This window comes from Aythya marila, assembly GCF_965140915.1.
Source record: "Aythya marila genome assembly, chromosome: 11".
In the NCBI taxonomy this organism is placed as follows: domain Eukaryota; kingdom Metazoa; phylum Chordata; class Aves; order Anseriformes; family Anatidae; genus Aythya; species Aythya marila.
Window position 1 is genome coordinate 21299652 of NC_139052.1, and position 263435 is coordinate 21563086.

The following is a 263435-nucleotide window of genomic DNA, read 5'->3' on the forward strand; positions in this document are numbered from 1 at the left end:
TGGAGGTCAGGAATACGGCATGCAGAAAGGCATTACAGAAGTCAGTAGAGGAGCAGGTCCTCAAAGACTGCCGAGCACACTTGGGATTCAAACCGCGTGCCTAACCTAGACTAGTGGGAGGGCACCCGAGGCAAAGGGGCGCTGTATACCTCTGCCCCTAGGCATTGCTTCCTCACTGCTCGGAGAACTCAGGGACCTCCTATGTGATGCTGCGTGGCCTTTGTTACAGGAACATACTTCTGGAGAGTGAGGGCCAAAGCATAAAGCTATGGACACAGTCCTCTTGGGAACAAATGATGTTCTAGGGAGCGCAGAGTCTGGGAGAGACAATGAAGCATGAAGAGCACTGGCAGTGACCGGCAGATCTCACAGCAAGGCACTGCAACACCGTCCTTGGCCGTGTCCCCGCAGTGGCAGGTGTGGCTCCCGGTAAATGCTGCAGCAGCCACAGCATCCCTGTTCGGATCAGCCTCCCCTTGCCAAGCTGCGTGACTGGAGCGGAGAGGGGAACGGCACAGGAAGGATGCATTTGCTTGTAAATCAGAACGTACCCTGGAGCTTGTCTTCAGACAAGGCTTGATATTTGCTGAGTTTACGTACACCAATTGTCTGCTGCTGATAATATTAGTATATACAAGTGTGATTTAACGGAAGAATAGTAGTAAAATAGCAAACTCCTACGGCAAATTCATTAAGATAATAAAAAAATCCTAATTCAGCTCTATTTGTGGATAATTTTTTTGTAAGTTACAGAGAAGAAGAATGAATTAATTGAATTAATTTTCTATTAACATGAGTAGGATGTCATAAAAATAGGGAGAAATTTGATAGTATAAAATCATAGTTTTTCTGGAAGGTGCTGACATTTTCCAAGAAAGAATGATTAGAACACAGTGGTGACTGCAGGGAAGTATACACTGCAGCGTGTGAGATGCTGAACATGAAGAAATCATTTAAAGTAACCTAGTAGGCTACAAAACTGCTCTGTCGATCTCTGTGCTGCTACTACCTTGAATAATGTATTCTTCGGGCCCCACATCTCATAATCAAGACCTCACCCCTAATGACCTGAAAGTGCATCCTCTCTCCTGAGCTATTGATCAGTACTGTGGTGAGCAGAAAACATATTTAGAGATATTTCAGAAGTAAAGTCACTCTCAGCTGAGGGCCTGCAGTGCTAGAAATAAGCACGCACTGGAAAAATGCTTACAGTGGTGCTAAGGGCAAGTGAGAAATCAAATGCCTTTGGAAGCTCTGGCTACAAGACTAGACAGGTCAAGGGGGAAAAGACATTTTATCATTTCTTTGTATGGATCTGGGGCATATATAGTGATGAACAGATAGGCAGTGAGTTCCTAAAAGGCTTATTGTCTTTCAAGAATATGCATACTGACTTACAAGTACCTGAAATTCCCCAGGCAGTTGCCTGGCACAGCCCTCTGTGTCGCATGCAAAGAGCTTTTCCAAAGCTTCCAGGCATCATTTTTTTCCAGAGCATTTGCAGGCAGGTCACAGACATTCTCCTCGGTTGGTTTCACCGAGCAGGGTGGTTTTGCTGATGAAATGCATATTACCTTTGATTTTTGTTTTACTTTCCTTCAGATATTCTACTTTGTAAAGGGTATTCTGGTTATTATTTACTTCCCTTCATTTTCTGTTGTAAAGTTTGAGCCCCACATAATGGTATTTTTAGAGCTATAGTATTCCAGGGTATATTATTGACAGGACATTTTGACACTTACTTAAACCAACAAATTAGAAAAAGTCTGAATTGTTCTACTAGTCAATTATTTTGTTCCCTTCAGAATCTGAAACAGGTTTCTAAAAGAAAGATGAGTTTTGATGTATTTAAATGGCTTAAATGGAGCTTCTGGCCCATGAGGAAGATGTGGAAGGGTCCCAGGTGAGGCTGCGCAGGGCAGTTAAGGACAATTTAAAGCACCGGGGACATGACAGATATCTGGTTTGCAAGGGAGATCAGGTGGATTTTGATGAAAAATAGTTTTAGTGAAGTGTGCAGCAGAATGGGCTTTGGCATCCTGAGCTTGGGAAGAGGTGGGTCCTCAGCTAGCATGAGTGGGGGGCTGCAGAGTGGGGGTGGTGGTGGGGATGCAGAAGACCCCCGGGAGAGCCTCTGCTCGCAGCCCCCAGCTGACTTCGGTGGCCATTTCTGCCAGTACTGGGACAGACGAGGGCTGGCTATGGCCAAAGGTGGGAGCTGTGCTTGTTTATCGAGTTATTCGGCTGTCAGTAAGGTGGGCCCTAAAGAAACATGGCTGGGCTGAGTGCCCCTCTGGGACTTTGTTTTGTGTTTCTTGCCTGGGGTGTTGCTCTGGCTCATTCCAGATTTTCTTCCTCTTTTTAAATGGTGGAAATGCAGCTGTGGAGTTGAAAATTTTGTATATAATCAGGTGTAAAATTGTGAATACTGCATATGAGAGCATACTGATTTTATAAGCTCCTCAGCATTATGGAAAGCTAGTGATTTTAAAAGTAAATACTTAAATATTCCGAAATCCTGTTTTCCAGCTTCAGCAGAATGAAGCTTTTTTTTTTTTTTTTTTTTTTTTCACATATCAGGACTTTGTATTTTTTGCAAGCATTCTGCATAGGGAACTTAAATTAGCCTAGGCTTCTAGCTTATACTTGAAAAACTGATTAACATACTCCATCTGTTGGTAAGCTGCGCAACTGTCAAAATGAGCAGCACAGCCTACTAGCATTTCCACGTAGATTTGTAAGGCTACAGTTAGAGTACAAGTTATTAATACCAAAATAGCACTGTAGCAGGGAATATTTTTTTTCAATATAATTGTTTCAGCTGGTGGATGAAATAAATGCTTAAAGTATAGTTGTCTTGCAAAGTGGCTTCAAAAATACCGTCTGCTTATCTTAGAGCTTTGTCTATTAATAGTTTTGTTTGCTCATTTGCAAGAATAGCAGTTAATAAAAATAATTACTTTCAATATCAGCACTTGTTATGAGGACTTCTGAGGGGTCATTCTGGAGCATGCTTTGTAATCTTTTCAAGGCTGGGTTGTCCTACCATGCACTTGTAGGCTGGATTTCTGTTGGCTTGAGGAGAAGTATCACTGAAATGGGATTCTTTGAAACCTGTTGTTTACTGCTTCTGGGTTGAGCAGCGACTGGTGTTCAAATTACCACCGGCTGGTTGCTTTGGGTTTGCAAGCAACATCTCTTACAGCTTGTTCAAGCTTCGTTAAGGTGGGGCACAGGTCAACCATGTGTTGTAAGTAAACTCAGCAGCAGTCTATCCAAAACCAACACTGTAAATATAGACTGAAATGAGCACATCTAGCACTGTGCACTCATACAGTGCTCAGCAAAAAGACATTTCTTCTTGAAGCAAAAAGACAAAGCACAAAGACCAAGAAATAGTGGCATAGTGATTTACCGCAGGCATACTTCTGTTGAAAACAGTTTGCTCGTACTTTTTACCTTTTGATGCTGTGTTAGAATAGTTGTGTGCTACCCTGACAACTCTTCCTTCATGTGAGATTTTATCAAAGCTCATTACAAGAACAAGGCAGATTAAACAATGTGCTGAGCTTTATTAACAACATCTGTCTTGGGAGAGATTTTGTGTCTTTTAAGGGTGAGATGCTCTGTCATCACAAGTGGCTCCCGTTCTTCCACGGCTTCCAGAAGGAGCCTTTCCTCGTATTCATCCAGAGGCAGCTTGGACAAGCGGGCTGAGGCTGTTAGAGAGAATGTACAAAGAGGCAAGTGAAGAAAGCTGCCGATACTCAGATCTTCAAAGCTGTGCACGTGGGCGTACCTGCACACGTATGTGCACCTTACAATGTACTTCTTAAGAAAGCAATGCATATTAGCTAGTCATATTCTATGCTGCTGCTTTTCCCCCTTATTTCTAGCTATTTTTTGCTATATTTACACAACTGCCTAAGTATTACTCTCATGCATCAAAAGCATCTTTCATCCTTAGAGTAGCTGACAAGAGGGGGAAGTACTGAGTGTGAGGTCAGACAGGCCACCCATCCGTTCAGGCTTCTCTTTTTAGCACATCCTTGGGCAGATCTACTCAGCAAGGTACCATTTTATAGGGATGGAGAGCAATAGTAAGATTAAAGCTATGCAGATCCAATAAGAAATATAATATATATTTATAGTAGAAAGAGAACTGAAGCAGGGAAAAAGAAAGAGTAAATGGCTGTGATACCTAGGTTAGGGTAAGGAGTGTTTTGGAAGGAGGCCAGAAGGCACAGACACACTTTTCTCATTCTGATTCATAAACATCTCAGCATCAGGTTTCCCATCTTTGAAGGAAAATGTGACTTTGGATGAAGAAGACAATTAAGGCATGTTGATTACAAAGGAAAATGTTTGCTTTTGTTTGTTAAGCTTAAAGACCGCACTTGGAACAGCTTGAAAAGAATTGGTACTCCTTGTGTGTTTGTGTGTTCTTTTGTTGTGTTGTTTAACTGAAATACTATTACGTTTATTTATGGGCACCTGAAATTTGGAAATATTTCTAAGTTATTTGGAGTGTGTATCAGAAACAATCTATTAGAACTTACTGTGTAATGAAAACAGCTGAATAACGTCTGGGATTGACTCAGGGCAGCACTTCTGAATTAAAACTGATCAGAAGAGTACACCTGTGTCTGGGGAGAAGTGCTGGGACGGGGGTCCTGTCCCGCCAGGCCCAGGAACCCACCTCTTTGGGAGGTTCAGTGCAGACTTCGGCATTTTGTGTGGGCTGGGGCTGGGGGGGGGCAGGCTTTCTCTAAATAATATTTGCAAATGGATAAGTGTTTTTTTTTTCTTTTTAATAGAAGCAGTCACAGCTATGTATGCAGCAATAAGGTGCCCATGGAATCCCTTTAATGACAAATTAAAACAAATTTGCTTTTGGGGAGAACAAATCCCCAAACCTATATATCCCTATAGAAGATCAGCTGTGGCCTCTGACCACGTGCAGAGAGCTTTAGGGGATCTCCTGCTTCCAGAGGGAAAAGGTCGGGTGCACCACAGAGAAGCTGTGGCTCAGCAAAGTGAGGACAAGCGTTTTCATGTGGTGGTGGTGGCGAGTTTTGTTTGCCTCAGTGTGGTTGTGGCTTCTCAAAGCATTCATATTCAATTACTGTTTTAGTTTGTTGCTGGAGAACACACACACAGAAGGAAAATAATAATTTAAACTCTGCTAAATATAAATGAGATTCCATGGGACATAAAAAGACTTCTGTGGCTTGAGGGGGTTTTGCTAGGCCAGATTTCAAAGGCCCTTTTGCAGCCAATAAAATTACTGGAGCATCTTTAAGGGGTGGGGGAAAAAAGACAGCATAAGTGCAATCATTACCTCCAGGAGAGTTTGTGATTGTGCTTGAAATCACATGCACGTACGTGCCCGTGTAGCTATACACACTCTGTTTTATGACCTGATATATGATATGTCTTTCTGCTGGACAAAGGATTACGTATTAGAATTAATTTCTCATGGATTATTTAACACCAAATAATGTGAACGTGAATAAAGCGGGAGCTGAGAATGCAGAGATTATTGTGATCTCAGCGAGCCTCTTCCCTGCCCTGTATTTGGTGGGCTGGGGGAGAACCAGAGAGGTAAAGGGCCAGAATTCGGGGCTTGAGGCCAGGGCAGCGTACTAGGTAAGGCAATGCAATCTGGAATTTTTTTGCTACTTCCCTGTCCAGGAAAGCAGGGCTCATCATGCATAACAGCTGCTTGGGAAGATGAATACCAACACTCCAGGCATTCCCCCTTCCTCCCCAGCTTTTATTGCCGAGTGTGATGCCACATGGTATGGGATGTCCCTTCGGTCACTCGGGTCAGCTCCCCTGGTGTGTCCCCAACCCCGCTGGGCAGCCATACAGCTGCCACAAGCGGTGTTCAGCGGGTACGGCACACGTCCCAGGCTGAGATAAAATCAGCAATTAAGGCCAAATGCTTATTAAGTATTAAGAGTTTCAATGGGAGCTTGCTGGGCCGTGAGGAACAGTCCTGGAGCCTGGCTAATTCTTTCCCTCTTCCCAACTGCACACAAGCGGCTGCTGCTGTTTAGCATGCGTGCTCTGGAGGCCGATTGGAAACGACAATCCCAGGGAAGAGCTCTAAAATCTGGAGTAATTTGTTGCCAGCAGGTGATCAGGATTTGTGTGTCTGAGTGCAGGAGTACTACTATCTCAGTAGACCAATTCCTTGCGCTGTTTGTGCACCTCATTTTAGCTTGCAGTCGATTCCTAGGATAGGGTGGTGTTTTTTTGTTTTCCTCCCATTATAGACTAAGCAAGCCACAAATTGAGCATCATAGATTGTTGCTCCATGTGTCAAACCATGACCTGAATTTGAAACATGCTGTTTGCCTCTCTTTGTCCTAAAGCAAAGAGGAAAATGATTTCTTACAACATATGGATTGGAAAGCACTCCTTATCACAGCTGAGAATTTTGTGTATGTATTTCTTCCTTCACAGTAGAAAATTCAGGATTTTAAAGATAAACTACTAATTAGGATTTTGGCAGATTTTCTTTATTGCTCTAAGAGGAATTGGCATTTCAGTATAGGAAAAGCAACAGTTTATTGATCTGAGGACTAGAAGAGCTGTCCATATGCATTAGCATGTTTTCAATTATATGAAATGTGTGCGTCTCTAATTTAATTTGTGTGCCAATAAAGCAGCAGCCATCGCAACAGTTGATTCTTACTGCCTCTCCTGCACAGAGCTGTAGGCAGCCCTACTCCTGTTGTACTTGTCACATAATGCAGGGGTCATCTTCCCTATGACTGCTGGTCTGGGAAGCTTCCAGTGAATAGTGATTGATGCAGATAGCCTGTGTAGGGAAGGGAAAGGAGAAAAGAGGACACCACTGGCAGCAACCTTCTGGCTCGTTATGGGGGCATCCTGCAGATGCTGTTGTAAGGACGTGCATAGCATCAGGTTTTTGGTAGAAGAATTTGGTAGACACGGGGAAATATCTTGAATGCCAAAGTTGCTTTCCCTGTCTGGGAGAGTGTGTGAGGTTTCCCTGTGCCCTTCTGCCTCTGCAGACCCCCAGGAGTGGCACAGCACTCGCTGAGCAGGAGAGGCAGGGGGGCTCACCAGGGCTCAGCCTCTTGTCCCCCGAAGGGGAGCAGGGGCTGCCCTGGGTGCAGAGTGGGACCCGCGTTGGCTTGGGGGGACAATGATGGAGCTTTTCACAGCAGTCGCTTTACCTTCCTGTCTTCTAACTCTGTTTTCCAAGGAACTGCAGTTGGGGTCACAAATACTCCTTGGGAACAGAGATCAGGATGAAAAATGGCTTCAGGGCTGCTTCAGGAAGGGCCTATTTTAATGGCAGGGCTGTGACCCAGGCTGGAGGTTGAGTTGTAAAGTGATGCAAATGAGAGAAGAGAAGACAGGTCATGTAAATAACATCATCCAGTGTTTATTGTGAGCAAGCAGAATGTGAGCAGGGGAGAAATCTGTCTTTGTCAGGGGCTCCTGCTGATCCATTTCTCCATGGATCAGCCGCAAGTAAAGTTAATCTGCTTATGCAGCAGCTGAGAAACTAAGATGCCCTCAATGCCCTCTTCTCATCTCTGCAAATAGCTCGAGTCTCAGAATGCCAGGGGAGCACAACTTCCATCAACTTCTGGAGCGGGACCGTCCCTCGTGCCCTTGGTGGGGCAGCTGGGAGGGTGACATTGGCAGTGTCAGGGCTGACAGAGCCGTGCCAGCAGGGCTCTGGGGCCTGTCCCACTGGGACATGATTTGGGCTAAATACAGGTATTTAGTTAGCAGGGAGTTGGCCAAGATGACCTCCAGAGGTTCCTCCAACCCAAACCATTCTGTGACTCTGCCTTATTTACCCTGCACCAGATGCTGACCTGTGAGGCAGGTACAGCTGCCTTCTGTCTGTAATCTGGTGCTGCCTTCAGGTCCACACGAGGTTGACAATGGCTGTCCAATTCCCAGAGAGATAACCAAGGCCTGTATTCTTGCAAGGGCTTGCAAGGTCGTCGCTATGTGAACGATTCCCATTAAGCTCCCGGGGACTCTGCTACCTGTTCTTGCAGAGCTCTGCAGCATCAGGCTCTGTGTTGGGCCAGTTCCAGTTTCAGCCTGACGCGTCTGCGCTAAACAGCTGATGGTCAAGACACTGCATGCTGCATCACAGCAAAGCAGGGAAACCTCGGAAGGGTCCCTACGACAGAGAGAATACTGCTTCTGTGGCAGAGCCTTTGCTGTTGGGAAATGTGGGTGTCAGTCTGCACACGTGTGCACATCCTGGGCTTCCCTGCTGCAGCCAATTTGCTGTGGTCTCGGTCCCACGCCCCCCTTTTTTGCAGCTTTGCTGGCTGCAGGGGGCCCTGAGCTGGTGCCTTCTGAAAATGCTTCTTCCTGGCTGCTTTGTCCCTCCAGCCTCACTTTAACAGCACATCAGCCAGCAGGACCTCCCTGACATTGACTGCTGTCTCCTAAGAAGGAGATTTGTTTTCCTAAGCCCCCCTCACAACCCTAGAGATTTTCTCCTTGGTTAGCACCATGTACATCAATCACCAGTTCTCATCACCTGAACTCCTTCAGCAGATTCTCAGTCTCAAAAAGTTAATTAGATTAAAGTGTTTAAAAACCATTTTCACAGGGAGACATGAGCAGAAAGCAAGATGCTTCTCTTCATTTGGGAAAGCAAGAGCCATGTATTATATCAGTTAATTGGTTCAACTAAAACTTGGATAACTCACTTCAGAGTGACTGGGATTTAATAATAAATCTCTTCAGTTTAATAGCATCAGAGTGCTCAGGATGCACAACGATGTGCACGGGGCTGCCCTGAGCAGCAGTGACTGGTGCTGAAGGTGTCCAGCAGAAGAGCACCAAGGGCACGATCCTGCTCTGGGTAAAGGGAGGAGCGAGCAGCCAGAGAGGAGTAACTATTCCTGGGGACCTCTGCCAGAAAGATGGTCTTAGGACAGCTTCTTCAGCCTGTTCCTTGAGACTGTTTCTGTTACAGTGATCTACACGTGTAGCCCAGTTTCTCCAGGAGGTGAAGCTTTATGGCCTCACCATGTGTCCGTCAGCAAGGCCCCTCTGGGCGCATTTGTGCCCCTTGCCCAGGTCGGGAGCACGGAGCTCTGCAGCATCTTGTGCTCCTCAGTGCTGAGAACATCAATAGCTGCTGCCAGGAGGACACAGAGAGGTTCTCCCTTTGAGGGTTAAATTGCAGAGAGCCCTCGGGCACCAACTGCAGTGGCTCTAATCTCACTGTGCTTGCTGAAAATGAGCTTCCAGCGCCCCAGCAGCCGGTGCTGCAGGGAGCCTGCGCATCGGGTGGATGAAGCTGTGCTGGCTGTTTTGCTTTCCTCACCCTGCAACGTTTTTATTCCGAGCATGCCGTGGTGTTGATATGCAACGTCTTTGTGCCGAGTTTGATCTTGGGGCCCCTCTTTAATTTGGGCCAGATGTTCAAATTGTTGGTAGAAGTTCTGAGGTGGCACCCACTAACCCATCTGTGTGCTTTGGATTTATGTGTGATTTCAAAGTAAAGGTCAATTGCTCCACAGTGCTTGGTAGGACTGTGTATTCAGATGTAAAAAAAAAAAAAAAAAAAGATAAAAATAATTTCTAGCATTACACAAGAAATGTCTTTTTCACCAGTCTTCTATGGAGAGGAAATGTGTCCCTCCCTCCCCAAGTCCTCTTCTGTTGCATTAACCTACGATCCAGCATCTGTAAGATTGCAAAATACTTTGAAATACAGTATCTTTTTTATAAGTCTACTTGCTTTTGATGTACTTTGATATTTTTCAAAAGTTAACACTATTGAAGTCTACTTTAAAAAGCATTTACCACGAAGGCAGTGGGGGAGTAGGACAAAAGGAATAGGTGAGATGCCCACACCTGTGGTATCGAGTATATGAGGTATATTGGGAAATATCATGATTTCTCACGGGGCACTTTTGTGTACTTTTTGTTATAGTCACAATGTAGTTGTGTTCATCTGAAAACCTAATCACCGCTGTCAGCTTCCACCTGTGGAGTAGCTGTAGCATTGTAATTCCTGGGCACAGACATTGGCAAGGCTACCTGTGCTGTGGCCTGCAGAGGTCAGTTTTGCCCTCTTGCCCGCTTTGTCCTGGTTCTGGCCAGGCTGAGGAAGGTGCTCTGAGGGCTCTGTGATACTGAGGGTCCATAGCAGCAGAACCTTACACTGACTGAGCAGCCAGCAAGACAAAGACACATTCAGGTTTCTCACACTCAAACAACTTTATGTCCTTCTCGCCTCATATATAACTTATGGCAATGTTCTGAAAGAAGTCTTGTATCTAGCCACTCGTGAATCCATGGGAAATGTGTCCACTCGGTTCCTTTCAGCATCTCATTGAACAGAGAATCAGCAGGGTTAAGTTCTGTGTCTGGTGAAGGACATGCTAGAAACTGCTGGTTCAAAAAGATTAGCCATAGTCATTAAAGCATAATTGCTATTAATAGTTGTCTTCCTAATCAGACTTATCTCTATTGCTTCTTACCTCTGAGGATTTTTTTTCTTTGTATTTTTTCTGGAAATGTAATTGTTATGGATGAAACTGAAGCAAAGCCATGCTCATAAAGATGCTGGTAAATATTTATAATTAAATGTGCCCAGCCCACGTGGTGATTTGGGTCCCTCAGCAGAGCCCTCTGTGGACAGATCTGCTTTCAGCTTCTGGTGACAGTGCCATCAGGAAGGAGCACTGGAAGCACAGAACTGCCCCAAAGCTGTAGTTCTTTGCCCTGTCTGAGCACGGCTGCGTGCTCCTGCCTGCGGGCACCGTCCCTTCCCACTGCCCTGCATCGTCCCAGCACCGGCTTCCTGGGCTGCCATTAATAAACATGTAACAAGAAGTATCCTACTTTTTAATTCCTTCACAACCTTCCTTTTAATTAGTGCACGTGCTCGTGCAATTTTTACCTTGGTAGTTGTGTCATTTACCAAAATGTTAGCAGGGAGCTGGCTGCTCAGAGGCGCTTTGTGCCCTTCAGGGTTTGGGCAGGGGCTCCCCATGGCAGGGCAGTGCAGGTGCCAGCTACTTCTGCAAGCAGTACGCTGAGGAAGGCTGCCTGCATCCCACCAATTCCAGCACTTAATGCAGCGTTTGTGGGGGCTTGCTTTAAGCTCACAGTGCGGTACAACCTGACTGCATTTCTCTCTGAACGCCTGTGCTAGCTGAGCTGGCACTGCCACCCATGTTCTGCTCCTTCCTGACTTAATATCGCTTTGTGCAAAGGGAACAGTTCTTTCTTCAAGTCTTGTTTTTATTCTCTCCTTCACAGTCCATCGTGCTCCCTGCTCTTCCTCATTTTCAGCTGTCCCCCAGTTCCTACTCCCTTCCTTTTCCTTTTTTCCCCAACATTCATATTGCCCTCTAGTGCGGCTGTGCTCTGACAGGAGAAATCCCCGAACGCTCTGCCAGCCCTTTGAAGAACGGTTGTGTTCTTCCATGTCAGCTTAATGACTGCGGCCCGCTGGGGACACGGCAGCCTGCGGGGAGGGGGACAGGAGGTGGCTTCGGGTGCACTGGGGGCTGTGCTGTGGGACCACCATCCCCGGGGGGCTGCCTGCCGTCCTGTGCCCTACTGCAATGTGCTCAGTGGGGCTGGGCCCTGTGGGCCTGTCCTGCAGGTGCTGAGCCCTCTGGCTGCAGCCAGAAGCACTTTGCTGCTGTGTCACGGCACCTTTATGAGGTCTGGCAGTACTGCATGGTGCAGGGGTTCGGTGTGCGTGGCAGGGAGCCCGTGCAGCAGGCTCTATGCTGACCTGCAGCCCTGCTTTGTCCCAGCCTCCTGGGCTTTGTGTGCTTTCCCATCTGTGGTACCACAATAAACAACCCTGGGTGGTGCTGAGATAAAGCCAGGGCTTAAACTGGGCCTCAGTTTTCCTCTGATGGCATAGACATGGAAACAAAGTCACGGCGTTTGGCGGTTTCCGAACACAAAGGAGGGCGTTTAGCAGTCAGCACCTCCTCAGACGGCTGCTTGAAAATCCTGAGGAGTACAAAACCCCTGCTGGGTTTCAGCAAATCCAGCACACAATCACCACCAGGGCCTGGGTTACACCATTCCCGTACCAAGGGAGGCTCAGGTTGGGTCATCAGGACCCTCGTCTCCCCGAGCCCCCCCTGGAGCTGCACACAGCTGCAGCAGAAGCACCTTGCTGTCAGCCTCCCCAGTGGGAAGCCAGCTGGGTTTTCCAGTCTCCAGTGAAAAAGGAGAACAAAAATACTTCCCAATTTGCAGCTCTTTTTACATTTTTTTTTCATGGCCTTTTAATGCTGGAAAAAGGTGTTAGAAAAATTAGAGTGTGAATTAAATCAGCTCTGGTAAATGCTTTTTTTTTTTTTTTTTTTTTTTCCTGAGGAAAAAATGACCAGAGAAGACATCACCCACTGACTGTTCCTGTTAGATTTTTGTACTGCTCCAAGCACAAGTTCTTCTTGAATGCTCTCTAAGGCTACATCTGGAGCTATGGGGTGTACGTCGGGGTGTCCCATGCATCCTCCTCTGGTCACAGACCCTTGGGTAGGATGAGACTCATTGGCACAAGCCACCTTCATTGAGGGCAAGTTAGTCCATGAGAAGACACTGAGGGTGCTCTATTGCTTTGTGGCATGTCACACCTCGTAGTCCTCTTAAAAGTGAGGGAAAGTGATCACAATCCCTTACAAACAGTTCTCCCATGGAAAAAAAAAAAAAAAACAAAAAAAAACACAATAGAAAGAGGGCATCTCAGGCTTTCCACTGGTCATGCGCGCTTCCAGCCATCAAAGCATATGGTGAGTGATGAGAAATGACACGTCGGAGCTCGGTTACGTCTCATGTCATAGGAGGCAGTCTTTAAGGGTTTTTTAATCATAAAACTGAATTAACAAAAGCTTTTCTCATTGTGGAAGTTAAACCAGCCTGCAGAGCCTTGGGAAATGATTTCCAGTGATGATCCCTCGAGCCTTTTCCTAGGCTATCAGATGGATTTCCACCTCATCAGATCTTATCACAGCAAGCACAGTGTGAGTTAATGACCTGCAGCAAGGCCCATTTCTGCACGGGGCAGAAGAGAATCCTGCTTAGATTTTTGGTGAACTCACAGGATGTGTTGGGTCTGCTCCAGAGCATGCAGGGAGCTCCTCACCAGGTTAGGGCACAGGGCTGTACAGAGAAGCTGACAGAGGCAGGAGCTGGGTTTGTGGGCGGCTGGCTGTCGGCATTTGGATGCGCTTGGGTCGATGTCATTTGGATGGAGAGCTGCTGCCTCTGTTGTACAACACAAACACCTTCACGCTTAGCAGGTCCTTTGGCTGGCCGTTCACCGTGACTGTCTTCTCTAACGTTTCACGTTTTGAGTCTAAAATAATGGCGGAGAATGCAAAGCAGTTCAGCTCTGAAGATGAAAAACAGCAGAAGTAGGCAAAAATCTAACCTTGGGCTTTGTGATGGGTTGCTCAGCTTAAGATGGTCTTGAAAAGGCACAAGAAGTGTGAGGCCCAGCTGGCACCCGGTGCCAACACCCTCCTGGCCCCTCACAAGCCGGGGAGGACGGGTGCCCCCATTCCTGCCCCCAGGCTGAGCAGAGGTCTGGGGGCCCTGAGGCGCTGCCCCCCACGTCCCGCTGCCTTTTGGAGTGACAGATGTAACCTACTTGTTGGGGGCCTGGAGGGCATTGGGAAAAGGTCAGTGGTTAGAATACAGATGACATACTTTAAAAATGGATTAAAATAGCACAATTCATCAGATTTTAACTACGAGGAAGCAGAATGCTTGGTGTTAAGGTGGGGTTGCTTTTATAACCCCCTTTGAGTTTCGTGGCCCATTTTTGTGGAGCTATTTGGAATGCAGGTAGTTTGGCGTGCTTTTTTTTTTTTTCTTTTTTTTCTTTTTTTTCCTCCTTTTTCCTCCTTGTTACAAAATATTCCCACTGTAGTTCCCGGGAACTGAAGTCAGGACTTCTGAGCCCTCTCCAGTGACCAACACGCCGTGCACTGCCTGCACAGCACCAGCCCCTGCCTGTGCTGCCGACCCGAGCAGCCCCCCTGTGCCATGCCACCAGCAAGAAGAAAATCCTCGTGCTTCTGCAGGGTCTGGCAGCATCTGGCACCACATCTGCGTGTGGCCCCACAGCTCCCTGGGGGCCAGCTCACGGGGAGGATGCCAGCAGTGCTGCCCCTGGGTGCTTCTGTGGGGCTGTGACAGACCCTGGCGGTTTGTCCACAGCTGGAGCTGAGTGCTGGGGCTGACAGCAAAGGCAAGCAAATGGCTAATTTTACACATTAAAGTGTAACAGTAGGGTCAGGATGGATATTGTGTATTGTGTCAGTACTTTGCTCCACTATTTTAAAATCGTGATACTTCCCCAGTAGTTCCTGTGCTACGTGTTAGCTGCCTTCAGTGCATTCTCTGGCTGTAGTGCCTACCCCCTGCATGCAGAGGTGAAACCTGAGGGGCTGCCCAAAGGCCTCGTCTTTGGGGTTAGAAAATGTAAGTGGAAAACTGCCTGACCTGATAAGTCAAGAGCAGGTTGTACGGAGATTTTTGTAACTCTGAAATTTCCACTAGAATATTCTGGAGTTACAAAAATCTCCATACAACAGCTGCTGTCTCACAAACGCTTATTCCCTTTTGACAAGGTTTCTGTCACTTCTACCCTGTGCAGAGACAATGCGACGTCTTCAAGTCTTTTTGAGCAGCTACTGGGGCGGAAACAGATGGGTTGAGACAGATACCTGGAGAGAGAAGTTAGCTCCCAAGGAGGAGGATTGGCCTGATGGGGACTCGAGGCTGGTACGAAAGGAGAGATGGAGAAGACCTCCAGTAAGGCAAACTTGTTTTCTGCATTGTGTGCTCCAAAGTGCTGCTGAACCAGTTGGTGTTGCTTTGTTCCGTACCTAATTCCCAGGCAGGAAACTACCCCATTACTTGGTCTGGATCCTCACTTCCTTGGTCCCATTCAGCTGAATCCACTGCAGCAAACCGAGGGATGTCTCAGCTGGAAGGAGCACTCTCATTTTGCCCATGTTTTGTTATGCAGCAGCATATTAGGGCTGTGAGGTCGCCTGGCTCTTCTGAGGGCTGGCACTGCCCTTGGAGCCCTGTGCCGTGGGGGCGCAGGGGGTGCCCGTGCCCATCCCCGGTGCTTATTTTAGGATCAGCTTCCCAAAGCATCGGTAAACCCACTGCTGTCGCTTGGCAGTCACCACGCGGCACAGTCTGAGGAAAGCAGGCTGGGGAGGAGGGTGGCAGCGAGGCACAGCTGATGTAGAAAATCGGCTCTGCGGCATTTCGGAGCGTGCCTGCATGGAGCTGCCTGCCTCTGCTTTGGGCTCAGGAACATACAGCTGCTGCAGACGGCCCTGCTATCGCTCGAGGGGTGCTGACCGGGGTGCAGGGTGGGTGTCTGCAGCCCTGCTGGCCCCCACTGCCTGCTCCTGGTTGCTGGTGCTTGGGCAGCCCATCCTGCAGACCCCCTGTCCTGCACAGCGCTTCTGCCTTCCCCAGGGGCAATCTCATCACAGGGCGTCTGTGGGGGGAAATAGAAAATGCACAGGTGGAAGAAAAAGCACAGAAGAGAGTTGGAAATATTCCTAAATGCTTTGAGAGAAGAAGTACCTAAAAATGTTTGTGTTTTCACACGTAACGTGAGAGAAAGCAGCTGTGTGGGACGCCCCGTTGCTCACGGCCCCGGCAGGGCAGGAGGAGCTGGGATCACTCTAGTCCCTCAGTTTTTCTTTGCCCTTTGTGGGGAGCTCTTCTCTGCTCACTGGGGAATCTGATGCAGCTTTTTTTGGTGTCTGGATTTTCATTGTGGGAGCCCGTGGGTCCTTCACACAACCCTTCCTGCCGGCAGCAGCACAGCCTGCTCCCGAATCGCTCCCTGATCACAGAACTGGCACTTTTTGGTATTCCTAACTGGTGACGTTAATAATTCCTTATTTTCATGTGTGCTGTCAGAAACATTTGGTAATTTCTTTTTGTTCCTCTTCCTTTCTTTTAGTTGCTTTCTGTGTGTCTGCAACCCCTCTTCTGTTCCCTTAACCTCCTTTCCTTGGCTATGGATTAGAGTGAGCAGAAACCACTTGCCAGCTTCTCCCTCATCGACTTCTCTTCTTCGCTGTGCAAAACCCATTATTGGTTTTTAAATGGTGAGGCTGTAAGTGCTGTGCTGCCAGGATTGCAGCTCCTCTTCGGATCTGTTAAGGAGCAGCCGTGTCCGGGGCATCGCCGTGCCGTTTGCTGCAGGAGTGAGCGTCCAGCATCAGCATCTGCATTGAGTCACCATCCACTTCCACGGCTTTTTGATCTGACAGGAAGATAAACATCTCTCTGAGCTAAAAATCTTCCCATCTGAAACTCTAGGACACTTAATTACCGTGTGGCAAATATATTTTATATAGCCATTACAAATAATTTAGCCACCACAATATGGCAGTTTAATTTCTGCTATTTATCTCAATCATTTTGCATGAGAGAGAGAAGTGCCTCGGCGTGATCTCAAGGGGACGCTTCATCTCCTTCTCTGTGGCTACAGGTGAAGCCTGCACAGTACTTTTCTGTGTCAAAATGAGTTTTGCAGGCAGCCGGCCTGAATTAAAGCACCCAAACTGGATAAACAGAAACTCTGCTTGCATTTTGTGTATGAACCTAATGCAAATTACTATTAAAGTATCTTACCTTCAAGCACAGAAGATGGGGAAAGGAAATAAACCCACCCACCCATATCCGTGCAGTCCTGCTGAGCACATACTTTGCTGCTTCTTTCCTTTTTTAGTTTAGAAATGTCAGCACTTTCCGTTCCCATGGGAACCTTGTCTTTTCCCTTGCCATTCGCGGCACTGGAGATGCTGGGACCAGGGGCTGGGGCTGCTCTGTGCTGCCCGGTGCTGGCTGTTGCCTCAGCTGTCACCACCTGCCCCCATGTCCCTGGCTCTGCCACCCTGAGCACAGCGAGAGCACGGCTCAGCACAGGGGATATCCGTGGGAAGGGGCTCAGGAGCTGGTCACAAACCAGTAAGGGACTGGTTTGGACATCACCAGCTCTCCTCAGAGTTCCTGATGACCTTGTGGGAGAGTCCAGGATCTTCCCAGGATGGAGGGAAATGTGGTGGATGTATAAGCACTATGGTGAAATGTTTTTCTGATGATGGAATACAGTCTCTTGGATTAAAAACCTGATTTTGCTGCTGTTACAAACATGCTCCCCCTGTTCCCTTTGCTTCTCTCGAGAGACCCTGCTGGTGGTGACTGGGCAGCTTGCTCCCATTTCAGAGGCGCTGCTCTCGGGGAGGGTGCCACCAGCTTCCCCTGCCCCCGTGCCTTTGCTCTCTGGTGAACTCTTGCTGCCTGCTTGGCAGGTGCCAAAACGCAATTGCAGCTTGTCATCTCCAGGAAGGGGTTCACCTGGTGAGATGCTGCAGCGGGAGGTGCAGGGGCTCAGGGGCTCACTGACACTTCAGGGCAGGAGAAGGCTCCCCATGTGTGCTCCGTCCCCGCTGGCCTCACCTGGCCAGGCAGTGTCAGGGCTGGAGCTGAGCAGCATGGGCACGAAACCTCCCCCTGCATCGCCCCATGGTCGTGGTGCCGGCTGCAGACTGCTGTGCCTGTAATTTGTTCCCAGTGCCACCTCAGAGCATCGTGGACATTGCAGTGACATTTCCCCCTCCTTCCAATATGCCCCCGTGGTGCCAGCAGCCACAGCGGAGCCGGCAGTGCGACGACCAAGCTGTCACAGCCAGGCTGTCCCCGCTGCTGCAAGGGGCTGAGCAGGCACAGGATGCGCACTGCCCTGCGAAGGGGTTTGGCTGCACTCTGGGAAGCCAGATTTTCAAAGCAGGGAGGTTAAATGCTACCTGCTTTCAAGGCCTTCACCTCGTTTTTAACTCCTCATTCTTTCATGTTCCCTTCCTGCTTTTTGCAAATCTCTGCAAGTGCCCAAAGCAGCCTCAGGGCAGGGCTGGGGACCAGCAGGGCAGCCCCATCCTGAGCTGCTGTGGCCCCACCTGGGGAAGCTGGTGTCCCAGCAGGACGGTCTGCTGGAAATGGGGCTGGGGACACTGAGAGGCAGCGAGGCTCTGCTGGGGCCGCACATCCCAAGGGAATGACACGGCCGGGCACACCGCGAGCCTCAGCTCCTGCACGGCTCTGGTTTGGCTCCCATCCATTGGCACTTTCCCTGCCTTCCTGTGTTAGAGGACAGAACCTCTAGCCCTCAAGTGTTTTCTTTACCATAATGATATCTATGCACCCTAATAAAGTCAGCTCTCAGTATTCTTCACGAGCTAAGCAGATGGAGCTCTTTGGGTATTTTTGCCAGCCTTTCAGCGATTTCACTCGTTCTCGCCTGCGCTGGCTGCACGTTTCTGTTCAGAATTCAAATGCCAGAACTGAATGCAGATTTCCAGCATCGGCCTAAACCCCTGGTAATTGAATTTTCCATGGGCAGAGCCCCCTCCTGCTCTTTGTGTGCCTGAGGGACTGTGTGCTCGGTGTGCCCCGTGCTCGGAGCAGCCCCGCTGTGCCAGGCCTGAGCGCTCAGAGCTCCGTGTGCCTCAGCTGCTCCTCCCTGTGTGGCTGTCCTGCCAGGCTGTTACTCATCCGCGTGTTTTATCAGCAGTGATCTCGCGTTTGCTAACACTTTGATGATGGGAAAACACGGCTCCTGGTCCCCCAGAGCTCCCCTGTGTGCCCGGCAGAGCGGCCGCACGCTGCCAGCACCCCGCATGGCTCGCTTGCATCTGCACTTCGTGTGCCAGGGCAAGCGTGTGGCACATCCCACATCACCACACATCCACATTGCTCACGACGTTGCAGTCTTATCGAGGAACATGATCACATCTATGTGACAGAATCACTTGTCTGTAAAACTGTGTTGGCCACAATTACATTTGTATCCCTTGATTATGTCTTGTTTTGTTTCCATTAGTTTTCCTCTATAGAAATCTGCCAGCCTGCTTGAATATCAGGATGGCAGCAGCACTTTTCTCTCTGCTGGATTTTCCACAGTATTCAAAGGTGTATTCAAAATCAACAGCATTGGGTCAACAGACTCTTTTCAGATTCAGGTGTTCCCGATTGCTGCTGTTTAACATCTTCCATGGCCCCAGATTTGTTCTTTGTTTTCCTGGGCTGGTCGCTGCCCTCCGCCCCTCATACCTTGGATGACTTTTAATTGACCAGCTAATGCCTGCTCCCCCATTTCCCATTTGCCAGGTATTGGTTTTTCATTTCTGACTACAGACTCAGAACAAGAAGGCATTTTTACTCAAAAATACTTCACTATTGATTGCAGAGTGGCAGTTATTGACTGCCTGCTGAGCTCCTCACGGAGAAGCGTTAGCTTTCAGTCATATTTTTCTATCTGTGTTTTCTTCTCAATCTCTTTGTTCATAATTCTATTGATTAGAAGCATCAAGTATATATAAAAATATTCCTGAAGTTAATGACTTTAATAAACTTATTTAATAGGTGTATTTAATACCATATTAAATACAACCGTGTAAATGTAATGCGCTTTCATTGCTGTAGAGGTTTGGCTTTGTGCAGAATGACATTCTGATTGCAGGGAGACATCGGCTGTGTCTGGACACAGGGCACACCTGTCTGCCCATCCATGTACATGTCCTGGGTTGGACCATCCCCTTCTGCTCACACTGAATGCAATCAGGCCATGATTGCTGATCCCTAGGCAACCACGCGCAGCCTGCTCTCTGATCATTTCTTCTTTATTCCTCCTAATAAAGGCCAAAAAAGAGCTGCAGCCTCTGGGGTGTACCTCAGGTGTCCCCATGCTGCTACTGTTGTTCCCTGAGCTGCCAGCCCGTGGTGCAAGGCGAAGGCTGGAGCCAGGATGCGGCCCCGGCTGGGCTGGGACAGGGCAGCGAGGGGGCAGCCGATGGGGAGAGCAGAGCAAGGTGGATTGTAAATCTGGAAGAGATGGGAGATGTTGGGGGGGAGTGCAGCATCAGCAGTGAAGGGGCTCGAGGCGTATAGGAAATTAAAGCAGGGGGGTTTACCACGTTCATCTGGGTGAGCACAGCCACTGTCCCTTGAAGCCGGTGCCTCTGCAGCCTGCAGGAGCAGCCAGGCTGGGGCCACGCTTGCAGAGCCACAGGTGTTAAATGGTTTGGAAACTGGTTAATATAGATGCCAAATGCTTTCCTAAATATGCTTCCACTCGGGTATTTTTTCTTATGGGAATGACTTACTTTTCCTATGCACAATACCTACTCTTTAATTTCTTTTCTGCGGCTAAGCACAATCTCTGAATCCCAGACAGCAGTCAGAAATCTGGAGGGACAAAGGGATTTCATATTGACTCTAAATAAAAGGATAACATTACACAAAGAATAAAAAAAGAAATCTACAAAAGCAGAAGCAAAAACCCAAGGGTTTCCTAAAGTGGAAGGGAAAGTTTAATTTGCTACCCAGCACTGCTGCTGCGGCAGCAGAGAATGGTCCTGCTGCGGCTCCGAGAGCTGCGCAGTTCTCGCCCTCCCCCAGCCCCTCTGGTGGCTAAAATCCCCTGAAAGGCATCCTTTTCCTTGTAATTCATTAACCTCTAAAAAGGATCTGTTTTCTGGAGAAAAGGCTATTTACCGAATAACAAGTGTGCATCATCACTGCATTGATTTTCCAGAGCCTTATCAATAGGAACAGCATTAAGCGGCTCTGGCAGACTCGAGGTTGGGGAATAACACACTGGATTCACCTTGTTAGGCTCAAACAGCTCCAGCTCTGTGGATGGTGCATTTGCAAGAGGAGAAAACAAAGAAAACCGAAATAGAGGAAGAGCTGGGCTGTGGCACCACCCCTGGCCTCAGCTTCAGCAGCTGCCTTGCCCAGCCTGACTTTATTCTCTCGGCTCGCTGTGCAGCCTGGGGTGGTCAAATGTGGTCGTGCCACCAAAATGTGGGGATGTTTGAAGATAATTCCTAGGGGCAGCAGTGCCTGAAAAAGTGTGTTTGCTGCCTCTCAGGGTGGGCCCCTAAATAGCCTTCATAACCCTCCTGATCTCTTTCCACCCAAAATATGCAGTAAATGCACAGCCCTTGGAAATGTGAGGGATTATCCGCTCCCTATCGACAACCTAATGACATGGCTGTAAACACACAAATTATCTTTGCAGTGCTCTTGCAGCGGAAATGGCCAAAAAATCTGTATATTAAATGATGATGATGAGCAGTAAATATTCAACCCAGGCTGCTGAATTTCTAGATGCAGAAGCACCCCAGGAATCCATTTACTTCAAACAAAAGGCTTCTACTAGAAGCGCTTTGAAGGAAATAATTTTAAACATATTTAAGAGAAAAATAAAAGCAAGCTAAAAAAAGCAATGCCCATTGCCTGAAACACTCTCATCATGCAAACGCATCTTCCTTACACCGTGCCCTCGTGCTGGTCATTTTATTAAGGCCTCTGACTTGCTTCCTTCATGCTCCTCACACAGTAAATGTTGGTTTGAAGTGCATTGGACCTGTGCAGAATGCCTTCCGACATGTGGGGGGTGCAGGATGTGGGGTGCAGGGTGCAGGATATGGGATTTGGGGTGCAGGATGCAGGATGTGGGGTGCAGGACATGGGAGCTGCCGCAGCACCCTCAGCCCCAGCGCTGCAGGAACCAAGCAGAGCCCAGAGCAGCCGTGCCCCAAGTCCTTGAGACTGAATCTAAATTAAATCCAGCGCTTGTCAAACCCTATGAAGTTACTGCGAGTGGATGGAGCAGCATTCGGCTAGTTGCTGTTAATAGGGTCAGGCTGCAGCTGAACAGACGTGCTCTGCCGTTGGGCAGCTTTACCTCCCTGCTGACCTCAAGAGAGATTTTGGGAGGGCTCCCGCAGGCTCATACCCTACCGTCCGCTCACGGGGCTGGGGAGCAAGCTTGGGTTAATGCTGCAGGATGTGTCATCTTTTCTCCTGTAGAAAAGCACTGGCTTGACCGCACTGTGCAGCAGCTCTCTGAGCCTGCAAAAACCTGGTGGAGCGTGGTCCTGGGGGGACAGCAGGACAGGAGCCTCGCACATACCAGGATCCCGAAGGATGGGGCTTTGGCAGAGCTTAATAGAGTTGTGGTGCCCAGATCCTGCTGGATTCAGTCTCAGGGTCCCTCAAGTTTCCCTGAAAATCCCTTCCTGAGGTATTTACTTATGCTTAAATTCTTGCACTTGTGTTGGTGGCAGCATTAGCAAATCCAAGACCTCGTGCCTGAAAATCAGGACCCAGGGGTGTGAATCATGGGATGGAGAGCAAAAATCCCCAGGGCTGCGTTTCCCTGCTGTCTTATTTCTGACCCCCTGCTGAGCACACTCTGCCGCGTATGCCTCACATTTTCAAGCGTTCTTTCTCAATCAAGAGAGAGAAATATATATAGAGAGAGACAGACACTGTGATTACTTCTTAGTCATGGAGAGCAAGAAGCAGGACTTTCAGAAAAAATACCACCGAATACGAGAATCATAAAAGCAGTCACAAGCACTGGCCATGACGCATGGTGGTGGGGCACAGGAAACTTTCACTGGGCGTGTTGGTGGGGAAGCAGCTCCTCGCCGTGCCCAGTGCCAGCACCCACGGACACGCACACCTTTAGTGCATTTCTGTGAACCCCCATTTCACAGCCCCAGTTGTGCACAGCTGTGCACGGCTCTTCTGCAGAGCTCTGGTCTTAGAGCCACTGCTCTGCCAGGAGAATGATGCAAGGGGAAGTTAAACGTGTGCTGCATGCTTCCAAGGGAGGGCCTGGGCTCCATCGTGCCCTGCCCTTCAGCCCGATCTCCCTCGCCTCTGCAGTGTGCCCAGCGCCGAGCTGAGTCCTGCCTGCACGTGCAGTGCTCCCAGGGAGCAGAGAGGCCTCCTACGTGCTGCTGACAGCGCTGACAGAAGCAGCCAGGAAATAGAATTATAGGAATATTTTAAATGGATTGCTGGGCTGGATTTGGAACTACTCCCCAGTTGTATTCTCTAGATATAAAACAGAGTGTACCTTGCTAACAAAAAAACAACAAGAGCATTTTTTGGTGTTACCTCCCTAAGTACCCAAGGGGACCGAGAGTTGTATTTGCACTTTTAAGGATTTGTGATGTAAATGTCTGCCAAAGCAGTGACTCAGAAAGAGGATAAAATCCTGCATGCCCCATCCAGCCAGTCACAAGCACAGTGCCTCCAATCTGGAGTCTCAGCTGCGAGCACATGGAGCAAAGCTTTTTGTGACAGACTTATCATTAGCTCTGCAAGCAGAAAAAAAAGTCAGAGCAATTGTTTGCTGTGAATTGCCGGCTTGAGCAGTCACATTTCCGTGCTGTCTCTCTCCTTCGCAAGTGAAGTGAAGTGAAGAAATCCGTGCATAGAGAGCCTAAAAATGATCTCTAGGACCAAAAAAAAGGTGGTGGAGAGCTCGGTGATGCTCTTCACTGTTGTTGCAATGGGTGACTGCAGGGAGGATCTGCCCTGTGCCCACCCAGTGTGGGGCTGCAGGGAGGGTGCCTGAGGTTGGCACTGCCCCCCCGGCCCTTCCCAGCTCCTTCCCCACCCCGTGAGCTGCTCCAGCATCCCTGCAGTGCCAGGAGGCATGGAGGGGTCTCTGGGGCCGACTGCTGTGACCTGCCTAACAGCACAGCTCCGTAATTACTCCCTGAAATACCCGCCTCAAGCCAAAAACTTTGTGCTAGGACTGAAGGAGACCTCAGCCTAATGAGCCTGTCCCCGTATGTCAGCAGTAATTAATCTGCATCGCCCTGCATGTTCCCACCTCCTCCTAACAGGACGAAATGCTATCCTCTGCTTATAATTGCAAATTATGGTTAAAATTTTACATGCCTGCAATTTGGGAAGCTCGGTGCTACAGCCCATTCCCCCCCGGGTACTTGCGGGGCGGTTGCTGGGACGGTTCCAGCCCCGTTTTCACTTCTGGTCCTCTTGCAGCTGACATCTGTCCTCACTGCCCTCCTCTCCTCCCTCATCCCCCGTTCTTCCCTTTCTCCCACTTCAGCCTGCTCTTCTCCTCACCTTCCCTTGCCCTCTGTCTTTTCTCCCTGGCTCAGCAGGAAGCTCACCCTGCAGGAGCCTGGTGGGAGATGCAGGTCCCTGGCAGCACACGGAGCCCCGCTGAGCGCAGCAGCCCTTCCCCATCAGATGCTGCTGCTAGAAGTGGTCTTGGAACATGCAGACCTAACAAAGGGACCCCACATCTGCTTGCAGGGTCACACCAGCACATGACAGGCAGCGATTCAGTGCAATCGGTCACCTACCTGGGGATGATGTATTCCCCGGCCAGCACTTGGGAGAAGGACCAGGCTGCCATTGCTGCCCCGTGCATCAAACATAATTCGTTCCAAGCTTAAATCACCTTGCCTGTAAGTCACTGGTAGAGCATTTTCTCAGTTCTAGCTCAGGCAGACACCGTATCTCTGCACAAGGACGCATTTTGAGGAGGTTGGGAACAGAGAGCACCCTTTGCCAGCTGCCGGCCCCCAGCCCCAGCGCAGGGCTGAGCCCGTCCCCGTGGGCTGCGCATGGTCTGGGGGACGTCGGCTGTGCCTGAAGGAGTGCAGCTTGCTGGAAGAGGCAGCGAGGTTGCTGGCCCCAGTGTTTCCTACGGCTGTTGGTGTTCAGCTGAGGACGGAGATGTGCAGACACACGCTGAGGGGCTCCCACGATCTGCACAGACCAACCGGCAGCACAACGCTCCCCGGCTGCACCCCAGTAAAGTGTCCTGGCTGTAGCCAATGTGCAGTCCTAAAGCACTGGCCTGGAGCCAGTGATGGGCCCCTTGTTGGTTACTGCAGTGTTTGTAACTGCTCGTTGTTCTAGAAAAATACTGTAAAATAGTACAAGGAATATTCCAGTATTTATTCCAGATTCAGACCAGGTCAATGTAAGGGGACTCAGTCATGAGAGTGGGCTGGTGGCAATGAATGCAGGGCAGGGAGCCTCTTCCTGGAAGAGGTTAAGTCTTACCTTCCAAAAACTGTTCATCAACAAGAAGTAATTAAGGGCTAGCAGAGATTCTGGTCTTTGGTTTCTGTCCCTTCTCAGTCTACAGACACTGAGAGCAAGTGTGAGTCGATGCCTGCTTCACGCTGCAGATAGCCTGGGAGAACAGGCCAGGGACTGTGAATTCAGCTGATTTGGAAGTATAATGACAGTGATGACGGTACTGTTGGCTATTTGAGTGATGAGCAAACCCTGTGAGCTGGGCCAGGTTTTGACATCTCATCTGGGTGGCACTGGGTTCATGCTGGAGCTAAGACAACAAGGACCATTGCTTTTCTGTAATTTCAGATGGGGGTGCCTGCTGAAAAGCAAAGCAAAGCTGACAGCCTCATTTCTCAGCTCCAGATGAAGAAAATGCAGAGTATCTAAACAGAACAGGTTGCAGTTAAACAAGAAATGCCAGTGAAAGCAGAGGACTGTATTTTGGTCATCCAAAGCCCAAGAAGCAGCTCTTACTGCTGAACGTTGGCATACTTTAAAATGAGCAGTTGTCGGTGGATGCTGTGCCAAGCCGGTTGTTTATCACGGGTGATAAATACGATGTGTGACATTTTCTACTGAAATACCTGAGACAGGCAAAGAGTAAGGCATAGCTTTGAATTTAAGGCAGTTTTGGGGTCTTTGGCTTCGGTAACATTCAATAGTGGGACAGCCGGGCACTTCTGCCCCTGCAGGGAGTTCTGCTCCTGCCCTCCGAGCAGCGAAGGCAGCCACGCTGTGTCCTCCCCCGGGCTTTAAGGCTGAGCTCTCTGAAATCTAACTGACCAGAAAACAAATGCATCTCAGATTTTACTTCAAACATCCATTTGGAAATCTGCCTTTTGGATTTTTGAGCTCAAAAGTGCAAGTCATGGGGAATCCAAGTATGGAGAACTGGTAGGATTTGCTGTGTTAATTATTAAAAAGGGGAAAAAATGACATTACTCATCCAAACTGCATTCTTGTCGATCAAAGCTGGGAACAGAGAGCATTGTTATAAAGGCATCTCCTGGTCTCTGATACGCTCTGTGGAAACCTTTTAGGTAGGTTGAGAGAGAAGAGCAAGGCTCCCCTCAGATGTCTGTCTGTCTGTCGCCAGCGCTGCTCCCTGCTCAGGGATGAGTCCGAGGCAGTAGGGGGGGACGAACACGGCCAACAGGCTCCTGCTCACCTCAGCGACAAGCTCTAAAAAAATACAGTGTCTCTGTCGAAAACTGGAATCTCAGCAAAACTGTTAATTTGCTTGAGGAACAAAGTTAATAGCCGAGCTGTGGCATGGGTGAGAGGCTCCCTGACAAAGCCGTGGCTGCTGTGGCATGAATGCTGCTCTTCATTAAGCCGCTCAGCTGGCTCAGAGGCTTCTGTTCTTTATGAAAGCAGCACCTGCTAATGCTGAGGATCCCATTCTTCATTAACAGTTCAGCTGGTTCAGAGGGGGAGCTCTGAGGCAGATGAACAATTTATGCAGAGTGGGATACATGACAAAGTAGCAGCTACTTTAGTGAATACAAGCATCTTTGTAAAAGTGCCCAGATGGTTCAGGAGAAGTCCCATTCTCTGTGAAAAGCGCCGTTGTTGTTCTGGGCTCTGCATCACGCCTCCCAACAACGCCGGGCGCAGCTCACCTTCCCGGGGGGCTGCAAAGCTCGGGGTCCCGACAGACAGCCCGTGGAGGCCAAGCCGCTGGGTTCGCCTTGAGTTCTTCCAGCAGAATAAATTCCTCTCCACCATGCTGCCCACTGCTGCAGTACGACTGCCTGTAATGTCTCATTCCCACTCTGCCATTCACATTAGTTGGACATTTGCAGTAATTGCATCTAGGATCCTAAGGTAACCCAGCCTGGTCCCCTCCGTGGTCCCTCCGAGAGCACACAGGGCTGTGTCCAGCCTGGTGGGCAGAGCTGGTGAGGTTGGATGGGCTGGAAGCAGCGAGGCTGGCCTGGAAAGACTTCCCCTGCCACCTGAGTGGGGACAGCTCCCAGTCTGCATGGCCCCGGAGCGCAGGGTCCTGCCCTACATGCTGCAGCAGTGCTGGGTCAGTGGCACTGCTCCTGCGGGGAGGCCAGCAACATGGGTTTGTGAGCCATCTCTCTGGCTGGGAAGGCAGAAGTGGAGCTATTGGGGGACAAGGCAGGACAGCTGCATGTTTGGAGCTTAAGGCTGGGGTGAATGAAGAAGGGCCAGGAGCTGCGCTGCAGCCTGCAAACACAGCTGGAGGGGAAGAAGCTCTGGGCACAGCTGAGCTGAGTCAGGGAGGTGCAGCTGGATGGGATCTGTGCTGCTGTGGGCTGAACCAGCAGCTTAGTACAGCCCCATGTCATGGCCTGTTTGAGGTGGGCATTTGTCAGCTCGTGTAGAGCCAGGTGGTGGTGGGAGTGCTGCTGAACCCTCTGCTGGGAGCCGTGCTCTGTGCAGGGGTGGCCGTGGTGCGAGAGTGATGCCCAGCCGGGGCCAGCGAGGGCCGCATGGGGGGAGATGCTGGGGGGCTCCAGCCCCACTCGCTGCCACCACGAATTTCACTTCTCCAGAGCAGCACCAGCTGCACCCGAGTGAGCGCTGATCACTTTTAGAGTCCATTTTTTCCAACAGCCACAGATACAAAAGTTTCCTTCCAGAGGGAATCAACACCGGGAGAACACCGTGTGCCCCGGGGACTGTCAGTCCGGTCTCTCTGCTGGGGGCGGCAGCTGCCCCCCCCCGTGCAATGCCCCCTCCTCGCCCAAACCGCCCCCCGGCAGCAGAGCAGTGCCCTGCAGGACCGTGCTCATTCACGCACCGACCCCAGGGACGCAGCCTCCTCTCCCCACAGGACGGGGGGGCCGCCCCCCATTTACCTCCACCCCCCCCGACCGGCCCAGGGCGAGGTGCCCCGGGCTGCGGGGATCGGGACGGCGGCCGCTGTGCACAAGCGGCGGGGCCGGTGGGAGAGTGGGGGGCTTTTTTATTTTTTGCGGGGGGGAGCGGGCGGTGAGCCGGGGCTACCCACCCCCGCAGGGCACACGGCAGAGCCCCAGCGCCCCGCCGGGCGCCTCGCCGCCCCCGCTACGGGGCCAGGCGCTGCCTCCGTCCCGGTGTCCCCGGGGCGCCCCCCCCCGCCCCGTGCCGCTGCGCCCCCGCGGAGCCCCCACCCGCGCGGGGCTGCCCGGGGGAGGCGGTGGATCCGCGCCGCCCCTGCCGCATTGGTTTGCGGCGGAGCCCGTCACAGCCGCGGCGCCGAGATTGGCCCCCGCAGCCGGCGCCCCCCCGGGCCGGCCTCCACCCCGCCCGCCGTGCGCCGAGCGCCGCGGCCCGGGCACGGGCACCGCGCTCCGCTCCGCACCGCCCCGCACCGCCCCGCACCGCTCCGCCTGCAGCGGAGGCAGGGCCGGCCGGGCCGGGCCGAGCCGAGCCGAACCGGGCGGGGGGACGCGCCCGCAGCACCGCTCAGCACCGAGCAGCTCCGCACAGCACCGAGCAGCACCGCACAGCACCGCACAGCACCGCACAGCACCGAGCAGCACCGCACAGCACCGCACAGCACCGAGCAGCTCCGCGCCGGCTGCGGGGATGTGAGCGGAGGCTCCGCCGGCAGCGCCGCCGCTCCGCGCCCGCTGCGCGCCCGGGAAGATGCTGAGCAGGTGGATGAGTGGCAGCAGCAGGAACCTGGACCGCGAGTACAACTGCACCGTGCGGCTGCTGGACGACAGCGAGTACACCTGCACCATCCAGGTCAGCGCGGCCGCCGGGCGGCGCGTCCCGGCCGGGCTCGGGGGCAACGGGGGGCAGCGGGGCCGGGGCAGCCCCGAGCGCGGTGCCCCCGCCGCCGCCGCACGGAGCCGGCAGACAAAAGGCGCCCGGTCCTGCCCCGCCGCCGCGAACAAAGGCGGAGCGGCGGCGGCCCCGGAGCCGCGCGGATCCCCCCCCAGCCTCTCCCCCCTTCCCCAGCTCCCGCGGCTCTCGGAGCGGCCGGAGCATCCCATCCCATCCCATCCCATCCCATCCCATCCCATCCCATCTGACCCCTTCCCCTCGGGGCAGGGGGAGCCGAGCCCGAGCCCCGCGGACCCGGGGCAGCCCCGCGCGGCCACTCGGGGGCCGGGGGAGCTTCGGGGGGGCTCGGCTGTGCCCCGCGGAGCGAGGCGCTGCTCGCCCCCCGCTGCCGGCGGCGTGTTGCGGGGAGCACTTGGCTACGAAGGGAAGCCCGGGGGCGGCTGCCGTGCCGTGCCATGCCGTGCCGTGCCTGCCCGCCCCGCCGTGCCCCGTTCCGCCTCCCGAGCGGAGCCCCGGGCCGGGCCGGGCTGCGGCAGGGGGCGGCCGGCTGCAGGGACCCGGCGCGGGGCGGGAGCGGCAGCCCCGGGTGCGGCGCCCTCGCTTTGCGCTTCTGCCGTTCGGGCAGGGGCGGCGAGGAGCCTGCCGGGGGCGGCTGGCACGGCGGAGCCCTGTGCGCCGGAGCGCTCGCGGCTGTTCCCTGCTGGCATCGGCTGGCTCCGCTCCAGTCCGTAGGCAATGGAAAATTCGGGGCAGAGTTTTTGAGTAAAGGTGACTCAAGGTGTAAATAGCGGCAACTCCCACCCGCCGCTTCGGGTCGTGGATCTCCCGAGTTCCCCGCTGTCCTGCAACTCCGAGGAGGAGGGAGCATCTCTTAGTTTGCGGGCAGAAGCGTGCTTGAAACGGCAAAGGATGGTGAGGGAGGAGTGCTGCAGGCTATGGGAGGCACGGTCGGGTTTGCTTTAATCGTCTAAAATGGGTAAATATGGTGTTTTGTGCAAAGAGCAGCCGAAGAACGCTGAAGCCGCTCGTTCCTCACTCACCTCCCCCTCCTAGATTGTGAAGTGTGACCCCGTAAACAGCTGGGGTGGCAGCCGGCTTGTTTTGCACAAGCCAACTCGTTTGTCTCTCAAGAGGTTGGTTTTGATGCAAATGAAATGGGAAAATGTAGTTTGGGAGAGAAAATGTAGGCAATGCAGTTTAGAAAAATCTGGATTTTCTGTCCTTAATTTCATTTAACAAGGTGTCTTTATTTTGCGTGCCTTTATTTATTTTATTAAGAGGAAATAGTACTTGGTCACGTATTTCGGTGGGTTATTTCATGTTTAGCATAGTAAATAGCGAGTCCTCGTATTTAGTATGGATGACCTAAGGTATACAGAATAAGCTGTGTTACCCTCACAATCAAGGTTACCATAGTTAAATATTTGTTTTCTATGGCTTTCATGCTGCCTTATAAGCAAAGTATTTATAGTCCATGCAAAATTAAAGCACACATAGTGGAATGTCTAATGTGAGAAAAACCGTCAACGGAGAGGCAGGGAACAGTGAATGAGTTTTGAAGGTCATTCCCTCACGAGCGCAGATATTTCATGTCTTGCTGAGATCCGTGGTGTTTCCTCATCCAGGCTGTTTCTACGCCTGTTGTTTCTAATTTATACATTCCTATTTTTACTTAAACATGGAGAAATCGTCCAAAGCATAAGTCATTGTTTTTGACTGCAGTGCTGTTGATCACAGTGCACATCTGGGGAGGGAAGCTGCTCGGTGGAAGTTTGTGTCGTGCGTTTGTGCGGCTGTGCCCCTGTGTTTGTGTCGCTGGTGCCAGCAGCGCGAGGATGTGCGTGCGCGCTGTGCCCTCCGGAGCCGCGGCCAGCCTGACGTGTTGTCTGGCTTCCACATCGCTGTGAAAGAAAAAACACTCAGAGGCCGATCTGACTGTAAGAGGTCTTATTTATGTTTCAGATAATAGCGCTGGTTAAACCTGTCAACAGAATTAACCTCTGGCTGTGCTTGACAAAAGGCGTGTGAATAGGGTTTCTGTGCTGCTGGATCATAACTTTGAATATTCTCTTTCTAAATAAAGCCTTTTTTATTTGATTATCCAAAGTTTACTTTGGTAATATTCCCTTGTTAAACAAGCAGTTCATCATCTGAGCTTGGACGAGTCCTTCATCTCTTTTGTCCTAATTTTCACTCCCAAACACCCAACTGAGCAGGTGGAGGAGCCTCGAAAGCGCTTCCCACATCCATCCCGCTCGGGGTCGGCTTGGCAGCTGTGCTGTTGGTACACGGCTGTCTGAGGCAGAGGGTGTTTGCAGTGGGTCTGGACCTCCATAAATATAATTATATACGTGCATTTTTTTCTGTATATTCTAGTAGTTTGTCCCTTTGGGGAGCAGGAGGATGTGGCCTGGGCTGTGCTGTTCCACTCGTGGGACCTGGGGCTCCCAGCAGCTGTCTGAAAGAAGACGAAGACATTGTCCTGTCTGGACTCAGAGAATCTTGTAATTTGGTAATATTACACGCCCCTGAGGTGCTTTAGAAGCAGTGGAGCTGATGATCTGCGACGTGGGGCTCGCCAGAGGTGGGAATGCCGTGGTGGCCATCAGTGCTGCCCCTCGGCCTGGAGCTGTTGCTGCTCACGGTGGGCTCCTGGGGTGTCCCCGCTCCCTGTCCTGGGGCTGGCGGAGGTGGGCAGCCCTTGCTGGTGGCTGTTGGCTCAGCACAGCAGCATGCTCTGGTCCAGCATGGGAGTTACCGTGCGCTCGCCCTGCTGCGTCCCACGGCTCCGGGCGCAAACAACGCGCGCCTCGCCAGAGCGGGCTGACAACAATCGGAATAAAGCGTGCATTGAAGACAGCAAGAAATGCTCTTGTGCTGCGGCTTCTGTGTGACTGAGCTGCTTGTCTGAGGAAATGTTTTAAATTCTTCGCTGTGGTGTCAGTCGTGGCATAAAGGTCTTGAAGTAATTAACGATTTGCCATTGCTTGATGCATCAAGTATTTTCGTGAAAAGACCCTGGCATTTTGTTTCAAAACTTACTCGTACTATGAGAACGTGGGGAAGTGAGAAAATAGATAAAAAGTGAGGTTTCCTGGATTCAAAACGCAACAAATTTCTTATGTAAGACTGGAAATAAATGAAAAAGAGCACTTGGTCATGTGCTTGGACAAAACCCATGTTTTCCACATGAAGCACAAAGTTCATTAGAAGACATGACAGGGTCGTTAATAACAGGCAGTCAACACGAGAGAAGCCTCAACTTTTTGCAGCGCTAGCTACTGTGAAGGTTATTTGTTCATTATCTTTTTATCTTCCCATAGTTTCCAATTGCCTTTGCTGGGAAATAGGTTAGCAGGGCACTGCGTGCGCAGCGGGACCTCTTGTCAGAAGCCCGAAGCAGGTGATGCGTTCGGTGTCTGAGGTTTCCTCCTGCTGCTGAGAGCTGTGGAAGCCACGAGGCTTCATGGTGAGATGCTTGTGTCAGCTTCTGGTGCCTTTCTTCTCGTGCATGGAGATATTTGCCCCTCTTCATCCCGAGGCCTGGCTGTGGTACCAGAGCTGGTGCTGTGCGTGGAGCCAGGGGAGGCAGTGGTGCTCCCTGAGCACTGCACGGTCTCAGGGCTGGGGAAAGGCCTCAGAGCACCACAAGGGCAGTGGTGATGGGCGAGGAGAAATCCTGGCCCACAAGAAGTCTCTGGTGAAGTCTCCTGGGCCGCAGAGGATGCAGGATTGCACCCCTCCTAGCCCATGGGTGCCGGCGGGGGTGGCAGCCACAGCGCCAGGTTGCTTTTGCCAGTTTGCTGTTGACTCCATCAGAAGTCATGTTTTTATTTATAACATTGGAAATGTTTTTGTGACAAACCTACCAATCTCGCTCAGATAAATCTCTGCAGAACGGCACGCTGTCTGTGCAGCATCCTTCGTTCCCTGCTCAAACATTTAAATACATATGGCTCGTGGGCTCCGAAAAAAGGAGAGCCGCCTGAAATGCACAAGTTTGGAGGCAAAGTAACAGTCAAAACTGAGGGTTTCTTGGGTTTCATCTCCTTTTTCTTTTAAAATTCATTCCAATTTTAAATACAAAGGATACAAAAGGCAACTGATGAAAACATCCACTAAACGTCCGCTGGAAAACTAGTGACATATTTGCTCCCATTTTAATGGGAGGCAGAAACAGAAGTTGTTATGGAGACCTGTTGAAAATATTTCTAGTGCTGCTATTTCTTCACCAGCTGAAATGTCTGTTTTCTGTTAACTTTTCATACTTGTTCTACAACGTTACCTGCTGTGAAACTGCCAGCTATCCCCTTTGCAGGAGCCACTTTTCCAAAAAGAATTGCTTTGGTTATCACTTTTCCCATATAAGATCCTGAAGACAAATATATCTATATGTACACACAAGGTGATACCACTGTAGAAAAATATGTACCTACAGCATCATGAAAGAAGAAATTTTCTGCTTCTGTCATGTAAAAATTAGGTAATACGCAGTAGGAGGCTGCTTTTGAGTTGTCTGGGGAATACTGAAAGTGCCTTGAACAGCCCACTTATTTTTAATTTTTGACTCACTCTTCAGGAGCTCAAAGCGATCGCGCGGACGGGGCTGACGTCTGTGGCTGTGCTCAGGCAGAGCCGCCTCCTCTCACGGAGACCCCCACGTGCCTCCATCGCCCTGTGCCAGACCAGGGGTATTGAGAGAAGAAGCTCTGAAACCATCGCTTTGTAGTTTTGAAACAGCAGAGGAAGCGTGGCACTGCTGTCACTGCCTACGAATGACAGCTCCTTACTGAGGAAGGCTGGGGAACGAGCGGGGATTTGCCACTTGAGAAGAAGTGCCGTGTTTTCTTTGCTACCAATTCTGTCAAGAACGGAAAATACCTTGTTAATGCAAAGGTCAAAAGTTGGTGCTGTTATAGAAATAACTGAACTGTGCTGTCATCAGCCATTTGGTCATGGTCAAAAAAAACCAACATGATTGTTGAGTTACAAAAAGCTTTGGAGTTGTTTCTGCGAATAAGAGGGTTTCAGGTCAAATTCTTTTCTTTGAAAATTTTCCAGAGCAAATTATCACAGCGGTATGAAAGCAATTTCATATTGATGATCTGGAGTTGCCTGCAAGGCTGCTGAATCCACAGCAAGTATCTGCAGAGACCGAGGCTCTTGCATGGCAAACAAGGCAAGGGGACGTCGTTCCTGGCTGGCAGCGTGTGGGTGTGCGTGGACCTGCGATTGTCCTGCTGAGGCTGGGGGCTGGTGTGAAAGGAAGGGGCCAAACCCCCTCTTGTGGTGGGATTCCCTTTTATTGGTTTGGTTGTTTTTCTTCATAGCTTCTTAGGAAGGTCAGAACTCAGGAAAAGCACCCAAATTTGTTTTCACCTCAGACACCTCTTGAGGATTTCCCCCTTGTGCTCTCAGCGGCGTTACAGCTGATGTGGCTCTTTGTGACTTTTTTGTGACTACCAAAATCTGCATGGTGCCTTCATCGTCCCAGAAGACCTCTGCTTGTGTCTCTTCATGGCGGCAGAGCTCTGCCTATTGCCTGCATGAGCACAAAGGGGAAAGGCAAAAGCTGGCTTCATTCAGGACAGAAGGGAATTAGTACTTTGAATATTCACTGGAGCTTTCACCTCGGTATGGCAATGTCATAACCAGCCCTAGCTCTTGCACAAACCGCTCCCAGCTTGTGCAGTCTGGCTTTATTATATTCCTTATGGGAATGGATGAGCAGTTACAGAGCAAATTGCTGTTAGAAATGGGACTGAAGCAAAGGTTTCTTTGCTCAGAGCCCCAGGACAAAGCAGGACAGGTGAAAGAAGTAGGGTTTGTTTTAAATGAGAAAACTCCATACGTGTGAGTAAGGGCATCAAAATTAGGGTTATGTGGTCTGCTTTTGTGCAGAAACTTGGGGTTCTTCTTGGTGGGGGATGCAGGCCAGGTTTTCCTCTGGAGGTAACCTTCTGCCAGCCCGCTTTGGGGGAAACTCCACGGCTGCAGGGGCAGCATGCTGGGGACTTTCCCAGAGGTGTGCCCAGGTGAGGAAGAGGAAGAGGAGCGCGAAGGCAGTGGCCGTGGTGCTGCGAGGTGGGGATGCACGAGCTCCTTGGCATCTTGCTGCACAGGTGGGGCAAGGAGCCTGGGCTCCACCATCCCCACCAAGCCACCTGGTGTGAAACGCTGCCACTTCTAGAAAACAGAAATGCTGCAGGTATGAGACAGCTTTATCTGCTTTTAAAAGCTTGTGCTTCCAACAATTAAAATTGAAGTGAAGTCTCACGAAACATTATCCGAGAGGTGGTTCTTTTCTCATCAGTCCTTGGCATGAGGTGGTGTCGTTCTGTGAAACCAGTGCCGAGGAGCCGTGCCCAGACGGGCAGGCACGTGCCTACCTGAGTGCCTTAAATGAAAATGCGCTTTTAAGCTTCACAATCAAATCCTGTGTGTCTCCACCTGCTGCCATCATGAGCAGCCTCCTATTAAAACAGGTCTGACTCTTATTTTTTATTTTTTGGGATGTTGGCACAAGGAGTTCTCACAGTTGAAGGCAGATATTGAATATTCATTACGGTGCTTCCATTGCTGGACAAGAGCAAATGCCTTCTGCATTCGGCAGCAGCAGCGGCTGGGAAGCAGAACAAAGTGGTGCCAGTTTGTGGGTGCTCAGAGGTTGTCTGATCTTCCTGTCCTGTGGCCCTGAGGCACGGTTTTGCAATGATTAGATTTCCAGATCTTTGTTGGGTGAGATGCACCAGGCCGTGGCTTTTTCTCAGGCGACCTGTGGGATTTGGGGCCGGCTGGGCACTTTTCCTGCGCACGGTGCAGAGGTTTTCATGTTAGTTGTATAATTATGGGCAAGGCCAAACTGAGAATCTGCAAAAAATACCTGGCCTTTAGTGTCTGATTCTTCTCTGAAAAGGGAGAATGAAGTTCTGTGAACCACGCTTCAAGCTGGCAGTGGAGAATTGCTCTTTTTTCTAAGCAGAGATAGGATTTTTGTAACTGCCAGTGGAATGAACTCGTGTAGTCCTGGGAACAGCGAGGCTCTTTGTTCCTCCCGCATCATCGTTTTTAAAGATGCAGACCATGCTTTGCCCTTAATTACACTTTGGCAATTACAGTCTGTGTAAATTACCTTCACTGGTATCCATTGCCTTCATTTGCAGAAGTGACTCGGCAGCTGACATTTCGTGAGGAATGTGGTTCATTCTCCATGCACACACAATGCGAGATGCCATTGTGCTTCCTTGTGCTTGTTATCCATAGAGAGGCAGCCAGGATAAAATTCAGTAAAATCCTATTTTACTCAATGAAGTCAGCAGCTGTCTCTCCAGGTACACATCAGGAGTTGTGCTATTGAGCAAGATGGGACCATTTTTATATAATCAGGCTTTAGAGGCAGAGTCGTATTTTAAGCCACAGGACCTTTTGCTGCCCCAAGGACCAACTTTTTGCATCCTCCAGTGGCTGCCCCAAAACAGAGGGCTCTGCTCTACTGAGCCGCTCGCTCCGTTTGGTCCTGGCCAGGAGAGTGGCAATAACGTTGGCGGAGATGGAAACTGCTCTTCTGTGTGCAACGGAGCAGAGCAAGGAGTCTGTCCGTGTGCTGTGGGGTGAGCGTTAGGCGGTGGGAGCGCGGTGTTTCCGTGTGCCACTTTGGGGGGAACGGTGTGTGTTGGAGCCTGACCCGGGCAGGAGGAGGAGAAGGAGCAGAAAATGCTCTCCAAAGACATGAGAGCTCCCCAGGGCCCTGCCAGAAGGGCGAGTGAGCTAAGTCTGCCTTGTAAACAAGGGGGAGGACAGGCCTCTGTAATTTTAACATATTTTCTTTAAATATGGGCACCGTGGCAGCATGGAGGCTCTTTTCTACTTTGCATCACCTCCATGCACGCCCGGCTGGGTCGTGCTCTCACTGAGACCATTTTTCTTCCCTGAGAGAGCCAGGTTCCTGCATCGACTGAGCATCTCATTGGAAATTCAAGGTTGGCACGTATTGTAATCTCTCATATATGGCAGAAAAGAATTCCATCACCGGGCCCCTGAGAGCAGGGAGGAACCTTAGGATGCCTTGGGGTGCTGAGGGAAGGAGCACACTAACGTGGCCGGTGCTCACCAGGTGCCTGTGCCTCACCAGACACATGAGGCACTTTTATAAATGATAATTAACAAAAGCTTTGTGGCATTGTGTTTTTTTGAGTCCATAGAGAGCTCAGCTACTTAATATTGGATGTCAAAATTTGATCAATGCTGCAGCTGGAAATAGAAAATTTTGGCTGCATAATGTCTGTTACCAAAGACTTTAATTATAGTGGCATATCTGTCATATTGATGAGGGCTTTCTATTTTTCAGAGGGTTTATAACGGGGCTGTTTCAAATCAGATTGGCTTTTAGCTTGGCACATAAGACGTGGTCCCAAAGGAAATATCCATCTAGCGGCCTATATGAAATTTTTCTTTAATAAAAAATTACGGAAATTTATTAAGCTATTCTGGAGCTAGAGAGAGACTTTAGGAGTATATGGATTGGGTAGTTCATAGGCGTACTAACTATACGTTATCTATCTACTTAACTCATAGAATGGACAGTGTATTGGGACTGAAAAAAAAGCCAGAATCCAATATAGTTGTGTTTGAAAAATAGATAATAAACATGCTGAGCAGGTACTTCTCATGAATCGATTTAATTCTCATTAACATTGCACTATATAGCTTGCTGACTAATATTTCTGGCTTGCAAACAACAATGGATTTCCAAAGGAAACAAGAACAGGATGTCTCTGGGACCTGAAATTCGGGAGGTCCTGGGGCTGCTGGAATGGAGCAGAGAAGCTGCAATGGCAGCAGAAGGCGCAGCAAGGGCTGGGGCTGGAGCAGGCAGGGCAGAGGCAGGGCAGTGCCCGTGCTATGCTGCCCTCCCCAGCCCATCCACCTCCCTCTGTATCAGGGCAGCTCTGAAAATCCACGTGCCCCAAGCCCCAGAGCCATCTGGCATGGCTGTTCCAAGCGAGCCCTGTCGTGGGCTCAGCTCCTGCCATTTGCAGTGGTGCCCTGAAGCTTCCCCAGAAAGTAACTCCAGAACCGATTTCCTGCCTAAATCATTGCATTCCTGGGCTGTTCCTCAACATTTAGGTTCTTCTCCCGACCCGGAATGGATTTTCCCATTGGTCTGTTGCAGGTCCCTGTTAGTACCGTCCTTTCCTTTGTCCAGCTGCGTTATCATTTGCATGTTTACAGTTTTTTGCCGTTCTTATTTGTGGGTTGGTACCAAACCCCGAGACCTACAAGGGAGAGATTCCCCAGCCTGTCACCAGACCTCAGAAGCAGCTCCCTGAGCCCACTGCTGGGGCTTTCACTGGTTGTGACTCCTGCTTGCAGATGACAGATTTCTTCATCTGGGGCTTAAGAATGAAACAGAGGGTCCTTGGGGCAGCTGCCACTTTGAGAGGATTAGCAGTGACTGACAGCCTTCCTTCTGGATTTCCTTGCTTCCCGAGGCTTAAGTTGGAGCTTTCGTGTCGCCTGAGCAGCGCTGTGATTTTATTTGGATGCTGTGTCCCCCAGCATAGCATCTGGTTTTGTTACAGACATAAATAAGGTGCTAATACAATATTAATCCCAGTGTAGTGCGCCTTAAATAATGGTGACAGTGATCTCTCTGTGCTCTCATGGGATGCCTTCCACCATCTCCATTGACCGCTTGGGCACATCCCACGGAATTAAAAATGCAACCGGCAGGGCCTGGAGCACAGAAGGGAGCTTGGAGGCTTTCCTTAGGAAACCCCAGTGCCAGCGAGCAGAGAGCGTTCCTACTGCTATAGGGCTTTTTAGTTAACACGTGGCATTCTGTTATGAGGATGTCAGTGAGCTTAATGCCTGACCCATTTTAAGCTGATTTGGCTTTAAATTTTTCTTGGGGACCCGGCGCTGCCTGGTGCAGTGCTTGGGCCTCTGTGCTGGCCATGCCGGGGTGGTGGGCAGCGGGGACGGTTCGGTGCACGAGGCCTGCGCTGCTTTTGCAGGGCAGAGGGGCAGGGGATGGCAGAGCAGCACAGCGGGGCTCGTTGTGTGTCCCAGTACAGGACGTGTCCTGACCATTTGTCACACCGGGTGAGGGGGTTGCACCTCTGGCTCCCCAGCGAGGTCCCAGGGGGCAGCAGCCCAGTGCTGGTAACCCGGGGAGGTGCCACCACCAGAAACACGTTCTGTGCCTGCAGGCTGAGTGTGATGCTTCTGAGGACAAAATGACCCCTTCTGGGGCTGAACTGCAGCCAGAAGTGCAAAACCCCGCTGTGCTGAGTGGGTGCCCCACGTGGGACGGCTGCAGAGGGGGCAGCGGCGTTGCAGCCCCATTGGCATCGGTGACAGCGCGGGGACAGCTGGGGCCTGGGGCAGGGTTTGCCCCCGGGGGCCTTGCTGCAGGAGTGCTCATGGCAGCAATACCACAACTGCATCACGTTACCGCATCGCTGGGCAAAGAGGGAGCAGGCGAGGGCTCTGCCACAGGAGTGCATTAGTAACTGATAGCGTAAGCAATTAAACCTTGCGTGCTCAAGACAGAATTCCCAAATCCCTCTGGCTCTGCACTCGCCCCCCAGCAGCGAGCAGGCAGAGATGTGTTCTTGGAGCCTAACGCATGTGCTGCGAGCTCTCAGCGAGCCCTTGCAGCCGGAGCAGCGGTGCTGGGGCTGGAGGAGCCCGACTGGGGAGGCTCTGGCTGTGGGGTGGCAGCTCAAGGAGGAGCGAGAAGGTGGCCCTGGTCTTCTGCAGCCCTCTGGTGACCCCTGTGAGGGTGTCTCCGGTGGGTTATGTGGCTCCTGGGGACCCAGGCAGGGTCCTTCCCTCCGTGGCTTCTGTCTGTTACAGCTCATTGAGCTCTCCTTGACTTAAACTTGGGTTCCCCAGGGTGGCTGTGAATGTTGCACCCCACGTCCAGAAATTGTGCTGCTCCTCCCAGCACTCAGGTGCCCTGACCCCGAGCTTCCCCAAGTGCCACGGTGCTGGCGTTCCCTCGCTGAGCCACCGCCAGTGCTGGGTGTCAGCTGAAATCACAGGCTCGTCTATTAAACAGTCCTGTCAACACGCGATTTCCCTTCCCTCTTTGTTGTGTGCCTGTTCTTCCCATGCCTGGAGCAGCGCATCCTGAGGCACGGCCTCGGGCTGGGCGGCAGAGGTGCCTGCTGAGCAGCGAGAGCAGCCGGGGAGCGGAGCCTGCTGCTGCCCCGCGCTCTGTGCGGTTTCCACAAGAAGGGGAAAAAAACAAAAAGCAGCCCTCGGTGGCTTCTGTGTTGGCTGCTGCATGGGACTGGGGAGACAGTAAATCAGCCTGAAGGCTGTGACTGCGCGCTGACCCCACAGACACTGCCCGATTGTTGGCTTGGTTTTGTTCCACGGGTTTCTAAGGAGAGGGAGAAAAGTCAGCGGCGCGGTGCTGCTGGGGGCCGGGGGCTGCCATGGGAACGGGGCAAGGCGGGCGGTGGGGTGCAGACACAGCCCGGGAGATGCCCTCGGCCCCGCTGCTGGTGGGGACATGGTGCCCACAGCCCCCCATGGATGTTATCTTGTCCCTCCTCTTTGCCCCTTATTTATTTCCTCTGTACCACCTGCGATTGCATCCATGTGGGACACGGAGGTGCTGAGCCACAGAATGAGTGCAGGATTGTCCCCGTTTGCAGGGAGTTTTGCAGGGGCCGGTCAGGTGCTGTGATCCTGCTGCTGCTGGGGATGGTGCCGACGGGGGGAGCAAAGTGCTGGAGGAGCACAAACACTTGCATGAATCTTCTTGAAAGGGTTGCTTGGGTTTAAAGCACCATTTAGGCAAGTGAGTTGCACTGAAATAGCGTTTCTTTAATTAATGCCGTCAGATTAACCGGTATGGCAGATAAACCTCTACTTAAATTAGCCGTTACTTCAAACTTTATTGTCCTGGCATAGTTAGGTTTCTAACACACTTCCAGCAGCACAGCAGCAACAATTCTGCTCCGACAGTGAGCGCGGGGAAAGGCAGCGGTGCCTGCACCGGGTGCTGTGCCCCTGGGCAGAGCCTGGCAGGGAGGGAAGCTGGACCCCCGGGTGGCAGGGCAGGGGATTTATTGACAAAAAAGTCAATAAATCAGCTCCTTCACACTTTTGGAGGAACTACACGTACGGTCAGTGTGGTAACTGCCGTGGTGCTGAGCACACCCCATCACGGTGCCTGCTTTGCGCTGCGGGCTGGCGGTGGGGACAGAGGCGTGCGGCAGGAGGACACCGAGTGCTGCTGGGCACTGCAGCCTGTGGTTCTCCATTAGGTCCCGTGGATCCTGTGCTGAATTGCGGCTACCTGCCAGTTACCGTTGGACATTGCTCTGAACTTTTTTCACGCCTGCCTTGCCGACATGGTCTCCTGCTCCACGCTGCCTGGTGGGCTTCTGGAGCGACTGCACGCAGCTGCCGGGGGTGCTTCCTCCTCCTCTTTGTGCTTGTATAACAGTACCTACACGCAGATATTTATTGTGCTACAATACAAAATGAGTATCTGAAGGATTCTATTGAATCCTTTGAATTATACAGAGAAAGGGAAGTTCGTGATTGCAGCCGTGTATCTGGGGGCTGAATAGGACCAGAGGTGTTTGTGATGTCCCCTTTCTGCAGTGCTGTGCCTTGCCGAGCACCTCGCTGCTGGCTCCCTGTGTTCCCGAGCAGGTATCTCGCTGCCAGCTAGAGCAAGGTTACTCCTAGCCTGGAGGCAGGCACGGAGAGGCTTTTTTCTGGGTATGTAGATACAGCAAAGCTGCCATATGTTGTGGGGAGGCAGTTGCGCATGCATTATATAAGTCCTGGTGATTTAAAAGGCTGCCTCATTTCTGTTCACGGTTTTCCAAATGTTGGCTGGTGGCATTCTCGGTGTAGTTGGCTGCTTTACATACCTGTGGCTACAATCTTTATATTTTTGGCATACGATGATGATTGTAAAGGATCTGCTTCTCTTGCCAGTCTCTCGCACGCTCAACACACACACACAGAGCTCGGCAGGCTGGGCTAGGATGTGGCATGGGCTGCTTTGGCAAAACCTGGGGTCCCTCTGATCATAAAAGCTGCAGGGCAGGGGTGGGTGGAGGTCTGCTCCTCCGCCTGGCACCAGGCTGGGACACACAGAGCCAAAGCCCCGTGCTTGCCGTAGGGCAGGATTTGTGCATCCTGCATTTGCTGGGTGCTCGAGCGTGCCGGATCCAGAGGGATGGATTTCTCCTTGGCCCTGGCCAGAGCTGACCCAAAGTGCTCTCAGTGACGGTAACAGCTTGTCTGCAAATAATGGGATTATTTAAGATCTGTGACAGCTTCCTGGGCAAACTTGTGCTGGTGCATCATGTACTGTGTGCGTGGAGTGCTGGCGTGTTGATACTGCTGCGAGCTGTGCGCTTTCCTTTCCTGATGTTTTCTCCCTGGCTGGGCAGAGGAAACACTGTGCCATTTTGCTGTTGTAGTCTTCCAAGTGAGCAAGCTGGCATGAATTAAAACACTTGATACAGAGCGAGCGTGAAGAGGATGAGTGCTTACGGCGTGCTGTCTTTTAGGTGTGTTTGGGAAAATAAAATCGTCTGATAAACTACAGGAGCCAAAAGAGGCTGTTTTGAAGGGACTTGGTTCTTCTGTGAGTGCTACAATTATTCTGGCATTCGTTCAGAGCGTCAGTTAGGCACAGTGATTGCACCGAGGTGGAAATATGGCACTTTTGCCTGGACTGCAGGGGGAAGGGCTGTGAGGGCCAGTGGAGCTCGGTACAGGTTAGCAACAGAGTCGCTCCAGCCGTTAAAATATTTACGGTGTTGTGATCCATACACGTTCCAAGCATAATGGGCAGCGTCCTGCTCTGCGTTTGTTGTTGCTTATGGAAAGGCTCCAGAGAGCATCACTGCATGGATGGCAGGAGGTGGCTTCAGGCAGTCACACGCTGTGTGTGTCTGCAGAGGGGTGTAGGAAGGACTCAGACAGCACCCGGGGGGCTCTCAGCAGCACGAGGAGGGGTTTTGCAGCACCCCAGCATCTCCTGGCCACGCACGGGGCTCTGCACGGACCCACGCAGGGGGCAGGGTTGGTCCCACAGGATAGGTGACACTGGGGGCTGGGACAGCACACGGGGCACACGTGGCTCCACGCCAGCCTGGAAGGGGGCCGTGACACCCGGACACCCCAGGACCATGATCTGCCCCGGGGACCAAAATCTGCCTCTGCCCCTGCACGAGGTCTGCTGGTGGTGCCCCACCTGCGGAAGGGCCAGGAGCTTGCTTGCCAGCCAAACAGCAGCCAGCTTCAATAAGCCGGTTGCCTCGTTGCTGGAGGGATAATTCTTGTCAATCTGCCACTTTTTACTCTGACGTGCTAAAAATAGTGCATTATTTCCAGGCAGTAATTGCACATCCTGTAGTCATAATGAGCTCTTAAGGTAATTACCTTTTGGTGAGAAAGAGCTGAAGATAGGGTGTGTTTGGCTGGAGAAAAGAGAGGGTTTTCAAGAAGCCCATCCAGTCCTGTGCTTGTGATAGGGGCAGGCACCCCGTGGCAGGGATGGGGCATGTGCTGGCAGGGCAGTAGTGGCACGCACAGCACGAGGGCCCTTCCCAGTGCCCCCCCGGTGCTGGGAGGCGATGGCACCATTGCCCATCTCCACAGCGGTCACTACTTCTAAGGGAGATCCTGGAATACATGGTGCCGAGGTGGCTGTGTGTGGGGATGAATGAAAGGCAAACATCATTGGGAACGAGGTGCGCTGCCGAGGTGATGGGAATCTGCTGTCTGCATGGGCACCTGCAGCTTCCCGTCTGCAAAAGACAGCCCAATGTGTTTGACGCCTTCCAGCCGGTGTTTGGAGATGCTTTTCCAAAGCTCGGGGTTATCTTGATGGGATTTATGATGCAAATTAAAAAGGAGGACGTGCCACGCACTCTACCAATCTTTTCCCTACAAGAGATGATCCTAAAAGCCACCACCTTGCGCACCCTGCAGACCCCCTCCTGCCCCCAGGCAGCTCTCGGTGCCTCATCCCGCAGCCCCACACGGAGGGGACCCGATGCTGCCTCCTCCCCTCCGCCCAGCGGGTCGCTATCGCTGGGTCAATACTCATCTCTTGTAGCACTGTTTTGCCTCCCAGCTTTATAAATCAATTTACCGTGTTGTAGAGTATCTCGTCCTTGCACGGAATAGGTAAATTACATCTACCGCTGTTACATCTTTGTAACTAATTTGATAGCATATTAAGAATGTAAACCACTTAGAATGCTTTTGTCTGAATCAATTTTCCTTCTGTAAGTCAGAGGTGCCGATCTCACAATGCAATGCCTTTTCCAATCCCGTGTAATCCTGTGGCTTTTCTTTATCTCAGTCTCCAACGTATTTCCACAATTACAGCCAGATTTATATATCTGCAGTTCCTCTCAGGCACCGTGATGCTGGCCCATAACCTCCCCAGCCGCCAGGTTCCTGCAGCCACCCCGGGCGCCGGAGTCATTGCTACAAGGGGAAAAGCTTGTAATGCCGTAACTCATGCTTTATGGGGACAGCATTTCCTCATCATTCTGCTTTCTCCAAACGTGGCTATAGCCTGTAAAGTGCTTATATAAAGCCGCCCCTCTCCCTGCTGCCGTTAGCGAGTTCAGTGGCTGCAGGTTGGAGCTCTCCATCAGACACCAGGGTCTGGCAGGGGGGCTTTGGACAGGAGCTGCCTCCGCGCAGCACCGCGTGCGCTCATGCATCTGCCCTGGGCTGCTGTGAGCAGCGTGATCTTTGAAGTCCTGGACTGTCAGCATTGCACGTTATTTTGCAGAACCTTCTTTAAAAAACGATAAAAAAAATAAAATAAAATTAGAAATCGGGGCTTCACAGCCCCGTCGTGGCCATTGTTCTTCAGGACGAAGCTGTCAGAGGAAATCGCACGGCTCTGGTTGACGTGCCGGCTCTGGCTGCAGCGCTCTGAGGACAAAAGCCTGCTGCTTATGTAATCCCCGCAGAGGGGCAGAGCATCCGCACCCTCGTCCCCGGCCTCCGAAGGAGCCCTGGCCGCAGCCGGCAGAGTGACGGGCGGCGTGAGGCAGGCTGACAGCCGGAGCTGAGGCGCACAAAAGCGGTGACGCACCGCGCCTAACGAGCTCCTCCTGGCAGGGCGCCGGGAAGGCTGGATGTGTTTGCCCAACTTTATCTGCTGATGCCAACAGCCCCCCCCCCCCCCCTCTGCCTGCCGTGTCAGTGCATCCCCGTGCCCCACGGGCTGGTGGGGACGGGACGGGGCCTGGAGCCGAGGCTGCAGCCAGAGGAGGGTGGACATGGGTGGACGGGGTGATGATCTGAACCCATGGTGGCCCTGTGGGGGGATGTGATATAAAGATTGTGGCACTGTGGGGAGGGGATGGAGGCTGCAGCAGCCTCCTGCAGGCAGAGCCACCTGCAACGCCAGCACGTTAATCACACCGCTGGCCTTACGTTGCTTGCAAAGAACAGCTCCGCGTGGCATCGGCGTGAGCGAGGCATCATGCTAGGGGTGATCGTGGTCCTGGCTGCCAGAGGGACGTGGCAATAGCACGCGCTTGTTTCAGGCTGCATGCGTGCAGGCCAAGGCGTGAAATCTTTATCTTTTAACTGGTTAATGCTGCGTTTCAGCACCGTGGCTGATGCAGGACATTCGCAGTAATTAATACTAATGAGCACGTCCATTGGAGCATGCGGCGGGAGGCTCTGCGTCCTCGCACTGCTCTCTTCATCTCTCACTGCTTGGATTTAGACCAGGCACCCAGTGCCATCCACCCCCCCCCCCCTCTGCTCTGGGGAGGGTGCGGAGCTGGGGCTGCTCTACAAAACCTCTTTATTTTTTCCCCTCCGTACCTTATCTAAAACAGCTTTCTGCTGCTTCATGGCTGATTTTCTTGATACCAGGCCTTGGGTATTTTGCTCTGAGTATTTTGCATTCTGAGCGTTGCTGGGGCAGGGCTGGCACCCTGACCTGGCCTTCCCCCGGCTGACAGCCTGGCTGTGCCCCGAGCCCCCACCTCGCCCCCGTGTCTGCACCACCTCCTCCGTGGGGCAGGCGGCGATGCTCTGTGAGCACAGCACCACGACCCCGCTCAGACACACGCGGGGCCAGCCCCTGGTGCTGCGACATCTCGCCTATATGGTGTTTGCAAAACCAAGCTGCATGTGGCAAAGCAGCTGAGAATGGGGAATAACGCCAGGTTTTTACCTTAATTCTGAGCTTTCGTTGTCATTTCGTAATGAAACGCTCGAGCTGCTGCCTGGGTGGAACAAGCCATCCTGTCTAGGAATAAGCAAAGTCGCTGAGTGCCTGGCAAGTCCACGGCAGCCCATTTTTTTGAGAGCAATGTTCTGTAGGGTGGGCTGCTGTGCTTCTGAGTGCTTGCCATCAGCGTGCGATTGGCATGCACAGGAGGTGGATGTTTTCATCCAAGCTTCGAGGGCCAATTCGAGGGCTTTTAGTGCTGGCAGGGTAGCGTGCTGGCAGAAAGATCCTTTGGCAATCGCTAACCAACGGGTTTTGATTCGGGGTGTGTTGGGAGAAGATGGCCTGAAAGGCTGAGAATATTTATTTTCATTACAAAGATGCTCGCTCTTTTCTGTGCCCCATGAGCAGCCTCTCTTTGAAGCCATCTGTCTCCAGGCTGCTCCTGGCTCTGGTGCTCCCCTCCCCTAAATGTCCCAAGGATCCAAGGGCAATGCCAGCCTCCATGGCAATGCCTGCCTCCCTGCCAGCACCGTCTGGCTGCTCCCAGTCTGTGCCTTGCCCTGGGCTAAGCTGGGAACACTGGGAAGGGAAGGAGACTGCTTCTGCTTCCTTGGTGGGTTCTCCTGGTCCCCCCCACCTTGTGTTTGCATTTACAGTCTGTGAAGGGAACGTTTCTGCCAATGATTGACTAAGCAAACGTGCCTCTGGGCATGCTGAAATATTCCTGCTTTGCACCCTTGTAAAGCCTGGGTGTTTCTGAAGACAGTTTAGATATGTGCATCTTCACAGAGGCTTCAAATTAAATCTCAGACAGCCCAGAGCCTCTGTTTCCTTTCCTAAACTCCAGCAACTCTGTCTGGGCGATAGATAGCGCGTGGATCTTGGAGATAGTGAACGGCTTGGAAATGTGTTTCTGTATCAGGCCTGATATGAAGGCTTGCTTGCAGGGAAAGGCACTGCCCTGATTCCAAGGGGAATTCGCAAACCTTAAAACTGCCGAGCAATGCTTGTGCTTGAGTCTCTCTCTCTCCTCTGCATATTTTTGACGTGCAATCAACACTGACCATGCAGCCTGCTTAATTTTTCAGGAGCTGAGAATGACAGGGTTGTACTCCTCTATCTATTTACCCATCTATTTCTGCAGAGTAAGGACCTAATTGAGCGAATAATGTACGAGCTAACAGCGCTGAAAAGCCATGGCACAGCACTTTGTATTTTAGGGAAAGCTTTTTATTCTGAGCCATTTGCGGTGTGCCTGCTCAGGGCGTTCAGCGGCTGACTGACGGACCTGGTCTGGGTGTAGGTTGTGTGTCCTGCCCCCCGACAGTCCCGGGGTCCCTGGCAGGGGGATGCCCACCTCACAAATCTGTGTACTGTGGGGACGGGGCCCTGCAGGGCGCAGGATTTGGCCACGGTGAGTGCAGTCCTCCAGGACCCCGGCATGTCTGCACCATCCCTGCTGCGGGCGTCCCCGCGGCTCCTGGGGGAGACCTCGTGCTGGGGACCCGGTGCTCGTGGGGCCTGGCAGCACCCCGAGGAGCAGCACCAGCCCCGGGAGCAGGTGAGGATGGTCCTGGGCAGGGTGCTGGAAACGTGTGCTGCTGAGCCCAGAGAGAGAGAGAGGCTCCTTCTGCAACCCGGTCTGGTTTGCGCTCTGCAAACACGGTGCTTGCAGCTGGAAGAATGAAATCTCAGAGCAGAAAAAGCCCCCGTGTAGCTCAGTGAAATATGATTGCGTTGTCTAATCAGGCAAGTGACTGACACAATTTGAAAAGTCCTTGAGGGTGTTTTAAAGGTCAGTAACACGAACTGCGGAACCAGCCCGGCGTGAGTCACGCATGCTAAGCTGGCCTTTGCTGAAGTCACAAGATGGTCCCCGTGGTTTTTGTTTTACCTTTCCTGCTTTTGCATAGAAAGCAACATCTGAGAATGGCTCCATATCCAAGGTGCAACTGAAGTGGTGTCAACTGCCGCAAGGCGATAGGGAAAATGAGTGCAGAAGGGATTTTTATAAAGGCCAGGGGAAAAAGCACGGGCATTCTGATAAACAGACTGAGCTCTCTAGCGGCTCTTTGGTTACTGAAGAGAAGCTGCCAGTTCAGGAGGCACGGGGAGGGCAGCACTGCACACTTGGCCTTGGACTAGAGGTGCCATGGCTCCGAGGCAGCGCCGCTCTGCACAGACACGAGGGGTGGGGGCCCAGCAGTGCTGCACGCCTGCAGGCAGCACCGACCTGCAAGGCCAAGATTTACAAATGTTCCATGGTAAAGCAGCAGTTACGGCTGCTTTAGGAGCAGGTGTGAGCAGTGGCTGAGCTGGGTCTGCCCTGTAAGTGATAAGGTGTGCGTGGGTCACTTTTAAGGGCAGCAGCTTCTCCACTGTCTATATAATACAGAAATCATTTCTGTCGCTTCCTTTGCCACCAACAAGTGTTTGTGTCTGTGCACAGAGCCACGTCGGTATTTATGTGGTGGTGTTGCAAGAAAGCACCGCTTGTCTCGGGCAGCAGCCAGGGTGCCAGTGCTGTCTGCGTGTTTTACTGTGTTGCTTTTTCCCCTGCTAATGGGTTAGAGATTCATGTGGCCTTGTGACTTTAATTCTTATCTCCTTCCTCCAGCATTACTTGGTTTGAGTTTGTGGGATGGCTCCACCAAATATTTCCACGAGCAGCGTCCCTGCGTGTGCGGGGGGTGAGTGGGGACACACTGTCCCCTGTCCCCGCTGGCAGCAGTGAAGGGGCCCTCTCCTCTCTGCCTGCCCTTCCCCAGCTCTTTAAGCCCAAATTCCTCTGTAGTGCCTCGGTAGGTGGGAAACAGCCATGCTGCAGGGCAACTCATTCAGCACACGGCCAGACAGAATAGCGCTTGGTTGCACTTTTTCACTTCTGCTGTCAGCAAGAGCATCTCATTTTGCAGAACTGCACCTCCCAGGAATTTTCTAATTTGGGAGTTTCTAAAAAAAATGGAGGTGTTCTGCCTGGTTTGCATCTCAGCTGCATGACCAGCGCTGGTGGTGCTGAGCTGTGCAGGCTGGGGCTGGGTCACTCCTGGCCCCCAGGCTGGAGGAGGGAAGGTGACACTGAGGGGCCGTGGGTGGGGGTCCCCTGTCCTCCATAGGTTATGGAGTCATGGTTGGGGGTCCCCAGTCCCCCACAGGTCAGGGAGTTCCTTCGGCTGGGACAGACAGCCAAAATCAGCGAGATCGAGAGCAAGATCCTCCCTCTGCCTCCCCTCCGTGCGTGCGCCTGGGCTGCATGCTGTTCTAAGGCTCTTGGGGGGTTCTTACATTGCACATAAGCCATCAAACGGAAAATGTAATTAGATTTTTTACTCTTGATCAGATTAGTGTAACTTGCATTGATTTCTCCAGCCTGTGTGAGCATTTCCTAGGTGTACTCTTATTTTTCGTACCGCAGGTTTCACAAAGCGTTGCTTTCCTTCGTCAGAGACACTCTCTAATCATATGTGAAAACGTGGTCTGATGTGAGTAAGTGGAACAGACAGCCAGAACCTTTTTTACATTAAACCTGAGTAGCGGAGTCTTGTGCACACGCTGTGCTGGATGAGTGCTGGCTGGAGACATGATACCTCTGGCTCTGCGTGCTCTCGGGATGCGCAGATCCACGTCTGAAGCATCGCAGCTCGCTTGCTTCTTGAAAATTATGAGCTCCAGCTACTCAGAGAGAGTCCCCAGTTCTGCTTTGGAGTGACCATAAAAAATACATGTACATCCTTTTGCCCAGCGCGGGTCTCTTCTCCAGTCAGGTCACCCTTTGCTGTCAGTGCAGCTCATTCAGGCAGGTTTTCCTAAGGGCACAATTGAGGTTGGCATGCCCGGCAGCTGCCCCGTCACAGTCCTGACACATCCCCAGGGTCCCCAGGGGCCTCAGCCAGTCTTTGCTGAGTAGGAAGTGTGGAGCAGGATAGCTGAGACATCGTTTTCTGTTGGCCTGATGATGAAGAAAGTGCTTCGTGTGCTCTCCCTCCCTTGCTTTCATGTCTCCACATCGCCTGTGGCAGCCCCTTTCGCCCCCAGCCCCGAAACACGCCACCAGCACCGGTGGTTCTGTGGGGTGCAAGAACAGAAATCAGAGCAAGCTCTTAGCTCAGACAGGGTGTAAAGTCTGGGAGGGACGTGGCAGAAAGCAGCCCCTGAGGTGGGGCTTGGGGTGCTGCTGGGGGCAGGCATGAGGGCAGCAAGAGAGAAGTGGAGCAAAACAGAGGTGTTTTTGTGCCACGTCCTCGTTCTGCAGGTGAGGTGTCGCTGCAGAGGAGGAGGAAGCAGGTCGCAGTCTGTGAGTGCAAGCAGGTGGAGGGAGAAATTGTGTGCTGGAGGTGCAGCGAGGGAGTCATGGTGGAGACATGGAGAAGGTCAACGCTGGGGGGTGCAGGGAAAGGTGCCCGGTACCAGGGGCTCTGGCGGGGCTCAGGGTGGGCAGGGGGGGTCTGCAGAGTGCCTGGGCCAGCCATGGGGCTGGGGCTGCCCAGGGGGTGCAGTGGGGCTGGTGGCTGCATGGGGTGGGCAGCAGGACTGGGCATCCTTTCCCCGGATGCTGTTGAAGGTCCCGGTGGAGCTGGTGCTAGGGGAGGATGGCTGCAGGACCCGCTAACGTTTGCTGATGGGGGCCCAGCGGTGTCTGCAAGGTTTAAGAGCTCAGGGCAAAGCGTTCGGAGGAGCTGCTGAAGGGTAAAGGCTCGTCAGCCTGGGTAAATATTAGCACAGCAAAGAGGGGAAGGAGGAATGTGAGCGAGAAGAAGACCCAGAGGGGTGAGGAGATGGCTGCACTCCGGGGACGGGCCAAGAGTTGGGTTGTGCCCAGGAACAGCCCCGCAGGAGGCAGGAGCAGCTCCCGGCCCTGCATCCAGCTGCAGCACGGGGCTCTGCTGCCGGGGTCACAGCAGGTCGCTTCTTTTTTCTGGTTCCCAGTTCCGAATTGCGCTTTGCAATACGCTTTTGCAGCGCTCCGTCACCAGCAGCACCTCAAATCATTAAGCCTGAAATAATTTTAATTGGATCCAGGATTCACAAGGGATTTTTTTTTTCTGTGTCTCTCTGCTCCTGCCAGTGCTGGGAGCTGGACTAATTTCTCCGGTGTCGTGGCAGCCATCCGAGCAGGGGCACGCTTGGAGTGCCTTCGGATCGTATGTTGCTGTGTCTGCCTCCAGTATGGCAGGGTTTAAAGACTGTGAGATAAATATATATCTTTATTCTTTTCCTTTGGAACAGGTAAACTGCACTTGAAAAGCTCTAAATTGCTGATTTAATTTCTTGAGACAAATTCTGTAGCTTATTGCAGAGGCAGCCCTTTGGCACCCTCTCACACGGGAAGAAGTTGTATATCTGGGGGAGATGTACCTGCGGCTTCTCCCGGGATTGGTTAGGTATGTGCAGAAAAGATAAGATTTCAATTAAATATTTTGCATGTCCCAATTAAAAACAAGGCATTTGTCTTTGCAAATTGAAAGACAGATCAGTAACCCTCACCCACACAGACAGACATTTCGGTTAACGTGTCTATAGAGTACATGGACTTCCTAAAATGACTTAGGAATTAATCAAGCAGAGATGATTCAGAGACTACACAGAAAGGTGGGGAAAAAAGTAAACATTAAAAATTCCATTTAAAGAGACTGCCCGAAGAACATTTGCAGCCCATAATGCAATTTTTCTCTATATAACAGTGATGAAAAGCTTTAGCTGCTTCTGCACACCTTGGAGACAGCAATGAATTAATACAGGAAAATTCAAGAATGTCACGTGGTTTAAAAATTAAATTGTCCCTCGCAGAAGTGTCTCATATTTTCAGGAGGATATTGGTGCAGCTGCTGCTTTGCTTCCTGCACCTGGCCAGGTGAGGCCCTTGCAGGATGAGGCACAGGGGAGGCACATGAGAACTGACACACTTGTTCCTCTTTTCACACATTATAGAACAAATTACAGTATGGGGAGCTGCTTGTACTGGGAAGCTTCTTTAACAGAGAGATATTTCTGGGAAGAGAGCAGGCAGCATTTTTCTGAGCTCCCCCCGTGGAGCAGGATCGTGCCTGCGGGCTGCAGGGGCTCCTGCGCCGAGCCCTTCACTCAGCTGAGGCCACTGGGGACCAGGACAGCCACCTCCAGCACTGCGCCCGTGCTTGAGCTTCAGCCAGGATTTGGAGGTTCCCTGGGCCTGATCACAGCAATAAACTTCCCACGTCGAGCTTTGAGGTGAATGTCAGAACCACGGCTGCAGAGGTTCTGCCCACGCTGCCTGGGGCTTGGCACAAGGCAGAAAGCTGGACGGAGACTTTAAAAAGAGCAATGCTTTGCTCGTCCTGGTAGCTTGCTGGAATCGGCTCCCGTCAGAGTGCAAATTCCTAGCTTTTGTGGCAGAAATCTGCAGTGAGCCCTGAGCTGGGTCTGTCTGTGTCGGGCTGTGGTCTAGCACCCTGAGCCCAACCTGGGCTGGAGCGAGGGTGCCCCAGGAGGGTGCCATGGGATGGTGCCATGGGATGTGCCACAGGATGGCTGCACAGCCATGGGGAGAGGAAGGTGATTTGCTTTCTGAAGTGCCCGTGACAAGCAGAGTGGTTTGGATGGGTGTAAGCTCTTGTTCCGGCGTCTGCATCCCTCTGATAAGCAGCGAGGGGAATTAAAAGCTGAAGTTATATTAAGAGTCCCTATCTTACACGCTGTCGCCTTGCCCATCGATAGGATACAAAACAAGCAGGAGCCACTGGCGGTTGCGGGGCTGCTTCCAGCGTGCTGGGCTCAGCGCAGCGCCCCGAGGCGTTTGCTGAAATGCGATTACAGACGCAGTGGTTTGGAAACGCCAAGGTGATGTTCCTCGTTTTGCTGAAGTTCACAGCACACCGGGCAGGAAGCCCATGGAGTGGGCACCCCGGCTGACAGCCGGGTTACGGGGTGCAGGGGGCTCTGCTGCGTGCTGACGGGTGCTGCAGGGCTTGCTTCCAGCACGGGAGCAACCAGGGGATGCTCTCAAACATACGTCCCAGGGACAAACAGGGATGTGAGGAGGACTCTGGTCCTCAATTGAAGTGATTAACAAGATGCTTCAATACTTAATTGCACATTGTGTGCTAGGGGTATGTGTACTGCGGAGACAACACAGAGCAGAACCATGTTACAGGGTGCAGGATTTCTGAACAATATCACTTATTTCACCGTGCTGCCCCAGTTTGCAGAGCCCATTTCTGTTCCTTCCCCTGGCTTCCCCACAAGCCCCCTTTCTGCTGCACCTCAGGGCAGGGGTTTGGGCTCTTGGCCCCTGGGGAGGGCTCAGCAGCCGCGTGCCGCCTGCAGCTGGGCTTGTGCAGAGCCAAGCTTAGCACCGCTCCAGCGCCTCCCTGCTCCGGGCCATCTGCAACTTTCCGCACTGTGGTAGCGTTTTTGTCCTCTTTTTGGGATCAACTGCCAGCCCAGCTGAGGTCACAGAACAAAGCGCAAGGCACGGGAGCTGTAACGAGCGGTTGGAGCTAACCCGAGCCTCCCCAAGGCTCGCTCCCCGAGGCTTGTTCTTTCAGCTCGCGACTCCTCGTTATGCAACCCAGAAACTCTAGGCCTATTTTTGTTTGTGATTATTGGTTTGATCCAGTAGGAAGCTCCGTGTGCATCGCTGCAGTGGGGTTGGCGGGTCCTCCCGTGCCCTGTGGGGATGGTGGCAGTGCTGTGGGCACGCGTGTGCCCTGCCCCTGCCCTGCGGGTTGCAGCCAGCTCCACTTCTGGGGCTGAGGCTGCAGGGACTCTAGGGAGAGTCCAAAGCATCCCTAAATTTATGAGCTGCCCCTGTAGCTGCCCTGAGATTAGTAAGCTGTAACCTCTGACAGGAGCTTGGTAATTTTGAGGTGCTGCTACTCTAAAGGTGCTCAAGCCTTTTAATATTGTGTTTTCTGCTAAAACAAGTGGTGTGCCCCTGCGTCAGAGATGCTCTGTGCCTCCGGAGCCCCACGGGTGCTGGGATGTGTGCTGCAGGCGATGCACCTTTGCTTTGTTTTCCTCTCACATCAGACATCATCTCTGGAGGGTGTGGGGGGGGCCTGCTCGTGGCAAAATCATCCTGGTTCTTATCTGCAGAGCTGCTGCCCGAGCTACTGCAAGACCACCAGGAAGGACCAGCACCATTTTCTGTGGGGTGCTCATTGCTCCCTGGGGTGCTCGTTGCTCTCCATAGCCCGGGGGAAAACAGGGAGTGGGGGACTCCAGTGGCGTGGGTGCAGTGGTGCCCTTGGCTCCGTCGTGCTGGGTCACCGTTTGGTGGTTTCCTGGGCTTATTTATCCCGTGTCTCTGCTGAGGAGAGGAGCAGCCATGTGGGGCTGCACCCCACCAGCTCTCAGGAGGGACCCGTGGCCATGCAGCGGGGTCTCTCCCACCCCATCTGCTCAGCAGCATCGGGCTGGGGCTTTCCAGCAATGCAGACATCGGTGCTGGAGGCAGCGGTCAGTGCCTGACACTTCTTCAGGCAGCTGGGAACCGCATCTGCTGCTTGGGTTGTTTCTGTGTATCCCGTTCTGGGGATGAAGACAGTAGGTTTATGGAGGGGAGAAATTAAACGTTTCCTGGGTTTGCATCCTGGATTGTTTCCCATCGCCCGCAGAACACCGATGTGACCAGACTGCATAATCAGCCTGCCAAGCAGAAGTGCCTTCCTCAAGGCCATTTCGTACTGTTGCAAGCCCAAATCAAGCTGGCAAATCTCTTCAGCTACTTCATTTTTCTGGAGTTTGAAATCAAAATCTTCTTTAGTAAATACTTACACATTAAAAAGATTCCCAAGGCTGAGCTCCTCCACCGCCAGCTCCATTCAGCGTGAGCGCTTTCAGTTAGCGGCCCTGGAAGGCCGTTATCTCCCGTATAGATCGTTACACAATCCTAATTCTCATGCTGCAAATGGCTTCATTATGAAAACATAACATCAAAGTAGACCCAGAAACAATCAAGTTTCTGTTCGGAATCCAAGATGTTCAGGGAGGATCAAGAGTTCAGCCTTGCAAACTGCTCCAGAGGGCAGGTTGGGCTGTTCCTGGGAGGATGAAAAGCAATTTCCTCCCCCGCCACCTCCTGCGTCCTGACAAAAAGTTGTGGTTTACCCTGAATTTGTAAGCGGAGATAAACGTGGAAATCCCTTCATGACCCAGCAGGCATGCTGAATTAACTTGAAGTGAATGTGAGGAACGTGTGAAACAAACGAGCGGGGAGAGCTCCGAGCTGCCGGGCACCGGGCGCGAGGCTCCTCCACCTCCCAGCACCTCGCTGCGGGGCCGGAGCCCCCCGAGGCTCTCGTGGTGTGGGGATGTCAGAGGGTCCCACTGTGCCAGTGTCTCGGGGCGAGGAGAGCCTTGGTGGGCTGACTCAGGGCTCTCCCCCCTTGTTCTGGGATGTCTCTGTGCGTTCAGGGGCAGTGTGGGGCCGTGGCAGGGAATGCGATGCGCAGCACCGACCGTCCATCATCCTGCCTTAATGAACTGCTTTCCTGGCCAGGGACTAATTTGGTTCCTGTATCAAAGAGAATTAAGTTGTGGCTCTTGACCCTGGGAGTCTGTTTAGCTGAAAGGGAAGCTGCAGCATCTCTGCTGTCTGCAGCGGTAACCACGTTACGCGAGCAGCGCCCCGTTAGCCCAAATAGGAAGTAATGGCAGTGTAGCTTCCCATTAGAGCTAATGGGCATCACCTCGATTACTTGCACAGTGCAGGAAAGCCCTGCTGTGCTGTGCTGCTCCGTGCCATGCCGTGCTGTGCTGTTCTGTGCCACACAACGCTGTGCTGTGCCATACCACACCACGCTGTGCCATGCTGCACTGTGCCACACTGTGCCATGCTGTGCCGTGCCGTGCCGTGCCATGCCGTGCTGTGCTATGCCGTGGGAGAAGCTGGTGGACTCGGGAGCAGGGGGCGCAGCAGCAGGCAGGACAGCAGCAGGGGCACACCGAGGCAGCTGCCAGTATTTTAAACAGCTTCAAATTCTCCGATTTTACAGGTTTTTTGGCTCCATGAAAGAACAGCAAAGCCACATCTCCTGCTAGGTCTTTATTCTGCACTACAGCTGCCGGTGCATCAGCTGTGGGATCGCTGCTCACTTTCAGGCTGTGTGTGAGCAGCCTCTCCCCTTCCCACCCCGCGGGTCCCAGCAGCCCCGTGCTGCGCTGTGCTCCCTGGGGACCAGGCAGGGTCTGGGTTTGCGCAGAGTCATTGTGTTCAGGTAGAGATGCATCACAGGCAGAAAAATACAGCTAACTGCTCTCTTTTCTCCAAATTTCAGAATTTCTTTCTAAGCAGGAGACCAGTCCCAGTCACCCTTGCTGGTCTTACCAAATCCATTTCCCTCTGCCAAGTGAGGGTGAGGCTGAGATTTTCAGAGTGCCCAACGAATCCAACACCAGTTCTAATGCTCCGGTATGTGTTGTTAGTCAGTCTCGGTCATTTCTTCCCTTCCTTAACATAACACAGTGAAGAGGGAAGAGAAATTGGGAGAGTGAGTGAACATGATTGCGAGCTGTTGGAGGAGAGAAGTCAGTGGCATGGAGGGAAGCAGCTCGGACGTGAGGGTGACTCACGCTGCCGCCAACCTTGGCAGTGCTGCAGGGCAGCCCTGGTGCGAGGACAGGCGGGCAGGGAACAATGCCCACAATGTGCGCTGCACAAAGGGGCCGTTCTTCCCCCAGAGCAGGCACATCCACTTGTTCCAGCTCCTTCCCACCCAGACAATGCAAGGAAAGCCCGTGTTTGGGCCGGAGTTCCCTGCTCATCACCTCCCCGGGTGCTCAGACAGCGCAGGAGACCTGGTGGAAAGGAAATCTTTGGGTGCAGCAAAGGGCTTGGCTTCATGTTTTCTGGTTATGGCTTTGGGTTACAACAGCAAGGACAACATCTGAACTACACGGTGATGATGATAATAATTATGAAAATGCTTTTCCATGTTTAAACCTATTGCTTGTATCTGGCTGAGAGCTCTGCATATGCCTCTGGTGAAGCCTCCTGCCCCACCACGGCTCCCGGGGATGCGGGCAGTGGGGCTCGTGCTGTGGTGCCCCGCGGGTCCTTGCTGCTGCTCTGCGTGTCTGGCCGCTCTGCGCAGAAGCTCAGCTACTGCAGCCCGTTCGGCAGGCTCCACCTTCAGTTCTTGTCATGTTTTTGAAAAAATTTATTCAAATAAATTGCCAGATAAAATGCGGCTTTCAACTTGTTGACCTGCTGGGGTGTTATAGCCTTCCAGCCGTGCCGTCGGGGAAAATTCAAGCCTTAGAAGTTTGCTCGTTATAAATGAATTGCCTTGTAGGTGTTTTGATGTATCAAAACTGCATTAACCAGAAAGGGGGTTTTAGTGACTGTGGCTGTTGGTTAAAGGAGAAAATAAATCTTTCCATACTTCTGAGTGGCCACCTCGGTCGGTCTGGACTAGCAGTGAAATGAGGAGCCAGGAGCACAGCGTGGAGCTGGGCATGGCAGATGCTGAATGCAGAAATAAATCCAGTGCCCGGTTCCTGCAGCTGGCAAGAGCTGTAGAGAAATGGGGGAGCCACTGGGAGATGGAGCCCAGCTGCTCCCAGCTGCTGGGATTTGCTGGGCCGAGCTCGTCCCCAGCACTGTGGCACTCGCTGGGCTTTAAACTGGACAATGGGCAGTGTGCTGGTGGAGAGGTGGGGAGCTCCAGCCCTGCTCCCCTGGGCCCCAGACACATGCAGGGCTGGGAGGGCACTGGGGTGGTGCTGAAAATGGTGCCCCAGCCAAATTCAAGTCAGAGCAGGGCATCAGGCAGTGCCTTGCAGCAGAACCACTGCTCCTGCTCACAGCCTGTAAGGCCGGCAGTCTCACCGCATCCATCCGGCGAGGTTACTCCTAGAAATGGTGTGCTAACTGAAATAAATCACAGTCAGCGGTGGCATAAACATTTTTCTTATGCAAAGATGTTCAGTGCTCATAAGTGCTATGGAACGCGCTTACAGAAAATCACTTTGCACTCCTCCTGGCCGGCTTTATTTCCCACAGCAAATCACCCAGGCAGACACGGGCGGCTGCTCGCTCACCCTTCCACAGCACTGCCCCTGTGCTGCCTTCCTGGCAAAGTGTGATTTACAGGCACTGTCTGGGCTCAGTAAGCCACGTGTGGTTTTTCTGCAGCCATCCTGCAGTACCCGGGACAGCTGCCGGTCCCCTGCCCTCCCAAGGGGCTCTCCCTAGGCCATGCAGGCACGGTGTGACTTGTGGCAGGGCTGCTGTGCCCCACAGTGCTGCGGGTGCTGGAGGCGAGGACAGGGCACAGTCCATCCTCTGCACCTTGGGGGATTTCTCCCCAATTTGCCAAGTGCAGGGAACAGCCAGCACAGGTTTGTTTGGTTTGGTCTGCAGAGAGCACGTGGGGCACGTCCCTGTCTTATTACAGCTCCCCTAGCTATGAGTGGGAAGGGAATTCCAGGCTCCACTCACATGGCTGTTGCATTCGGGTGCACTGGGTAGCTTTGTCATTCATCACCATCACCATCACCACGCGTCTGGGCTGATCTTGGCACAAGCTGCTGGGGTGCTCAGGGTGCCACCAGTGCCACCCCAGCTGGTCCAGGTCACTCAGACTGGTGGTACTGGGTGAAGCAACTGTGGGTTTGGTGGAAGCCTGACTGCTGCGGTGTTTGCTGGCCCCCAAATGTGCTGTGGTTAAGGGTGAGTGCAGGACAGGAGGTGGTTGTGCTGGGGAATGCGCTGTGTATGTGGCGAGCAGTGTTGGGGGAAGCCTCGTGGGGCCACCCCAGCGCGCCCACAGCCCCCACACTCCCACTGTGCTTGGAGAAACGGGGCAAAAAACAGGGCAGGGAAGGTTGTTGTAGCTGTCCTGTTATTAATAGTTCATCAGCCTGCTCTGTGTTTGCAAGCGTGTGGGCAAGGGAGGGAACTGCAAAAGCAAACGGCTCCACTCGGAGCTCCATGGCTGGCGTTCGTCCTCCGAGGAAACGCTCTCCAGGTTTTCCTGGAGAGCTCATTAAAGAGACAATAAAGGCACATGATAAATAGGATGCAACTGTTATTAACATGCAGTCCCTGGGAACTGCACTGAGGAACTCGGTGCCTGGACCACGAGCTGTGTCCCGGCTGGTGCTGGGCTGCTCAGCCCCGCATCTCCATGGCTACGGCGCCCTCCGAGCAGCTCCAGCTGGAGCCGCCAGCGCCTGCTCGCATCAGCGTGCGCGGGGCCGGGGGCAGCTCTCCGCGGGGGGATTTGCATTTCAAACCAGCGGGAGAGCCTTCCCGTGAACCTGTGGACTCAATTCTGTCTCACAAAGCATTCCTGCTTATTAGCGCCTGCTTCTCAAAATATTGTGCTTGGTGTGAGCGAAATGTCCTTCCTGGTGGCCAGCCTCGTGCTGGCGTTGCGTGCTAACACCCCACGGTGCAGAGAGGGTGGGGGTGCAGGCTGCTGCCTCCGAAGTGAGAATTCCCAGAGTTGGATCCCTTGCCTTTGGTTGAAAATCGGTGCTGCAGGCAGTGGCAGGCAGGCGGGTGCCCAAGGCCACCTCTTGCAGCAGAGGTGAGGGTGCGGGCGGATGCCTCCATCCCTCCATCCTTGGCTCGCTCCCATGCAGGTCTGTGCTCAGCCCCCTCCCTGGCTCCCTTCACCCCCAGCTCTTGGCTTTTGTTGCTTTTTGTGCATAAACCCGTGCCCACCTTGTGCAGGCAGTGGTTGTACCGTGAGGTAGTGGAGAGGCACTTTTTTTTGGCAAAGGCTTGTCGAGCTGTGCTGGCACACGCACACGAGGGGTTTGTGAAGCAGAAGGTGCTTGGGCCAGGACCTGGAGCAGCCGTGCTCTGGATCTGGGGCACCTCGAGCTGCAGGATCCACCCCTCCCAGTGCAGTTTATTCCTCTGTTTAATCACCTTCGTTTAAAAAAACCCATCCTGTTTCCAATTCAAATTTGTCTGCTCCCAGCTTCCAGAGGCTGCTGCTTGCGACGCTTTTCTTCACTTGATTGAAGAGCCCTTTAGTAGCTGGTGTTTTCTCTCTGTGAAGGCACTTACCAATGATAATCATGTCACCTCTCACTCTTCTTTTTGATGTATTAGAGAGGCTGAGCTCTTCAGCACTCCCACTGCCAGGCATTTTCTCCAGCTCCCAAACAATTTTTGTCTCTTTTTTGCACCCTCCCCGGTATTTTCATCTCCCTCCTTGTGCTGCAGCTATCGAATCAGGGCACCGCCTTCCAGCATCCTGCCCGATGATGCTGTGCAGAGTGAAACCCGCTCCCCAGGGCTGATTTGGACACCCCCAGCCACCCCCGGCTGCCCTCCCCGGGCTGCTCCCCACCGCCGCGCCCTGGCCCCCGCTGCGCTGCTCTGCAAGCACAGCCGAGGAGCACGGGGGCGCAGACTTGTTGCACGCTTTGTGTGATGATCTTCCCCTTTATAGAAGCAGCTCATTTAGGCAGGCAGCACAGCAGGTCCTTTCTGCTTCTGCGCCCGTCCCCGGCAGCCCTTGGCACACACAGGGGATGGGGACGGGGACCTCGGTCCGAGCTGCTGTGACTGTGCTGGTGACATCTCCCCGTGGCACGTGTCCCGTTCCAGCCCTTTTCCTTGAGAGCAAACTTGCAAAAAGCAGCGCTTTCACAAGCAGCCTTTAATGGTGGTGAATTCCTCATGGGCACTGGCGTGCTTGGCACTGCAGGGAGGCGAATTTACGGTGTCTCCAAGCACAGGTCTGTGGGTGACAGCCCCGGGCTGTGCTTGCTCCCCCTGGGCAGCCTAGGCATGCGTGTGCGTGCTGCCATCAGACGGTAGTCTTGTGGGTCGGGGTAGGCTGTCTTGCCCCCGATAATGGGTAAATTATAGCAATCTACCATTTTTTTGGAGGAAAAGATCTCTCTCAAACAGTTTGCAGTCAGAAGAGTAAATTTACACATCCTGTGTGCGGGAGTCTGGTAGGGTTTCTTCTGCGTTTCTGTGTGCGCTTTTCCAATTACCACCTTTGACAGCATCTTTCCGTGGGTCTGCTGCCACGTTGGCATTAACGCCCTTGTAAATCCCTGACTGCCTGACTTCTGGTGCCCCGTGCCAACATCTGCAGCCTCAGTGAGTCTGGCCTGATCCTTGAAGCTGCCCGTTTTATTTGGCTGAATGGGAGAGCTGAGCGTAAAGCAAAATCTTGTGGCAATATTTTCTCTGTGCTGGAGAACAGACAGAAGCTCATGTAAATGTTTCCTTCAGCAAAATGCGCCTATAATTTACTTTCAAGCCATGATGAAAAATACAGAGAGGATAAACTGAATAGATGAAAAGGGAAAATAGCAGAGGTTAGAAGCATCTTTATTGCTGTGGGTGTTTTCTCAGCAGAAGGGACAGGCGCATGGGTGGCTCCCAGCAGAGGCGGGTGCTGGGGGGGCTCCGTGCCATGAGCTCCGTGCTGTGCCTGCTGCACCTTCTGCCTGTGCGGGAGCAGACGCTGGGTCTGGCATGCAAGTTCCCTACGTGGGGTCAAAGGAACTATCGGTGCATGTGCAAAATTAAATTTAAAACAGGAATTTTGCCACACATTTATTTGTTTACACCACTCAGGATTTCAGGTGATGGAGATAACAAAGTGACGTTCCTACTGAGTGTCTGTGAGTGATGAGTTGATAACGCATCGTCCTGCAAAAGTGCTGCTGGTGAACAGCCAGCGCAGAGCTGAGCTTTACATGCTCGGCAGCGCTGAAGTGCTGGAGGGAGCTGTGGTTTGATGTCAGTTCTAAGTCATTTCAGACCAAAGTCTCTCAGACACAGGGAGATTGCTGGCCCCGGGGTCTCTGTTCCTGTGAATTACACAGCGCAGAGCCTCGGTGCCTGGGAAGCCCTGAGGCAGGCACCCCAGCTCCTCAGCGAGCTCTCCGTGCCCATTTGCACCAACTTTGTTATTTTTCAGAACACAAAGTGTGCCCGGCACACACCTGGGAACGCCAAGCACTGAACAAACACGAAGCAGAATCAACCATGTGTGGTCTTTGAAGCCACCCCTGCATGGTGTGGGTGCCCAGCACATGGCCAGGCAGCCCCTGCAGTGAGCGCAGCCCCTGTGGCAGGGACCCCATGGCCCATGGGTGCTGGTGCTCAGCAGAAGCTGGGCTCAGTGTGGGTCCCAAGCTGCTGCTGGGGAAGCGTGGCTTGCACAGCGTGGGGCTGTGAACAGGGCAGCTTTGGGGCACCCCTCCTTCCCACGACCAGCAGCGGCCCCGAGGTGCCATCACCGCAAGCCTTGGCGGGTTTCTCACCTCCTGCCTCATCCGCAGGCTGTTGCTCAGGAAAGCAGTGAAGGTGAAAATTTAAATGAAAACTCGGAGAGAGCCTTGAGAGCAAACAAATTGGAAAATAAACTCAGTGGAACAATGAGAAAAGGCCCGTGACATATAAGAAATGGCGTGGTTAGAAATAGAGCTAAGCAGCAAACGAGCCAGTTGCCACTGAGAGCAGGGCAGCTCCAGCCATGCTTCCCTGCCCCAGCAGCAGCCTCCAGTCCCTTCCAGCCTCGTGCAGACTGCTCTGAAGGCACAGCCTGCACATCTATATGTGCTGTGTGGTGGACGTACGTGATGCACATCGCCAAGGTACCAGCACTTGGATCAAAACTAGAAGTACCATCAGAAACTTCATTTACAGAGGACATTTTGTGAGCAGTCCGTGGACTGGCCTGGAACTACACAGTTGTGTGCCATCCACCCCAGTGATGTGTAGGGCCTGTGGCACCTTTCTGGGATCTGACACCCTGTGTTTTCCAGCCTGCTCGCAGGGCATGGGAGCTGTGGCTTCTCGGCACCTGCCCCACCGAGGGCTTTGGAGCTGGTGCTAAGACCCAAGAGCATCCACCCAAAAAGAGGGGTCACAGACATTTTCAGAGCATCTCCCCGCCGTGTCCAACCAGCCCCAGCAGCTCCTAGGGCTGTTTGCAGTCGGGCTGCAGCTCCCTGTGTGGGCTTGTTCATAACGCTGCATCTGGTCGGGCTGCAGAAACAGCTTGCTGCTTAACCTTGGCAGGAGTGCAGGCTCCTTCGTGGACGTCCGTGTGACATAAAACAATGTGACACGTTTGCACATGATGTCACGCTCATACAAAAATACTCGTGCCTGTCCACTGAGATCTTCGTACAGCCGCAGCCAGCAACAGCCGAATCTGGGGCATCTGTGACCGTGTTGCCCACGGCGGTGAATTTCCATATTGTCGTGTGCAGTTAATAATTTTATGCATCCCCGGCCCGTCTCCCCCAGGAGCAAGGGGAAGACAAAAGAGGTCTCAGCACTGTGAGACCTGATTGCTGCCGGGTGTTTGCGTGGAGGCAGCGGGCAGCCACAGCCACTGGGCTGTGGTTGGGTGGGATGTCCGAGGGTTTGGGCAAAAAAAGGATTGTCATTTGTCTGCGGTGCCCGCTGGGGTCATGGCACCAATTAGCATCAAGCATTGAGTGAGCTGCGAAAGGTGCCTCTTCCCAAATCCTGATCTTGGCCCAAAATCTGTTCCAAGAGCTCCCCCTCAGCACCTCAGTATCCAGTCCTCTCCCAGACCATGCACCCGTGGTGGGACTGCGCTGCCTGTGCGTGCCTGCTCTGCGTGTATCTATATTTATATATATTGGTGTCTTTACAAAAGCTTTGCAAAGTCACCTTATGTGACAAAGCACGTTAGCACTTCAGCATAAGGCACTGAAATTATCTTGAAGGCTCACCCAGACGCCGGGCTATTAGGAGGGTCATCCTGTACGCGCTGCAGTGTAGGGGCACTTGGTGCTGAGGCGTATTGCTAATTCATGAGACAGGGCTCAGGTGGCCCTGTGAAAGTGAGTGGGGAAGGAGAAGAAGGAAGGAGGAGGAAGAAGGAGGAGGAGAAGGAGGAGAAGAAGGAGGAGCAGGAGGAGGAGAAGGAGAAGGAGGAGGAAGAGAAAGGCTGGATGCTGGTTAATTGTGCAATGGGAATGGGGATGGCTTAAGGAGCAGATAGAAATATTTACAGCTAGAGGGAAATATTTTAAATAAGTTTGCAGCTGAAGGATAGACTTATGGAGGTAATGCATGAGGAATGAAGCTGCTGCTCCTCCGTACAGGTGACTTGGCTGGTAATAAATGAAGTTTTAGGGTGATAGGCTAGGGGAGGGTCGGAAGCTGCCTCCTTCTCCCCACTCTCCCTGCCCATCCTGGGCTGGAAACACGGCTCTGTTGCTCAGGTGCTCTGAGTAATAGGGGCCTGTTCCCAAACACCTTCATTTCTCTTTACTCTTGTGCCCCATCCCAAAACCAGCTCAGAAGGCACCGTGACGGCAGCCGTGTGCGAGGGGCTGGCAGCAGCTCCCGATCAGCGCTGCTCCTCCGGGCTGGGGCTGGCAGCTGGTGTCGCACCCAGGGGAGCCTCTGAGTCACCGTGTTTGCACAGAGGAGAAATAAACCCTCAGAAAACAAACTGCCTTTTTAAACACTGCTTCTCAAAGACCTGCCGTGATGAAGCCCCCCCAGCCTGGGCTCTAGATGTTCTCCTGCGGACGTGTCCTTGTTGAGCCAAGCTGACCAAAGCTAACTCGCCTTTTTCCCCGTCCTCAGGAAGCGCCCCGCTGTCCCCCCAGGAACCCAGCATGGTCTTCTCCTGTGGCTCCTGTGCCCCTGTGGTCACACAGTTATGATGCCCGTGGGTTTGTTTCTGTGGGGTGTCGGGGAGGTATGGCCATTCCTGGCACTTGTCTGCTTGTAAGAACTTGTGTCGTGGCTGCAGCAATCTCCTTCTGTGCCCTTGGGAGATGTGGAGATTTTCAGCCAAGGCAGATCTTGCAGCTCTGCCTTCGTCTCTGCCCCGTTACAGATGCCCCCCTGCAGCACGGACAGCCCCTGGCTCCCATGGGTGATGGTGACACAGTGACCAGGGCTGGGCACTGCTGGGGGCTGAGCCACATTCATGATGCAACAAAACAAAACAAAACAAAAAACACAGATATTAAATGCATTTTGAATCCCAGTTAGTCCCCAGAATACTTTAGGGTCTGGTAACTGGGGGCTGAAATTAGTGTAACATTGCGAGGATTTTGTGTGGCTTTAACAGAGCGTGGACTTACGTGTGCAAAGAATTTACTGAGGGAAATGATGAGAGATTTTGTCATTCCCTAATTCAAGTTATCTAAAAGCCTTGGGCCTACTTTCATCATACCTTGTTGTTAATGCACACATTTCACTTTGTGGGCTTTTTTTTGGCTTATGTTATTGAAAAGGCTGAGTTAGGTGGTCAGAGTTATCTTGTGACTTCAAAATCGGTGAGGCTGAGGGGAATTGGAGGTGTCTGGGATTTTTTTCAAAGAGCCAAGATGGAATTAATCCAGTTTACTGCAGCCAATTTAATGCTTTTTATATGTCACGGAGCAGTGGCTCTTTGTGCAATGTGGGAGTTTGCTACCTGTAATTCACAGCAGCAGTGAATCGCTCTGACTCGCATGTACCCAGTGCTGGTCGGCGCGCACTGAGCCGCTGCCAGGGCTGCTTGTTGAGATCAACGTCTTCATCGCGCCCGGCAGAATGAGGGAAATAGAGAGGAGGCATTTGTCTTCCTTTTCCCAGGACTGCACAGGGACAGCTGATGTCATCCATGAGGTCAGAGAAATATCTTCAAGGAGATGGATCCTTTTGATCCTTCCTCTTCATTAAAAGCACACAGGCTGGTCTGCGAGAGCTGAGCACTCTTGCTGCATGCGACGGCTGTGATGCAATGCAGTGCCACGCGGTGTGATGCGGTGCGATGTGGCATGATGTGGTGTGACATGGTGCAGTGTGATGTGCAGTATGATGTGATACCATGCAATGCAGTGTGGTGCAGTGTGATGTGATGCACTGCAGTGTGATGTAATGCACTGCGATGCGGCGTGGTGCCGTGCAGTGTGGTGCAATGTGATGCAGTGTGGTGCAGTGCAGTGTGGTGTGATGTGGCGCAGTGCAGTGTGGGGCAGTGTGATGCCATGCCATGTGGTGCAGTGAGATATGATGCACTGCAATGCGATGTAATGCAGTGTGGTGCAGTGCAGTGCAGTGTGATGTGATGTGGTGTGATGTTTGCTACTCTGGTCCTGAAAAAACACAGCTGTGTCTAAAGCAGCTTGGAAGGTGCAGCCGTTAGCCATGCAGATGTTGCATGAAAACACTTTGCACTTTATTTTCATCTGCAAAAGGGGGCAACAAATCACACATTGGTATCTCTTCCCAGTCATATCCAGGTGAAGACAGGGAGCAGAACAAGTGTGGCTGTTCCTACAGGTGTGTGCCAGTGCCTGACCTTAGTGCAGAGCCCTGAGCCCTGCTGGGCCAGCCCGTGCTGCTCCCCTGAAGCAGGCAGGGCTGCGGCAGCTAGGAGCAGCCAAGGCCTACCTTTTTGTCCACAAACACATGAGATACAAACACACACAACTTCTGGTTCATGCGGAAATGTTAAGTATCAGTAATAGCAAAATAATGACGGATATCGGCAGTAGCTGTTAAACAGGTCCATCATGGAACGATGCTTTTCAGCATTCCTGTTTGATTGACTCCTGTGGTGGAGCAGAGCAGAAAAGGTGATTAATAATAATCTGTGCTGCGGCTGGATGATAAAGGTTTGCTAAGGATGGAGTAGAACTGCTTTAATAGACTGCTTAATATGCAATTATTGCTAGGGGCCATATGTTATTCTGTGTATAAATAATCAGCAGATATTGTCGCCTCAGCTGCTGGAGTGCAGCAATTTGGCACCTCTGGCATCTTCTCTCAGTCTTGGCAGCGGCACAGGAGCCAGAGATCTGTTAAACACAGACTATTACAGCAAGCAGCTTCAGCCGCCTCTCCTTGCTGCAGCGTCCCTGGGCCCCTTTTGCAGCCCCAGGCAGCTGCGTGGTGAGGGCACCGTGCTGCAGAGCTGCAGAGCCCCCAGCCGAGCTCTCCTCTTTGTCCTCATTTACAGCAGCTCCATCCTGCGGCCCCCAGACTCATTTCATGCTGCTGGGGCCAGCCCGACCCTTCCACACCCTGCTCTGTGTCACCCCCCTGCTCTGGCCTGCGACGGGCTCTGCCGCTGCCCAAAAGCTCTCCCTTCACTCGTACACCCAAAACCAAAGTTTTTTGGCCAGGGTTTGTGCTGTGATCGTGGGCAGTGCCCTGCAGGAAGGGGCGGGTGGGTTTGGCAGAGAAGTGTCCCTGTCCCCTCCGTCACGGCCGCTGCACACAGCAGGACTGCAGCCTGCTGCTTTGCTGTCCCAGCATGAACGGTGCTGAAAAGTTCTGTTCTACCCCCCAAAAATATTGTCATTTGTATGCAGCAGGTAGCTTTGCTTTCTCACAGAGTATTGAGATGAATTGTGGGTCGGTGTTCAGCTCAGTGGCTGTCACGGGACTCCCAAAGGAGTGGAATCGACCTTTGCTGAACGTTTGTAGTTTGGGACTACGGGACAGTGAAACCTGGAAAGGGAACACTGTGAGAAACACGGAGCTGGAGGGGAAATGCGAAAGTAGCAGAAGGAAATCTGGAGACAGAGGCTGCCTTCTGCCAGGAGGTCCCTTTGGGAGTGCCAAGTAACCCAGTGTTACCTGGGGATGTGGGGAACATGTGGGGTGTCTGCAGGCGGTGAGGTGCTGCGTCCCCTTGCACGTGCTGTGCAAGCTGGTGCAGAGGAGCGTTTTCCTTTCACTCCAGTTAGAAAAGCAACAGCCCTGGGTGGGAAGGAGGAGGTGTCCGGGGCAGAGCAGCTCCTGGCCGAGCCCCAGCTGGCCGTGGGCAGTGGGGCTGCTGCTGAATCCAGCTGTGCCGTGGTGCCAGAGGCTCCCGGTCCCCTCCAGCCCTGCCCCTGGGGTCCGTCAGCATCGCTGCTGGCAGGTGGTGTCGCTGCCTGGGCCATCTGGTTTTGTGCTGGGGTGGAAGTGGGTGAGTTATTGATCCTGAAGAGACTTGCAGCCAGTGCTGCTGTCTCTGGGACAGTGTCTGGTGCTGAGTCATGAGCGTCTGGGTTTTGGGAAGATTAAAAATAGCTCCTGAACCTGGCAGCCCTCGGTGCCGTTTTTCTGCTGGCTGTGCACTGTGCTGCCTGTGCTGGGGGTCCGGGTTCCCCTGCATGCGCTGTGGCTGGGACAGGATCATCTCCTTCGCTCTGCTTCTTGCTTCCTCTGCATGCAGGGTGTCAGGGCGGGCACAGGGAGGGCTGAAGCTCTGCTCTGGCCCAGGGTGGATGTTTGTGTTCTTGTGACATTTTTCTGGACGTGCTGGGGCTGACGATGCTCCTGCATGCGGCATGCAGGCGGTGACATCCCTGCCTCGGAGCAACGCTCCTGTCATCCCCCTGGTCCTCAGCACTTCTCTGCCACGGGGCAGGGATGCTTCGTTACCTTGATGAAGGAGGTGTATGCATGCACTTCCCATTCCCAGATGTATGCACTTCATTTGGCAGGGAGGAAATGTTTGTTTTTAATTTCTTTTTAGTTACCAAGCAATGCAGACTGCTCTGTACCAGTGGCTGAGCATCTTGGTGTTTGCTGCTCTGTGTTGTCTGCAAACTTCACAGCAATGTTTTTGCTTTCTGGTAGGTTTTTGATTAAAATCGTAGGAGCTGGACCTGTTTTCTGGAGGACTCCCGTTAGAAACACCTGCTCAGTGGTTTCAGCTTCTAATTGCCTTTCAGACAGGCAGTCAGCTTCTAATCCGTTTAGTGCGTGTCGTGTTGATTTTGTATCATTCTAATTTTTAATCAAAATGTCATGCGATACCAGGTTAAATGTCTTACGGAAGTCTAAATATATTAAATCAACACAGTTGCCTTTATTAACCAATTTTTTAAACTCATCATAAAAAAATCAAATAGATTTGACAGGGTTCATTTTTCATCAGCTGTGTTTGGCGTCCGCTCTCCAGCAGCAGCAGCTGGTATCAGCATTTCCTTTATTTTCCCCGTGATCAGTCGGGCTGGAAGGACGACGATTACCCACGCTGACACCATTTTCGGTTATCAGCAAAATGCTGCCTTCCTTCTGACTTTTGGAGCTTCCTCATGCAGAGGTATGAAATGAGATCGGGTTTATACAATTTCCCTTACAATCAGAAACTCGAGTGATGGCCAGCCTGTATCCCAAAGAAATTGCCATTTAAGTACTTAAATCCCGAGTCTGCTGAGCGCTTACTCCCTGAGAATGTAAATATTTGAACTCTGTCATCGAACACAAACCTGTGAGCCGAGTCCTCGCCCTGCGGGCTCCGCAGGGCAGCGAGAAGCTAATTAGGCATTGACTAATTATTTCAGTTTTGGTCACCTTGAAATCTGTGACTGGGATGAGGAACGCGGGGGGAAGCACGTTTTGGGGCTGGGATCTGTGGGTTGCAGACGGCCCCTCTGCAGGGCAGGTCTGGCGTGGGTGCAGCTCTCCTCTGGGAGCTGTGTTCGGCCGGTGCTGAGGGGGCTCCAGGCAGAGCAGCTCCGTGCCTGGCCTTGCTGAGCTGTGCCTGGCCCTGCCAAACTGTGCCTGGCCTTGCCAAACTGTGCCTGGCCCCGCCAAGCCGTGCCTGGCCCCGGAGCATCCCACAGAAGCCAAGCTGCCCAGCGGTGTGTCCTGGTGGGGTCAGAGCCCACTGATACCCAAACCCTTGCACAAGGCAGCCGTGTGGCACCTGGGGCATGCAGTGAGTGCTCGGCCCTTCTTGGGATGCCCCTGAGTGGGTTTAGTGCAGAAATGGGTGTTTTTTCCAAACGGTGTCCAGGATGAATTCCTGGGGATGCTGTTGTGCACCCGCTGCTGGGGCATCCTGGGGATACTCAATCACAAATAGCTGAGGTTGGGGGGACCTGCAGGGGAATTAGTCCAATCCCTGATGCAGCAGGGCCACCTAGAAGCAGCTGCTTCCAAAGGGGGGACCCCTCCTCTGGGCTCCAGGACCCCCAGGTGAAGGGCTTTGCATGGGGACAGCACCGGCACTGGTGGGTATCTCTCTGCCCCCTGCTTTCCCTCCTGCTGCTGCTTTGTGCCCATGGTGGTTTCAGCCTACCCAAGCCTAATTTATGATAATTATTTTTAATACCACTTTTATGCGGCAATATATTGTTTTAATTTCATAACAATGCAACATCTGATATTAAGCGTTTCCAGCTCGGCTCTCAAGGATACGCGAGCTCCCCGAGGCAGTATTTATTAAAATCCATTTTTGTCCATATTTCATGTTTATTACTGCCATCTTTAATTAAGGGAGGTAAATATTGCTGATGTGGGTTGAGGGGCCTGTTTAACACGAGTAATTGGAAATGCACTCGGCAGGATGAGGTGCCCCAGGAGGGGAAGGCGGCTCCGGGGTGCCCCAGAGCAGGCGGCGGGGGGCGGACGGGGTCTCGGTGCTGGGGCTGGACCCGGGAGCTGGAGATGTTTAAAAACGAGCGATAAGTTTCTCGTGAAGATGCTTTTTCTGGCCAGATTCTACTGAGCGTGCTGCCACAGCTGTGAGGCTGGGGGAGCCTTGAGGTGCTTCCAGGTGTGGAGCTGGAGCCTTTGCTTAGAGCTGGCCTGCAGGCACCGAGGGGCACCACCCGAAGCGTTGTTAATACAAGAGGCATTGCAGCTCTGAGTGTTATTAAAAGAGGCATTGCAGCTCCAACAGCCAGGTCTGGGGCCCGTTCCACAGAGAAATGGGTCTGGGAAGAGGGAAGGAGCTTGCTCCGGCCGCAGCAGGAGCCCTCAGCCCCTTGGAGCCATGCAGCAGGTGCAGGCACACTCCTGTTCCAGGGCTTTGTGTGAGTTCTGCCTTTTGAAATCAGTTTTTAATAGCTCTGTGAGCCTGACACTAGTCTGATTCATATTTTTAGTGAATTATTCTATATTAGTCCCTTCACATCTCCGGAGCTTTTTTCCATGTAATTCTGTATCCCACGTTTATACCCACGATAGGAGAAGGAAAGCAAAAAAACAGGCCTCAATCCAGTTGAGTGTATTGCTAGGCCACTTTTCATGGCACATCTCCTAAAACAATTCTTTCTTACTGTCAGGTGACATTTCTGCCTGCAGGAAGGGTGCTGGGCACGCAGGCGGTGCAGTCCTTGCGCTGTGCAGGATGCTTGGTGGGGCTGTGCCACAGCTTTACCCCTTCCAGCCTTGCTTTTCTACTTGTCAGGGAAAGAAGGGGCTTTTTGTCACCCGAACACATCCTTCCTGGGTGGCTTGCAGGTGAGGGCAGCGTGCTGCAGGAGGGGAAGCGGGCGCAGTGCAGCAGCTGCACGGAGCAGGCTGAGGGGAGATTTGGTGCTGCCTGGGGTGGGTGCAGCCACAGCTGCGGTGAGGAAGGGCTTCGCCACCCTTGTTTTTGTGTTTGAGGCAGCAATTGATCTCTGAATTCAGATGCTTTACCGCCTTATAGACCTTCTCCAAAGCCCATTTCATTAAGAGACCTCCATTCAAATGAATGGGTTGAACTTCATGCCTCGCATGCAAACAGCAGTACGTAATTGCAGGTTTGCTCATAATTGCAGGGGCTCTGGAATACATTGTGGTGCTCGTTATTCATGCAGTTGTTTGTTGTAGGGAAAATAAGATTAATTCATATTCCGGTAATACTTCAAGTGCATATTTTCATATGATTGTATAAAGGTGGAACCTTTAGGGAGCCCTCAGATATTGCAAAGTGTGCCTTAAGATCCCCGGCCTTGGTCTCATTGCCATGGTAATGAGGATCTCGGGCTGTACATCAGGAGCTGTGGAGAAGCAGAGCAGACTTAATTCAGGTGTAATCTCCCTGGCTTTGGGAGGCTTCAGCAGGGGCTGATTTTTGGCCTAGCAAGCTAGTCACAAAAGCTAGGTTCCCAAATAATAGCACACCACAATTCTGCAAGACTGAAGGCTGCCGAAAGATGCTGTTTGCCTGCTTCTCCCAGGTATTGCTCATTTGAAGAACTTTTTCTCTGAGTACAGCTGTATGCGTGTGCAGGGATGAGAGATTTGTGGTCAGCTGAAACTTCTGTACAACGCCCCTTACAACTTCATTTGTGAAGTACGCCGTGTGCATCTGGATACCATCACTGCCCCACCCTGGAAAAAAAATATTTCCTTTTCAAACATGGGCTGCGCCCCGCGGTGCTGTGAGCTGGCTGGATGGCAGGGAAGCTCTGCACTAGCGCTAGCAAGCCTTGATCTCGTCGCCACCTGAGGTTTCCCATGGGGACCGAGGACGAACACTTTGGTCCCCAGCTGCACGAGTGCAAGGACAGTGTCACGGGAGGGCTGTGCCGTGTGCTCAGCTGCTGGTGTCCCCACTGGGTGCTGCCCCGACCCCGGGGTGTGCGTGGGCACGGCTCCCTGGGGACAGCTGGTGGCTCGTGGCAGCGTGACTTCCCTTCCCACTCGGGATACTCCATGATTCTGTGACTTCTCCAGCATCACTGGAGTGAAGGGTCTGAGGCAGGTGAGTGCTTAGGCGTGAAAATCTGCTGTGTGCGCCTTCGTGTGGCAAACCAGAAGCTATTCCTATGAAGGGGCTGCCCCATGCCTGACCTGCCTTGAAGCTGGTGTGCGTTGGGCACAGCGCTGGTAGTGTGGGCAGCTCTGTGTGCACGCCCGGCCAGTGCCTGATGTGCGTGCACATCGCCTAATTGCACATGCAGACGGCTAATTGGGCACGTATTTCCTTGTGCTGCTGGAGCTGCGTGCCCAAGTGTGCAGTGCTGTGCGTGGCCCTGAAGTTCACCTGTGCGCAGGGGGCATTTGTGACTGCAGCCCCGCTGTGTGCTGGCTGGGGCACAGCTCTGCACCTGGCTGCTCCCTGGGGTGGCATCCTGGGGTTGCAGTGCTCATGCCACCAGCCCCAGGGACTGGGAGCTCGCTGGCATCCACACATCACTGTATCTGATTGTTGTGATGCCTTTACTCTGCGTTGGTTAGAGATCTAGGGATGAGACTTGTGGGGTGGTCAACGGTCACCCTTGGGGACACGGCAGATGTCTCATTTCTTGATCCATCCAGAAGTCAGTGGTGCTGGGGAACTTCTGAGATGCCTAGACTTGACCATGCCTAAGTTTTTTTTTCTTTTGTCTTCCTTGTCTCCTGTGTTCTCACTTCTTGCATCTCTCCAGTAGCAGTGCTGAGTCACCTTTTAGAGGTTTTCTCCCCTTTCCTTCTCCTTCACATCTCCTCTTGCTCTAAAAGAAACTCAGCAATGCCAAACTTCCCTATGAAGTATGTTAAAGCTGTTGAAGCCTGTGCTGGAAGGATTTTGTCTCTAGTGCTGAGACGCAGCCTTGGAGAGGTATCGGGTGTTCTGTCTGGCTTTCCTTTCCCATTCCCAGCAGAGCAGACAAGCGAGGGAGCACATCTGGGGAGCTGTGGGGCTGGAGGCTGCCACAGGAGGGTAGTGCAGGCACAGACAGGCTTCATTTCGGTAATTATTTTAAATTCTACTACAGAGTCTGTGTTTTAAAATAAACTCAGGAGTCAATGCACTGAGTTGCATCTTAATCTCCTTTACTCCATTATACTTAAGGGGTTGAAATTTTAGTTGTTCCTCTGAATGCCAGATCCACACAGCTTTGTTTACTGCTTTCCCCCCTCCTCCCCAGATTTTTGGGATGGGTTCAGGTGTTGCCACATGAGTGGCATCCCATCCCCTGGCTTCTTGAAGGCAACGCTCATCCCGTGGGCACCCAAACCTGCTGGTGTAAAAGTGCACTGCAGCAGGCAGGCTCTGGGGGAGCAGACCAGAAAAAGTCTGTATTTACTATTGAGCTGTCACTGGTGAAGTAATCTAGTGTTTCGTGTTTAGATATTCAGCTTGCATTAGCTTCAATCAAGCCCTCGATCGGAAGTCTCCTTCCATTAAGTTGTGCAATTCTCATCCGCTGATCCCGGCTGCGGTAAAGCTTACGCAGCCATCTGGGCTTAAAGCACTGCCTTTCTACACGAACATGAGTAATCCTCCTGCCTGACATCATTTCGTCAGTAATTTGTCTGAATTCACCGCAAACGCAAAGGGCCGTGGGTGGCACCTGGGTTCCCTGCAGCTGCTTCTGCTGCCGGGGGCAAGATCCTGCACAGGGGGGCTGTGGGGAGGACGCAGAGCCCCAGGTGTGGGTGCTGAGGTCGGCCCCTGATGGGTGCTCGGGGGGGTGTCCAGGGCCCTGACTGCGTCCTGCGGGGATGCACATGGGCAGCTCCTCTTCTGAACTGTTGCTGGCAGGGGAAATCTGACCTAAAATTCAGGTTTCTATAAAAATCCAGCTTCTGCTGAGCCTGTGGACCAGCCATGGGCTGTGTTTCTGGGGATTAGTTTTAGCTCTCAGTATTAATTTCTCTCTAAATAGCATTTCAAGCTCATGCCATTGCCAGGCAGCAGTGGGTAAACACACAAAGCTGTCGTGGCTGTCCAGGCCACCTCAGTGAACACAGAGCGGGTGCTGGGAGCAGAGCAAAGACCTTTCCTGTTCTTGCTCAGCATTGCAAGAAGTTGTTTTTTAACAGTGATAAAGTTTGAGCTGTTGGAGGCTGTTTAATGATATGGCCAAGCTCTCCTGGGACGATTGCGCTCTGCTGGCAGGCGGCTGGCAGAGCTGGGTCTCCGTGCTTGGCATCACTCCTGGGGTGCTCCCAGGCACTGCCCCAGCATCTGCAAGCACTTTGGGGTGTGGAGGATGGAGCTGTGGGGTGGGAACAGCCCCAGACATGCCCCAACCCTCATGTCTGGCACTGGAACTTGGTGCAGTGCAGTCAGGGTGCTGCCACCACCGGGCTGCCTGTGGTGGAGCCTGGAGCAGGAGCGCATGGGGCAGGACCCTCGTGGTGCTGGGACATCACTTGGGCAGGAGGAGCTGTAAGGGCTGAGGGGTGTTTGCCCACCCAAGGTCTCCACGTGTCAGAGCACGGTGCCACGTGCCTGCATGGAGCCGCCTGTCCCAGTGCCACGGCCCCATTTCTGCTGGAGGTGCCGGGAGCAAGCAGCAGCCCTGGGTAGGAACGTGCTCTGGGCACGTGTGTGCATGGCTGGGGTCAGCTGTGGCCTTGGTGAGCTCTGGCTGCTGCAGCTCATCGCTGCAAAGCCACTGGGCCATGCCCAGCAGAAGCAAATATTTGCCCTTTAACACATCGCTGGAGGAACCACTGCCCAGATTTTGCAGCACTGCACGAAGCGGACAATGATGCAGAACTCAAACATGCTTTGGATTTCAATTCTAAATGAGAATCTTAGTGACTTGGAGTGCTTTTACTCACTCCTGTGGCATTAGTCATAGCTCCTGGTAACGTTTTCTGCTGCAGTGTTGTCCCAAACCCTGCTGAGGCCGGGACCTGCTGTACCTGGCGAGGGGCTCAGCAGGTGCGCGGCAGCCAGCGGAGGCTGGGGAGGGACGTGGGCACAGAGGTCTGAGGGCTTTTCTGGCTGGGACACCCGCGGTTTCTGGCTTTTAGCCTCTTCTCCACCCACTACGATGCAGTGCCTGTGGATGCTGCTGCCCCTACTGCATTTGCAGGGCCCCGTGTGGCTGCAGCGCCGATGGCTCCGTGCTGGGTGAGCGAGGTGCCCGACCCTGCCGGGGGACACAGAGCTGCAAAGATGGGATCTTTAATTTGCATTTAAATGGTGGGCAGCCTGGCCAGGTCGTGCAGGGAAGAGTGATTGCTGTACAGGTACACACTGCGGGAACAGAGCCGCGAGCTGCCAAAATCCCCTTCAGCCTGCTAAGCACAGCGCTCCCGGGAGCAGCAGCCCTAAGGGTGCCCGTGGGCTGTGCCCCAAGTCTTTGTGGCTTCCGAGGCAGGATCGTGCTACTCCTGGGTACGGTATAAAATGTGGGAATTCAATCACAAGAACTTTTATAACTGCAGTGACTAAATGTTAGGCAGAAATGTCACGGCTGCAGCTGGCAGGTCCCAGCTCCCCGCACACCTCTTCCCGTGCCACATGTTGCTGACAGCGGGCAGAAACCTGGGACCTGGCATTTTGGGGGCCGGGCCTGTTTGCCACCTCAGCCAAGTTGCTTCCTGCTGCAGTTTCCAAAGGCGCTGCTGGTTCTGAGAGCCTCAGCTCCGGGTTGCACCAGGAGGTGCTGGAGCTGGGCCGGGGGGCTCCGTGGGGGCCAGCTCCTGCCCTCTGGGGCTTTCTCCTCCTCGGGTGGGGGTTTGTTTCCACACTTGCTCCTCTACCCACTGCGATGTGGCAGTGCTTTCTTTCTGTTCTGTGTCTTCCCCTTCGCTGTGCAGCCCGGGGGCGGTGGCTGCAGTGCCGTGGGGGCTGCCCGAGAGGCTCCCCCCACGCAGGGCTGCTGCCGCCGCGCGTCTTTGTGCAAAGGCAGCAAAAGCATTGCTTTAAAATGTCAGACCGCCCGTCTCACTGTTTCTCATCTCTAAACACGATGCTTTGTCAAACATTTTTTTGTTGAGTGGAGCTAAGGATCCTTTATTCTGTCTTTTTTTTGATATGGAAAGTAAACAAGTTCCTGTGAAGGCATCCTTCTAGCGCGGCTGGATTTTAGTATGCAGTGAGGCTGGGCCTCGTTTCCTTCCCAGCCATTATCTGAACCCACACGAGCACTTAGCATTCAGGAAGTATGTGCGTGGTGCCCACTGTACATATGGAATTAGATTATTATAGATGGTGATGAAAGAAATATACTGCCTGTGATGCTATTAGCAGGGATTAGATCACTTATTCTACAGGATATGATACAGAAAGTGTATCCAGAAATGAAGGTCGCTTCCAGAAACGAAGGTTGCTTCCTGTTTGCTTTTCTGGTGCGTGGCCTCTTCGCAGGGCATCGCTTTGTTACTTTATCACAGGATTCGGGGATGTGCAAAGGGCTTCTTGTGTCCTCACAGGACTTTCCACTACCCTTCCCAGTGCAGTTACAGGTGAGCTGTAGGCTCTGTAGGAGCAGAGCTGTGCGTCGCCCCTGCGGCCAGCCAGGCGTGGGGTGCCAGGGGGGGAGGCAGGGGACCAGGGGGGGCAGCGAGGGGCTGGCACCAGCAATCAGCCCTACCGGGTGCCTGCTGCAAGCTCTGAACAGCCCGGAGTCTCCTGATGTGCTTTCTGAAAATACCACCGCGCCGTGGCCTCTGGGTGTTTTCAGTGGGAGATGTCAGCCCGCATAACCATTCCCCAAATCACACTACCAAGGAAATGTTTTTTGCCCTCTTGGGTTAATCTGAAAAAGGTCATATGTGACGTTGGCATGTGACTGCTGGCTAGAAGGACTGAGACCATTTTTGGGGGCTTTCTTTATTTAAAAAAAAAAAAAAAAGCAACAAGCAACCCAGGCTCCATCCCCTTGCAGCTGGAGATGCCCCGTTGGCACTGCAAGCACGCCTTGGTGAGCCTTCCTCTGGGCTCAGCCCTCCACAGCCTCATGCTTTTTGTGTTTTCTCCAGCAAAATGGCAAAATGGCCCCAGCTCTGGGCACGGTGAGTGGTGAGCAGTGTGCTGAGGAGCTGCAGCAGCCCTGGGTCTCCGTCCCCCTTCCCTGTTGTGCTTTATTCCCAGCGAGGTCTGAAGGTCCGGGTCACCTGTACAGGCTTTGAGGTGCAGAAGAAAGCAGAGGGGAATGGAGGGTAAATAGGAAAGTACAGCATTCATTTCAGCAAAAGCTTTGGTTGGGTCCCAGGTGAAACCAGAAATTTGCATTTAAATGAATATGTATTTGGAGACATTAAACCCACAGGCAAAAAAAAGGCCTTGTGGAGATGACAAACACATCACTTCTTGTGCTTGTTCCTGATATTATGCCAACCAGCTCTTGGAAGTAAAACCACACGTCAGCTGAAGTAGTTTTTCTTCCTTTTCATTTCTGAAAACCACAGCCATTTGTAAACACCTCACTCCTTGTGCGGAGCTGCGCTACCAAAACTTCGGGTGATAAACGTATTGGCAGGTGTGTGGGGTCTGCATGTGATGTGCAAGGGAACGATCCTGGGACTGTTCTGGGGTTCCAGGTCAGCTTCTCCTGGCTCCTAAAATCCTGATAAAGAGAGAAAAATGAGTGGGGAGCAAGTGAGCTCTGTCCGGGCAGCCTGGGAGGGAAGCAAATGGGCTGCGGCCGAGCCGAGCGCTCCTGCTGGCAGGGGAGAGCGGCTGCCCTGTGGGCATCTGGTGCTGCCAAGAAACATTTCTAGGAAACAAAGGCAAAGACCGAGATTCCCTAAATTAAACAACCACCTGAGAGCCAGCTGGAGTCAAGTGGCTCATTTTGGACCTGAGCTGTTAGGTGTTAATTGCAGTCACGGGTGTGCCAAGGAAGCTCGGGGCAGAGCGTGGACGGGTGCCCGGGGCTGGAGGACTGGGTTTTGGGGAGGCACTGGTGTGGCTCCAGGTCTGGGTGCGCAGCCCAGGCTGGGAATGGGAGCACCCCTGGAGCTGCCCGGGGGCACCATGCCAGCGCCCCAGCCCCACTCCCAGGGCTGGCGGGCAGCAGTCCCTGCCAGGTTTCCTCCCGGCAGCCAGAGCCGAGCCTTCCCTCTGAGCTTTTCCTCCCCGTCAGAGCTCGGCGGGTGTCAGGCAGCGCTCTGTGCACTGGGAAGATGAGAGCTGACCTTTAATCTGCCTTCGCAACGAGTTACTCCTTGCAAGAGCTGCACAGTTATTTCTCCCTGGGATGGAAACGCCGTGGGTTCGCTTTGCTGAGGCAGCGCAGCAGAGGGGCTTTGGGCAGGGGAGGTGTGGGCAGCGCTCCCGTGCAAAGCAGCGCATGCCTCTGGAGGGATGGGCATCAAAAACCAGCAGTGACAGTGCTCCGCTGCCACCATGGGCTCTTATCTGGACATGTTCTTATCCCTGACTTTAGATGAATAAAACAACTCTCATCTGCTGTGCTCAGGTGCTGACCCCCAGCTGCTCCACAGGCTTCCCGAGCGCTCAGCGCGGAGCTGGGCTGTGAGCAGGCGTGCAGCCGCCTCCCCACGCCACCCCACCGCAGCTCCCCGCCTGGCAGTGGTGGTGATTTGGTGCTGCTGCCCTGCTCCTTGGAGAGCTTTGGTTCTCCACAAACAGCAGAACAGCCCTGCCACATCCCTGGTGCCACCACAGGGACATCCCGCTGTGTGCCGTGCAGCCGCCAGCCTCCCCATGCGTCCCTGCAGGGCCGGGGGCTACACCTCTGCACCCGTGCTGGGGGTCAGTTCCCCTGCCAAATCTCTCCTCTTCACCTTTTTTATATGAAGATGCCAGCCAGCAATGCCCGTTCTGGCTTCCTGGAGCAGCCCTGGTGTGTCAGGGGGCTGGGAACTCCCTGGTGTGCATGGAGCAGAGGGATGCTGGCACTGCCTGCCCCGGCCCCCTCTGTGCTAGGAGGGTTCACAAAGCATTTTCCTCCAATTTAAGCTGCTCCAGAAAAGACACGAAGAAAGCACCCCGCATAGAGGGACTGCTCTAACCGAGGGGGGTGATGGAAAGGAACTGCAGGGCTCCTTGCGTCGTGCCCAGCACGTTACCTGAAGTTTGTTCCATGGTGTTACAGGGAAAATCACCTTGTCGTCACGCGTTGCTGGTGTCTAGATTTCGCTTCCTCCTGAAGGCAATGTCAGATTTATGGAAAGTTTTCACTGTCTGCCCCTATATTAGCATAGATCATTTATGTCTTAAAATTGCTCTCTTCTATTTCCCTATGAAATCACCTTTTGGGGAGGATTAACAATCTTGCACTCAAGTGATATCCGTGGTTATAAAAAAAGTCATCTTTCTTAATATTCAGTGAGAAATGCGATGTCTCTGAGGACAAAGATCTTCCTATTGCTCAGTAAATCAGAGTTCATTATCATGTTAATCTGACTGATTACAGTCTCCCAAAAGGATTCCACATATGGTCATTTCTGTAGCACACAAATAAGATCTGTTTTGCCTTAATCACAAGGCTTGCATTTGTCAGTTCCTTCTGTGACAATCTTTATTCTTGAGATGCAATTCAGGGAGATTTAAATATTAATTGCTCCTGAGCCTGCTTTTAGTTTTGATTCAGAGTCAGGGTTTTGGATTTCTTACGTCTATGAAAACAGGATTTGCCCTTTGTTGTTGTTTTATTGTTGTTGTTGTTTTGTTTGTGTTCTTCAGTCTTTCGATGCATTAGCTGTACTACTTTCTCCTCTGTCCAGGAGACTGCACAGATGAATTTATTTTCAGGGAAATAATTCTGGAAGAAGTCGTAAACCTCAGCCTTAGTTTTACGTTGGGGTGCCAGCTTTCGGCAGGTGCCCTGGGATGGCCGAGGGTGAGGCAGAAGAGCAGCTAGGCTTCGCTGGGCCTTTCTGTAACTGCTGCTCTGTTTCTGCTAGCGCCTCGCTTCACTTTCATGAAAAGTAAATTTTTTATGAACCATTTATACTTTTTTTTTTTTTCTCCTGTGAGCTTTTTGCTGCATTCAGTTTCTTGAAGAAAAGCGAGCTGCTCAGCAGGACTGCTGCCAAGAAAGCCGAAGGTGCCTGCTCTCCTGCTCGTGAGCAGCACACGCAGCTTATATCTTTGGTTGTTTTTTATCTTTCATCAGCTGTGTGTGCAGTGACCACAGAGTGCAAAGCTCAGCTCTGGGGTCCCACGAGGGTGCGCGGCTCAGGGCCACAAACCTGTTGGCAGTTTGCTGGAGCTGCCCTACAGCCAGCGTGACTCCCAGGGACAGACTTCAGGTGCTTCTCCTGTGAATTTGGAGACGCAGCGATCCAATTTTTCATTTACAGCACAAAACTGGGCACCTCTGCTGTCCCCTTGGTCATGCAGCCGTTGCCAGTGCAGCTGCAGCTGAAGCACCTCCAGCCCCCACGTGCTACTCACAGCACGACTCGCGTGGAAGCCTGTTCCTCCTGTGTGCAGCAGGCAGGGCTGACGTTCTGACAAAGCCACACTCATCGTCAGATGATCGCTCTGAACATGTTTATCAGCCTCCAAAGAACGCATACCAGAATTAGTCGCACCAAGAATATTTTGCATGCTTTATGGAAAACGGGTGCCAATTTAAACAAGAGCACACATGGAGCCACTCCAGGCTTGCATGAATGAAAAAAAAAAAGTGAGTTTGAGTTACAGGAAAAACCAATTTGCTTTTATGGAGGGAGGTTTTCAGTGCCTCTAAATTATAGACTTATAAATTCCCAATTTAATTCATAAACGTTACACAGCAGCAATAAATAGCTAAATGTAAGGCGACATGCCATCAGTCACTGGGCCTTGCTGCGTGCCTCGCTCGGGGCTGTGCTCGGGCTGCCGAGTGCTCTGTGCAGCCTGGGGGGAGGCTCTGCGGCAGCGCCGTGCTGGTGCCAGCGGGATGTCACCACGGCCAGCATCTGGGGTGTGCTGGTGTGGTGGCTGGTGACAGGGGCATTGGGGAGAGGTTCCTGGGGATGGAAGAAATGGCTAACGCGGAGCGATCCCGGGGCTCCAGGTGGCCCCGTGGGTGTGTGGGGGGAAATGGAAGAAGCTGTTTCTTGCTTCATGTGCGCCAGGGGCGTGGACTCTTCATAAAATAAAACGTCAGCGCCTCCTCGGGCTTTGCAGAGCAGAATCTGTTTTTCTTGCCCCCAGCCACCCGTGGCCAGGTTCCCATTGCCACGCTGCACACCGGCGCTATGCAGCACTCATAGATGAGGCCAGGTCCTGGGCCCCCCCCAACCCCGTGAGCTGGTGGACTGGCAGAAAGCCAAAGCAGCTTTGGAGTGTGCCACCAGCTGAGCATCTCTATGTGATGGCCTGGGCTCCTCTGCTGCATTTCTGTAATATTTTGGTGCAAAAAAATCCCCATCTGCTGCCAGCTCCGCAGGCGCGGGGCATCGCCCGCTGCACATCACAGCCTGGGACACAGGGAGAGCCCCAACGAGTGCTTGGGGTGAGCCAGCTGGAGGCTTCATCCGGATGGAGCTTGTCCAGATCGTGCTAAAAATAAGTAAAAGTAACAATGGAGTTTGCATTTAAAAATTAAATACAGCTTCGGGACTCAGATTTGTCATGGGGGACGCAGATCTCCATTACGCAGCATTAACTTCCCACTGCTCCTGCACGCATTGCCAAGTCGGGCCTTCAGCAGAGAGAAAATTTCTGTGCTCCCAGTTTCATTGTCAGAAAGGAGACTGCTCCGTGCCTGCAGCGCAGCTCATGCCTCTCCTTCTCAACAGCTTCATAAACTTCTGGAGCAAACTCCTGTGATAAGTCCTGAAGACAGAAATTACTGTGTCAGCTAGGAAGAAGGATTACAGATAACAGGGAATTAGCAGCAAAATGCACATGCTATAAATACACCAGGATTACACTCTGGTGTTAAATCAAGCCCCTTCCCCTTGCTGGCTGTCTCCCCATGGGGGTGCCGATGGCTGCTGGGGGGCTGAGGTCAGGCTGTGGGGCACCAGCTGCGTGTCCCCGTCAGCATCCCGGGGTCAGTGCCCCCCTGCCTGCAGTCCTGCGGAGCCACCTGCCCCTCCTTGCCTTTCCTTGCCTTCCAGCCCCATTTTCCCTGCTCTCTGGGGCTGCCTCTGGAAGCCGTCCAGATGTCCCCTCGTGCACAGCAGCCCTCCCTCCCCGCTGGGCAGCGTGGGCAGATGCAGCAACGTTGCGGTGCCAGGAGCTGGGGCACGGCTCCGCTGCTCTCTGGCTGTTTGGGAGAGCCCAGAGCAGAGCGTGGGTGCAGAGGGCCACGAGCAGAGACCTTGCTCACAGCGCCAGGCATGGCACAATCCCAGCACGGGCTGCCTGGTGACCTCCCAGCTAAGGGGTTTTCCGAGGCAGCAGCTGGCGCTGGGCAGCAGGGCCACCAGGCTGAGTGTCACTGCCTGTCCCTGCGTGTGTCAGCACCTCCCCATCGCCTGTGGCACCTTGCTGGGGCGGGTGGGACCCAGCCCCTGGGTGCCTGCACTGGTGGGAGCTCAGGGCATCCCCCAGGGGGAGGTATTGGTGCTGAGGGACATCTGCTGCAGCGATGTTTGCAGCCAGCACGGGGTGGAAGTGCCCTTGCCTGGCCTTGTGAAGCGGTTTGCAGCCCGTGATGTGCAGCCAGCCAATTGTCAGATGCTTAGATAGATTTCAGGGGATGAGCAGGGCAGGGTTTGCGATCCGAGCTGTCATTCTTGCTGCGCTCAGTGCACACCTGGAAGATGTGCTGCGCCAGCAGCCTCTGAGGATGCTCGGATGGCACGAGGCGTGCTGCCATGGCGAGAGCAGAAAGGCTGCAAGGAGACTGCCCTGCTGGGGCTGGCGGGCTGCAGCTCCCTGCTCTGTCCAGGGCTTGCTGAGCTTCCTCCTCCTGTCTGGATGTGAACAGTCTCGAGCACATTTTTGCCCATTTTCAAGCACATTTTTGCCCATTTTCTCCCCATGCCACAGATGAGGTGCCGGCTTACTTTGAGGGCTGAGAGAGCTGTCAGGAAGACTTTGCCCTGCCTGCAGACGGAACATTAACTTTGTCTGAGGGATAATAAATCCCAGGCTCCTACAATACAATGCAGAATTTTGAAAATGAGGCATTTAAACCACAATATTGCAATCAAATTGCTAGGAAAAATCTCCTTGTGTTGGCAGCAGGGCTGGTGGGTCTTTGATCTCTCCCAGCTCAGATGTTGCTGCCAAAGAGATTTAAGCTTCAACTTCACTTTGTAGAATAGACTTTTTTTGACAGTTTCCTTTAAAAAATAATCTCCTCCTAAGCTCATGGAGCAGGGAGGAATGGCCATCTCCACAATGAGATTTTCAGAAGCGAGTCGGGCAGAAAGGAGCTGTGTTCAGCTGCTGCTATTTCCTCCACAAATCCTGCACTTAATCCCTGGAGCGGGTGCCGAAATTCAACATTTCAGCTCGAGGAGGGTGAACGCTGCCGTGGGCTGGGCTGGCCCAGATGCTGGCCGGGTGAGAGCTGGGTTTGGGGCAGCCTTGGGCGCACATGGAGCAGAAACCTGGCAAGGCTGCTTCCCGTGGCCCTGGTGGATGGAGCATGAAGGGCGATGTGAGCCTGGCGCATCCCTGCCGGCAGCGGGGATCCAGCAGGGGCAAGGCACTCAGGCACCCCTGGGGTCTGGTCCTGCAGCCCAAGGCACTGCCCATTGCTGTCACACCTTGTCATGGGTTGGCCTGGCGGTGGTCTGTAGAGAAAAGAAGAAGAATTCGTTGTGGTATCTGAGCAAGGCTTTTGCAGAGACTACCAGCTATGAGCCAAAGCAGCAACAGGCCGGTGGATAACAAATCACACACTGAAGACCTCTCCATCGCCTGCATGGCATTGTGCATCCCCATTACAAAGCAGGCTGTGATGGGAGGGGAGCCCTTGTCTGCAGGGTCTGGCCCTGGGGACCAGCGAGCACAGGTCCCCGTGTCTGCTGGGCGCAGGGGGAGGCGTGCTCGTTAGCCGGGCTGTGCCGTGGTGGTGGTTAATTGAATCTCTGCCACAAAACGCATGGGTGAGCAGTTTCCCTGCCGCTGTGTAATACAGCTTTGTATAATTTATTAAATGATGAAGTGTAACACATTCAGGCTGCTCGGAGGAGTAATTCAACAAAATAAAACCGCGACACGCAGAAATGTGTAGAGCAGGACAATGCGCACAGCCCCGGGCGGGCGAAGGAAAGGAAACGGGGGAGCTCTGGGCTCTGGTTCCAGTGTCTGTCCTTGGCTGGGCAGCTGGCAGGGAAGGTGCAGTGGAGTCAGGCTGCCTCCTCTGGCGGTGTTTGTGTCCAGCTGGTGATGGGCTGGGGACATCAAGCCACCAGCAGTCCTCTGCCGTGTGCGTGCAGCACCGAGACCGCTGTGCTGCATCCTGCGCCCTGCTCCGCAGCGGCAAAGCTTGGGTCCCTCGGGCAGTGCCGGCTGGAAGCATGGGGTGGCTCCAGCTCTCCCTGGAGATAACAGAGTTGTGCTTGCCATGTCTGCAAGAATAAAGCTGGCTTTTCCACTGGAGTGGTGAGCACTGAGCCTGGGCTGGTCCGTGCTGGGCCTCTGCAGGGCTCTGCCATCCCTCGCGGTGTGATGGTGCTCCCAGCTGCTCCCGCAGCACGCTGGTGCTGTGTGCTAGTGCCTCTGTGCTCAGTAACAACCGTGGTGCTGAGCCAGGGGGTCTCACCAGAGGAAAGGAGACAGCAGCCAGCAGCCTCCCCATGGCTTAGTCCCTTCCTGCAGCCAGGGCACGGCACTGGAGCTGCAGCTTCCAGGGCTCGGGGACGTGCTGCTGGGACCGCGGTGCTCTGTGGGCCGGGCGCGCTCCTGCCAGAAGCGAGGAACGCTGTTCATTTGCAGATGAGCTGCTATTATTAACTCTCATTTTATTTCAGCTGTGGATGACCCTAATTTTGGCTGAGGAGCTTAGAAAAACTAAGAATGCAAGGTTACTTTAATCGTCTTAAAGTTTAAAAATCATCTGGGATTCCTCTATTTGGTAGTGTGTGCAGCGCTTACCTCCCCGCGGGAGCCTTGTGTCTGTTTTGCAGTAAGTCACACAAAGCTGCTCCGCACTAGTGGGTGTCACACACCGGAGTTGTGCACTTTGCATCCTACAAACACGTTACAGATGTTAATTCTCATCGTGACAAGGTGCTCGTGGGCTCCTCTCCATGTGCCGGAGCGGGCACCGAGACACGGGCTGCCGGCATCCTTGGTGCTGTGCAACAGGCCTGGGGCCAAGTTGGTCAGAACTGATTTTTTTTGACTTATTTCAAGAAATAAACCTTGTTAGAGGGGTGTGAGCCACCACACCACTGGCTTGGTGGGCTTGCTGCTGGAAAACCTCATGGAGGGTCCTGCTATGGCAAGACCAGCTCCCCTGGCCCATCCGTTTTTGCTGGGGTGAGGTGTTTGGTTTATATTTATTTACAGTGCAGCACCTGAAGCTCATTCCCCTTTTCAGTTGCTGTAGTTTTCCAAAAGGATTTTATGTTTTCTGCTTTTGGATCCGTGTCTTTCTGTGCCAATGGTACTTGCCTGCCTGCTGCTGCTCGCTTCACCCCTGGATGTTCCTCAGAGCCCCTCTGCTGCTTCGCCGGGTGCTGTGCCACCACGCTGGGTGACGTGTGCCAGCAGGGTGCCGTACCTGACAGAGGAGCAGTGCTTGCTCAAACAGCAGTCCTCTAATCCTGCTTTCATCCCCTGGTGAATGATTGATGAGGAACACGGAGATGTGGAACCCGACCCCCCGTGCAGCCCGGGTGAGCTATTGATCGTGTTTGTTTTATGCAGAAAAGAGTACCGCAGTTGTGTAAACGTTATCTCTGCATTTTTTTTAAGACTCAAATTGGCTTGAGGGTGGAGGCCGGGAGCAGTGGTGAGATCTGCATCCTCCCTGTGCTGCCAGCGAGCACCCATGAGCGCCTCGTGGGACGGACCCCGAGGCACCCGCGTGGCACAGGGTTCTCCCTCGCACCTCTCCTCCACCCGTGGAGCAGCAGACCCATGTCCGTCTGTCTGTCCATCCTTCATGGGCCCTGCTGTCTCACACCTGGCTGAGCCTCCCCAAGCCCTGGGGAGTGGGGAGCGTGCTCAGCAGCCAAGGCAGAGAGGCTGCGAGGCAAGGAGTCCCTGGGCTCTGTCCCCAGCACTCGCCAGCTCCTCTCCCAGGTGGGTGCGCGGCACGGGCAGGGTTTGCAGCAGCACGCAGACCCTGCGCACCCTGCTGGGCACCCTTGGGTGAGCCTGTGGACAGCCAGCCAGTGTGCTCAGCTTGACGGCCAAACTCCTCTTCCAGTAATCACTGGGTAAAATCCGAATTAAGACTCGGAAGGCGTTCGGGCACAAGGCGTTGCTGCAGCTCGGCAGTGCGGTGTGACCGTCCGGCGGCAGCCCCACAGAAGGATTGGGGTTTGCAGATCTGAGCGCCTGTGCCGTGATGCCGCCTTCTGCAACCAGCAGCACATCTTCGTCTCATCTCACACGAGACCAAAGCAAAATTAGGAACTATTCTGAATCCGAACAATGCTGCGTGGTACACTGCAAGTGATTGGCACTGCGCATTATCCTTCGCAGCTCGGTGCTGAAGCCAGCTACCCCCGCGGCTCCGTGAGCCCGCCCGCGCTGGGAGCGCTGAAATCTGGAGCGGTGACGCTGCCCTGCCATGCCCGGCCGCCCCTGGGACGCGATGTGGTGTTTATCTGCAGTGCCTCAACTTTGTAACTGGAGTTTAAGAAAGGAAAGCGGGGCTCAGCAGGAGCGCCAGTGGGGGATATCGCTGCGTGGTGTCAGCGCGGCGCTCCCGGCGCGAGCAGGGATTACCGGTGGTGGCACTCAGCGATGCTCTTGCCGTCAGGATGCGGTGCCCTGAAAGGCTGGCCTCAAAAACTTGCAGACGCTGGGACAGATATAAGCCGTACTTTATAAGAACATATAAAGATCAAAACGGAGAATATTTAAGCTGATATTACGCAACAGACAGCCCTTTCAAGTTATGATTTGTAAAGACAGCTCGGATAATTTCCTGAAAGACATCCTCATAATGACTAATTTAGAATATGTTTAATTCAAGTTAGAGAGATCAAAGAGAAAACGTTTTCCCCTGTAATGCCATTTGCGTTTTTACACTTAACCATGTTTCGGTGGACGGGGGGACGTCTGCTTTGCACTTCTTTGCGATTTCTTTGTGTTAAAATTGCAGAGGAAAACATTACGCAGACATTAGCACTAATGTGGGACACGGGTAGGGAAAGGGAGAAGAGCCTGTAGCAAATTCCTGTGAAAAATGGCTCCGGGAGGTGAGGGGCGTGATGCTGCGCCAGGGACATCTCCTCTGCTGGGCCTGTCGAGCCAGAGTCACTCTTTGCAGTTTCCTCTGGCATTTTCGTGCCTGTGGCAGGGGTGAAGCTCAGTCAGCGTTCACACAACGTGGGGCTCGGAGCAGGAGCTGTGGGGCTGCCTCTGCCTGTTGTTTGAGTAAAGAACAACGGCTTGCTCTAACTCGGGCTGAAGGGATCTGGTTGCTGGCAGGTTCCGTTATTCCTCTGCATTTTGTGCCCTTGCATCCGAGCAGAGCGAACAGCCTGTACCGGGCGGCGGCTGACAGTGATGAATGATGCGCGCGGAGCCTCAATTAGCCTATTAATAAAGCAAAATCTAGGCCACGGTTTTCTGAGTTCAGCACCCACGTCCACGGTTAGGAGTCCTCAGGCATGGCAGGGGCAAGGAGGTGGGCGATGGTGGGACGCAGACCTCAGTGTCCACGGGGTCGGGGGGGCACCGCCACGGCTGCTGCAGGGGTGGGTGCGGGGAGATGGGGGCAGCCGGTTGCTGGGGCTGCTCAATGAGTACCGAGCACTTGTCTTAAGTGAGTCTGAACACTAATGAACCATTTCAACCTTTTATTAGATCGGAAATCCTGCCCTCAAGGCACTGCTGTATTTGTTTGTGAGCAGACCAGAACATAATTGCAGCAGTGAGATCAGGCTCTTTGAAGAAAATGGGAGTGTTTTAGCCTGTGTCAATGGGTACAGCGCTGCCCCACCTACGTTTCCTTGACCCCGGTTATTTTCAAGGTGTGTGCAGCACAGTTAGACCCCTAAGGCATGTCATTTATGTTTCTGTTTGCTCAAAGATCAAGCAAAGCCCAGCCCATGCCTCCCCCAAGCCATGGCCACTCTCTAAGCCTTCAGTGAAATGCCTGGTGACCGAGTCAGTCCCAGCCTGCCCTGTGGGATTGCACTGGAGATCACATCACCGTCTTCCAGGAGCGGTGGGGCTGGGCAGCACCAGTCCCCTCCCTCTGCTGCCCCACTGGGCGCAGGGGCTGGTTCTCCCATTTCCCCCATTTCTCCCATTTCTCCCATTTCTCCCACTGCAGCTGGGGCTGGGGCCAGCGTTGCACACCCCACATCTCCAGCACTGCTGCCTTCTCCTTGCTGTGTCCATTTCTTCTGCTCACTTCTGCTTACCACAGCCCCAAACCCGCCACCAACCTGCTCCAGTGGCCGAGCACCAGCGCGCTGCAGCAGCCACCCGTGCAGGGGGTGCTGAGGTTTTCAGCAGTGCCCCCACGGGCACCCCCAGGCATGGGGCATTGCTGCTGGCCCTGTCCCATGGGCAGGGGGGGCAGAGTCAGCGCGGTGCCAGCGAGGTGCAGAGCTGGTGGTTGCTGTGCCAGGGACATCGAGAGCAGCACATCACACTCCAGGAACGGGTTAACGCCAGACCTGTAGGAGTTCCCCGACTGCACGGCCTGTGTCTGCTGAGTGATCGTTTGATCAGATAACATACACGGTAAATGTATTTGTAGGAAAAGCGAAACCCGTGTTCTCCTGAGGAGCGGTGTCATCTGTCAGGAGCGGTGTTTGATCTGCGATGAGGCGCTGCCAAGCAGGCTGTGCGGGGCTGCAGTGCCGGATTGTATGGGGCTGCAGTGCCGGGCTGTACATTTGAGATGTATCACATTTTGTATTCAATACTTTAATATTTCTCATTAACATTCGCTCCAGTGCTGTCTGTACATTGCACGGGCACACGGTACCTTCTCATTGCTGAAGGGAGCAGGCTGTCCGAGCTGGAAACATCGCTGTGACACCAGGGGAGCTGGAAACATCACTGTGACCTCCCCTCCCTGCTGAGACACCACAGGTTTAATGCCTTGGTCTCCCCATCCAAGTTTAATGCCTAGGTCTCCCCACCCGGCTCCTTCCTCTGCTAATTCATCTCGCCCGAGCTCCTCGGCTCAGCCACCCCAGTTCTGCTGCTCTGTAAATGCCATTTCTTGTCTTGCAGAGAGATGCCAAGGGTCAGTACCTGTTCGACCTTCTGTGCCACCACCTGAACCTGCTGGAGAAGGATTACTTCGGCATTCGGTTTGTGGACCCCGACAAGCAAAGGGTGAGTGCAGCCGGGCGCTGCGCTGGGGTTTCCTGCAGCTCTGCTCCCCCAGCCCCAGCCTGGCCTCGTTGGGCAGCTCCTGGCACGGGGCAGGAGCAGTGCCCAGGGGCCATGTCCTGCTCGGGTCAGCCCTGGAGCAGCGAGCTGGGAGGGCTGAGTTCTGCTGCTCCTTCCGAGCGCCCTCCGCGCCGGATTAATCTTCCTCCGAAAAGGCGTGCAGAACGCGAGCGCTGCACAAACGTGTTCAGTCGCTGCTTGCCATTAGAGCACTTGAGATTTGTGAATGAGGAGCATTGTGAAAGTGCTCACAGGCGGAGCTATTAATAACGGGCTTGTGTTGTGTCTCCTGCTGATCGATATAAGCCACCGTAACAAATAATTTCTGCTCCCCAAGGCACCTTCTGCTGTGTCTGTGCAAAGAGCTGCTGAGCGAGGAGCTGCTCCCACGCTGCCACCACAGGGGGGGCTGCTCGGGGTCCCCCTACCCCCAGGCTCCCCAGTGCAGGACCCGTCCCCTTGTCCCCCTTGTCCCCCTTGTCCCCCTTGTCCCCCTTGTCCTGGTGCTGGTGCTGGCTGTGCCGCGCAGCGTTTTGCTGGCGGCATCACGGGCAGGTTGCGCGCTGCTGCACCACTTGTGTTGGCTCTTTGTCTCCGTGGGTTGTGCTGAAGGGCCTCTTTAAGCAAATTTAGGAACGAAACGCTGTGCATAATGCATTGTGATGCATTGTCTCTACGGGCACAGCCACTTGAGGGAGCGCTGCTGAAACTGCATCCAGCGACAGCGGCACGGCGCTCCTGGCAGATGGGAGCAAGTGACAGGGCAGGGGGAGAACATGGGGCCGTGTCCTGCCCTAACCAGTGCAAGGAGAGGACATTTCTGTGCTGTAGTGCTTCTCCCTGCTGCCTTCACCTTGCCGTGCGACCCATGGCTTCACCTGGGCAGCACGCTTTTATTTCAGGCAGAGGGGTGCTTTGTTTCTTCAATCTTGCCCTGAACATTCAGTGTTATTAATTGGAAGTGTTTGCTGCTGAGCTGAGCTGACTGAAGGACTCTCCCTCTCGTTTCAGCACTGGCTGGAGTTCACAAAGTCGGTTGTGAAGCAGATGAGGGGTAAGCAGCGCTTCGGGCGTGCGGGTGCCCCGCGTGGCGCCTGGCCACCTCCCCGGCCGGGTGCTGGGGGCACGAGGCGGGCAGTGCCGGCGGGCTGGTGACGGTGTCGCTGTTCTCGCTGCAGCCCAGCCGCCCTTCACCATGTGTTTCCGCGTCAAGTTTTACCCCACGGACCCCGCGGCTCTGAAGGAGGAGATCACCAGGTGAGGCGGGCACCGCGAGGGCTCGGCGGGCACGGGGAGGGGATGGCCGGGGCCCTGCGGGGTTTGGTTTCATGTTTGAGTCACAGAGACAGACATTTAGCACCCAAATCACGCCGAGTGTCACAACGGGGGGAAGTGTGTGTGTTGTATTAGCATTTAGAGCCACCGTGCCCGGCAGGCAGCGTTCGGTGCTGCTTGAAGCCCATGGCCTGGACATCTGCAGGTGGTTGCACAAACCCGTTCCCAAAGTGCTCAGGGTGCCACACTTCCCATCGTAACATCCAGGGCCACTGCAGCTTCTGCAGCATCCTCCAGTGCAGAACAGATCCTGCTCTGTGCCACGTGCCTGCCTTTCCCTGCGGCTCCCCAAAACCTCTCCTTCCAGCTGGAAGTCCTTGGTCCTGCGTGGAGGGCTCCGGCAGGAGCAGCAGGGCGCCCTTCACATCCATTTTCTGCTTCTCCCGACACTCCTGCCACTTCTAAACGAGCTCTCTGTGCAGCTGCCCGAGTGCATCCTTTGCTCAGATGGTTACTGCATGTGCCGGGGCTGTCTGGAGGGTTTGAGTGCTTCCAGTTCCCTGGCAGTCCCCTGGAAGCAATTACCTACATCCCTTTATGTAAAGGGCATGAACGCGGTGGAAGAAAGGGATGATGAACGGCAATTCACAAACTTGACAGTGCTTCTATCAAGTTTCTATCTTTAGGGGCTCTTCGTGCTGCCTTTCCTGCCAGAAGGAAGGGTGGGTGTACGGGATGTGCAGAGCCCTCGCCGAGAGGTCACAGCAGCAAAATAAAAGCGTGGCTGGGGGTCCGTGGTGAAACTTCCCCTGGCTTGGAGGCTCGGGTCATCTTTTACTGCAAGTTTCCAAATTCCTCTCCTGGTGCCTTTTGCCATTACTGCTGCAAATTATTCAGTTGTCTTTGGTGCTCCAAGGGAGAGGCCAACAAAGGTGCTGGGCTGCCCTGCTCCCGGCAGGTGCCCCCCACGTCCCACAGCTGGAGAGCTCTGGGGTTTGCCTTGCAAAGGAAGCCCCTTAACCTCATCTGTTAAAAATGGACAAACAGCACGAGCTTTTCCTTCTATTTTCAAAGCAGGCCAGAAAAGCCATCTTGTGCTGTGGACAGTCGGCTACCGCAAATGGAAGGACCACCAGCATCAGCTGCTCTTGCACCAAATATGCACCAAATGGTGACAAACGGCCCATGACACCCGCTCAGCCCTGCTTGGCCTCAGCAGCCCGAGGATGGGCAGCACCAAATCTCTGCACGTATCCGGCCCCACACAGCCAGCCCCATGCCAAGCTGGGAGCTCTCCATCAGCTTCTGGAGGCTGGGGGATCGCAAGCTCTGTGCCATTAAATATTCTGGGAGAATGCGCTCCGTGCTAAGCGCATGGAGGTTTAAGTCGGCTTACTGATACAGCTAAATATATTCCAGGATTTCACTTTTTTGGATTTTCAGTCTATTTTTGCAGGCAGCCAATGGCAGAGGATCTCTGGGATTTTGCTGTCTGCTCAGCTTTTTACTTTAGTTTTGCATTTATAAAATCTTCATATTTTTAGTGGGAGATCAAGTAGGAAACAGCACAGAAGATGCTGAGGTGCTCAGAAAAGTCTTCTGAAATTTACTTTGCTCTTGGTGATGTACAAAACCGATGAGAGCCTTGCTTGTGTTCCACAGAAGGAACCCCCCAGTAATAATAATTATAATAATAATGAAAAAAAAAAAAAAAAACTTAAGATGTTTTCTGGGAAAGTGAGAAAGTTGAGGTCCTTCCAGGGTCTGGCTGCAGCTGGGAGATGCCCGTCAGGATGGGAGCACTGTGAGGAGCACTGTGCTTATCTGCAGAGCCTGTTTGGAAAGGTCTCTGTGTCCTGGATGCAAGTGTTCCTAGCGGGATACGTGCTGTAAGCAGCTTTCTTGGATAGCATTGATCTGTCTTTTCTGTACCGGCATGCACAGAAGTGTCTTGGCGTAGCTCTCACACAGATACTTCTTGTTTTTCTTAAAAAGCACTGATTTAGGGGACTCCTGTGAGCCGTGGTTTGCCGGGGCACAAAGCCACCCGGGCTCACACCGGGTGCAGCAGGACCGTTTGCTGCACTGTGCCACCGGCCGTTCCTAAGCAGGAGAGTCTTGTAAACGGGCTGCTCGGAGAGAAATGCTACTGCCAGTGTCCTGTGGCAGATGTTCCCCACCTAAATTGCCTGTTTGGGTAATTTAAGCTTTGCCTAATGACTGGACTCTCTCTGCTGTCCTCAGGTATTTAGTCTTCCTGCAGATCAAACGAGATCTCTACCACGGCCGTCTCCTCTGCAAGACTTCAGACGCTGCGTTGCTGGCCGCCTATATCCTTCAAGGTAATGCTTTTTGACAAGATAAATTTGCTTTTCATGCTAAGTACTGATTACATTATTTCACTTACAACAGATCACTGCACCTGGCATACAAATGTCACCCAGCCAGTGCAGGGCTCATCCTTCAGCACTGTGTCGTGTCGTGCTGTGCTGGGCTGGGGAGGATTGGAATTGCTGCCGTGGTCTCACCCGCAGCAGAAGCACACACAGCTCTGCTCTGAGCTGCCCCATCGCTGCAAAGCACCCACAGCTCACCTAGTCCACGTCTCCCTCTTGTGACTGTGCAGTGGTTTTTGTCCAGGGGCCACAAGGTGGTCAGCAAAACCGCTGTGGGCTGCTCCCAGCAGCACCCCCCATGCCTGCTCTGTCCCTCTGCAGAAGCAGCCCCGTGGCAGCGCTGCTCCTCTCCCGGGGCCGTGCACAGCCTGCGGTGGCGCTGGCAGCCCCCGGGGTTTGCAGCTGCAGATGAGAGGTAAATGCAGTTCTGCTGATTCCTGGAACGGGTGAAGACGTCCTTGTGTAAGCTCGCTGCTGGCCGCTGGGTGCCTCGGCAGAGAAAGTGCTTTTGGCAGCGAGTTGCAGAGGCGCTGGTGGTGCAGGAGGTGGGAAGAGCTCTGAAAGCCATCTCCTGCTGACCCCCTATCCCATCTGTGCTCCTGCTGCACTGCTCTGCCTGCTCCTGCCGCCCCTGCCCAGCCCATGGCACTGACAGCACCCAAAGCACTCGGCGTGGGCTTTCCAGGCTCCTTGGGAGAGCTGGGTGGCACTGGAGGGACACAAAAGGACATTGAGGGGCCGTTAGCATCGCCATGCCGAGTGTGTGGTGTGTGCAACTGTGCTGCAGAGATGCAGCCGGTGCCCCCTGCCCATGGGGGGCTGTGGGCTCAGATGTCCCAACCTGGGGGCACTCACCCTGCTGCCCTGCCAGGGCCGCTCCTGAAGTCCCTGGGCAGGCGGTTGGGTTCCTGGGAAGCTGGGTACGTGCACCCCTGCGAGCAAAAAGTGTTTGGCAAGGACTTTGAGGAATTAATAAAGGTGGGACAGTGACCATCTGCTTGCGGGCGATTCCCAAGCGAACGGTGAAATGAATTGGATGCGGTTAAAGCCTGACAAACGAGCCCTCCCGGTGGGACACGCGGCCGTGGCGGTGCGGTGTGTCCCTGCTGCCCTGGCACTGGGGGCTTCGAGCCCCGGCCCCACGCCTGGCATCCAGCACCACAGGGCCCGGGGTGGCTGCGGGATGGGGATGTGCATGGCCACTCATTGCCTCTGTCCCCCCCCAGCTGAGATCGGGGACTACGACCCAGGGAAGCACCCAGAGGGCTACAGCTCCAAGTTCCAGTTCTTCCCCAAGCACTCGGAAAAGCTGGAGAGGAAAATCGCGGAGATCCACAAGTCGGAGCTGAGGTATGGCCAGCACATGGGAACGGGGATGTTGTTGAGGCTCTGCTGATTTTTATTGCTGTTCAGGACATGGGGGCACGCCACGGGATGGGCACTTGGAGCTTTGTGCATCGTGTGCAGCTGAAAGCCAGCGGTGCTCTTGGCAGCACTGGTAGCAGCAGAAATGGAGCAGAGGGGTTTTGGAAAGGTGCTGGGTCAGGCCTAACAGCAAAGCTCCCCCCGAGCAGCGCCTGCCTCTGTCCCCAACCTGCCCTCCCCTCCCGCCTGGACTGAAGCTGGGCAGTGCCTGTAACTCAGCCCTGGGCCTTGCAGGGGCTCCTCACCCTTGGTCCTCCCCAGCACCGCTCGTTTGCTGTGTCGTGCCCCAAACGAGCTGGCAGGACACAGGCTGGGACCGATGCCCCTTCTTCACAGAAACCACGAAGCTGAGGACAGTTTCTCACAGGCATGTCTCCCATGAAATATTCTTCTTTTTTCCCCCTTTTTTCCCTCCCGCAGTGGGCAGACACCAGCTACTTCAGAGCTGAATTTCCTAAGGAAAGCCCAGACTCTGGAGACCTACGGAGTTGACCCACACCCCTGCAAGGTAAAACGGCTTCCTGAGCGCTGTTCTGGCTCTGCGTTCTCATGCTGGCAGGTGCCACGCTGCAGAGGTGCCGTGATGCTCCAGGCACAGCCGTTTGTCACCCGCCGGGGGCTCTGGCACCGGGAGCACTGCGGAGCGTGGCAGGCGCTGGGTTGGGCATGAAAACATAAAAATGGGAATATGTGCACAGGGGGCAGCAGGGGGGATAACTGCCCCGAGGGCCTTCCCGAGGAGTATTTAGGGAAGTTGTAGGAAGGCGTTTGTACATGCAGACAACTGCAAAAGACAATGGCTGATCATCTGCAGAAGCGTGTAATTTGGAGGCAGCGACAAGGTCAGTAATGTGTCTGAGAGACCAACAGCCATTAATCTGCCGGAGACAGTCTAACTCCCTGCTCTTCCCTGGCCACTAATCGAATTTTCTGTTTGAAATGCTTTCTATTGACTCTAGATGTCATTGCGTTTGGCTCTCCGTGGTCCCTCATAATCCCATCACATGCAGATGGACACGGGATGCAAGGCAGGAGGAGAGTTTTGCCGTAAGGGGAGCGCCTGCTCTGAGCTCCTCCAGGGACTTTAAGGGGGTTACGCCGTGTAAATTCCCACTCACAGCAAGTACACCTGGCCGGCGGGGGGAGCCCGGCCATTTACTGGCACAGGAGCAGGGCAGAGCCTAAATAAAATCAGCAAGGCAGAGGACGTGGGCAGTGCCATGCAGTCCTACTCCTGCGGCTGGGCAACTTTGTGACACGGGGTGCTGGAGGGGCCAGGCTCACAGATGCCCAAAAGACAGCAAAATCTGCACTCTGCTGCTGGGCACTGGGCAGGGCCATGGGGCTGGGGCTGCAAACAGCGGGAGCACAGCACGGGTGGGGAGAGGGAGAGCACGGCACGGCACTGGCTGTGCCGATAGCCCGAGGGGCTGGCGCTGGGAGAGCTGCGCCCACATTTGGCTCCCTGCTGATAACATTCGTTCTGGCACCCCTGTTACCAGCAGGGTGCTGTGCCCCGGCACCACCGTGCACCCCAGATGGTGTGGGGCAGCGATGGGGATGTGGTGGGGGTCTCCACCTCCCGCCTCTGTCGAGGAGCCACAGCCCTGGGCTGCGGGCGCTGCCGGTCCATGGTGCCGCATGGAGATCTCGTCCCCTTCACATCCGTCTGGACATGATCACTGGGGGCTTTGTGCCTTGCTTTGTGCAGGAGGCTGGATGTTCAGGGCTCCTTGCTTTTGGCCATTCACCCTTGGCAGATTAAAATGGATTTTGATCTAATCTGGACTTAAAACCGATTCGTTCTCTGCCAAATTCTGAAGATATCAGGAAAGCTGTCTCCTGCACCCCTCTGATGTGCTTTCAGGTAGCTTATCTGTACAGGGACGGGAGCCAAGGACTGGTGGCAGTGACCCTTCAGAGAAAATGCCCGTGGCCGCATGGTGAGGCCCAGGCAGCACACTGCAGGAGGAGGGCAGGCACCAGGCAGGCATCCTCCCCTGTGAAATCCTGCATCTGCTTCTGCTTCCAGTGCTGCGGACAGTGCTCCCGTGTGTCCTGCCAGCCCCTGTCGTGCCCGTTTCCAGCTCAGCATCCTGATAAAGCGGCCTGAGCGCAGGGCAGGCATCTGCGGGCTGAGGAAAAGCCTCCCAATTAAAGAGCAGCCACAACCCTTTTATAATATTTTTAAAATTCAGCATATATCTGCTTTTTTCATGAGCATCAGTGCAGTTAATGATCGCTTCCCTGGAGTCTGGTTGTTATGATTAAGTTACCGCGCCGCCTGGCTCCGCGCACGACACTAATTACGGGCTTTAAACTGCCTCGGCGCTGCCCGGCTGCACTGGCTGCGCAGGGCTCCGAGGGTGTCAAAGGTCCAACAGGTTTTTACCATTTTCCTGTTGAATTATTAGCAAAAGGAATTGGTTGGGCACAGTCATCTTCACTGCTTGTTGCGTACTCGTGAATTGGTGGCACCACGAGGGCTGGCAGCTGCCCTGCGCCGGGGGATGCTTGGGGTGCAGGGCTGGGGCAGGGGGGGCTGAGAGACCCCGATAGAGCTGGGGGTGGACGGTGGCGTGTGCCCGCTGCTGGTGTGGCTGCATTCTGCTGAGGAGCCGCTGTTGCCTTCCAGGACGTGTCGGGGAACGCGGCGTTTTTGGCCTTCACGCCCTTCGGGTTCGTGGTGCTGCAGGGGAACAAGCGAGTGCACTTCATCAAATGGTGAGCGGGCCCCGCGCTGTCCTGCACCCCCTGCTCCGTCACGGTGCCCGTGTCACCCCAGGGTGCTGGAGGGATGCCGGGGCTGGAATCCCACTGGCGAGGGTGCTCGGGTGCTCCCAGCCCTGGTGCCTTCCCCGGGCACTTGCTGGGTGCTGGGTGGAGGCAGTGGAGCCCCCAGGGGTGGCAGTGAGGGGGGGTTTGCCCCGGGTTTCTGCCCATGGCAGTGTCTGTCTCCTGGCCACCCGCCCTGCCTGCTGGCCTGCCGGTGCCACCAGCCGTCTCCAGGCCATCCCCAACACGGCCGGGCTGCGGGGAGGCTGCGTGGCCGCGTGCTCAGTGGGGCCAGGCAGCCTCTCATGTGTGTGACCTTGTCCTTGTCCTTGTCCTTGTCCTTGCAGGAACGAGGTGACCAAAATGAAATTTGAGGGGAAGACTTTTTACTTGTACGTAAGCCAGAAGGAGGTGAGTGCATTCTCTTATCTTGGGTCCTACTGAGCACGGCTTTTTTCATTGCCCCAGCACGCAGCCAGCTCCTAACGCCCCCGGGGGGCTGCAGCCTCTGGGTGTGCCCCTCGGAGGGGCCCTGCAGGGTGGGTGACACGGGCTGCAGCTCTGCTGTCGCTGTGGATGTGCCCATGGCCCATGCTGAGCCCATTGCGCCCTCCCCATGGCTGCAGTGCCTCGGATGCCCCGCGCTGCCCCTGCCCCTCGTTGTGGGCACCAGAGGTGGCAGGGCCATGGTGAGGGGGATGAGGGGGGAGCTCAGCAACAGCAGCGTGGGGCTGAGCTGTGCTGCGGCCCGGCCGTCCCACCGACACCCCTGGCTGACCGAGGCACCCCGAGAGCACTGCTGAGAGCCACCAACGTGCGCACCAGCTGCACGAGTGCTAAAAATGTGCCTGTGGACATCCAAAATGCAAATAGTCTGGGTGTCAGTGAGGGGGGGAGGGAGTGTCCCTGCAGGGGTTCGCACCCTGTCTGTGCAGGTTTTTGGCCCCCCCTTCTCCAGGCCCCAGCCACGTTCCCGGCACGCAGCCTGCTGGTCCCCACTCACTCCTTTCCCCACGGACTTCTTTCTCCTTTAGGAAAAGAAAATTGTCCTTACCTATTTCGCCCCAACACCAGAAGCCTGCAAGCACCTCTGGAAGTGTGGGATCGAAAACCAAGCCTTCTACAAGTGAGTGCAAGGACGTCCATCCCAGCACAGCAAACCCTCAATCAGGAGATGAGAACTAATTGTCTGGGGGTCAGGTCTCTAGCACTAAGCGAGCAGCACACCTCCTGCCCCCAGCACCAGATGTGTTTTAGCATTTTTGCCCGTCAATCACGGCTCGTTCGGTGCCAGTGCTGCTGCCCTCGGCCAGCTGGGCTGGTGGCCACAGGCTGCATGGAAAGGGCCGGGTTGTAGCCACAAGGATCTGCAGGGCAGGCTGTGGGCTGGGCTGGCTGCTGAGAAACCGGGGCAGAACGCCTTGGTTTTACCGTACGGCGGTTTACTTAAAAATAGCCGTCTTTGTGCTTTATAATGAGTTTTATTCTAATCAGCGAGATGTGAGATAAAGTGTGTAATGTGTTCTCTCTGGGAATACTGCAATCAGCGGCTGCAATCAGCAGGTTTCATTTCTCATTATATTAACATGGAATGAAATTGCAATATTGCTTTACAAATCTTTTTGTGATTAATGCTGGCAGCACACGAAGGCAGGATTCCACGCCCAGCAGAGTGGACCGGGGGCTTGTGGCGGTGCCGCTCGGCCCCGGCCTGGGGGCGAGGGAGCGGCTGCCCTGGGGTGGGGGCAGAGGGTTGGGGGGCTGCTTCCAGGGGCTCCTCGCACTGTGCAGCCCCCGGGGCCGCCAGCCTGCCTGTGTGGGGCCGATCCGTGCGTCCCGTCGGGGATGGGGCCGGGGGCTCCTGTCCGAAGGCACCGATGGGTGCCCCTCTGCGCTCCCCAGCCCCGTAGAGCCGTCAGTCCCCAGCTCTGGGTGCTGTAAAAGCAAAGCCAGCCAGGGCTCTGCCCGTGTGCCCAGCAGCGGGGCGCTCACGCGGCTCTCGGTGCCTTGCAGGCTGGAGAAGTCGAGCCAGGTCCGGACGGTGTCCAGCAGCAACTTGTTCTTCAAAGGAAGCCGGTTCCGATACAGGTGAGGAGCGGCTGCGAATCCCTGCTGGGTGTGCTTTTGGGTGCTCCCTCAGCTGTTCTTTGGGTGCCTCTGGTCACAGGACACCCGCCCATCGCTGCCGCGGCGAGGCCATGGCCACGTTGTCTCTGTTCCACTGCTGCCATTCGTCTCTCCAGCTCTGTTTGGTAGGAACAGGGCTGAAGAGGAAGGGAAAGCTCTGGGGGTTTTGCAGGGGCAGCTCCCTCCTGGCTGGCACGGGGTGGTCTGGATGCCTTGGGCAGGCTCCCCTGGAGGGGAGGGGGTCCCACAGTGCCCAGCACCCCAGCTCACCGGGGTCCTGCCCAGCTGGTCACAGCTGCTGTTCTTCTCCTACCTGCAGTGGCCGCGTTGCAAAGGAGGTGATGGAGTCCAGCGCCAAGATCAAGCGGGAGCCGCCGGAGATACATCGGTGAGAGCCCGGCCGCAGCCCATGGGGCTGGGGTACTGCACTGCTCGGGGTGCAGAGGGGTCCCTGGGGCCCCGACGGGCTCCGCTCAGCCCTGGTCCATCAGCCCAAGCCCTGGGAGGAACAGCTTATGAAGTGTTTTCAGAAGCTCACTCCTATTTGAGTTCTCCAAGCTGCACAAGCTCGCAGTGCGGGCTGTGTTTGCTGGGAAGGACGCAGGCAGCATCTGCAGCCGCCTCCTGCAGCAGCCCTGTCCCTCGGTGCCGTAGCTCTGTGGGTATCCCTGAGCCCAGGGCAGGCATGGCCCCGCTGCTGCTTGGGGCAGGAGTGGAGCAGAGGGAGATTTGTGCGTCACAGGGGCTTTTTGGAGGGACCTGTTGAAAGGCAGGAGGAGATGTCCCCATCTGGGCCGTGCTGGGTCCAGCCCGCGGGCTCTCACTGTCCCTGTTCTGTCCCCAGGGCAGGGCTGGTGCCGAGCCGGAGCTGCCCGTCCATCACCCACGGCCCCCGGCTGAGCAGCGTGCCCCGCACCCGCAGGAGAGCCGTTCACATCTCCATCATGGAAGGTAGGACACGGGGAGACCGGGGTGCTGCAGCCAGCGCAGCCCTGCACACGGGCACACACACACGGGCACACAGAAAAGCCGATGCACACCCAAATGCACGTCCAGCTAAGAAGCCTGTGCGTGCTCATCACATCCAGGGTCCCCAGGGCGAGCAAAGCACTGACACAATGCAGCCTGTCACCGCCGCCCCGGCTGGGGGCCCAAAAAGGGGCCAGAGAGCACAGCTAGCGGCCGGTGGGTGCGGAGAGCAGCCCAGGGGGCTCTGCACGGCTGCAGATGTGCTCGTGCTCGCTGCCGCCTTCTGTTTCTCGGCATTTAGAGTCTCTGAAGTCCGGCCGGTAAGGTTGTGCTCAAAAATATTGAATGCAAAGGCGATCGAGACCCTGCTCCTGCCACCCAAGCTGCTGCAGGGTCTGCCCTGCTGCCCTGCTGCCAAACCACTGGCACCCGCTTGAGAAACAGGGAGGCTGGAGGTTGGTGAGGGAGAGGAGGGGACAGCCCGGAGCCTGGGGGACCCCCACAGCATAAGCAGTGCTTGTGCCCATCGGGGGTGTCCGGGCCTGGCGTCCGTGCTGATTTTTGGGGCACCTCAGCTGCCCTGTTGACAACAAGCACCCTCTCCTCACCTCCCACGGGTGCCGTTGCAAAAAGGAGCGGGCATTAAATAGCCCCACACGATAAATCACCCGGCACCTGGCAGCTCACACCCTGCCCCGGCAGCTGCGTTTTGTCGCTCTCACTTCAGCGGGGCACGGTGCGAGCGCCCAGAATAGCCCTGACGGCCAGCCCACGGCCCCAGCACTGCCTGCACCAAACGAGCTGCGGGCAGGCGGCTGGCCCCGCACCTCCTCGGACCCCGCGGGCACCCCTGCCACCATGGTGAAGTGCCTGGTCAAAATCAAAACCAAAGTCAGCGTCCACCTGCGGCTCATCAACCACTGCTGCCGCGAGGTGCGGGTCCGGGTGCTGGCCCTGGGGCCGCGGCTGCTGGCCCGGGCGCTGGGGGCTTTGCCTCTCCTGCCCGCTCTCCCCGGCCCCGATGTTGGGCACGGCCACGCACCAGGTGAGGCGGTGGGTCTGGGTGTCCTGGGGGGGGCCACAGCCACAGCCCTGGGGGGCATGGGATGCGGGTCAGGCTGTGGGGAGCGCCTGGTGGCTCCTCTGATGGCACGTTTTTACCCAGTTTTGGGGCTGGTCCCGGCTTTGTGCAGATTTCCTAGCTGTTTGTGCCGGTCCCACGGAGCGAGGAGGTGGCGGGGGCTGTTGGGCAGGGGGCAGCACCGCTCTCATTGAGTGGTGGTCCCACCGGGGATGCAGTGGGAGCAGCGAGGGGCTGTGTGCGCTCTGTGCGCCGCAGGGAGCAGCTGTCAGGGTGGGAGGGTGTCGGTCCCTGCGCTGTGCTTAGCGCCCCAGCTGCCCCCACGCTCGCTGCCTCCGCTGGAACTGCGCTAAGCCCGGCAGGATCCGGAGGCATCCGGGGAGGATTTACACGCGGGAGGTGGCAAAGCCCAGGGGAATGCGGGCAGGGTGGCCGCTGGGCTCCTTCCCTTCACGTTTTGGCAGCGGGCATGGCCGGGGCAGCCAGGGACGCCCTGTCCCACACAGCATCGGTGCACGGTGTCCTCCCCACCTGGGGACGTGTCCCCTGAGGCTCCATGTGGGGCTGACACAGCCTGGGCACCCTCAGCGGCTGTGGGACAGCGATGGGGCTGCGCTGAGCCTGGCCAGCACTGCACCAAGCTCACCCCCTCGTGCAGGGGACGCTGCAGTGGCAGCACCTCCTGCCCACCACCATCCCTGGGGGCCTCTGCCTCTCTCTCACTGTGAAAGCTGCAAGAAACAAGTGGCACTTTTGCTTTTTTTTTTTGGTATTTCTGTTTTTTCTGTTAGTCGGGAGAAGGAGCTCCCCCTTGCCCTGCGTGCAGGGCTCAGCCCTGTAAAGGGCAGCCCCGGCTGGGCTGTAACTCTAGCTCCGCCAAGCATGTGGCGGGGCACGCTGCCGTGCGGCTATTTCTGCTGCTCTGTGTGTGTGTGTGTGTGTGTGTGTAAGAGATTTTTTGTGGTGCATCACTAGGACCTGGTGCTGCTGCAGCCCCTCTCCTACATGCGGCTGCTCCCAGTGCTGGGCTCGGCCCGGAGCCACCTTGGCATTAAGGAAACCCTGCCACGGCCCCGAGCCACGCAGCCACCGCTTCCCCCCTGCGGGAAGGCTCCACACGAGCCAGGGGCTTCTCCGTGAGGCACTCGCAGCAGGACGGGTGCATGGGAGAGCTGCTAGGACGGGAGCTGTTGGGTGGGGTTGTCTAGGGATGGGCACGTGGGGCTGGAGGCAGCAGGCGTTTGTCCTCCAGCGCCGTGCTGCGCTCCCAGCTGAAGGTTATCTGCGCTGAGCTGGTGGCAGGGGCGCCTTTAAGCAAGCCGTGAGCGAGGGGAAGCTGTCACCCTCCAGGCGGTTGCAGCACGGCGAAGCAGTGGTGATTGATGACAAACCCGGGCCCCTGCCAGCAGCCTGGCTGCGGTCCAGGAGAAAAGCTGGCGGCGGTGACAAGTCACGCGCCCGCCGGGGAGCCGCCTCTGCAGTCACAAGCGGCACAAAAAAGGCGCTGCGCAGGGCCCCGACTGCTCTGCAGGTGTCAAAAAAAAAAACAACACCCACCACCAGCCAAACAATCAAACAAAAGAAAAAAAAAAACAACACACCAGCACCACCCAAAAAATAAGTAAAACCACACAAGAGCCGAGCAGGGTGCCATGGGCTGCTTGCCAGATGTCACCCAGTGCTTTGCGCCCACCCTGCGCTGGGGACACCGGGTAGGGCTGGGGGCATTGCGGGGCGAGCGGGTGGTGTCGGGGGGCTGCCCCGTCCCCCCCTGCACCACTGAGCACCTCCCTCCCCACCCAGGCCTGGAGTCGCTGCGTGACAGCGCCCACTCCACCCCGGTGCGCTCGGCCTCCCACGGCGACGCCTTCGTGCCCCCCGGCCGCGGCGGCCGCGCCGAGAGCAGCGAGCGGGTGGCCGTCATCGCCGACGAGAGCTACAGCCCGGCCGACAGCGTGCTGCCCACGCCAGTGGCCGAGCACAGCCTGGAGCTGATGCTGCTGTCGCGGCAGCTGAACGGGGCCCCGTGCAGCATCGAGGAGGAGAAGGAGTCGGAGGCCGGCACGCCCAGCGCGGCCGAGGCCGAGGAGCCGGGCGAGCTCCGCGCCCTGTGCCTGGGTGCCAGCAGCCACGGCGGGACACGGGCGGAACAGGTGAATAAGTTTGTTTTAAGTGTCCTCCGTTTGCTCCTTGTGACAGTTGGACTCCTCTTTGTTTTGCTCCTTCTCCTGATCGTCCTTACCGAGTCCGACCTTGACACTGCCTTTTTCCGCGATATCCGCCAGACCCCCGAGTTCGAGCAGTTCCATTACCAATACTTTTGTCCCCTCAGGCGATGGTTTGCCTGCAAAGTCCGCGCCGTGGTAAGCCTGCTCATTGACACCTGAAGGCAGGAGCCGCCACAAAACTAGCCAGGCGGACTCGGGAGAGACCTGCTGCTGTCCCCAGCCAGCGGGACCTTTGTGGCACCTTCGGCTCTTGCAATAACTCCTTCTCCCATGACCCCGAGTACAGTGCTGCCTAGGACGTTTCTTTCCAGGAGGAAGAGAGGGGTAGACGCAGACCAGACACTTGCCCTTCCCTAACCTGCTCGGCCGCTGCTTCCACCCCTGGAGCCCGCAGAATAAGTTAAGGTTTCAGTTTTGATTTTCACAGCCGCGCGTGTTACTTTTGGAGGTACCGAATAAAGAGAGGAATTTATTTTACTATTACCACTGATCATTGTACGAGCATCAGCCAGCGGCCGAGAGGCCAGAGATGCTGTTATCACGCAGGAGCTTTAGCAATGGTGCTACTGAGTTTTAATTTAAACACTCGTGTATCGTTACGTTATCGAATCCGCCACTGTGCGCCACGCCACCGCCCGCCGAGCGCCGCTTTGCAGAGAGCGCTCCTGCCGAGCTGGAGCCTCCCGCGGGGGCACCCCCGGCCGGCCTCACCCCATGCCAGCTCCTTCTGACGCAGGCGGCCACGGCCACGTGCTGCTGTGCAACCCTGAGTCCTCGCCCTGCGCCACATGCAGCCTCCTGGGACTGTCTCTGCGCCGTGGCCGGTCCCCGTCCGGGTGCCCACGGCACCGCGCTTCGCTGCCGCGGCTCCGGGCTCCGCGCTGGTGGGCGAGCGCTTGGCCAGCCCCTGGCGCACGGCTGGGGATGGTTAGGAAGCCAGCGAGCCTCGGGAAGCTGTACTCCTTTTGTACAAACAAAGAGACTGTTTCGACGTATATTTTAACAACGAGAAGCTATTTTGTTATTGAACCTAACCGAGTCTTTTTTTACTTTACGGATCGGGTGAACGCGGTGCGCTGTACCAAGGGGCTCGAGCCGAGCGAATGGTGTAAATGTTTTATAGACTGGAAGCCTAACGTCAGTTTAACGTGCTACTAGTTTTGGAATACAGAGAGGAGCTCTAATTTTATGACTTTTCTGAAGATAAAAAGGACAGAACTACCGGAGCAGAGGTAACACTGGAGAAGCCAATGGACAACCATTAGACCTATCTATTATTCTTAAGCAAAAATAAACAAAAAAATAGCTCATTGTACTTGTGACATAGCCGCCGGGACCTTCAGTTACCTGGGAAGCGTAACAGTCTCTTACACAGGGAGCAATAAAAGCCAGTTCTGTTAAGTTTTGGATGAGAAGTTGGACGTACTCAAGGCAGGGAGACCAGACGAGCGAGTTTTTTTTTCATCTCAGGGAGAGATTTTACGTAAGCTGGGGCCATAACTGCAGTTTTAAGCAGCCCGATTCCCGCGTCCCTGCCCGAGCAGCCCGCCAACCATCCCCGGTGGGGTCGGCCCCGGGCAGCGGCACCCGGCACAGCGCGGTCCCCGCTCACCCCGGCACTGCCCGCTCACGGCACGGCAGCCGAGGGGGTTGGGGTCCTGCTGTGGCTCTGAGCAGACAGGAGAAGTCCCGAGCGCTGCAGGGGACGGAGGATCGGTTTTTACATGATATCCTGTTTTATGCAACATAGCGAAATTAACTCTTAGTGTAGTGTTCCTACCTCAGTCTGTAGTTAATGGTGTTTCTATGCAGTGCGTGATAGTCTCAAACTCGACATTTCTCACCCCAGGTTAAAGATGCAGTATTCCCTTGTTTCAGCTGCTGCCCTACCCGCGTGGTGTCACCTCGGCGGAGCCGCCTGCCCCCGCGGCCGCCGCGCTCTCGATACTTTGTGCGTTAGGCACCTTCCTTCGACAGAAACGCGACGCGTCCGAGTATTGACCTTGAAAACCTTTTCCATCAGCTTACTTTAGGATAGCTATAAATGCCAGACCTAGGTTACCTCTGCAGTTTTCACCCAGCATTTTACTGCAAAAACCACAAGAACTGGTAATTTTTCATTGTATGTTTTTCCTGTATGTTCCATATTATGTCTTGTGTTTCACTACCTGTTAGTTTTACCTGTCTTTATATTAAAATGTTGTTTCCATAGATTCTTATATCAGAAAAAAAAATATCTCGTAATAGCATACTGCATCTTTAAGCAGTAGACGGTAAAATACCTGAAAATGTGAATTTCTTAGTTTTCATAAAAAGAAAAATCTAGAAATTAACCTTTCATGTGCCAAATACTGTAAGTTACATTTTCCTTCAAAATGTACCTTTTTCTACATACTCAATATCTTAGTTAGCATAAAATCATTGGTGCCATGAAAAGTATTTTTAAATTTAAATAAATATTTAAATATCATGAAAACCCAGAGTTGGTATGAGAGTCGTTTAGTGCTTATGGTGTCAGTGTTCGTTGCTCGAGTACAAACCATACCTGAGTGCAGGGTGTGGGCAAAATTTGGCCACCCTGAGAAGCCCGGGCAGGCCGCTGGGGCTCAGGGTGACCCAGGGAGAGCCAAAAGCCTGCGCCTCGAGGTGATGCTTGCACCCAGAGGGGCTGTGGCTGAGCTGGGGCCTGCAGACCAAGAGCAAAGCACAGCGGTGCTGCCCATGCTGCAGAACCACTCCTGGGGCTGGCAGGTTCCACTCTCCGGAGCTGCATCAGTGCAAGGCTGGCACCCAGCGCGGGCATATGAACCCAACAGCCTCTCACCGTGTTTTGTGTTCAGTGTCAGCCACACAGGGCACGTGCCAAGGGCTGCTTGGTGAAGGTGAAGTACTTCCCGGTGCAGGACGGGGAGCTCGGAGCCAGCACCTTGCAACCCATAGCCCAGGAGCACAGCTCCGCTTCTGCACCCACCTCGGGGCTCATCGCCGAGGGGCTTCTGCGTCAGGTCACCGTGGTAGCAGCTGAGGGACCTTCCCTCTGTGCCCTGCAGCAGGGACCCCGTGAGGCACCAGGCAGCTTCCTTACGGGCGCGTTTCACTGCAGGTGTGCCAGCCTTGTGGTGGTAACAGCACGAGCTGTTAAAGAAACGCTGCAGGTTCTTTAATGAAAATCATTAAGCAGTGTCTCGTACATTTAGCCAGTGTTTTTTTCTTTTTTTTGAAATATGACCGAAGTATTGAGGAAAAACACATTTTGGTACAAACCACTGTAATTGCCTGCCATAGTAGGATTAGTTTTTGTTTTTAATTAAAGAAGAGAATGCCAAAGGTAGTTTAGAAAATTTATTTTAGAGCTTTTAAAAATACACTTTTGTCCTGAGAGAATGCAATTAGCTTAAGAATTGCTTAATGAAAATTAAACGTATCATGTAAAAAAAAAAAAGCATTTAATTATTGTTCTTTGAACACATGAAGGCGACCACTGGAGTTGCCACCCACTAAGATGTTCTTACTGGGATGAACAACATTAATGGAGCACACCGAGCCCAAGCAATCAATGTTATAAAAAGAGTGCAACAATTTTCCAGTATCTTGGTAGACTTCGATCTGTCTCGGCCGTGCCATACTGCCCACCACAAAGCAGTCTTCTTGCTTAGGGTCCCAAATCGCTCTGAACCTAGTTAACCAGCGTCCTGTGTTATTGTTATGCCTTCAGAGAAACAAATAGGAAGAGACAGAAATATTCTTACTGAATTCAGTACCATCATTTACATCATACTTGCTCCCACCCATCTGCCCTGCCTCCTAGGCCAGCACCACTTTCAAACACTGCACAGATCCATTCAGGGGATCGCTGTCCTGTGACGGGTCGGATGTGACAAAGAAACATAAGGGAGAAAGAGAAACCAAAGGATACTTTGACATGAATGATTATTTGTCAGAGTAGTCAGACTTACAGCTGCACATTGTAGGGAAAATTGGGTAACAATGCAGCAAGCCTGTCGATAAACTGCAAACTAAGAATTTTCAGGCCAGTCGCTGACCAGTGCCCTAGTGAGGCAAGCCTGACAATTCTTCCTTCTGGAGAACAAACCTATTCTGCAAGTGTTGAGACTACTCAGGAACACGTTCCTCACCGTTAAGAAGTAACTTTTGATATTAAAACCCAAAACAACACATAAAGCAACAACAAAAAAATGCATAATGCAAAAGCATTCTGAAACAAAACATTTCAGAAGGCACAAAAAGGTCTGCTCCCGGTACACAGGAGACATTACAGCTTTCCTGCAGCCTTCACCAACTCAGAGCAGGCTGAGTCCCAGCCGTGCCTTACAAACAAAGCCACCGCAGGCAGCCTCGAGGACCAGGGCAAGTTCTCAGGCCAGGAGAGCTCCACGGCCGTGCCCCTGCTAAGTGCAGCGTGCTGCAGCCTCTCGCTGTCACTCCCACAGCTGCTGCTGAGGGCCAACTCTTCAGCCCCACGCGTTCAGCTTACCTGACAGTGCTGAGAACTGCAATGGTAGATGATAAAGAGCTGGTGTCGTAGACCCTTTAAAATGAAATATCACATTAATAAGAGGTACGTGTTAAAAAAGGCAGCCCCTTCCTCATAAAGTACTTTGCACGCATCAGCTCGGCACAGACCCAGCAAGACTGGAATACGGCAGCACAGAACACGGCTGCCCAGCTGGGGTACGAGCGCCCACATCCCCGCTGCGATTTTCAAATACTTTTAAAATGGATTTGCTTTTAGCTAGAATTGAAGGTCATCCTTTCTCAAAGTCATTAGAAGAGAAGAACAACAGAGGCTTGCTACGACAAATGAAAGGTTTCTCTAGCCCAGGATCTTGTCTATTTAGTCACTGCACAAAAAGGATGCCCAGGGGAAAAAAAATGCAAGAGAAGGGAAACGCAGACACTGTTAAGAGCTTCCAGTGTCAGGACTTCCTCAGCCAGGTGTAGCTCTATTGACCGAGAAACCATCAACAGAAATCCTGGGCTCTCCTTCGCCCCCTGTAAATCTTTAGGATCCCCAGCACCCAGGGGCAAGTTCAACAAACTGCTGAGTGAAGACTTGCAGCACCTGTAGATTTTCCTATTCATTGTTAAATATTCTTCAGGAAAATAAAAAATTAACAAAAATTTAAAATCGCGCAGCATTAAAAATGCCTACACAAGAAAACCAAATCAAGGCAGGATGCTCTCAATGACAGTTAATGAAGGCAGGAAACAACAAACTCTATCAGTTGGTATTTTCCATAAAGTTTACTCTTTCCCACACAGCCTTACCTCAGTTTATCATCAGCACACACCGTCACGACTCTGTTGCCAGTTACAGGTGAGAAGTACGCAGAAGCAACACTTTTTGTGTGTCCATTTAGAGTACTCACAGGCTTGTTCCCATCAGACTTCAGGTACCGAACATCATAAATACGAACATCCCTGTAACACACCAGGTGGCAGTTAAATAACCAGAGCTTTTATTTTCCAAAAAAAAGGCTCAAAAGACTGACACACATTTTACATGAACCGTGTTTAGAACTTTACTTCAGCAGTGCCTATCAAAACCACAAGAGCGAGTGGCTCTACGGGACTTTGTGAGCACCAAAACCACTCCAAACAAACAGCACAGTAAAACACCTCTCCACTGGGATCTCTCAGAAAACAAACAAACAAAAAAACAGACTATGTACTAAGACTAAGAACCTGCCTCCCTCCCCGGCAGCTGGTGCTGCTCTCCAAACCTGCCACTTACAGCTGATGTCAAACACCGATGCAAACGGAATATTTCATATACACAATAACTGCAGTTCACTTTGAGCTACATACACTGAGCCAGCAGCAACGAAATACTGTTTATTCACTGGGTGAACATGGACTGTCCTCGTTATTTTGAAGCCAATGTTAGCAGAAAGCTCTGAAGATGTTCCTGGGGTCCGTCTGTCCACGACAGCGACACTGCCATTCCAGTATCCTACTATTGCAGTGGAGGCGTTTTCTTCCAAAAAATCAAAGGAGGATAAGTTGTCTTCACTTCTGCATATCTGCAGATAGAAAAGGTCAAATGAAACTGAAATTATTCAACTAAATACACATTCACAATACCCAAAACACTGTGGGCATTTTTGCTTTTTAAATATACTAAAAATACTGAAGACAACTACCTAATTTGATGACTCCAGCCTTAGCTATCCATTTAGGCAACCTTTCTGTTAACCTAGTATCCTTAGTACAGCGTATGTAATTAGCCATCCAAACCCGCCTGACAAGAGCATGTTGTGAATTCTCTGTTAAAACTCTTACAAGACCCTATCGCCTCTGTGTTCCTGTAATCCAACAACCGTTATCCTGAGCGAGGACTAATGAGTGCGCTCCTTTCTCCAGTGCTGCAGAAACCTTTTCATCATGTGCAGACGTGTGAATTAGGCTTCCTGTAATTTGGGAGATGAGTCGGAGACAAGCGAGGGAGTGCTCACCTCATCAAAGATCGCCCTAGTAACGTCACCACATCGTAGAACGTCGTGGCTTAGGGACAGCAAATGAGCAGGGTTGGATGGAGAAAAGTGCATGCAGTTGACTGAGTAGTTGTGAGGAGCGAAGACATGTGCTCCTTCTTCACCCTTACAGTCCTGAAAAACACAAGCGAGTCGATGGACACATACAGATCGTTATTTCGATTCATTCATTCTTTCTGTTAATTACAACTTTCAGAGTAAAGTCTCTTTTTCAAACGCTGTCTTCCCTGAATAGCTACATGGAGGAGGCAGCAGGAGCTTGGTGAGGGGAGGCACAGTGCAGGCAGCAACGCAGCCAGGCTGCTCTGGGGCACAGCTTGCCCAGGCTAACGTCTCACTGGGACCGAGGGAGTTTCAGCTTAGCAAGGAATAAGAAACTGTCTTCACGTGCACTTTCAGCACACTGCTGACAAGCTTGGGCCTCCCTCCAGTACCATTTTCACCACTATACAAGTGATTTAACTCAAAAGAGCGCCAAGTTACCACTGAACCCCTTGCTGAGTATGCTGATACATGCATATGCTTTTAACAGCAGAACACAGACACACTGGGTTGCTTACAGCTCAGGCTAAATTACATTCACCCAAATTGAATGTAAAGCATCATCTCCTGTATCTTCTCTTCAAACCTTGGTATCCTTCCAGCTCTGATAATTTAAAAGAAACCAAGCGCTCATTTTGGAACAAGTCATTCCACAAAGATTACTCCCAGCTTGGTAAAGTCCAACTCCCTTCATGAAGGGAAAAAAAAAAAAAAAAAAAAAGGAAATCAAGAGGGAAGACAGTAAGACAGCAATTTTAACACTTCTAGGCTTCCACATGAAATGTCTTTGCAAGGCCACGAAGAACGCCTGTGGCATTCAGAAACCTCAACCAGATCATGCTTCTCAATAGGAAGCAGCAGCAGCTCTGCAGTCTCAGCTTTCTATGCTGCACTTTAAACGTCTTTACAATTGAGTCGAGTCTCAAAGCTGAAGCTAGTCAATCAATTTCCTGAAGCTGTCAAAGTTGAAATGACTCAAGAGAAACTCCACAGAAAAGGTTAATAGCATTGCAAACAACGCAAAGAAAATCTGTATGTGTGCAAACGTCAAGCAGCTGGTTTAGATGATGTGGGATCAGAGAAGAGGGTGGGAGGGAGGCTAGAAAGGTTTAAGTCACAGGCACAAAGATTCTTGCTGCAGGAGTAATTAAGGCAATTCAAAATCCATAATGAGGCTATCTGCAAAGCCCTCAGCAGTTTTCAAATTCCCAAATGCTAAGCTATTTTTCACAGGCAATGTACATAAATATGTGTCAGCATATACTGGTAGGGCCACTTTTGTTTCTGCTAACTGGAAACACAGCAACTCTCTGCATCTACCCAAAATTTATATAAAAACCCAAATACTTGAACATCCATCTACCCTCGCTCTCCAAAACCTATTTATGGTATTGCTAACAGGGTACTGTAACTAGATCCCAAATCTTTCAACTGTGAATTGTAATTTTAACCCTCACTGGGTTTCAGCTGGTGATCCATTTTCTTCCTCTCTCTCCTCCCTAAAATTACCAGTTTCTTCCCATTAAACCAGGGCTTGCGAAGGACCAGACCTTTTGAGCAACTCTAGTGAGCCTGAGATTAACAGACACCCTGGTGTTATCTGCAAAAAATGAGTACAAAACACCTTTGCAAGCCAAGAAAAGGACACTCCAGCCTGTGCCCCACCCGCGCCCATCCTGCCACAAACACTTCTGCCAGGCGAGGAGCACGCAGAGGACTTACGACGTTCCAGAGGCCGATATGCCCGTACTTGTCCCCAGCTGCCACAAAGATGAGGCTTTCAGAAGGATGGATGGCCACAGAACATATTCGGTTTTGCACAACCTTCCTGACATTATCTTCACTGAGGACCATACTGTTTAGGCTGTTTTGATATCTAGAGAATATCATTACAATATGAGTTATGAAAGAGAAGAACAAACTAGACATGATCTAGTTTTTAGCTGCTCCCTTCAGATTACCTCTTCATGTCACACATGTGCTTTTCGGTATCATTGGGTTTCGTCTGCAAATTGAAAGGAAAAGAAATTATAATAACAGAATTAGACTACTTCAAACTCAAGTTAATTTATGTAATCTAAATATCATTAATTATAGCTAGTAATACCTCGCTTATTTTCATCCATGTAGCCAGTAATTCCTCTGTCAATTTGCTGTTCTTCACCAGATTTTCTGGAACCATTGGCAGAGGTCCGGCTGGAACCTGAGGCTGTGGAATGACATTAGCAATTTTCGTAACTCAGATCAACTAAAACTATGAATAAAGTGATTTTTTGTTTTCTGCACACCAGATATTCTGAGAACACATCCACTCTAACACAAGAAACAAACATTAAAAAAAAGATTTTACCTCGAGGATTTACCTCGTCATTGACACTAACGCACCTTCCCGAATGTCTGAAGGTTTTTGCAATAAGCTTAGCAAAGACAAGCGTTATGAATTAACTTCACTAGCACCGTTTTTGTAACACTTCTAAGCATATGCACAGGATTCTGTAACCTGTCCCCATCTTACATATTCCTCCTCTGCCTCTGGCTGGGTAGGCACCTCCAGCACTGAGGGCTCTACTCTTTGCAGGCGCATAGACCTTCGTCGCACTGTTTCCTCTTCTGCCTTCTTAGGCTTAGGTCTACAACAAGTAAAACATTTCAAAAATTACACAGTTAGATAACGTGAGCCCTCAGCATTTAAGTAAAACACTACGGAATAGGTTCTTATCTGCAGCTCTGACACCTCAATGTTCTGATCGACTTTAGGAGCACTGCGATTACTTTCTCTTTCAGTGATTGCAACAACAAAAAGAGCAGTTAGTAATGCATATATACTGATGACATGTTTCCCTTGTAGTACATCCTGCCACTGCTGCTTTTCTTCCCCATCCTCATTTATAATTCATCCTTCCACTCGTTATCTAGCCACCTTTTTCTCTCCTTTCCTTGCTTATCTTACTCTCTATTTTGTATTTCAGCTCATTTTTCGGCTTTGCCTAACGTTGCTTTGGCACTGCCAAATGTCTTTTCTTTAACAATTGCTTAGCCTATCCCTTCCATTTGTTTCTCCCCCCAAACCCTTTCCTTCCCATGCCCTTTCCTATTATTTGTTCTCATCATTTAACATTTCTTTCTTTAGCCATCATGCAGAAAAATCACAAGTAGAAAAAAAAAATTACCTTAATACAAATATCACAAAAATAGCACGTTCTGTAATTTGATGAAAAGGGCATTCATACTAGCATTTTCTTTCCATAGGATGGCAGAGGAGAGCCACTACCTTGGAGCTACCTATTTACAAATTCATACAGCTCAGGATAATCAGTTATGCAGATTCAGCTTTGGAGAGTGACTCATCATTAGCTCTCCCTCTTGCTGGTATCTGCTATGTGCAGGTGGTAGCGCTAAAACAGTTAAAACTCAATGAAGGAATATTGGTATGAGTCTCATACACAGTTGTTTTACCTTTTAGTGACATTAGATTGTCGTCTAGTTGCAATTTTGTGAAGTCTTGCAGCTGACTTAAAAAGAAAAAATAAAAGATTAAAAATATATCTAACAAGCATAAAAGGCCAACCTGTATAAAGGCTGCAGTAAACTATATTGTAATTGCTTACAACAACAACAAAAAGGGACTTTTAAATATCAGACTGTGTTTTTTCTGCTTTGCACTGGTCTTCTACGTACCCACAAGAATTCCCCCGTTTCACCCTAGCTGATGGCTCTGGCCTTTGCCCTGCCGGCAGCGCTGTGGCTGCAGGCAGACGTGCCTTTGCTGACCTCTCTGAGGGTAACTGGGAAGAGTCATTTTTACTCAAGCTGCAGTCTTGGTGGTAAGGAAGGAGCCTCGCTGCCTCCCAGACAGGCCCAGCCGCAGCTGTGTGCTCGGCTGCCCCTGGGCCAGTGCTCAGCTGGCCCTGCTGGGGTTTTGCTCACCCAGCTTTCCATGGGGTCACCTAACGGCCTCCCCTCCTTGGAGGGAGCTAACTAGCAACACGAAGTGCCAATGTTTAATCCCGTCAGGGCAGTGCTGATGCCCTCTCCTGATGTCCCTGTCACTATCCGGGCAGGGTTTCCCAACGATGGGCAGTAGGCTGCTTCCTGGGGCACGAGTACCCTTACGGGAGGGAGCACAGTGGCTGACACTGGGTAGGATCTATACAAACCTCGTGCAGCTTTAAGGCAGCGAAGAATTTCGCATTTTCTGTTATGTTCTTTAGTCTTTTCCTTTCATAAGCTGATAGCTGTGGGTATCCATCCTACAAAAAGAAAAGCAAGACAGACCTCGGCACAGTTACACGGCACGCCAGAGCTGGCCCAGGCTTCTGGGCCGTGAGTCTCTAAAGTGATTGGATTGTCCAGAGCTGGTTTGATGCACGTTTAAACAAACAAAAGGCGGGCAAACCAGGGTGATTCCCTACCAGTGCTGGTCTATAGAGATACTAGCACGCGTTACAGCACTGACTGCTAGCATCGGTCCTGCGAGAGGGACCAGCTCATCAGAATCATGCTACAGCTGAACCAAAGCTGGTGCAAAACAAATAGCAACGTATAGGTAGGCAATATGGAAAATGTGGCACCTAAACAGAACACAGCTTTGTTTGTTTCCACCTTTGAGAGAAAAAGGTGGCCAGGACAAGTTGAAGTGGTGATTTTAACGCGAATGAGCACTGACAAAACTGTCGTATCTCATCTCTGCACCGCGTTCCCCGGGAGCTGGTTATGGCCCGCGGGAAGGCGCTGGTGGTTTTGGCAGCGGCTCGTGCAGCTCTGCGGCCCCTCAGCCGTTCCCAAGGGGTAAAACGCGCTCTGCCGAGGCCCAAGGAGGCCAAACGCCCCCCAGCCTCGCCTTCCCAGCCCCCCTCCGCTCACCTGCGCCGCTCCCCCGCCGTCGCTGCCATCGCTCTCCGCGTCCCAGCCGCCGTCCGAGCCGCTGCCATGAGGGGAGGCGGCGGCGGCCGGGCCGGGCGGGCTGCCGGGGGGCGTCCCGGGGGGCTCGGCGCGGAGCCTCTTGCCCGCCGCCTCCCCCCCACCGTCGTCGTAGGCGCCCAGCAGCCGCTTCTGAGGCATCCTGCGGCCCGCCACGGAGAGCGGCGTGAGCAGCACCCGCAGCTGCCGGCCCGGCCCCGCTCGGCGCTCGCCCTGCTCCGGGCCTCGCCTCAGCTCCGCGCCGCCGCTCGGGGTGCGCTCCTGAGGGGACGAACGGCGAGCGGTGAGCGGGGACCCATCCTCCATCACCACCACCACCCCCAAAGGCACCCCACGGCCACGGACCTGCTCCCGCTGCTGGCTGAGAGGCGACAGCTCCTCGGGAACGGCCTCGCTGGGCTCCGACAGCGCCATGGCGGGGCCGGGCTGAGGCGGGGGCCGCCCCTCACGGAGCGGGAGGCGGGAGGCGGGAAGCGGCGGCGGAGGCCGCCGCTTCCCGCCTCCCGCCTCCCGCTCCGTGAGGGGCGGCCCCGGTGACTAGAAGGAGGGTCGGGGGTTTGGGGAAGAGGAGAGCTTGTGGAAGCCTTACAGTGCCTAAAAGTGGCTTTAGAAATAAAAAAACTAAAAACGGAGAACGACTTTTTAGTCATAAAATGATAGGACAAGGGGATGGGTTGAAAAAGAGAGATTTAGATGAGGGGGTTGGAGGAAATGCTTCACTCAGGGTGTGGTGAAGAATTGCCCTCAGGTTGTCCAGAGAGGATGTAGACACCCCATCCCTGGAAGGGTTCAAGGCCACACTGATGACCTGATGTATTCGGTGGTGGCCCTGTCCACACCTGGCAGTGGCATTGGAACAAGATGAGGTTTAAGGTCCCTTCTAACCTGAGCTATTCAATGATTCAGAATCCACACAGACACGAGATCAAAATCTTTGCTAGACAGGCAAGAGAAGTGCTTAATTGTACTCTACAGCTTTATGCTGCAGCTTGGCATGTTCAGGATAGAAAAAGTGTACTTTTTTTTTTTTAAACAGTGAGGTTAATTGAAACAGCCTTGAGCACACTTCACTCACAGGACGGGTTATATAAAGTACTTGCTATCAGACTCCTTGCTCAGCAACAGCTGAAGGAATCCTCTGCTCCAGTCAAGCAAACCAACAGTGGGGTTGGTTCAGCCCCTGCTGTGTCAGGCATTTCATTGAAACGCACATGTAGGAACAGATGCATATCTTAACCGCACCTGAACTTAGCACAGCTGCCTTGTGCAAGGCAAGAAGGTGAAAGAAGGGCACATCAAATGCCCTTATCACAGCCATGATGATAACACAGCTCCACGGTGTAAAAACAAACAAACAGGATATCTAAAAGAGTACACCTAGGACAGCACTCGGCGCTTCAGCAGACACTCCAGCCCCAGTATCTGGGGAAAAAAAAAAAAAGGAAGCTTACAGCTGTTAATCGTATTTTATATGTCAGGTTAACATCCCAAGACTTAAATTCTCAGAACTCCTCTGCTATGTAGCTCTAAATTACTTAGATGTCTAGCAAGGGAGAAGAACAGAGGCAACCACAACTCTGGGATTCACAGTTCCAGTAACTGCTTTTGATTCGTGATCTCAAGTGTATCCTGGAGGTAGCTTTAATGCAGGCTTACAGGGATTATTTTCCCTGAAACAGTAGGGCATCTAGAACGAGTCAGAACTCATATTTGTAGTAGAAAAAAGGTCTGAAAAATTTATGAGTTTAAAAATATTTATTTAACATGAAATTTTGGACTTCACAGGTGTACAAATCTAAGAAAGTTCATCAAATCAAATAAAGATTTATAAACAATGATTACAGCTTCATGGCATGCTTTTATACAGTATTTACACTTTCCTAGTTACAATAGTGAATATGAAGGCTGAAGGAATTGCCTGTTTTTCGGCTTTGGTGGTGCCATAATCCCCAGTTTTCCAACAGTTCCCTGTGTGGCACTAACGCTGTACGACGCTGAGCTGTAGCCAGATGAAGGTGGAGTCTTAGAGTTGGATGGCTTTTTGGTCCTTCGGTACTTGCTGTAACCGCTGCAAGATTTAGAGAGAAATTACAACATTGTGTGTCAAACGTTTGATTTACTTGCCACATTCCCTACCCGTGGTGTATTTATACAGTTGCACACCATGTAAGATGTTCTAGACAACTACATTTTTTTGAACCTTTTTTTAAATACACATGGCTGCAAGAATACCTTTGAAATGTAAATTTAGTGTAGCTGTTGCTCTGACATCTGCCTAAGGGCAAGAAGCAGCCTGAAATATGAACACAGAATGCTAAACCGACCTAACTCCTATTAATCTAATTAGAGTATCAACATTAAATGACACTTCAGGGTCAGCATTTAATTACTAATATTTTAGGTAGATGGGAAGATGGAAAGCAAAGGAATAAAACATACTGAGCTGGAACTGCTATTTCCTAAAAAAAAAAAAAAAAAAAAAAAAAAAAAAAGACAGAAAAAAGCAAGGAAAAGCTGAGCTGCCTTAGAAGCTCAAGACCAACCAGGATCCTGGACTCAAACATGTGACATTCAGTGCTAAATTCTGAATTAACAAAGGACTGCAAGCCAATTTTCCAACACTTAACATGTCCATTTTACCACTGACACTGCTCTAGGAGTTTTGAAAGAACTACCATTATATTTTAGCTTATTCTGGAAAGCAAGCAACGTAAATTCTTTGCTGACAAGCTGTGAAATACCTTAAAACACTTCTTTGTAACAGAAGTGTAAAATAAAGTTTTAAACAGGTGTTCTTCATATAGACTCCGTTAAGTTGCCAACTATGCTTCCTTTTGTGCATGATACCATAAACTATGTTACCACTGTGAATTTGCATAGATTTAAGAATAACAGAAGCAAGGCTATATTTGCACTTCACAACCAGCCCAGCAGGATAAGGCAAGAAAGCTCCACGCTTTCAGAGCTTGTACTGCATGGAGAAAATGGTCAAGCCAATTAAGAAAAAAATAAAGCTGAAGTTTGGTTCCAGTGCAGTCACATAGTCTAATTACAGGTGAATGTTAGTATGAAGGTACATTGAGAACGTACCTCTACTTTGCCCTGCATACTGAGATTTCAGACAGTGGAAAGGGACATCATAAAATTATGGCTTATTTTTGCAGCAAATTCTGCTCCTGCTATAAGCTTGACACGTTAGTTTGAGGAATACCAATACCCCACCACAGAAATGGCAAAGGTAAGCAAGAGCACGTTGGCAGTAGCAGAAGCAGTGTAGTGGTACACCCCCTGCTGAGAAGCCTGAAACTGATATTGAATTAATTTTTAAAGTCTAGTATTTGATTGACTAACATACATAAACCCATACAATTACTTAAGAAAATGCACTAGGACAACAGTGCAGTTCTGGGATCATCATCATCTCAGGAAAAAAAAAAGTTAAACTGATCCCAAGCAACATACCCTTTGGGACGAAACTGCTGGCTACCAGCACTGCTTGTCTTTTTCTTCTTGGATTCTCTGAAGTTTGGCGGCCTTTTCCTTTTCCTTCTTTGGTTTGCGTTATTGCAAAAATAGCTTGAGGTTGTAACTACATCTCCTGCTTCTTCCTCACTCTCAGGTGTGCCAGTACTCCCCGCAGCTGTGTCCACACTTTGGCAGGCAGCATCTTCTGCAGACAGACAATGAATTAAAACTAATGAAATCAAAACATTGCCTGGGGCAGCCAGAACTGTCAGCTACAGCACGCTATTTGTGCCAAACTTCTGTCCTTGCCATTCAAATACTCCTTGCACCACAGTCCTCCTGGTGATGCTCCAGGCTCAGCTAGAGGCATTTCTTAGGTTGTTGTAAAGCACAGACAGACAGAAGGAAGTTTTGGTTTACTTCATCATGATTTAAAAAAAAAAAAAAAAAAAAAAAAAAAAAAAAAAAAAAAGCTTGGCTTTTTTTCTAAACTATTTTGGTAGCACTGAGCTTTCTGCCTTTACACTCTCTTCCATAATTTTTTCCAGCTGACACAGGGAATATACCATAAATAATACACTCAAATACAGCACTTGTTTTTAAAACAGCACCAGGAGACACTGAAAGGCTCAGACAGCTGAGAGTTCCTCCTCAATCAGTTGTAAGCAAGAAGGACATGATTCTTTGCACAGGCAGTCAAATGAAACACTTAAGTGAGGTTTGTAGACATGAATTTATTCACATTGCAGCATATGAAAACACAGCCTCCTTAAACATAACTAAGGATCACTTTTAAACTGATGGCCAAGATATATAAAATATTCTAATTACAACAGAGGCTACGCTATGCTCACATGACACTGCCACGTTTACCAGTCTCATGGCTTAGTTCTCCACTGAGCTGAACTCTGTGCATAAGGTTAAGAGCTGTAAAAGGGTCTGTAAAATACTAGCATACTGACTTGCTAGTTTTTTTTTTTTTTTTTTTTTTTGCCCCCTCCATCTAGTTTTGAAAGTTCTTCACATTTCAGCAGGAGCTAGCAACTGCAGACTTGGACTTACTGATCTCAGTTACTGTGAAAACTAAAAGGCAGTTGTTACTGATGGTCTGCCAGGCTACAGCACTACCCAGTACATTGTAGATTCAGATGGAAAAATATGCGGGGGGGGGGGGCAAGATTTTTAACCTGAATGCCCTGAAGTCTCTGTCTAAGTACATTACATAAACCCCAATAACTAACAGGGAAGGAGTGCAGCAGTATGCTTAGACTGAAAAAGGGAAAGACTTTCAGAACTATGCTGAATTTAACCAGTGAGAAGATCTTTGCATGTTCTGAGAACGTGAAATTGCTCCCTTTTTCACTGAACTCGAAGAAACAGTGATTGTGTTTAAAACCAGGTGACTTTTCAGGGGAACTTTTATACAGAGAAGGAGGGAAAAGGAATATATAGGAGCCCACACACTTAGTGCAAAGAATACCAAACCTGGTACAGTCCATTCAGAGTACTTATCCATCACTTTAATTATTTCTGCGCCGTATTTTTCCAGTTTATCTTCAGTGACACCATCTATCTGCAGCAAAACCTCCACATCAGAAGACAAGGTTTCTGTAACGTAACAAAGCACCAGTTAGACACAGCAAAGTAACTTTTTAATGCAGATCACAGTAGAACATTCTGGAGAAAATCCATTCCTTTTCGTGCCACGGTGCCCACTAATTCCCCAGGGAAGCAAACCTTTTTTTCTACACATATTTACTTCTAGCTGGTTAGTACACCCCAGGGGAATCTATGCTGCATATGCTACTTGCATGGGATTCACTCAGCTGCGTATAGGCAAACTGTCTCTCTCCAAACTTTAGGAAACTAGATTTTCCCTCAGAAAAGGCTGCAGTTGCACATGCAGCCTACTGCCTACAGGGGGTTAACAACCAGTTGACATTACCTGCTATTTTCTTTAAAGTTGAAGTACTGAAAATATTGAAGTAATGCACATCAAAGACTTTCCCAAGAGTTTTGCATGTATCTGTAAGTTCGCTGAGGCACTTTTTAACCATCTCTTCCCGCTGTGACATTTTTGTCACAGAAGCCCTTTGTCTTCTAATGGCACTGGCACTTTCCGTTTCATGAAATTCCACCTGTTAAGATAAGCCGATCGATACCTTCTGTCAGGGGAGCTGCTGCAGAGCAGTAATTAGAGCATAGATTGATGACACAGAAGAAGAGTGAAAGAAACCAAAAGTATTCTCTGATGGACCAAAAAAAGCTGTTTACCCAGTACACATTTTTAAAGTGATCTTTTTTACAGGCCAGTTGATAAAGCACCCATTCTCAACCACCTGTAAGTTTCTTCTACAAAGAACAAGCAAAGCAAGTCTACACAACGCAGGAAAAAGCCCTGTGAAAGCAATACACAGCTAGCTTTAAACAGAGGTCACTAGGTCTATTGCTGAGGGCTCTCCTCTTCTCCAAACACAGCACTAATGCAGAGGAGGCACTGCCTCAAGCAATTCTGAGACTGGTTTCATGACCTTCTTGGAGGAGTGCATTTTCTTTCAGAGAGCATCAATGGCTGGAAAAAAATAGAGCATAAAATGCAGAATAAAGTAGTGCTGTTCCTTTTTTTTTTTTTTTTTGTCTCCTTTGCTAGCACTTCCTGTGTTGGTCAGAATCACAGAATGGCAGAGGTTGGAAGGGACCTCTGGAGGTCACCTGGGCCAGTCCTCAAGCTCAAAGAGGGCCAACAGGAGCAGCTTGCCCTGGACCACATCCCCCTGACTTCTGTAGGTCTTCAACAAGGAGACTTCACAAGCTTTCTGGGCAACCCATTCCCCTACTCAGTCACCTGCCCAGTAAGGAAGTGCTTCCTGATGATTAGACGGAACCTCTCGTGTTTCTGTTTGTACCTACTGCCTCCTCCTGGCACTGGGCCCTACTGAGAAGAGCCTGGCTCTGTCCTTTTTGCACCCTCCCTTCTGGTATAGACATTAATATGATCCCTTCTGAGCCTCCTCTTCTCCAGGCTGAACAGTCCCAGAATCTTGCATTCTTGTCATGATGGAATCAAGCAGAATGAGAATGAACAGGAAGATTTAACCCTCTCCAGTACTCTCAAACTCACCTTTTGCTTCATGACATTACAATTAGAACACTGGACTGCAAGTCATGATTGTCAGATTCTGCTCCATGAATTTACTAAAGATCAGTAACTGTACTTCAGTGGGTACTCAAACTATGTTAAAAAAAAATCACAAGGTATATGCTGCACAAAAACTGCAGCATATTCCTTAAAACAGTATGTTCAAGGGAAAAAGAATGTTGCTCACCTGCAGTGATCCGTTTAGCACAGCCTGTGCTCGCTCTCCTAGAATTACATAAGCTACAGCTTGGTCATTAGCTGTAATATACAAGTCTTCATCCAGAATCTTGTCCAATACCAGTTTTCTAAATAGTCTTTCCACATTATGCCTTGAGTACGCAGCCCCGTTCCCGAATATTCCAGACTGAATCTTCGCACTCTTTGTACCTGTGCAACAGAAGGCAGAGGATTAGCCTGCAATTAGAGCGCCTTCACAGGCATGTGCTTATAAACTCATTGAAGACTCCCAAGAGTATTCCGTGGTTTGAGCACGTACGCACACACACAGCATGCAAGGACCAGAAAGTCCAAGCACCAGCAGAAAACTAATATCGCTATAGCAACCTGAAAGAGATTAAAGCTTTAGTCTCGTTTATTTTCAATCATTTAACCATCAAGAGGTTCCTGGGAAGAATAATTTTGCCAAATATATATTATTTTAAACCACTGCTGGTATTACAAAGACCTCGTGATCATCAGGAGTTTATGCACTGTGTGTATTTAGGTCTTGTTTCTGGGAAAACAATACTTACCTAAGAAAATGTCTACCATCATATTCAGTGTGTATCTTCCAGAACCTGCATTTCTCTTTGCATTCATTCCTCTCATTTGTCCGCAATGTTGCTGTACAAATCTTATAATGCTTTTCACTTCCTCGGTTACATTTCTTGATTTGTAATCCTATTAAAATAGACTTGATTAGGAAACAACCAGATGTGGTTCTATCCTCATGCAGATTGTGTCACTGACAATCTTGTTGTCACTATTGAGCTTTTTCTAGTCATGAATTCATTTTGTCCCAAACACAGAAATAGTGATTTGCTAGTTAGTACAGCTACAGTGATGGAGTATAGGCATAGGTTAGATATAGCTCTGAAAAATGCAAGACAAGAGACATACCAGCTGACTGTATGTAGCCTTTAGTGTGTTAACTCTATACAAGGAGCTGCAAGATTGCTGAGTCAGTACCAATGATCAAGGTAAATTGTTTGCAAAGCATTCCTGTAATTTTTTGCTGCCATGCACTAGAGCTTATGCTTCCTACACACATTAAAATGAGAAGGCTGGACAAAATAGGCATTATTCTAGTCAATTTTTGGTACAATCACAGACATTGTTTTCTATGATTCTATGTATAGGGTAATGCTACAAACATTGGCTTGAGAAGCAACATCATCAGGTATAGCCATCATAGCCACTGATAGCCAACATCAGAGCCATTCCAGTTGATGTTATATTAGTTCCTGTCTCCAATAAGCACAGTGGCCAAAAAGCAACACTAAGGGACATCTTTATACCTCGCTAGTCAACCCAGGCTGAAACATACATAGCATAAGCGCGCAGATAGTTTTGTAATTATACTCTCATTTAAACCCTGAAAATAATTCATAGCACTCAGCATCACAAAACCACAAGAAATCTTACTCATTTTCTCTATTTACCTTCCCAAGTGTAATGCTACCGTTATTCAAATGCAGCAAAATACAAGATCAGTTTAACAGCACTGTAAATAAGAACAGATTTTTACCTTCTTTCTACTGCAGTTATCACAAATTACTTCTGGGTGATCTTTACAAAAGTTTGGGTTAAAATTAGTTTCCCCGAAGTAGGCCAACAGCTGAATTCTCCGGCAATCAACTACGTTCTCACAGTAATGAACCATACTGTACAGGTTGTTAAAGTGGGTTTCTCTCGTGTGACTGTTTCCATCTTTCTCCACTGAAATGCAATAAGTTCAATCATATTTATTTTATCTTCACTTCTGTCTTTTTACATATTATCAGATAGACAAAAAAACAAAACATAATATTCTGTTGCTTAAAAAAGGACAAGTAGTTTAGTACAGAACTAACCTAGACCAGATTTTACCTCTCAAGCTTTAAAGAATGGAGAAAAATTTATAATGATAAAAATCAAGAGATAAATACGTATAAAGAAAAATGGCTTTGACTAGAACTAAGCGTAAGTAATAAAAATCTTTCACTACAGAAAATCATTCAGGTAAATAATAAAACAAAGGTGCACAGTTCTCCCATCTTTGCAATGCCATACACCATCTCACTTTTAAGTGAGAAAATAACTCAGCCTAACTGAAACAGAAACCAGCAACTAAGTGACTTCTTTACTATTGTCTCAATTAAGCTCCAAATAAAAAAAAAATCACTTACTTAGTATTAGTCTTCTAAGTCTGGTTACATCACTGTAGCTGTAGAAGAGCAGACAGTGAGACATTTCACCATCTCGTCCAGCCCTGCCAGACTCCTGATAGTAACCTTCTACAGATTTAGGAAGGGAAGCATGGATAACATAGCGTACATCAGGTTTATCTATGCCCATTCCAAAGGCAATTGTTGCACATATAACCTAGAAGAAATCACACTTTGTTATGCAGAGTTACGAAAATCACTCGTGCAGTACTCTGCACCAAAAATAGGCATGTTATCAGGCTTATGAAATTATGCAGAACAGAGAATTTCAATTGGAACCCTGCAAGACAAGTACAGAACAGAAGAAGTCTCTCTCTTCTTCTTTTAGAAGACCCTTTTGCCATAGAGGGAAAACTCCAAATTTGAGAATCTCAAAATACAATTCAGCAAGTGTACCTAGGACTGTTTCAGAAGCCTTGCACAGCTCAGTTCCTTATTCCCAGAGTATCATACCTTGGTGCAGTACCGCGGTCTTTGATTTGTAAAAGTCACAATGAAAAGACGACTGACATGTTTGGACTGCTCTCTTATGATCAGTTATTTAACCCTGCATCTGATTTTGCAATAATGTTACACAACTTTGTTTTCCTTTACTAGGCCAAGAGCAATACAAGTGTTCTAAATTCTTCCTTCCGCTAAATACTTTCCTCTAAATACTTCCTTCCCCTCCGCCTTCCCCAGCTGCTTTTCTTTTACCTGGCATCCATCCTGATTAATCCATTTCTTTTGCACAAGATCTCTGTTGGAGTCAGTGAGGCCAGCATGATAGGCAAGTGCAGAAAGACCTTCCTTCTGCAGAATGGCTGCAGTTGTGTCACACTCGTGACGGGAAAGGCAGTAAATTATTCCAGAGTCATCTGCGAATATAAGAGATGTGCTAGAATAAAGCAGGTGATAGGGAACAAAGCTGTAACAGTCATACCTGTGTCAGAGAAAATACCGCATTACACTTACATTGATTCCAATAGGGGAAAAATGGGTAACTGCTCAAAAAAGCAAAGTTTGTTAATATCAGATGGTTTAGTTAGTTTCTCCTCATTCAGTTCCTCACTTGTTTACTAGGTTACATCACTAGAGAAGCTATGAAGGGAGCTTCATGTAGTCAGCTTCCAACAGCAGGAGAAGCAGGACTCCAAAATGACAGCAGAGACAGATATGGCTCACAAAAGATATGATTAAGGGGAACCACAGATAAGCACAGACAAACAGAATTAAACTATTAAAACTGTATGGGTATTAGATGACACTAAAAGGTATGGCAACCTCCAGATAGATTACTCAGAGCACTACCATAATTTCCTTTTTCGTCTTATCTTGAACTCTCAGGTTTAGGATGTCTGTAAATCTGATTCTCATTATCAGCAGTATTTTTCCTCCTACTTGTTGTTTCTGTAAATGTACGAGTAGCCTGAAAAACGCACAAGGCTTTTTTTTTTTTTTTTTTAAACTATATATATTGTATTGTAAAGGCAGGAAAAGCTTTTATAAAGTAGTTCATAAAAATGCATAGGAGCACACAACATTGCTCAGTACTCACGCGGATGATATTTTTTAATCCATTCCAAGCAATCCATTGCCACCCTCTTTGGCTTCTTGGGCAATACATCGTATTTCAAGTTATGCCTGTTGAAGCTCATTGTAAACCTAAAAACAAGACATCTTATTGGTACTCACCAGTTGTATGAGTGCAGTAGTCCATTCAACAAGCTAGGAATTGACTGGAATGTCTCAAATTCAAGTAACTACTACTAGTCCTGTGTTACCTGCACAGGAATTACTGTTCCACTATCCTCACATCACTCACACTTTGGGTCTAAAATTTCTGTTTTCTGTTAAAATTTCCATGGCTGGAAAATAAAGAAAGCTACATTGCACTGTGGAAGTCAGCATGGAAAAAATGCTTGTCATTCTAACATTCATACAGATTTCTAATTTATTTGTTTTTAAAGTCAACAAAACAGTATTTCTAAAATTAAAAAAAAATAATAATAAAACAGAGTGCTTTACTTTTCCATCAGGTACACTGAAAATGTTAAAATGTGATCCCCACCCAATAGTAACTCATAATCTAAGTTACTGTCAATGTTAACTAAAAAGCACTTCCTGCTTCTGGTTTTTCCACCACTCCCATGAAATGCACTCTAACATGTAGCTTGCACACTTACAGCTTCCTTAATCAAGCAAGGAAGAGTTTGGCAAGATTTATTATTATTAAAATAATCTGCATTTAAGTCTGATTAAATGAGAACATGTGCACGGAATTTAATCTGATACATCTACGTAAGTGTCCCAGATGGACCTCTAACGCATTTCTCACTTTCCTAAGTTTTCCATTCAAATGTTCTGCAGCTCAAATTGTTTCAATAAACTGCTGGACAACTTACACTTGTGGTCTTAGCATCTCAAGCTGATTCTGGATATCCTTTTGTACTCTTGGGTTAGCAGTGGCAGTCAGAGCCATCATAGGAACAGAGCGAAATTTCTTGCGGAGCATGTTCAGGCGTTTGTAGTCTTTTCGAAAATCGTGACCCCACTTGTTAAAAAAACAAAATTGAAAAATAACTGAGTATGATGCCCCATCTAAGTTTTTGCCTTTGTGAAAAACAAATCAAGGTTTTCACCTGGCTGACACAGTGGGCCTCATCAATGACAAAACGTGCTAGGAGTTTCCGGTTGTAAAGATTTTCCAGGGCTGCCATCAGTCGGTTGCTTGCACAGACCTAGGTAAACACCCACCAGAGGCATTAGAAAGGAAACAAAGCCAAGTGTCACCCTAGCTAAGACTGCAGAAACAGTTGTTCTGTACTGCAAAGTTCATCTGGACTGCACAGGTAAAGCCTGAAGGCATAAAGGTGATGGCGATCACCTTTATTTTAATTGACAATGAAGCAGCTGATGTGGGATTGCCATAAAGCTCTAGGATCAGCTACCCAGAGGTCCAATAATCTGATTGAATTTAAATGACTTATGTCATAGAAGACAGGGAAAGGCAAAGCTGTAGGAAGAAACATTAAGCACACTAAGTAGTTCCCTCTGGCAATGCTCTTGTGGAACACCATTTCTAAAGGCAGCATACAGTTAACTACAAGACGGGCTTTTGATGGTCACCTGCCAGCTTGGTAGTTACATGTTTCTACCCTGTAGTACCACGTTCAGAGTAGCCTAGATTCCGACAGCCACTAGTACATGCTATGATATATTGAAGATGCTACACACAGTGTTTTTGCTTTAAGAGTTTAAATTTTGCAGACGTTACACTCAGTTTTCATTCTTGGTTAATTACTGACTGAACTTAGTTGCATCCATGTAGAGACTTACTAAGTTCTATTAAAAATATTTCACTTTTTTTTTTTTTTTTCCAAGAAGCCTACTCTAAGTTCTATGTTTCCCTTTTATTCTTACAGCAATCCTCCTCTTGTTGCCTCCAGGACTTTACAATTCGGATTGAGTACAAACCTTCTCAGGGGTGACATACAGAAGTTTTATTACAGGATCTTTTTTTGACAATTGCATATATATGTTCGAAGCATCAGTATCTGTTCTATCACCAGTCAAGTATGTTGCAGCGATCTGTAAAAAATAAATATTAGGTTTTAATATGTGCAAAATGAAAGTATCCTCAAATGCTAGTCCTATAACTGGTTATAAAGCAGGTAAAAAGTATATCCATTTACTACCCTTAGGGAACATTACACAAGAAAGCATTGAAAGTGTTTTTACAGACCGCATTTGAATCCCTGCTGTACAGGAGCCATTGCATAATCTTTCTGATGATAAAGCCAAAAAATCATAAACCAAATTCTATTCTATCCAGAAATGATTAGCATCCTCAGAACCCTCATACCTCAGGAATTGTTAGTGCTCGCTTCTTCTACAGTCCCAGCCTACTTCTATTTACTTGTCTAAACACTACACTTAGAATCTGAGAATCAGATGCATCTTCTTGAAAACTAAGCTTCAACAACAAATACATGAACATCAACAAATTGATGAGGTAGACTGCACACATCCTAGTTCATCTAATGTAGTCTTCCTAGACAACTTTAACAGGTGTGCCTTCACAGCTTACATTAATTATTTTTTGTAGTTTATATCTGAGACATACAAGATTTATTGAAACATTTCAGATTTCTAGTCCACTTATCTGCAGTTTAATTAAATAACTTGTTTGAACTTACATCTAAAGTATTCAGCTTCTGAACTTGATCTATTATCAGCGATCTCAGCGGAGAAATAACAATAGTGACTCCAGCAGAGACACAAGCAGGTAATTGGTAGCACAAACTTTTACCACCACCTGTAAGAATTAAACAGTATGCAACAAGTATTAGGTATCAAGAGGAAAGGGAGACAGGGCAGAGAAAGAGCAGAAGAAAATAGCACTGTTTCTTACTTTGCATTTAACAGTGCTTTAAGAAACAAACTTTTACCAATGAGTCCTTAAGATGCTACCTGTAGGTGAAGGAAGAGTTGTCACATGATACCTTATGGAAGAGTGAAATTTAATCACCTTATTCAAAATACCCGAGTGCATTCAGAATTCCAGAAATCCTGTTGCTACAGAATTCGAGCAGCACAATTTAGCAAAACCTCCATAAAGGCACAGAGAAAGAATAGTTTGTCATGAGCCTTCCAAAAGGAATGACAGCTCTTTATTTCTCTAATGCATGTCAGACCTCAAAAGCCCGCAGCCGTGTGATGTTTGTAGATACATACCAGTGGGCATTAGGATGAAACAATCTTCTCCCAGAAGAGCAGCATTGATGGCCTCCAGCTGATTCGTCCGGAAAGTGTGCAAACCAAACTTTCTGTGAAATATAGTCATCATTTCTTCAGAGTGGGAAAATTTCATACCCCTGAAACGTTCTAGTGCGGGGTTATTAACCAGTGGCTCTAGTAGACAGAGAAAATATTCTTAAAATAAGTTCCAATACCAAATTGTACTTTATCTCTTTCAACACAAAACTCCCTCAGTGTAACAGACTGCTTAGCCAACACTTCAACCCTTTAAACCTTCTAAATTAAAAATGTAAATTAATATAAGTAAATGAAAATGCATACAACTAGAATTTAAGGCTGGCTGAAGTATGAATTTTGATTATACACTAATCTCATTTATATTTGTTTTTAAACAAACTTGGCCACAACTGTATAAAATGCATAGTCTTATGCTGTAAAACTTTATCTCTACCATGAAAAACTATTAATATTCTCCCTGTATTTAACTAGTATTAGTTAGAGGCCAGCTGCATCAGCAGCAGAGAAGTGTGCCTATTCAGACAGTGAACGTGCATGACTGAATACACCTCTGCATTTACCTCCCCGTTCCTACAAGAATTGGAAATACTGACCTACACTTGTGCACCAGAGGGGTTAGGTTTACTTCACCAAGTACCCAAATTTTAAATGTTTTCTATAAGCAGCTAAGACTATTGTACAGCTTTAAATTAGCAACTGCAAAGTCATTTGATTAAACCACAGAAGCATTCCAGTTTCCAATTTTAGCAGCTTCATCTCCCCAGCAGTCTGCAACCTACATGGCAAATAAATATTCAAATCTGGCAACACTCTGAGGAGAAAAAGAGAGGAGAAAGATTCTGCAATGTCATCTTTACAAAGAGAAATAAAAACAAATTTCAACACGAACAAAAAGGCACTGATGTCATCTACAGTAAGTTACTTGGTCTTAGACTTAGCATAAATACACACAAATTAAAAAGAAAAAACAGTAATCCTCATTCGCATAAATTTACCTGTTTGGTTCTTTGTTGCCATCAAGAAGCTTGACTTTGGAGCAACAGGATTTGATGCAAGAGAAGATCCTTTGGCTGTGGAGATGATCTTTGAGAGCAAGGATTTGGCAGGTGGCCCTTCCCTGAGCGGCTGATACAATGGCGTAGATGGTGTTTCAGGTGCTGAAACAGTCACTGAATTCTCCTCCCAGCCCTCATCAAAATCATCAATATCAAAGTTATCGAGATCAAAGTCTGGATCATTCGCATCTAAACGCTCTGATGCAGGAGTGCCAGCAGGGGCTTTGCTCAGACCTTTCAGAGCAGTGCTCGTAATGGGCCTCTCTGGAAGATGCCAGTGTTCACCATTTCTCACCACTGTTTTTTCACACCAGCTGTTGTTGAAAGACATCTCTGAGGGATGGCTGAGAGAAGTTCTGTCTTTGCTGTTCAGCTTGGAAGAAGAAAGTTCTGCAGTTTCTAGGCAGATGATCTCCTGAGCAGTTTGCTTTGAAGCATAAGAGGTAGCCAAGTCATCAAGTGTTTGATTATTTTCTGTAGAAAAATTGCTTGAATTAACAGTCCCGGAAAGCGTAGATGAAAGATTTGTAGATTTGGGTGAGTTTCTGACAGAACTCCTGTTAGGGCCAGAACGCGCAGAAGAGTCTTGTTGCACACACGCCTTCCAGTTTCTAGGAAAAGTGGTTTTTGTGCTACTTGTGTTCAAAGTGACAGAACTAGCTAACAATTTTCTCCTGAAAGAGATGGCAAAGGAAGGAAGAATGAAAATGAATATTTAAGTCACAAGCACTGATATATCCCTTTATACAACATACATTAAACATTTTTGTCTCTTCCTTACTATTTAAAATATTAACATATGTTGGTTACATTGTTTTTTTGTCCAACTCAGGATATTATGATTCTATATTTTCAAAATACTTCAAACAAATCTAGGGAAGAGAGAATAATACCAGAATTCAGTTGAACACAATAATTACAAAATAAATACGCGTTCACCACAGGTATTAAAGGAATTCTTAATAGTGAAGAACTGATTCAGGCAGCACAGAGCATAAAGTTCTTAAAGGCACAACCCCAAAGTTAAAGAAGTAAAAAATATGCTTGAAACAAATCATGTTTTTCTGTACTTTCTGAAGATTATCACTGACTACAGTAATAATAGAAAAAAATAGTTTTACCAAGAATGTTTAGAAAAAAGCACTGTTCCAGCCCAATAAAAACACAAACCAAACTGCCAGATCTCAGTATTTTGTCTATGCATAGTGTCACCAAATCATACAGGAGGAGGCAGCCTGTAGTAGCACCGCTCAAATTGAGAGATGACAGATATACAGATACTAGTAGAAGTCACAAATCATTACTGTCAGGGATGGTGAGTCTCACAAGAGAATATTAAATTAATGCCTCAGGTTACAAGAAATCAGGATGACACTTAGCAGATTATATCGCATCACCCTGCTTCTTCAGAAGCACCTGGTGAGAGTTACCTTCCAGAGAAAAGATACAGCACTACCTGTGCCTCAGCTTGAACATGGAATCGGATTCTTTCTTCTGAAACCATTAACAATTCCAGGATTCTGCCAGGAAGTCTTCGGATTTTTTCTAAAACTTTATTTGGTCAGTTATTTAAGGCTTTTTATTAAAAAAACAAAAAAAACTTTCTGTACTGTTTTCAGTGTGATGGAGACACCTACAGGCGTGATATGGTTTCATACAGAACATGGCAATAAGAAATACCATTTATTGAAACGTACCGGAGATCCCTTTGCTGAAGTAGTTCTTTTGCACATGACAGAGACTTCAGCTCATGAATAGGAATGGCATCTACCAGCTTACAAATATCATCCATGACGCTGTAGAGTTCCTGTTCCAAATGCAGGCCTTCATCTGCAAAGTCAGAGCATACTTCAGCAAAGAGTAACACTATTTTTTTTGGCTCTCAGATTACATGGGATACATCAGAGAACAAGAAGTTGCAAACCATCGCCAAAACCTAATGCATAAGATTTTAAATTATTTCACGTACCTGCATCCTCTGCCCTAGGATCACTTTCAGCAACAGGCTGTTTTGCTGTAATCTTCTCAGGCTTAGACTCAATGCCATTAGCTGTTGATCTTCCACCAGTAGGAGATTCTTTGAAAATATTACTAACATTAAAACAAAAAGTCATTAAAATATAGAAATGCATTGGATTTACAGACACCTTACAAAAATCCATAAAAGAACTTTATCTTTTGGACTAGCAGCATTTGAGTATAAAAGAAAAATTTCTCATCTAAGTACCATCAGTAAGCTAACATCTAACTGTTACGTGCCAATTTGTACAGACTCATTTCAATATTTTTATTTCTCTCACTATGACAGGAAAAATCACTCTGCTTTTTCTGAAGCAAAAGCCACATTTGTTACGACCAATGTTTAAGGTGTTTCAGAAGACATTAATAGCAGCTGTCAACTGCTAACCTGCCAAGCAAGAAGTAGTCAAAAACAACTCAAATGGTAACTTTTTAACAAGCACTAGTTTCATATTTTTTTTTGTTAGTTTTAAAAAATCATCCTAACAATAGTCAGCTTTGTCCATTAGGTTTGTTTTACCTAATGCTTTTTACAGACGGTGAGAAGGAAGGCAGCTCTTCTTCAGGGGAAGGCGGAACTACATCTAAGTAATCATCCTCTTCAAGCTCAATGTTTGCTAACAGCTCATTGCTGATCTCATCCACCTCTGGTTGGCTGTTTTTCTCACTGTTGTTTAGCTTCTGGCTTCCACCACTTTTATCATTAGTAGCTGAAAGAGAAGTGTATTGATATTGTTGGGTAACACTGAAAACTCTTTCAAAAACACAATGGAATAGAGGAAAAAACTATTAGCCATATTTCAAAACAACAGATTAATACAGTTTATGACTTTTTAAACAGCAAACAAATAAATAGTCAGAAAACACCATTCAGTGTTAATCAGTTGCATAAAGACATTAATTTCAAAAATAAGGACCAAAAGTTTCAAACAATAACAACTAAGAAACTTAAAACAGAAAAACTAAGTGAAGCAGAGAACCGCCACAGATGCATACTGACTGATGGCCATGAACTTTTTGGTCATAATTGATGTGTGTGTGTTTTCCCCCCCCCCCCCCCCCCATTTGTTTGCTTGTTTTTAAAAATCAACCTAGATCTCTTTTTCTGGTTTGATATTTCTCATTGTTTCATTTAGGCATCAGTTGATTTTAGATCTCTTTTGTTTGAATTATAGATTTATTTATATTTTTTTTTCTCTGTAACATCTCTGCAGGTTACTGGTACTTATTTCTGGAATGGCATCTGGAAAGTCTTGCACCTCCACTGGTAGCATGCTACTTGCTGCTGCTGAGACAGTTCTGCACTATCTGCAACACCGCACATTTACGAAGCACAGTTATCAACATGAAACCCACGTGCCTAAGACCGCTGTCAGATAGGAGCGTGCAGCTCCCTCTGATTTCACCGAGAGCTCACAAATTCTACATTTCTGAAAAATGAAGCCTTGAGGTGTGCAAACACAAACATGTTTCATTCTAGTTCACTGATGCTTTAAAATAGCCTGCTACCTGTGTGAGCCTCTTCCCTCTCATCATCCAAAGTCGTGCCAGCAGCTAAATTCTCCTGAAGATCCTCGCCCACAATCTTGTCGCTGTCACAGTGGACCAAGTCCCCAAGACAGACGACAGAGCCCTGGGATGAGGGCTGCTCTTCCTCGGCGGGAGGCGTTCCTTTGGGCTCCCATGCCCCAGGTTTTGGGGACGCTGTGTCGCCATTCACGGTGCCGGGCAGCTTATCAGCACAGGAGCTCAGTCTCTGGGGAGCCTTGGGGGCGGCCCTCAGGCCTTTGGGGGACAGAAGGGCTGGCTTGGAGAACCGCTTCTCGATGCCCGACAAGTCGAAGTCATCCATGTCGTCCCACTCATCGTCCACCGCCACGGGGGGGGCCCCAAGCGGAGCAGGACCCCCAGCCCGGCCGGGAGCTGCCAGCGGCCTCCTGACAGCCGCGATCACCCCCTCGGCAGGGCGCCGGGGCACCGGGCAGGGACCGGGGCAGAGCGCGGCGGGGGCCGGGCCGCAGCCCCCGACCGTGAGGGGCTCCCCGGGCTTCCTGCGCTGCCCGCCGGCCGGCGCCGCGTTCACGTCCTTGTCCCGCAGCGCCGAGCTCCCGCTGCGCTCCCGGCCGCACGGGGCGGTCCGCTTGAACGTGAAGCCCCTGGAAGAGAGGCGGTGAGGCGGTCAGTCGGCCCGGTCAGTCAGCCCGGCGGCCGCCCCCCGTCACCCCCCCCCGGTACTCACCCAGACCGGCTCCGCGCTGGCGGCGGCTGCTTGCTGAGGGCGCCGCGGGCCGAGTGCAGCTGCAGCTGCTCCCACAGGTTGTTGTGCGGCACGGCCGCCATGGCGGCACCGGGCGGCCCCTCACGGCCCCTCAGGGCCCTGCCGCCGCCCCTCACCTCGCCTCAGCGGGAGCCGCCCCCGCCGCCCGCTCCCGCCACGCCGCGCGCGCCCTTCGCATTGGGCGCGCAGCCGCCGCCCGCCTGCCCATTGGACGGCAGCGCTGCGCCGGAAGTGACGACACGGCCGGGCCGTCTCCATGGCGACGGGACTCGCCCCGCCCGCCGCCCGCCTCCTCCACAAAATGGCGGCGCGGGGTGATGGGTGGGGGGGGGGGAGGTCCCCCGGGTTTTGGGAGCGCCGCGCGGAGCCCCTCGGTCTGACGGGGCTTTTTTGTGTTCGTTTGTTTGTTGTTCAACCACGTTCAATCCGTGTTCGTGATCAGAAAGCAACGCTTCCGCTGTTAGCGCAGCATCTCGTGATGCACGTGACCGTGCTCATTAATTAACACAGCTGTTAACGAGGGGGAAGTGGAGGTGGTTTTTATTCGTCCCGGTAGCAGGCAGGAGCGGGGGCAGCGGCAGCACGACACAACGCACAAGTGCCCTCTGCTGGTGAAAGGGCTTCTCACAAGAGCGTTGTCAAACGGCAATAAAGTTTTTACTTCATTGATTGATTGATTGATAAAAGAAAATCATCCCTTCCTTCACTGCTTTCCTTAAAATAGCCCCATTTGTTCATCTTTTACAGAAATACTAAAAACGTTAAATGAACACGTATAAAACTTAAAAATCACAGCACTCGTCTTTCTCTAGAGAAAGGAAAAATCGCCTTCAGAGGAAAAAAGAAAAGTCCCTAAAAAAGTTGCATCAGCTGACTGAGAAACGAGTGGCTCGGGGAAGGGCTGGGGTTGTGGTATGGCACCCTGACATCGGGGGCTGCCTGGCATTTGTGCCTCGTGTGCTCCTGGATCTGTCCCCCCTCAGCACGGGGAGCCCGGCACACGCCACCAGCAGCCGGGGGTTCTGGCTGTGAGGGCAGGAACACGCTTGGTTTGGGCTAGGGACAGCGGGCACGGATCTGCCTACCACAGGAAGCTTTGTGCAAGCACAGGAATCCATCTGCACCTAACAAATATCAGCAGACTTCTTTCTTCTTCTTGCTTTCTTGATTCTAGCATTTAGAAATTCACACGTGATCAATTATTCCTTTCTCTGTATCCACTTTCCCCAGCCTGTGCTCTCCTCTTACACCTGGGGAATAGGGTAAGATGCACAAGCAGCAAGACCACACATATTCTTGCCACGTTCAATAAGGAAATACCTGGAAAGAGAAACAAGCAGGTATGAGTGAGTATTCCCTGCTCCTCCAGCAGTCAGCATGCCTGACACTGACATATGGTGACTGCTGTTGTGTGAGTTCCTTTCTCATGCCAATGCAAAGAGCAGATACGTATCACAGAGCTGTTATCTCCAGTAGGTCACCAGGAGATGCCACTCCATTCCCTGTCCCCCCGTACTGCGAGCTAGCACCCAACTATAAAGTTTCACTTGCACCTGGAAATACACAAGATACTGTGGAGCTGGAGTGAACTTGCAGCACGACCTGTTCCTCTTTGGCTGTGTGAGCACAGAAGAGGCACTGCACCACCACACAGCTCCCGCAGCAGCCAGGTGCATCAACTGCACAGCGGCGCTCCCAGAAGCTGATCTGAGGGCCTGGCCTAACCAGTCACCCCAGACCAGTTTTTAGAACCAGCTCTCCTTCACTCCCAAGGCTCGGATGATTTACCTGCCTTTTCACTGATTATGAAACAGATGCGAAATTTCAGCCTGAGAGCATCAGGGTGACCTGGCAGCTCACGTGGGCAGCTGGAATCCCATGCACGTGACATTCTTTTACCAGATGCTGGGACCTCCTTACCCATCCATGCCCCACAGAGGGCCCCAAGAGTTCTTAACGATCCAGTAAGGAGTCCCATTTTCTTCTCCATACCCAACAGCTAGGACAGCATGGTTCACCTTGTCGGGAGTGTGCTCACATCGTGGGCTGCAAAAGAAAAACCATGCAGATTTTTTTTACATAAAACAATAGCATGTAGTTAATCATGGGTTAGCCAGCATTTTTGACAGCACTGAAACTACAAAAAGAACTAATGGATACTCTGAACTTCCAGCTGTGACGATTAGGGAGGAATGACAAGAAAAGGAGATACAGCTCTGTTTTCTCACTCAGAAATTATTACCGGCTGTATGAGAGGCCAGGCTGTTAGACTATATGGACCTTTGATCCTAGCACCTGGTCTGGCCTTTTGTTCTGAATTAACATCAACATTGTTACAGAAGAACAACACACACACACACACAAAAAAAAAAAAAAAGCAAAAGGATTTTTCCAACGAAAAACAGAAGTTCTTAGTGCATTTCACACACTGCACAAGCAACAGTGAGCTCCTCAATCTCACTACACATTTTCTTGTATTTCCTTTGCACTTCCTGTTTTTAAATTGCACTCAATAAAAGTTGCTGACTTGCTATCAAGACATCACAAGGTACAAGCTCCCATCTCCACAAATGCTGTTTTTATGCAATTTCAAATTGCAGATCACTAAAAGATCAATAACCACCACTAAAGATTTACTCTTTTTGAATCTGTTAACAGTTGGTCTGTGGAGCATAGGCTGAAACCCCTGGGACACCAATTATTCTATACACTTTGACTTTAAATCTCCCTGAGACATGATAACTTTACTTGATGGGTTCCTTAAACTGGAGTCCTATTACAAAGTATCTTGACTGTCTCCCTGCTTTCACACCCTAGGTCTGCCTGTTGCTCCCAGTCAACCTTTTAAAGTAAACACTTACTGCGTTTATTGCAACAGCAAAGCCACTTGGATTCACGACACTGCCTACTCTTTCCCTTGCAGCTCCCTGGGGCAGATCGCTCACACTTAGACTCTTCGTTTAATTTTCCCTGCAGTTCTACGTGACTGGGGATTCATTACCCTAAAGCATTTTTCTAGTTCTCTCCAAACATGCACTTTTCCCATTTCTTGCCTAACAGAAATCTACCCTGTCACCATCAGCTTCCAAAGTCTTTCTGAAGTGTACTAACCAGCCCTTTCAGTAGCTTTTTGCCTTTGCTATAGACCTGTGTTTCAAACACAGCCTGGCCTTGAGGCTGGATGGGCTCCCAGCACTGAACTGTCTGCAAGCACGCTGTTCCCTCTTCCTCATGCTGCTTCCCCCGGGAAATCAGCATTTTAAGGCTCAATTTGCTTATATTTCCAATTTTCTGTTTAAAAGGAAATGCAAGAATACAGTCCACTCCCTGTGTCCAGTGCCACAAAGAAGGAGAAATGGCGATGTGAGCAATTCCAGCCCCTCTTCCCTCTCACCCTCCAGGCTCAGAAATACTCACTTTGAATAGACTCCTTTTCTGTAGTGCATGAAGTTACTCGTCACCTCAAACGCAAAGCTCACCGGGTTGTACTTCCCCACCGCTTCCACCATGCCAGCCTCATCGTACTGCAAGAAGAGGATCCCAGGGTCATTTATGTCCTGGTTACACTGGGACCGGTCATGATGCCCCGGACCAGCAGTTAGGGCACAGTGGCTATTCCTGGCTTTCTGCTCACGGGCAGAAATGTGCCTCTTATGGGCACTGAAACACAAGAACCAAGAATTTATTATTTTCTGGAGGCACACCCGCTGTGGAAACAAGGCAAAGGCCCTAGCACCTGTACGTGACTGCAGCACTCCACTGGTGCCACCTTCAGAAAAGGGAGCAGCAGGACTTTTAGAGGACTTTTAGTAGCCCACACAGGTGCAGTCAGGATGTAATGTCTTCCTGCCAAGCAACACAAGCTGATGGAGAGCAGCTTTCAGAGGCAGCCACGCTGCCCAGCCCTGTTCAGACACCTCCCTGCAGGCACTGGAGCTGGTCGCATGCTTTATGGGTGCCAGAACTCAGTGCAGCCTGGCGGGTGCATGCCCTGCTGAGGGAAGGTGGGTGCAGACACCCCGTGAGCTGGGGATGAGGTGAGCCAGCCCTGTATGGGGTCAGCCAGGCCCCATACACCCTGCAGGGAGCAGCATGCCTCGGGGCAGCCGAGCGCTTTCCAGGTCAGGCCTGGCACAGCGTGAATGAACACCCTGAAGTTTGGAAACGTCTCCCTCAGGGACTTACCTGCGTGATGTTGATAACATCTTTGACGAACGCAATGGCCTTGTCTGGCTGGAACTTGCACGTGCCGTTCTGTGCAGACGGAAAGCGGTCAGTGCCAGAGCCCCCTCTGCACCCCCCGCTGCAGACACGCGCCCCAGCTGCCCGGCAGTACCTCAGCCCGGTACGGGTAGGCGTCCTCCCCCATCAGCCCTTTGTTATACATTATGTATTCAAAAGCTTGGCTTGGCAGGCCCCTGCAAAACAACACAGCCAGCATGCAGATTAATTAGGACAGCAACGCGGCAGCTTCTGCAGAGCACACCAGAAACCTTCCTGCACCTCCCTACAGATATGGAGAGGGAGCAAAGGGAAGGACAGCGTGCATCCCGCACCCTCTGAGGCACAGATTCTGGTCTGTCCCTGCAGCATCTCCCCACCTGGAAGCCCCAAACCAGTCCGTCCCACTGCTGGGCAAAGTCCTACACGTGGGCCTGCACAGACATCCAACACCTCCTTCTCAGGGCTCCCTGGGGACAATGCCAACACAGGAGCCCCAAGACACGAGGCCACTGTGCCGAGGCCGCACTGCTAACCCCGCTAACCGAGCTCCACCACAGGGGGACTTTGGCCTCTCCTCCTGTGAGGAGGTTTTCTGTGACCTGTGCCCAGCCTGCAGCCAGGACCCGCAGCTCCCAGGGCCCCAGGACACAGCCTGGGGCGGGCAGGAGCCCCCTGAGCCCCCCTGCCGGGGGGGCACACGTGGGGATGGAAGGAAAGGGGAGCATGACCAGGGTGTGCTTGCAACAACGAGTCACGTAAAAGAGAAAATGCACAAAAGTGGTTTTCTCAGCTCTCTGAGCACTCCTCAGGGACCACTTATCTTACAGAAAAAAAAAAAGATTTCAGAAAGCCCTTTTTTCTGCTTCTAGCAGCACCAGTAGGAATTTACCAAAGGGGAAGCAGAGGTTTCTGTGGGTCCTTACAGCACCATGAGATATGCGTGACCCATGAGCAATGCAATAGATAAAACTTCCCTTGCTTTCCCTAAGCACGTTAGAGCCTAGCTACACAGCACTCGTGACTAGTATCTGTTAAAAAAAAAAAAAAAAAAAAAAAAAAACAAGTATCAGAAGAAAAACTAATAAAGAGGAGGAACAACAGAAGTTAGGAAGTGTTGGAGACTTTGTGAAACATTCTAACCTTCAGAGAGGGTGAAATTAAAACAAGAAAATGAAACAAAACAAAACCCCAAACCATTATCCCTGATACATTTCAGCTCAGGGGAAACAACATTTCAAAGATTCTAAGAAACAAACATTCCAAGGTCTGGAAGGATCCTAACACCTGAGGAAGGCTGTCAAGCACGGACCACGAGATGCTCATGTTTATTCTTCACTACTTCAGCTTACTTACCCGCTGCAGCCATGGTTGTTAAAAGCCTGAGCGCAATCAACTAACTGCTGCTCCGCCTGCAGACAAGGTTTTTGTGTCAGTGTACATACAAACAACTGCATTCAGAGCCAGGGAGACCGCACACAACGGGCAAGGTCTGGGTGCTGCTCCTATGGAGGCAGCCCCGGTGCGATCTGGAGTCACCCCTCTGGACAGGGCCAGCGCTGCCCGAGGCAGCAGGAGGAGGAAGAGGAGGGGAATGCAGCTCCCTGGGGAAGGCGCCTTCCTTCTCCGGCCTGCTGACACCGCCTGGCCCCCAGGCACTGGCTGAGATCTCGTCCAAAGGTCAAGTTTGTTTTTAACACTAATACCCAGCCCTCGGGTATGTCACTTGAGCGGCTGCTGCCTTTCCGGCCCTTCAGAACAGAAAGGCTCCAGGAGCTCAGGAGTGTCCCCCCACGCTGCTCTCAACGCTCAGCCCCCGTGGCCTCATCCTGCTCCGAAAAAGGCTCTGCCCAAGGCACTCAGACCATGAGCAGGGACAGCGATGGGCACATCCCCAGGGACACAGAGCTCCTGGCTTCATGCAGCTGTAGGGCTCTGCCCGCTGCAGGGACCCCTCTTACCAGGGAGAGCAGCTTTCCCGTGGCAATTGCGATCGCCGACTCCAGGCACCCCGTGGTAGAAAAGGTCCAGCAGCTCCCGCAGGGGCCCTGAGTTAGGAACAGGGGAGAAACTGGTCTGCAATGCTCAGCGGGGTCACCAGCCAGGGCAGGAGGCACGGCAGGGGCACAGTGCTCCCCCCAGCCTCCACCTGGGAGGCTGCAGCATCCTCCCACCCCAGTCCCGAGGGGCTCCCTTGGTAAAAAAGCCCACAGAGGTGCTCTCCCCTGCGGGCCTGCTCCTGCTGTGCTGCCCATCGCTCCCGCTCCTCACCTGGTTTTTCACGGGTGTCACGTAGTTTCCTTTTTTCCTCCAGTCAATGGAGTCTGGATACGGCCCCGAGCTGCGCAGGAAGTTCCCCTTCGTGGCCGAGCAGTTCTACGAGCAAGGCAGGAGGGCTGCAGGGTCACGCAGCCACGGGGTGCTGGCCCTCGGGTGGGCGCAGAGCCCCCCGCGGCACGGAGCCCCCCATGGCACGGGCTCCCTATGAACCCACCTGGGGCTCTCTCCACAGGTACATCTTCTTGAACTCCGTGAAGGTCAGATCGGAGAACTGGTTGAGGCCCACTTATATGAAAAAAGGAGGGAGGAGGAATGCTTTATTAACCAACGAAGGGCGCTGGGGGGTGGGGGGCGAGGCCGGGGGCAGGGGCAGCTCCTACTTTCGAAGCTGTGGTTGCCGGCGTTGTGCTCGTCGATGCGCCGCTTGTTGCCCACGAAGACCCGCAGCCGGTGCCCGTACTCGGCCGGCCCGTAGCGCCTCCCGTTCTGCCACGAGGCGCACAAGTGGCAGCGCCCCCCGAGCCGGAGCCGCCCCCGGGCGCCCCCCGAGCCGCCCCCGGCCCGCACGGAGCCGCCCCGGCCCCGCGCCCCCGGGGAGCCGCTCCCGGCCCGGCTCGGCTCGGCTCGGTCCCCGGCGGCAGCGGAGCTTTACCTGCAGCATCCAGGCCTTGAAGAGCTGCTCCTCTGCGGGAGAGAGGACAGCGGCATGGCGGCGGCTCGCCCGGCTCGGCTCGCCCTAGCCCGGCTCGCCCCAGCCCGGCACGGCTCGGCTCGGCTCAGCCCAGCTCGCCCCAGCCCGTCCCCGGCCGAGCAGATCGGGCCCGGCGAGCACCCGGAGCGGCGCAGCGAGCCGTGCTGACCCGAGCCGTGCCGTGCTGACCCGAGCCGTGCCGTGCCGACCCGAGCCGTGCCACCCCATCCCCTCCCGGTACCTTGGGCTGTCACCGCCGAGGCGGCGGCGGGCGCCAGGAGCGCGGCCAAAGCCAGCAGCACGGGGTAGCCCATCGCCGAGCCGTGCCGTGCCGAGCCGAGCCGAGCCGTGCTGAGCCTCCGCGGGGCGGAGCGGGGCACCCGGTCCCTCCCCGGGGCGGGCCGGACCCGCCGCCGCCGGGCCCCCCCCTGTAAGGCTCCCCCCGACCCTCCCCCGGAGCCGTGCGGGGCCGGCGTTCGGCCCCGGGTCAGGCTGATAGAAACGGCAGCAGTCCTCGTTCACCCTGAGATAGAATAGATTTATTAGCAAGAGGTAATCAGGAAACATATATTTTTACAAAAATGGAAATATTTTTCCAAACAAGCTGTAAGTTGAAATATTTTAGGGCTTGAAATAGAATTCTCATACCACGAGGTATTGCTTACAGCAAAAGTTTTCTGTCTGTTATAGTGGAGCATGCCTGCCACTTTAAAGTTAAACTGTGTTTATATACTGTACAATGTAAAAAATACATGGTAATATTCACAGAATAAGCACTACATTACTATATTCCTGCTAGAAGGTGGTTAGACAGGATTACAGTATATGTAATAAAAACACTCGGTCATTTTGTCTAATTCTACATCATGTTACTCAGTTGTCACAAGGAATACGGAGCTGTAGCATATCAACAGGAGCTTGCGGGAGCAGAATGCAGCTAAGGGCACGAGGTCCGTTTCCTCTCCCCGCTCGCAGCGGGCTCGGTTCCGCGCAGGAGCCCCCTGGCAGGGGGTGGTGGCACACAGGGAGGGCAGCTTGGTCCGCTGGGGTGGCTCGGACGGGTGGGTGCTGTTTCACTGCCCCGCAGAGCCAGGGCCACGGCCGCGTCCCCCTGCCCTGCAGCCCGGTGCCACGCAGCCGCTCCCCAGGCTGGGCAGGGGAGGCGAGTGCCCGCGCGGCTCCTGTACGTCCCCCCCCCTGCCCTGCTGTCCCCGGCCCCCTCGAGAAGAGCAAATGACAAAAATTAACATCGTGGAAAAGAAACCGGGACTCCAGCAAAGTGTCAACGCGTGAAACCTCAAACAACGCGGGGAATCCTACGCGAGGGCTACTGCGGCCTAACACCGAGGGGCTGGGTTTGCTCGGAGAAGCACAGAGGTGGGAGTCACTGCAGGGCGCCCGACATGAACAAGGAGCTATGTACAGTATGCTATAGCGTGTGTACACGAGCAGCCGCCGGCCGCTCTCCGGCTTCAGGAAGGCAGCTTGGGCTCTATTCGCAGGGACGCTTCGTAGAGGGTTTCCTCATCCATCACGAACGTCTGGTCCAGCAGGTACTGCGTCACCTGGGGACGGGGCAGAGCGTTAGCGCTGTGCTCACCTCCACCCCTGAAATGAGGAACGGGGAGAGGCCGAGAAGGGCCTGCAGTTCCTGCCAAGAGACACAGGCACTGCAAGTGCTTATCCCACCCCAGGATTGCAAAGTCATCCAGTCCCCACTTGCTCTTCTGCTTTTCTTGCCTACCCATCCTCTGCAGGGCTGTTTTATCAGCCACACAGCTCTCTTAGGCTGAGAACACCAAATCCTGATAAGGAAGGCCCTCTAACCTTAGCACAGGGAACGCAGGCTCTTGCTGTGGGAATGCTGCTGACAGGGCAGGACATTTGCTCTGGTGTTAGCAGAAAACCTGCTAGCAGTTCCTGGGAGAGTTTTTCCCCAGTGCCATTTTGGGCCCTGGTGCAGCTGGTGCTGCTTGGGGGCCATGGGGTGGGGGGGTTGCCGTCAGCTGGCAGCAAAGCACCAGCAGCAGTTGCACTCGGGGGGGGGGCAGTTTTCAGTGGGTTTCTCAGGCCTGGGGAGCTTTCACAAACACTTCTCCTTTCCCCAAGCACCAGAGGCCAAGAGGAGGCAGGGATTTATCTGGTGCGTCCCGGTGAGACCCAGCTGCACCAGCCTGGCCCCTCGCGGGTACCAGGCTGTGGGTACCCAGCGCTGCAGAAGTGAAAATCAGAGCCTGGATCCCAGCTGGTGGTCATGGTCCAGAGGCACATGAGCAGCTCCTGCCACCACCCCAGGAGCCCCCAGCACCGGCAGGGGGGTTTGGTGCCACGGCTGGGGCATGGCACAGGCTCAGCGGATGGCTGCAGGGCAGAGGCACTGCTCCAGGATGGGCCCTGCTGCTTCTGGAGAGCAAGAGCCCTGCAGGCAGCGGAAACCCCGCACCACGACGATGTTTCCTGGGTGGTTCCCCTGTGCAGCAGCAGAGGAAGCACGAGGGTGGCCACAACTTGCCATCTCCTCACACATGTGGGGGGCACCGCGTGGCAGAGGCCACCAGCACCAGGCTGTGTGGGTGGGACGGTCTGTGCTGGCAGCCCGCAGCCCTCGGCACGGTAACTCCTCCTGGTCTCTAGCCTGGGTTGGGACAGCCCAGCTGCAACTTTTGGGGGCCGGGGGAGGACACAGAGTGGCTCTGCTCTGTGCAAAGCTGCTGCAGGGAAGTGGCAGCACCAAGGGAGGGCACAGCCGCTGTGCTGCATCACACTGTGGTCCCTGCAAGCAAGCAGTGCGTGCGCTTTATCATCACTCCAAGCAGCCCCAGGAGCACCCCAGGGTGCTGGCTGCTAACCACCCACCCTGCCCGCCCACCCTGCAGCTGGCCAAGGCAGCCCTTGGTGCACACATCGCAGGTCCCGTGCTGTTAGCCACGCGCTGCGGGTGCACGGGGTGCTGAGCGAGCACAGCCTGGACACGACCCCAGCTCTGCCGAACGCCCACAATGGCAGGAACCACATCGGGAGAAAGGCCAATGCTCAGCCCGTGCTGGGCCTGTTGCATCCAGGCGTGGCGGCTGTCTGAAGCAACGCCTCCCCTGCAGCACCCAGGGGAGCTGCTGCGGCTGCCCTCGGTCCCTGCAGCCCTGCTGAGCCCCTGCAGCACAGCACAGCACCAGCAGGGAGGCACCAGCCACATTTCTGCTGCAGCAGCAAACACCAAGGGAGCACCAGACGCGGTCCCACTGCCACTTGTTACTCATTCCTCCTTTCAGCCCCAGGTAAAACACGAGCTCTGGCCAAGTGCCTGCCTGGGAGCCGCTCTCCTGCACAGGGGAACCCCCCCACCAGGGACCCCCGCACTCCCTCCCAGTTCATGGCTCTGCTGCTCCCCGGCCACTCCAAGCACGGGGGGCACAGAAGTCCCACATCTTCCCCAAAGGAGCTGCCACAGATCCAAGGCTCGGGCGCTGCAGCTCAGGTGGGGCACGAGGAGAGGAGGGAGTGTGCAGCCCTCGTACCTTAGGCTGGTGCTCGATCTTGTAGGAGGTTTGCTGGAACTGGCGGATCTCTCTTATGATGTGGGAAATCTGTCCAGGGAGAGGACAAAGCTGCTGTTAACGGCTCTGCCACCAGCACTGCCACCACGTCCCGGCACCAGCGGGGCAGCGAGCCACCACCCTGCCCGCATCCTCCCACCCCAGCACATAGCGGGGCCGCCTGGTCCCCTTTGTACCTGTCCAGGACCCAGAGCCATCGGTCCCACAGCCTGGCACCGCGGGGCCACAGCACTCACCATCCTCATTTTGGAGAAGTTCACCAGCCCGTCCTCGGTGTAATTGGGGGTCCCCTCCTCTATGAAGGCCAGGTCGGTCAGGTACATCCCCAGGTAGGGGACACAAGGAGGGTCGCAGCTTCAGGAGCGAATGGGAAACGAACGAGAGAGAAAACTTCCTTACTCGGGGCTTGCCTGGGCTCTGCAGGGGAGGGAGAAGGGTCGGGCCCCATGGATGTCAGGGTTTGAAGGGTTTTCTAACGCACAGAGACTCCAGAGCTCATCCCTGCTGCCTCCCTGCAGGCTGACACCATTAATGAAACCCACCCGGGAGGCCCTTTTGTTCACGTCTTCCTGCACCGCTGCCCGAAGGAGCAGCACATTATTTGGGATCGCTCCACAAGCTGCTGCCCCGTGCCTGCTGGACGGGACTTCCCGTCAGCACGGGCTCTGAAATGAGCTCGTGAGCGAGGTCTGGACCCGGGGTGCCTGCACAAAGCGAGAGCCTCCCCGACGGGGCGCAGCGCTCGGCCGCGGCCTGTGCCAGCCGCGGGGCATCGCCGCCCACACTTACTTCTTCAGCGCCTCCCTCAGGTTCTTGAACCTGCCCTCCGACGACACCAGCTTCTGCAGCTTGTCGATCAGAGCCTTCGTCTGCAAGAGACCCAAGGGTTTGGGGCAGGGTGGGAAGAGACCCCGTCCCCGGGGCCGCCCCACGCCGCCCGCCCCGCTGCAGCCGCTGCCCGGGGTGCTGCCTGCAGCTCCTGGAGGCCTCCGGAGGAGCTGAGCGAGCACTGGAAAGCAAAAACCTCCAGCATGTACCAGGGATTGGCTGTGCACAGCTCCCCTCCCCTACCTCCCACCTGCTCCTTCTCCAGTGCCTGTCTAAATTTACAGGTTTGGCTTTTTGCAGGAAAAAAAAAAACAACCCACGATGCTTCAGATTCCGAGAGGAGCCCACACAGCGGCTCCGGCAGCCCCTGGGCGCAGTCAGACTCGATACAAGCTATTTCTGTACCAACTAAACCAACACGTGAATTAATTTTGCTTGTCCATAATTGGTACGAGGAGCCCAAAAAACAGCTTAAAGAAGCGCACACACACGTGTGCACTGCAACAACCACGCTTCAGAAAAGGCTCCTGGAGCTGCAGGCACATCCAGCCCGACCCGACGGCCAGGCAGGGCCGGGCTGCACGGGGCACGGCTCAGCCCCGCACCGTACCTGCTTGGAGACCTTGAGCCAGGTTTTCTTCAGGCGGAAGATGGCACTGCGGTTGAGGGAGGAGGTGATCTCCAGCACGGCGTTGTAGTTGTGCAGGCAGCGGCAGATGTCCGCCACGGCCACCCACTTCTCGATGGAGCTCACTCGCGCGTTGATCTCCTCGTTGCGCAGGATCTCAGACGCTATCAAGTTACTGACCTTCAGGAGGACAACAGCCCCAGCCCGGAGTCACAAGGGCAGCAGCCTCCCCCCCCTCAGCCACAAGCTCTCCAGCTTTTTTTACAAGATTTCCCTTTTTTACAAGATTTCCCTTCACTGCAGCAGCAATAGGCGCAGAGGAGCCAGCACGCCTGTGCCACGAGGCACCCCACCTGCAGTGGTTCCCCAGAGCACCGAGCACCCATCGAGCACAGACAGAGGCAGACAAAACCTGCAGCCCCCAGCCCTGGCCAGCACTGGGCCAGGTGTGGCTGTGCTGCTGCTCCTGCGCCCTGTCCCTGCCCGCACTTACGTCGTTGAAGTGTTTTGTGTTTTTCATGATGTAAGGAGTCCTCTCGTTCTTCTCCAGCTTCATCCAGCCTTGCCCAAAGAACTCCCTGCGAAGGACAACGTGCACAGCAAGGCTCCTTCCCCACCAGCCCGCAGCACCCAGGCCCTACCAGCCCTAGGGGTGGCCGGGACCCCCCGTCTGGGCTCCAGGTGGACCCTATGGGTGGGGGGGTGCTGACCAGGGGACAGGAGGAGACCCCCCAGCCAGCTGGGACACTTACTCGTACGGGATCTTCTTGAAGACGAGGTGATCGAGCAGCGTCAGCTGCTCCGCTATTTCCAGAGCCGAGTGATTTTCAAAAGGCTCTGCTTTGACCCCCTCGGCCTAAACAGCAAAGGCAACAATTAGGGCTAATTCGTTAGGACTTCTCACAACTCACAGACATGAAATAAGGCCAAAGGCATCTCCGGTACCAAGAAATGCACCAAGAAGCCAGGAGGGAGCTCACGGGGCAGGGTCCCCACGTCCCACCAGCACTGGGATCTGCCGGCTTCGTGCAGACCGGGGAGCTTTAACGCCGTTACCACCCGTGCACATGTGCGAACACCAAATTAACTCATCTCAACTGCAGTAATTAGGTGTCAGCTCCGGAACAGGCCCCGGCACGCTGATTTCTGTAACCGCTGCCTTTCTGCTCCACGTCTGTTTAATTAATAAAGCACCAGGGAGTCCCAGCTGGAGCAGCACCACTCCACAAACATCTGTGGGGTCAGCAGAGCGAGGACCCGGAGCTGCTCGGGATGGCTTTTCAGGGGACCTCCATAAAAGCAGCACGAAAAGGGACGTCCCGGTCCCCTGGCTGCAGCTGCCCAGGTGCCCGCAGCCACCACCCAAACCGGGGGAACTGGGGCACAGCCACAACTTCTGCCCCCAGACCCTGCACAGGGCCCTCACGCAGGGACTTGGCTGTGCTTTGGCACTAACACCTCAAATCCCTGCCCTGCCTGCAGGTCGCTGCCTTTCCTGGGTGTTTTCCTTAAAGCTGGGCTCCTCGGGAGGAGGGGCAGCCTGAAAACCTGGCTTTGTTTGTGTTCTCCCCTTCAAAGGCAGTTTGCAGCACCAGTGACTGCAGACAAAAGCCTAAAAAGCCCTGCAGGGACTCAAAAACTCCAGAAACCAGAAGGCAGATCCGAAGGCTGGAGGCACTGTTATTTCAGGTGCACCAGGCCGATTTGAAGTGGCTCTTGGTTTTTGCCTGGGAACCGGCTTTGTTTTCGCTAAACACAGAGAAGTGGCACCCGTGCTGCAGCCACCCTGAGGTGTGTAAGTTCACTGCACGCTCCCTGGGCTCTGCTCACAGGCACAGCTCTGTGCCGGAGCCAGCTGTGCTAACACTCATTGCTTTGAGCCCACACACAGCAGCGCTGGCACAGGACGAGGACACGGGGACACCGGGAGCCACGGAGTTCTCCTGCGCCCCTCGGGTGGACACGTCCATGTGTCTCTGCATCGGTGCTGCTGTGGGGTGCAGACAGACAGACGTGGCTGGGGCAGGATCAGAGCTGCCAGCACCAGCAGCAGACCCAGCTGTGCTCACTGCTGGCCCTGTCCTTAAACCTGTCCCTGAGCTGTGACACCCTGATAGCGGCCCTGGAGAGCTGCTCCCTGCCAGGCCGGGTGTGCACAGGTCCCGGGGGGCAGGAGGAGCCCCGCAGGGCCCTGTGCAGCCTCTGTCTGTCCAGCTGTCTGTCCAGCTGCAGCAACAGGACCTCATCAGGGCTGCTGTGCCTGCCCAGCACCTTGTCAAGAAACCAGAGGGAGTGAGGAGGGGAGAGGCACTCACCATCTGCACCACCTCCTCCAGGGTTATCTGGTTGTCTCCGGGATCCTCCTGCGTCAGAGTCCTGCAGCACAAAAAGGCAGCGCTGCCTCAGCTGGGGAAGCAGTGGGGCCACGGCGTGCCCTCATGCTCATGGGCTTTCACAGGTACTTGGTGTTAAAAACCAGTGAGAGGCACAAGGGGCGGAGGTGGCATGCCCTGCTTGTGGCCCCCGCGCTCCCATTGCTGCTCGGATGCGCAGGGACGCAGAGAGCCTTTCCTCTTTGCAGGCACCTCCTGAACCTGCTGCCAGACCCCGTGCTAGGGTTTCATGCCTGCTTTTATCCTGGGTGAGAGCTGAAAGCAGCCGCCGAGAGCGTCCAGGAAAAGCAAACGGCACCAAGGGCCCTTTACCTTATAATGTTGGCCGCCGCTTTCCTCTCCTGGGTCAGGAGCTCGGGATCGTGAATAACTTCCTCCAGAAAGCTAATCACTCTGAACTTCAGCTCCTCGTTGGTTTCAAAGTCCTGCCGAAACAGGCACAGTTACAACTTGAATCAATTGTACTCCCATTGTAGCTCTCCTTGCTGCCTGCCTAAAGCCTGGCTTTAATCCCCGCGCTACCCACGGAGGGGGCACAACGGGGCCGGCTGCTCCCACCCCACGGCGCCTTGGCCAACACCCTGGGGAAAACCAGCAGGAAATGCTCTGGGCTCATTCTGTAATTTGCATTGGCATCTCCTGGACTGGGAGAAACCCGTGGCCCTTCCCAGTAACAACTGGGGGGTGCCTGCCCCCAGCGCCCCTCCCCAGCCCAGAGAAACGGGCAGCAGAGGGGGACAAGGGACAGCAGGGGAAGCCCCGGGCTCTGCCCCTGATTGCATCCTGCAGCTTCTGTGCAGGAATCAAACCCAGCTAACCCATTTCCAGCAGCACCGTGCTGTGGTACCCAGCAGGAGGATACCAGCAGGTCCCACCCCTCCTCGTGTGCACACCGAATATGCAAACGCTGCAATCAAACCACCTCGTCCTTTGTGCCATGCACGAGAAGCTCCAGCTCCCCTGCTTGGCAGCTTTCATCTCCTCCCCATGTCCACTCATTTGCTTAATTAAAAAAAAAAAAGGGCAAATTGCCTTTCCAGCTGGAGCCTGGCTGAGCCCACAGGAATGCAGCCGAACCCGTGCCAGCACTGAGCGACCCCAAAGAGTGCTCCAAGGCCCCTGAGCTGCCCAGCCCCTGTGCCGTGTGGGAGCCCCCTGAGCCTGCGACCCCCCAGTGCCCATCCCAGCCCCCCCGAGCACACCTGTGAGTGTTTGGAGACCCAGTGCCGCAGCACGTTGAGGACCCTGTTGGTGGCCGCTCTCCGGATCACAAACTCCTTGTCCCCGTTCCGCTGGTCGGTCGGGAAGCCTGCAAGGACGGCCCGTCATTTAGCACAGCCACAGCTCCGCCTGGCATTGCTCAGGGCTATTTGCAGGACGGCGAGGAGGCAAAGCCCCAGCTCTCCCAGCACCATGAGGATGCAGGAGCCAGCAAGGCTCAGGGCAGGGGGTGCCTGGGGCCGTGCGTGCAGCCAGCTGTGGGTGCAGAAGCTCTGTGCTGACCCCAGAGCCAGGGTGCTCCTGGAGGAAAACGGCCAGACACCACGGAGATGGGCACCCACAGGGCTTGTCCCCGCAGCGGGGCAGCCCGGGGCCGTGTACCTGCGCTGGCGAGGGACATCCTGCGGTACTTCTCCTTGGTGGGCGTCCCCTCGTTGGCCCCCGCCGTGGCTATGGCGAAGGCAGAGGCGGCGGACAGGGCGCTGCGGGTGCTGTCGAGCTCCCGGCAGGACGTCATCACCACGCCGTTGTTGTAGGAAAACAAGGAGAAGTCTGGGGGGACACAGCAGCACTCAGCCAGGGCAGCAGCCCCAGGCAGTCCCCTCCCCGCAGCACCCCGTCCCCGTGCCGAGCCCCCCGCCCTCACCAGCCCACGTCTTGCCAAGGGGGTGAGCGGCTCTGGGCACTGAGGTTTCATCCAGCACAGCTCTAACAGAGGTTAAGCCCGCAGAGTGCTGTAGGTAACATTCAGGTAGCTACAGGGGAGAACCTATAAGATCAGTGCTTGGTGCCAGGTCGGGCTCATGTTTTTGCAGTGTGGCTCACTCCTAAAACGCCCGATCAGCACAGAGCTGGGGGAGAGGGAACAGGAGACCCAGTAAGGAGCGCAGATGCAGACCAGCTCTGCGATCTGGGCCAGGGACTTTGGCATTTCCCAGTTCCCTTGCAGCAAACTAAAGGGCAGAGCCCTACTCCTTTCCACATCTGCCTTAGGTTTACGCCTGCATCTTTCAGCAGGTCTGTACGGCAGGCTCGAAGGCAGAGGGCAGCTGCCAACGGCCCATGAGCTGGATGCGCACGGCTCCCTCGTTACCTGATGCGTTTTTGCACTTGATGGACTTAGGAGTAGTCGGAGACTTTGTGGGGGAAGTTTCAGCCTCTGCCTCGTCGCTCTGGTTGGGGTCAGTGTCGGACTCCTCCCTGACAGACACGTCTGAACCTGGGAGAAGCAGGGGGCACACGCATGAGCACTGCTGGGAACACACGTGGTGCAGCCCCAAATCTTCCAGGCTTTCCCCACAGACCCGGCTGCTCCTTCCAGAGGGACATGGAGGGCGCTTGGCCACCAGCCCAGGACAGGACAATGTCGAGGCACAGACATTGCAGCCGGGGGGCTGCAGCCTTTTCCCGTTCCCGTTAAGGATGGGGGGCATCTCGTACAGGATGGGGGCACTGCTCACAGTGCCACAGCCGTGCGCCCCCACCCCTGCCCGTGCCAGCCCACGGGGACTCACTCTGCTTGCTCGGCAGCGACTCCTCCTGCTTTTCTGAGGCTGCTTCTCCTTCGTCAGGGATTTTGTTGGGATAGTTACTGGACACGTACAGTTTGTTTATGTCCAGAGTGGTCTTGCTGAACGGAGCCATGGACGAGTACATGCTTGCATAGCCGTTGGAGGAGCAGCTGAGCGCAGCCAGGTCCAGCGCCTTCCCCCCCGTGATGATGGGGATGTTGAGGGAGAGCTTCCTGCGCCGGCTGGGGGACGAGGACTTGGTGATGGAGAGGGGGGGCGGCGAGGAGAACTTGCGGTTGGCCCTGGGGGACTTGGGGGGCTCGCCGTAGAGCAGCTTGTTGTTCTGGCTGTTGGCAAACAGGAGCTCCAGGGACCTGGGCAGAGGGAGGGGGAGAAGGGCGAGCTGGCACCCGCTCTGCGGTGTTGGTGGTGGCTCCAGGGCCGCTCAGCAGTGGTGGCTCTGGGGGGGCTCCAAGCCACAGTGGGGGCAGCCCCAGGGCACGGCCCCCGCAGGGTGAGCCCCTGCTGTCCACTCCTGCTCCAAGGCAGGGCACGGGCAGGGTTTACCAACGGGGTGGGATGACCACAGGGCAGCCCCAGGGCCGGGAAATGCAGAGGATGGACTGGGGACAAAGAAAGGCACCACGGGGGGCGCAGCCTCCCCCCCACCGTGCACCCTGCAGGCCCTTAAGGGGCAGAAACCATCCCGCCACGGGGCCTCACCGGGCAGGGATGGCGCTGATCGGCTTCTTGTAGATCGTGATGAGCTTGTCGAGGACGACCAGGGCGGTGGTGAAGACGCGGTAGGAATGCAGGAATGTGTTCAGAAAGTCAATGCTCAGGAAGCGCAGGTCCGTCAGCCTCTCCAGGAGCCGTTCCACGCTCGCATAGCGGATCTGGAGGACCTTGCAGGAATTCATCGTTTTACTGAACCTAATGTCAACATCATCACAATACAAGCTGGCATCAGACCTGCAGAGAAACAAGATATCTGTGGTTCCAGCCTGGGACGAAACCAAGGGCTGCTGAGCGAGAGCAGCTGCACCTGAGACGTGTGGAGCCACGGAAAAGGGGTGGGGGCTCCTCGGTGGGCAGGAGCCTCGCGCACATGGAGGTGCCATGGGAATGGTCCCGGGGAAAAATGGGAATTCAGCCCCCCAAAGTGAGTGGAAATACTGCACAGTGCTCAGCAGGCAGATGGAAAGGGTCAGTATCTGCCAGGCCATAATAATGCCTCCTGAGCCTCGCCCAGCACCAGTCCTTGCAGCAACGCAGACTGGGGGCATCAGCAGGGCCGCACACCTCTCCCACCCGCCGCGGGGTGATTTGGGCAGTACCGGGGCGCTCAGCCGCGGGGGGAGCTGTGCTGGAGCAGGGCAGGGCAGCGGCCCTGCAGCACCCGGCCGTGCCCGGCTCTGGCAGCACTCACTTGATCATCTGGGGAACGGTGACCTTGGAGTTCTCCTCGAAGGCGTTCATCATCAGCCCGTTGCAGCGGATGTTGTCCACGCACTGCAAGTGACACGGGTGGGACGTGGGAGAGGGCAGCGGCAGTGAGGACAGCCCCCACTTGGCATCCCCCCGAGCTCTGCGAGGCCCCGGCTGGCACAGCGTGCTGCCAGGCACTGGGCACCGCAGCAGACCCCAGAAACCCGTGCTCCCCCCTCACCACCCCCGCTGAGCTCCTCCACACCCGCACTGCTGCAGGGCGCTGGGCAGGGACCCCGTGGCACCTCACTGCTCCCTCCCAGCACTGCTGGGGACCGTGGTGTGGGCAGGACAGGGACTGAGCCATCACACGGCATCGGGACAGCCCCGCTGCGGGGCAGGGGACCGGGTGCTGTGGGGTGACAGCAGCCAGGAGCCGTCAGCTCCCTGCCGTGGGTGGGCACCAGGAACCAGCCCACAGCGGGCCTCGGGCACTGCTGCTCTGCAAGGGGACGCAGGCAAGGACACGGTGGCTGTGAGGCAGCCCCTGTTGGATAACTTTTCCTCATCCTCCCACCTAGGAAAAAATGTCTCTGAAGGCATTTGTCCAAAAGAAGCACAGAGCAGGCGCAAAGTGTCACCACGTGCAGGACTCAGAGCAGAAACCCACTGCAGGGCGCACAGCGGGGCACGGCGCAGCCCCCACCGACCTGCTGCAGCCCTCGGCCCCCTCCTGCCCCACCTCCTCCTTTTCAAGCACCTCCTCGCTCCGGGGCTTGGCAGCTCGGTCCTACCTGGCTGATGTCACTGGTCCAGGCAGCCTTCTCCTGCCTGGACGATGCCACGAGGATGACTGTGAAAGATGAGGCATCTTTTGGCTCCACCACAATTTTGAAGTCGAGGTGGTCGATGTCTTGCCCCGACGCTTTTGCTTTGGAATAGGAAAAAACAAACACAGCGCTTTCAGGAAGGTTTCTCCACCCCCTTCTCCCCAGGATACGCTGTATTAAGGCTGTAAGGAGCTCGTTGCATTTGGAGGGTTGTCTGGGGTGAGGACACGATGGGTTCCTGAGAAAGGCTCTGTGTTTGCCAGATCAAGTCTGCACGCTACCAGCACAGCGTGGCCTTGTGTTCGGGCCCAGTGCTGTGTGCCAGGGGAGAGTCTGGCTCCAGCTGAGGGTTAGAAAACCTGTAATGAGGACAGGAGAAAGGGACCTGTGCTCTTCTGCAACTGCTCTGTAATTAAGCAGGCACGGCTGAGTGTCCAGCATCTTTGCCTTTTTGGACTGAGCTGTGTGGTGCTCGCTGCCTGCCTGGGAAGGATTATTTGCATACGTGTGCATCTGTCTGGTACACGGTAACTAATTTACTTAATTACATTCAGCCAGGAGATTATGACTTCCTTGACTCTATTCAGGACCTGAACCTGCTCCAGGAGCTCTGTGCAGCCAGTTTTACCCCGCACGGAGGGACTGTAGGAGCTTCCAGGGGGGAATTTCCACACCAGAGGACACCGGCAGCACCGCGCACGCTGCGACCGCCCCCAGAGCCACGGGGGCGCAGAGGGCACCTACCGTCCTCATCGGTGCTCTCCTGCTCCTCTATCAGGGTGCAGTCGATGAGGGAGATGACGCCGTTCTGCAGAGCAGGGGTAGGAGGTCAGAGGTGGGACAGCAAACCCCAGCCCTCCCGGGGCAGGAGGGGGTCCCTGCCCCAGCCCCCCACTCGCAGCCCCGCTCCCCAGCCCAGGGCCGGGAGGTGCCGTGGGGCTCCTGGTGTCCCCACCAGCACAGAGAGAGATTTGAGTGGAAAAAAGCAGTTTCTGACTGCTGGGGCGTCAGTTTTCCTTGTACAACCGATCAACTGTTTGTTTATAAATTATTTAATATGAGCTTTAAATTAAATTTCCCAAAAGTCTGTTGTCGTAATTATCAGCTCTTCGCCACGGACTGTAATTTTTCAAACTGATAATTTAATGCCAGTAACGAGCAATTTCTCTACGATTCTTGCTCAATTAACTGCAAAACTTCCCCCAACAAAAGCCTGAGTCTTGGGAAGGGACCGGAGAAGACTGCGAGTGCTGTGCACAAGCCTAGGCTGTAATTTAAGTTTCTCGCTGAATAGATTGTCAGGGCTTCTGCTGCAAGGCACCTTCCTTTGCCGAGAGCTGGCAGTCTCTCGTCTTTGCACATGACTCAGCTCACACACCGCCGACAGCCACCCGGCCACGTGGAAGGAATGTGATCGCCCGGTGCCCGCAGGGGGCTGCAGGCACGCGAGGGTGTGCTGGAGCCCGAGGCCTCCCCGTCTGCCCCCGGCGCCTGGCGCCCACCTTGGTGAGGTGCAGCTTTCCTCCCGAGCCCCGGGTGCAGATGATCAGGTGCTTGGAGAAGAGGAAGCACTGCCGCTCGCCCTCCTTCCTCAGCGAGAGGGACCCCAGGCGCCCCCGCGTGATTTTCCCCTTCTCCGACATCGGCACTTGGATGAGGGACCCTGCGAGACAGAGGCACCGTCCCTGGCTCCGCCACCACCACGCATCGGCGGGGATGGGGATGGGAACAGGGCACGGTCCTGGGTCCGGGCAGGGTGACTGCAAGCACAGGGCTGGGACGGGACCAGTGAGCGGTTATTGTGGCCCCAGAGACCGAGAGGGCACCGGCTGCAGCCCCCGGTCTCCCCCGTGCCCGCCACCAGTCTGGGGTGGGAGCCCAGTAACAGCGACGCACGCTGTGCCTCCGTGCTGTGCTACACCACGACGCTGAGGCTGCCTGACAGCGAGGTGCTTTGGGGCAGGGAGAAGTGGAAAAGGGGCGAGATTTTGGATTTCACAGCTCACCAGACTGCGCCTGCCCGGGGCGGGGGCCGGGGGGCGTTGCGTTAAGCGAGGAGGGGAGGAAGGTCAGCACGAATACGGTACCTTGTCTGACAAAAGTCTGGCTGGTATCCAGCAGAATCTCACAGCCCTCAATAATCATCCTCTCTATCGCCAGATTTTTCCGAATATTTTCGGTCTCGCTCACTTCGTCGTGCATTATCCTGAAGGAGGGAGAAGAGAAATGCGGAGTTGGAGTGAAATGTGCCCGAGCTCACCCAGTGGATCCCTTCCGACACCCTGGAGGGCTGCACTAGGTAGGATTACAAATGAAGAGATATCAAGAGAATTATAGCCCTCATCTGTATTTATACAGACAGGCTCTGGAGCTCAGGAGATAACCTAGATATTGGTCCAGATTACACCTCTAGATTTCTAAAGATTGAAGTGCTTCTTGTGCTCCTGTCCTTGCTGGGAAATCACGAAATTGTGGCTCAGGGCAGACAAATTCCCCCTCATCATGAAACCACCTCCAACATCCCCGCTCCTTGAGGAGCAGAAAAGGGATGGAAACTCAACATGAGCGGGCTCAGGACTGAGGACCAGTGGGTTTGGCACAGAAAATAGCTGCCACTGCTTCATTTCTCAGCCTGCTGAAAGCACCAGACACCGAGTCCCGGGTGCCTCCAGGACATGGAGCCCCTGCCCCATTGCCTCCCCCTGCCCAGCCCCAGAGCCCCCGGCCCAGGGCCCCCCAGCAGCGCTGACCTGGACAGCTCTTCCAGCTTGGACTTGGCATAATCCAGGCTGTTCCTCTCCACGTGCTCGTGCGGGGTGTGAGCCAGCAGCTCGTGCAGCGTCAGGATGTACCGGGGGATCTGCAGCACAGCAAAACACAGCAGGGCATCAGCCGTGGCCGTGGGGGGATGCGGGTGGGCTGGGGGCGCACAGAGGGCTCTCGGTCCCCACCCGCTGCTGCCTCCAACCTCCTGATCTGGGAGGTTGTGAAAGCTCCCAGACTCCTTGTGCTAAAACTCAGCAACAGGAGGGAAGGCTCTGGGTCTGCCCAGGACCCTGCCGTGCCCCATCTCTGTCCTGGCAGCGCGGGGTCACCCCCACACCCCCAGCCCAGCACTGCCCGAGCAGCTGAGGCTCCGCACGGGTTCCAGCCCCTGCTGATCCTTCCCCACCACCAGATGCTTCCCGTGGGGCTCGGGCTTTGCAGCACCACGTTGTGCCTCTGGAGCCCGCGGTCACCTGGAACATGGGGTAGGTCAGGAAGGTCTCCAGGGTCCTCTCCTCGCAGTCCGGCTTGGCCTCGTAGTGCTTCAGCAGCTTGTCGAAGTCGCGGTTCTGCTTGCAGTGCGCCAGGATCTGCAGGCTGTACTGGTGGTTCCTGACGAACTCCTGGTAGATGTTCAGCATGGGCAGCAGGATGTCGAACAGGTCGGCTGCGAGCAGAGAGGCGCAGCAGGGAGGTGGGCACGATGCCCCTGCCCCGCCTGGCCTGGGCTCTGCCTGCCACTGCCCCTGGCCGAGCACGGGGCTGGGGCTGCAGGGCTGGGGGCTGCAGGGCTGGGGGCTGCAGGGGCCCCCACACTGGGACACCCGGGACATGGGGACCTGAGCACGGCTGGGATGAGTGCACGCACCCCATAAAGAGCCCCTGCCAGCTGCTAGCTGGGGGAGTGATCAGCACACTCACATCACAGAACTGGGATCACAGAAACTGGTTGGGTTTTGGTGGTTTTTGTTGTGTTTTTTTTTGCTCAAGCCCTTGCCTCCATGCCTGACGTTACCAAGGCCCAGGGGCTGGCAGCAACGTGCCACCAATTAGCAGAAAGTCTGCCCAGCCTCGTTAGGACGAGCAGTGCAAACCAGAGGGTGGTGCACGACCCGCAGCAGGGGTGGGGTGAGGGGCACTCACCCAGCACGAGCGTCGGCCAGCTGGATATTCTCGCTTTCAGGCCTTGGTAAAAGATTTGGTGCAAAAACATGATCGTTTCGCTGGAAGATAAACCCAGAGGTGAAAGGCAGATGAACGAGAAGCAGATAATGAATAATTAGACCAAACCACTAGCCCAGCTGGGGCACAGGGGAGCCCCCAGGTAGCCCAGGGACATGGCCCTACAAGGGAGGTCCCCTGGGGCAGGTAGGGGATGGTGGGCGAGGACAGAGGAGCCGCCTGGAAGCTGCCCTCAGACCCCTGGCTGTGTGGGGACGAGCCCCCTGCTCCTCCCAGCCCAGCCCCACAAACACATCAGGTTCTCTGCACAGCCCCACAAACACCATTAATTTCTCTGCACAGCCCCACACGTCGCTCTGCAAATCCCAGTCCCCCCGGCTCAGGCTGGGAGCTGATTGGGATTCCCCTTTGCTCTCACTTCTGCTCCCTTTGGGAAATTGATGCCTTCTGCTGCTGTCTCATCTCTGTTTGCTGCATTTGTTTAATTTCCAGTGGCTGATAAATCACCTTGGTGCTCTCCCCGCCAGGCAGCCCTGCCTGCATCCCTGCCCAATGCACCTCATCCCCCAGCCCTGCCTGGTGGCTCCGGTTGCTGCACCGCGCCGTGCCAGCTCCCTGCCACATGCAGCCACGCTGCCTCCATCCCCTGTGCCCTGCGGGACCTTTCCACCCCCTCCCAGCACTGTCACCGCAGATATCTCCCCAGCACACCCCCACCCAGACCCTGCATGGCCCAAAGCCCTGCTGCAGGCTCCGGGGAGCACCCCAGCACCCGTCCCTGGGAGCCCCGAGCCTCCCCAAGCGCCCCCTGCCCCGTGCCCTCTGACGAAGCCCCCCAGGCTGGCCCCACCTGTTGAGGAAGATGCTGCTGACATCGTCGTGCGTGATGGGGGGCTTCTTGGAGCTGGCTGCCATCCGCAGGGGCCGCAGGAAGTTGTTGACGAGGATGTGCAGCTGCTGCACGTACTCGGCCTCGGCCTCCAGCATGCTGAACACCACCTGGTTCCTCTTGCGCATGCTGTCGGCGTGGGGGGACCTGATGTAGTCCTGGATGATGGTCTTCCACTTTCTGCGGCACAGCCAGCCCCGCAGGAAGCTCTGCACCTGCCGAACGAGTGGGGGCTTTCATTCATAGGGGAATTTAAAACCCCTATGGAAAGAGAGGCTGTTGCGTTAACTCCTGCACCCCTGTTGCACAGACGCCGTGCCAGGCACCTTCCCACAGCAGGACCACGGACCCCGAACCCAACCTAAATGCAGGATTCATGGCCTATGCCCTGCAGGTGCCTGGGGAGGCTCCAGGGCAGCACCCATGCCTTGATGCGCTCGCCCTGTGCAGCTGGGCACGGCGTGGAGCTGGAGCAGGGCATGCAGTGAGTGGCGCCTGCTGTGCAGCACAGCGTGCTCTCGCCAAGGGCAGCCAATTTGCAGCAGGTTTCACTGCAGGGGCTGTTGCTTCCTGCAGAGAATTCTGCTTGGGCAGTGGTTTTTCTTCTTAAAAACACAAGGGTTAACCACAGCCCCTGGAGAAGTGGCACGTAAGAAGGTGCGATTTGTGTGTGAGCTGGCCACGGCTGCTCAGTCACCAGGGGAGAGCAGAGAGCACCTGACGGAGCAAAGAGCCAGCAGAAGGACGCCCAGATTTACAGGGCACGTTCACCTCCTCACAGCCTCGATGAGCAGCAATGATCCCTGATATCTGCTCGAGCAGCTCCCCCACAGCCTGCTCCAGGAGAGCAAGGATCGCGCTTCCAGCCCTCAGCCTGTCCCCGCGGGTCCCCCAGCTGGGACAAACCTTTTTGATTTTCTTGATGTCGCTGTCGTCGTCACTCGGAGCGCTGCTCTGTACGGACTGGATGCGCTCGTGGTCCTTGAGCAGGGAGGCGATCTGCGGGCACAGGGACAGCGTGAGCGGGGCTCGCTGCGACCACCCCAGTGCCCCTGCACCGTGCCAGCAGCCGGCACGCACTCGGGATGCCCTGCAGATGTGAGCATCGGGCTCATTCTGTCCTCAGTGGGACATCAGCAACAAGCCAACAGGGGACGTGTCCCACACCCATCAGGTGCTGGAAGCCTCCCTGCATCACCGACCACACGGCACAACTGGAGACCTTGCTGGGCACCAAACACCGGCTGCACCACTGCTGCCTGTGGGCACCTCCACGTGCCGTGCTGGAGAAGTGAGTTGGAGAGAAAGGGGCAGAAAGATCTAAAGTCCCTGAAGCTTGCAGAGAGGGACAAACTTCGATTCAGTCACAGCTTTACAGCACAAATTTGGCTGAATCTATTTTTAGCTTTACGCATTTGAATTTTTAGCTTCTTGCTGCCGTACCCATCGCCCTATCCCCAGCGCTGCAACTATTCATAAAGCTACAGGGAAGGGTAAGAGAAAACAAAAAGTGCTACCCAGAAAATAAAAAGGGTCACACGAGCCAAGCGTGTGCTGGTCTTTGGAGAGCTGGGCTGGCAGGAAGGAAAGGTCCGTGAGAGCACGGCTGTCCTGCGGGCGGGCAGAGGCAGAGCTGCTTCTGCCGCACGGTCGCAGCCCAGGAAAAGGAAGTTATTTCTACAAATTTCTGAGCGTTTTAAATGAATTGCCTCTTCCAAACTTTAACAGAATGCCACATCTTTCATGCAATCATTAGGTAGAAAATGCTATGTGTCCCTCTGATCACTGTCTGTGAACGAAGCTCAGCAGTGCTGGTGGATGTTCTGGATCGAGCCATGACCAGGGAAACCCCCCGGAGCCCTTCGGGACCCCGCGTGGCCATGGGGTCACTGCAGGCTTCCCCTGTTCCCGTCCCTAGAACTGCTTTTGGGAAGAGGTGGCTGCGAGGCCTCCAGCAGCTCCTCTCCCCTCTGCTCTCACAGGGAGCCGCAAGTCTCCAAGCCGCGCCTGCACCTCGAATCTCAGTGCCTGCCGGCACCACCCCATGATCCGCACCCTGGCTGGCAGCTGACTTGTGATTAGGGCTGATCAAACACAGCTTCCTAAAAAATGAAGTGGGGTTATTTTGGATTCCCTATCAATTAATGGCTGGAAATAATCCTTCCCAGGGCTGGAAGTGAAGTTTAAGCTGTTTGGCTGATGAACACACACAGCATGGGAAAAGGACTGGGGGTTGCGGGGTCTCGTGCTTTTTGGTGGTTGTTGTTTTGTTTAATTGAGTAAGCAAAATTTGCACATTAAAGTAGAAGCTGATCATTTGATCTCTACTTCAAAGCCTGCAGATGAGTGAAAAAAAACAGCGCAAGGTAAAAGCCCAAGTACCTGTGCCCGGGGAAGCGCTGCGGAGCTGCGGCTCCCTCCAGCCCCTGCCCCGTGGTTTTAACCCACAGCCCTGGGCTGGGGCTGGGCACTGCAACACCCACACCTCCCCAGGCAAAAACACCGACGGGCAGCAGCGAAGCCTTAATCCTGGTGGGAAATGTGATGGGAACTTGGCCCATGGTGGGGCCAGAGGGGGACAGGGACGTCACGTAATGACGCACCAAGCAGGTGGAGGGCTTGGGCACCGCTCCTGCTGCGCTGGAGAGCACAAACTCAGCGGTGCCACGGCTGCTCCCAGGGCACCCCCAGGGGCGAGGAGCCGACAGCTCCAGGCAGCAGCCACAGCACCCTGGCGGCACCCGTGCTGTGCAGCGAGGGGATGCCGGGGGCTGCAGCCCTGCTGGGGGGCAGGTGGGTGGCAGGGGACGCGCTCAGCCCTCGGAGCTGGCTGCTGAGTCACGGCGGTGTCTCGGAGCCTCGCCTGCCCTCGCCCCAGCCACTCAGCCTGCCCACGGCCGAGCTGCTGGCCTCGGGAGCAGCTCCTGTTGGAAAGAGAGCCCCTTCCAAGTGAACTGGTTTATTTACAGCGTGGTTTATGTTAATTCTCTGATGTATTTAGGTTACCAGAACGGCTGCAGCTTGCAGCTGGCAAAGGCAGTGTCCCTCCCCAAGGCGATCCAGCCTCCCCGTTCCCGTTCCCGTTACTCCTGCAGCTCTGCAGTGCCCGAAAACACCAGGCACAGCCCGCACAGAGGTGTCCAACCATGGTGTGCATGATGAAAATTACAGAGGGCAAAACGTTACAGCAAGGAGGCCCCATCTCTCCCCAGTACCTCATACCAGGACTCGCCAGCCCCTTCCCCAGCCCTCTCTGATGGACCAAACATTCCCCTGCCCCAGCAGTCACAGCCACTCATGTAACAGGAACCCCAAATTCTGGAAACTGCTCCATGCCCGTGACACCCTCACCCCTCTCTGCATGAGGATCAGGCTGGGGTTCACTAAACAAGTGTAAAAACATGACTGAGGTGCCCACAGGACCACGGTCCGAGCCCAGCGCAGCGAAGCCAGGCTCTGTACCTCTGCCTTCAGGCGCTCGATCTCGATTTCCCCATCTTCAATCTGTTGTCGAAGTTGCTTGGCAACAGTTTTCTCAGTTTCCACAATCTGAAGTAAATGGAGGTACTTCTGCATCAAAGCCTCGTGCTCCGTGGCCAGGTTCCTGTAGCTGCAGGCAGACGCGGCCGTTAGCACGGCTCCTGGCTCCCTGCTCCCCACCACGGCCCCCGTGCCTCCCCGGGGACCCCACCACGAGCTGCTTGGGCTGGCTGGGGTCGCATCCTGCCCCCCTGGCAGCATGGGTTTTCCACACGCTTGGGGGGATGCACAGGTAGGAGAGCACGGCCGAGGTTTGCTGCCACGGTATTTCCATCGCTCACTGCTACTGGCCCCGTGTGTGGGGCACTTTGGTTTGGGACTGGTCAAGGAGGAGAGGATTTGGGTTCCGCGGGAGGGTTGCAGACAGTGAAGATAATGCAGATTTTAAGGGAACGGCAGGGCAATAAAACGAAACAAAAATCACCACCAAACCTCTCACTGCAGGGCGACACGCGGGGCCCGCAGCCCTCACCTGGCGTGAGCGATCGCCGCCACCCACTCGTCGCAGTCCTTGGCGTCCTCGGTGCGCAGCTCCAGGGTCTTCTGGTTCTCGTGGGTGAAGTTCACGGTAAAGTAATGCTGTGGGGGCAAGGGGGGGGTCACTGCTCACACACGGGGCCGTCAGGAAGGCCCCTTATGGTCAACCGCACGCTGCTTGGTTTTAAATAAAGCCCTTGGAAGTCCTGCCTCGGGAGCACGCGGGGACATAGGGCCATGGGGGGGGGAAGATGCTGCCGGCTGGCCAAGAGGCTCAGCCCCACCGCGGGCACTGACGGAGACACAAAATGCTGGGAGGTGACGGCTGCTGGGCAAATGCTGTTTTCAGCCACATAAAAGAACCACGGCCAGGAGGCTGAAGCCCTGGACAGAGCCTCGCCATGGGGAAGGGACTGAGCAGGACTCGGTGCCGGACCCACCGCGGCCCCTGGTGCCAGGGCGAAGCCGCGGCCCCACGTGTGGCAGCGCCAGCGCCGGGCGGCTCTCGGGGCCGGCAGCATAGCAGGACGCGGCACGGCAGCTATATTTAGCCTCCCTTGACATTTACAGTATTTGTGTTAATTGTGCTGGCGGTGGCAGCCCGCGCTGGCTCGCGGTTTGTGCCGTTGGAGCGCTTGCTGCTGTCTCCTTGGAGACCGGTAACGCGGCAGCGCCAGATCCCACCGCCGGCGGCTGGACCAAGGCGAAACCCACTGGGAGCAGCTCCTCCTGGCACCAGCTCCTCAGCCGCTCAGCTTGACACGGGTCCTGAATTAGCGGGGCAAAAAACAACTCCCAACAAGGACAGGGCTGATGCAGCCGCGGCTCTGAGGACGGCGGGCAGCGAGCACGAGCTCCTGCACTTCTGTCCAGGGAGCCCAAATGCTGCTGGAGCTGGTGGCTTCTCGAGCCGTGCAGGTTGTTGGGCCTCCCTGGTGCATGCCCAGCTCTCTTATACCCCTTCCCCTGCAAACAGGGCTAACTAAGCAGCTTGTCCAGTCCACAAGCCCAGAAACCGTCCCCTGGAGCACGGGCCCCAGGAGCATCCCCAGCCCCACAAGGACATGGCCACAGCGCTCCTGGCCCTGCCACCTGCCCGTGAGGACGTGCTTGGGGGGCAAACCCAGCTCAGCCCCCACGTCCCCGGGGCTCCCACTGCAGCAGGATGTGTGCCGGGCAAGGCTCACAGCACAAATGGCCCCAAAAATCAGTGGTGTGTGTGTGGCAAGCAGCACCGAGCCCCCTGCACACCAAGGGGCTGCTGCCCCCCGGCCACCCCTCGTGTTTCAGTGCCCAGTCCTTGGAGCCACGAGCACGGCGCAGCTCGCGCTGTCACTCCGTTACCCACAGACAATACCCAGGAAGTGCAGCGTGCTCGGAAGGAGGAAGTTATTTTATATTTGAATAATAAAACTCCCACCACCTGTTATCTCCTCCTGAATTATGAGCCTTCTCTGTTATCACAGCGACACATCACACTCGACAGCCCGGGAACATCTCCAGTGGCGCCTGGAGCCCGAGACAGGGCTGGGGCATGGGGCAGGAGCTGGGAGGGCACCAGAGCAGCATTGTCCCCCCCCCACAGCATTGTCCCCCCCCCACAGCACCGTCCCCCCCCCACAGCACCGTCCCCTCCCCACAGCACCGTCCCCTCCCCACAGCACCGTCCCCCTGCCTGCAGCCAGACCTCCCAGCCCAGCTCCCCGCAGGGCCAGTGCAGGCAGCCAGGCCGTCCCCACACCACCACCGCTCACATTTGCTCCTTCTCAGTCCCTTTTCTGCTCATTTGCAGACCTCATTAGCTCACAGCTGTGGAGGTACTTAGGAACCAAATCACCTTTAATCAAACCACCACTCACTCTGCTTTCTGAGAAAGGAGACAGACGCAGCTCCTCAAGTCCCTCATTATGGGGCATTTTGCAGCCTCCCCATCCCTGCGGTGCCTTCTGCAGCCTGCGGGCTCTGGGTGCCAGCTGCAGGATGCACGCCCCCCCCTCCCCAGCACTGCAGAGGTTTTATCCCTTGTTTGGGGGCAGCAAGTCTGCCTGCAGGGCAACACGGGGGCATTTCAGGTCACAAAGCAAAACATCGCAAGAAAGAGCAAGAAAGCCACCAGCCCTGAGCCCGCAGCGGGACAGAGGCAGCCCTGCGGCCGTCACCTGCCCTCTGCAGGCACCAAAAGCCCCAATGTGCAGAGCCCCTCGGTGGGTGCTGCCCAGGGACCCCCGTGGGCACCGCTCTCTGCCCGCCGAGCAGCCCTGGGGACGGAGCAGGCTCCCTGCAGCCTGAGCCAGGCTCAGCACCGCGTCCCTGGCAGGGCTCTGCAGGAGCCAGACCCTTTTTCCAGAGCCTTGAGCCACCCAGGCATCACAGGGAGCCGGCTGCAGGCATTTCTCAGCACAGGCAAACAAGGCACTCTGCTTTCGCCTCAGCCCCTGAAACACTTCACTCAAACACACCGAGATAACGCAGCCCGAGGCAGACACCGGCATGAAAAACCTCAGCTCCCGCAGTCTGGCAAAGCCAGCACCTGGATGCTGAGCGCTGCTGCGGGGTGCTGAGCGTGGGAGCAGCCAGGACCACGTCTCCACTGCACAACCGCTGCTCCTGCGGGGACCTGCGGGACCCCGCTTGCCCCCCACCACCAGAGGTGTCCCCACGGCCCTGTGGTGGCACGGAGCAGGGACCCAGCCCGGAGGGACCTGCCGCAGCCCCGGCACCCCGAGCCCCTCTCCAGAAGTGCGCTCCCGCTGCCACTTCGGCAAGGTCCCCAGCGCCAGCACGGCTATTTTTACTGAGACAAGAGGACAATAGCAAAATGCTGCTCGGGAGCTATTTCTGCTTCCAGAATCTCAACAAACGACTTTGAATTAATGAAGGAGACTACCCGAGTGATTAATGTGCAGGGCCTAGCTCCACAGAAACGTCCTCCCTCATGTCTGATGTCCCTGGGGCTGGCACTGCTGGCGCAGCCGGCGGCTCTGCCCTCTGCCAAGCAGTGTGCCATAGAGGCAAGGCCTGGGTGGGCACACACTGCTCGCAGGGGCTGCGCTGGAGGGGGCATTAACAGGGAACTGGTGCATGGGGTCTGACCGCTGAGACCGGGCAGGCTGAGCAAGGGGCTCCATCCTCACCCCGGGACCTGGGGACAGCACCGGCACTGCAGGTACTGGGGACAAAACAGCCCGGTCTGCAGCGTTCAGAATAGAGGAGAAGGGAACAGCAGGGGCAGACCTGCCGTAAGCAGAAGCACTGCTGTTGGCCCAACCATGCTCCTCAATGGTTTTGTTTCTTACCTTTTACTAAGCAAGCACATTAAAAATAAATTAAAAACCAAAGGTTTAAAATCATGCATTGTTTCAAAAATAGGAGATTGAACTATTCCAGACCTGGTGCTGAACGCCTCTGGGTGCTGCTGCTGGCTCAGCACCGAGCCCTGGTGCTCAGGAGTGGGTCTCAGGACCCCTGAGCCCTCCGATGCCTCAGGTGCAAGGACAGGTTTAATTACCAGCCACAACTTGAGGCAGCAGCTCTGTGCCCAGTGCCACCTCCCAGCTCCAGTGGGTGCCAGCAATTTGCTGTGTGGAGCGGCTCTGCCCAGCCCGGCCGTCCCGTGGGGCTCCCCACTCGTGGCAGGCGCTGCCCCACGTCCCGCAGTGGGGTGCTGCCCCTGCATGGGGACACACGTCCCCTCGTCGCCCGTGGCACGCAGGTACGCGGACGCCTGCTCATGCTGCTGACGGTTATTGCAGCTGACATAAAGGGCAAGGGAGGAGAAACGGCCTGCTTTGGATGGATGAGTCTAAAAATCCACAGCCAGCACCGGCAGCTTTTAGCTTCACTGACCTACATACCGTGGGCGCTGGGGAGACGGGACCCGTGACTCAGACGGAGAGGGGCGGCCGGGCAGCTCGCTGGCTTACAGGCAGCTATCACAAAATAAAACAGAGGCAGCAGGTTCCCTCCTGTGCCGCAGGACGTGCTGTAAGGGGCTCACACACGGGCACTTTGGGCAGGCTCTGAAGCTGTGCTCCTATGCAGCCAGGGAGCGCAGCCGTCACCTTGGCCTTGGAGGGGGCACGAGGGGCACAGCAGCACCACAAACCCCTGAGCCGGGGCACAGCAGAGATGCAAACCTCTGCCCAGCTCCATGTACGAGCATTGCCATCGCTGCAATGCCTCTGTGCCCGTGTGTTTGTGGGAAATGTGTACGCTGTGTCTGTGCTGCCGAAAACACGCAGCTCCAGCTGCTGAGCCGAGGGACAAGGCTGGGGAAGGTTCCTCCCTCCTTTCCCCTGCCCCTCTGGCAGATTTCACAAATCTCCTGGGCGAGAACGTGTGAAAGACAGGGAAGGACTGGTATCAGGCTTAAAACACAAAGCCACCAGGACCACCTGCAGATTGGTGAGTAGTTCGGGTTTACAGTTCACGAACCGTACTTCATGTTCAAAACTTCAGATTTCAAGTAAATACGCTTAGGTTCCTCATGCCCCGGGTATGAAGGCAGAGTTACTGCCACCTTCATCTCACGGCAGAAAGCCTGGCTGGAAGCGCGTGGTTCTAGAAAACTGTTCTAACTCCAAGTTCATAAACACCCAGCTGGACAACGGGCAGAGAGCCAGCGAGCCACGGGAAGGAGGCTGACGGGGGAAGCCAAGCAGCGCTCTGTGGGCCAGGAGGTCTCCTGTTCTGAAGCAGCCCATACATCTCCCCCCAAAAAAATCACACTGGAAGAAAAAAATCCTTTTAAGTTTTGAATAGTGTTTTGCTTTTCAGATCTTCTGGTTTTGTTTCAGATGTGAAAATGCTCTCGGCCTTTTTCCTTTATCAGAAACCACGGTGTAGTACTGACTTCCAGTCTTTGGTGATGAAAACACCCTGATGACCATTTTACGACTTCGGCTGGGGGTTTTGATGCACCAAACCACTTTTTTCAACAACCCAGCAACCTGGCAGCTCCCGGGGCAGCGGGGATCTGAGCCACCAGTGCTGAACTTTTGGGACTGGATCTGCCAAACCCTGGGGAGGCGTTTAGTGCCTGCACCCCTCCGTGGCTGGGACAGCTGGGGACATACTACTGACCACGCAGTAACCAAACATACCTGGAACACCACCAAAAAACACCAGCTTGGAATACCCACACCAAAGGAAGCCGTGACACAGCACGTCATTTGCTCTCCTGATGTTCTGGGACCTGTGGATTTAGGTGGATCGGAGACTTTTAAAAAAAACATTTATAAACGTGTAGACAAGCACAGCCCCGAACACCACGGGCAGATGACTGCTTAATGTGTGCACCCTGCTCAGCCTGGCCACAGGCACTGCAGATGCTCGTGGGTCCCTGCTGCCAGCAGGGTCTGGGCTTCAGGGGGGTGCCGGCAGCCCCAGCAGTGCAGCCCCACTGCCAGCTCACAGCAAGCTTTGTCCTGACCGGCTCATGTTGTGCTTACTGCTGGGGGATAATTTATTCAATGACTTTAGCTCCTTTGTTCGCAGAACATCTGTAAGAAGGCTACTTTGTCCCCCAAAATTCCTTACTGGGATTTCTATGAGAAATCTGGGGAACGGCTTTTTATCCTATGACAAAGCCAGTCACCGCAGAGGCAAGGTGTCCTGTGCTCTCTCACAGCTACCTCGCTTCATCGCGATCAGTCACACAGATCACATTATATTATCCTGTCCTTTGAATAAGCATAATGTGAATAATCAGAGAGACTGCAATCAGACAGCAGCAGGCTCAGACGGATACCCCCAAGAAAAATCAGACTTTTCCAGAACACGGCGAGCGCAGTCCCTCCCCGTGCAAAGCGCGCTTGGTACAGAAACTCAGCTGCTGCCGGATTCAGGGCCGATGACAGCATCTCCATGCGGCTCGCCGAGTGCTGTCTCCACGCAGCCCTGCCGCATGGCCCGGCACCCACTGGTTTTGTTTTGCTGCGGCTGGCAGCCGGCCCGCGGGAGCGCCCTCACCCCACGCCTGCCCCCCGAACACCTCCCTGCACAAGCTGCTGGTCCCCGCGGGGAGCCATGTGCCCTGCCCACAGGCCCAGCGCCGCTCTCCCTTTCCTGCTGCTCATTTTGGGGCCACGTTCAAAGCCGCTTGTGGCTCCCTTTCTGCTGCTCCCACTCCCACTGCCCACGGTCCGGGTGGTCCCCACCAGCTGGGACATGGCACAGATCCTTGAGACGGGCGCTTGTCCATTCCCACCAGCTGTACTTGCAGCTTTCCTCCAGTTCATCCATTATCACCCCTTTCTGTGGGCTCTGTACCCGTGAGCTCTGCCGTGTGCACCCTCGGGGAGCTCCCCGTGCTCCCCATCCACCAGCAGCAGGAACGAGGGCTCAGCCGCGGCTCCCAGCCTGGCCAGGGTTGCTCCCTCCTGGCAGCGCAGCACGTGCTCCATGGGCACCGGCTGGGACCCTGCTGGAGGACGTGGGGTGAGGAGCACACGAGGACAGCACCCATGGGATGGCAGCTCGGGGGGTTGGAGGTGCCCCAGCACCTACCCCTCCCCTCCAGCCCCATGGCACGGAGATGGTGCTGCCGGACGGGGTGCCCCGGTGCCCACGGTACCTCTGGTTGGCACCCACGACTCCTTGTGCTGCTGGTGCTGCGGAGAGATGTGGTTTTCTCACACCCTCCTCAGCTGTGCAGGGAAATAAATGAGCAGGGTGGGATGGAGGGGAGCAGAAACCCACCTCGAGGGGCTGGAGGGAGCCACTGCCAGCGACCCTCACTGCCCCACCGGGCAGCTGCCCAGCTCCCCTCCAGCCTCACATCCCACAAGATGCTTCCTCCGGTCCCCACTGCCTCCCCAGTAGCACAGACAGTAAATGTTATGCCTATCACTGGCAAAAGCTTAAGAGATGGGGGAAGAAAATCCAGAGTTATACGCCGTGTGCGCACAAGAGCAGCCTCGCCTTTGTGGGAAAAAAGCCTCCTCGCTTCAGAGTGCTCCCGAGTTTCAAGTCAAGGGTTTTCGCACAGCGCTGCCACTTGACTCAGCATCATCTTGGCTCTCGTCTGAGCCACAGAGGGCTGCTGGTGGAGCACTCATGGCACCGGTGCAGGCCTGCAAACCCGCCTCGAACTGTGTCCCCCTCCCTCCTCCTCTGCCCCCTGTGCCTCCCACAGCTGTGATGTGGCAACGCCAAAATCCCCATAGCCTCGTCCTCGCTGGCTGCAGGGATGGGGACAGCAGGTCCCAGGGGAGCGCCTGGCCCAGGCACTGATGGGGGACAAAAAGGGGGGGGTCACCCCGCAGGGCCAGGCACCTGCCCATTGCCCTGTCAGATCTGCACCCCAAAGCCCCCCCAGCACCCCCTGGCAACCGAGCAGTGGGCTGTCCCCGGGGCCAGAGTCTGGCACCCCACCCAGACACGAAATATTTCGCAAAAGCAAAGAGATTTGAAGAAAAATTCATCTGCAGAAACACAGGCTAAAAGAGAGGAGTTTCCAGAGGTGCCCAAATCCCCGTTCAGTGCCTCTGTTTTTCAAATAACTTTGCTCCTTTATTCTCCCATGTGCTGCATGCTAAAAATACACTGCATTCACAGAGAAAAAAAATCCACACCAAAGCAAAATACATGAACATTAAAACAGAGAGGGTTTTGGAAGACCAACTTTTAAAAAAATTCTCTTTTCTGGAGAATCTGAAACCTTCCAGGTTTTACCCCAGTTACGAAGGACTCTAAATGTGAACCTCCTCCGTGAAGGGAACCCTGTCCCCCCGGCCTGACCCACAGCTGCCTGGATGGATGAATTCCCTCAGAAAACAATTAACAGCGATGATGGGCAATGCTAGAAATTTCCTCAGCACCTTCCTTCCGAAGAGCCACCAACGCTGAACAAGGCTCGGTACCAGGTGAGCTGGAGGAAAACATCACATCTGTTCTGCAGGACTGACACCTTCCTCAGACACCTGCCGGCTTTCCTTGCCGTTTGCCTTCCTTCAGCGTCCTGCACAGCCCAGGCTGCAGACCTGCACCATGAATATTCTGCTGCTTATCTCATCTGGTATGAGATTAATTCGTTGCAAAGCAGTGGGTACGCAAGTGTTCGAGCGCTTTCATTTAAAATTGTCCCGGTGAATTCTACAAAATCACGAGCCAGGTGCTAGCCCTGGGTAAAGCAGCCCGGGTCAGGGCCTTGCAGTACGTGGTGTGGCAGGAGCTCACTGCACCGCGTGGCTGCAGCCCCTTTACACCAGAGGTAAATCTTCCAGGTGTGTTCTGAAATTGAAAGGGATGGTGACGGCCTCCCCTTAGCGTTTACCTGACGGAAAATCCCTCCTGTACAAACACAAAGAGCCAAAACCTGGCTAGCAAGCTTGATTTGAGCCAAACCAGGGACGAGCAACAGCATCTATTACGCTGCCACGGGGGCGCAGCTGACAGACCAGGACAGCAGCGTGACCCCCCTGCGGACACACGCCCCTCGCTGCTGCTGGAAGCAGACCACGCAGCACGCAGGGGGCCACTCGAACGCAAGAGGCAGGACTGTGAGAGAAAAAAACACAATGGTATTTCGGTCACAGCAGTGAGATATTCCAGTGATCCTGCTGGGAGTGCCAAGACGTGCCAGGCCTGCTGGTGCTGCACTGCCTCGCTGCCGTGGCAGGGTTTCTGGAGTGCTGAGCACGCCGTGCTCAGCCAGAGGCGATTCGGTGGCTTGTTTCCTTCTAGCCTGTCCCTTGGCCCAGCCGGGTTGCTGCGGGGTCCGTCCCGCAGCCCTGCAGGCATGCTCGCCACCGTTTCACCGTGAGCCTGCTTAGCCAAAATTATGCAAGACCTGCAGAGCTGGACCCGAGATGTGCGGTGCCTCCTGCGAGCACGCAGCCTGGGCTTTGCACGCCGGGAAAGGCGCCAGCACTGCTCCTGCTGAGGGGCTTCTCTGCGCCCTCCAACTTGGGGGCACTTGGCTTGGTGCAACACATCACATTTGGGGGCTGAATTCATCCACAGCGAGCCAGCTCCTGTCCACCTCCCCGAGACCGGGGGTAATTTTGGAAGCAGTGGCAGTGATGGATGGGGATTTGTGTCCCTGGGTTAGAAACCCCCTTCCCACTTGACAGCAAGCCCTGCACTGCCCGAGTGCTTGGATGGATCAACCTCCAGCAAAGGGCCCCACACAACCGAGCCAGAGGTCTCCAGCACATCCCGCAGTGCTGCTAGCGACCACCCCACTGACCCGGGGGGTCAGCCTGCCCTGTGGGCTGCCGGGGAGCCCAGGGACCCTGATCCTTGTGGGGCCTGGCAGCGGCTGTGCTCCTTCAGTGCCATTTCCACCTGCAGACATTAGCATCTGGCGATGAGCACTGCAGACAAGTAACAGCCCTGTGTGTGGCATGTGGAGCCCCCGGCTTCTGCCGTGTCCCCGGGAGGCGGCTGTGCTGCGCTCACTGGCAGGCTGGTGGCAGAGGCACAGCGTGGCGTGGGCAAGGAGCAGGCACGGGCTGAAATCCCCGTGAAAGTGGGCCCCGTGCCACCCCCACGCTGAGCACTGCGCTCCTATTTCCGAGCTGCCCGCTCCGAGCGGTGCCGGGCCGTGGGTTTCCTCGCCGGGACCTTCACAAGCGCCGGGGCCGAGCCTTGCACCCGCGGCCGGCCGTGGCAGAGGACGCCCCACGCCCGTGGGTGCACTCGCACACCCCGGGTTGCCGCGGGCTGGCGAATTTTGCAGCCGAACGGCCGAGCCCCGGTGAGGATGGAGCGGCCCCGCGGGGACCCGGGGCTGTGCCGGGGCCGGGTGCCCACCGGCAGCGCGGGGGCGAGGCGGCTCCGTGCCGCGGACACGCGTGGAGCCTCGCTGCGCAAAGCGCGGGCCGCGGCCGCCGGGGGGCGCATCGCGCCGCAGCCCCGCCGCCAATTAACGGCAGCTAATTAGCCGTGACGGGGCGGCACGGGGGGCTCCGGGCAGCACCCGGCCCCCCCCCCCCGACGAACTCCCACCCGCTGCCCCGGGGCGCGCCGCCAACGCGGCCCGGCGGTGCCCGCTCCGGGCGGCCCCCCCGGTACCCACTCCCCCGACACCCCCGCTCCATCCCCGGCCGCGGTCACGCGTGGGCAGGTCCCGGGCGGCGGCGGCTCCGCTGCGGGGCAAGGCGCTGCCGGGGGGCGCGGTGCCCGTCGGCGGAGCCCGGGGGGGGGGACCGGGGCCGTGCCCCGCGGTGCCGGTGCCGGTGCCGGTGCGGGGCCCGCCGGGCATCCCCCTTCGGCTCGGCCGGGCCCCGGGCACCCACCTGCTTCTCCAGGGAGTCCTTGGCCGTGAGGGAGGGCTTGGGGGAGGGCGCCCGGTCGCAGACGCAGCCCTCGAGCAGGTAGAGCCCCGAGGGCCGGGAGCTGGAGTCGGTCTCGAAGTAGAAGAGCATGTTCTGCAGCAGCGCGAACCACTTGGTGTGCCATTTTGTGTTGTCGGAGCTCCGCTTGCTCAGATAGCCCTTCCTGGCGCCGTCCTTCTTCGCCAGCAGCCCCAGGTAGGTGACGTGCCCGTCATTCAGCCGCATCCCCTTCTGCATCGTGGCGGCGCCGCCGGCTCCTCACATGGTCCCCGCCGGGCAGCGGGCGGGCGGGTACCTGCCGAGCAGCCGCAGCCCCCGCGCCCGCATCAGCGGCGCCCGCTGCCCCCGGAGAGCCGCCGGCCGCCGCGCCGGCTCATGCCGGGCCGAGCCGTGCCGTGCCGAGCCGCACCGAGCCGTACCGAGCCGTACCGAGCCGTACCGAGCCGTACCGAGCCGCACCGAGCCGTACCGAGCCGTGCCGTGCCCGCGCAGCGCTCGCCTCCCGCGGCGCCCGCGGCGGCAGTGCCGGGGGAGCGCCGCGTCCCGGAGCCGCGTCCCCCGCGGGCGGCGCGTCACGTGATGCCGCCCCGCCGGTGCCAGCGCCGCCGCCGCGGACGGCGGCACCGGGAGCGCCCCGCGCCGGGGATGGCCCTGCCCCGCCGCCAGCCGCGGGGGCGGCCGCGCCGAGCTCCCCCGAGCCGCCCTCCGCTCGCCTCCCCGCCGCGGGGCGCAGGGCCGGTAGCCCCCACACACCCGCCGCTCCCCCGGGGCCGCCCCGGCGGGCAACCGGGGACCGGGACCGGGAGCGGCTCCGCGGGGCGCCGGGAGGGAGCCCCGGGTAAAGGGAGCCCCGGCGGAGCGGGACACCCGGCTGGGGGGGAGCTCGCCCGCAGAGCGCCCCCGCAGCCCGTGGGGAGCCCCCAGCCCCGGTGCACCGGGCCCGGTTAGGTGGGACCCCCGGGGCAGCTGCAACCTCAGAGCCCACCGGCTGGGCTCGAGGGGTGCTCAGCTGGGTGCTCCGACCTCGGGCCCCTCGGGAAAGCACCCCCACACCTGTCCCGGGGCTCCTTGCTGACCACAGGATGTCCCCGCTCCCGTCCCCCACCCGTGGCTGTGGCCCGGTCCCGTGCCCAGCGGCTGCTGCCCGGCCAGCCCCTGCGGTCCCTGAGGCTGCAGTGGGCGCACGGCACGGCGAGGCAGCGGCACCCTCCAGCAGCCTTCCCCCTCCCAGCCCTGCTCCTGCCGCCGGCACAGCCACTGCCAGGGGTCACAGGTGGGAGAAGAGGAGCCGAGGTCTCCGTTTGTTTCTGTTCTTCTTCCTGTAATCCCTCCTCGCCATGCGGGCCTGGTGTGCCACGCACAGCACAGCAAAACCGGGCGCTGCTGAGAGCCGCAGCCTGTGCGGGGCAGGCAGGGCCCCGGTGCTCCCCGCATCCTGGGGGCTGCCTGCTGCTGGGAGCACTGGGTCGGCCAAACCCACGGTGATGGGCACTGGGTGGGTCAGACCCCACGGCGATGGGCACACAGAGCTGGGGTGGCTGCGGGGCGGTGCGTGAGCCCACCTGCCCTCACTGCCAGAGGGTCGCACCCCAGCCTGGTGTGACCAAGCCCCTGCAGACAGGGAGGGCATCAGGAAAACCGCGTTAATTAGCTTTGTTTCCTCCGAAAATGTTGGCACATCTCCAAGGAATTCAGTGAGGTCACAGGCTGCCATGGCAACAGGAGGGAACGGGCTGGAATTGGGAAGGGTGCTGCCATTTCCAGGCACCCAGAACCGCTCGCCATGGGACAGGGTGCGGGTGCCCGCTGGGTGCCGGGTCAGGCCCAGGAGGGGCAGAGTGGCCGGGAGCAGGGCACCCTCAACACCTCAGCACCCCGTGCCCGGCCACCCCTCCAGCTGACGGGCAGGGCTCTGTCCTCCTGGCCGAGTTCTCCCGGCATTACCCCAATTGCAGGTGGGTAGAGTCCGGCAAGCTCCAGCACTTACCTGCACATCCAACTCTCCTCGTGGCCCAGGGCTCTCCCCTCCTTCCCTTCCAGCCTGGTCACACAGCTCCTGCATCCCACTTCACCACCCGGCCTCTCTGCTTGTGATAAAAATGTGTCCAAGCAAGCAGCTAAAGGCATTTCCCCACAGCCGGCCCATCCTGCCAACTGAGCACTGATCAGCGAGCCCCAGAGAAGGAACTGAAGCAGCCCCCATCCCTCCTGCCTCCCTGCGGGTTGTCACGGGGCCGAGCAGGCAGCCACCGCCGTGGGGCAGGGCAGCGAGGGCCCTGGCTGCGGGGTTGGGGTCTCGCACAGCTCCTTGTCACAGGGACCCAGCCCCGGGCAGTGGAGCTGCTTTTGTGCCTGCTCAATAGGGAAAGTGCTGTGGGCTTTGCTCTGTCCCCATGCAGCCAAGCCCCACGCCAGGGGAGCCGAGAGGCAGAGTGGAGCAGTAGAGGAAATGATGTCTCACGGGCTGGGAGCGGCTGGCCCCAGGGATGGGGCTGGGGATGTGCCGTGTCCCCTGCCCCCTGCCCAACGCCCCCTCCAGCCCGAGCAGGCTGCTGGGGGACAGCAGAGCTCCCAGCACCAAGCACGAGCAGCGTTGGGCTGTGGTGGAGCCCACGGCAGGGATGGCAGCCGCCCTGTGTCCCAGCCACACAGCAATTTAATTTATCACCTGAGTCCCCTCAGGTGATAGGGAGGGTAATGGAAAAAACAGCGGATAGTTTCCAAGGCTGGCGCAGATATGGAAACTGTGATTTCCCAAAACAAAAGGAGGTTTATTTTTTGAGCGTGACGTGTGCTTTGATCGATTCTAAGGCATTTGCAGTGCGACCCCTGTGCTCTGGGAAAGCAGAGGTGAAGTACTCACCACTTCTCCCACGAGCTGTGCTGCATACAAAGGGTCAGGCCCGCTGCTGGTGGCCATGGAGAGACAAGCAGTTTTGCCAGAGTTAAGATTTCTCGTCATTTCCAAGTATTTTAATTGCAACAGCTTCTTCTCTCTCCATTTAAGTGTTTAATAAACATCAAAGCAGTTCCTATGGGCATCCTTCACAACGCCCAGGCTTGAGCCCGAGTATAGCTGCGTGCAGCAGCAGCAGTCACTGCAGCAGCACCGTGGGCCCGCTCGCCGTGCCCCAAGCAGGCACAGCCCCGTGCAGCCAGCACGGGAACAGGGCACCCATCCCGTTGTTATCCCGCGCTCTCAGGAATGGGAAAGCAGCAGCAGGGACATTGTGCTCCAGCAGCTCCAAGCACACTGTAACGGGCTCTAGGGGAGAATCTGACAGAGCAGGTGGAGCATGTGGGGTGACAGCAGAGGTGCTGCAGCCGCCTGCCGAGCACGGCACCACCGGTGCATGCAGCACAGGGCTCTGCACGGGCTGCCTGAGCACGGAGGCAGCAGCACTGCAGCGGGGTTTGCTTGTCCTTCGATGCCTGCTGCTGGGTGCTGGTGCCAGTGAAGCACACCTTCTCTTATTTCCACACCAAAATAATCAGCTGTGTAAAAGGTGGCTCCTGGTGGTTTTAGCGCCTGCTTCCACCTTTTGCATTAGCTGGGCTCACGTTGACTCAGCTGATGGCAGGCACTCTTACATGCCAGCATCCTCCTGATCAATTCAGTTCCCTCGCAGTCTCCTCCCTCTTTCAAGCTTGAATGTAGGAAATAACCTGTTAATCTCTGCACCCAGCTGTAGCGGGGTAGGCAGGACGGGTGCTGGGGGCTCGCTGCCCACTCGCTCGTTAACCCGAGATGCCCCGGGAGGAGCCCCCAGGGAAAGGAAAATGGGCATTTTTCTATACAGACAGGCTCAGAGGCATCAAGCTCAGGCTGCAGAGGGGGCTGAGGAAACAGGGCAGGTGTTGACATTTGTGTCATTAAAACATATCCCCAGGACACAGCACTGCTCTGAGGCACACATTCACGTTCAGTGCTGGGAGTGGGTGCTCACTTTGTGCCCCCAGAGCTCCTCTTCTACCTGCAGCATGTGCACAGAGAGCTTGTGCTTGCTAGAGAGGACTCCAAGCGTGTTGGCCTCTGCCCAGGCTGGGCTTTCCAAAAGAAATCAGCCCAAGCTGTGTTCAAAATCAAGTCCATTGGCTCGGGTTCCCAAATCTTATAAGCAAGCCTGAAAGTCCCATATTCTGTTGGGCAAGTTGGATCTGCACCTAAACAATCTGGAGGCCGGGTGCCTGAGCTGTACGAGTGTGATTTAGCTGCACCAGGCGTGCAGCAGGGAGGCTGCCATTCAAAGTGCTCGTGTGCAGGTCGGGGAGGTCTGAGCTGCTCCTGCGGGGCTGGGCTCGGGGAGCTGATCTGCGGGAGCAAGGGCACGGCGCTTTGGTAGCAGGGAGACACAGCACAGCAGCTGGTAGTGTCAAGGCAAGCAGGGCTTTGCTGTTCTTAGCTCAGCAGAAAACTTTGAAGGATAGGAATAGTAACCTCGCACTGACTTCCAAGGCACCCTGGTAGGGCTGACGGTGTACCGGAGCATCTGGGGACAGGACAAAGCAACCTGATTTGAAACGCACCCTCAGCTACAGCTCCTCTCAAGTGTGCCCTTGATTTTTATCCGATTCCCCAGCAGTGCTCGAATGCTCTGTCCTTTGTGTTCTTAAAAATATTGCCAGGGCAATGGCAGGAGAGAGAAGAGAGTTTCAGAGCGCCGGTGGGAATCTGCTGTGTTCACCAGGAGTGCCAGTGCTGCGGGCCGGTATGCAGTGCCCTCTCCAATCCACCCGCCCCAGCACGTTCCTGCACCAGCTCTCTGCTAGGTGGCCCCATCCAGTGTTTCCTTCTGGCAGAGCGGGTGCAGGTCGCTGGCACCGTGCATTTAACCCTGCCCCAGGTGGCCCCAGGGCGGAGATAAAACCTGGCTCCTGGGGACACTGGGGGGGGGTCTCCATGCAGCTCCCCCAGGCTGCAGACGAAGCCGTTGCTCCCCAGCAGCACTGATCTGCAGGCACAGGCAGCCTCCTCGCCAAGGAGCTGGAAGCAGATACTTGTGGAAATGCCAAAGAGCTGCTTCACGTGTGCCACAGCTCTGTAAGCCACCCTCCTCGTTGGGTACATTTTCCTCCTGCTTTGCCACTGTGCTTGCAGTAACCTGCTGCACCTTCCTCCAGTTCGCTCCTCTGGGCAGGCTGTGGGACAGGGCACCTCCAGTCACTGAGAAACATCAACTCTCAGTCCGTAACACACCCCACGCCTGGACATAAACAGGAGGAACACAGATCTGCTGAGTGATTTACGTGGGAAAAGCATCTTCTCCTCCCCATTATAAATCCCTCAGCAGCAACTGGGTTCACAAGCAAAGGCTTCTGGAAGCCTACCAGGCACTTCATCTGTTCTGGATGGCCAGTGAAACCAGAGAACAAGCGCTGTGGGGAGAGGTTCTCCACAAGCACAATGGAGCTGGAATCAACCTCCTACCTTTCCTGCAAGGCAGCTCATAATATTATGTAAAAATGCAAATAATGTCCACGCAAAGCTGTAGAGCCATAAGTGCCCAGAACAGAGCTCCAGTGAGGAATAACCCGTAGCTTCTGGACGTGTGAATCACGGATACAAACGGTTTGGTTTACAAGCATTTACACTGCAATGTGTGTTCAGTGGCCGTAAAGGGCCCTTTACGCCCTGTCTGTGCTGCGCTGTGTTAACAAGCGTTTTGCCAGGAGGGCAATCAAGACGAACCTTGGCAATTTCACTCGCTATTTGTGAGCATTTAAAGGGTTTGCAAATCTGAGACGTGGGTTAGAGATGCCCATGGACTCCTTGGCTGAAGAACGCCAGGAGGTGTTGGGAAGCCAGTGTCCTCCTGGGGCACAGGAGGGGCGTGAGCTTGGGTACGGTGCTGGAGCGTGTGTTGGTGCTTTGTGTGTGCCGAGGGATGGGGACGGGGACTGAAAGCTGCTGGGGCAGCAGCACAGAGCCTGGAGCTGGGGATAGCCCTGGGTCAAGCACAGGGCTGGTGCCATGCAGGGCTCCCCAGCTGCACCCCAGTGGTCCCAGTTGCCTGGGGGAGTGGGGAGAGGAGGGCAATCTGTGCCAGAGAGCCATCATCCCACACCTTCATCGGCACCTCTTCCTCATCCTCCCAGGTTCTGCCTTTCTCATTTCTGCCCATACCTTGAGCTCAGCCAGCAGAGCTGCAGCCTCCCTGGCCAAATCCTGCCCCCCGCCAGCCTCTCCCACCAAAGGACAGCACAGCCTGGGGCCTGCCCAGCACCCGGGGCTGTGCGTGCCTTGGGGACACTGCTGTCACCCTGGCAGCGTGCAGGGCTCTGGGGGGACGAGGCACCCGCACACCCCCCAGCAGCAGCAGCGTGAGCGCAGAGCAGTCCCTGCCCTTCCCCACCGCACGCCCGCTGCTCCCACGTCCCCGCGATCCGCAGACTTCCCTCTGCCCACACACCAGCTCGTTCCCGGTGCCAAGGACCTGCGTGCAGCCGGTGCCTTGGGTGGCATCATTGTCTTGGAAACAGCTCGGCGACACGCACAGCACAAGGCTGGGTGTGCACATGGCTCTGAGCGAGCGGCTCTCGGCAGCGAGGAGTCTGAAATAACTCGGCAGAGGAGGAAACGCGAGATGCTCCAAGAGGCGCCGCGGCACCCAGGCTGGAGCGGTTTCATCACCAAGTGCTCACCCATCTAGTGGCTAAAATAGAAATAGTTGGTGCAGCCCGGGGCTGGGGTGGGCTGCCTGCCCTCCGGCCGCCCCGACACGCCGCCTCCTGGTCCCGCAGCGCGGGGGCTCGGGTCCTGCCCCCCCGGCACCCACTGCCAGCAGCCGGCGGAGAGGCATTTGTGAGAAGTGCTGAGGGGGAGAGGGATGGATAAATCAGGGCTGCTCCCCGCACGAGGATGCTGCGAGTTCATTAGGCTAATTTGTCACTTAGAACTGACCCAGCTGCACCGGGTGTCAGAAGGGGGCCGGCTGCACGTGACCCACGGGGGCCAGGGAGGCAGCCACGCTGCAGAAATCATATTTGTTGACGTTTTTTAAATGGAAAGCTTAAGAACTGTTATTATGCTGTGCAAAATTATTTCGGCAGCCCTTTGAACTGCTAAGCTATTCTCTGGGAATCTCAGCGCCGGGGATGACAATGTGGTAATTTATGCCAGCATCCCTCGCTCACTTTCAGAGCACGCAGAGAGGGCTGTTGGCACAGCTCCTCGCTCCTCTTTGTGCAGTGCTTGGATGCCAGCTCCTTCACCTGAAATATGGGGAGAAAAGAGCTGCTTTCTGTATTTCATGGAGTAAACGCCTGCTTGGGGCCCTTCCCCTGCTGCAAGGGAGCGGGGGGCCGAGCAGCAGGGGGCACGGTGGGGGTTTTTGCATCGGTGACCTGCATTTGCAGGGAGCCAGCGAGCCCCACGGGGCCCTGCCAGCACCAAAGGAGATGAAGCAGGCAGCGATTATAATTACAGAGCCTGGAAAAGACACGGCAGCTTCCTGCGCTGAAGGAGCCTTCCCAGCGCCGGCAGGAGCTCCAGGAATTACAGCTCTGCACTAGAAATTGCTGCAGGGCGGGGGTGGCAGGGCCCAGAGCTCCCCCCCCCCGGCCACCAGCCCTGCTCGGGTCCTGGGTGCTGGTGGCAGCTCAGCCCCACACCACCCCAAACCTCCCGGTGGGCACGGCGAGGGCAGCGACAACCAGACCGCGGGGCTGCTTGCCTCCTCTCCTGGCTCAAGCACTCTGGCAGGGATTTGCTGTCTCCACAGATCGTTTCGCTGACCCGGGAAGCTGCAGTCTTTTTTGTATAGCTGAGAACCCCCAGCACAGTGCCAGCCGAAGCGTGGCCAGGCAGCACAGTGCCCGCTGTGCCACCGCACTGCTGAGCCTGTCCCTGCCCCTCCTGTGCTCCAAGCGCATCGCCCTGCACTGAGTGCTCCGGCCGTGACCATCAGCTTGGGGACCCGTGGGGCAGTCATTTCCCTGGGGGACACAGTCTGGGGGCATCCAGTGCTGCGGAGCTGCACCCTGTGGACCCTGTGGATGTCCTCGTGCCATGCTGCACCGCTGGGATGATGGCACAGCACCCACACCGCCCGGCACAGGCACCCGAGGCACGCAGTGCTGGGAACGGGCACCGCCTGCCCGGCAGATGCTCTGAGGTGCTGAGTGTCAGCCCCTGGCTGCTGCTCCTCGCACAGGGACATTCACATCACCCGTGGCCCATGGAATGAATCCCTGGTTTGCCATCAGATAGCGTGACCCATCAATATTCATTGTGAGCCCCCAGGGGAGCAGCAGCCGCTGGGGGGGCCGTGTCCCTGTGGGCGCAGGGCTGGCACTGCCAGCACCACGCCGGCGGGGGCACAAACATTTCTGCTGCCGAGCTCCCCCAGCTGCCTGGCACGGCTCGCTGCTGCACTTCCAGCAGTGCTTTGGTAACCCAATGTTATTTTTAGGCATTTCTGAGACAAACCGCAGTGTTTTACAAGCATCTCCGAACGGACTACAGCTAAAACGCATTTTGTGTTTTTGCGCGATCCTGTCCAAGCCATGTGGCAATGTTTGCCACACGACAGACACAAGGACACTGAAACCTCCCTGAAAATCACAGCTACAGACATTTAAAGACATCTCCTGTCCCCACAGGTTCGGGGTGTTCTCAGGTGCACCCCCACTCACCCCATTTCTGAGCTCAGGACCCAGCACCGGGCAGGCACCCTGCGCCCTGCAGCCACTGTGCCAGCAGAGCAGGACCGGGCTGTGCCGCGGTCACCCAGCCCCGCACGGGTCCATCCCCTGGGCACCCCCAGGGGAGCACCCACAAGCCTCAGGGAGCCCCTAGGCAGAGCCACGACCCCCCCAATTTTGGCATGAGGGAGAGACCTCGTGGCAGATGTTTTCCGTCCCCTGGCCCATCCTGGCACAGACGCCCTGAGCTGCTGTTGGCAGCACCGAGCCTCTGTCAAACCTCCCACGGGCACAGGATTGGATTTTATGGAGTTGCCTCATCTGCGGGAGTCTACAGCTCCATCAGAGCCCGGGAGGACCTGCAGGAGAGGAAAATAGCCCAAACTGTGGGCTGAACCAGGGCATTTTCCCCGTTTGGAGAAGAGGCACAATAAGCAGAAGTACTTAATAATATTTACTGCTGATTTCCCAGTCCGTTTACTCCCTGCACACTGCACAGACACTGTCAGTACTGGGGGGCCACTGGGCATGTCTGACACTTCCCTGCCCACAGGGCCGGGGGGGAACAACCCCACTGACCACCCGCTGGCCATGGCACGAGCTGCTGATGGCTGCTCCGGGAGCAAACCCGGCTGTGCAGCCCCAGCACCCCACCGCATCCCACCACGGGCAGCAGCAGCAGCACGAGGGGCATCGGCATCTTCCCCGGCTGCCAGCCCCAGTGCCGGGCTCCCCAGCAGCGATGGGATGGGAGCGAGCAGCAATCCCCATTTCTGCTGCTGCGGGAAGTCTCAGTCTGCAGGAAAAGCCGTGGGTATCCCCAACGCAGCCGGTGAAGCTTTAGTAACTCCTGGGTACGCGCCGTGAGCGGAGCCACGAAAATCGTGCTTTTGTGGCTCAGCTCTGTCAGTAACGCGCTGGAGTGTTCTAGGCACGGGGATATTTGCTGCATGAGGAGACAGCTCCAGCAAACAAGCACCTAACACTCAAGTCGTATCAGCTCCTGCAGAAACCCGGAGCTTGTCCTCCTCCAAGGCCCCTTCACGCCTCCTTGGTGCCTGCCTGGCTGCCACGGAGCTGGCAGCGTGGGAGGCCGTTTCCAGCAGGATTCCCCACGTCCCCCCAGCACGCACGGCAGCTCTCCCCACCCTGCAGACCGAGGCCAAAGCCTCCCCTCTGCCTCCCGCTGCTCGGCGCGGTGACACCTGCGGATGGAGCAGCTCCACGATTTCCTTCATTAGGCTTCAGAGTCAACAGCGCACGGGGCGAAGCCTGCTGCCAGAGGGGAAACCAAATTCAGGCTGAAATGGAAAGTGGAGCCGAGCTCCCCCGTTCCCTGAGCCTCACACCAGGCCAGTACCAGCACTCGGACCTGCGGGGTCCCAGGCTCTGGGTCCCAGCAGAGGGCTGGGCGAGGCGGTGGCACAGCCGAGCAGGGCAGCCTCAAATCCTCCCCTGAACTCCGCTCGCCCAAGGAGGAGCGTGCTACTTTCTGTTCTCTAATTAAACCAATATTGCATCTTACTAGCAAAGGAGTAAACAAACAATTAAAGACTTGATGAGGTGTTAAATGTGGCACTTGCAGGAGCAGGGAAGGAGCTGAACGAGGCAGCACGGCCCTGGCTGCGGCAGGGAGCTCGCTGCGGGCGGGGAGCCCCCAGGATGTGGGGCAAGCCTTGGGCAGGGGGCGGGCTGGGGGCTCCCCAAACCCTGCTGGGGGCTCCCCAAACCCTGCTGGGGGCTCCCCTGCTCTGCTCGGGGGGGGTCCTGCCCCCTCCTCCCGTGGGACTGGTGTGCAGACACCCAGCGCTTGGTGCCAAAACTGCTGCGCCTGCGGGGCCGTGGTGCTGGACCCCCTGCGCTGCGGGGCTGTGCTGCAGGTCCCAGAGCTGCCCTCAGAGAAAACCAGTAAATCAGGGCTCATTGCAGCGGCTAGCAATCCCCACGATAAGATACATATATATAAGGGCTTTTTTTTTTTTTTTTTTCTTTTTCCAATTTGCTGCTTTCACGGAAGGATAAAGAGGGCTCCAATCCTTCCATGCTCTGAAGAGCACGCCAGACCTTTATTCAGCAATACTAAAAGCGGATCTGGCAAAGTCTATTTTTGACATCCCCCTGGATGCTTTGGAAAACCAAGCTCTGCTCTCGCAGCTGGGAGGAAAGAAAACAGCAAAGCTCTGCCTGGATCTCACCACGCAGTCCTAGCCTGGAGGGCTCGGGGTGCCCTGGGGCATCGCCTGCCCCATGCTCAGCACCCAGACACGGGACAGGCGTTCCTCGAGGCTGCTGCAAAACCTCCGATGCGACCCCCTCGCAGGCAGCCCTGCACGCTCAGCAGGGCAGAACTGCTCTCATACGGGTATCTGAAAGTTAAGACCAGGTGAGTCAGCCCCTGACAAGACCGGGTGCCACAAGAGGTTTTGGCAGCCAGGCACCGAGGAGAGGCCCCGAGCCCAGCGGCTGCTGAGCTCAGACGTGTTTGCTGGTGACGGCGCAGGAAGGTGCTGGGCAGCGTCTCTGGATCACCTTGGACAGCCTGTGCCGGGGCTGGACACACCGTGCCTGGGCACATAATCCCCAGGGCCAGCAGGATTAGCCCAAGAAGCAAGGACAGCAGGCTGCTGCTGCTGCTGCAGGTGCTCCCAGGGACAGGGCTGCCAGCTGGGAGCTTGTGGCCAGTGTTACTACACACTGTAGCCCACCTCTAATTAAGAATTTAATAACTGGATCTCAGGAAGCAACTAATTACTTATCACTGTGGAGAAATTGTTTCTCCCTGTCTCTTCCAGCAGATCTGCAAGACGATGAGGCGCTCCTGTATCTGCTAAGAAGTGATGGTGCAAGGTGCAGGAGCCACATCACTAGGTTGGGGTGGGTGAAACGAGCCCTTACAGCAGACAAAGCCGTGGGACAGACAGCATGGGCAGCTGTGGGTAGGACACCAATGTTGTTTGTTAAACTGGTCAGCACTGGGAGCATTGGCACCCCCATCACTGAGCACCCAGCTCTGCGTGAGCTGCTTACGCAGCAGGGGATTAGCTGCACCAAGGGCACCCAGGGATGCCCACATCCTTCCAACACTGCTGCAGCCAGAGTGCTCCACAAACAAAGCCAAAGAGAGTGGAGAGCCCCACTCCCACAAGCACAGCTCCATCGCCTTGCACAAGCAGTGCTGCACGAGGCTTGTGCACAGCACCCTGCTGTGCCCAGGGCAGGGAGCTGGCCGGCACCCTGAGTGCCCAGGCTGGCTGAAGGACACCCAGCCACCGAGGCAGGGTGCTGGTGCAGGGCTGAGTGGCCCCCAGAAGGAGACATCCAGCAGCCAGGGCCAAATTCCTGCCAGGAGCCTTGAGCACCCCTGGAGAGCAGCAGCACGTACTGAGCAGAGCAGCCAGTGACAGGAGACAGATCCCGAGGTGAGGATCACATCCTCATCCCTTCAGGGCAGCCAGGGGGTGCCCCAGGGCCAGGCAAAGTCACCCCATCACTGCAGCAAACCAGCACCCCAGAGCAAACACGTCTCCATCATCAGGGGGTTGATTAGCTGAGAGGGAGGGCAGAGACCTCCTTGCGCCCTCATTCTCCTGCCTGGGAAGGCAGTGCTGTGTCAGCCCCAGCCTCATTAACCACCTCTCGTTATAAAAACGACTTCGGAGCTGCAGCACCTGTCGAGGCTCTGCTGTCCCCAGCTCTCATCCCCTGCCCGAGGGGACCCACACAGAGCACCCAGCACAGGCCTGTCCCAGGAGAGGGTCTGTGGCCGTGTGCCTGCACACCCGTGTGTGCCCCCAGCACCCCCCTCGTGCCGAGCCCAATGCCCACCATCCCTCGGTTTAGCAGGGGACCAGTCCCACTTCTCGCGGCCCCCAGCAGCTTTGCTGGGGCTGTTTCTGCTCGCCCGTGGGTGCAGCGCAGACACCGCTCACTTCTGCTTTGCAGACACACACATCGCCCAGGGAAGGTGCACAGGAGCGAGCTGCCCAAGGTCACACCTGCAGAGAGAGGCCCCCGCTCTCCTCGTCCTCGCTGGGTGTTATTTTAGCTGTGTTCACAGACGGGCACTAACGAGCGCAGACACATGAGCCACGGAGCTTCTCCTGGGACTTGCGGCAAGCAGATCAAATCTTGCCTGGAGTTCAACAGGGAGAAAATGCAGAGATTCAGCACACATTGCTCACTTCTATTCTACAATAGGATTTGCTGTAACAGGCTCCCATCAGTCACAGAAGAGTGACAGGTTTATTTTTAATCAGATTAAGCATCTGCTGCTGACAGAGCACATCTTGGGCGCAGCCTGGGCACTTTCCAGCCAGCAGTGCCCACGGGGGGATGCAGCAGGAAAACACCAGGGGAGGCAGCGGCTGAACTCAGCTGGCTCCTGAATGCATTTTGAGATCATTTTAGGTCAGAAGCAAGAGCAACGCAGCAGCAGAGGCCGGCTTTGCCCGCACGCTGCCGCGCTCCAGGCGCGCTGGCACCCGTGCCAGTGCAGATGCCGGGCTCTGTAGGATGTTTTCATGTTGGTGGCAGAAACAAATAAAACAAAACATTTGCTAATGCAGGGAGATTCTTCTGGATATGGCAAATTCATCAGATGTGATTCACTCCCGTGCTTTCTCTGCAGGACAGGCTGGGATTCGGGGATCATTGGGCTGGAAGGGAACAGCGCTCACGGGGACGGGAGCAGCCCCGCGCTGCCCAAAGCCTCGCCCGGCTCAGCTCCAGCAGGAGCGGCTGGGCTGCAGCATCAGGGTCAGCCCCAGCACCACTACCAGCAGAGGATCTCCTACAGCCTCGTTAAGTTGTCCTGATGAATCCGGAGTAAATCAGGAAACAATTCCTAGCCGATTTATTACATTTCGGTTTCCAGGCCCTCCCATGCCATGCTCCTTAGTCCAAGAGGTGCCTGCTGCCAGCATTTCCCCTCTGACCGACCTCCAGCTGTCTCTGGGAAGGCAAACGGACACAAGCCTCTGCCTGCAGGTCTCTGGCTCCTCACCCACCCATGCCCAGCACAAAGATGGGTACCCGAGGGGACCCCAGCGACCAAACGCCTGGATCTGTCACATGCAGGTTTGGGTAGGAAAAGAGAAAATTTCCTCTATTACAGCTGTATCCATAGCTCACTAAAAATAAGGATTGTGCTTTTTTTTTTTTTTTTTTTTTTTTTTTTTTTTCAGCAGGCGAAAGCTGATGATAAAAATCTCCATGAATACCTCATCAGGCTGCCTACTTTCCCATAGATTTTCTGTCGCAAAGGAAGTGCTTCCAGCAGCCGGCTGGTGCATTGAAACCAGGACTGTGGGGGAACCCAAATCAATTTCATTTGAAAGAGGGATTTTTCTACTAAATCCTATTATTCCCGATAGCATTACAGAGCCACGAGCCCCACTGGCAGAGGGAGCAATGCTTTTCCCCCAAGACACAGAGCAGGGATGCAGGACCAGGGCAGGATGCGTGCTGGGCATCCCAGCGGGGTCAGAGCACTGCAGCTGGGCAGAAACACAGAGATGAAGGCTCGGCTCCAAAGGTACAGAAAGCGACTGCAAGGATGCCAGAGGCTTCACGAGCTGGGGCATTGCCAGTGGGACTGCAGAGGGCCCCCTGCCACGAGGTCTCCTCTGGTCTGCTGGCTCTGGTGCCATCGGGGCCACCTCCACCTCCCCAGGGCCAGCGGCTGCCCGGGCTCTGTGGGGGCAGCCCGGGCACATCCCAGCCCCACGTCCCTGCTGCGGGTCACGGCTCTGAGCTCTTGTTAAGGGGACCCACCAAGGGGGAAGGAGGAGGTTTTGTTCCTAGAATAAGCCCTGAAGAACGGCATCCTCACTGCCCTGCGTCTGCCTGTGCAGCCACTGAATCACAAAGCGAGCTGGCATTTAGAGCAGCTGGCTTCTCCCAAGCCAAAATGTTGTTCAGTCCCAGCAGGAGAAGCCCAAAGCTGATTTATGACCCCATGGGAGGGTGTGAAGGAGGCTCTTCCAGAGGCACAGGGCAATGAGTGAGGGTCAGCAGCCACAACACAAACCCCCAGCAGCGGGGCAGAAGCTCTGCAGTGGGGTGGGGGGGCCTGGCCATGGGGGTACCTCCTTGCCCCGTGGTGGGACCCCTGGGAGTGGCTCCTGGGGGGGCTGTTCTCCTGCCCCACGGTCACACCAGACACCGTTTAACACGGGGTGATGCCCCCCCAGCAGTAGGAGCACAGGAGGCCCCTGCCCACAACAGCCACGTGGCAGGAGCAGGGACGGAGACGGCACCTCCGGCACGACAGCTCACGCAGGGAACAACCCCATATCCCCAGCCCAGGGCTGGCAAACCACACCGCCTTCCCCATGTGGGATACAGGTTTCCAGCCCACTGTTAGGTGCTGTCTGCCTGGCAGGGACCCGCAGAGCTGGCTGCTGCCCTAAGCCCTGTCCCTGGGCAGGGATACAGCCGCTGCTTCTCCAGCTCCCAGCTGGTCTGCACGGGCTGAGGCCCTGCTCCGGGGTTTTCTAACTTCAAGAGGTTTTCATGGGTCTTTCCCAAACCACTTCCCAACCACGGGTATCATTTCTGAAGCAGAGTCACACAGAATCAGACCTGCTTTCCAATAATAGCCTCAACGCCATATCCTCCTCCAGCCGTTTTCATAACACCACTGCCTGCACACGCGGGGCTGCGTTAGCTCTTATCAGCGGCTTTACGCAGAGCACCACAGAGTTCGCTGCTCCCCGCAGCCTCAGGAAGCCCTTAAATGACTGCTTTCCCCAGCACAGCCCACTGCCAGCTCTCCTTTGTTTCCAGGTGCCTGGCTTTATACTCCTCCAAATCAAAACATATGTTCGAGCAGCCCAGCTATTGTGCAACCCAGATCACCCCACCAGCATTTACATAACCTGCAAGCTTCAGGAGCAGCGATTTGTTTCCCTCTAAATTGCTCATAAAAAAAATAAAAAAATAAAAAAAATGAACCGTACTGATTGCTGCAAGCAGACACTTCCCCCAGGGTATTGATTTGTCGCTCGCAGTTGCTTTAGCAGGTAGCAAATTTTAGCTTGCCCTAATGCAGAATCCTCATGAACCATTAGCATCCCATGCAGACGTAAGAAACGCCGTGATTGCTCAGGTCTGGTGAGGCTATATTGGGATACAGAGAGCAGAAATCACCTCAGACAGAAGCCCACTATTTTTCCTGCTTGTCTTACATGTAAGGAGGAACTCCAGGCTACAGCCCCGTGTCCCCACAGGAAGCTCTCGGCACCTGCAGTCACCGAGCAGCCCCACAGACAAACGCAGAGCCCATGAAAACCTGCCCAGCACAAGCCAAGCAGCACTTCTCCCCCTCCTTTTTTTTTTTTTTTTTTTTTTTTTTCCTTTTTTTTACTTCAGAAAATGACCCAGAAACACCCACACCAAGGCTGCCTGCACTTCCCATTTATGTAGCTCGGTGCACCTGGTAGCTGCTAATGAGGGCTAATTAGCCTTCAGCTCCCTCCTGCCGCTTCCCAAGCAGCGGTTCTGCTCCCCCGGCCCCCGGGCTGGCTTTGTCCCTGCCCTGGCTGCTCCTGGGAGCGGGAGCGGTGCTGTGCGGGGTGCCCAGCCGCAGCTGTGGGGCCATGGGGCCGTTTGCAGGGCCGCAGGGCTCCCAGCTGGAAGGGGCAGCTGGGGTCTGTGCTCCCCCAGCACCTTCCACTCCTTCCCCAGGGTTTGCTGCCTGCGCCCAGCCCTGGGAGGGGATGGCCAGGCTGGGAGCATCTGTGCCAGAGGTGCCATGCACCCAAACCGGCCTCGTTCCCCTGTGCCAGCACCACTGCCAACATGGGGACGAGGGGCTGGGGGCCCGTGAGAGCCCCACTGCTGCACGTCCTGTCTGGGACTGTCCCTTCCCTGCAGGACAAGGCTGGGTGCAGAGCCCAACAGCAGCTAAATATTAGCCATGGCACCACCATGGCTGGCGGCACCGGGAGAGGGGCTGCAAGGAAGAGGAATTTCTCCATGGGTAGAAAGGGGCTGGGGCCAAGCCTTGTCCCCAGGCTGCTCAGCTTCGGGTGTGAAGGGAAGAGAAAATAAAGCCCAGTCCCATTACATGGAGGGTTTCAAACTTCCCAGCACAACAGGGACCGAGGGCTGGCGAGGGGGTTGGAGAGCAGCAGCACAGCTGCCCAGGAGCGCTTGGAGAGCAGCTTCTCCTCGCTCCAGGGGAAATGTTGTACATGGGTGCATATTGCAGCACGCCAGAGATTATTATTTAGTACATGAATTAATTCTAAAAAAGCTAATCATCAAACAATCTTTGAGAATTTCACATTTCATGAGTTTTAGGTGTTCAGAACAGTGATATAATGGCTGCACACACTCCCATTGCCCATGACTATAGGCGAGGAACAAAGCTAGCGTGTGGGTATCCAAGAGCTCCCTCTGTGCCTGGAACCACACGGACAATCCAGATTTCCGCTATTTCAAAGCCAATTTTGTTATTACAGCATAGATTTTTTTTTTAAGCTGGTCTGTTCATAATGGTATGAAACCAGAAAAAGTAGGAATTCCTGCACTGAGAAACAGCAGGAAAAATACAGTATAAAGGCATAAGGTTTTGCCTGGCAGTGAAATAAGTGAGTTTCAAATGTCAAGCCTGCTGAGTTCTGCTGCATACGAAAGAGCCCTTCCAAGCTGTCTGAGATGTCACAAACGTTGGATTTTGTCTCTCTGTTCCAACTGACTTCAGTAAATGGCAAAAATGCCTCTAAAATACAGCAATTGGCAGTATTGGCTGCACAAATAAATAAGCTTGTCATCATTTTATATTTTTTTTTCCATTTTCTGAGTTAAAAATCTTCTCGCTGCCAAATGCTACCCGTTGGACTGATCTCTGTGTGTACGCACAATTAGCAGGAACAACGGGACTGGAACAGAACCGGGGGAGGTGTAAATATGACCCCTGCATTTCTGCACCTTGGCTAATTAAAATGCATTCAAAAAATGGCCGAGACTTGAGCAAAGCAAATATCTAGAGAGAAACTGGGTCTGGGGCAGGGCCCTGCTGCCCATCGGAGCGCAGTACCAGCAAGCAGGGGGTGCAGGGACCTCTGGCTCCCCAAATGCCCTGAACCTGGAGGCACAGCAGCGGGTGTGCGTGTCCCTGCCTGGAGAGGACAGCTCCTCCAGGGGACACCTCCACCAGCTCCTCCTCCCCACTGGAGGCACCAGCACCGGGGCTGGGGTCCCTGCTCACCCCAGGGCACAGCTTTCTTTGTGGTCCCAGAAGCAGCCGGAGAGACCCAGGGACTGCATGGGGCAGGGAGACGGCTCCGTCACCCGACGGGGTCTGCTCGGCCTTCAGCCCAGCTGCTTTGGAGCTGGGAGCGTGGCAGGGCTGGGGACAGGGGCTGGCAGGGCTGCACGGCCACCCAGGGGCTCCCCTGATGGCACAAGAGGAGCAGATAGGGACAGGAGCGACTGCAGAGCATCGTGTGCTGGGGCCAGGTACGGGGCTGTTTGTGGAGCACTAAAACGGTGCAAATACGCCGTGCAGCTTGCAAAGGCAATAATATATTTAGCTTGTCTCTGCCACAAAAAGACTACCATGGATTCAGGACAGCGTTTTGGATCGCATTTACATTTGCTAATTTAGTGAGGGCCTGTCAAAGCCATTTATCTCAATGTTGACTGTTGTCGTAGAAGCTTGTTAGCAAGTTGTCAGAGCAGATATTGCTGTTGGATCTGAATAACAGATCAGGTGTCAATTGCTGCAGAGCTGTTTGTTTAGGGATGGATTTAGAAATTCAGCCGAAAGAGAAGGAGCCGTGTCTGTAATAAGAAGGCTGTGATGTCAGTACGCCACGAGGTTTTGCAATTACAGCAGATAATTTTACAAAGCTGCTGCCTCAGAAGTTACGTGCAGCGCCTGCACCAGGACAACGTTACTCCACGACAGGGGGTTGCTCCCAAACCTGTGGGGGTTGCTCACAGTCAGGAAACGACTGGAAAAGCACAGGGTGAGAGCCTGAACCCCTGCTTGGTGTGGGCTGCCCAGGACCTGGCAAGGAACAGGGCCAGAGCTGGCTATCACTGCCAGCAGCTGGGGTCCTCTGCCCTCCCCAGGGAGCAAACCAAGCTCCAACGCTCAGCAAAACGCCTCGTTTTGCTGCTGGCCCACTCTGATGGGTATTTCTTTAGGAGCCACAGGTACAGCGCTCACAGCACGGGCTGCATCAGCAGCAGAGCCCGAGCTGGGCAAAACCAGCATGACCAAGGGGACCGATGTCCCCCCGGCACACCCAGGAGCTCCCCAGCGGGGGTCTGCAGCCTCCCACTCCCACCTGCACGGCCCCAGAACGGATCCAACCCCCCCCCCACTCTGCATGAGGAGCATCGCAGGGCTTGGCTGGCAGTCAGGCGTGATTCAGTGCAGTAACATTTCCCAGGGCCTCGCCGAGATGGGCACGTGGGCGAGGGGGAGCTGGCACTGCCGGCGCTGGGGGAGGCGTGCAGGGACAACGTGCTGGTGGGACAGAAGGGACGAGCCTGCTGCTGGTGGCTCTGGGCAGACTGGGAACCCGTCTGGGAACCCAGTGGGCTGCAACCCCCAGCACGGCTCAGCCCTGCCAGGGCACCAGTGCTGTCGGGACGGGCCCGGGCACCCCCTGCTGTTTGGAGGCAGCTGCAGCCATAGAAGAAAAATCCCCAACAGAAATCCCTGCTGAGACCAGAGCGGGCACAAGGCCACCCATGCCCACCCCTAGATGCTCGGGGAGCAGAGCGACACGCAGCGCTGGTCACACCTGCACTGCAGCATCACTGCACACACCTGGGTGCGTCCAAAAAAAAATACCAAGAAGTGTTACTTGGGTCCCAAACATTGGGAACAGGAACAAGAAGTAACAAGGACAAGAAGTCACCGATGCTAATGTTGAACAGAGAAAGCCACTGAAGCACCACTGCCCGGCCCTCACTGTCAGGGGTTTTACATTTAAGCCTGTAAAAGCGTGGGGGGCTTTTGGGGTTTGTTTCCATTCCATTCTCCCAGGTTTTCTTTAGCCACAGCCCCCCAGCCCCTGGCACTCCCTCTCCTCAGGCTGGGGATGCCCTGCAGCACCCCTCATCTTCACGCACGTGGGGCCAGGCCCCCTCCCAGGCAGCCGGGACACGAGCCCAGTGCCCAGCCCTCAGGAAAAGCCCTGGCAAGGCACTGACCCTGAGCCCCAGCCCCACAGGAGGCACTGCCCTGGCCCCTGTTCCCCGTGCTCCTCCTTTCTTCCCCTTCTGCAGCTTTGTAATGTAAGTGGTGAATGTAAAACAAAAAAAATCATGATCTAATTAGCAGCCTTCAGCTACAGCATTGAATTAGCAAAAAAGAGTGAAAGTGGGTTTAATTAAAACTGTTGCTGGAAGAGAATTTTGATTAACTGATGTAATGCATTAAAATTGCAAATCCCAGAAGCTTAAGTGACAGATAAAATAGCGCAAATGGTTTACAAATTAATTTACTTTTTTTTTTTTTTTTTTGAAAACAAGCATGCTGCATATTATTAAAAATTAATTAGTCCTGGAGTGAAGATCTCACAAAGGTGGGAATAGCAGGGGCTGGGGAGATGATGCACATGTCCGGGGGGTGCTGGGGCCGTGAGCCCCAGGTGGGAGCTGCTGGTGACGACTGGGTGTGGGGGAAGAGGAGCAGCGGGCAGGGAGCACCCCGTGCCCAGCGCCCTCCCAAAGCTCACACCTGGACACCTCTGGCCCGGCTGTGTCCCCAGCCCACGTGCTACCACGGGGGGACCTGAAGCTGTCTGTGCCCCCAGCACCACAACCAGCATGGAGGAGACAACTGGGGCTGACCTGCTCCAGCACCACGGGAGCACCAACACTGAGAAACGGGGAGTTTGGGGGCACTTCTGTCTGCCCTGGGACAGGAGGGGCATGGGGTGGCCCTGCTGCAGGACCCCGCAGGGAGGCCAGCACAAAATTCCTGCTCAGGGATTGGTGACAAGGATGTGACCGAGACACCAAGAGCAGCAACATTAAACTGAAATATTTACTGACAGCGTTCCGTGTCTATACCTCTACATTTCTAATTCCCCCCGCTCGGCACACTGGTGATGTCGCCATACCCAGCTGCCATGGGGCTTTGCCAGGGCTTTTCTGCCTGGGTGGGCTCGTGGCAGCCCCAGCAGGGTCTGGCTGCACACAGCCTGTTTCAGGTGTGCCTTACGTGCTGCTTTTTACCTGGCTCATCACCGGGTCCATGCATGTCCTTGAGGACTTCCAGGAGACACCGTTTCTGCTGGCAAAATTAGCGCCAACAAGTAGGACATAAACCAGCCTCTAAAGTCAACCCAGCACCTTCCTGTGCTGCAGGAGCCGCGGCTCAGACAGGAATTTAATTGTACCCTTTAGGCTTCTGATCAAGTTTTTAAAAGATACAGCAAAATATAAAGCAATGCAAATTTGCAGAAAGCATTGCATTTCTCATTGAACACAGCGGGGGGTGTGTAGTTAGAAAATGGAATATCCTTACAGAAATGTTAACCCTTCAAGGACGGCTGTGCTGCTGAGCTGCAGGCAGCTCTGCCTCTGGCACGGTGGCACCTGTGGCCCCTGGGGACAGCACGGGTCCCTCCTCGGGCTACGGGGGCTGGCGGCTGCTCCAGCAATCCCGTGCCCGGCCCCACTTCCCGCAGCACCCCGCAGCACTGCGCCTTCTGTCCCCCGCAGGGAGACAGGCAGATGGACTGCCATTACGCATGCCTCCTTTCCCTAGGAAACCTGGCTAAAAACCCCACAGAACACAAAAATAGGAGAGCGCTCTTCAAGGAAACAGGATCTAGAGCAAGAAACACGGAATGCGTCCAGGTCATCCCCGACCACTCGTCCTAACGAAAACATCCTCACAGCCTGTGTGTTGGCTTTCTAGCCAGCTGAGACGGTCCCATCCTCAAAAAATAAAAAATAAAACACACACAAAACCCACTGACTACAGCCAGAACATGAACAAATCAGCTGGGATGAAGCCCAGGCCTCAGCGCCAGGTGGAGCCCCAGCGGAGCCCAGAGGATGCTGGTGGCTGCGGGCAGAGCTGGCCAAAAGCTGGCCCAAAGCTGGCTCCCTGCAGGCGGCCCCATCTCTGCACCTCCCTCCCCCCCGTGCAGAAAGCCCTCCAGCGGGCAGGGCCCCCCTGCAATGCCTCCGGGCCTCACCTCTGCCAGGTGAGACACTTGCACAGTGCCAGCACGACCCTGCGCCTTTTGGCACCAACAACCTGCTTTCGCAGGTAAAAATCAACCAGGATAAAGGCGGCCTGCAACCTTAGACACACTCATGGCACATCACTGTGCTCAGAGCCCAAGAGCTCTGCTGCCTGCATCGAGCAGGGAGCAAGCAGCCCATGGCTCCTGTCTAACAGGGCAGCTCGGGGCCCTGCACAGAGCGCGGCGCGTTCACGCGGGGAGCTGGGGAGGCTCGGCCGGCGTGAGAAATGCGTTCTGATTCAGCGGGAGCTGAGTGGCAATTCCAGCTGGCTGATCTCATTCTATTACAGATTACATAGATGTTCCCAGGAAGATGGGTTGTCAAATCTAATCTCATTATGCATTCCTGGTATGGTTGCCGCACGCCCTGCTGTAGCAGCATGCACAGTGCCAGCGCAACCCAGCCGACAGCCCAGCCCTCGGAGCTAAGGGCACCAACAACTGTCGTGAAGCGGTCGATATACCCCAGGTGGGGAATGCAGCCCCTGAAAGTCCCTGCTGCCCCCTCGGGGGTGTACCACTGGCTACCTGGTGGGAGCAGCTACCGCAGACACCTCCTGCCAGGAGACGCAGACGTCGTGGCCATTTGCAGCATCTCAAAGTGACACCAAGCTGCTGCCTCGGCCTGCAGTCAGCTGCAGTAAACCCCTCTGTCTGCAACACGCCAAGCACTTCTTCCTCCCAGGCACCTGAGCGGGTGTCCCAGTGCCCTGCAGCCAGCAGCACTGCGCCGTGCCACTCACAGCCCCGCAGGTACCTGGAGAGGGGTCAGCAGGCACCGCTCCTGCTTTGAAGCTCACCGAGCTCAGCAGCGTTATTCCACAAAAAGCTGGGTCTCAGAAGGAGAGGGAGAAAACATAGCTCACGTATTACATACACAAGAGGCAGAACATGTTACTTGCCTGGTTGCCACAGCACCCCCAGATCCAACCAGGCACCTCAGCAGGGATGGGCAGCCTTTATTAACAGGGAGTGACAGAGGCACCTAGGACAAAGCTCATGCAGTGTTTTTAAGGTGGCTGGCTAGGAACAGGTCAACATCTCAGCACTGCTCACCCTCCCGAGGGACATCTCTGTGCAAGCCCTTGGATGTGCCAGGTACTGCACGAGTGCCTCCGTCCAGGTTTTAAGCTCGGAGCAGATGGCAGCAGCCCTGCTCTTCCTGGGCACTGCTCAAGGAACCGCATTTGGAAACTCAGCTTCTGGTGGGCTCACAAACTCCCCAGCTTGCACCCACCTGCCCCTCTCCAGCCTGCCCACACTGTGCTCCGTGTGCCCTCCCATCCCATCTCTTTCTAATCAAGATCTACACAAGGAAGGTGTTCTGCTGGTGATCACCATGCTGATGTCCTAGGATGGGACGCTGTGCATAGGGCTGCTTCTGGCCTCCCACACATGACTTCCCCACCCTTCACAGCCATGAAGGAGCTCAAACCATGCTACTGGAGCAGCTAAACATGGGCATCCTCTGCCCACCAGGCAGCCAGCCCCAACACAGTCAGGCTGCCCCATGCTGCAGCCACAACCTGGTGTCCCCAGGATGCTCCCTGCAGCGGCAGGAGGTGATGCACAGGGAGCAGCCAGCTCAGGAGGACAGCCAGCCTCTGAGACAGCCCCCAAATCTCAGCAGCAGCAAAAAATGCTCCCGAGGCAGGGGAAAGTGAGTGTGAAGCCAGGGGAGGCAGCACAGCGCTCTGCTCACTGTGGCAGACACAGAGCTGCTCAGCGCACTGGGATCCAGCACTGGGACCGTGGAGCCACCCACCCTCCGGACACCGGTGGTCTCGGAGCCACAGGTGCCCTCCTGCAGCTGGGGGATGCCTCTGCTCAGCACAGGGAGCTGCCAGCACAGAATCTGGCCACGGAGAGCCCGCTTGCCTCTCCCCAAACTCCTCGCCCAGCTATTAATAGCTCCTCTATTTGGGGAACATTTTGGCTGGTACGCTGCAGCTCCTGCCTGCATCTCATGAGCAAGCATCACGCACCAGCTGGCAGCTGCTGTGGGCACTGGCTCCCTCTGCAGAGCCGGCGGAGCAGGAGGGGCCCACGCTGACCCAGCGGCGCCCAGCAGCACCCACACACCTCCAGCACCCGGCCCCAGTGCCCGCAGCCAGCCTCTTGGAGGGATTTGCTCTTTGGAATTCAAGCTGGGAGCTGCCTTCGGTGGCATCTCACTCCTGCCTGGAAGAGTTCGGTCCTCAGGCTGCGGTGAGGCTGTTTGCCATTCCTGCTCACATGTGGCTGGGAAGTGGCTGCCGGACACGGGACTGAGCCCCCCCCAACACACACACACCCCGCCACACTCTGCACACACCAGGAAAGCCCACGCTGCCTCTGAAGAGGCACAAGGCTGGCTGGCTGCGTGGTGGGAGGCTGTCTTGGTTTGCTGTGCAGCTGGCTCCCATCGGCAGCTTAAAGGCCAGGCAGTTATAATTAACGGAGGCACCGGCACGCACACATGGACAGGGGCTCAGGCACAGCATCCCAAAGCAGCCGTCAGGGAGCAACCCTGCCCCGGGCCGTGCCCACAAGAGCCCCCAGGCGAGGGCTGCACCCACCCAGCACATCGTGGGTCAGTCTCTGACTGCGGGGAAAGCTTCTGCCCTTCCCAGCCGAGGGGGACCAGCCAACAGCCCCTGCAGGCAGAGCACTCCGGAGGGGTGGGCAGTGGAAGCACAGCACGGCGCTCGCTGCTTTGCAGGCAGCAGGGCAGCACATCGGTGCCGCTCGCACTGGAGATGAGTGCCTGACCCACTTTTCCAAGCCTGCCTCAATCCAGCACTGCTCTGCCAGGAAAGCAAGTGAGAGTTTAGGAGTGAGAACCAGCTCCTTCTCCTCCAAACACCTCACCAAGGCTGCGCATTTCACTGCAGAGCAGCAAGGGAGAGCCGCCGGCGCTTTGGCACCAGCCCAGCAGGGCTCAGCCGCTCGCCTGCAGGACGGGCACAGAGGGGGCACGTGGCAGTAACAGAGCAGCGTGTACCCAGAGCAGGGAACAAACCCCCAGGAAAACACCCCGGAGGAAATAACCAGCAACACTTCGCACCCTCCAAGCTGCACATTTCACCGACAGCACCCATGGGCTCACCTGGCAGGCACTGACGTGCAGCACTGGCTTGGGGCAGTAAAAAGTGGAGGGGCCCAAGCAGCTGAGCACTGGAGGCCCCCAACAAACAGCTCTGATCAGAAGAGCAATTTGGAGAGCCCAAGCCAAATCCCTGACTGCTTGGATGCTCCAGGCAGCGTGCCCTCAGGGCAGGCACAGCTCCCAGCCCTGCCATACACCGGGGGGCTGTGCAGCGCCTCATCTCTGCCCCCCAAAAGCAGGGGGCACCTGGCTGCATGCAGAGGAGACTCCTCAAGCCCCGGGAACATGGTGCAGCCCCTCAAATTAATCAACACCTCCCCCCCCAGCACCCTCTGATATATGAAGGCTCTGGGTTGTTAGTGCTGGGCAGCAGCATGTGTGGGGCCTGCCCAGCTGGCCCTGTGTGGTGTGAGTGCTGGGGCTGGGGGCCCTGCTCTGCCCCTTCCCTCTGGCACCCCCAGCAGGTCTCTGGGCACCCCCAGCAGGTCTCTGGGCACCCCTCTGCCTGAGGCTCTGCTGGTGCTGGGCCCGTGGAGGTGGGCGCAGGCAGCACGGGGAATCAGCCCAACTCCTTCTGCCACCAGCACCTCCTGCCTTCGCTTCGGGAACCAGCCCAAAACACCACAAAGGGGCCAAGCTTTTAGGATGAGGTACAGCAGGTAAAAGGGGCCATACAGTAACACCCTGTGTGGTGTGAGAAAATGCCTTGGCACTGCTGGGGCCGTGCTCTCCTCGTCACCTGGCTCTGACCACGCATGGATTCCTGCTACAGCTGGCTCCAGCCCTCACATCTCCAGCACGCCGAGGAAATCTTCTCATCTCTCCTGACTTTGTGGGAAGGGACTTGTTTCCTCCCGAGCACAGGAGAGATTCAGCACAAGCAAAGTGGAGGCAAACGGGCGGAAAAGCCCTGTGCTCTGCTCCCAGGGTGTCTGCAAAGCACAATTGTTCTGTGGCCAGTTGTGCTCATGAATAAACACAACCACTAACAGCGTGTTTTGTGTTTACCCATGGGGAAGCATTTTTGCAATTTCTTGCTCGAAACCCTCTAAATGCATCACTTCCCTGATTCCCCGTGGAGATGTTTCCACAAACAGAAACTGCGCCGCTGCTACGTGTGAATACAACCTACTGAATTTTTTAAAAATCCCATCTCGCTCACCTTTTCGAGGTGAGTCGCAGTGGGGAGCACTCGGCTCCTCTCACCGAGGCCTCACTTTGCTGAAGCCTACGAACCGTTTTGTCTGCCCGCCCTGTCCTGGGAGCAGATCGCTGCCTTGCACCACGAAGGGAACAGGAGCTGCAGAAAATGCATGAGGGGTCTGGTGGCACCGCTTTGGGGTGCACAGGGCAGGAACCGGCCCCCAGAAGCCGCCCCAGGGGGGCAGTGGGATGGGGACACCGCAGGGCCGGGGTGGGCAGGGGCCGTGTGCCCGTCGTGGCCCTCCCGGTGCCGCCGTGCTTCTCCGGCGTTGGCTCCTTGAACAGGCTGCTTCTGAGCTTGGCTCCGGTGCATTAAACAAGCAGCCTGAATTTGAAAATAACCAATCTGTCAGCCTCATTCCTGAGTGTTTTTTGGAAAACCCTGCAGGCAGGTGCAGGTGCCACATCAATATGTCAGCGCTCTAATGACGAGTTCATAATATTTTCTGCTTGCATTCCGCTGTCTCCATGTATTAGCAAACAGGCTACTCCCAAACGCTGCTCTCTGGAGCCAGGGGTTGCAGATTTAATAACAAAATCATCGTTGTAAATCATTAGTTGGTGATTCAGCATGGAAATACCTCATTATCACTTAAGCTTGTGCAGTATGTGACTTATGAAAACCTCTGAATTATGACTAATTAAGCGCGGGCCGAAAAATATCCCAGATCAGAACTATAGTCGCCCACTGCAGGGAATTAAATATTTGAGGCCAGCAGAACTCCTGGACATCGGGAGGTAAATATATGCATAAGAGATTTTAATTGAAAAATATGTGGAGAGCAGAAGTGTGCTCAGAAAGCTTCTTCCATTGCGAAGCGTTGGGACACTTAGCAACATCAACCCCTAATTAACAGAATTTTTAAATCTGCAACATGCTAATTAATTTCTGTATTAATCACAAGAACTTTGAAAACTGGCAGATCCCAAACCTCTTTGAAACAAATCCGTTTTGCTTTGCAGCAGCCACCCCCCGAGCCGTGGGCGCTGCGGTGCAGACGGCGGGGCAGGAGCCGCGGGGTGGCACGTCACAGCGTGGGGCCGCAGGGCCTGGGGCCGTGCCCACCTCAGCCACACTCAAACTTTGGGTTTTCAACAAAAAAACATTTCAGTGTGTTGCCAGAGCAGAACCAAGGTGGTTTCCCAGACGTTTCCTGTGTCTGGTGCAGCAGTGCTGCCGGCACATGCAGGTCGCTCCCCACCTGCACGGCTCACCCCCCGTGCACAGCTCACCAGCCGGGGGCTCCTGCGGGCAGTGCCCAGCCCTTCCACCTCCATGTGGGGCTGCAGGGTGTGGGGGCACGGTGGGGAAGTGAAGGGTGAGGCAGGGTCGCAGGGCTGTGAGCTGGATGGGCCCCAGCCCCTGTGGCTCCTGGTCGCATCCCCAGGGCCGTCTCGTGCAGCCAGCAGGAAGCAGGGGGGCTGAACTGCCTCTGAGTGAGCCTCTCACGCTAAGAATGGGCCTAAAAATAAGCTTTTAATACACTCTTGCATCCTGTCAAGGCTTTAAATAGCTGTTTGGAGCTCAAATTTTAAAAACTGTTGAGCTCAAATCATTTATGACAACTTGGGAGCCAAAAATAAATGGGGACGCGGGGAGAGGAGGAGCCGGTCCCCCACCGTAGCTGCAGAGGAGCGTGTGCCGTGGCTCTGCCGCCAGCTGCCTCCTGGCTGCAACTGTGCCAGGGGTGGGCACAGGGCGCCACGGGGTCCCCGGGTGGGCTGCACTGCTGCAACAGGAGCAGCAGCCTCGCCAGCCCGAGCACGCTACTTGCAAGAGCTGCTCAAGGCCCCCCTGTTGCCTCGCACTGCTTTTGCTCCATCGAGGAGCCGTGCCACACGAGGTTTATCCAGTGCTCCTGCAGACCACAGGCAGGCAGAGCCCCCCGTGGGAAATCACACGTGGAGCTGGCGGTGGGCAGCGGTGCCACCCGGCGCTGCATGCAGCGAGGGGCCGCAGCCTGGGAGATCAGCCGTGTTTACCCTGCAGGGCAGAGGGTGGCAGGAATGCTCCTGACTAGTAAATTAAGTCAAAATGACACGCGAGGCAAGGAAGAAGTATATCCCTGAAATGCTAAGTCACCGGAGGGACAACAAGATTGCGTTGGGCTCTCATAATTGTGATCTATTGCAAAGACGTTCCTCTACCCTATAAAATGTTATCCCTGCTCTAAAACAGTGTGTAACAAGAAAAGCGCAGGGAACGCTTTCTTGTCTCATTCTGCAAAGAAATAGATCTGTAGAACATCTTATGCATTTCCTATCCTTGTTATAAATAGGATGAGCTCTCTTGTAAAGAGACAAAAACGAACAGCCCACTACATCCCATTTAAAATAAATTACTGTCTAACATGCTAAGAAGCAGCTTTGACCCAGCGTGCTCGCTGGAAAAAATGTCCTGCCTGCCAACCGAGCTGCGGACCGCAGGGGAGATGCGCTTGGGACAGGGAAGGAGAGAGGAGCTACTGCTGTGCTGCTGCTACAGGGCAAAGCAATTTCCAAATCAATGCCTCGGGATGGCTGGGGAGTGCTGGTTGTGAACCAGCCACCCACGTGCTGGAGTTTGCACAGCCCTGGTTTCACCCCCGAGCCCCTTCCCAGCTGTGGCGCTCCCAGCGCGGGTCCCTGCCTGCACCGGTGAGGGGTCCTGAGCGTGCCACAGCCGCTCCCGCCTCACCCTCTGCTCCCCAGCATCTGCTGGGAGGTGGCTGTGCTTTTAAGGAGGTGGATTTTGCCCAGTTTTCGCAGCAATCTCAGTCTCGGTGGTCTCTGGGGAAGCAGCTCAGGCCAGGAGAAATGTCTCTGGGCGAGCTATTTTAAACCAAACCGCAGCTTCCTGGGGCACGGGCACACGGGCACCCTGGCTCTGCAGCTGCTGGGGCGAGACCCAGGTGCAGCCCCGGTGCTGGGGACACATCCCTGGGTGCCACCGGGCCATTTGGGTGCAGGAGCCACCCCAGCAGCCCCTTACTGGCATCCTCAGCTGGTGCAGCCACCGGAGCCATCTCCGGGGCCAAGGGAACTCGGGGCCGGGAGCTCACGCCTGGTGGAAAACTTTCCCTCTGCTGCATTGTGATACCCAGCTCGCTCATCGCATCTTGGTTTCTGAAAGATCACCCAGGGGCAGCGATGATTCCTCCGTTACATGGCACAGACCTTCCCCGGTGAGCGTCGTGTGGGTTGGGTTAGGGCCCCGCTTCCCGCAGGCTGGCAGCTCCCCTCCCGCTGCCCGCGCCGCCCAGCGCGCTGGGCTGGAAGCAATCACTGCTCGCGGGCGTTCCAGAAATACTCTGCTCTCTTGTTCACTGAACTTTGATCTTTTATTCAATTTTCATTCCTCTGGAAAACTCGGAGACAAAAAGGATGCCCCGATGCTTTCAGCCGGGGAGGAGGGCTGTGAATGATGCCGGTGCTGGCTGCCTGTAAGAAATCACAAACAAGGCTGAGCAGGGAGGTGTTCCAGGAGCACAAGGCCAATTATTTCCTTTTTTTTTTTTTTTTTTTTTCCTGAACTTTGCAGGAACTGACATCTCTGCAGCCGCTGCTCTCTAGATAACAAGGGAAGTGAAATGTCCCCCCTCACCCCTCCCCGCGCTGACGGAGGGCAGCCCTCCTCTCCTCGCTGTCATTAGCGGGAGGAAGCAGCGAGCTGCAGCTCCGCGCTCTCCTCCTAAAACAGCTGAGTAGGAGGTGATGGAAAAAACATGTTTTCCCAAATCCCTGGCACTTTCCGCTGCAGCACTTGGCTCTGGCTCCACCTGCATCTTGCCGCGTGCTTAGTGCGCTCCCTGGCAGCGCGGGGCCGGCCCAGCTCCGTTTTCTGCCTCGCGCACGCTCCCCGAGGTTGAGCGCAGCCGATGTGCAGGCTCCTGCACTGGTCCTCTGCACCAAGAGCAGGGATTTAAATAACACTGGAAAACCTTTTTTTTGTGGGTTTCTCTGTACAGAGCCCATGCAAGGCTGCTTGGCAGGGGTGTGTGTCCTGCATTGGGGCTGCCAGCTCACCGAAACCTCGGGCTCATGCCACGCCGCAGAAAATCCCCAGCTGCGTTTAATCAGCATTTTCCTTGGTCGTACTGGAAACCTTTCAGAAGCGCAGCTTTGTTCCTGCTTATTTATGTTGAATTGCTTTTAGGGGGCTAATTCCCAAACAGATGCCTACGCAGGTGCACGCCAGCAGAGTGTGGGCTTTATGGGACGAGGCTGGACGTGCACTCAGGGGAAGGACGTGGTTTGCTGCCTGCTGCAGGAGGGGGCAATCAGGGAGCTGATGCTGAGAGGGGCAGAAATGGCTTGGGCAACCCAGCCACTTGTAAAAGCCAAGGAGAAGCAGTGGGGTTCTCTGCTCCAGGGAGCGGGCTAGCAGTGGGGGGCTGTGTGCGAGGCGCTGCTGTGCCCCAGGGCAGCTCAGTGCCCGCAGCAGGGCCAGCACAGGGCAGGGCACAGCTCCTCTGCCCCCGCTGCAGGAGGGGTCTCTGCCGGGCCCGGGCAGCCCCAGGAGCACATTTGGAGGCTGGAGCAGCCCTGGCAGCATCTGCCCGGCACCCACAGCGGGTCCTCTCCCTGGGTGCTGCTGCCACTGCGCTGCACCCACAGGTGTGGGTGACCTGCAGGAGCACCAGGGCACAGCAGGGACCATCCCTGTCAGACCCACAATGGGGCACGTTGGGCTGAATCGTGCTCTGGCAGAGGCAATGAGCAGCACAGCTGTGCTCTGGCTGGGCCCTGCACAACTGCCCGCAAAGTTTCACTGCTTCAGGCGCGGTTTAGGAGTTACAGAAAGAAGAAGCTGCAGCCCCCAGGGAGGTTTCCCCAGGTGGCACCATGGCACCAGCACCTCTGCTGTGCCGCACAGCTGGTGGGGGGGGGGTGGTGGGGGAGAACCGGCAGCCCCCGTGCCCTGCACCGACCAGAGGTGCCTTGTGGGCAGCAGCAGGGGGACACGGGAGGGAAGAGCTGTGTGAGCTGAGTGCTCTGGGGAAACAACTTCTTAGAAAGCAAAGAGCAAAATCAGGTGCGACTCTGCACCTTCCACTGCTGCCGGGCAGGGGGGGACACTCAGCTGCCCAGAGGACCCGGCCCTTCAGCAGCAGCGGAGCCATGAGCTGTGCTCTGCACCCAGCCTCTGGCTTTGGGTGCTTTACCAAAGCGCCTCCGTGCAGAAGCGACACTGAAAACAATTTTGCATACAGCCCTTTCAATTACTGATCTCAAATATTAAAAGGATGTATCCCACAACAGCAGAACAATGTGGATGTGAAAATGAAACTTAATAATGAATAATTTGCTCTCTAGGGGAAAAAAATGCCAAATGGAAGTACATTGTACTTGCAGTCATGTCATTACAGATGTAGTAATTTTGTAGTTCTTACCAACCTCTCATGAAAACAGCACTCCTGGAGCACCTCAGAGCGAACTCCCCGAGCCCTCCCAGCGCAGCGCCCGCGGTGCCGCAGCCCCCTGCTCAGAGTGCTGCCAGAACGGGATCGGGGATCCAGAATGGTAAATTGAATGTAAAGGCAGCAACAGGAGCAGAGAGGAAACAATGATCTGGGAGCAGCACACAGAGCCAAACCTCGGGAAGGCGAACGTGGAGGTGTGAACAGCAGCTGAAAGGAGGCAGCAACCTGGAAACGGCACAGCAGAGCAGGCTTTGTGGACTGGTAAGAACTGAACAAATTCTTGTCTTTTGCTTGATTTTTTTTTCCTTTTTTATTTTTTTTATTTTTCTCTTCCCTGCACCACGGTATTGCGACTCCCTGCACATTCAGCGGGGGGAGCAGAGGCAGACCCAGGGGAGCCCCTGCAGGGCCCGGGTCCCACGGAGGGGTTCTGGGGTCTCAGCGGTGCTGCGGAGGGGTGTGCAGCAGCCCCTGGCAGCAGGCACGGTGTGTGCCAGCCCTGCTGCGTGTGCTCCACGGCAGATGGGCAGGGTGGGTGTCTGCCCCGACGGCGAGTTCCTCTAGGTGGTTTGCACACCAAAAGGAGCACCCAGAGAGCTGGGACACCCACACAGGGACCGAGCAGGGGCCTGAGACAGGAAACCTGTTTCCTTGGGCTTTTTTTTTTTTTTTTTTTTAAGGAGAAACGCTGCAACATTTGCATCCACCCTCTAGGCCCCAGCACCCTCCTGCCCCAGAGGCAAGACCCGGCCTTGTCCCAGCTCATCGTGGTGCAGGAGGCACGGTGAGCCTTGGAGATGCCGTGCAGCCGGAGCTGTGGGCACGGAGCCGTGGAGGCAGCACAAGGGGGTTGCCAGCTGGGCTCCTCGGCGCACACAGGAGCCCCGTCAAACCCTTCAACATCCCACAGGGGCTGAGGCTGGTGCCCCCCGGGGCAGAGCCGAGGGTCTTGCCCCATCCTGCTGCACATGGAGCTGGCCACAGCTGCTGCTGCTGCAGGTGACATCCAGTGGCCACGGGCTGCTGGTGCAGCCCTCGGTGCAGCAATCAGTGCATCTGCTGCAGCCCCACAGCCCCAGCCCCAGCACCTCGCAGAGCTCCACAGCTCCCAGCCCTCTGCCACCAGCCCCAGTCGGGGTGGAGGATGGCACGGCCGTGGGGCAGGAGGAGCCTCGCAGCATGGAGCTGCCGGGCTCCCAGCATCACTGCACTGCCCCACAGCCCCGGGGCCACCCTGCTCACCCTGAGCCCTGCACGGGGCAGGACAGGGGCTGAGGTGCACCAAAGCCCTGGTAGAGCCCAGGCCATGCCCTGCTGCCCCCCACCAGCTGCTGCTGGGGGGGACACATGGTAAAGGGCCCTGTGTGAGCTCAGCCTCACAGGGTCCCGGGCTGGATGCCCGTCTGTGCCTCTGCTTTCCTGGGCCCTGCTCCTTGCACAGGGGCTGGGATCCCCTGCACGTGCAAGTGCCAGCGGGTGCCTTCCATGCAGGGACAAGTGGGACGGCCACAGCAGGTCAGGCCCAGTGAAAACCAGCTGGGAGGCAGCCCGAAACTGGAGCCTTGGGAAACTGAGGCTGCTGGCAGAGCTGAGTGACAACACATCACCATGGGCACGAGCCTCGAGCAGTCCCCAGAGCGGGCTGCCCGTGCGAGGCACCCCCAGGGAGCACCCGGCTGTGGGTGAGAAGGGGCACGGCCGGGCTCTGCAGGCACCGGGAGGTATTTGCAATTTCCTCCCCGACCCAGGGGGATTTTTGTCTCCCCTCTCCAGAGGGGAGCAGGAGAAAGCTCGCTTTTCTTCTTCCCTCTAAGAGCTACTTTAATAACAGAAGTATGTGGGGAAGGAGGCCAGTAAAACAAATAAATCAGCAAAGTGGAGCAGCTGCGGTGGGAGCCTGCCTTGCACCCAGGGCCTTGCCTGGGAGCTCTGCCCCAGCCCCTGCACCTCCAGCACCTCGGCCCCACCACAGCTGGGGATGTGGCAGGGGACTGTGGCTCCCTGCTGCCACCTCCCCAGTGCTGCTGGGCGCTGGGGGACACTTTGTGCCCCGGTATTTGGGGCATCAAACCCATTGCGACCACGTCGGCACTATGAATGAGCAGCTTCTGCAGAGAAGCTCGTTTTGGGAGAGCGCCCTGTTTACTCTGAACCAAATGTTCACATCCCTTGAAGCTACTCAACGAAATAATCACCAAAACCAACACGGGACCCGGGGCTGCTCTTTCTTTTTGTCCTTGCCCAGTGGCCGCTCACAGACATGAAAGGCCCGGCTCTGGCCGGCAGCGCCGGTCACGCAGCCTTTGTGTCCTGAGCCCGCGGAGCTTTCCCACCGCTCCCTGGCAGCGGCGCGCGGCCGGACACCGTGCCCGGGGCGTGGGGACGTGGGGGGACATCGGTGTCCTGGCGGCCAGCAGTGCTGCAGGGCTCGGGCACCACTGGAGCGGGACATGAGCCTCCTGCGAGCAGGGGAAGCAGCCCCCAGGGTGATTGCAAAACTTCGTGACACCCCTCGCAGCTAGGGGGAAAACGTCCACCGGTGATTTTCTGCAGGGGGGCAGCCCCAAAGCAGAGACGTGGCCGTAAACAGCCCTGAGCCCACAGCCAGGCTCGGTCATTTTTGGGGAGGGGCTGGCATGGGGACAGACCCATCCGTCTGGTATCTCTCAGAGATTTCCCAGAGGCGCTGAGCTGAGGCCACAGCAGTCGGTGCTCTCAGAAGCCCTCGTGCTGGCACACCTGCAGAGCTCCTGACCCAGTTTAACTCAGTCCAGCTTCCCTGGCCCCCAGTCCTGTCCTCCACCTAAACTGCTGTGTCCTGAGCTCCTCAGCCTTTCCACGACCCATGGGCCTCTTGTGTCAGCCCAGACACGGGCACCATGTGGGCACATGCTCGGCCAGAGCTGGGGGGCACAGCGAGCGCACCCCCACCCCTGTGCCTCCAGCGGCCACGTGCTGCACCACGGCACCAGCTCATTGCGATGCAGAACATCTGTCTGCTGTCCCTCCGCCTTTCCTCCCAGATGTTTCGCATGAGGCTGTTTGTCCCTTCCAGCGATTCCAAGGTCGAGCACGGCCCCCGGTACCGCAGCCCCAGCCAAGGTCCCTGCTGCCTGCCCAGCGCCCCGCGGCACCGCGCTCCCGGCACAGTGAGGGGCTCCCCGGTGGGCACCGCGCGGCACCGGGCCCCAGCTGGCATTTGGCAGCCCCAAGGTGGAAATGTTCTCGACCTGCGCTTGAAATGCAGAGGGGAGGTTATAAAGCCACGGCAGGCTACTGAGTCAGCTGGATGTGCCGTGTTTACTGAGCTGGGCGCTGCTGCAACGGACACCGGGAGCCTGGGGCAAGCTGCAGATGGAGCAGGGCTTAGCGAGGCACCGGGCGCATTCCTCAGCAGGAGCTGGGGATGGACAGCACGGCACGGCACGGCACACAGAGAGAAAGGGGGGCCACAAGGTGCGGCCCCACCTAGGCGTTACGGGGGTGAATAAGCCCGGATGGAGCAAACAATGAATCAGCCGCAGCTGCCCTGCGTTAGCTGTCGCGGAGGCTTGGCGAGCCGCGCTGCAGGGGTGTGCCAAAACTCACACGGCTCCGCGTGCTCCAGCAGGGGAACTGGGGGAAAGTTTCGGGTTTTGGAAAAAAGGCTGTTTGCACCTAAAAATTCTCACACAAACACAGGGTGGGCACAGGGCATCGGTGTCGTGGCTGCTGTACTGACTCCACCCTTATCTGCGAGATTTCCTGCTCTCTGCTTTAAAATTCAGCTTGCATTAACGCTGTGCACACAACCAGATGTGCTCCGCCAGGGCACGGCTACCGTTAACCCCGGACTGTGCTGCACAGGTTTAGCTTGTTGCTAACGAGCATCCCTCGTTAGCCTGACAGATCCTGAGGTGCCAGGCCACCTGGGGAGGGGTAAAATGTCCACATTGCCCTGGCATGAGACCCTTTCCCTTCTTTTTCCTCGCCGTGTGCCAGCCCTGTGTGCCACTCTCACCCCAAGCCACCCCCGGTCACCTCCCCAGCCCAAACCCCAAGGTCCTGTTGGTGGTGGCACACAGCGCAGTGGTCACAGCATTGGGGCTCCTGCATCTGAAGCTCTGCAGGGGGAGAGCCTGGCTCCAGAGAGCAGCCCTGGGGACTTTGGGGCTGGACAGGACACGGTGGGTGTTGCTCCAGACTCAGCTCAGACAAAAAGCACCGTGCTGCATCCCCGACACCAAGCCCAGCACCGGCTGTGGCCTCGCACTCTGGTGGAAAACCCTCACCGGTTCTCCACCGCCGCTGAATGCTGCTGGTTCCCAGGGCCTGACCCGTGCAGAGCAGGCACCAGGACAGTGTGCCCCCATTTCGGGTGCCCTGAGGACAAGAGGAGCCCTGGGTCGCTCAGCAAAGAGCCGGGCGTTGACCCAGCAGAGGCCCCCGAGCAGTTGCTGGGGCTCGCTTTGCCAGCGCAGCCCAAGCATCACCTAATGCGCGGTGCAGGACCGTGCCCGCCAGCTCGCCAATCCCTGCACGCATCGCCCGGCAGCTCCGTGTCAAGCCAGCACAAGCCCGAGCCGGGGAGTGGTGATGGGATTCCTCGGCTCCAGCCTCTGCTGTGAGCGGGGTGCCTGGGGCACGCCAGGGCTGCCCACGAACGTGGCCAAGGCAGCCGGAGCCCAGCGCTCACCCTCCCGGCCCTGGGGCGTGCTGGGGTCTGCTCGCACATCCTGGGGAGCTGAGGGGCTGACTGATGGGGTGGGGGAGTGGGGACCAGGGCAGGGACACGGTGTGCAGGAGGAGCTGCCCTGGGGCTCGGGATGGGGCTGGCACCATGGAACAGGGCTTGGCTCCGGGGCCTGCAGCTGAAACAGGAGCAGTGACATGCCAGCGTGGGCACGGACAGAATTGACCTTTCCCAGCCGCCACCATGGGGTTCCTCGCCCTCTGCAAGTGGGGGCACCCCCAGCCCCAGCCCCAGCCCCAGTTTGGGGGTTGGTGGCAGCGGGACGGGGTGCGGGGCCAGGGCTGCCAGCACCTTTCTGCAGTGTCAGACGAATCCGCCCGTCTCCAGCCCCACAATTTGTACAGCTTAATCCGACGGGCCGGGGCGCCGGCTCAGCCCCGCGGAGCGCACCGAGGGGGGGGGAGCGGGGCGTCCAATCCCACCCGCAGGGAGGGGACTGGAGGTTATGAAATTTGTGAATGGGGAGTGTCTGCGGCTGGAGCAGAGCAGCGGCGGCGCGGGCACTGCGGGGCAGCGGAGCCACGGGCTGCTGGGCTCCCCGCGCAGCATCGCCCCGCCGCACCGCCGGCCTCTGGAAGACGATGCAGACGAGGGCTGGGGAGGAGGCAACCGGTGATGTCTTACGATTTATTTCACTTGTTACCAGCTTAGCTTTTCTTTTCTTTTTTCTTTTCTTTTTTCTTTTTTTTTTTTTCATTCTGAAGTTTTAGGGGGGAAGCGTCTTCTGAGGCCATTCTCATCCCCTTATCACTTTTCCAGCCCAGCTTCTCCACTGTAACTGTTGGACGGAGAACTGATAAGGGTATGCGAGTGACACGAGCGACCTCGCCCAGCACCGGCCCCGCACGGCAGCAGCTGGGATGCGCCGGCAGGCGTGCCGTGCCGCGACTGCTGCAGATGCTGGCTTTAAGTGGAACCGACTGCAAAGCAAACTCGGCGCTTAAAGAAACACTTGGTCCGTACTGAGAGCCAGCAGGTTGTATTGCGCCCCGCTTCTTATCTTTCAGCATCAACAACAGGTGCCCTGCAGGGAAACGCGTTTTTTTAAAGAGGTCTTGAAGTACTTTTTGTACGAGGGGTCGCGAAACGCTGATTTAGCAAATTGCAGTTTGTTCATGTGTCGGTGACGTGTGTCGTGTGCCATCGAGATCCTTTGGAATCAGTTTAAAGAGCGATTACAAAAGTAAGAAGTAAGACTTGCATAAGTGTGAAACGCCTGTGTTTTATTTCTGGTTGGAACTGCTTACATTAAAAGTTATTTATTTCGAATGTGCACATGATTTTAAAGGTGAGTGGTGGCAACGCGGCTCTGCCTGCAGCTGATGAAAGGAATGACGGTAACAGAAAGGCAAATATCCCATGAGTCATGAGAACAAAACCGGCCAGTTAGGAAAGCAAAATGAAAGCATTAGGTAACGGGGGATATTTGCTTAATGCAAAGGTGTGCCTGCAGCCAGCCTCCCACAGCTGCACACCCCGGTGCCCGCACCCCGGCGGGGCCGCAGCCCGCTGCCGGCTGGGTGCACCCGGTGCCACTCGCCGAGCCTGGCACCCGGGGGGCACCCCCACACCCCGGGGAGACCCCCAGCCCAGCCCCGGGGAGGAAACCTTGCGGGTGGGGGCTCAGGGAGCGTGCCCCACGTCCTGTTTGGCCATCCTGCTGTTTTCTGAGAACAGAATAGGCTCCGACCCATCCGCCTGGCACCAGCCTTGCTAACACAGCTCTCACGATCTAGCAGAAATAGGTCTCACTATTTACCAAAAATGGGTCTCCTGGTGCCAGGGTGCTGTGCTGGGTGCTCCAGCTCCTTCCCAGCACCAGGGGTTGGGGCCCGTTCCTGCTTGTATGGGCAATGCCAGCAGCACCACGAGCCCCATCCTGTGCCGGTCCTGTGCCGCCAGCCCTGGCCCCGTGTGTGCTGCCACGGGACACAAGGTTTCGGCACGCTCAGCCCCCTGCCTCACAAGCAGCTGCTCCAAGCACCTGGGATCTGCTGCAGGTTTCCTACCCACAGCTCCCTGCTGCCCTGGGATGGTGGAGAGCCGAAATCCTCCGTGCCCTGGGCATCGGGGCCAGGATCAGCGTGGGCAAGGCAGCTCACGGCCCTGCACCACGCTCACACAGGGAGCCCCCGCCACAGGGGGACGGGGCATTGCCACCACCGGCTGTGCAGGTGAGATTCCAGCGGCCCCTGGGAGCAGAGAGGGAAATGTCAATATTTGCAGCAGGCTCCGTCAGCGCCGCTGCCAGCCTGAGTCAGGAGACGAAATCCTTGCTGTGCAAATGCCCTGCTGACTCAGACTGCTGAGCACGGGCTGAAAGGGGAAGGGTTGGGCCCTCAGCTTTGCAGAACAGGGGCTGGGTATGCAGGGGGCAGACAGCCCAAACAGCACCCATGGCATCCCCCCAGCTCAGTGGGGATCAGAGCCCAGCTCCTCTACAAAACATCCCTGGCTTTACGCTCAGTACTTCCATGTCTTGGAGGACCACAATTTGCCCTTGGTGTTGCTGCTCGAATGTCTGCCAGGCGCAGCGCCCAGCTGCCAGCAGCCCCCAGCAGAGCCCCCACGTGCAGCCCGCGGGTGCCCCAGGCAGTGAGCAGGCTGTGCCCTGCCCTGCAGCACCTCGCTCACCCCGTGGCTCCCCAGGACTCCTGAAAGCCAAGGGTGGGCGAGGAGGTTCCTCCTCCTTTGTGCTCCCCCATGGCCAGGGGACAGGACCTGGGGTGCTCTGGCTGCTCCGTGGCACGGTGGCTGCTGGTGCAGGGCCAGCACGGGGTGTTGGCAGAGCGCAGCTCTCGCAGCCGGTGTCTGTGTGAGGGGTTCAGCCCTGGGACGGGACCTCGCCTGATCCCTCCCCAGATGGGCCCGCCAGCAGACTGTCGGCGTGCATTTAACCTTCACTCATCGCAGGCGGTGTGATTAAGCCATGAAAAGCGGGCTTAGCGCGAGCTGGAAAACTACTGAGGCAGCCGAATTCCCCGCAGCAGCCCCGGCTCCAGCGCTGGCACGGGGCAGCAGAGCCATGGGGCCGCCGGGCCGTAGGTGCCCAGGGGAGGCAGAGCCCCTTCCCTCCCCGAGCACGTAGCCCTTAGATTAAATCCATAAATAGGAAATTCCACTTCTTCGGAAAAAAACAGAATCCGGATATTTCATAAGTGTCCCAAGGGACATGAAAGCTGAATCAGGAAATTTCACTCGGCACAGATATTAAAAACCACCGCAGCCCTTCAGACAGCCACGGAAAAGCACCTGCAGGCGCAGCGCAAGGGGCCAGCACGCAGACAGCACTTTGTCAGCAAGAGGCAACCACCAGGCTCAGGGAGCCAGGCTGCAGCGTGCAGAGCTCCCACCAGGACAGAGAGGGTTCAGCAGGCAGCGGGAGGGCCAAATGGGGCTGCCAGTGCACACATCCCGCTTGCAGCTCGGGTCCCCTGTGGGCCTGGCAGCGGGGGTCCCTGGGGACGGGCAGCCTGCGGAGAGGGGAGTGGGGCAAAGTGGGTACAAGGAAGGGGGAAGAAAACAGCTCTGAGCCCTCCACCGACACCCCCCAGGGCCAGGATCAGGTGCTGGGGCTCAGCTGCAGCCCTGGCAGGAGGGTTGTGGTGGGGGCAGCAGGGTCCTGCCTGCACGCCCCGCACATCACTGCCCCCCCCAGCCCCGTACCGGAGGAGCAGACTGTGACTGCGGTGGCCAAAGAGGCCAGGAGGCTTTTCCAGGGGCTGCCGACAGCTGCAGAGAAGAAAGCAGAAATGTCACATATTGCCATGGCACAGGACAGCAGGGCAAGCAGGGGTGATGCCGGGGTGTAAATGGGTTTTTTCCCCAGAGAACATGCTGCTGGCAGAGCCAGGGGGAGAGCCGTGCCCCCGCAGCTCCCCCGCAGCGCCAGCTCCACGGCACGGCGCCGTGCTGAGGCATGCAGAAGTGTCTTCCCTTGCGTGGCTGGCCCAGAGCCAGCCTGGCAGCGCGCAGATACCCTCGTCTTCCTCCTCTGCTTACACATCACAAGCTTTTCAAAGCAAAGCCAGCCTGCATAATTCGCTTTCTCGCCAGAGAGGCGTTGCAGCATTTTCCCAGCGCTGCGCAGGCAGGGGAGGAGGGCCAGCTAATCACGCTGAGCTCTCGCACTTTCCGACGTGGCGGCACGTCGGCAGGCAGCCGTGGGAGCCGGGACGCCGCGGCTCTGGGTGAGGGGCTCAGAGCCAGGGGACCAGACGTGGCGGTAGCACCAAAGCAGCCCCCTGCCACCACACGTGCCAGGACGAGGCCCCAGCGTCAGCCTGGGCCGTGGGGAGCTGCTGCCTCAGGGATCAGTGATGTGGCTGGCAGGAGGTCGGGCTGCTCTGCAAACCGCTCTGTGTCGGTGCCTTTGTGCCCCTTCCCCCTGCAAGCAGCAGCCGGGCGAGGGAGGGCACCCCCTGAGCACCCCCGAGCCACCACCGCACTGTCGGCAGCAGAGCGCAGGGAAGGGAAGGGAAGGGAAGCGCCAACCTCCCCCGAGCCTCTGCCAGCAAAGAGCCACCCCCACAGGCTGTGCTCGGAGGTAATTGCAGGTTATTACAGCACCGCTGTTGTTAAATACAGATCACTTCTCTTCCGACAAGCATTCTGTGTAAGGCAAACTCCAATCATCTCCCTCCTCCACCCGAGCACCTCTCCTCACCGCCAGGAGCCGCGGCGTGTCACCGCGCTGGCAGAGGACGTAGCACGGGCACCTCAAACCGCGCCGTTATTTTCCGTGCTCAGTGTTTGTCCCCTGGATGGGTTTAGTGGTGGCTCTCAGACAAGCGAAGGACGAGTTATGAACCTCACACCGTGTATTTTCAGCACATAACTCAGAGTGCAGTTTAACAAAACTCCCCGCTGCATCACCCGGCTAAGTGAATAAATTGTTGTTTTATCGCATTCTTGCCGAGTCCCTGCTGCTTCCCACCCGAAGCTGACTCTGCAGCGCGATGGCAGCACACATGCAGGGCTCAGCAGAGCCGCCAGGGCCCTGCTCACAGCCAGGCGAGGCGAGCAGCATCGGTGCAGGCTGCTTGTGGGAGCAGGGAGGAGAAATTCCTGCTGACACCTCTCTTGCGTAAGGGCCTCAGAAGCAGTGAAATAATGAACTCTGGCTTGCGAGATGCCCGCAGCCCAGCACAGATGTGATTGATCTCCTTTGGTGGCTGGGGAGGTGCAGAGGCCCCCGCTCGACAAGTCACAAACTTGAGCCATGAGCACGTGGGTGCCTGTTGCGTGCCCTCCTGCAGCAGCGCACCGCTAATAAAATAGGGCTTCGGTCCCGTCCTCACGGCTGCTGCCAGCTTCCCTTGTTCAAACAGTAATGAAAATGAATGTTTCACCGTGCAGAATTTATATGAGGTCAACATAAAATTACTTTCTATATAAACAAGCTTAAATCGAGATGATTTTTAGCTGAAAGCCTGTTTGCTGTGCTGGTCTCAGCGCTGCATGCACCAGGCAGGAGCGGCAGCGCAGCTCAGGCGCTATTTACCTAACCTGCCTGGGGCACAAAAAATGCTTGGAATGGGAATGGGGCAGGGGACACAAAAAGATGCAATGCGGGTGCCAGCTCCTGACCTCAGTCACCTTTAATGCGGAGAGCATGAGCAGGGTGACATCGGGTCAGACCAAATGGAGCGCCCTGCTTGGAGCTTCACTCCAAGCAGGGCGCATGCAGAGCTTGCACCAGCACCACCAGTGCCATCTGCAGTGTGGGAAAGGCAGAGAGCGGCTGGGGGAAGGGGCTCTCCTCAGTCCTGCTGCTGCTGCCGTGCCACAGGGCCGTGTCCCCAGGGAGAGCCAGCCCAGCCCGCTAGAAATGCTTGCTAGGAAGCATTTTCCTGCACGCTGCAATGGGCCAGCCTCTGTCCTGGAGCCCTGCCTCCCTGCCAGCCCCGAGGCCGAGGTGCTGACATTTGCTGTTGTTGTTTCATGCGCTATTACGTCTGAGGATCCTTGCAGGGTTAGGAGTGAGACGCGATCCAAAAAGCATTGTAATGACTTCTCAGTAGAGAGCTCAAGAGAAAATGAGTTTCTAAAATTAAACTGCCAAAATGAGAGAATGGAATATTTTTGCATTGATTTCATTGCCATGAATATTTATAAAACTTAGATTAATAATATTAAATTAAAAAAAAAAAAAAGAAGAAGAAGAGTCTTGGGTGGGAACTACTGCCTGCATCTCCATTTCCCCATCAAACTGCAACGCAAACACAAGAAAACACTTTAACAGCCACCTCCGAGCTTCAGGGCTTGCATGCACCCTGCAGGAATCAGGGACTCGGCACCTGGCCAGGAGGCAGTGGGGCAGATAACGCCCCACAGAGGCTCACCAAAACCCCCAGAGACCTTCGCCCATGGTGCCAATCCTTGCCCAACGCCCAGGCAGCAGTGCTGGCCCTGAGCAGGAAGCTGAGAGGCCGGGGGTTCCCCAGGTCCCTCCTGCCTTAGAGGCCACCAGCACACATGTGACAGGGGGCAGAGCAGGGACCTGAGCTCATGGCATGGTCACGGACACGCAGGACACCAGTCACCAGTCCTCGTGGGTGCAGCACGCGCCATCCCTGGGGCACCGAGCGTGACCCAGCACCCCCCGTCCCAGGGGGGCTGGAGGTGATGCTCAGCACCCACATTCACCCACCGCTGGCTCTGCCACCTCCTCACCTCCCCGGCACAGCCCCCAGGGCCCCACGGCAGCGATCCCCATGGGCCACGGCTGCCGGCACCGTCCCCATAGGGCTCCCCAGGAGTAGTGGCTTCTGACCCCACACCTCCTGTGCCCCCCGGGGCAGCTCCAGGCAGGCACGGCTGCAACGCTCCCCCCGCCTGCGCCCCAGCTTCGCCTTCTCTCTTGCAGCCCCTTCCCTCAGGCCAAGCAGCTTTTTCCGCCCATCCCAGACATTTGCCTGTGCTAATCTTAATTGGCAAATAATCGCTACAAATTGAATTGCCATTCAGCTCCTCCTACGCCTGCCTATTAACTCCTGGAGTCAGCAGGCTCCAAGAACCTGTGGAAAGCTGCTCTGTTCGAGGTGCTCAGCCTGCCTCCAAAGCCCAGCTTTCGGCCCCTTGCACTGGGCTGGCCACGTACAGAAATTATGTGGCAGGGACCCGCTGGGTGCCCAGCCCCAGGAGGACTCGGGTACCCCCCATCTCGTGGGGCAGACAGCACAGCCCCAGCTGGGACAGCTCAGCCCGAGGGACCCATGGTGCTGCCTGCCGTGCTCAGACAGAGCAGTGCAGCTTCACAGGCTGGGAAACAAAGGGCTCCTCCTCCTCTGCCAGCTGTAAAGATGCTCCCCTGCTGGGGTCCAAGGTTTTCCAGCTCGGCACTGACTGTATTTCCAGGCCTTTCAATCCAGAGGGCTTCTCTACAGATCCTCTGGAGTACAGCTGAGATTAAAAAAACAAAAAGTGGAGGTGAAAGAATTTATAGATTACAAAGGAAAAAGGATGAAAAAGTGCAAGGAGACAGATATGTTGCCAAGGCAACCACCAACTGCAGGAGTGACAGAGACCAAGGAGAAGAAATGAGAAAGAAGGAGAGAGAAAGAAATGATGGCACTCGTGGCATTTTCACACCAATGTGCCCAGAGAAGCCTCCGAGGGAAGGCAGCCCCCCGGTGCTCAGCTCCAAGGGACAGCGGTGGGCTCACAAACGCTTTCCCAGCAGCTTCTCAAACACCCGTGCTAGGAAGGAGAAGGCACGGCCAGGGGTGAGGGTGAGGACCCCGGGCAGCCCCGTGCCCCCCGAGCAGGGACAGTGCCAGGGGCTGGCACTGAGTACAGCGTCCCCGCACCATGCAGGACACCCCCCCGCGCTGCAAAGGCAAGGGGCAGAGGCTGCAGGGCAGGAAGGCACGGCTACCTGGGGGGCAGCACGCTGGGGTTATTTGTGCAAAATGTCACCCAGTAATTAGGAAACGAGCAGCACTCACTGCTCGGTGACACGTCGCAGTGGCATTTCTATTTTCAGGCCTTAACACAGCTTATTAGAGTCAAAGTGTAATTAACGCACTACACTGTCAAGCCAGCGATGGGGGATGACCCAGATTTCACCCATCCCCAAACGCTACTCGCTTACAGGAAGGTTTTAAACTTTGCTCACGCCTCAGACGTGGGTTAGTGGCTGGCTGCTGAGCTCCCCGGAGCCGAGCGCTGGCACTATGGGGTCACCCACAGGTCCCACCGCACCCCACGGGCTGCCCCCCTCCTGGCTTCATTTCCAAGGGGAGATGAGAGTGGCGAGGGGCTCAGCCCGACGGGGTGGAGCTGGCGGCCAAGCCAGGCAGGGGGAAGAGCTGCAAAGGCAGCACGGGCACTCCCATGTGGGGCTCGGTCCCTCGGACCCAGGCCCCATACAGATGGATGCTGCTCCCATGGGGCGCACAGCACAGGAAGGGGCAGAGCCACGACCCCCAGCCCGTGAGAGCAGCACTCCCAGCCCTCCCCATTTCCTGAAGCAACCCCGCTTGGATGCCAGCAGAACACCACTGCTCCCCACTGCTCCCCAGATTGGCTTCCTGGCAGGGAAAAGAGCTCAGTGCAGCATGGGCTGTGCCCCAGGGCACCCCACACCGGGTCCCAGCCACGCACCCAGCACGGGACCAGCGGGGCTTTGCACAGCCCCGGGGCAGCTCCCTGCTCAGGGCGGGATGGAGCCGGGATGGAGACCCCCAGGAGCGAGCATCCCGCTGCAGCAGGGACACGAAGGGGACACAAAGGGGTCACCGCGGGGAGCAGCCCAGGCTCCGCTCTGCAGGGCTCCCAGCCAGGGGCAGGAGGGACATCCCAGCCCCAGCACAGCCCTGTGGGGCCAGCAGCTCCCCAGGGGCAGGGGGATGGAGCAGAGGGGCTCCAGGACATGCAGCATCTCCCCGGGGGGCACGGCACAGGGCCCGGCCACCAGCCCCGCTGCGCAGAGCGCCGCATGCCAGGAGCTCTCCCTGCCAGGCCTGGCAGCTCCCCAGTGCTCCCACACTATTTTTACCCCGCGGTTGCCATAGAAACCCCAGACCCACTTGCGATGATGCAGCCTCTTTCGGAAGCGCTGGCTCACCAGCTGCTCCTGCCTCCGACAGCTCACGGGGCAGGGGGCCGCTATTTTTGTGCTTCGGCCGAGCCCCCCCCCAGCAGGGGGCAATGAGCCCTGGGGGACTGCCCAGCTCGGAAGCAGAGGTGGGGACGGATGGAGGGGGCACTTCAGGGCCCATCCCCTGCCCTCCAGCTGCTGCTCCCCATCCCGGGGCCACCTGAGGGGACAGCAGCGGCCACCCTCTGTCCTCCCCTCAGCTGCCTCCTTGCTCCTGCGCATCCCTGAGCAGCAGCAAGCCCTGGCCTCACCAGGTCTGGGAGGAGAGAAGGCTCGGGCTTCTCCCTGTGCCTGCAGCAGGAGGATTTCCCCAGCAAGTCGCCCTCTGGGCAGACGGACCTGCCAAAGCAGCGGCTGTGGGGGTTCCCTTCCCCTGGGCAGGAGAGGCTCAGAGCTGGGCTACCTTGAAGCCACAAAAGGAGATGGCACAGGTTGTCCAGCACAGGGCATCCCAGGAGGGCTGGGGCCCAGGAGCTCACAGAGCTGGAGGTGAACATCATCTGAGCAGGATTTGTCCCTTCTGGCCCTGTGTCCAGCCGTGCAGCACGCACAGCGCTCAGACTCAGAAATTAGCAGGCAGCATTTTCTAAAGCCAGGAGGGGGCTGCTGGTCCATGCGAGCACCTCCGCCTGCCCTGGCAATGCCGTGGGATGTGGAAGAGCCCTTGAGGAGCAAACAGGCACCTACCTGCTCCCCCGTTCCTGGTGCCCCAGGGTAAGGGCGAGCTGCTGCCCTCCTGAGCCAGGACCAGCCGGGCAGTGACCATGCAGTGTCCCCACGGTCCCTGCACCAGGACAGCTCCCCAGAGCCCCCAGACCCCCACGTGCCCGAGGCAGCCCCGGGCTCTGTGCCCCACTGAGCCCTGTGGGCCAGGGGACACATCCTGCACTGCGGCCGTGCCCCAGCAGGGCAGGAGCAGCGTTCAGGGCAGAGGTGGTGCTCTGCGAGACGCCAGCACCGACCGCTGCCTCCAGCATCTGCGTCCGTCCCTGCAGGGCGAGCGTGTTTATAAAAAGCTGCCGTGCGTGGATGAGCTGGCAGAAATAGCCGTGCGCAGCCATCTCCGCGCGGTGTAAGGGATGATCACCAGCTGTTCTGCAAGAGCACCCAAAATAGAGCCAGCGCCGTGCCGTCCCCAGGGAGACGGTCTGCATTTAGCCAAGCCCGCCGGCAGAGGCGAGGCTGCGCACCTTGTCCCCGCGTCCCCCGGCAGCCCCCACACCCGGGGTGGGCTGCGCAGGGCCGGGGAGCCGCTGTGCCAGGAGGAGCCCCTACCCCAAGAGATGGGCTGGGCTCTGACCAGGCACCCACTGCGTGCACTGCAGCTCCCCCCACGGCCCCAGAAGCACTCGGAGCTGTGGCCACCCCTTGCCACTCCGCATCCATCCTGCGCTCACAGCTCTGGCCTCCCGGAGCAGCACTGCAGCCCTGGAACAAGTGCGCCAGAGACCACAGCAGCACCAGACACGCCAGATGTCCCGTCACAGGCCCTAAGCAGCTGACAGCAGGTCCCTCCTCCCAGGCCAGGCTCTAATTATAGCATCCGAGAGCTGCAATAAACTGACCAGAGCTGCCCGCTTGTCTGCAGCGAGGTGGCTGGAGCAGCCCAGCGAGCACCCAGCGGCTCTGCTGTCCTCTCCTGCGGCACAGCGCGTGCCCTGCCGTGCTGCCGGTGGCTTCACAGGGCACAGGTGCCCACCCAGCCCCTCGCCAGAGCATCTTCATGGGCAGCACTCAGGGCCCTCCTGGAGTGCCTGGGGGCAGGATCCTGCTGGGCTCAGCTCTGTCCTCTCCAACCCCAGCCCAGGCCCCAGACCTCCCCCCAGCACTTCCAGCCGAGCCCCCCGCTCTGTGCAGCCTGTCCCAGGGCCACATCCAGCCCCTGCACCAGAGTTTCAGCTTCTCCCCCTGCAACCATCGCTGCCGGCCCCGTTGCCATGGCACCCCCGGGATGCTGGATGGAGGAGGCTGAAGCAAGGATCTGGCCCCAATCCCCTCTCTGGGACGACCCAGCCTCCCCCAGATGGCCCCTGGCAGCAGTTCCTGGACAGCCCCATGCTCGCTGCCAGCAGCACGAAGCTGCAGGATGAGCTGGCCCTGGCAGCTCAGGCAAAGCTCTGCCCTCCCTCCTCTGTCAGCCCCCCGGGGGCTCTCGGACAGCACTGCTTGATCTGTGCGAGCAGAGAGCTGTGAGCGAGCCACACTGATGCTCCAGCAGCAGAGGTGACTTCAAAATGCTCAGCCCAGAAGGACAGGGTGGGTTAAAGCTGCAATGACAGAGCACTTTCCAGGCATCTCTACGAACCCCTTGGTTCAGCCAAACCCCTTTGTGTTTGTGTTAAACCAGGGAAGGCGCAGGAATATTCACAACTCTGCTGTGTAAACAACCACCCGTTTAACCCACATCTCCTGCTGGAGGCACACCTGTCTGTATGTCCAGCCAACTGGGCCTTGCGCTCCCAGCCCGGTGACCTGGCACTGGGCACGCAGTGCTGCTTACCTGGCCCCGAGCAGGTGGGTGCAGCCGGGAGCCCCCCGCGCCCCCCACCCCATCACCAGGGAGGGCACTGCGGCCCGAGGAGCTCGGGCATTACTCAGCAAATCGTTCTGAATAACTAATAGTGCTGAGAAAATGCAACCTGTGATAATGTGTGAACAGGGAAGGCATATCTCCATTAATCACTCGTTATGAATTATTCAACAAAACAGGAAGCAGGAGGCAAACGCTTGGTGTGGAAATGGAGTGGGCTACGATGGACACTTGAGCCCCATCCGTGGGGCATCCCTGGTGTGATCCGAGCGGTCTGGCCCATGCACACAGCCCTGCCAGCACTACCCACACCCAGCCCCAACCCAAAACGCCCCGTGGGCAGCCCGCCAGCAGCTCCTCAGGGCTGGAAACCCACATGCAGATGGAGCCGGCGTCACCATGCACCAGGACAGGGCTGGGCAAGAGTCCCGTGCAGACAGGGGGTGCCGGCTCCTCAGCTCTTGCTGCTGACACCTAACAGAGAGGAGAGCTACTGGGAGCAATAATTAGAGCCTGGGGGATGTCACACGCCACTCACCGTGTCTCACAGCCCTCTGCACAGCACGGCCAGCTCTCCATGCAGCAGCCAATGCTACACACTGGAAACGCAGCAGCCCCTCCCTTTGAAGCAGCCCCCCCAAACCTCTCAGTGGACACATTGTGGGGTGCGACCAGCCCGGGGCACACCACCGCCAGGAGCTGGATGAGGCCACCAGCCCAGGCCCCTCCGCAGGGGCACCTTGCCCCAGGGGACAGCCTTGGTCTGTCACATCGCCCTGCCCTTATGCAGGCGCCCACTCCCATCACATCTGAGGTCCCAGACCCTCTCTCCCCCGTTGTGGCTGTACCTCGCTGCCCTTAGCTCTGGAATCACCGGGGCAGGTGGGCGCCTTTCCTCTTGGTCCAGCCTGGGAGCTGCAGCGCTGCCATGGGGAGCAGAAGGGAGAACAAACCCACACTCCTGGGGAGAGCTCTCATCCTGCCAAGGCAACTTCTGTGATTCTAAATCTGTTCTGCATGTAGAGCCTTGCTACAAATAATCTGCTGTGCGTGCATCTGTGAAAATGAATGGACAAACAGTTACATTTTCAGAGCTTATATGGGCAATTTAGCAAGTTACCGAGAAGTCTTTGCTTTACTTGATTTAATAAAGAAGCTGCCATAAAGTTTTCCTAAACGCTTGCTAACGTAATAAGACCTACTTCATTTTTCTGCTGGCTCTGATTATTATTGTTATTATCATCTTTTACCAAAGAAGGCTACAATTTTAGGTTATATTTTAGTAATCACGAGAGAATTTCCCTTAATGTTAATCTAGTTTCAGGGAGAGTGCTATGATAAATACCACTACAGGCAGCAGTAGCCTGCTAAATTACAGAGTCATGTGCCACGTTGTGTTTATCACGCATTTATGACCATTTTTCCCCACCTTGTAGCCAATTACCTGTTTCTGCTGGGACTGCTCCTGAAGAGCCAAGCTTCTCAGCTGAGCAAGACGGGCTGGAGGCTGCAGGAAAGCGGTTCTCTGCCTGGATGAGATTCAAGGACCGGGGACTTCTGCCCCTGTGACAGCAGAGGGTCGTGGTAGCTTCTGGCTGGACCCCGAGGGGAGGCTCTGCCCTCGGAGGCACCACACGGCCTCTGGCTTCCCCCTGCAACACAGCACTTGGGCAGCCCCCTGCGCACGCAGACCCCGGGGTCACATTTACATTTCTGTCAGGTGGAGCTCGGGGGGCTCAGCCCAACCCCACCCAAGGCAGGTCCAGCCGTGGGCTCTGCCCAATTTGCTCCTGGCTGCGCCCCCCCGAGCCCTGCTAGCCCCCACGGCGGGGGGCAGCACAGCCCCCCCCGGGGAGCCCTCTCCTCTCCCTGCTGGGCTGCCCTCAGTGGCGCCGGGCACCGTGGCACACGCGGGGCAGAGCCGCGCACCCCGCACGCAGCCCCCCCGGCGCTGTGCCCACGCGTGCCGGGACAGAGCCGCACCGGGGGCACACGCACACCCCCGGGGACCCTCTCACGGCGCTGCCCGCATCGCCCCCACCCCGGGACGGGCGCACCCGGCGTGCGCGCACGCGGACCCCCGGGGCTCCGCACCCGGCCGGGGGCACCCGGCCACGCGCCTCGCCCACGGCCACGCGCGGAGGCGGCCGGCAGGACGCCCGCCCGTTCTCGCCCCCCCTCCCCGCCGCTCCCCGCAGCCAGCCGGGGGCGGACGCGCCGCCCCCCGCCTCCTCCCCGCGCAGCCCCGGTGCGGCCGGGCACGGCCGGGAGCAGCGGGCACGGCGGCGGTGCCGCAGCCGCCCGGGGCGCACGGAGCGGGCGGGGGGCACCGGGCGGCGGGGGCCGGCCCCTCCCGGGGGGCTCTGCCCGGTGCCCGCAGCACCGAGCGGCGCCGGGGGAGCCCCGCCGCGAGGGGAGGGAGGGGAAGGAGCCCCCCGCACCCCCGGTCCGTCCTGCTGGCCCCCGGGACGGCGGGGGGGGGCCGAGGCACCGGCACGGGTCCCGCCGGCGGCCGGGACGAGGGGGATGGAGGTGAGAGCTGCGGGCACCCGGGTGGGGCTGGGGGCGCGGCACTTACCGGGCCGGGGCCGCGCATCCTCCGCCGGGGAGGCTCCGGGGACGGCCGGTGAGCTGCGGGCTGGCGGCCCCTGGGGGGCACCGGGTGGGCACGGGAGGGCTGGGAGCTGCCGCCGGCTGCGCGGCCAGGGAGGGGCAGCGGGGGGGGGGGCTCGCAGGCGGCAGGGTCCCCGTGCCTCCGACGTTCCCGCGGGGCCGGGCGTTTGCTGCCCCTTCCAGCAGAGCTCCGAGCCGCCGCTTGTGCCTCGTGCACGGAGCCCAGCGGGTCGCAGAGCTGCGGGTGCTGCTCCTCCAGGAGGCAGGCACAGGGCCAGGAGGCACCCAGATCCTGGGCGGTGGCAGTGGGGCAGCACGCAGGAGCCTTGCCCGGCTGAATTTCCCGGAGCCAGCCCGTGCCAGGCAGTCAGGGAAGCACTTTCCAGAAGAGACCGTGCCCGTTGAGCCTCTTGAGCCAGTCCTGCCACGAGTGGAGCTGCTCTCCTACAGCACTCTCCTGCACAAGCAGCTCACAGCACCACGAAGCAGCACAGGGTTGCAGACAGCATGACAGCGGCTGCTTAAAATTTCCTTCAGCAGCGAGGAAGCAAAGATCACAGCCTCAGCTCGAGAAGCCGCAGGAGATGCTCGCAGCCTCCAGCAGGCTCTGCCTTGCAGCCTGAGGGACCTCTGAGACACTGCAGAAACCACAGCAGCATCGGGACCGTTCTGATTTCTCTGGCACTCGAGGAAATCGGCTGCATCCAGGCAAACGCCAGCATGGCTGTTGGAGAAGTAGAGCTGGAAAAGAGCGAGGCAAGATGAGCTGAGAGTTGCATTGCCAGGGGCAGCAAGAGCAGAGCAGCTCCAGGAGGGGCGGCCAGCCGTCAGCAGCAGGCAACCATCGCGCAGCCAGGTGGGGAGAGCACATCAGCAGGGACAGGCTGGTGACAGGTCCCACCAACACAGAGCAGCGGGCCAAGGCAAGGCGACAAATCAGACCACAAGGGGAGGCCGATGAACAACCCCAGCCTGACGGGGCTGGACGCAGCCTTGGGCACCCACACACTCAAACCAGCCCCAAGCCTCTTGGCCTGCATTTAAATAGAGCCCCCAGCCCGGGCAGAGGCCGTGGGTGCAGTCCCAGGTGAGGCTGGTCAGGGCAATTGAGGCTGATTGGGGCGCTGAGGGCACACGCCTAAAGCAGAATAAGGCCGGAGACCCTGTGCCTGGTGGGGCTTCTTGGAAAAATATCATAAATCCTAACATCAGATTACCGAGAGTGGATTGATGTCATAAAGTAAAAGCCTTGTAGGGGTGTGAGAAGGCTGGGCCAATGCATCTCCCAGCTGCCACAAAGCCGCTCTTTCTCTCCAGGAGGTCCCAGAGGAGGGGAGGCTTTTCCTCCTGCTGCAGTCCCCCTTGCAACCCAGCAACCTCAGCAGGCAGCAGGAGATGGCCAGGGAATCACAGCACTGTTTGGGTTGGAAGGGACCTTAAAGATCATCCAATTCCAGCCCCCTGCCATGGGCAGGGACACCTCCCACCAGCCCAGGCTGCCCCCTGCCCCATCCAGCCTGGCCCCAAACACCTCCAGGGATGGGGCATCCACAGCTCCCCTGAGCAGCCTGTGCCAGCGCCTCAGCGCCCTTGTGGGACAAAATTCCTTTATCATATCTAATCAAAATCTCTTTTGATCTGGGAAAATGCATGGGGGGGGCAGCCACGGGAGGCAGAGCAGCGCTGGGAGCGCGGCACCCAGGGGAGGGAGGCAGGGCTGGGGCGAGGGCCGTGGCGGAGGCACCAGCCTCACCTCTCCATCCCGGTTGCATTCCCAGATACCGGCTGACGCTGCCGTTCCCTGCCAGTGAGCAGCGGGTGCCATGGACGAGGTGACGGTGCTGCAGATGGGGGGGAACTCCCTCCTGAAGGCCGTGTGGCTTGGCCGGCTCCGGCTGACCAGGCTGCTGCTGGAAGGGGGGGCTTACATCAACGAGAGCAACGAGAAAGGGGAGACCGCCCTGATGGTGGCCTGCATCACCAAGCACGTTGACCAGCAGAGCATCAGCAAGGCCAAGATGGTGAAGTACCTGCTGGACAACAGAGCCGACCCCAACATCCAGGACAAGTCTGGGAAAACGGCCCTCATGCACGCCTGCATCCGAGGCGCCGGGGGAGAGGTGGTGTCCCTGCTGCTGGAGAACGGGGCCGACCCCAGCCTGGAGGACCACTCCGGAGCCTCCGCGCTGGTCCACGCCATCAACGCGGACGACAAGGCCGTGCTGCAGCACCTCCTGAACGCCTGCAGGGCGAAAGGGAAGGAGGTGATCATCATCACCATGGACAAGTCGGCCACCGGCACCAAGGCCACCAAGCAGTACCTGAACGTGCCCCCCTCGCTGGAGTTCAAGGACGGGGCCCCCCCCGAGGCGTGCACGGCAGCCCCCAGCCTCAGCCTGACAGCAGCCGTCCCGTCCCCCCCGCCCGCTGAGAAGGAGGACGGTGCCTTCGGGCCGCACTCGACCCAGCCCGGGGACAATCCCCCTGCCAAGGCCACCCCTGAGCCGCCCTCCCCTGGGAGGAAAAGCGGCGCTGCCAAGAGAGCGCGGCTGCCCCAGCTGAAGCGGCTGCAGTCCGAGCCCTGGGGGCTGGTCGCGCCCTCGGTGCTGGCCGCCGCCGCGCACCACGAGGAGCAGCGGGTGCGCACGGACGACGAAGTCATCATGGGCATCGGTGAGCTCTCCTTCTCCAAAAAGGCTCCCCTCGCCCGGAGCAACAGCAGCAAGAGCAAAGACGCGTCTCTCTTCCCTCTGGTGGACGAGCAGGCTCTGAGGACGCCGTCGGCCTCGGGGCCGGTCTCCAGGAAGGTGGGCTACGAGAAGGGTCCGGCCGGCCCCCAGCGCCTGCCCCGCCGCAGCACGGTGCCCGAACAGCTGGAGAGCGGCGGCTCCGCGGGCCCGGCGGCGATGGAGGCGCTGCACTGGCGGAGGCTGAGCATCGAGCACCACGACTGCGATGATGGTGCGGGCCTGGCGGAGGTGGGGAAGGTGGCCTCGGAGAGGAGGAAGCTGAACGGGTCCCACCTGGCCCTGCTCAACAGCTCGCGGGAGGCCCTGGACAGCCTCGCCAGCACGTCCCCCGTGGCTGCCCGGCGCCGGCCGCCCAACCTCCTGGAGCGGCGAGGGTCCGGGACCCTGCTGCTAGACCACATCTCTCATACCCGGCCGGGGTACCTGCCCCCTCTGAATGTGAACCCCAACCCCCCCATCCCTGACATTGGCTCCAGCAGCAAACCTTCCTCCCTGCTTGCTGCTGGCTTGAAGTCCCTGGTGCCCATCGCTCCCAGCTCACCCAAGCGGGGTGACCTGAGAACCAAAAAGAAGCTTCTCCGGAGACACTCCATGCAGGTGGAGCAGATGAGGCAGCTCTCTGATTTTGAGGAAATAGTGGCCCAGTAGCTGAGTCACGGTCGATTTCCCAGAAAATTTACTAAGTATGTGCTCTCTGTAGAAACATAAATGATGGTTCCTGAACAGAGCGGCCGTGGGGAAGTGCTGGCAGCCCTGGGTGTTCAGCCCCGTGCCCAGGGGCTGAGCGAGGAGGGTCTCGTGCTGCTTCCCAGAGCTGCCGAGAGCCAGGAGTCGCAGGCAGCAAGGAATCGAGCCCAAGCATCTGAAGCATCTGTCATGTACTGATAACTCATTTCTGGACTTTCCCCCAAGACTAACTATCTGAGAAATCCGATCCCAGAACATCTCAGATGCAGAGTCAGGCTTCACACAAAGGCTCCTGGCTGCAGTTTATTTATTCCTGATTATTTATGATCCGTTTTTCTTCCATCCCACTCATTCTAATACAGAAACCGGTCTGGGAGCCCCACGCCAGGGAGCCGGGGGCTGATGTATTTGTGAAGTGCCTACCAGGAAGGAGCTTAATGCTGCAAGAGGTTGGAAGAGCAGAAATAACCCTCCTTAGCAATTGAATGTATTTTTACCCTCACTGTGCCGGAGAAGGGAGACAATTCCTGCCTCAGAGATTTCCGAGCACTTTGAAACGCCGGAGGCTGAGCTTAATCTGTTGCTGGTGCAACCCAGAGTCTTCAGCGGGCCTGCCACCAGGACGGATTTGCCTCAGCATCTTGAGAGCCACCAAGGCGCAGGGGCAGTTCCCACCACACTGAGCAACTCCGAGCACTGACGTCCCGGCTTGTCCCTGCGGGAAGCTTCCCCCAGGGGAGCGCGGGTGCCGAGGATGGCACGTGGCGAGCACCAGGGCTTCGTGCCGGCCGCAGGCAGCCACAGCCAGGATGCCCCTCTCCTGCCGACCCCGCTGCCACCACGGTCCTTTGGGGTGAAGCGGACGCAGGGACACGGCCCCGCATGCCGGGCTGGGGCACGATTGTGTCGCCACCTCCACCCCGCGGGACGAGCTGGTTCCTTACCCGGGGCATTAGCGGTCCTTCTCCGGGCTGTTGCAAAACTTTGCACAGGTCCTGCACACAGCAGCGTCGTGTTCTGGTTCTATCTGCACAAGAATGTTCCCCGAAAGTGCATTTTAGATTTAAATATGCTATTTAGAGCAAAGGTGGGCTTATATTTTTACAGCCTTAAAGTTTACACTTTCTGTCTGTCAAATGTCTTACAGATTGAATTCCAGGCGTATTTTACCTATATCAATGAAGTTTGTCTTATATTTTAGGCTGTGGAATTTTAAATCCCATAGCCTTCGTTTCTAAATATTCTGATGTTTTGTGGTGTGTTTGGGTTTGTTTTTTTTTTTTTTTTAAAGTACTATTTAATGTCATTTGCCGCTGGTCTGAGAGAACAATGAAACAATGGTGCCTGCAAACCGCAGCTCAGCCGTTCCGAGCGTCCTGCATTCCGTGCGCTGCAGCCGGGCGGGTGCCGGGCGGCCCCGCGGGCGCATCCAGGGCACCGAGGCGCGGTGCGGGGCTGGCTCCGGGTGCGGGCTCGGGCTGGCCGTGCCGCCGCTCGCTCGGCACCAGCGCTGCCCCTGCCCCGCGGCCGCTCCTCGCCCTTCCCCTTCTCTCCCCACGGAGCCTCCCGGAGCCCTCCCGGGCCCCCCCGATCCCCGCGGAGCCGCCGCCTCCCGTCCGGAAGAGCGCCGGGGCCGGGGCCGGGCCGGAGCCGCTGCCACGTCAGGGCTGGGCGGCCCGCGGGCGGAGCGGGGCCGGGAGCGGGAGCGGGGCCGGGAGCGCTGCGGGGTGCTGCGGGGTGCTGCGGGGTGCTGCGGGGTGCTGCGGGGCGCTGCGGGGCCGGGAGCGGTGCGCAGCGGGCAGGATGCGGGGCTGGGCGCTGGCCCTGCTGCTGGGCGCGCTGCGGGCGAGTGGCACCGAGCTCACCTTCGAGCTGCCCGACAGCGACAAGCACTGCTTCCACCAGGACATGGAGAGGGGCCTCAAGTTCACGCTGGATTACCAGGTACTGCCCCGGCACCCTGCTCCGGGACCCTGCCCCTACCCTGCCCCTACCCTGCCCCTACCCGTCTCCCCCCGTCCCTGCCCATGCCCCTGCCCGCATCCCGCCAAGCCCCAGCCAGGGCTGCCCCCGCACCTCTCCCATGCAGCCCCTGCTCCCCCTGCACCGCTCTGGGGGCCATTCCCTGCCCTGAGCCCTGCCCAGCACCGCCTGCCCTGGAGCTGTTTGGCAGAGCCAGGATGGACCTGCACGGGCTGCAGCAGCCCCCAGAGCAGTGGCAGGGGCTGTCCCCCTGCCCAGGAGCCCCACCTGAGCCCTGGGCACCGTGGGGCAGAACCTCCCCGGGCCTGGGCCCCCACCTGCAGTGTGCAGCCGTGGGCATGGTGCCTGTGCTGCTGAGGGCATGGCCGTGCTATGGGCACGTGGCAGGACAGCGCTGCTCCGTGCGGGGCGCAGGGATCCTCCGGAGGCTCGGCAGGTGCCACCAGCATCTCCTTGCGCAGGTGATCACCGGAGGGCACTACGATGTGGACTGCTACGTGGAGGACCCCAATGGCAGGACGATCTACAGGGAGACCAAGAAGCAGTATGACAGTTTCCCACACCACACCGAAGTCAAGGGCATCTACACCTTCTGCTTCAGCAACGAGTTCTCCACCTTCTCCCACAAAACCGTCTACTTCAACCTGCAGGTGGGCGACGAGCCGCCCATCCTGCCCGACATGAGCAGCCGCGTCACCGCCTTGACACAGGTGCGTTGGGCGACGTGGCTGCTTCTGGCGGCAGGAGGACGGAGCTGCTGCAGCTCCTGCTGGCGGCTAAACGGCACAGCCCCGCAGGACCGGGCTCGCCCCCTTCCCCTCCGCCAAATGCAGAAGTGCCAACCGCCCACCAACCACCCCTGCGGTGTGCCAGCCACATCCTCCTCCTGCTGGCACGAGCACAGCTGCTGTGCCGGCTGAGCAGGATGAGACTGAGGGCCCTTCCCTGAGCCCAGACACGGGGCAGGGCTCTCTGTTGTGCCCTGCAGCTCCAGGCAGGCGCTGGGGCAGGGGCTGGCAGAGACCCGGCCATGCAGGGAACTGCTGCCTGTCCCCGCTGCCCGAGCACGGTCCTTGGGCTGGGCTGTGTGGTGCCCCGCGAGCAGCAGCGTGTGCTTGTCCCCCCAGATGGAGTCTGCCTGCGTCACCATCCACGAGGCTCTGAACGCGGTGATAGACTCCCAGACCCACTACCGGCTGCGGGAAGCGCAGGACCGGAGCAGAGCCGAAGACCTCAACGGCCGGGTCTCCTACTGGTCGGTGGGGGAAACCATCATCCTCTTTGTGGTCAGCATTGGGCAAGTGATGCTGCTCAAAAGCTTCTTCACCGAGAAGAGACCAGGCGGCGGCGGAGCTGGCACCTAATGCCGAAGCTGTGCCCATGCCCAAACTGCAGGAGGGGGGGGGCAGGAGGGAGCGGGCAGACAGCGTTCCCCTGGGTCACGCTTGACCGCTGCTTTTCGCAGGGTGCTGCCATGGGGACGTGGCTGGGGACGGAGCAGAGGTTGGTGACGTGACTGCTGAGCTGGATGGAGAACGGCCACCTGAGCACCAGCCCCCCCCACACAAACCCCACCAGCAGCACCTCCCGCTTTGCTGCCGCCCCCCCTGCCCGCTGCCCCTCCGTGCCCTGCCCCGCTCCCCGGCTCTCCCAGGGCTTTGAGCTCTGCACCAAGGCTCTGCTCCCGTGTCCGTGCCAGGTGTGACCGCAGGGTGCAGTCACACGGCCACAGGCACCCAGCAGAGCGCAGGGCAGGGAGCTGTGCCCCCAGCAGAGCCCCCAGCACCCCCCTCCTGGGTGCTCCCCCAGCCCCCCGTGCTGCCCAGGGGCTGCAGCATCCATGCGAGGCGGGCGGAGCGGCTGCGTGCGCACAGCTCCCCTCTGTGTCCGCTGCGGGCAGCTTTCCCCTGGAGCACGCTGCAGCACCGCCCGAGGCTGGGAGCAGGGTCCCAGGAGACCCTGGCTGGCTCAGAAAAGGGAGGTGAGGTTTCAGCAGGGGCTTTTTGCTCGGTTGTTTCATTTGCTTTCACGGTTCTCGCGATGCAGCATTTCCCAGGCCCTTTTCTGCCACACGCGCAGGTGATGTACGCCACAGGAAACATTGGCATCCTTACATGAGTGTGTGCCAGGGACTTGTGCTGAGACCCACAGCCTCTCCCCTTCCCAGCCACCTTGCAGAGGCTGTCGGGGGGCAAGTTGGGTGGGTTCATTGCACCGTGCGAGGCAGCAGGGGTGGGCACAGCTCTGCTTTGTCCCAGCCAAGGAAGCCCCCAGCAGCCCCGCTCCCTGCAGCCCCCAGCAGCAGTGGGGCTGGCTGCAGCACCCAGCCGTCCCCAGCCCCTCCAGCAGCTCCTGCCAGACCCACGGGAGATCAGCACCACTGTCGTTCCCCTTTGCCACTTCATAATAAACCATGCGACTGTGCTTCCTGCTGCTGTTTCTGGGCACTGCTCCCACGTCCTGGCGCTCACGGCCACCGTCCCTGCCTGCACAGGCTGGCCCAGCAACAACTCCAGGACCTGGTGAATGCGCTCCCAGCACGGGTCCGGGTGTCAGACTGGGGGGGACCTGCCAGCCCTGTGCTGGGATCTGCCGGCAGCCCCCACCCTCACAGAGGCCCCAGGCACAGCTCACACCGGGGGCTGTAGCAGCAGCCCCCACCCCACGGGAGCGAGGTGGCACAGCCACGTCTCCAGCCATCCCTGGCCCCGGCGGCCGCGCTGGCCTTGGAGCTGAGCCACAGAGCCGGGAGCTGCTGGGCTCCTGTGCCTCGCAACGCCCTTGGGCAGGAGCCCAGCTCCCGTTCCCAGCAGCGGGCACAAGGCTGGGGCTCTGCCTGGGGCGAGCAGCCCCCAGCAGCTGCAGGGGGAGCAGCACCAGCCCCGTCCCACCCGCAGACATCCCTGAAGCTGCCTCCCCGTCAGCGGGGGTGTCCCCAGGGGCTCTGCTGTGGGGACAGGAGCAGCTCCAGGCCGGGTGCCCTCGGGGACAGCAGCGGGGGTCCCTGCACAGCCCAGCCCCAGCCCCGTGACCTGGCAGCCCCAGCACAGCCCGAGCTGCAGATGGATGCAGGCAGCGCACGAGTCGGCCACGGGGAGCTTTATTGCTGCGTCCTGCCCCAGCACAAGGCTTAACGGGCACAGGGAGGGCGGAGGAGACCTGGGTGCCCTCGTGCCCAGCCAGCCACAGGACCAGCTCTGCCCCACCACTTGCAGAGGTGCTTTGGGGCACAGGAGCAGAGCTGCAGAGCCCCCATCACTTGTGCTCGCTGTTGTGCCATCGCGGGTCCCCTCTCCAGAGCCCCCTGGGGATCTGCACAGCGCCGGGACAGCCCCGGCTCACAGGGCGCTGCTCTGGCAGGAGCCAGCCCCAGCGGGCAGCCCCGGCCCGGCAGGTACCTGCTGCCCCTGCGCACCCCCAGCTCCCCGCCGGGCCCACAGGGACGAGGCCGAGCAGCGGAAGGAGCCCGTGGCCGGGGAGGGCGGCTCGGGCTCAGGGCTGTGCCCGCAGGGGCAGCCGCAGCCCCTCCGGAAGGGGATGGTGAAGAGCCCGTAGGTGATGGGGTCCAGGCAGGCGTTGAAGAGGCCGAAGATGAAGAGGATGTGGGTGAGGGACGGCGAGACCTTCTTCTGCATGGCCCGCGGGCAGAACCAGTACCACAGCCCCAGCAGGTAGTAGGGGGTCCAGCAGAGGATGAAGGACGAGACGATGACCAGGCTCATCTTCAGCATGCGCAGCCGCGCCCGCGGGATGTTGTTCCCCGAGCACCGCAACGGCACGTCCCTGGAGGGGACTGAAACGCAGCAGGGGGCCCCTGAGCGGGGGGCTCAGACACCTGGCCAGGGCCAGGGACCTGCGCACCGAGCAGAGCCTGGAGGGCCCCACACAGCCCCGGCCTGGGCTTCACCTCCGGGATGCTGCTCGGAGCTCCCGCAGCCAGGCCCCGCCAGCCCCCACTCACAGAGGCCGGAGCCCATGCGCCGGGAGATCTCCAGGAGGATGCGGGCGTAGCAGCAGACCATGATGAGCAGCGGCAGCAGGAAGAGGCAGGTGAAGCTGAGCATGTTGTAGAGGGTCTCGTGCCAGCGCTGGGGGAAGCTGCCCCGCGTGGTGCACTGGGTGAAGTTGTGCGGGGGCTGGAGGGTGACGGTGCGGAAGAGGAAGAGCTGGAGGCAGAGCAGAGGCGGTTTGGTGCCATCCCGGGGGGCTGCAGAGGGCACAGACACCCTGCCCCTCCCCGAGGCAACGCGTGGCAATTCTGCCCCGGGGCTGCAGAGCACCAGAGCGGCAGGGTCAGACCCTGCTGTGCCCGAACCCCTCCGGCCCTTCCCAGCTGCCGTGCCAGGGGCTCACGGCATCGCCACCCTGGCCCCTTCCCCAGGACCCCCCCGGGAACCCCAGGAGCGGAGCAGGGGGTGCGCGGGGCCGGAGCAGAGCTCCGTGGCGGGCACCTGCGGCAGGGAGAGCGCGGCGCTGAGCAGCCAGGCGGCACGCAGCATGGCGCGGTTCCTCCTGCGCGCACGGGCGATGGCCAGGGGGTGCAGGATGGCCGCCTGCCGGTCCAGGCTGATGACGACGGTGACGAAGGCGGAGGCGTACATGGCCAGCAGCCGCAGGTACATGAGGAGGCGGCAGGCCAGGTCGCCCGCCCGCCACTGCAGCGTGATGTTCCAGACGGCGTCCAGCGGCATCACCGCCACCGTCACCAGCAGGTCGGCCGCGGCCAGGTGCCGCAGCAGCAGGCGGATGTGGGAGCGCCGCGCGCCCCCCCGGCCCCCCGCCGCCCGCAGCACCGCCAGGTTGCAGCCGGCGGAGAGGGCGAAGAGGGCGAAGGTGACGGCCACGCGGGCCTGGGCAGCCGGCGAGAAGGTGGGCAGCCGCAGGGGCTCCTCGCCGCCCTCGGGGCGGGGACTCCAGGCGCAGCCCTGCTCCGGGAGGGTCGGGCTGCCGGGGGGCTCCGCGCTGCCGTTCCCCACCGTGGGGCCTGCGTCTGGCCGGTGCCCTCCTGCCACGACAGGCAGACAGGCAGCGGGGCCTGGGGTGGGGGTCCCGGAGGAGGCAGAAGGGCCCTGTCCCCTCCAGGACCCCCACCCCAGCTCCGTGCACTCCTGCCTTCGGCTGCTCCCTGCAGCCGGGGGCTCCGGGAAGCCTCCGGAGACCCCCCCACAGCCTGTAGAGATCTGGGACCCCTGCCATCAGCAGGCAGGGCACGGGCAGACACTCTCAGCTGGCCCCAGCCCCCTGCCCACCCCAAGGCACTCCTGCCACCCCATGCCCCCACCCTGCAGCATCCCTCCCGGCGCAGGCAGCCCAGCGCAGGACCCCCGGGTGCAGCTCCCCGCTCCCCACGCCCCTCACCTGCAGCCGCAGCGCCCGGCCCCTGCCCGGCCATCTCGGGGCTGCTGCTCACACGCCGCCGGCTCCCTGCTCCAGGGGGTCCCGCATGGGCACTCGGCTCAGCCGCAGGCGGCCGGGAGAAGGGCTCAGGGCAGGCACCGTGGTGCTCAGAGCCCACAGCCCGCAGCCCGCAGCCACCTCCGCTCCGGCCCCACGCAGCCGCTCAGCGGGACGCCCTTGGCAGCTCGGGTTGCTCCTTGACGTAGCCAGCCCAGGTGGAACGTCTGGGTCCTTCACCACCAGCCACCCACACAGGCACGGGCGTGCACAGCCCTCGTGCACACGCACAGGGGCTCAGATGCACACCCACGGAGGTGCACGCGCACAGACGCGGCTGGCTGTCCCCATGGCTGAGCGTGTCCCCAAAGCCACAGCGTGTCCCCATGGCCACAAAGCCCCCCCGGGGGCTGCAGCCTGGGGGAGGGGAACGTGGCCGTTTTGCATCTCAAAGGCTTCGTGCCCCCCCGGCAGAGGGAATTAGGGTTATTAGCAAGTCATTTCACAGCTAAGTGGGGCTCATTATCCCTGCAGACCCCCTGCCCCAGAGACCCCGGAGCACGTTAGCATCTGCCTGCCAGTCCCGGCCAGGGCCCCAGCGCCAGCTCCAGACACCCCTGAGCCAGGGCTGGGAGGGGGCCGAGCCCCCTGCTCCCCCCTGTGCCCCCCTGCACCCCCCTGCACCCCCCCATGGCCATGGGGTCCCCCCACCCGCGGGGTGCCCTGCCTGCCGGCGTGCAGCCCCCACCCTGCGGCACCCCAGCCCTTCCCTCGCTGCTGCCCCCAGCCCCCCGTGTAACCCTGTGGTGTGGGGGCCCCACGAGCCCCCTGTGCGGGGGGTGAGCGATGCTCAGCCCTCACGGAGCCCCGGGATGGAGCCATGGTGCCGCCAGGCGTGCAGCAGGAGGTGTCCCTCCTGATACCTCCCAGCGATTGCTTTCCCAGATGCTGCCCGCAGCTGTGTGGTGGTCCCCGGCCCCATGGTGGTGCTTGGAGCTCCTGCCCATGCCCCAAGGCTCGCCCCGGAGCAGCAGTTTCACCACCTCAGCCCTTCTCCCCTGGCCCCAGGCTCAGCACCTTGGCCCGGGCAGGTCGCAGCCATCCCATGCCCAGCAGCTGCTGCAGGAACGGCCTCGTGGCGACACACAGGGTGGGCAAAAGGGTTTATTTATGTACAGTCACAGCCGGCCTGGCACAGCCAGCACGGATCCGGGCTCACGAGGCGCCTCGTCCCCCCCACCTCCCAGCTGTCCCAGGGGGGACACGCGTCCCCTGAGCCCCCCAGGTCACAGGCGTCCGGGTGCTGCGTGGCTCCGGCTCCGAGGAGCTGGGGTTTGCCCTGGTCAGTCCTGGGGCTGTGGTGGCAGCAGAGCCTCCAGGAGAGAGAGGAGATCTGCGGAGAGGTCCTGCGGGGAGAGAGCGTGGGTGAGATGGGGACCAGCAGGGCAGGGCTGGGATGTCGGGGCAGCGGGGACAGGGGCTGGCAGAGCCCAGCCGCCAGGAGGGCACCGCTCAGGGACCTGCAGGAGCCTGGCCCCAGGTCTGTGCCTGCTGGTGGGTCTCCGACAGACACGGGGAGGGTGGCACTGGGGAGGACAGGACCAGGGGAAGGCACCGAGCGCCCCACATGCACCCGCTGCAAGGGAAAGGGGACGAGGGCTCCGTTCCCAATCCCTGACCACGCTGCTGTGACCCCAGCCCCAGCCCCACACTGCCTCAGGGGTGCTCCAAGCCCACCGGAGAGGCTGTGCCCTGTCCCGTGCCAGCCCCCTGCCAGGGCCCATCCGTGCTTACCCCAGCCCCATGACCGTGCACGTACCTGGGTGGCTGTCCCTGCATCCGCAGCCTCCGGCAGCATCAGCCCTGCGTCCAGGATGGGGTCGCTGGGGGGGTCCGGCGGGGTCCCTGCCCCTGCGCAGTGAGGGAGGGGCAGCCAGGAGGAGACGAGAGCCCCGTGCAGCTCCGGAGGGGTCCCCACAGGGGGGCTGTAGGGCGGTGACGGCCAGGCCCCCGTCCCCATGTCAGGAACCCCGTGCAGCGCCAGGGGGGTCTCCAAGGCCGGGCCATAGGAGGGTGACCCCCAGGCCCCCGTCCCCACGTCGGGAGCCTCCTGCAGTGCCATCACGGGGGGTGACCCCCACACCCCCATGCCGGGGGGCGAAGCGTCCCGCGGGGCCGGTGCCGGGGGGGGCTGGCAGCAGCCCAGGCCCTGGGGGCAGAGGGGGCAGTGGCGGGGGGCCGCCCCCCGCCGCCGGGCCAGCGCCTCCTCGCTGAGCCCCAGCAGGGCCGAGAGGTGGGCGATGTAGCGGATGGCGAGGCGCAGGGTCTCGATCTTGGTCAGGCTCTGCCCGGCGGGCGCCAGCGCGGGCGGCAGGTAGTGCCGCAGCCGGTGCAGCGCCTGCGCCAGCCGCCTCATCCGCAGCTTCTCCCGCTCGCTGGCGCTCTGGCGAGGGCCCCCGGGACCCCCGGCACCCTTCCTGCCCACGGGGCCGCCCCGCGGGCGGGGGGCAGCGGAGCCGCGGCGAGGCCCCCGGGCGGCGGCGGGAGGCGAGAGGCCGCAGGAGTCGGGCGAAGGCGCGGGCGAGCTGCTGCTGTAGCCCTCGGGCTCCGGGGCTGCGGAGAGGCCCCAGCGCTGCAGCGAGGCCGTGGTGGGCAGCAGGAGGCCAGGGGCTGCGGGGCGAGCCATGGCTGCGGGGCCGAGTGCCGGCGGCCCCCGGTGCCTGGGCTTTATGCCGAGCCCGAGGTGTGAAGTGGCACCTCCATGGCCGGCGTCGGCAGCACTTCAAAGGCCGGGGGGGGGCCAAGCGCAGCCAGCCTTTGAACACGCGGGTGACGAATTTTACCCCAGCGGTGTGAGGCTGCTCTGTGCCGCCCACCCCCCCGACATCCCTCACCCAGCACCGGCACTGGCACCGGCTGGAGGAGTCCTTGTGAGCTTGGGACCCCCATGGGCCCTGCAGCAGGGCCAGCAGTGGGGTTGGCAGCAGCAGAATGTGCGCTGTGGGGTCTGCAGGGGGGTCCCCAGGGGGGTGCAGGTGCAGTCACACCAGGGCCAGCCCATCCCCATGTCCCCAGCACGTCCCCAAGCAGCACGGTGCCCAGCACAGCACCCCAGGCACCGTCCCACCTGCACCCCCCTCCCCTGTGAGCAGCCAGGCTGGGGGCCAGGCCCCGCTCCCCCCCCCCCAGTGCCAGCCACGGCAGAGGGCTTTGGCCAGGTCCCCGCAGCCCTGGCTGATGGCATTTCACATGCTCACACTAATGAGCCCTGACGCCTGCAGAGCCGCTCAGCTCCTGCCAGGGGCTGGTGCCCGGCAGTCCCCGGTGCTGTGACTGACAGCGTGGGGGCTCTGTGCCGCTCCCCGCACCCCTCCCTGCTCCCCCAGACCCTGCAGCAGCTCTGAGCCCCCAGTCCCAGCCCCCAGTCTCCAGGTGCTGCTCCCCACCCGCCGGGAGCAGCACCCAGGGGTGGTGGCAGTGAGCACGGCCCCGCGGGTCCCTGGCCCTTCCCGGCACACGCAGCCCCGTCCCGGCCACTGGCGGGGGCTCCGGGGGCTGGGAGGGGGCCCCCCGCCGCGTTCCCAGGCCCTGTGCAGGGGTCGCTCCCTGCGGGTGTAAAGGTTTCCAGGGAAACCCAGCACTGCCGCGGGAAGGAAAACAGATCAGGGAGAGAGCCCGGGGCAGACAGGGGGGAGAGCTGCATCCCAGCGAGGGCTGCAAGCCCCCCGCCACACTGCCCCCGAAGCTCAGGCTGCACAGCCTGGCCGTGCACTGGGGTGAGCAGCACGGGGTGCAGCCGTGTGCATGGCCCCGGACACGGGGGGTGCACAGCCCCCAGACACTGGGGTTCAAGGCCCCTCTGCCCCCATGCAGGGGGCACAGTGCCGGGCACAGGGCATGGAGCCAGCAGCGGGGCACGGGGCTGATCCTCCCCAGAGCAGTGCTGGCGATGGGGCTGGGTGAGGCAGCGCTGTCACCAGCAGGCTCCTGGTTCCCAATGGTCACATGAAAGTCATGAGATTTTCCTCGGAAAAGCAGCAGCATGGAGGCGATGACATAAATGTAAGTCCTGCTGACTGGTCACCGCTGGTCCCTGTGTTTCCCCACTCCTCACCACACTGACCCGGAGCCAGACCCCAGGCAGCTGCAGGGTCTGGGCAGGAACATCTCCACCCCATAAAAGCCACACTGTGCAGGTCCCACCATGCCCAGGCACTCGGCGGTGCCAGCACTGCCAGGACAGGCGCTCCCCCCCCTCCATCCCCACGGCACCAAGTTCACCTCGTGCCCAGCCCCGGTGCCACTCGGAGCACCCCGGGGCACCCCCAGCAGCCCAGCACCTCAGGGGCACCCTGCTACAGGGCACCCTGGCACCTGCTGCACCCCGAGGCCCCTCCAGGTGACCGCCTCCCATCGCCTGCACCACCCCAGCTTGGCACCGCCGGCACTAAAAGCGCAGTTATCTCCCTGCAGACGCTGCAGGAATAGAAGGTGAACGCGGGGGACTTCATGTCATTGACCCCTCTGCCCTCGCTGGAGGAAATGCCCTTTTGCTGCCCCGTCCAAGGTCCGAGCGTGCCAGGGCACAGCCGACACGGGCTCACAGCACCTCTCCGTGCTCAGCCGCCCAGAGCCCGGCCGCAGGGCTGGGGCTGGGGCAGGTCTGTGGCATTCGGGGGAGCGGGGGGCTCCGGCCCAAGGAGCGCAGAGGGGTGCTCAGCAGAGGGCTCTGCACCCATGGGCACAGCCAGGGGCACGGCCCCTTCCCTGCACGTCCCCCTGCGTGGCTCTCCCCCCGCTGCCTGCTCCCCTCCCATTCCCAGACCCCCTCCTGTTTCTCATTAGCTGATGAGCTCCTGGGTAATGAGTTCTGCGGCCCCGCTGGGCAGTCACTTCCCACTTCCCTCCGTGTTTAGACAAGTGCTGAAGCGCGGCTGTGCCACGGCAGTGCTGGGCGCGGGGTCAGAGCCCCCCCGTGGGGCAGCGCCCACGACCCCTCCCTGGGGGAGCTGGGGTCCCCCCCCAGCGCAGCGCTGCGGGGCAGCCGTGGTGAGGGCACAGGGATGGAGCTCGGCCAGGGCTGGGGGCCGGGGGCCAGGAGCCTCGACCAGGAAGGGGGCACACGGGGCTGCCAGACTGGCTGGGCACCCGCCTGGCTGGGCACCCCTGCGTCCTCCTGCCCCTCGTGGCACTCATTGGGGGTGGAAGCGCCCCCAGGACACGCAGAGCTCAGAGCTGGGAGCAGTGCAGAGGGGCAGGGGCAGTGGGGTGGATGCCGGGGGTGTCCTGCGGGAGAAGTTCAAGTCCCCGCTGCCCCTCGCAGCACAGCACCGGGCGGTGCGGGCGCTGGCAGGGCTGCTCGGCACGTTAGCATCTCTCACGACCGTGTGAATTGGTCCCTGCACACTTCCCAGCACCGGGCAGTGCCAATTAAGGGCCAGAGGAGTCAGAACTGACACCTCCACAAATGGGTCTGGCTTTCCCAGGCTCCCGGTCCGGCCCCAGCCTGCACTCTGTAGGTTTTGACACCTCCGGGTGGCCACCAAGGTGTCACTTCGCACCCCGGACCCACATAAAGCCGGGGCTGCCGGGGTGCCCCCAGACGCGGGCGGCAGAGAGGACCCCAGCCATGGCCGGGTCCCCGGCCCCACTCCTGCCCCAGGGCCTGCAGTCCCCGGCGGGACGAGCCCTGCTCCGGCACCGCCTCGGCAACCTCACCACTGCCTCCCCAGCCCTGCCTGCGGAGCCCCCCAGCGCCTCCCCGTGCCCCCTGCGGGGCCAGAGACCATGCGGCGGGGCCGAGCTGGGGCGGTGGGGGGGCCGCGTGGGCAGGAAGGGTGCCGGGGGTCCCGGGGGCCCTCGCCAGAGCGCCAGCGAGCGGGAGAAGCTGCGGATGAGGCGGCTGGCGCAGGCGCTGCACCGGCTGCGGCACTACCTGCCGCCCGCGCTGGCGCCCGCCGGGCAGAGCCTGACCAAGATCGAGACCCTGCGCCTCGCCATCCGCTACATCGCCCACCTCTCGGCCCTGCTGGGGCTCAGCGAGGAGGCGCTGGCCCGGCGGCGGGGGGCGGCCCCCCGCCACTGCCCCCTCTGCCCCCAGGGCCTGGGCTGCTGCCAGCCCCCCCCGGCACCGGCCCCGCGGGACGCTTCGCCCCCCGGCATGGGGGTGTGGGGGTCACCCCCCGTGATGGAGCCCCCCCTGGCGCTGCAGGAGGCTCCCGACGTGGGGACAGGGGCCTGGGGGTCACCCTCCTATGGCCCGGCCTTGGAGACCCCCTCGGTGCTGCACGGGACCCCCGGCTCAGTCTCGGGGTCCTGGTCCTCACCGCTGTGCAGCCTCGGAGCAGTGACCCCGCTGGAGCCGCCCTGGAGCTGTGCAGCAGCCACAGGCCCCGGGACATTTCCCTCCTGCTGCTTGGAACCCTCGGCCCCTGCCCGGCCTCCCGGGGCAGGAGCAACGGCCACGGGGGTCCCTGCCCCCCCCACGCATGGCTCCCAGGTATGCACAACTCCTTCCCCACTCTGCTCCTGCACCATGCCACACGGGGACAGCAGGCTGGCAGCAGAGCCCAGGGTGGGGTGGGGTGGGATGGGATGGGATGGGATGGGATGGGATGGGATGGGATGGGACGGGACGGGACGGGACGGGACGGGACGGGATGGGATGGGATGGGATGGGATGGGGATGGGATGGAGATGGGGACAGGACGGGATGGGGGGATGATCCTACAGAGTGCAGGCAGAAGTGCACCAGCAATGACGTGTGCCATGACTGGGGAGGCTGCATGGGGTGACTGAATTTGGGGGGTGGGGGGCAGAAAGAAGTGAAGCCCACTGGAGAGGCAGCCCGGGCCGCGTGGCACAGGGCATGGGGCACAGTGGTGTCGCACGCAGCTCCCCTGACAGCTCTTTCTGCACAGCTCGGCAGCCCAGCCCCGGACTTGCTCCTCTCCTCCGACACTCCTGGAGCCCCCATCCTGACCAGCAGCGCCCCAGCACGGTGCTGGGGGTGGTGGAGCTGATCCCGTGCCCATGGCCAGCGAGGAAGAATGGGTGGGGGGGGGAGGACGGCGCAGCGGTGCCACGGAGCACCGTGGGGTGCTGGGGAAGGGCTCCTCATTAAAGCTGCTGAGCACCACGCTGCCCTGCCTCGTGACTGTGCAGATCCCATGTGCTGCGCCCCAGCACGGGAAGGAGCTTGGGGCACCCCAGGGGGGGCTGTGGAGGGACAAAGTTCAGCCATCGCCTCCCCACACCCAGTCACGCCCAGTCCCAGCCCACCCCAAACACCCCCCGAGCTGCGGTGACGGAGGGGACCCCCACCCCGGGCTTCCCCAGCCCCGCTGCCCCCCTGCCCACCACGTCCCGTCCCTTCTCTGTGCCTAAGCCCCAGGGGAGGGTTTGGGGCCGAGGCTCGCAGGCTGCCGTGTCCGTGCTGCCCCCCCGGGAGCGCAGCAGGAGAGCTCACACGCAGCCGTCAGACGGAGGGGCCGGGCGCTGGCGTCGCAGAGCCCCCAGAGCCACTTAGCACCGGGCTCCTAACGCCCAGGGCTCTGCCTCCCCGCTCCCTCGCGCTCTGCAGGGTCCCGGACGTTTCCTGCCTGACCCCCCGTCAGCCCCCTGGGCCAGCCCGTGCCCCCCACGCCCCGCTGCCACAGCCCGTGCCCAAGCTCCCATGCGTCCCTTTATTTACAAGAGCTAAGGCCTGGCACAAGCCCCGGCCCTCACCCGTCCCTGCCCACCATTCAGGTGCCGGGCACTGCCGGGGGCAGCGGCCCCTTCCCATCACCAGCAGCAGAGGATGCGGCCGGGCCGGCCCCGGGGGCGCTGGCAGAAGCGCTTTGGGGTGGGCACAGGAGGGGGCCGGAGCGGGCGAGTGTCCAGTGTGGCCACCGAGAGCAGCAGGGGCCCGAGTGCCGTGCCGAGCCCCACGCCTGCCCCGTGCAGGAAGGTGTGCGGGGCCAGGCGTGGTTATCAGGAGTGTTCCGTGAACCAGGCCAGCACAGACGCCTTGTTCTCATTCACCCAGTTGATGTTGGACCTCGTCTTCTCCAGCGCCTGCTCCAGGGCGCGAGTCCCCGACCCGAAGCCGATGTCCTGGTTGTCTGCCTTGAACTGCTCCAGCTGCGGGGGGGACAGAGGGGCTGGAACTGGTGCAGGGACCCCCGCGGCGAGCATCCTCCCCCCCCGATGGGGCCGGGCAGCTCAGGGCAAGGCAGCGGCTGCCCAGACCCCCGGCCACATGAGGGGCAGAGGCGGCCGCCCCCTCCCCAGGGCTGCAAGGTGCGGCAGGACGGAGATGGACCCGGCCGCGGGGAGCCTGGGGGGCAGCCGCCCAAGCACACAGACCCTGCTGGGGCCCAACCTCACCTGCTGCAGCTCAAACTCCGTGGAGAACCGCTGGGTCACGGATAGGATCAGACTGGAGAAGGAGAAGGAGCCACCCCCGTACCTGGGAGAACAGAGAGGGGAGCTCAGCCGGGGGCTGCGGGCTGCACAAGCAAGGGAAAGGGACGGAGCCCCCACCCCGGGGGCATAGGCAGCTCACCGATGCCCCCAGCCCCTATGCCCTCCCCCGGCCCCCACGTGGTGCTCACTGGCTAAAAAGAAGCTTCCAGTTGCTGCGGATGAAGTCCCAGGCCAGGGACTGCCCCACCACGTTGCTGGCGATGCTGTTGATGGTGGAGGTGGCATCCTGCTTGCGGATCTTGGTGGGGTCGATGGTGTACTGCAGGTACCTGGGGGGGGGGAGCCACCGGGTGAGGGGCTGTGCGAGCAGAGCCCCGGCCCTCGCCCTGGCCCCTGCACCCACCGCTGGAGGATCCAGGGCTCAGTGCTGCAGGCGAGAGCCGCGCGGATCTTGTCGGCCTCGGAGACGACGGGGGCCTCCAGGAACCGGTCCCACAAGAAGTTCCAGGCCTCCAGACCGCCCGTGGCCACCGCGCTGCAGTAGATGGCGGAGCGCAGGTTCGGGTGGATGCTGCAGGGGAAAGAGGCGTCTCAGACAGGGAGCCCTCGCCATGCCCAGCCCGGCCGTGGGGGCACCCCAGGGACTCACATGTTGTCACTGGTGTTCTGCCAGTGTTGGAAGAGACTGGTGGCCAGCTCCTGGCACTCAGGGATGCCGTAGGAGCAGGCTGTGCTGATGGCAATGATCTCATTGTACCTGGAAGGAGAGGAGCCCATGGGGCCGGGGCTGGGCACGTGGAAGCCAGACACCAGCCGGCCAGTGCCAGGCCACGGGCAGGACCCTGCGCCTCCTCCCCGCACACGTGGTGGTGAGCACCCCGCTGCGCCTGGGGAGATGCCAGGGGTCTGGCGAGGCAGCGGAGCCGTGCGACACTCACTGGTCCATCAGGCCTGGGGGAACTTTGGCCCAGTTATTGGTGATATTCTTGTAGTGTTCGAAGAGGGGCTTCACCTGCTTCTGGATGTAACTCTGCAGGGCAGGCGGGCGGTCAGTGCGGGGCAGCACCGGCAGCACCTCGCACCCCAGCCCCGGGTGCAGACCCAGCCCTCAGTCCCCATCCTGCAGCGTGGGGTCTGCGGGGTCCAAACCCCCCGGCAGGCGGCACAGCTCACCCTCATCACCCCGAACACCTCGCTGCGGTCAAACATCAGCTGGAAGTACTTCAGGTTGTTGAGCGCCGCCTGCCAGGGCATGTACTCCCTCTCCTGGCTCAGGAACAGCGTGGTGTTCAAGGCCAGCGTCACGTCGACGTACTTGGCCCTGCAGCAGGGACAGGGCAGCGTGAAGATCCCCAACCCCGTGCCACCTGGCTTTGCTGCCTGTGCCTCTCATCCCTGCCCTGCCGCGCTGCTCACCTGGCCAGGTTAAAGGCATCGTCGATGATCTGCGCCCGGTTGATCACAGGGATGACCTGGGGGAGAACAGAGCCGGTGTCACTGGGTAGCCCTGGCACGGGGTGCAGGGAGCGGGTGCCCACCCCCAGTGCCGCGTACCAGGTGGTCATTGGAGAGCTGCTGGAGGAGCTGGTTCCAGTTCTCCTGGTTGTAGTTGACGCGGAAATAGCCGCTGACGTTGAGGTTCAGCAGGAGCCAGTCGGGGCTGTCCACCTTGAAGCTGGAGTTGGTGTCTGGAAGGGGAGAGGAGGGAGGTCTGCTCTCCGCTGTGACCTGGGGAGGCCCCGAAACCCAGCAGGGCAGGGGAGATGGCAGCAAGATCCCCACCGCCAGACCCCACCAGCGCCGTACCTGAGACTTCTACCAGCCAGTACCTGCTGCCGCTCGTTTGGGATGTCATCCAGGTGATGGGCACAATCCAGGTGTAGCTGTGCCAGGGAACGGGAAGAGAGCAGGAAGTTTCTCACCCTCTGCACCCCCCGGTCCCCCTGTGCCCCCCCGGCACTTTTCTCACAGCCCCACTCACTTGAAATCGGAGGGTCTCTCCACCGTGGAGGTGGGGTCCAGAAGGAAGTGGTTCTGCTGGATTTTGCCAGTGCTCGTGTCGACGGTCACCACGGGGAAGCCCATCTGCAGAGTCCAGCGGTCCATGATGGTGCTGATATTGCCGGGCAACGTGACGTTTTTGTTGTCGACAGCCTGCGGGGAAAAGTTGGCTGTGGGTCCCTGGCGCCACGGGGGCTGGCCGCACACAGGGGCTGGTGGCATGGGGCTCAGCAGGTGCTGCTTCCCTCGCCGAGCGCCCAGCACCCCATCCTGCCCAGCCCTGGCAGGGAAGGGGCTGGGGGAGTTTGAGGCAGCAGCTGAGAGCAGCACACCTCCCTCATACCTTCTGCAAGTGCTCCCACAGGTCTGTGTACACGGTGTTTCCGTAGGCGTAGGTATGGAGGTAGGACTGCGGGAGAGCAGTGGGGGAGACTCGTGGGCAGGGGCAGACCCCAGGTGGAGGCGCCCAGGGAGGCACCAGCCTCCAAGAGGCTGCCTGCCAAGCCGCCCACCCCGCACAGGGGCCCGGTGTCCAGCCGGCACCGACAGGTCCTCACCTGCAACCCCTCCTTGAACACGTCCTCGGTGAGGAAGTCGGAGAGCATCCGCAGCACCGATGCTCCCTGCAGACACAGCGCGTGAGACCCGGGCACACGGCCCCGTGCCTCCTCGCAGCCCCTGCCCCGGCTCCCCGCGCTCCCAGCCCCCCGTGCCCCGGGCTGGCGCGCGCTGAGCTCCCACCTTGCTGTAGGCGATGGTGTCGAAGACCTCGCTGATCTGGGCTGGGGTGTTGATCTCATCCTCGCGGAAGGAGAGCGGGTGGGATGTGGTCAGGGCATCGGTCGCCATCACGGTGTAGACTTCGTTCAGCACCATCAGGTCTTTCTGCAGGGGCGAGCGCCGGCACCCGCATCAGCCCCGCTCAGGCCCAGTGGCCTTTGTGCAGCGGGGCAGCCCCTGGGGCTCCGGGCAGCAAGAGGTGCCCGTGCCTGAGCCCCACGCCCCACACCCGTGTCCCATGCCCGTGCCCGCCGGCCCCAGCACTCACAATGTTCCAGTTGGGCTCCGCTGAGTCGGCGCCCAGGTATTCCACGTAGGAGGCAAAGCCCTCGTTCAGCCACAGGTCGTTCCACCACCTCAGCGTCACCAGGTTCCCAAACCACTGCCGGGGAGCAGAGCACCGTGTCGGCCGGGCACCGCCAGCAGCGGGGGCGGGCAGGGGGACCGGCGGGTACCTGGTGAGCCAGTTCATGGGCGATGACGGTCACCACACGCTCCTTGTTGCCAATGGAGGAGTAGTTGGTGTCAAAGAGCAGCGAGTTCTCCCGGTAGGTCACCAGCCCCCAGTTCTCCATCGCGCCCGCGTTGAAGTCGGGGAGGGCGACCTGGTCTGGGGGATGGAGGGGTGCTGTCAGCGCGCTGCTCCAGCAGCAGTGGTCCCCTGCCCTGCAGCCAGCAGCAGGACCCGGCCGCCCGCACACCGCTGCAGCTCTGCCAGCCTGGTCCCCGTGCCCCGGCTGCCCCAGCACCCACCAGACTTGGGCAGCGGGTAGGCCGTGTTGTAGTGCTGCTCGAAGAAGTTGAGGATAGGCCCAGTCACCTGGAGCGCGTAGTCACCCTGGCCCTCGCTAATGGCTTGGGGGCGGCCCCAGATGCGGATCTGAGAGGAGAGACGGTGCCGGGCTCAGGCGCTGCCTGGGCTCTGCCCTGGGTGCAGGGCGCCCGTGCCCAGCTTACCAGCACCTCCTCCGACATGTTGGACACAGAGTCAAACTGGCTGACGATGAAGGCCAGCAGGTAGGTGGACATCTTGGGAGTGGTGAGGAACCTGGTGATGTTCCAGTTCTCGCCGTCTATCTTCACCTCCTGGGTGCCTGCGAGGAGCAGAGGGACGCGGGTCAGCTCACCTGCCTGCCCACCCCGGCACCGGGCTCCCCCTGCCCCACTCACTCGCGACGGGCATGTTGGAAAGCGCCTTGTGGTCGGAGGGGTGGATCAGTGTGACCGTGAAGTTGGCTTTCATGGCCGGCTCATCAAAGCAGGGGAAGGCTTTCCGCGCATCGGGTGCCTGCATCTGTGTGGTGGCCACGACCCTGCGAGAAAACCCTGTCAGCACCCCAGCGCCTGGGGTCTCTGCCCCCTCTGCACCCTGCAGGGAGCCGGGGTCCCTCCGCTCACCCCACACCCTGCCCGCTCAGGGTGGCATGCAGAAGCACCCTGCACCCACGGTGCATGAGGGCACGGGCTCCCCAGCACGCACAGCCACCTCCCCGCCGTGCCCCACACCTACTTGGTGACATCTCCTTCCACGTATTCGCTGCGGTAGAAGCCCGCCAGGTCGTCAGCCAGCTCCCCCGTGAAGATGCTGGAGAGTACATAGCTCTTGCCCTTCTGCAGTGTGTCGTTCAGCTGCACCACCAGGTACTGGGTGGTGGTCTCCAGCCAGGTCTTGGTGATGGCGGGCGCTGGAGGGTTGTCCACCGCCTGCAGCGAGGCGTGGAACCCCCCCTGCAGGGTGTAGTTCAGCTTGTTGCTGTGGATGATGATGAGATCGGTTGGTTCCTCACAGGTAAAGGTCACGCTGCTGTTCCCTTTGAAGATGTACATGTTGTTGTTATCGGGCTTCAGGAAGGGCTGCAGGGTCACGCCATAGAACTCAGGCTTCAGTGTTGTTGGCAGCCGCCACCGGTTCCAGGGGTTGTTGGGGGCAGCGGTGGTGTTAGGAGCCAAGGAGGTGATGGTGGTGGTGGTGGTGGTGGTGGTGGTGTCACCGCCAGAGCTCGCTGTCTTGTTCTTCTCCTGGGCATACACCACGGACAGCGCGATGATGGTGGCCACAGCCCCCACGGCCAGCACGATGCAGACGACGCCCACGGCCTTGCTGATGAAGAACCCGGCCGCCATGGCGGGGCTGCAGGAGCTGCGCTCACAGAGGACGCTCGGCCCGGCAGGCACGGCTTTTAGCCTCTCTCTCCCCCAGGGTTTATTAGTCCAAGTTAATGGGTGAAGGATTAAACGACCATGAGGCTCGGGGTGGTGACAAGCCCCTGGGATGAGCTTTCTGCCCGCCCACCTCCCAGCCTCGCAGGAGCACTAATCCCAGGTGCTGCCGCTGCTGGAGCGAAACCAGGAGCTCAGGATTACATCAGCAGGGATGGGCAGCACGGGAGGGGGCACAGCTACAGGCCAGGGCTCCTGGCGTCCCTCCCGGGCACTGGCCTGGCCCTGCAAAAGGAGGGACAGAGCTGAGTCACAGCCGGTGACCACGTCCCCGCCTTGCCACAGGGCAGGCAGGCAGCCCCAGTACCAAGCCCAGGATCGTGCTCAGCATTGCACCGTTCACCCTCAAGTAGCAGGGTCTGCAAGCACTGAGGGGTGGGAGCCGCCGTCGGCCCCCCGGCACGGGCACAGCCACCCGGGGCTCCCCACACTGGCAGGGAGAAGCAGGAGGGTGCAGTGCTGCAGCCCGGGGGTCCGCAGTGGTGCAGGGCTGGAAGCCTGGGACCGTGCTCAGGGGAGCCTGCCCTGCCCACGGCCCTCTCAAAGTCCAGGTTTGCGTTAACTGGAGTGCACTGGGAGTTCAAACTCCAGCCCCATGAACTCAGCAGAGGTTGGCACGTGCCCACTGCGGCCGGCTGCAGGGCACCCAGCATCCTGCGTGCTCTGTGAGCTGGGGGTCCCAAACACACAGCACACAGCTGGGGGGGCTCCGGGGGCTCAGCCTCGCCTGCACTCCCCAGCAGGGGCCCTGGCTGGGAGCCAAGCAAAGGTGCTGGGGCTGGACGTGCTGGTGCATGGGGCAGGGGCACGCACATCGCCTGTGCGCTGTCCCCCGGGCTCTGCCCTCACGGGAGAGCAGCCCCAGCCCCCCCAGGCCGTGCCCCACTGCCCTCTGCCAGAGGCTTCTGCGGGCACAGCAGAAAGCAAAGGAGTAAAGTCCCCGTGCGGGGTGGGGTGGGGTGGGGAGAGGAAACGCTCTGCATCTCACGCTGGGAACAGAAACTTCCCAGGAACTGATTCCTTCAGTGGTGTTGACCTGGGCTGGTTCTGCTGGCAGCTGGCATGACAGGGCAAGGGGCAGACCGGGGAAGAGGGTGAGAGGTGTCCTTGGGGAACCGTGCCCTGTCCCCATAAGCACCCAGATGCACCCAGCATCACTGCAGCTGGCAGAGCAGCCCTGGGAGGCTGCAGCGTCCCCGGGCATCCCCTGCCCTGCACAGCCCCACCGGCCCCGCAGTCTGGGCAGCCTCCACCCCCTGTAGCACAGCCAGGCTCCTGACTTTGCTTTGGGAACTGGGATCAGGAAACAACATACCCCAAGCCATGGCTGCGATGGCACCCTGGAGACCAGGGGGGCCCCGCACGCCCTCCACTGTTCTGTGTCCTTGCAGAGCCGGCTCCCCCACGCAGACCCCAGTGCCCAACCCCACGTACTTCTCACCCGCAGACAGCAGCCCCCCAACACACCACTCCCAGCCCCGCACAGCCGCCTGCACCGCCCCACACCACCCCCTGCTCCACCTCCCCCTCCCCATTGCACACAGCCCCCAGCCTCCCCGCAGAGCCCCCACCTCCACACAGGTCCCTGCAGACAGCGCACAGGCGGGCAGCGGTGTGGGGTGCTCCCTGCCCACCACCTCCAGCCCCAGGGTGCACACGCAGCTCCCTGCTCCCCGTAGCTCTCCTGAGCCGCACGCCCACTCCATAACCCCTCACACCCCCGGAGCCCCTCCATCCCATGCGTGCTCCGCAGCCCCCACGCACATGAGTGCCACAGCCCCAAGCACGCCGCCAAACCCCATCCCACACGCCACGGTCCCGCTGTGGCCCCTGCGTGTGCACAGCCCCTGGTCCCCCAGCCCAGCCCACGGGCGCCCCAGGCAGGCCCCCAGCCCCAGGAGCAGCGGCTGCGGGGTCTGCCCAGCACCCACCTTCCTGCGCTCAGCCGTGGGGTGCAGCAGGCGCCGGGGCTCCCGCCTGCCCCCTTGCCATCAAGGCGCCCTGCCTGGGCTCTCTGCTCCGCTAGTTCAGGCACCAGTAGGAAGGAAAGTTTCCTCCTCGTGCTCCAAGGGAAGTAACCTGAACCGTTCCTCGGCACCTTAACCCCTGTGCTGCTGGCCGCCCCTACCCGGAGGGCTGGGGGGCTGCGGCATGGTGCAGGGGGGCCGCGGCACAGAGCCCAGCCGGGGTGCCAGGGCTGTCCGGCACAGCACCAGCACAGGGACGGGGCGAGGCACCACTGCCTGGGGAAGGCGCTGCCAGGTCTGGGCACACCGGGGCCCCCCAGGGCAGATGGGGATGCCAGCGAGCTGCGGGCCCCACCTCGGCCACCACTGCCCCATCGGGAAGGCACTGCTTGGAGGAGGCTGCCCGCCGGCCCTGCGCAGCCTGGGCACCCCCATGCCCCACTGCCAGGGACAAAATGCCTCTGCCTGCCCTGCCCCCAGAGCCCCCCAGCACCCTGCTGAGTGTCCCCTCCATCATGCCAGCCTTTGCCAGCACACTCATCCCTGGGGGTGGCAAGGAAGGGGACAAGCCACCAGGGGACAAGCCACCACCCGCCAGCAGCAACAGCCTGGCTGTGCGCCCCTCGGCACGCAGTGCACCCGGGCACCCCAGGAACATCGTCCCTGCAGGATTTCCCTGGCCAGGGGAGAAGTCTCACCCTGTCCGTGGCAGGGAGAGGTTAAACACTCCTGTCGAGGGTGTGCAGGTGCCTGCAGAAGGGCTGGGCACGTGCCAGGCTCCGTCCTGCTGCCCTCCACCGCACTGCCAGGGAGGGAGGCTGGAGTGGGGGACGTTCTCCTACAAGCAAGCCCCGGCTGAGCTCAGGGGAACCCAGGAACTCGTCGGTGCCAAAGCTTGGCAGGGGACGGGCCAGCCCCCAGCAGCCTCCCAGGGCCAAGGGGCTGGGGGCCAGCTCTGCCTCTCGCCTCCACAGCTCTGCCCCAGGCAGCAGGAGCGAGGTCTCCCCTGAGGTCTCTCCTCTCGCACGGCCACCCCTGCCCCATCCCAGCCGGGGCTGTCCCCACGCTGCTGGGCTCAGGGCTGCAGCCCTCCTGGGTGGGGGCCAGGGCAGGGAGCTTGGCCCATCCCGTTCTCCCTGCCCTGCATGCAGGGGGGACAAGGGAGCAGCAGCCGGACTCACCCAGCCGCAGAAGCCTCCACGGCCCTCGGCGTCGTGCAGACCCACGGGGCTGAAGCTCTGGTGGGACACAGGAAAGGGTGGCGAGGACGGAGCTGTTACCGGAGGTGCCCGAGCTGCTCATCATCACGTGTGGCCAGGCACGCGCTGCTGACCACCACAGCGCCGGGCTGGAGCACGGACACGGCCCAGCGCAGCCGGGGCTGCCTGCCCATCGCCCCCTTCCCCCTGCACCCGGGCTGCCTGGAGCACGGCGGCACCACGCTGAGCCCCTCGCTGCCCTGCCCCAGCCCACGACACATCCCAGCCCGACACGTCCCACCCCAACACGTCCCACCCCTGACACGTCCCACCACCGCGTGGCTCGGGCGGCTGCTGGGAGGAGAAGGAGGAGGAGGAGGAGGGCTGGCAGCAATGAAGAAACGGCTGCCCAGCTCGGTGACCTCGAGAGCTGCTGGGGCGTACGTTGGGCAGCTGGGGAAGGGTTAAGCTGCAGAGAGGGGAGACAGCAGGAAAATTCCTTCCAAGCAGAGTCACCGTTTCCCTGCCAGGGGAAGTGGAGGCAGAGCCCGCGGGAGCGCAGCTGGCCCGGGGCGGGCGGGAGGGAAACGGGACAGGAAGGGGCCCCCGCGCCAGCCTGGACATTGGTGGCTGGGGGGTCAGGGGGGAGCTGGGGGCACGGGGCACCACTGAGCAGAGATGTGGCTGCCTCATTCCCTTCCTCGCCAGCACCCAGCCACAGCAAGGATGGGGACAGGGACAGGGATGGGGATGCTCCGCTGCACAGCAGGCAGGGAGGCCGGCAGGAGGGCAGCGGGGAGGGCACGGGTTGGGGGCCCAGCTGCCCAAGGCCCTGAGCAGGGGACGCCGCTGTCCCAGCCCCATAGTGTGGCCATTCCACGCTCCCATCTGCTCCATGGATGCAGCACCCAGCGGGCAGCACCCCGGGGCCCCACCACCCCTCCAGCAGCCTCTGCCAGCCAGGAGTCCCAGAGCAGCACAGAGCCCCCAGCCCCGCATCCCCATCCAGCCAGGCCAGCAGCAGCCACCAGACACAGGTTCTCACAGTGGTTTATTAGGAGGAAGGACACGCTCTCAGCATGCACGTGTCCTGGGCACAGGAGGGGCATGTGGACGGGTCCCCCTGGCCCCCTGCAGCATTTGGCAGGGGTCCCGGAGGCAGCGCACAGCTCCCCAACGCCCTCCCCCCCGACACTGTGCCCCTGCCCAGGGGGTGCCCCCCTGCCACCCCGACCAGGCCCAGGGGTGGGCACGGAGCCGTCCAGCCCAGGGCGGGCAGAGCAGCAGGACAACCTACGGCTCCTCCCGGAGCCATCAGCTACAGGGGTGGCTTTGCAAGGAACGATCCCAGGCAGAGGCAGGACCCGGCTCTGCCCAGCACAGAGGAGAGGCTGCACACCCACCGCGGAGGGAGGGCGAGGAGGAAGAGCCACCCTTGCTGGGCAGCCAGAGGGCACGGCTCAGCCTGGGGTGACAGACACGGCTCCGCTCTCATCGGGTCCCACCGCTGCTCTCTGCCCTCTGCCAGCCCCGGACAGGCACGGGGAGCCCAGCAGCCACCAGCGCCCCCCTGCCAAAGCGAGCTCAGGCCGTGGTCTCTCCTCGCCTCGGGCCGCTCACATGAACTGGGACAGGCTGGGCACTTTGATGTTGATGTCTCCGATGTTGATGTTGCGAGGGATCTCTGGCAGGTTGATGTTCTTCACGGCCGACACGGCGCGGGACGGAGCGGCCGAGAGGCCTCCCTGCTGGCGAGAGGGAAGCGGTGACCGCTCAGCCCCACTGCCCCGGGGGGCAGCACACAGAGCCCAGCACAGAGAGCCCAGCACACAGAGCCCAGCACACAGAGCCCAGCACAGAGAGCCCAGCACACAGAGCCCAATGCCTGCGGCACGGCACACGCAGCACACGCAGCACACGCAGCACATACGGGCCCAGTGCCTGCAGCCCAGCCCCGAGCCTGCCGGGAAGGGCCCACACCCAAACCGCAGCCTCCCCCAGGCTCAGGCACCGCCGACAGCTCGCTATCTGCTGAGGCCGGGGCCGCGTTTCACTCCCTGCTATCACATCACGGCCGCATCTTCCCAATGACAGTGCAAACAGGGGCCATAAACTTTTCACTGACTCACGTGATTAACCTTGACAGGAACGGTGATAGCCGTGCTCGGGCTGCTCCCCGTGCTCCCAAACACGGAGCTCAGCTGGGGAGGCGCTGCCCGAGCCCTCTCCCCGGGGATGCGCACAGGCAGAGGCCGGGTCCTCTGGGGGCACCCCGCTCGTGCCAGCTCCTCTCGCCCCACAGAGGCAGCCCCCGCTCGCTACCCACCCACGTCGTGGCCTGGAGGACACCAGCCCCTTGCACAAGCACACATTTTGCCCTCCCACTGCCCCACTCTGACACCTGAGCACATCTCCCCATGCCCCCAGACCCCCGGGCTGTCCCCACCACAGGCCTTACCAGAGAGCTGCAGCATCGCCACTCACCTCCGCCTTCTCCAGCTTGTTCTGGGCCTCTGCCTGCGCCACGATCTCGTTCATGTTGGTCTCCAGGACCATGCCGCCTATCACCATCTCCTGCAGGATGTAGTGAACCTGGAACAAAAGAGCAGGCTGCAAACCCAGCCCGTGGCTGTGCCAGAGGGGCACAGGGGCAGGCTGGTGTGGAAGCCACAATGGGGATGACATCGACCTGAGGCAAACCCAGCTCCTTCCTCCTCTCAGCCAGAAAGCACGGGCCTGACAGCCCCGCACACAGAGCTCCGAGGGCAAGAGGACAGCCCCGTCCTCACAGAGGGGCAGCCTCATCCACTGACGGATGCCCAGGGCCTCCCCGCAGCCTCCAGGCACGCCGCTTCCTCCCAGTGAAAGCCAGGCCAGAGGCAGAGCCCAGCTTCATTGCTTTCCATTAGAAAAGATGGGGCTGTGGCACACACACACAAGGCACAAAACTGTTAAGAGAGTCCCCTTCCTTCCCCTGGGTCACCCAGGCCCAAGGACAAGCCGGAGCAGTCCCCGAGCTGTGAGCTGCTGCCTCCCGCCAGCCCCAGGACGCCGGCAATGCCCCACAAACACCGCCCTGGACAAGGCCCATCTTGGTTGGCAATCCAAGGAAAACAAGATAAAAGGACTGCAGGTGGGCCGGGACGTGCTGTGCTGCAGCAACACACCTTTGGCTATGCCAACCTGCACAGCACCACATTCCCTGCTGAGTTGGCAGCTTCCAGCACCATCCAGCACAGATAACGAGTTTATGGCTCTTTGGATACTTCCGCAAAATATGCTATTCCTGGAAGATTGTTAAGTTATTACATCGTTTTATGGCTGCATGAGGGCTGATTGCACTTGCGAATATTGTGCGACAAACACTGCCAGAGCAATGCACCGAAAAACAAAACAATACCGAGAACCCCTCCCCGAGGAGGGGAAAATCCAGCATTGTGCAAGCCACGGGGCCGATGCCCCCACAGCCCCTCTGTTGGATCTGACAGTGCCAGGAGCTCCATGGTGTGTGGGACCAGCCTGGCAGCAGCACAGCGAGGGCCCGGCACAGCCCAGCCTGCCCGAGACACCCCAGCAGCCCAGCCACCTCCGTGCACCCCCCTCAGCACCGTCCTGGTTCGCACCCACCCCCTGTGCACCCCAAACCGCACGGCGCAGGCAGCTCCCTGCAACCCGAGAGCATCTGGGATGCAGGAAATGTTGTTCCTTCAAGATCTGGCTTCAGTCCAAATTGGACCTAAACCAGCCGGGCAGAAATCCCAACAACCTTTTGTTTTCGAAACTGAACACAGGGCTTCCTGAACTAACCACGTCCCCCCCGGGAGCTCACAGCTGCTGGGCAAAGCTCACGTTCTCCTCTGAGGCACAAAGCACAGGGGCTGGGCAGCGAGGCCACCCCACCCCACAGCCTCCTTGGGGCCTCCGCACGACTTCTGTGCCTGCAGCTTCCCCTTGGGACCGGGGGATCCCTACAGCTCTAAGGTCGCTGCTGCCACAGCTGACAGCCCAAAGGCACACGTGCCCCTGGTGCCTGGGAGCCGCAGACCCGGCTGCACGCTGCAGGGCCAGGGGCCACGAAAACGGCTCCGATGGCATGGACCTCGTGCTGCTGCCCCAGCCAGAACCCGCTGCATTCAGCACGTTCTCAGCCAACGTCTCTGCTCAGCAAACCAGCATTTTCCAGTTGGTGTCAGCCTAATTCCACACTGCTTCTAGTTAGGGACTCACAAAATCTGGGTGGATTTTGTTCCCCTGGTGGCAGGGGGAACCCAGCCACACGCAGCCCTGCCCAGGCATGCGAGGGGCAGCGGGGAGAGCAGCGGGCATGGCCGTGTGCCCCATGTCCCAGCACTGCACCACCAGCAAGCACTTGGACAGCAGGTGCCCAACCTCCAAGAAACAGAAAAATGCCAAACACAGAAAGACAGCAGGGCCAAACAGGAGGGCAGGCTGATAGCGGCCAAGGACCAAAGTCAAGGCTGGGAAACAAAGGGAGCCCAGCACCGGATATAAACAAGCGAGCCTGGGGAAAGCTGAGCCCAGGACCAGGACTGTCCCTATCAGAAACCCTCCCTGACTTCTCGCCTTTGAACTCTTAGCTTGGCAAAAGGGCTCGGAGGAAGGGCACTGTGCTACTGCTGGCTAAGCGCACGAGCAAGAGGGCAACCTCTCCGGCCTGCGGGTTGCTGATTCAGGGTAAAACTGCCAGGTCTCGGCCATGCCACAAACAAGCAAATGAAAGTGCACCCTACCCAAGACGTGGCCTCAGATTTCAGTGGCTGACATCACTTCTTCCCTGAAAACTCCTCTTACAATCATCCTTACTCACGCTCTTCTTTTGTTTGCTTTGATAAGAGCACTTTTGCTGACAAAATAATCAACCTTGTAACATCTCTAAAAGTTTACAGCCAGTCAAATAATAAAGTCAAAGTCTTACCTAACCAGCCGCTAGAACATTCAGCTGCTCTAGGTCACCTAAGAACACTTGCCAGTTCTGTTTCTCTGCCAGACAGTTCCTAAGTTGGAATCACCAACAGGAAGGGAACATTTTTACAGCCTTATCGATTTTTCACTCCTTTTTTTTTGTTGGCATGTTTTGTCTCCAAGAAAGCAGGAACAGCCTTATCAAGAGCAGCACAAGTCCAGCACACGTCAACTAACCCTCCTTTCCCTAAGGACAGACCCTGCTATCTGCAGCTCCATCTAGGAGACGATCAAAGAGAAGACGTTTCCGCCCAGAGGCTCTGTCCAGCTGAAGAGGAAACATTAGAGGTTGTGGCTCAAATGAAAGTTTACCAAACACTTTGTATTCCAAATACTTCCATTGTTCCTCTTTTTTTTTTTTTTTCCCTGCAACTCCCCCAAAACGTTAACAAGGCTCCAAATGGTGTCCTGCAGCACAGCAGAGGAGGTGCAGCACCCGCACGTGCAGCCAGAGCCAGGCACAGCCCCATCAGCGCCCGTCCCATGTAGAAGGTGAGGAGCAAAGCCGCGGCACGGAGCCTGCTGCCCGGGGGCAGCCCCCAGGAGCAGCCCTCAGGCACAGAGCCCCAGCACACTGCAGCAGAGCACGCGGCCCCAGCAGGGTTTCACTCTGGGCACGGCAGCCCCAAGCTCGTGGCAGTCCCTGCAAGGCCCCTGGGCTCAGAGCCAGGCCCTGCACTCGGGGCCATGGGCACTGCAGCGAGGGGCTGGCAAGGAACGCGCTGGGGGAGCAGGCAGAAGCCAGGAACACACCTTGTCCATGTGGAAGATGAGGTCCAGCTCGCAGACGTTCTCAAAGCACTTGTCCAGCGTCTCCACGAACACCTGAGGGGGGAGGAAAGGGAAGGTCAGTGCAGAGCAGAGCAGGACCCACAGAGGTACAGCCCCGACCAGAACCCATCAGATCGCTCTTCACAGCCTAACCAGGGCCAAGGCCTGGCAACCCCACCTGCCCCGAACAATCCCACCTGCCCCAAACAACCCCACCTGCCCAGCCTGAGGCTCCCCGGGAGCTGTGGCCCAGGGACATTTGGGGGACGGGGAGGCACAGAGCAGGCTGGGCAGACCTGCATGGGGCACAGCCAGGCAAGGGAAACGCCTTTCACATGGGCACTGCCTAATGGTGCTGGGACAAGAGGCAGTCTTCCCCTGAAGAGGTTTCTGTACCCGGCTGCTATTGTCTCCTGTTCCTGCCCTTGGCACTCAGAACATCCAGGTGCAGGGATCTGACCCAGGGCCAAGCTCAAAGGGCCTGGCACAAGGACAACTGCACCGAAATGCAGAGCTTGGCCTTTATGGGGGAGAAACCCAGGTGTTGGTGCCTGGATCCACTGCAGCCATGTGGGACACGAGCTGGTCAGCGTGCTCGGGGCGTCCTGCAGCCGGCTGGAACTGCCTGAAAGGGGCCGAGTTCTGGGAACTGCGCAGTCCCAGCAGCTGATCTGGGCACGGCACGCATCCTCCCACAGCCCGCTGCGCCAGCACTCTCCTGTGTGCCTCTACTGGATTTAGCAAGGGTCACTTTAGAAGCCCACGCAGGGTTTGAACATGATTTAAAAACACACTAATACATTCATTGAGGTGCACTTCCCCCAGTGTTTCCCCACAGGTGAGTTCTAAGCCATGTCAGCCAACACGTGCAGCACCTGGCAGCACGGTCTGGGTCTGGCTGCGTTCACAGAGCAGCTTCTGTCACTTCCATGTACAGATGTGTTTCAGACCTGTAAGCACCATGGGGAGGCTGAGGAGGCCGGGCAGCCAGCAGGGACTGTGCAGGGGGTAAGGCACCTCCCCATGGCCCAGCAGAGCGCTGGTGCTGCTACAGAGGCATGGGCTGAGGGCACAGACACCCGGTGCTGGTGCCACTGTGCTGGCACCGGGCTCCCTGGGGACCTGGGCACCGCTGTCCTGCCAGCACCAGCACCCCAACTCAGGGTCCAGGGGTGTCCCCACCACTGCCACAGCTACACCCAGGGCGGGCACAGCGCTGCCCTGGGACATGGCCTTTGTGCACAGCATCCAGCCCCTTCATGCCAGCACCCAGCCCAGGAGGAAGGGTCTGGGCACAACTCATGGCAGGGAACAAGATCCTGCGCTGTCCCCGCTACTGGCAGCACCCGCTGCCCATCACAGCACCTCCAGCTGCTCCGGGCGAGGGTCTCTGCCCAGGCACCCGGGGGCTGAGCACCCGCACCCACGGCAGCCACCCCCTGGCAGCGGGGTCCCCCCACAGACGGACCTGGATGAGGTCCAGGATGCCCAGCTCGCTCTCGGAGGAGTCCACGCAGAAGACGAAGTAGAGCGTGGCGTAGTGCCGGTAGATCAGCTTGTAGTCAGCGCCGCCGAACAGGCTGCGGGGACACGGGGACGGGCGAGGGGCTGCAGGAGCGGGGCCGGGGCTGAGCCCCCCCAGGCCGCCCCTCGGCGGGGGCAGGCGGTTACCTGCCGCACTCGAGGAAGTTGCAGATGTGCTCATCGCGCTTCAGCACCAGGTGGAAGGTCTCCCTGATGAGCTGCTGCTGCACCTCCTCCGCCTGCGGGGAGCCGGGGGCAGGCGGCCATGGAACGGCGGCCCGGGGACACACGGAGCGCCCGCGGTGCTCGGGGCCGGCGGGGCCGGGAGGGCACGGGGCACACAGCCCGGAGCTCGGAGCTCAGAGCCCGGAGCCCCCCCCGCCGCCCAGGACCCCCCACGGGCCCCGGCCGTGCCTTCGGGCTGCGCACCCGGCTCCCCCCGCCCGCCCCCGCCGCCCCGGGCCCCCGGCCCCAGCCGAGCCCCGCCGCCCCCCGGCCCCGGCCCCGCACCAGGTGCTGGTAGAAGCGGACGAGGCGCGGCTTGCCGTGGTTGTTGAACACCAGCACGGCGTTGATCATCCCGGCGGCTGCCCGGGACGCGCCGGAAGCAGAACGGGGCCGGCGGCGGCCGCAGCCCCCCCCGCAGGAAGCCCCGGCCGGAAACACGGGGGGGGGGCGGCCCCGGGCCCGACGGGCAGAGAACCGGGGGCCCCGCGCCCCCGCCGCGGTGGGGCTCAACGGGAACTCGCGGCTCCCCCCCACGGCACGGGCTGCGAGCGCAGCCGCTCCCCCTGGCCGCGAGCTGGGCCCAGGACTGGCACGGCCCGGCCCGGCCCGGTCCCACACGGCCCGGCACGACCCGGTCCGGTACAGCCCGGTACGGCCCGGTCCGGCCCCGGCCCCCGCAGCTGCTCCCGGCCGCGCCGCCAGGGGGCGCCCCCGCCACGGGGCTACGGCGCCCGGGCGGGGAGGGGGCGCCTGGGCGGGGCCTTGCGGCTGGCCACGCCCTCCGGGGGTCGTGGGCGGGGCCCCGGTTCGCCTCGCCCCGCCCCCCCCCCCGTTTCGGTACCGGCCCCCAGGTGCGCGGGGCCGGGAGCCCCCCGGAGGGCGGCCACCGGCGGCGACCCCCCCGTGCTGAGCCACTCTGAGAGCGGTGAAGGAGCGCGGCCCGTTGGGTCCCGGGGAGGAGCAGCCCCCGCAGTGCCAGCTGCTGGGAGCCCTCCCCAGCCGAACATCAGAGACAAAGGGCACGGGGCCGGGACTGGCACAGAGGGATGGCCCGGCAGTCACGGCTGGAGGGACATCAAGGGCTGCGAGAAGGATCCAGTGTGCTGTGCGGTGGAAGAAAGAGGCAGATGGGAACATAAACATCATTGCTTGGTGGGAAAAGGGAATAAAATAACCTTGGGTACTGAGAAGCCATCTTTGGTACAGCCTTCGTATAAAAACCTCGTTTGTGACCAGATTTAACACTGCTGATTTGAAGAGGGGAAAAATGGCAAAGATCCAGGCAAAAGGACACCGGGCTCTGCAGGAGGGGGCCACCAGCACCCATGGGTGCAGAGCTGCCCAAGCACTGTGCTTGTCACCGGGGTGACACCAGAGTGAAGCACCTAAAATGAAGCACGCATGCCCCATAGGGCAGGGTGAAGAAAGGAACAACCCATGCCCATTTCACCAGAGAAAACCTCATCAGTGGCCATTGGCTTGTAATGGCTTCAAACTAAAAGAGAGAAGATTTACATTAGATATAGGGAAGAAAATCTTCACTCAGAGGGCAGTGAGGCAAAGGCACGGGCTGCCCAGAGGAGCTGTGGGGGCCCCATCCCTGGCAGTGCCCAAGGCCAGGCTGGACAGGGCTGGGTGCGGCCTGGGCTGGGGGCAGGGGGCCCTACCCATGGTGGGGGGGGGTGGAATTAGATATTTTTTTAGGTCCTTTCCAACCCAAAGCGCTCTGGGATTCCATGAGTCTGACACCTTCCTACACGGATCACATCGGTGAGAGGTGATTGGCTGAGGCAGCTATGGGCAGCCTCAAGGCAGGCAGGATGGACACTGTGATTGGTTGAGGCACAGAGGCTGCCACAGGCACTGTGTCCATGAGCTTGGACTGGCTGGTGCGTCAAATTTGATGCAAGGACCGTGGCCCTGAGTTGTGACTGCCTGAACCTGCAACACTGCTGAAGAATCAGATCCGCGAGACACCACTGGCTGAGGCTGTGAGGCTGCTGCAAGGACCATGGCCACCGGTCTTTATTGGCTGAGGCTTTGAGGCTGCTGAAGAATCATGTCTGCAGATTTTGAGTGGCTGGGGCTGTGAGGCTCCTGTAAGAATCATGTTCGCATGTTCTGATGGGTTGATGCAGTGAGGGTGCTGTAAGCACCATGTCCACAGGATGCCATGATCTGAGGCTGTGAAGAAGCTGCAAGAATCACGTCCACCAGTTCTGATGGCTGTGAGCCTGGTGAAGAACCGTGTCTGTGCTCTTTGACTGGCTGAGCCTGCTAGGCTGCTGTAAGGATTGTGAGTGCATGTTATTATGGGCTGAGGCTGCCAGGCTGCTGCAAGGATGGTGACCACATACTCTGATGGGTTGAGGCTAGCATCTTCCTACAAGGATCATATCCGCAGCTTGTGATTGGCTGAGGTTGCTATTCCCTACACATGTTGTGTCCTTGAGTTATGATGGGCTGAGGCTGCAGGCCTGCTGAACTACCATACCCACACTTTTTCATCAGCTCAGGCTTCAAGACCACTGCAGGGATCATGTCTACATGGTTTGATTGATTGATGCAGAGAGGCTGCTGTAAGCACCATGTCTGCAAGACTCCATTGTTTGAGCATGAGGAGCTGCCGCAGGAATCACGTCCTCAAGTTGTGATTGGCTGAGCCTGCAAGATGGAGCCGCGTGTGCAGATTCTGATTGGCTGAGGCTGTGAGGCCGCTGTAAGCCTCATGTCTGCAAATGTGGTTTAGCTGAAGCTGCTAGGCTGCTGCGAGGATCATGGCCGTGAGTTGTGATTGGCTGAGGCTGGCAGTTCAAGTCCTTGTGTTGTGATTGGCCGAGACTGCAAGCCTGCTGAGGAATGTAGCCATGCTTTTTTATTGGCTTAGGTCGCAAGGCCCCTGCATGGATCGTGTCTGCAGCTTTTGGCTGTTGATGTGGAGAGGCCTCTGTAAGCACCATGTCTGCAAGTTTTGGCTGACTGAGGCTGTGAAGCTGTTGCAAGCATCATGTCCATTGCTTTTGCATGGCTGAAGCTGCTAGCCCACTGCAAGGATTGTATTTGGGAGTTTTGATCGGCTGAGGCTGTGAGCCTGCAGAAGAATCATGTCCGCACTTTTCAATTGTCTGAGCCTGTGAGGCTGCCACAAGCATCATGTGCACCAATTCTGACTGACTGATGTGGCGAACCTGAAACAAGAATCATACCCATGAGTTGTGATTGGCTGAGCTTACGAGGTTGCTGAAGAATTGTGCCCACAAAACACCGTGGGCTGAGGCTGTAAGGCTGCTGCAAGGATCAGGTCCACAAGTTGTGACTGGCCGAGGCTGTGAGCCTGCAGAAGAATCACGTTCACTCTTTGTCATTGGCTGAGGCTTCAAGGCTGCTGGAGATCCTGTCTGCACGTTGTGGTTGGCACAGAATGTCAGGCTGTGGCAAGGATCATGTCTGCGCGTTCTGATTGGCTGAGGACACAAGCCTGCTGATGAGCTGTGTCTGTGCTGTTTAATTGGCTGGGCCTGCCAGGAGCATCATGTCCGCAAGCTGTGATTGGCTGAGGCTGCTCTCCTCACCTTCTGGTCATGCCCCTGCGTTCTGATTGGCTGAGCCTGAGAGGCCCTTGAAGAATCGTGTCTGTGGTTTAGGTTGGCTGAGGCTGAAAGACAGCTGCAAGCACCGTGTCCACGCGTTGTGGTTACCTGGGGCTGTGAGTCTGCTGACATCATTGTTTTGTTCAAGATGCCATTACCTGAGGCTGTGAAGCTGTCTGTGGGTTTTGATTGGCTGAGGCTGGGAGGCTGCTGTGAGCACCGTGTCTTCAATCTCTGGTCAGCTGGGGCTGCTTTCCTCCTCCAGGGGCCATGACCTTGAGCCGTGGCTGGCTGGGATGTGAGCCCGCTGGAGAACCATGCTGGCACGTTTGGACTGGCTGAGCCTGGGAGCTCACATCTGCACAAGGTGATTGGCTGAAGCTGCTCAGCCACCATGGGCATTGCTGCAGCCAGTTGTGATTGGCTGACAGTGTGAGCCTCCTGTGAGCTTCGTGTCCGCACGCTTTGACTGACTGTGGCTGCGAGGTTGCTGCATGGATAATGGCTGCTAATTTTGACTGGCTGAGGCTTCTGGGCTGCCTCAAGGATCACATATTGATTGGCTGAGGCTGCAAGGCTCCTGTAAAGGTCACGTCTGCCTGATTTGATTGGCTTAGATGGGCAGGTTGCTGCAAGGATCGCAACCGCAAGGTTTGATTGGCTGCTGCAGAGAGGCTGATACGGGATCATATCCGCACATTTTGATTGGCTGTGGCTACGGGCCCACTGACGAATCATATCTGCGCGTTTTGATTGGCTGTGGCTACGAGCCTGCTGAAGGATCATATCTGCACGTTGTGATTGGCTGAGGCTGCGAGGCTCCTGCAAGGCTCATGGCTGCGGTTCGCCATTGGCTGAGGCATCCCCGCCGTGTGCCGGGTGCGATGGCCGAGGTGCAGCAGTGCCCCCTGCCAGCAGAGCCCAGCAGCTGCCCCCCATGAGATCAGAGCCAGCTCCAGCCAGCTCCAAACGGGACCCGCTGCTGGCCAGGGCTGAGCCAGGGAGTGAAGCTGGGTGGGCCTCTGTGAGAGTGTGGTTAAAACATGGAGAGGAAAAAAAATGCCACGCAAAAGCAGCTGGGAAGAGAGAAGTGAAAAACAGACAATCCCACAGATATGAAGGTCACTGAAGAGCAGGAGGTGCTC

General features: G+C 56.5%; 11 protein-coding genes across 17 annotated transcripts; 3 read left to right on the forward strand and 8 right to left on the reverse strand.

Moving 5' to 3' along the window:
* Nucleotides 1-28546: 28546 nt before the first annotated feature.
* FRMD5 (FERM domain containing 5) lies at nt 28547-106372 on the forward strand (the record flags this gene model as incomplete). 3 transcript variants are annotated; one of them, XM_082769004.1, is made up of 14 exons in its annotated part: nt 28547-28674; nt 89491-89595; nt 90664-90706; nt 90831-90909; nt 93172-93269; nt 94550-94673; nt 95169-95256; nt 97384-97472; nt 97871-97934; nt 98558-98649; nt 99537-99611; nt 99970-100038; nt 100495-100601; nt 103504-106372. In XM_082769004.1, the coding sequence occupies 14 exons, from the start codon at nt 28573-28575 to the stop codon at nt 104085-104087; spliced, it is 1719 nt and encodes a 572-aa protein (XP_082625130.1). In that variant the 3' UTR covers nt 104088-106372. The 3 variants fall into 3 exon arrangements, with proteins under 3 accessions (XP_082625130.1, XP_082625131.1, XP_082625132.1); XM_082769005.1 differs by lacking the exon at nt 89491-89595 and having other exon boundaries at nt 28573-28674; XM_082769006.1 differs by lacking the exons at nt 28547-28674; nt 89491-89595; nt 90664-90706 and having other exon boundaries at nt 90845-90909; nt 97871-97919.
* Nucleotides 106373-107256: 884 nt separating this feature from the next.
* WDR76 (WD repeat domain 76) lies at nt 107257-115841 on the reverse strand. The gene is made up of 13 exons (XM_082769247.1): nt 115751-115841; nt 115349-115666; nt 114643-114735; nt 113942-113997; nt 113001-113115; nt 112593-112694; nt 112447-112490; nt 112208-112361; nt 110405-110557; nt 109758-109972; nt 109218-109370; nt 108424-108477; nt 107257-107637 (listed from the first exon to the last, which is right to left on the reverse strand). The coding sequence occupies exons 1-13, from the start codon at nt 115817-115819 to the stop codon at nt 107379-107381; spliced, it is 1785 nt and encodes a 594-aa protein (XP_082625373.1). The 5' UTR covers nt 115820-115841; the 3' UTR covers nt 107257-107378.
* A 1361-nt stretch (nt 115842-117202) lies between these two features.
* On the reverse strand, nt 117203-134778 carry BLM (BLM RecQ like helicase). Its single transcript, XM_082769590.1, has 21 exons — nt 134507-134778; nt 133777-134423; nt 132788-132977; nt 132218-132339; nt 131946-132078; nt 130189-130922; nt 129152-129328; nt 128614-128732; nt 127892-128005; nt 127057-127155; nt 126820-126968; nt 125973-126079; nt 125132-125292; nt 124397-124592; nt 123757-123947; nt 122762-122909; nt 122197-122396; nt 120816-121008; nt 120356-120478; nt 118868-119075; nt 117203-117473 (listed from the first exon to the last, which is right to left on the reverse strand). The coding sequence occupies exons 1-21, from the start codon at nt 134605-134607 to the stop codon at nt 117290-117292; spliced, it is 4296 nt and encodes a 1431-aa protein (XP_082625716.1). The 5' UTR covers nt 134608-134778; the 3' UTR covers nt 117203-117289.
* Nucleotides 134779-135046: 268 nt separating this feature from the next.
* CTSH (cathepsin H) lies at nt 135047-142111 on the reverse strand. The gene is made up of 12 exons (XM_082768645.1): nt 141979-142111; nt 141699-141730; nt 141427-141532; nt 141261-141331; nt 141038-141142; nt 140728-140814; nt 140123-140178; nt 138882-138963; nt 138731-138799; nt 137963-138069; nt 136466-136591; nt 135047-135865 (listed from the first exon to the last, which is right to left on the reverse strand). Exons 1-12 carry the CDS (start codon nt 142049-142051, stop codon nt 135790-135792), a joined length of 990 nt encoding a protein of 329 aa, XP_082624771.1. The 5' UTR covers nt 142052-142111; the 3' UTR covers nt 135047-135789.
* A 191-nt stretch (nt 142112-142302) lies between these two features.
* On the reverse strand, nt 142303-173694 carry RASGRF1 (Ras protein specific guanine nucleotide releasing factor 1). 2 transcript variants are annotated; one of them, XM_082768662.1, is made up of 27 exons: nt 173226-173694; nt 162980-163086; nt 162430-162577; nt 159874-159966; nt 158929-159182; nt 158040-158119; nt 157370-157563; nt 156881-156990; nt 156218-156336; nt 155633-155793; nt 154875-154938; nt 154095-154231; nt 153302-153384; nt 152596-152805; nt 151876-152246; nt 151455-151580; nt 150743-150913; nt 150343-150449; nt 149453-149565; nt 149063-149123; nt 147500-147603; nt 147241-147325; nt 146730-146927; nt 146081-146160; nt 145528-145645; nt 145253-145321; nt 142303-143302 (listed from the first exon to the last, which is right to left on the reverse strand). In XM_082768662.1, exons 1-27 carry the CDS (start codon nt 173499-173501, stop codon nt 143210-143212), a joined length of 3732 nt encoding a protein of 1243 aa, XP_082624788.1. In that variant the 5' UTR covers nt 173502-173694; the 3' UTR covers nt 142303-143209. The 2 variants fall into 2 exon arrangements, with proteins under 2 accessions (XP_082624788.1, XP_082624787.1); XM_082768661.1 differs by having other exon boundaries at nt 152596-152844.
* Nucleotides 173695-223480: 49786 nt separating this feature from the next.
* ANKRD34C (ankyrin repeat domain 34C) lies at nt 223481-228590 on the forward strand. 2 transcript variants are annotated; one of them, XM_082769097.1, is made up of 2 exons: nt 223481-223723; nt 225583-228590. In XM_082769097.1, exon 2 carries the CDS (start codon nt 225628-225630, stop codon nt 227200-227202), a length of 1575 nt encoding a protein of 524 aa, XP_082625223.1. In that variant the 5' UTR covers nt 223481-223723; nt 225583-225627; the 3' UTR covers nt 227203-228590. The 2 variants fall into 2 exon arrangements, with proteins under 2 accessions (XP_082625223.1, XP_082625224.1); XM_082769098.1 differs by lacking the exon at nt 223481-223723 and adding an exon at nt 224764-224891.
* A 383-nt stretch (nt 228591-228973) lies between these two features.
* TMED3 (transmembrane p24 trafficking protein 3) lies at nt 228974-231648 on the forward strand. Its single transcript, XM_082769099.1, has 3 exons — nt 228974-229185; nt 229686-229934; nt 230352-231648. Exons 1-3 carry the CDS (start codon nt 229045-229047, stop codon nt 230586-230588), a joined length of 627 nt encoding a protein of 208 aa, XP_082625225.1. The 5' UTR covers nt 228974-229044; the 3' UTR covers nt 230589-231648.
* Nucleotides 231649-232562: 914 nt separating this feature from the next.
* Nucleotides 232563-234616, reverse strand: LOC309882270 (gonadotropin-releasing hormone II receptor-like; the record flags this gene model as incomplete). The annotated part of the gene is made up of 4 exons (XM_082769175.1): nt 232563-233017; nt 233186-233390; nt 233676-234229; nt 234583-234616. 4 exons carry the CDS (start codon nt 234614-234616, stop codon nt 232563-232565), a joined length of 1248 nt encoding a protein of 415 aa, XP_082625301.1.
* A 1329-nt stretch (nt 234617-235945) lies between these two features.
* Nucleotides 235946-237484, reverse strand: LOC309882081 (uncharacterized protein). Its single transcript, XM_082768760.1, has 2 exons — nt 236438-237484; nt 235946-236024 (listed from the first exon to the last, which is right to left on the reverse strand). The coding sequence occupies exons 1-2, from the start codon at nt 237302-237304 to the stop codon at nt 235962-235964; spliced, it is 930 nt and encodes a 309-aa protein (XP_082624886.1). The 5' UTR covers nt 237305-237484; the 3' UTR covers nt 235946-235961.
* A 4805-nt stretch (nt 237485-242289) lies between these two features.
* On the reverse strand, nt 242290-251445 carry ANPEP (alanyl aminopeptidase, membrane). 2 transcript variants are annotated; one of them, XM_082768891.1, is made up of 21 exons: nt 251177-251445; nt 247319-248253; nt 246979-247121; nt 246766-246902; nt 246562-246688; nt 246264-246418; nt 246077-246190; nt 245770-245913; nt 245586-245651; nt 245372-245437; nt 245009-245181; nt 244834-244910; nt 244582-244715; nt 244444-244499; nt 244201-244348; nt 243966-244057; nt 243677-243784; nt 243431-243598; nt 243216-243356; nt 242989-243070; nt 242290-242742 (listed from the first exon to the last, which is right to left on the reverse strand). In XM_082768891.1, the coding sequence occupies exons 2-21, from the start codon at nt 247930-247932 to the stop codon at nt 242593-242595; spliced, it is 2895 nt and encodes a 964-aa protein (XP_082625017.1). In that variant the 5' UTR covers nt 247933-248253; nt 251177-251445; the 3' UTR covers nt 242290-242592. The 2 variants fall into 2 exon arrangements, with proteins under 2 accessions (XP_082625017.1, XP_082625018.1); XM_082768892.1 differs by lacking the exon at nt 251177-251445 and adding an exon at nt 249960-250372.
* Nucleotides 251446-252259: 814 nt separating this feature from the next.
* On the reverse strand, nt 252260-259420 carry AP3S2 (adaptor related protein complex 3 subunit sigma 2). 2 transcript variants are annotated; one of them, XM_082768646.1, is made up of 6 exons: nt 258983-259420; nt 258620-258711; nt 258417-258528; nt 256931-257002; nt 253679-253786; nt 252260-252942 (listed from the first exon to the last, which is right to left on the reverse strand). In XM_082768646.1, the coding sequence occupies exons 1-6, from the start codon at nt 259049-259051 to the stop codon at nt 252811-252813; spliced, it is 585 nt and encodes a 194-aa protein (XP_082624772.1). In that variant the 5' UTR covers nt 259052-259420; the 3' UTR covers nt 252260-252810. The 2 variants fall into 2 exon arrangements, with proteins under 2 accessions (XP_082624772.1, XP_082624773.1); XM_082768647.1 differs by having other exon boundaries at nt 252281-252939; nt 258983-259355.
* Between the last annotated feature and the right edge of the window lie 4015 nt (nt 259421-263435).

Bases quoted from the DNA above. Each gene is read 5' to 3' on its own strand.
- ANPEP (XM_082768891.1), bottom strand. From the start codon at position 247,932: ATGGCGGCCGGGTTCTTCATCAGCAAGGCCGTGGGCGTCGTCTGCATC. The intron at 246,689-246,765 runs GTAAGCTGGGCA...CTCTCCTCTCAG, and splicing joins ACATGTCGGAGGAGGTGCTG to ATCCGCATCTGGGGCCGCCC. The intron at 246,191-246,263 runs GTACCCGCCGGT...GCTCCCCGGCAG, and splicing joins CCCATGAACTGGCTCACCAG to TGGTTTGGGAACCTGGTGAC.
- RASGRF1 (XM_082768661.1), bottom strand. From the start codon at position 173,501: ATGCAGAAGGGGATGCGGCTGAATGACGGGCACGTCACCTACCTGGGG. The intron at 154,939-155,632 runs GTGGGCGCCAGG...CCTGCTCTGCAG, and splicing joins GAAAGCTGCACCTCACCAAG to AACGGCGTCATCTCCCTCAT. The intron at 143,303-145,252 runs GTACGAGGGCTG...CCCCGTCCCCAG, and splicing joins AGATCGAGCACCAGCCTAAG to GTGACGCAGTACCTGCTGGA.
- LOC309882081 (XM_082768760.1), bottom strand. From the start codon at position 237,304: ATGGCTCGCCCCGCAGCCCCTGGCCTCCTGCTGCCCACCACGGCCTCG. The intron at 236,025-236,437 runs GTACGTGCACGG...CTCTCCCCGCAG, and splicing joins ATGCAGGGACAGCCACCCAG to GACCTCTCCGCAGATCTCCT.
- CTSH (XM_082768645.1), bottom strand. From the start codon at position 142,051: ATGGGCTACCCCGTGCTGCTGGCTTTGGCCGCGCTCCTGGCGCCCGCC. The intron at 141,332-141,426 runs GTAGGAGCTGCC...TTTTCATATAAG, and splicing joins CGGCAACCACAGCTTCGAAA to TGGGCCTCAACCAGTTCTCC. The intron at 138,964-140,122 runs GTAAGTAAGCTG...GTTGTTTTGCAG, and splicing joins AACAACCATGGCTGCAGCGG to GGGCCTGCCAAGCCAAGCTT.
- TMED3 (XM_082769099.1), top strand. From the start codon at position 229,045: ATGCGGGGCTGGGCGCTGGCCCTGCTGCTGGGCGCGCTGCGGGCGAGT. The intron at 229,186-229,685 runs GTACTGCCCCGG...CTCCTTGCGCAG, and splicing joins AGTTCACGCTGGATTACCAG to GTGATCACCGGAGGGCACTA. The intron at 229,935-230,351 runs GTGCGTTGGGCG...TTGTCCCCCCAG, and splicing joins GCGTCACCGCCTTGACACAG to ATGGAGTCTGCCTGCGTCAC.
- BLM (XM_082769590.1), bottom strand. From the start codon at position 134,607: ATGGCGGCCGTGCCGCACAACAACCTGTGGGAGCAGCTGCAGCTGCAC. The intron at 129,329-130,188 runs GTAAATTTATGC...TCTGTCTACTAG, and splicing joins GGCAACAAAGAACCAAACAG to AGCCACTGGTTAATAACCCC. The intron at 127,156-127,891 runs GTTTGTACTCAA...GTGTTTACCTAG, and splicing joins TGTATGTCACCCCTGAGAAG to GTCTGTGCAAGCAACCGACT.
- AP3S2 (XM_082768646.1), bottom strand. From the start codon at position 259,051: ATGATCAACGCCGTGCTGGTGTTCAACAACCACGGCAAGCCGCGCCTC. The intron at 257,003-258,416 runs GTCCGTCTGTGG...CTCCCCCCTCAG, and splicing joins GCATCCTGGACCTCATCCAG to GTGTTCGTGGAGACGCTGGA. The intron at 252,943-253,678 runs GTGAGTGGCGAT...CCCTCTCGCCAG, and splicing joins ACAAGCTGGAGAAGGCGGAG to CAGGGAGGCCTCTCGGCCGC.
- ANKRD34C (XM_082769097.1), top strand. From the start codon at position 225,628: ATGGACGAGGTGACGGTGCTGCAGATGGGGGGGAACTCCCTCCTGAAG.
- WDR76 (XM_082769247.1), bottom strand. From the start codon at position 115,819: ATGGCGCTGTCGGAGCCCAGCGAGGCCGTTCCCGAGGAGCTGTCGCCT. The intron at 113,998-114,642 runs GTTTGTATAGAT...TTTCTTTTTAAG, and splicing joins CTGCCTTAAAGCTGCACGAG to TCAGCTGCAAGACTTCACAA. The intron at 112,362-112,446 runs GTAATCTGAAGG...GATATTCTCTAG, and splicing joins CACATGTGTGACATGAAGAG to ATATCAAAACAGCCTAAACA.